At 51.8% G+C, this 218,619-nt stretch overlaps 11 protein-coding genes across 38 annotated transcripts; 6 read left to right on the top strand and 5 right to left on the bottom strand.

Moving 5' to 3' along the window:
- The first annotated feature begins 26,150 nt into the window (after positions 1 to 26,150).
- LOC100973061 (cytochrome c oxidase subunit 7A1, mitochondrial) lies at positions 26,151 to 29,472 on the top strand. The gene is made up of 4 exons (XM_003816162.6): positions 26,151 to 27,994; positions 28,633 to 28,719; positions 28,846 to 28,930; positions 29,360 to 29,472. Exons 1-4 carry the CDS (start codon positions 27,980 to 27,982, stop codon positions 29,410 to 29,412), a joined length of 240 nt encoding a protein of 79 aa, XP_003816210.1. The 5' UTR covers positions 26,151 to 27,979; the 3' UTR covers positions 29,413 to 29,472.
- Positions 29,473 to 30,040: 568 nt separating this feature from the next.
- CAPNS1 (calpain small subunit 1) lies at positions 30,041 to 40,074 on the bottom strand. Of its 4 annotated transcripts, none has more exons than XM_057300538.2 (11): positions 39,862 to 40,051; positions 38,814 to 39,019; positions 37,695 to 37,728; positions 37,287 to 37,376; positions 37,062 to 37,119; positions 36,900 to 36,964; positions 34,513 to 34,581; positions 34,333 to 34,411; positions 34,075 to 34,191; positions 30,758 to 30,816; positions 30,041 to 30,581 (listed from the first exon to the last, which is right to left on the bottom strand). In XM_057300538.2, exons 2-11 carry the CDS (start codon positions 39,005 to 39,007, stop codon positions 30,555 to 30,557), a joined length of 792 nt encoding a protein of 263 aa, XP_057156521.1. In that variant the 5' UTR covers positions 39,008 to 39,019; positions 39,862 to 40,051; the 3' UTR covers positions 30,041 to 30,554. The 4 variants fall into 4 exon arrangements, with proteins under 4 accessions (XP_057156521.1, XP_003816161.1, XP_008967370.1 ...); XM_003816113.5 differs by having other exon boundaries at positions 38,814 to 39,022; positions 39,862 to 40,050; XM_008969122.4 differs by having other exon boundaries at positions 30,041 to 30,816; positions 39,862 to 40,074.
- A 14,024-nt stretch (positions 40,075 to 54,098) lies between these two features.
- On the bottom strand, positions 54,099 to 64,523 carry TBCB (tubulin folding cofactor B). The gene is made up of 6 exons (XM_003816120.5): positions 64,389 to 64,523; positions 63,881 to 64,024; positions 59,242 to 59,338; positions 58,330 to 58,521; positions 54,521 to 54,593; positions 54,099 to 54,376 (listed from the first exon to the last, which is right to left on the bottom strand). The coding sequence occupies exons 1-6, from the start codon at positions 64,500 to 64,502 to the stop codon at positions 54,262 to 54,264; spliced, it is 735 nt and encodes a 244-aa protein (XP_003816168.1). The 5' UTR covers positions 64,503 to 64,523; the 3' UTR covers positions 54,099 to 54,261.
- Positions 64,524 to 65,131: 608 nt separating this feature from the next.
- POLR2I (RNA polymerase II subunit I) lies at positions 65,132 to 66,356 on the top strand. The gene is made up of 6 exons (XM_003816139.5): positions 65,132 to 65,265; positions 65,350 to 65,404; positions 65,651 to 65,724; positions 65,812 to 65,886; positions 65,997 to 66,048; positions 66,248 to 66,356. The coding sequence occupies exons 1-6, from the start codon at positions 65,207 to 65,209 to the stop codon at positions 66,308 to 66,310; spliced, it is 378 nt and encodes a 125-aa protein (XP_003816187.1). The 5' UTR covers positions 65,132 to 65,206; the 3' UTR covers positions 66,311 to 66,356.
- Positions 66,351 to 69,110, bottom strand: OVOL3 (ovo like zinc finger 3). 3 transcript variants are annotated; one of them, XM_055102803.2, is made up of 4 exons: positions 68,949 to 69,110; positions 68,812 to 68,876; positions 67,101 to 67,305; positions 66,355 to 66,639 (listed from the first exon to the last, which is right to left on the bottom strand). In XM_055102803.2, the coding sequence occupies exons 1-4, from the start codon at positions 69,040 to 69,042 to the stop codon at positions 66,404 to 66,406; spliced, it is 600 nt and encodes a 199-aa protein (XP_054958778.1). In that variant the 5' UTR covers positions 69,043 to 69,110; the 3' UTR covers positions 66,355 to 66,403. The 3 variants fall into 3 exon arrangements, with proteins under 3 accessions (XP_008967374.1, XP_054958778.1, NP_001289692.1); NM_001302763.1 differs by having other exon boundaries at positions 66,357 to 66,612; positions 68,949 to 69,042; XM_008969126.4 differs by having other exon boundaries at positions 66,351 to 66,612; positions 68,812 to 69,049.
- Positions 69,111 to 75,165: 6,055 nt separating this feature from the next.
- WDR62 (WD repeat domain 62) lies at positions 75,166 to 126,022 on the bottom strand. Of its 12 annotated transcripts, none has more exons than XM_008969129.5 (32): positions 125,366 to 125,996; positions 121,627 to 121,718; positions 120,467 to 120,529; positions 114,485 to 114,542; positions 114,073 to 114,243; positions 113,057 to 113,194; positions 112,487 to 112,669; positions 108,569 to 108,729; positions 106,750 to 106,939; positions 98,751 to 98,888; positions 97,074 to 97,252; positions 95,570 to 95,661; positions 93,490 to 93,615; positions 91,194 to 91,261; positions 90,993 to 91,114; positions 89,767 to 89,842; positions 88,976 to 89,087; positions 88,822 to 88,885; positions 87,472 to 87,594; positions 86,123 to 86,256; positions 83,214 to 83,266; positions 80,671 to 80,889; positions 79,394 to 79,521; positions 78,953 to 79,056; positions 78,496 to 78,606; positions 78,119 to 78,256; positions 77,419 to 77,518; positions 77,196 to 77,322; positions 77,063 to 77,114; positions 76,289 to 76,927; positions 75,595 to 75,752; positions 75,166 to 75,502 (listed from the first exon to the last, which is right to left on the bottom strand). In XM_008969129.5, the coding sequence occupies exons 1-32, from the start codon at positions 125,540 to 125,542 to the stop codon at positions 75,242 to 75,244; spliced, it is 4,557 nt and encodes a 1,518-aa protein (XP_008967377.3). In that variant the 5' UTR covers positions 125,543 to 125,996; the 3' UTR covers positions 75,166 to 75,241. The 12 variants fall into 12 exon arrangements, with proteins under 12 accessions (XP_008967377.3, XP_054959035.2, XP_003816137.3 ...); XM_055103060.2 differs by having other exon boundaries at positions 106,750 to 106,924; positions 125,366 to 125,990; XM_003816089.6 differs by having other exon boundaries at positions 77,419 to 77,533; positions 125,366 to 125,625.
- Positions 125,731 to 146,318, top strand: THAP8 (THAP domain containing 8). Of its 4 annotated transcripts, none has more exons than XM_003816148.5 (4): positions 125,731 to 126,379; positions 140,554 to 140,746; positions 140,972 to 141,367; positions 145,712 to 146,318. In XM_003816148.5, exons 1-4 carry the CDS (start codon positions 126,297 to 126,299, stop codon positions 145,862 to 145,864), a joined length of 825 nt encoding a protein of 274 aa, XP_003816196.3. In that variant the 5' UTR covers positions 125,731 to 126,296; the 3' UTR covers positions 145,865 to 146,318. The 4 variants fall into 4 exon arrangements, with proteins under 4 accessions (XP_003816196.3, XP_008967375.3, XP_034801285.2 ...); XM_008969127.6 differs by having other exon boundaries at positions 126,049 to 126,165; XM_034945394.3 differs by having other exon boundaries at positions 126,229 to 126,365.
- Positions 146,319 to 148,387: 2,069 nt separating this feature from the next.
- CLIP3 (CAP-Gly domain containing linker protein 3) lies at positions 148,388 to 166,528 on the top strand. The gene is made up of 14 exons (XM_003816099.5): positions 148,388 to 148,572; positions 148,881 to 149,104; positions 153,987 to 154,126; positions 154,211 to 154,304; positions 154,509 to 154,670; positions 154,991 to 155,109; positions 156,632 to 156,868; positions 161,850 to 161,985; positions 162,130 to 162,258; positions 163,193 to 163,336; positions 163,406 to 163,529; positions 163,734 to 163,798; positions 164,205 to 164,277; positions 164,976 to 166,528. The coding sequence occupies exons 2-14, from the start codon at positions 148,939 to 148,941 to the stop codon at positions 165,028 to 165,030; spliced, it is 1,644 nt and encodes a 547-aa protein (XP_003816147.1). The 5' UTR covers positions 148,388 to 148,572; positions 148,881 to 148,938; the 3' UTR covers positions 165,031 to 166,528.
- A 395-nt stretch (positions 166,529 to 166,923) lies between these two features.
- On the top strand, positions 166,924 to 172,061 carry ALKBH6 (alkB homolog 6). Of its 7 annotated transcripts, XM_003816129.5 has the most exons (8): positions 166,958 to 167,013; positions 167,601 to 167,675; positions 167,767 to 167,845; positions 168,100 to 168,168; positions 169,725 to 169,785; positions 170,144 to 170,295; positions 170,506 to 170,622; positions 171,628 to 172,061. In XM_003816129.5, the coding sequence occupies exons 3-8, from the start codon at positions 167,792 to 167,794 to the stop codon at positions 171,889 to 171,891; spliced, it is 717 nt and encodes a 238-aa protein (XP_003816177.1). In that variant the 5' UTR covers positions 166,958 to 167,013; positions 167,601 to 167,675; positions 167,767 to 167,791; the 3' UTR covers positions 171,892 to 172,061. The 7 variants fall into 7 exon arrangements, with proteins under 7 accessions (XP_003816176.1, XP_008967381.1, XP_063456255.1 ...); XM_003816128.5 differs by lacking the exon at positions 167,601 to 167,675 and having other exon boundaries at positions 166,924 to 167,013; XM_008969133.4 differs by lacking the exon at positions 167,601 to 167,675 and having other exon boundaries at positions 166,924 to 167,013; positions 170,544 to 170,622; positions 171,628 to 171,836.
- A 29-nt stretch (positions 172,062 to 172,090) lies between these two features.
- Positions 172,091 to 177,867, top strand: SYNE4 (spectrin repeat containing nuclear envelope family member 4). 3 transcript variants are annotated; one of them, XM_003816121.5, is made up of 8 exons: positions 172,091 to 172,627; positions 172,814 to 172,964; positions 173,910 to 174,053; positions 174,234 to 174,428; positions 174,507 to 174,755; positions 175,742 to 175,846; positions 177,506 to 177,564; positions 177,657 to 177,867. In XM_003816121.5, exons 1-8 carry the CDS (start codon positions 172,500 to 172,502, stop codon positions 177,838 to 177,840), a joined length of 1,215 nt encoding a protein of 404 aa, XP_003816169.3. In that variant the 5' UTR covers positions 172,091 to 172,499; the 3' UTR covers positions 177,841 to 177,867. The 3 variants fall into 3 exon arrangements, with proteins under 3 accessions (XP_003816169.3, XP_054959032.2, XP_008967386.1); XM_055103057.2 differs by lacking the exon at positions 172,814 to 172,964 and having other exon boundaries at positions 172,177 to 172,627; XM_008969138.4 differs by lacking the exons at positions 173,910 to 174,053; positions 174,234 to 174,428 and having other exon boundaries at positions 172,177 to 172,627.
- Positions 177,868 to 187,111: 9,244 nt separating this feature from the next.
- On the bottom strand, positions 187,112 to 188,303 carry SDHAF1 (succinate dehydrogenase complex assembly factor 1). The gene has a single exon (XM_003816163.5). It carries the CDS (start codon positions 188,146 to 188,148, stop codon positions 187,801 to 187,803), a length of 348 nt encoding a protein of 115 aa, XP_003816211.3. The 5' UTR covers positions 188,149 to 188,303; the 3' UTR covers positions 187,112 to 187,800.
- Between the last annotated feature and the right edge of the window lie 30,316 nt (positions 188,304 to 218,619).

Genomic DNA, 218,619 nt, shown 5'->3' with positions numbered 1-218,619 from the left:
CATGTGTAGATCCCCAGCACCTCATCACTGCCAGTCACATACTAAACATGTTGAATGAATGAGTAGCCAACTCTCAAAGTTAGGAAAAAATTACAATATAAACCAAAGTCAGCAGTAAGATTAATTATTAAAAATGAAAACAGAATGGAAAAACAGATTTCATCTGAAGGTTGTTTGTTTAACAATTCAATAAGACTATTTACAAGTATGATCTAGGGAAAAAATATTATGAATGAGAAAGGGGGTAAAGATTTTTTAAAAATAGCTTACTATGCATGACTTTATTCTGTTTTAAAATCTGGAGAGAATGGATTTTTATAAAAATATCAAAATTGATTCGTAGGATTCCTGTAATCCTAGCACTGTGGGAGGCCGAGGTGGGCAGATCACCTGAGGTTAGAAGTTCGAGACCAGCCTGGCCAACATGGTGAAACCCCGTCTCTACTAAAAATACAAAAATTAGCTAGCCATGGTAGTGCGTGTCTGTAATCCCAGCTACCTGGGAGGCTCAGACAGGAGAATCACTGGAACCTGGGAGGCGGAGGCTGCAGTGAGCCGGGATCGTGCCACTGCACAACAGTCTGGGCAACAGAGTGAGACCCTGTCTCAAAAAAAAAAAATTTGTCACTCTGAATAGTTAAAGCATAGTCATAGGATAAAATTGTTAAAGTTACAATTTGTTGTTGTTGGGTTTTTTTGTTTTGTTTGTTTTTTGAGACCGAGTCTCACCCAGGCTGGAGTACAGTGGTTTGATCTCAGCTCACTGCAACCTCCGCCTCCCGGATTCAAGTGATTCTCCTGCCTCAGCCTCCCGAGTAGCTGGGATTACAGACACCCACCATCACGCCCAGCTAATTTTTGTATTTTTAGTAGAGCCGGGGTTTCACCATGTTGCCCACACTGGTCTCAAACTCCTTGACCTCAAGTGATCTGCCCACCTCAGCCTCCCGAAGTGCTGGGATTAAGGTGTGAGCCACTTCCTGGCCTAAAGTTACAACATGGTATGCAGACATAAGTGAATCTTCATAAAATAGCTCTATGCCTTTCCCACCCCATTACCTTTTATGGAACAATCACTAACACCAAGTTCTTGTATATAGTTTGTGATTTTTAATTTGCATAAGCATGTAATCCCAGCACTTTGGGAGGCCAAGGAAAAAAGATCACGTGAGGTCAGGGAGACCAGCCTGGCCAACATGGTGAAACCATGTCTCAACTAAAAAATACAAAAATTAGCCGGGTGTGGTGGCTCATGTCTGTAGTCCTAGCTACTTGGAGGCTGAGGCACAAGAATCACTTGAACCCAGGAGGCAGAGGCTGCAGTGAGCCGATATCCTGCCACTGCACTCCAGTCTGGGTGACAGAGTGGAGACTCCATCTGAATAATAATTATTAATATTTGCATAAGCATAATGTACTCTTTATAAAAATATTTTACACAAGTGATAGCAAATTTCAACACATTGGTATTTTTGCTTATGCATACGTCTTGAAGATTAGAACATATTGGTACATATATAGCTGCCTTATTTTTTTTAACAACTCCTGAGGATGCCATCATCTGTGTGTTTCATAACTTATTTAACATTATCAATTTTTTTTTGAGACGGAGTCTCGCTCTGTCACCCAGGTTGGAGTGCAGTGTTGTGATCTCAGCTTACTGCAACCTCCACCTCCCAGGTTCAAGCGATTGTCCTGCCTCAGCCTCCCAAGTAGCTGGGACTACAGGTGTGCGCCACCACGCCCAGCTAATTTTTGTCTTTTTAGTAGAGACAGGGTTTCACCATGTTGGCCAGGCTGGTCTCAAACTCCTGACCTCAGGTAATCCGCCCACCTCGGCCTCCCAAAGTGCTGAGATTACAGGCGTGAGCCACCTCACACGGCCATTTTTTTGTTTTGTTTTTGAGACAGAGTCTCGCTCTGTTGCCCATGCTGGAGTGCAGTGGCATGACCTTGGCTCACTGCAACTTCTGCCTCCTGGATTCAAGAAATTCTGCTGCCTCTGCCTCCTGAGTAGCTGGAATTACAGGCACCTGCTACCACGCCCGGCTAATTTTTGTATTTTTAGTAGCTACAGGGTTTCACCATGTTGGCCAGGCTGGTCTCAAACTCCTGACCTCAAGTGACCCACCCACCTTGGCCTCTCAAAAGTGCTGGGATTACAGGCATGAGCCACCGTGCCTGGACTTTCCATTATTTTTTCTTCTTTCAAACAATCCCATAATATTTCCCTTGCACGTAAATTATTTTGTACATGTGTAATATATCTTTAAGGTAAATTCCTAGAAGTGGAAATGCTAGATAAAAATGTAAATTTTTGGCTGGGCGCAGTGGCTCACACCTGTAATCCCTAATCCCAGCACTTTGGGAGTCTGAGGCAGGGGGATCACGAGGTCAAGAGATAAAGACCATCCTGGCCAACATGGTGAAACCTCATCTCTACTAAAAATACAAAAAATTAGCTAGCAACAGAGTGAGATTCCGTCTCAGAAAAAAAGTAACTTTTTTAAACTTTCTGTCATGAAAAAATTTGAACATATACAAAAATACACAGAATCTTATAATGAACTCCAGCGGCCTCATCACCAGCTTCAAGAATTATCAGCTCATGGCCAATCTTGCTTTGTCTGTGTACCCACTTCTCTCATCTCTGTTATTTTTGAAGTAAATACCAGATATATGATTTCATCCACAGACATTTCATACATATCTTTAAAGCACATGACAACATTAGAAAATATTTTCACTCCTTAAAAAAAAAAAAAAAAACAGGCCTGGTGCAGTAGCTCATGCCTGTAATCCCAGCACTTTGGGAGGCCGAGGTGGATGGATCATCTGAGGTCAGGAGCTTGAGACCAGCCTGGCCAATGTGAAACCCCAACTCTACTAAAAATACAAAAATTAGCCAGCCATGGTGGTGGGCACCTGTAATCCCAGCTACCTGGGAGGCCGAGGCAGGAGAATCCCTTGAACACAGAAGGCAGAGGTTGCAGTGAGCTGAGATTGCACCATTGCACTCCAGCCTGGGTGACAAGAGTGAAACTGCATCTCAAAAGAAAAAAAAAATGATGTTACCACCTTAATGCCATTACATGTATGATAGTGTTCAAATTTTTGTTTCATAAATGTCAGTTTTATAAAAAATTCCCAGGATCCAAATGATGTCCTCAAATTGCAGTTGATATGTCTTGTATTTCTCTATTATTCTCAATCTATTCTCCTTTACTGGCTTTTTTTTGCAACTTCTTGTTTTTTGAAGAAACTAGATAATTTGCCTTGTAGACTTGCCTTCTCCAAGTCTAGTTTTTGCTGGCTGCATCTGCATGGTGTAGTTTAACATGCTCCTCTATCCCTAGTATTTCCTGTAAATTAGTAGTTGAGATTGAGAGGACTGGTCAAATTGAGGTTCTTTTTTTGTTAAGATTATTTATCAGTGGTTAATATTAGAAGCCATAATATTTAGGTGTTGCTCCTTTTGTGATGTTGGCAACCATTGATGTTTCATTCATAAATCTGTTCATTAGAGGTTGCAAAATGGCGATATCTTATTATTCATTCCTTATTAGCTAGAATATTCTTATGAAGAAAAACTTTCTGGCCTGGTGTGGTGGCTCACACCTGTGATCCCAGCACTTTGGGAGGCTGAGGCAGGTGGATCACTTTAGGTCAGGAGTTCGAGACCAGCCTGATCAACATGGTGAAACCCCATCTCTACTAAAAATACAAAATTAGCTGGGCGTGGTGGCACATGCCTGTAATCCCAGCTACTTGGGAGGCTGAGGCAGGAGAATCGCTTGAACCCGGGAGGCAGAGGTTGCAGTGAGCCAAGATCGTGCCATTGCACTCTAGCCTGGGCAACAAGAGTGAAACTCCATCTCAAAAAAAAAAAAAAAGAAAGAAAAAAAGAAAAAACTTTCCTTCAGCTACTATTTACTACCCAATGTTATAGTAAAGAAACACAGGAGGCTGGGCGTTTTGGCTCACCCCTGTAATCCTAGCACTTAGGGAGGCCAAGGCGGGTGGATTGCGTGAGCTCAGGAGTTCAAGACCAGCCTGGGCAACACGGCCATCTCAACTAAAATACAAAAACTTAGCCAGGCTTGGCGGTGTGTGCCTGTAGTCCCAGCTACTCAGGAGGCTGAGTCAGGAGAATTACTTGAACCTGGGAGGCGGAGGTTTCAGTGAGCCGAAATCGCACCACTGCACTCCAGCCTGGGCGACAGAGTGAGACTCCGTCTCAAAAAAAAAAGGAAAAAGGAAAAGAAAAGAATTGCAGGATAAATGCTTCTTTCTCTTTACTGGTTTTCATAATAATGAGTTGAGGTCAGGCAGGGTGGCTCATGCCTGTAATCTCAGCACTTTGAGAGGCCGAGGCAGGCAGATTACTTGAGGTCAGGAGTTCGAGACCAGCCTGGCCAAAATGGTGAAATACTATCTCTAGTAAAAATACAAAAATTAGCCAGGCATGGTGGCGCGTGCCTGTAATCCTAGCTACTTGGGAGGCTGAGGCAGGAGAATTGCCTGAACCCAGGAGGCGGAGGTTGCAGTGAGCCGAGATCACGCCACTGCGCTCCAGCCTGGGTGACATGAGCGAAACTGTCTCAGAAATAATAATAATGAATTGGCTCCCCCAGCATTCTGCCATGGTAGCTGATGCATTTAGATGCAAGGGTGTGGGGGTGTGTGTGTGTGTGTGTGTGTGTGTGTGTGTGATGTTTAATGTGTTTCAATCCATTTAAATTGCACCCTCAGTGATGCTCAAATGCCTCCATGTTGGGTGTGGAAGAGCCTCTTCCAGTTGGCTCCTGTGTCCTTTTGCTATGACCCAGTCGTCTTTGATTATTTGCCCCCTGTCTGCCACCACAAGATGTTCCAAGTTCATCTTGTTCATTTCCTGTCTCTCACCTTTAAGTCGCCATTTTCCAAGGAGCCCTCTTCTTTCCTTTAGGTATTTTGGTACTTTCCCAAATGGTATTTGGAAACCACAATCAGGTTGTTAGGAGTGCTTCCTGCTCCTGGTTGGCCATTTTTAAGATATGTATGCATTTTAAGCCATTCTATAGACATTGCTCAAGTGCCTTCAGGAAGATTATGCAGCTGTGCATCTACCTACAGTAGAAGAGATCCCAAAGCCACGCTCATCCAATCCTGGAGAATCATTTATTTTGAATATAGACCATTGAATAGGTGAAAAATGGAAAAGTCACTTTTTGTACATTTGCATTCCTTCAATAATGATTACCATTTGTTCACATATTTGTTGACCGTTGGAATTGATTTTAGCACAGTGCCTAAAACATAGTAGGTGCTCAATAAATATTTGTTAATTGAATAAATTACTTGTATGTTCATATCCCTTGTTCATTTAATATGGGGAGGGGTCATATTTTTCTTACTTAAAAGAGCTATTTTTGAAAGGATTACATGTGTATAAAGTTCCTAGCACCATGCCTGATGCATGCATTGCCATTTATGTCTCTGGTGGGTGGCTTTTTTTTTTTTCTACTTTAAAAGAGAAGGGGCCGGGTACGGTGACTCACACCTGTAATCCCAGCACTTTGGGAGGCCAAGGCGGGCAGATCACCTGAGGTCAGGAGTTCAAGACCAGCCTGGCCAACATGGTAAAACCCTGTCTCTACTAAAAATTCAAAACTAGCCAGGCGTGGTGGCATGCACCTGTAATCCTAGCTTCTCGGGAGGCTGAACCAAGAGAATCGCTTGAACCTGGGAGGCAGAGGTTACAGTGAGCCGAGATCGCAGCACTGCACTCCAGCCTGGGTGACAGAGAGAGACTCCGTCTAAAAAAAAAAAGAGAATAATAAGGAGGTCAGGTGCAGTGTCTCATTCCTATAATCCCAACACTTTGGGAGGGGCCAGTGAAAGGATCACTTGAGGCCAGGAGTTAAAACCAACCTGGGCAACACAGCAAGACACTATCTCCAAAAAATTTAAAAATTGGCCAGGTGTAGTGGCACACCTATAGTCCCAGCTACTTAGGAGGCTGAGGAGGGAGGATCACTTGAGCCCAGGAGTTCGAAGCTGCTGTGAGCTGTGATCCTGCCTCTTGTACTCCAACCTGGGCAACAGAGTGAGACCCTGTCTTAACAAACAAAAAAGAAAAAAAGAAAAAGAAAAAGAGAGAGAAAGAGATAAGGATAAGGAATTTGGCCGGGCATGATGGCTTACGTCTGTAATCCCAGCACTTTGGGAGGCTGAGGCAGGCAGATAGCTTGAGCCCAGGAGTTCAAGACCAGCATATGCAACATGGCAAAACCTCATCTCTACAAAAAATACAAAAATTAGCCAGACGTGCTGGCATGCACCCGTAGTCCCAGCTACTCAGAAGGCTGAGGCGGGAGGACTGCTTGAAACCAGAAGGCTGAGATTGCACCACTGCACTCCAGCCTGGGCAATAGACCAAGACTGTGTCTCAAAACAAACAAAAAAAAATGATGTGTATGTGCAGCTCTGCTTCTGCAAGAAGGGCCTAGACTCACCACCTCTTGAGAAGAGAATGGCCACCTCCTCGGGTGTAACTTTTTCGTGCTGGAAGTAACCTGTGTTTGCAGCAGGCTGGGTTTAAGAGTATCTTCCTGTCTTCCATGCATTCCATCGAGGTCAGAGCCAGGGCCTTCTATGGAATTCTGTTGGATGCAGAAAGCACTGGAACTTGAATCTATGTTTACACTTTTGTGCAGAAAACACCAGAACAGCTTCCAATTCTGGAAGGGACATTTTTGGTTCAGTGAAGCCAGGACTTGCTGCTTTGATCATTCAACCTAAGCAGCTGGCTGAGACTGTTCAAGGACTCTGAGAGGTGGCCAAAGACTCAATCCCCTAAAGTGACTGGAACAGACCCCAGTGGTCCTGAAGGCAACTGAAGGCAATGATAGACCTGTGCTTACTGCCAGAATGGAAGAGCCAGACTCTGTTCTTTGAGGTAAGAGAGAGCTTCAAGAAATCGCATTTGGGCCAGATGCGGTGGCTCACACCACTAATCCCAGCACTTTGGGAGGCTGAGCCAGGCAGATCACCTGAGGTCAGGAGTTCAAGACCAGCCGGCCAACATGGCGAAACCCTGTCTCTACTAAAAATACAAAAATTAGCCGAGTGTGGTGACACACACCTGTAATTCCAGCTACTCAGGATGCTAAAGCACAAGAATTGCTTGACCCAGGAGGCAGAGATTGCAGTGAGCCAAGATTGAAACACTGTGCTCCAGCCTGGGTAATGGAGTGAGACTGTCTTAAAAAAAAAAAAAAAAAAGAAGTAGTCACATTTGACCAGGCACAGTGGCTCACGCCTGTAATCTCAGCACTTTGGGAGGCCGAGACAGGAGGATCACTTGAGCCTGGGAGTTTAAGACCAGCTTGGGCAACATAGCGAGACCCCCATCTCTACAAAAATAAAAATAAAAAAATTAGCTAGGTATGGTGATGTGCACCTGTGGTCCAAGTTACTAGGGAGGCCGAGGTGGGAAGATCACTTGAGCCTGGACATCAAGGCTACAGTGAGCTATGATCGCACCACTGAACTCCAGCCTGGGGAACAGAGCAAAACCCTGTCTCAAAAAAAAAAAGAAGTCCTCCTGCCTCAGCCTCCTGAGTGGCTGGGACTATCGTGATGTGCCACTATGCCTGGAACAGTATTTATTGATACTGATTTGAACAAGTAATCAAATAATATATTTATGTTTTGAACAAACAAAAAATATTATATGACCCAATGGAAAAAAATGGGTATTGAACCCTGACTGGATATTTAGTTGTATTAAGGAATTCATGTTAATTGTTTAGGTGTGATATGGAGTTGTCTCTTAGAGATAGAATTTGAAGTATTCATGGATGAAAGGATATGATGATGCCTTGGCTTTGATTTAAAAATCCATTGAGGGGAAAAGGTGGGTGGGGTGTAGATGAGGCAAGTTTGCTGAGGCTCGCTGATAGGTACAGGGGGTTCATTATTCTACTTGCTGTGTTTTTGTGTGTTTGACATTTCCCATCATTACGAACTGAAATATATTTCCTGAGCCCCTACTGTGTGTCAGGCACTGTTCCAGACACTGGAGATCAGCAGGGAACAATACTGAAAAACTCCACGCATTCATGTAGTTGAGATGCTGGCAGGATCATAATAACTAACCATTTTTTTATTTTTTATTATTTATTTATTTTTTTTGAGATGGAGTCTGGCTCTTTCACCCAGGCCCGAGTGCAGTGGCGCAATCTCGGCTCACTGCAAGCTCCGCCTCCCGGGTTCACGCCATTCTCCTGCCTCAGCCCCGCAAGTAGCTGGGACTACAGGCACCTGCCACCATGCCCGGCTAATTTTTTGTATTTTTAGTAGAGACGGGGTTTCACCGCATTAGCCAGGATGGTCTCGATCTCCTGACCTCGTGATCTGCCTGCCTCGGCCTCCCAAAGTGCTGGGATTACAGGCGTGAGCCACCGCGCCCGGCCTTATTTTTTATTTTTGAGACAGGGTCACATTCTGTCACCCAGGGTGGAGTGCAGTGGTGCAATCCTGGCTCACTGCAACCTCTGCCTCTCAGGCCCAAGTGATTCCCTCACCTCAGCCTTTCCCAGTAGCTGGGACCACAGGCATGGGCCACCACGCCCAGCTAATTTTTTTATTTTTATTTTTGTTGAGAAGGGATCTCACTATATTCCCTAGGCTGGTCTCCAATTCCTGGGCTTCAGTGGTCCTCTTGTCTCAGCCTCCCAAAATGTTGGGATTTCAGGTGTGAGCCACCACACCTGGCCGGGAACAAATTATCCTTTTATTACTGGGAAAGGCTGGGCATGTTTTGGGGGGTGCTCTTGTTGTTGTTGGTCGTGTACGTGTGTGTTGTTTGCTTTTGTATATACATGAACTTTTCCCAGAAAGATACACAAGAAACAAGTAAGTGGCCAGGCGCGGTGGCTCACGCCTGTAATCCCAGCACTTTGGAAGGCCGAGGCGGGCGGATAACCTGGGGTCAGGAGTTCGAGACCAGCCTGACTAACATGGTAAAACTTCCTTCTCTACTAAAAATACAAAAAAAAAAAAAAAAAAAAAAAAAAAAGCCGGGTGTGGTGGTGCACGCCTGTAATCCCAGCTGCTCAGGAGGCTGAGGCAGAAGAATCGCTTCAACCCAGGAGGCGGAGGTTGCAGTGAGCCGAGTTCGCACCACTGCACTCCAGCCTGGGCAACAGAGCAAGACTCCGTCTCAAAAAAGAAAAAGAAAAAAAGAAAAGAAAAAAAGAAATAACATAGAATAGTTCCCCTGGAAAGAAACCTAGAGTCCCCAGGGAGAGGAAGACCCTGTTTATCCTCATGAATTTTAAACCATGTGACTTTATCATCTGTTCAGCAACTGGGAGAATAAAAACTAAAAATTTTGAAAAGCAAGTTCTAAAATACCAAGAATGGTTAGAGTATGGGAAGGTCCAGGTGGAAAGAGCGGTTGTTTCTGTGCCCGCCACAAGATGGCAGCAGAGCGGCACCAAAGTCCGCCCGAGGGCAGGTCCCCTTCCCACCTACAACCCGCAACTCCTGTGGTCTTCCCACCCGCTGTGTGATTATGGCAGGGCTGAACCATACACATATTCTACACTCGCAGAAACTGAGATAATAAGTATTGTTCTGAACTGCGTGGCCGGGCACCGTGGCTCATGCCTGTAATCCCAGCACTTTGAGAAGGTGAGGCTGGCGGATCACCTGAATTCAGAAGTTCGAGACCAGCCTGGCCAACATGGCGCAATCCCATCTCTACTAAAAATACAAAAATTAGCAGGGCGTGGTGGCGGGCGCCTGTAATCCCAGCTAGTCGGGAGTCTGAGGCAGGAGAATCGCTTGAATCCGGGAGGCGGAGGTTGCAGTGAGCCAAGATCGTGCCACTGCACTCCAGCCTGGGCGACAGAATGAGACTCCCTCTCAAGAGAAAGTCAGTTGAACTGCTACCTTTGGGGGTAAAATTTGTTACTTAGCAATAGATAGCTAATACACTATACATTACACCATGCCACCAAAAAAAAAAAAAAAAAAATGAATATGTGTTTATGTGTTTCTAAAATATAAGGACTCTTTCTTTCTTTTTTTTTTTTTTTTTGAGACATAGTTTCACTCTGTCACCTCACCCAGGCTGGAGTGAGACCTTGTCTAAAAAAAAAAGTCATAAATTTTAAAATATTTGTTTATATCAAGATCCAAATAAGACCCCTATATTGAGATCCGTTGGTATGTAAATTCTGTTTCTATTTATTTATTTATTTATTTATTTTGAGACGGAGTCTTGCCCAGGCTGGAGTGCAGTGCCTCGATCTCACCTCACTGCAACCACCACCTCCCAGGTTCAAGCAATTCTCCTGCCCCAGTCTCCTGAGTAGCTAGGGTTATAGGCACCCACCACCATGCCCGGCTAATATTTTTGTATTTTTAGTAGAGACGAGATTTCACCACGTTGGCCAGGCTGATTTTGAACTCCTGACCTCAAGCGATCCATCCGCCTTAGCTTCCCAAAGTGCTGGGATTACAGGCGTGAGCCACCATGCCTGGCGATTCTGTGTTCTTTAAACCACATATGTTGGTGCTTTTTTGTTCTAGCAGCTAAGTCCTCATGTAAACCGATACAGAGCAGCAGAGATGGCATCCCCCAGCTGGCCATTTATATTGAGTTTGAGCTCATTTGTCCCGCAAGTTGACAAAACCATTCCTAAATGAGACCTGTGCTATGGCAGCAGCAGTTTTTGTTTTGTTTTGTTTAGAGACAAGGACTCGCTCTGTCGCCCAGGCTGGGATTACAGGCGTGAGCCACTGTGCCAGCTGCTTCATTGCTTTTGACATGGAGATATTGTTCCAGACTTCCTGGCACCTTGGAGCTTAATCCAGGAAACTTGTCCAGGCTGTAACCAAAGACTTTGTGTTGAGATAAGAGAAATTTTATTACTCTCTCGGAGTCGGAGCAATTAACTAGATAATGATTACAGCTGTATACACGGAGAACAGAGAAGAGATGGGTGCAGTGAGCCAGAAGCAAGAAGATGATGGTGGGCAGGAACTGGGGAAGGTGCTGGGGAGGAGAAATGGGTGGAATGAGACCCGGGATTCCCTCCCAGGAACTGGGATTGGAGGGTGATGGTAGGGAGCAGTGCGGAAGGTCCAGGCAGTTTGCCATGCCAGGCCCTATCCATGAGTGGCAAACTCAAATGCCTACAAGGACCACGCCAGAAATAGGAGTAAGTGAAATAGATGGAAGACAATAGGGGTTGGTGGGGACTTTGGTGAAGCAGAAATGCATGTCCCTATGTCAATTAGCTTTTGTTATATTAAAAAACACCCAAGGCCAGGTGCAGTGCCTCACCCCTGTAATTCCCAGCACTTTGGGAGGCCAAGGCCGGTGGATCACTGGAGGCCAGGAATTTGAGACCAGCATGGCCAACATAGTGAAACCCCATCTCTATTAAAAATACAAAAATTAGCCGGGCATGGTGGCACATGCCTGTAATCCCAGCTGCTCGGGAGGCTGAGGCAGGAGAATTGCTTGAACCTGGGAGGTGGAGGTTGCAGTGAGCCAAGACCGCACCACTGCACTCAAGCCTGGGAGACAGAATGAAACTGTTTCAAAAAACAAACAAAAACAGGCCTGGCACGGTGGCTCACGCCTGTAATCCCCGCACTGTGGGAGGCCGAGGCAGGTGGATCACCCGAGGTCTGGAGTTCGAGACCAATCTGGCCAACATGATGAAACCCTGTCTCTATTAGAAATACAAAAAATTAGCCGGGCGTGGTGGCAGGCACCTGTAATCCCAGCTACTGGAGAGGCCTGAGGCAGGAGAATCACTTGAATCCAGGAGGTGGATGTTGCAGTGAGCTGAGATCGCACCACTGCGCTCCAGCCTGGGCAACAAGAGCGAAACTCTGTCTCAAAAACACCACCACCCAAAACAGTGGCTTAAAATAATAAGCATCACGGCCAGGCAAGGTGGCTCTCTCCTGTAATCCCAGCACTTTGGGAGGCTGAGGTAGGCAGATCACTTTAGCTCAAGAGTTCGAGATCAGCCTGGGCAACATGGCGAAATCCCATCTCTTTAAAAATACAAAAGTTAGCCAGGTGTGGTGGCCCATGCCTGTGATCCCAGCTACTCGGGAGGCTGAGGTGGAAGGGTCACTTGAACCCAGGAGGTGGAGGTTGCAGTGAGCCAAGATTGCACCACTGCACTCCAGCCTGGACGGCAGGGCAAGACCGTGTCTTGAAAAAATGAATAAATAAATAAAAAAGTGTGTCAAAAAAGAATAACTTGAGGAATGACTGTGGGCTATTGTAAACATAATCAGATAGTTATTCTAATTGTAGCTGCTGTACCAGATGTAATATGCTTGCTGGAACAAATCAACAGAATCTGGTATTGGTATGCAGCTATTAACCTGCCTAATGCCTTTTTCTCCATATCAATTTTCAAGGACCACCAGAAGCAGTTTGCTTTTAATTGGCAGACCCAGCGGTATACCTTGAGAGTGGTATTTCCAGGCTACAGAAGTTCTCCTGCTCTTTGCCCCAATATTGTCCACTAAATCTTGATCATTTTGACATTTCACAAGCCATCACATCGGTCTGCTACAAGAATGACATTATGCTGATTGGTCCTGATGAGCAACAAATAGCAAGTACTTTAAATGCTTTAGTAAGGTATGTACGAATGAGAAAATTGGAGAAAGTCACCATCAAAATTCAGCGACCCCCTCCCACCTCAGTGAAGTTTTGGGGGGTTACAGGGGAAGAAAAATATATATATTTTTGAGACAGAGTCTCACTCTGTCGCCCAGGCTGGAGTACAGTGGCACAATCTCGGCTCACTGCAACCTCTGCCTCCCGGGTTCAAGCAATTCTCCTGCCTCAGTCTCCCAAGTAGCTCAGATTACAGGCGCGTGCCACCATGCCCATCTAATTTTTTGTAGTTTTAGTAGAGATGGGGTTTCACCATGCTGGCTAGGCGGGTCTCGAAATCCTGAGCTTGTAATATGCCCGCCTCGGCCTCCCAAAGTGCTGGGATTACAGGTGTAAGCCACCATGCCTGGCTTTTTTTTTTTTTTTTTTTTTTGAGATAGAGTCACTCTGTTGCCCAGGCTGGAGTGAAGTGGCGCGATCTCGGCTCACTGCAATCTCCGCCTCCTGGGTTCAAGTGATTCTCCTGCCTCAGCCTCCCAAGTAGTGGGACTACAGGTGTGTGCCACCACACCCAGCTAATTTTTGTATTTTTAGTAGAGACGGGATTTCGCCATGTTATCCAGGCTGGTCTTGAACTCCTGACCCCAGGTAATCCACCTGCCTCGGCCTCCCAAAGTGCTGGGATTACAGGCATGAGCCATGGTCCCTGGCCTGAAAAATATTTTTTCTTTAATCCTCATAAGTTCCTAGTTGGAATGTACCCCTGTAACAAAAGATAATAAGAGAAAAACAAACAGAAGCTTATTAACATGTATATTTCTTATACACATGGGAGACACCCAGGGAATGAGTAGTTCTCAAAGAGGTGGCTTCGAATTCCAGCTTATACAGCGTCTTCAACAAAAAGCAGAAAATTTTTAGAGAAATTATAGAACAAAGGAAAAGGGGTAGTAACTTGTGAGAAGCCAAATAAAAGCAGAGGAAGCCTAGTTTGAAAACTTGTTGGCCCGGCATAGTGGCTCACGCCTGTAATCCCAGCACTTTGGGAGGCTGAGGCAGGCAAATCATCTGTGGTCAGGAGTTCAAGACCAGCCTGGCCAACATGGTGAAACCCGTCCCTACTAAAAATACAAAAAAAACAAAGCAAAACAAAAAAAGCCGAGCACGGTGGTGGTGCCTGTAATCCCAGCTACTCACGAGGCTGAAGGAGGAGAATCGCTTGAACCCGGGAGGCCAAGGTTGCCGTGAGCCGAGATTACACCACTGCACTCCAGCCTGGGCAATGGAGTGAGACTCTGTCTCAACAAAAAAAAAGAAAACTCGTTAATGTAGATTCCTCTGGTACCATCTCCAGTCTGATAAGGATCTAAAATTATCTTCAGGCCAGGCACAGTGGCTCATGCCTATAATCTCAGCCCTTCAGAGGCTCAGGCGGGAGGATTGTTTGAGCCCAGGAGTTAGAGACCAGCCTGGACAATAGAGTAGGACCTCATCTCTATAAAATTAGCCGGGCATGGTGGTCCACAACTGTTGTCCCAGCTATTGAGAAGGTTGAGATTGGAGGATCACTTGAGCCCAGGAGGTTGAAGCTGCTGAGCTGTGATTGTATCACTGCGCTTCAGTCTGGGTGACAAAGTGAGACCCTGTCTCAAAAAGGAAGGAAAGAGGGAAAGGGGGGGGGGGGGAAATAAAGATATCTTTTCTACTTTTTTTTTTTTTTTTGGAGATGGAGTGTTGCTCTGTCACCCAGGCTAGAGTGCGGTGGCATGATCTCGGCTTACTGCAACCTCCATCTCTGGGGTTCAAGCAATTCTGCCTCAGCCTCCCAAGTAGCTGGGACTACAGGTACACAGCAGCACACCCAGCTAATTTTTTGTATTTTAGTAGAGAAGGGGTTTCACTTTGTTGCCCAGGCTGGTCTCGAACTCCTGAGCTCAGGCAATCCGCCTGCCTGGGCATCCCAAAGTGCTGGGATTTCGGGCATGAGCCACCACACCCAGCAAGAAAGAAAGATATTTTTTCTTTTCTTCTTTTTTTTTTTTTTTTTTTGAGATGGAATTTCGCTCTTGTTGCCCAGGCTGGAATGCAATGGCACCATCTCGGCTCACCGCAACCTCCACCTCCCAGGTTCAAGCGATTCTCCTGCCTCAGCCGGCTGAGTAGCTGGGATTACAGGCATGCGCCACCAGGCCTTGCTAATTTTGTATTTTTAGTAGAGACTGGGGTTTCTCCATGTTGGTCAGGCTGGTCTTGAACTCCTGACCTCAGGTGATCCGCCGCCTCGGCCTCCCAAAGTGCTGGTATTACAGGCGTGAGCCACTGCGCCCGGCCAAGAAAGATATCTTTTCTAAGGTGAAAGACAAGTTGCTGCAAGTTGCAGTACCTACCACAAAGAAAGAAGTACAATGGTTGGTAGGTTTTTTTATTTGGGAGGCAACATTGAGTATGCTGTTTTGACCCATCTGCAAAATCACCCAGAAGGCTGCATGCTTTGAGTGGAGACCAGAGCAAGAGAAGGCAATAGGGTAAGAGGAGGCTGCAGTAGAAGCTGTTCTTTTTTTAATTTTTTTTTTTTTTGAGACGAAGTCTCACTCTGTCACCCAGGCTGGAGTGCAGGGGCACGATCTCAGCTCACTGCAACCTCCCAGGCTGGAGTGCAGTGGTGTGATATCAGCTCACTGCAACCTCTGCTTCCCGCTTTCAAGAGATTCTCCTGCCTCAGCTTCCCAAGTAGCTGGGACTACAGGCATGCGCCACCACACCCAGCTAATTTTTTATTTTTAGTAGAGACGGGGTTTCACCATGTTGGTCAGGCTGGTCTTGAACTACTGACCTCAGGTGATCTGCTCGCCTCAGCCTCCCAAAGTGCTGGGATTACAGGAGTGAGCCACTGCACCCAGCCAAAAAAATTTTTTTTTTTTGAGTCGGAGTCTCACTCTGTCCCCTAGGCTGGAGGGCAGTGGTGCGATCTCGGCTCACTGCAAGCTGCGCCTCCCGGGTTCACACCATTCTCCTGCCTCAGCCTCCCGAGTAGCTGGGACTACAGGTGCCCGCCACCACGCCCGGCTAATTTTTTGTATTTTTAGTAGAGACGGGGTTTCACCGTGTTAGCCGGGATGGGCTCGATCTCCTGACCTCGTGATCCGCCCGTCTCGGCCTCCCAAAGTGCTGGATTACAGGCGTGAGCCACCGTGCCGGCTTTTGAAGCTGCTTTACCATTAACAAGGTCAGAGTCCTTCAACACTAACCTCTGTTGCATTGGTTCCTAGACTTCAAGCCAAACTTGTCCTCTGGCATGTTCCTTATGCCCAGTGAAATGAGGAAGAAGAAACTTGGCTGGGCGTGGTGGCTCACGCCTGTAATCTCAACACTTTGGGAGGCTGAGGCAGGTGGATCACGAGGTCAGGAGTTTGAGACCATCCTGGCCAACATGGTGAAACCCCGTCTCTACTAAAAATACAAAAATTAGCTGGGCATGGTGGCAGGCACCTATAGTACCAGCTACTCGGGAGGCTGAGGCAGGAGAATCTCTTGAACCCAGAAGGTGGAGGGTGCAGTGAGCCGAGATCGCGCCACTGCACTCCAGCCTGGCAACAAAGCGAGACTCCGTTTCAAAAAAAAAAAAATAATTATAAACTTGAGCCTGGCTTACAGCTAGTCTGTACATCATGCTGGTACCGCTCGAAAGTGGACAATGGCAGCATTACAACCTCCCTTAGGGATGAACCTACAGCGCAGTGGTCAGAACTTCATGTAGGTCGGGTGTGGTGGTACACACCTGTAGTCCCAGCTACTGCAGAGGCTGAGGCGGGAGAATTGCTTCAACCTGGGAGGTGGAGGTTGCAGTGAGCTGAGATTGTGCCACCGCAACCTGCCTGAGCGACAGAGCGAGACTCTGTCTCAAAAAGAAAAAAGAGAATTTCATGCTGCACATTTAGTTGTCCAGTATGCCTGGAGGGAGAAGTGGCCAGAAGTATAGATCTATACTAATTTATGGGCAGTTGCTAATGGTTTGGGTGGATGGTCAAGTACGTGGAAGGAAGAAGACTGAAAGATTAATGACAAGGAAGCTTGGAGAAGCATATGGATGGGCCTCTCAGACTCTGCACAGACGGTGAAGATATTTGTGTCCCATAGGAGTGACCACCCAAGGGCAGCCACTGAAGTGAAAATTCCTTTTTTTTTTTTTTTTTGAGATGGAATCTCGCTCTGTTTCCCAGGTTGGAGTACAATGGCACGATCTCGGCTCACTGCAACCTCTGCCTCCCGGGTTGAAGCGATTCTCCCGCCTCAACCTCCCAAGTAGCTGGGATTACAGGCACCTGCCACCACACCCAACTAATTTTTGTATTTTTAGTAGAGATGGGGTTTCACCATGTTGGCCAGGCTGGTCTTGAACTCCTGACTTCAGGCAATCCACCTGCCTCAGCCTTCCAAAGTGCTGGGATTATAGGTGTGAGCCACTGCACCCAGCCACAGATTTTTTTTCTTTCTTTCTTTTTTTTTTTTGAGAAGGAGTCTAGCTCTGTTGCCCAGGCTGGAGTGCAGTGGCGCCATCTCGGCTCACTGCAAGCTCTGCCTCCCAGGGTTCATGCCATTCTCCTGCCTCAACCTCCTGAGTAGGTGGGACTACAGGCGCCCACCACCACGCCCAGCTAATTTTTTGTATTTTCAGTAGAGGTGGGGTTTCACCGTGTTAGCCAGGATAGTCTCCATCTCCTGACCTCATGATCCACCCGCCTCGGCCTCCCAAAGTGCTGGGATTACAGGTGTGAGCCACCATGCCCAGCCCAAAAATTCTTTTTTTTTTTTTTTTTTTTTAAGACGGAGTCTCGCTCTGTCACCCAGGCCGGATGGAGTGCAGTGGCGCGATCTCGGCTCACTGCAAGCTCTGCCTCCTGGGTTCACGCCATTCTCCTGCCTCAGCCTCCCGAGTAGCTGGGACTACAGGCGCCCACCACCACGCCCGGCTAATTTTTTGTATTTTTAATAGAGATGGGGTTTCACCGTGTTAACCAGGATGGTCTCGATCTCCTGACCTCATGATCTGCCCGCCTCGGCCCCGCAAAGTGCTGGGATTACAGGCGTGAGCCACCGCGTCCGGTCCTGGCCCAAAAATTCTTAATGATCAGGCAGACAAGATGACACTTGTGTGCATGAGAGTCAGGCTCTTTTCCCAGCCACCCTAATGCTTGCGCAATGGGTCCATGAACAAAGTGGCCATAGTGGCAGAGATGGAGGCTATGCATGGGTTCAGCAACATCAGCTTCCCCTTGCCATGGCTGACCTGGCTACTGTTACTGCTGAGCGCCTAATCTGCCAATACCAGAGACCAACACTGAGCCCAATATGGCACCATTCCCTGGGGATCAGCCTGCTACCCGGTGGCAAGTTGATTACCTTGGACCTCTTCCGTCATGAAGAGGGCAAAGATTTGTCCTCACTGGAATAGACAGATATCCCAGACACGAACGTGCTTCCCTGCCTTTAATGCGTTTGCTGTCACCACCATCTGCAGACTCAAAGCATGCTCATCCAGCATCATGGCATTCCACACAGCATCGCGTCAGAACAAGAAATCCATCTGAGGCTGGCTGCGGTGGCTCATGCCTGTAATCCCAGCACTTTGGGAGGCTGAGGTGGGAGCATGACTTGACACCATGAGTTTGAGACCAGCTTGGGCAACATAGTGAGACCCTGTCTCTACTAAGAACACCAAAAAAATTAGCCAAGCATAATGGGACGCACCTGTAGTTCCAGTTGCTTAAGAAGCTGAGGTGAGAGGATCACTTTGGCCCAGGTGATCAAGGCTTCAGTGAGCTATGATGGTGCCACTGCACCCCAGCCTGAGTGACAGACCAAGTACTTTATCTCTAAAAAAAAAAAATTTTTTTTCATTTGAAAGTGAAGGAAGTTCAGCAATGGGCTCCTGCCCATTGGAATCTTATAGAATCTTACTATCTTCCCCATCACCCAGCAGCAACTGGCCTAACTGAAAGGTAGAATGAGTCAGCAATGACTCCATTAAAGTACCAACTGGGAAACAATACCCTGAAAAAATGGGATTGTCTTACAGGACATGGCCTGTGCTTTGAATGAGAGACCACTCTACCATGTTTCCCCATAGTGAGAATTTATGGGACTGGGAGTCAGGGGGAAAGTGAGTAGAAATGGTTCCTCTCTGTTACACACAGTAACTTGAATAATTGCTTCTCTCCTCAACAGCTTTGAGCTCTGCTAGTTTAGAGATTTTGGTCCTCATGGAGAGGAATGCTTCCACTGGGCACACAACAATGGATCCAACAACTGGGAGATAAGACTTCCACCTGAACATTTTGAGGTCCTTGTGTCACTGAACCAAAAGGCAAAAATAAACTGTCAGGCCTCTGAGCCCAAGCCAAGCCATCGCAACCCCTGTGACTTGCTCGTATATGCCCAGACGGCCTGAAGTAACTGAAGAATCACAAAAGAAGTGAAAAGGCCCTGCCCCGCCCTAACTGATGACATTCCACCATTGTGATTTGTTCCTGCCCCACCTTAACTGAGTGATTAACCCTGTGAATTTCCTTCTTCTGGCTCAGAGCTCCCCCACTGAGCACTTTGTGACCCCCTGCCCCTGCCCACCAGAGAACAACCCCCTTTGACTGTAATTTTCCATTACCTTCCCAAATCCTATAAAACGGCCCCACCCCTATCTCCCTTCGCTGACTCTCTTTTCCGACTCAGCCCGCCTGCACCCAGGTGAAATAAACAGCCATGTTGCTCACACAAAGCCTGTTTGGTGGTCTCTTCACATGGACGCGCATGAAATGTGGCGCATGAAATTTGGTGCCGTGACTCTGATCGGGGGACCTCCCTTGGGAGATCAATCCCCCGTCCTCCTGCTCTTTGCTCCGTGAGAAAGATCCACCTATGACCTCAGGTCCTCAGACTGACCAGCCCAAGAAACATCTCACCAATTTCAAATCCGGTAAGCGGCCTCTTTTTACTCTCTTCTCCAACCTCCCTATCCCTCAACCTCTTTCTCCTTTCAATCTTGGCGCCACACTTCAATCTCTCCCTTCTCTTAATTTCAATTCCTTTCATTTTCTGGTAGAGACAAAGGAGACACGTTTTATCCGTGGACCCAAAACTCCGGCACCGGTCACGGACTGGGAAGGCAGCCTTCCCTTGGTGTTTAATCATTGCAGGGCCACCTCTCTGATTATTCCCCCACGTTTCAAAGGTGTCAGAACACGCAGGGATGCTTGGCTTGGTCCTTCACCCTTAGCGGCAAGTCCCGCTTTTCTGGGGGAGGGGCAAGTACCCCAACCCCTTCTCTCCGTGTCTCTACCCCTTCTCTGCTCTTCTGGGGCAGGAGCAAGAACCCCTCAACCCCTTCTTCACCGTTAGTGGTAAGTCCCACTTTTCTAGGGGGCAAGAACCCCCAATCCCTTATTTCCATGCCCCAACCCTTTCTCTGCTTTTCTGAAGGGCAAGAAACCCCCGCCCCTTCTCCGTGTCTCTACTCTTTTCTCTGGGCTTGCCTCCTTCACTATGGGCAAGCTTCCACCCTCCATTCCTCCTCCTTCTCCTTAGCCTGTATTCTTAAGAACTTATAAACCTCTTCAACTCTCACCTGACCTAAAATCTAAGCGTCTTATTTTCTTCTGCAATGCCGCTTGACCCCAATACAAACTCCACAGTAGTTCCAAATAGCTGGAAAACGGCACTTTCAATGTTTCCATCCTACAAGATCTAAATAATTCTAGTGGTAAAATGGGCAAATGGTCTGAGGTGCCTGATGTCCAGGCATTCTTTTACACATCAGTCCCTTCCTAGTCTCTGTGCCCAGTGCAACTCGTCCCAACTCTTCCTTCTTTCCCTCCCACCTGTCCCCTCACTCCCAACCCCAAGCATCGCTGAGTCTTTCTAATCTTCCTTTTCTACAGACCCATCTGACCTCTCCCCTCCTCCCCAGGCTGAGCTAGGTCCCAATTCTTCCTCAGCCTCTGCTCCTCCACCCTATAATCTTTTTATCACCTCCCCTCCTCACACCTGGTCCAGCTTACAGTTTTGTTCCGTGACTAGCCCTCCCCAAACTGCCCAGCAATTTACTCTTAAAAAGGTGGCTGGAGCTAAAGGCATAGTCAAGGTTAATGCTTTTTCTTTATCCCAAATCAGAAGCGTTTAGGCTCTTTTTCATCAAATATAAAAACACAGCCCAGTTCATGGCTCGTTCGGCAGCAACCCTGAGATGCTTTACAGCCCTAGACCCTAAAAGGTCAAAAGGCCATCTTATTCTCAATATACATTTTATTATCCAATCTGCTCCCGACATTAAATAAAACTCCAAAAATTGGAATCTGGCCCTCAAACCCCACAACAGGACTTAATTAACCTCCCCTTCAAGGTGTACAATAATAAAAAAAAGTTGCAATTCCTTGCCTCCACTGTGAGACAAACCCCAGCCACATCTCCAGCACACAAGAACTTCCAAACGCCTGAACCGCAGCAGCCAGGCATTCCTCCAGAACCTCCTCCCCCAGGAGCTTGCTACAAGTGCCACAAATCTGACCACCAGGCCAAGGAATGCCCGCAGCCCAGGATTCCTCCTAAGCCGTGTCCCATCTGTGCAGGACCCCACTGGAAATCGGACTGTTCAACTCACCTGGCAGCCACTCCCAGAGCCCCTGGAACTCTCGCCCAAGGCTCTCTGACTGACTCCTTCTTGGCTTAGCGGCTGAAGATTGATGCTGCCCGATTGCCTTGGAAGCCCCGTAGACCATCACAGACGCTGAGCTTTAAGTAACTCTCACAGTGGAGGGTAAGTCCGTCCCCTTCTTAATCAATACGGAGGCTACCCACTCCACATTACCTTCTTTTCAAGGGCCTGTTTCCTTTGCCTCCATAACTGTTGTAGGTATTGACAGCCAGGCTTCTAAAACTCTTAAAACTCCCCAACTCTGGTGCCAACTTGGACAATACTCTTTTATGCACTCATTTTTAGTTATCTCCCTCTGCCCAGTTCCCTTATTAGGCCGAGATATTTTAACCAAATTATCTGCTTCCCTGACTATTCCTGGACTACAGCTGCATCTCATTGCCGCCCTTCTTCCCAATCCAAAGCCTCCTTTGCATCCTCCTCTTGTATCCCCCCACCTTAACCCACAAGTATAAGATACCTCTACTCCCTCCTTGGCGACCGATCATGCACCCCTTACCATCTCATTAAAAGCTAATCACCCTTACCCGGCTCAATGCCAACATCCCATCCCACAGCATGCTTTGAAAGGATTAAAGCCTGTTATCACTCGCCTGCTACAGCATGGCCTTTTAAAGCCTATAAACTCTCCTTACAATTCCCCCATTTTACCTGTCCAAAAACTAGAAAAGCCTTACAGGTTAGTTCAGGATCTATGCCTTATTAACCAAATTGTTTTGCCTATCCACCCCATGGTGCCAAACCCATATACTCTCCTATCCTCAATACCTCCCTCCACAATCCATTATTCTGTTCTGGATCTCAAACATGCTTTCTTTCCTATTCCTTTGCACCCATCTTCCCAGCCTCTCTTTCCTTTCACTTGGACTGACCCTGACACCCATCAGGCTCAGCAAATTACCTGGGCTGTACTGCCGCAAGGCTTCACAGACAGACCCCATTACTTCAGTCAAGCCCAAATTTCATCCTCATCTGTTACTTATCTCGGCATAATTCTCATAAAAACACACGTGCTCTCCCTGCTGTTCGTGTCCGATTAATCTCCCAAACCTCAATCCCTTACAAAACAACAACTCCTTTCCTTCCTAGGCATGGTTAGTGCGGTCAGAATTCTTACACAAGAGCCAGGACCGCACCCTGTAGCCTTTCTGTCCAAACAACTTGACCTTACTGTTTTAGCCTAGCCCTCATGTCTGCGTGCAGCGGCTGCCACTGCTTTAATACTTTTAGAGGCCCTCAAAATCACAAACGATGCTCAACTCACTCTCTACATTTCTCATAACTTCCAAAATCTATTTTCTTCCTCACACCTGACGCATATACTTTCTGCTCCCCGGCTCCTTCAGCTGTTCTCACTTTTTGTTAAGTCCCACAATTACCATCGTTCCTGGCCCGGACTTCAATCCAGCCTCCCACATTATTCCGGATACCACACCTGACCCCCATGACTGCATCTCTGTGATCCACCTGATGTCCATCCCATTTCCCCACATTTCCTTCTTCCCTGTTTCTCACCCTGATCACGCTTGATTTATTGATGGCAGTTCCACCAGGCCTAATCGCCACACACCAGCAAAGGCAGGCTATGCTATAGTACAAGCCACTAGCCCGCCTCTTAGAACCTTTCATTTCCTTTCCATTGTAGAAGTCTATCCTCAAGGAAATAACTTCTCACTGCTCCATCTGCTATTCTACTACTCCTCAAGGATTATTCAGGCCCCCTCCCTTCCCTACACATCAAGCTTGAGCATTTGCCTCAGCCCAGGACTGGCAAATTAGCTTTACTCAACATGCCCCGAGTCACAAACACTAAAATACCTCTTAGTCTAAGTAGACACTTTCACTAGATAGGGAGAGGCCTTTCCTACAGGGTCTGAGAAGGCCACCACAGTCATTTCTTCCCTTCTGTCAGACATAATTCCTCAGTTTAGGCTTCCCACCTCTATACAGTCTGGTAACAGACCAGCCTTTATCAGTCAAATCAGCCAAGCATTTTTTCCGGCTCTTAGTATTCAGTGACAGACTAATGGTCTATTAAAAACACACCTCACCAAGCTCAGCCACCAACTTAAAAAGGACTGGACAATACTTTTACCACTTTCCCTTCTCAGAAGTCAGACATGTCCTCAGAATGCTACAAGGTACAGCCCATTTAAGTTCCTGTATAGACACTCCTTTTTATTAGGCCCCAGTCTCATTCCAGACACCAGACCAACTTAGACTGTGCCCCCAAATAACTTGTCATCCCTACTATCTTCTGTCTTGTCATACTCCTATTCACCGTTCTCAACTACTCATACATGCCCTGCTCTTGTTTACACTGCCAGTTTACACTCTTTCTCCAAGCCATCACAGCTGATATCTCCTCGTGCTATCCCCAAACTGCCACTCTTAACTCTTGAAGTAAATAAATAATCTTTGCTGGCAGGACTATGCTGAATCTCCTTAGGCACTCTCTAATCAGATGTCCTAGGTCCTCCCAATTCTTAGTCCTTTAATACCTGTTTTTCTCCTTTTCTTATTCCATTTAGTTTTTCAATTCATACAAAACCGTATCCAGGCGATCACCAATCATTCTATACGACAAATGTTTCTTCTAACAACCCCACAATATCACCCCTTACCACAAGATCTCCCTTCAGCTTAATCTCTCCCATTCTAGGTTCCCACACCGTCCCTAATCCCGCTTGAAGCAGCCCTGAGAAACATCGCCCATTCTCTCTCCATACCACCCCCCAAAAATTTTCGCCGCCCCAACACTTCAACACTATTTTATTTTTCTTATTAACATAAGGCAGGAATGTCAGGCCTCTGAGCCCAAGCCAAACCATCGCATCCCCTGTGACTTGCACGTATATGCCCAGATGGCCTGAAGTAACTGAAGAATCATAAAAGAAGTGAAAAGGCCCTGCCCCGCCCTAACTGATGACATTCCACCATTGTGATTTGTTCCTGCCCCACCTTAACTGAGTGATTAACCCTGTGAATTTCCTTCTCCTGGCTCAGAAGCTCCCCCACTGAGCACTTTGTGACCCCCTCGCCCCCGCCCACCAGAGCACAACCCCCTTTGACAGTAATTTTCCATTACCTTCCCAAATCCTATAAAACGGCCCCATCCCTATCTCCCTTTGCTGACTCTCTTTTCCGTCTCAGCCCGCCTGCACCCAGGTGAAATAAACAGCCATGTTGCTCACACAAAGCCTGTTTGGTGGTCTCTTCACATGGACGCGCATGAAATAAACAAAGAAAATGAAAGAAAAACAGGACAGGCACAGTGGGTCACGCCTGTAATCCCAGCACTTTGGGAGGCCGAGACAGATGGATCACCTGAGGTCAGGAGTTCGAGACCATCATGGCCAACATGGTGAAACCTCGTCTGTACTAAAATACAAAAAATTAGCCAGGCGTGGTGTCGTGCACCTAGTCCCAGCTACTTGGGAGGCTGAGGCAGGGGAATCACTTGAACCCGGGAGGCGGAGATTGCAGTGAGCAGAGATTGCGCCATTGCACTCCAGCCTGGATGACAGAGCGAGACTTCCTCTCAAATAGAAAAAAAAGAGGCTGGGCGTGGTGGCTCACGCCTGTAATCCCAGCACTTTGGGAGGCCGAGGTGGGTGGATCACGAGGTCAGGAGATTGAGACCATCCTGGCTAACACGGTGAAACCCTGTCTCTACTAAAAATACAAAAAAAAAAAAAAATTAGCTGGACGTGGTGCTGGGCGCCTGTAGTCCCAGCTACTGGGGAGCCTGAGGCAGGAGAATGGCGTGAACCTGGGAGGTGGAGCTTGCAGTGAGCCGAGATGGTGCCACTGCACTCCAGCTTGGGTGACTGAGCAAGACTCCGTCTCAAAAAAAAAAAAAAAAAGAAAAAAGAAAATTAAGACAGTCAAAACCATAGTATTAACTTGTTTGTTTGTTTTGTTTTGTTTTGAGATGGAGTCTCGCTCTCTTGCCGGGGCTGGAGTGTAATGGCGTAATCTCTGCTCAGTGCAACCTCTGCCTCCCAGGTTCAAGTGATTGTCATGCCTCAGCCTCCCGAGTAGCTGGGATTACCGGCACCCACCACCACGCCTGGCTAATTTTTGTATTTTTAGTAGAGACGGGGTTTCACCATGCTGGCCAGGCTGGTCTTGAACTCCTGACCCAGGTGATCCACCCACCTCGGCCTCCCAAAGTGTTGGAATTACTGGTGTGAGCCACAGTGCCCGGCCCCCATGGTATTAACTTTGTGTTAGAGAATCTGTGAATACTTGGTATTTTAAGAATTTGTAATATTTAAGGTAAACTGGCCTATTCAAATAACAGGTCAATCTTGTAATTCCATTGTAAAATGTGGAATTCAGCTGGTGACTAAGACTTACTTGAAATCTGTTTATGTACAGTTTATGAATTTTTTATTCATAAAAGTTATTTAAGAATTGAAGAGGCCGGGCGCAGTGGCTCACACCTGTAATCCCAGCACTCTGGGAGGCCGAGGCGGGCGGATCATGAGGTCAGGAGATCGAGACCATCCTGGCTAACACAGTGAAACCCCGTCTCTACTAAGGAATACAAAAAAGAATTAGCCGGGCGTAGTGGTGGGTGCCTGTAGTCCTAGCTACTTGGGAGGCTGAGGCAGGAGAATGGCGTGAACCCAGGAGGCAGAGCTTGCAGTGAGCCGAGATCGCGCCACTGCACTCCAGCCTCGGCCACAGAGCAAGACTCCGTCTTAAAAAAAAAAAAAAAGAATTGAAGAAAGAGTCATCTGTTTATCTGGTAAGTCAGCTTTTTTTTTTTTTTTTTTTTTTTTTTTCTGAGACAGAATCTCGTTCTGTCACCCAAGCTGGAGTGCAGTGGTGCAATCTTGGCTCACTGCAGCCTCCGTGCCTCTTGGGTTCAAACGATTTTTGTGCCTCAGCCTCACAAGCAGCTGGGATTGCAGGCGCCCATGACCACACCTGGTTAATTTTAGTATTTTTAGTAGAGACAGGGTTTTGTCATGTTGACCAGGCTGGTCTCAAACTCCCAGCCTCAAGTGATCCACCTGCCTTGGCCTCCCAAAGTGCTGGGATTACAGGTGTGAGCCACCACGCCCGGCCCTACTTGTGGCTCTTAAATGGAAAAACCTAACATTAAATTTACAAGCATAGTTTGAAAGTGTTAGGGGAATTTAATAATCATAAAAGCCCTCTTTAAAAGAGACCGTGGCTGGAAGCGGTGGCTCAGGCCTGTAATTCCAGCACTTTGGAAGGCCAAAGTGGGCGGATCACCTGAGGTTGGGAGCTTGAGACCAGCCTGGCCAACATGGTGTAACCCCGTCTCTACTAAAAAATACAAAAATGAGCTGGGTGTGGTGGCGGGTGCCTGTAATCCCAGCTGCTCAGGAGGCTGAGGTACAAGAATTGCCTAAACCCGGGAGGCAGAAGGTTTCAGTGAGCCAAGATCACACCACTGCACTCCAACGTGTACAACAGAGCAAGACTCTGTCTAAAAATATAAATTAAATAAATAAAAGAGATTGTTAAAACCTTTTACAAGCTGGGTATAGTGGCTAACGCCTCTAATTCTAGCACTTTGGGTGATAGAGGTAGGAACATTACTTGGAGGAGTTGGAGACCACCCTGGGCAACATAGCAAGACACTGCCTCAAAAACAAACAAACATTGTCTACTGGCTGGGTGCGTGGCTCACGATGAGGCCGGCCGATTTCTTGAGCTCAGGAGTTCGACACCAGCCTGGGCAACATGGTGAAACCCAGCCTCTACAAAAAATACGAAAATTAGTTCGAGCATGGTGGTGGGCGCCTGTAGTCCCAGCCACTAAGGAGGCTGAGGCAGGAGGATCGCTGAATCCAGGAGGTCGAGGCTGCAGTAAGCTATGACTGCACCACTGCACTCCAGCCTGTGCAACAGAGCAAAACCCTGTCTAAAAAAAAAAAAGAAAAAAAAGAAAAGAAAAAGAAAACCTTGTAGACTAGGCCAGGATCTTTCCTGGTTGCTAAAACCATTAGGACAACTGTGCTGCACCCCGTTGACTGCCAGAATTAGAGAGCTATAAATAGATATGTGTTTCTTAGGGTAACATAAAATACCGTTTTACTCCCAAAGACTTCAGCTTGTGTTTCCTAAAAACAAGGTCATTTAATGTCTCAACAAATCTCTGAGAAAGATCCTGCCTTAGCCCTCACGTTACAGATACGGAAACAGGCTCGGAGGTGCAATCTCTGGCTGTGTAGACAGAACAGGGAGTTGGAACACGGTCTTATGCGTTTCCTCACTCTCACATACCAGCGGGCAGGGAGAGATCCGGGGAGGAGTTGCACTTGCCCCCGGCGGAAATCTCCAAAAATCTGCAAAAATGTATTCCCTGGTACCGCTTTGGGCTCCGGTGGGACCAAGCGAAATTCCGAGACCGAAACGGATGCGCGCTGCGGCCCAGGGTGCGGGTCTGGACCGCCTCCTCCGTGGTGGACGAATCCGAGGAGCAGGACTCCCCCCAACCCAGCCCCAGCCCCAGCCCCAGCCCCGCCGCGTCCCCAGCTGTCACGCTGCGCGCAGCGGGTGGGGCCTGGGGTTCCTGGACAGAGGAGGGCTACGCGTGTCCTTGGGCGGAGAAGGGAGGTGACTCCGGCGGAAGAGGACAAGGCAGAATGCAGGCCCTTCGGGTGAGGCCCCCATGGGCTGGGCCGGAGCCCCCCACCCAGAAAACCCCGCCCTAATACGCGACTCTCCAAGTGCCCCCGCATCTAGGGCCTTGGAACGTGAGCCACCTTCAGGGCCTGGGACTCCGCGCTAAACAGCCTGGGTCCCTTCCCCCACAATCCACTCTTCGGAGACAACTGGGGACCCCCACCCCGGCCCAAAGCCCCGGGTTTGAACTTAACATCTCGGGAACCCTTAACACTGGGAACGTAACACCCTGGCCTCACCCGGGGCTTCTCAGGCAGCCTGGACGCTCCCGGGGACCTCCATTCCGGTCCCCACGTTCCCGGGACCTGGTTTCCTCCCTTTAATCCAGGAAACCCTCCCTCAACAAAAATCTCAGGACTTAGGCCCCCCAGAACAAAGTCCTTCTGGGTCCTCTCCCTTCCAGGACCGTCTAGGCAGCCCGGTCACCTCCAGGCCAGACTCCAGGGCGAGTCCCCTCCCAACCCAGCTGGCAGTTCGCGGGTAACAGAATCCAAGCTATTACCCTCCTCGCCTTTGGGACGCTCGCTAGGGATGGGGCTGTCCCCACGTCCAGGCCCCACTTCAGGACACCCCTCCAGGTGCCTCCAATACCCGCCCACCTCCCACCCCGCAGGTGTCCCAGGCGCTGATCCGCTCCTTCAGCTCCACCGCCCGGAACCGCTTTCAGAACCGAGTGCGCGAGAAACAGAAGTTCTTCCAGGTGGGTGGGGCGGCGGGGGGTGTGGGGATCCGACGCGCCAGCCGGGAGCGCGCGGAGCCGGGGCAGGCGGGGCGCGCTCTAAGGAGCAGCCAGCACCCCTTTCTCATCAGACACCCCCACATCCAGGAGGACAATGACATCCCGTTGTACCTGAAGGGCGGCATCGTTGACAACATCCTGTACCGAGTGACAATGACGCTGTGTCTGGGCGGTGAGCGCAGGGCCCGTCTGGGCTGCGGGGGAGGCGGGGCTGGACCCAGGGTAGGAGGCGGCTGGTTTCTGGGCAGGACTGACCAGGATCTGGGTTGGGGGTTGGCGTTTAGGAAGGGGGTCGAGTACTGAGCTGGAGTCGGGCCTGCAGGGAGGGAAGTAACTAGGGTTTGGGCTCCTGTCCCAGGAGGGGGGCTGGGTTAGTGGTGGGGCTGAGGCCCAGGGAGGAGTCGGGGAGAAAGCTCCCAGCCTGGTCTAGATCAAAGCCAGGGGGCTTTACAATAGGAGTCCAATCTGGGATGGGAGCTGGAGTCCGAACTAGAGCTGGGGTCCAGGCTGGGAACCAGGGAGCCTGAAGAAGGCCTTAAAAGCCTGGGATGTCCAGGAGGGGATTAGGTCTCATTCTGTCTCCAACGCTTCCCCTTTCTAGGCACTGTCTACAGCTTGTACTCCCTTGGCTGGGCCTCCTTCCCCAGGAATTAAGACCAAGAAGCCTGGGGGGCCTGAGGGACTTGAACAAGTGTCAATAAACGCTGGCCTCTGTGTGTGTCTGTGTTTGTGTCCACCCCTCCCCACCAAGCCCATCCTCCCGCCAGCCAGGGATCTCTGCCCTGTGGACTGCCCACTACCCCCAGCCCTCGGTGCCTCATGCTGGACCAGGGCTACTCCTAGGATGTTGCTACCTCTCAGCCCTCTGCTGAGTACCCCAAACAGCACCCATAGGCTCCCCCTCGGGACCCAGGGATGTGGGGTGGTGTCCTCAAGTGGGAAGGAAGACACTGAGCATGGTCCATGACACAACAGAGGCAGAGGCCAAGTGTGCATGGAGCAGCTGCAAGAGGGGCAAACATGGCCTTGGGGGACAGGGCCAGGAGTGGCACTGAGACCTCCCTCCAGCCCAGACTCTGGAAGCAGAAGCAGAGATCACTGGGGCTTCTGGGTCCTGTCTCAGCCTCCATAGCTCAGGATGAGACAAAAAATGCAGACGAGAAAAAGACGAGGAAATCCACGGATCCAGCCCTGGGGACGAATCTACTACCTCCCCTGCTCCCCAGGACCCAGAGCCCGAGCCACCCCTCCTCTCTCAGGTCAGATCAGGAGGCAGATCCCATAGAGATCAGCAACTGGGGCATGTTTATTTCCTCCTGGGCCTGGCAGGCTGGGAGCAGAATATAGACAAAGGCACTGGGGCACCTGGGTCTGGCACGGTCTGGAGCTTGGCCGCCTGGGTGGCAACCGTGAAGGGTGTGCCAGGGCGTGCAGGGACTGGAGTCATCCTCCCAGAACTGAGAGAGGGCCCTCGGGGCATGGAAGCATCACAAGTGCTAGGCTTGGCACAGGTACAGGGGAGAGGTTACAGAGTGGGTGTGTGCAGGGCCTGGTGGGAATGGGGAGACCCTTGGACAGAGCTTGTTAGAGTGTCCTAGAGCCAGGGGGAACTCCAGGCAGGGCATATTGGGCCCTGGATGTTGAGAAGCTGGGTAACAAGTACTGAGAGAACAAAAGCTTGTGGGTCAGCAGGCCCCACAAAGATGTGACTGCAGACAGGATCGGCCCTGGGAGAGACCGAGGCTCCAGGTGACTCCTATAGCAAGGCGGTGAGGGGGCGGGTCTGGGGCTCCAGTTCAGGAATACATAGTCAGCTGCAGCCACTGGGGAGAGGAGGGTGGAGAGTGAGGACAGGGAACCCCAAGAGCACCAGCCCCTTTGCCCTCACCCAGGGACTGCTGGCAAAATAGGAGGGAGGGGACTGCAGCTCAGAGCTGGTATGAAGGGCTGAGGGGTGGGGTCCTCCCAGGCACCCATACCCCAATATGGGGGTTCTTACCTCCTGGATGTTCACCTGGATTTGTCCAGTGCCATCTCTGTCAAGAGATTTGAAGGCACCTGGAGGAGGAGATGCGGAGGTTTGGCGGCAGGGAAGGAAGGAGACTGGTTTTTGGCATAATAACAGTACACAAATACATGGGTGACAATCATAGCAGCTGGCACTTCACTGAGTATTTACTGTGTGCCAAGCACGGGGTAAAGTGCTTTCCAGGTATTAGCTGATTTAATCCAACTCTGTGAGATAAGTGTCATTTTAAAATGAGGCACAGGCTGGGCGTGGTGGCTCACACCTATAATCCCAACACTTTGGAAGGCCAAGATGGGAGGATCACTTGAGCCCAGGAGTTCGAGACCAACCTGGGCAACAGAGACCTCATCTCTGTTTTTTAAAAAAACTAAAAATTAAAAACGGGAAAAAAAGAAATGAGGCGGAGAAGGGAGGGGCCATGCCCCAGGTCACATAGCAACAAAGTGAAGAAATCAGGATTGGAATCCAAGCTGTTACCCTCCTCAATAATGGCCTCTGTGTACTGATATCACCTCTGCCCAGCCCCAGCCTCCTACTGACATCTATGCTCCATCCTCTCCAGTTCTAAGCCTAACAGGCTACTAGAGGGAGGCTCTGCACACTCTACTTCCTGCCCCTAGAGTCTTACAGGTAGGTCCCCACGCCTGCCCTGAAACTTGACTCCATGTTCCCCACCCACAGGGAATCTAGACATGATGACTACACTATCTCCGCTCAGTTACCACCACCCTCAGGTGTCCATACCCACAGCGTCCTGCACACCCTGGCTGCCTTTCTTTTTCTTTTCTTTTTTTTTTTTTTTGAGACAGAGTCCCAGGCTGGAGTGCAGTGGCACGATCTTGGCTCACTGCAACCTTTGCCTCCCAGGTTCAAGTGATTCTCCTGCCTCAGCCTCCTGAGTAGCTGGGACTACAGGCATGCACCACCACGCCTGGCTAATTTTTTTGTATTTTTAGTAGAGACGGGGTTTCACTATGTTGGCCAGGCTGGTCTCAAACTCCTGACATCAGGTGATCCGCCCACCTCGGCCTCTCAAAGTGCTGGGATTACAGGAGTGAGCCACCGTGCCCAGCCCTTTTTTTTTTTTTTTTTAGACAGTGTCTCTGTGGCCCAGGCTGGAGTCCAGTGGCAAGATCATAGCTCACTGCAGCCTCACCCTCCCGGGCTCAAGTGATCCTCCTACCTCAGCCTCCCGAGCAACTGAGACCACAGGCATGTGCCACCATGCCCGGCTATGTCTATATACATATATATTTTTTTTGTAGAGATGGAGTCCTACTACATTGCCCAGGCTGGTCTCAAACTCCTGGACTCAAATGATCCTCCCGACTATCAGCCTTCTTGCTGGTAGATCCAGTGGCTATTTCCTGGCCCCTCTTATGTGACTTGTGGCATCAACCTTGTCTGTCCACTCCCTTCACCTCCCTGCTATCTCACATACCTGCTTCTTTTCCTCTGTTACTTTTCATGCATTGTGGGCTCTCTGGAGGCCAAGGGATCTTTTTTTCTTTTTTTTTTTTTTGAGATGGAATCTCGCTTTTGTCACCCAGGTTGGAGGCTGGAGTGCAATGGCATGACCTCTGCTCACTGCAACCTCCGCTTCCTGGGTTCAAGCAATTCTCCCTCCCTAAACCTCCTGAGTAGCTGGGACTACAGACACGCCCCCACGCCTGGCTAATTTTTGTATCGTTAGTAGATGCGGGGTTTCGCCATGTTGGCCAGGCTGGTCTTGAACTCCTGACCTCAGGTGATACGCCCACCTCAGCCTCCCAGAGGGCTGGGATTACAGGCATAAGCCACTGCACCCGGCGTGAAGGCCAAGGGATTTTTTTTTTTTGAGACGGAGTCTCCATCTGTCGCCCAGGCTGGAGTGCAGTGGCAGATCTCAGCTCACTGCAAGCTCCGCCTCCTGGGTTCATGCCATTCTCCTGCCTCAGCCTCCCAAGTAGCTGGGACTACAGGCGCCCGCCACCACACCTGGCTAATTTTTTGTATTTTTAGTAGAGATGGGGTTTCACTGTGTTAGCCAGGATGGTCTCGAACTCCTGACCTCGTGATCCGCCCTCCTCGGCCTCCCAAAGTGCTGGGATTACAGGTGTGAGCCACCGTGCCCGGCCGAGGCCAAGGGATCTTTCTAAAGCCAAACCTGACCCTGTCCTCCCTCTGCCTAGAACCTGCCATGGCTCCCCAATGTCTCTGGTAGAGTTTGAGCACCCCCAAACTTGGCACCCACAATCCTGCATGACCTAATCATGCTCACTGCTCCTACCTTCTCTTACTTAGCTCAGATCTCAGATAGATCCAAGTTCAAATTCTGGCTTTACAACTTCCTAGCTGGGTGACTATGAGCATGAAAATTTGCCTCCTTGAACCCTAAGTTCCTCCTTCACAAAATAAGGACAGTAATCCCCACTTCCCAGCCATGTCTTCAGCATTCAGTACACTAACACTCAGAAGGCCACATGCAATGGCTCATGCCTGTAACACCAAAGCTTTGGGAGGCTGAGGTAGGAGGATTGCTGGAGCCCAGGAGTTCAAGACCAGCCTGGGCAACATAGCAAGACCCTGTCTCTACAAAAAATTTTAAAAATTAGCCAGGCCTGGCGGTGTGTGCTTGTACTCCCAGGTATTCGGTAAGCTGAGGCAGGAGGACTGCTGGAGCCTAGGAGTTGAGGCTGCAGTCAGCCATGATCATGCCACTGCACTCCAGCCTGGGCAACAAGAGCAGCAGACTCTGTCTCAAAAAAATAGAAGAAAGAAATCTAACAAAAAGCATCAGAAGCCCCATCTTCTTTCCCTTCTAGGCCTTTGCACAGGCTGTTCCCTCAGCCTGCAACAGTATTCCCTACCTTCTCACTAAGTTCTCTCCTCATCCCTCAGGTCTCAATGTTCCCTCTCCAGTGAGCCCTCCCTGACCCCTTGGGCTGCATCAGGTTCCTCCTGGATTGGATTTGCCCTCTAGGCTTCCCCAAGCACAATCTGAGCACGCTCTGCTCACTCTTCCCCTCACCAGAGCCTTAGACCCTCGGCCTGTGCTGCCCCCATCACAACCCATCACTCTGCCCTGAGCTTCCCCTCTCCCAGCCATCACCAGTCTGAACTGTCACTGTCTGGGGACTTGTGTCTCCTCCACCAGACTGTGAGCTCCATGAGGGCAGAAACTGGAACTGATTCAGTCACCACTGTGCCCCTAGCATCGCCCATCTCAAAGTCAGGCTTAGAGGAGACCTTGGCCCATAGAGGTGGTAGGAATCCCCACCCAGGAAGACAGCTGGGTTGTCACTCACGGAACATGGCGTCCAGCCTGACCAAGCAGCTGATGAAGTTGTCAAAATCCATGTTCCCACTTTCATCTGAGTAGCGTCGGATGATCATGTTATAGAGATGCTCATTCAGGTGGAACCCTAAGATGGATTTAGTCCTTCAGGTGTGGGGGCCACATGGCCCAACCCACTCCCATGCCCAGGAGTCAGGCCCAGACCAGCTGAGTAGAGGTTTTCTCACCCATCCCACTCCTAGCCCCAGCATGTCCCTGCCAGCCATACCTGCCGCCTGAAAGGCCCCTGGGAGTTCACTACTACAAATGGTCCCTGATCGGTCAGTGTCGAACTGTTTGTATATGGCCTGTGAGGACAGAGAGATTGGGTCCAAGTGAGCATTGTGGGGCATAGTGTCTCCATGGCTTGGGGGTCTGGGTGCCAGGGATTTCAGAGGTTGCTACACACCTGCCACCTTTTGATGTTGTTCCACAAGTACTTGAATTCCTCAAAGCCCAGCTTGCCTGTGGTGTCGCTCTGGTGGGAGGGTGTTAAGAAGAGTGACAGCTACACCCAGATGCATGCATCACATGCACTGTGAACACGATGGTGATACAGCAAGCAGGGCAGCCAGGGCTGAAACTCCAGCTCCTGCTTGGTCCTAGTCATATCACCTGGTGTGCGGTTTTATTTTTCATTTTATCCATACATATTGTCACTTACATTTCTAAATAGGGATTCTCTTTAAACATAACCATGAGGAATTATATTCAACTACTCTAAAGTACAAATTCCTTGCCTGAAGAGTTGTTAATTGCTCATTCAGAAAATTCTTAATAGGCCACGCACGGTGGCTCCCGCCTGCAATCCAGCACTTTGGGAGGCCGAAGCAGGCGGTTCACTTGAGGTCAGGAGTTCGAGACCAGCCTGGCCAACATGATGAAATCCCGTCTCTACTAAAAATACAAAAATTGGCCAGCTGTAGTAGCGCACACCTGTAATCCCAGCTATTCAGGAGGCTGAGGGAGGAGAATTGCTTGAACCTAGGAGGCGGAGTTAGCAGTGAGCCAAGATGGCACCACCGCACTTCAGCCTGGGAAACAGAGTGAGACTCTGTCTCAAAAAAAAAAAAAAAAGAGAAAGAAAAGAAAATTCTTGACAGTAACTCAATTTCATAAAAATGTTAGGACATGTGAAAAACAAGTGTGTGACCAGGCATGGTGGTTCATGCCTGTAATCCCAGCACTTTGGGAAGCCAAGGCAGGTGGATCGCTTGAACTCAGGAACATCACTTTCTCACTAAATCCTTGGGACACCAGTTCTACCAGGACTATTTCCAGAGAAGAAAACATTCAAAGCTGAAAACTCTACCCAAGATCATAGTTAAGAGCTAATGTGTACAGACCACACACTATGCGCTATACACTGTGCTAAACCTTTTGGATGTAGTTCCAATTCAGTATCACCATTATCACTCACCCATTTTACAGATAGAGAAACTGAGGCACAGAGCGGTTCAATAACCTGGTTAAGAGGTAGAGTTGGGATTGCTTTGCTCTATGCAATATGTCTGTGATTACATGACATGTATATTATGTATGTGTCTGTTTGCACTATGTGTTAAATGTGCATGAGGCCAGGCACAGTGTCTCAAGCTTGTAATCCCAACACTTTGGGAGGCCAAGGCGGAAGGATTGCTTAAGGTCTGGAGTTTGAGACTTGCCAGGTCAATATAGTGAAAGCTTTTCTCTATAAAATATTTTTTAAAACAAAAATAAATAAAAACATGCATGTATCCAAGATCAGCTAATGGCTGGCCCATGTACAGATAACACGTGTGTCCCTGTGCACACTGCCTCATACACCTTCACGTATGTGGGTGTGCTCTTAGGTGTGTGTGTGTGTATATGCGCATGTGGCTGTTATAAACGTGGGTTCTCAAGCCCAAAAGACCTGAGTCCACAGGCTGGAGTGCAGTGACGAAATCTCTGCTCACTGCAACCTCCGCCTCCCGGGTTCAAGCAATTCTCCTGCTTGAGTAGCTGGGACTCCCGAGTAGCTGGGACTACAGGCGTGCACCACCACGCCCAACTAATTTTTGTTATTTTTATTTTATTTTTTGAGACAGAGTCTGGCTCTGTCGCCCAGGCTGGAGTGCAGTGGCGCGATCTCGGCTCACTGCAAGCTCCGCCTCCCGGGTTCACGCCATTCTCCTGCTTCAGCCTCCCGAATAGCTGGGACTACAGGCGCCTGCCACCGCGCCCAGCTAATTTTTTTTTTTTTTAGTAGAGACAGGGAGGGTTTCACTGTGTTAGCCAGGATGGTCTCAATCTCCTGACCTCGTGATCCGCCCGCCTTGGCCTCCCAAAGTGCTGGGATTACAGGTGTGAGCCACTGTGCCTGGCCAATTTTTGTATTTTTAATAGAGATGGGGTTTCACCATGTTGGCCAGGCTGGTCTCAAACTCCTGACCTCAGGTGATCTGCCCACCTTAGCCTCCCAAAGTGTTGGGATTACAGGCATGAGCCACCACGCCTGACCTTTATCTATAACTTGAGACAAATGACTGCTTCTTTCAGGAAACTGAGCCTCAGTTTCCTCTTCTGTAAAATGGAATATAATAATTGTGCCTGTCCAACAGGGTGGTTATGACGGTTCGGTCACTTTATATAATTAAAGTGCTAGCTGTGACAGCTGGCATTGTTATGATTTACCGCCACATGTCTGTAGGTGAGTGTGTTCTGATGAATGCATTTCCACATCTGTGGATATGAAAGCTACATGTTGGCTTCCCAAACATACTCTCAAAAAACTCTGTGCACCCAGGGCCTCTCCCACACTGCCCCCAAGGATACATCCATCACGGCCACCATGCTGCGACACGTGTCAATGCCAAAACCATCAGTCTTCAGATCAGGGTCTGTGGGTAACAGGTTGAAAGTCAGAGGCCAGAGGTCAAATCCTCTCTGGCCCCTCTGCCTCTGAACCTACCCTATTCCTTGACCCCGGTCACTTACGTCGTGTCACAACCTTATTGAGAATGTTCATGAGTTCTGTGGCGCTGACCTCCATGTCCTGCGGGAGGAAGTTAGGGGCAGGTCAGGGGTGACTGAAAGGGGTCTGAGAATGTCATGGAGAATGGGAACACTGGGATTGTCATGGTCAAGGGTGTGTGTGCAAGGGCAGCCACAAGGGAAGGGATGGAAGGGTTAGGACAGGGCCAGGGACCCCAGGTTACTTACATCTCCAGCCAGCTGGGCAAAGAGTCTCCGGAACTGCCGGACCTCCTCACTCTCGTTGGCCTCAATGTTGGAGTAATGTGTGCGTGGGGGCTGCAAAGGGAGGAGAGTTCAGAGCAGGGGGAGGGGAACCCGGCCAGGACGGCTCCCCAAACCCAGGCACCCTGGGTGGGGAAGTCAGAGTGGGCTGGGCAGCTTGATGAGGAAAAGAATGAGGGGTGGTAGTGAATGGGGTGCACGTATGTGGGGCATGGCTAAGACCCATGGCGAAGCTGCGGACACAGCATGGGAGGAACTGGCAGAGGAATTTCACAAGAAGGGGAGGAAGGTGGGGCTTCTCTACAGGAACAGGGATGGGACCTCGAAGAGGCCTTGGCAGGAGAAGGGGGTCTGGTTGCAGAGGGGGCTTACCGGGGGCTCCGGGTTGTACTGCGCAGCCGCCTCGCTGCGAAGAGATAAGGGGGAGGGGCTAGTGCCAGGGGCGGGGCCTCCAACGGGCAGCACTACAGAACCAGCAGCCCCAACGCTCCAGACCCCAGCCGTTATCTTCCTTACTTGGTTGCTGTGCCTTTCATTTGTTCTTGTCCTCATCTGTCCCAATCCACACTGCCCTGGTCGTGCCCCTCTTCTCCCTTCCTCAGGCCAACCCCACCCTCGATGAAACCCAGAGACTGGTCCCCTGGGAGGCTCCCCTCCTGCCAGGCACACCTACCCAGTGGCAGATTTCAGTCATCTTGGCCACCCTAAACCTAAAAAATCCCAAGTAGAATCAAAAGACCCCGCCCCTTGGAGGGCTCACTTCATAGAGGCTCTGCCCCAGCTTCCCCAGGCCTTATCCTCCTCAGGTGCCATCTGCCCAAGACCCTACTCCATGGCCCGCTTCCTAAATGCCCGTCTTCCCAACATCCTACCCCAGCCATTGGTCCCCGTCCCTTCAAGGGATCACTGCTAAGTGGCCGTGGCTAATTAAGCCAACCTGCCCTATCCCTATCAGGGCATTTTTCTCCATTAATCCAGCCAGTTCCCAGCAAGCCCAGCCCATTCTGGGCCATTTACCCTACCCCATTAGGTCTTGCTTCCTCCTGGGCTCACCTCCTCATTAACCCACCTAAAACCTCTGACCACACTCATAAGTCAAGCCCCGTCCGTAAAATGTTACTCAGACGCATTGGCTCCGCACCTTTAACGTTCATCTCCAGGTTAGCCAATGCAGGCTGAGCCCAGACCCATAAGCCCCACCCCCCAAAACTCCACATCAGTCCCCTCGGGACCACATTGTCCTGGTCCCACACAATCAGACTACTCCCATATCAAGCCCCGCCCCCGCCCCCAAGGACTGATATCCGCCTCACTGGGGTCCACCCCCTTACAGCAGGACTCTCAAACCAGGCCTCCCCGGCCTAATTCAGGTACCCAGGTTAGCCTCCAGGTTAATCCTATTCTATTGTTAGACCACGCCCCTCCCAGACCACGCCTCACTGAGGCTCCTCCCATTCCCAGGCCCCGCCCCTCTGATAGTCTCCGCCTTACCTGATGGCGCTGATGACTCCGCCTAGGATGCGCATGGCCGTTCCACCGCCACCGCCGCCTCCACCACCACCGCCGCCGCCGCCCCCGGCCCCGCTGATCAGGCCTCCAAGCACATTTCCCAGGCCCCCACCCAGGCCCCCGCCTCCCCCGCCGCCGCCGCCGCCGCCCTTCAAGAACGAGTTAACCAGGAACATGGCTGCGACTCACTGCTGGGGGGAAAAAAGGGGACCAGTGGGTGCTTCGCCCCTGAGCCCACACCCTCCCTTCAAACACGCATTTCCGGCAGCTGGACGTGGGAGGAATCTGAGGCCTCCGGGTGGGGGTCTGAGTTTGCGAGGGCGGGTTGTCCTCGGATGGGTGGGGCAGGTATGGGGGATCAGGTTTGCAACCTCCTCGGGTCTAAAAGGCACCCGTGGGGCTTGAGGGAGCCTGGACTGGGTGCACGCGTTAAGGGGAGGGTGCAGATCTGGTGGGGGTTCTCTTGGTGTGGACCCCAAGTTGGCGTAAGGCGTTCCCGACATGTCTGGGCGCTAGAATGTGAGATCCAGAGCCCAGCCTGAATGTAGAGGTCCTTGGCAGGTCATGGGCGCGGAGCAAACATCCACGGCCTAAAGGGCCCCAGGGCGGGGTTTAGGAAATCCCAAATGTGGGCTTGAGAATTTAGGTATTCCCAGCGGCAGGATTCCAGTGTCACCTCTGGCTCTGTGGGCTCGGGTCTAAGATCGTGGCTGTGAGCTCTGGGTTCCCGGACAATGGGGTTCCCCGCTGGAACTGGGGGCACAGATCTACGATCGCGGTTCAGGACACCCCAAGGAAGAATTCACAGGGTATCTCTGAAACCTATGGGCCTGTATTTTGGATCGTGAGACAGAGGGTGGAGAAGGGTCCCCGGGACGGCATAAAAGGAGATCGAACAGGTCTGAGGGTTCGAATCTGAGACCATGGATCTGGGGGGCTCCTGAGGCCGAGACTTCACGGTTTCGCCGGGTCTGGGGGCTGCCAAAGTCTGAGTTGCGGGGTGCGGAGGGGGTACGGGCCGGGCGCTTACCGCCGCACACGTCCGGAGTTCTGGGAGTCCGTTCCACTGCCGCTCCCGGGCCTCCCGCAGCGTCCGGCTCCGGAGGGCGGGGCCGGTGACTCAGGCCGCAACTCTCGGGTCGGACACTGCACCGCGGCCCTGCTGTCGCCCGCGCGGTCCTAGAGCCGAAGCGGACATTGCGCATGCGCACCCCACACCGCCCCGCTAGCTGGATCCAGGTCTGGGCCCCGCCCTACGCGTTTCCAGCGCCGGAGGTCTTAACCCCGCCCTGACTCGGTAGGCGGGGGTCTTCTCGACACCCCTCAGGTCTGGGTGGAGGCACCTGCGGACGAGAACTCGGAGGGGACCCACCCCCCGAGTGTCGTAGTGTGAATTTTCACCCTAGGGCATGCCAATATCCTTCCAGGGTGGCGATTTTCGGTCCGCTCACTAAGGGACTCCGCACGGGCCCTCTCCAGGTGTTGTCGCGACAAACACCTCCTCCTGGAGGCCTGGAGTATGGTTTGACTCACAAGCTGGGGGACAATCGCCCGTGTCTGTGGTGAGGATTGAGGCTGGACTGCCTTTCCCAGTGCCTGCAGCAGCCCGGATAGCAGTCAAACCGCAGGCAGCGCCTGCGCCGCCTCCCAGGCGAACCTTACCACGCCCCCGCCCCAGTCAGGGGCCACCAGAATCATTCCTTCCTGGACTGGCCCAAAGGGTGTCCTCAGTATGCTAGCCTCTAAAGAAGGCCCCAGACACAGGAAGATTCCTTTGGCCACGGCCTGGTTTCTTTATTTACTTAAAAAATATTATTGTTTTTACATAATAGAGACGGAGGTCTCGCTATGTTGCCCAGGCTGCTCTTGAACTCCGGGCCTCAAGCTGTCCTCCTGCCTCAGCCTCCCAAAGTACTGTGAGGTACTGGGATTACAGGTATGGGCTACCGGCCTTTTTTTGATTTAATTTAATTTTTTACAATAATATTTTTACATAGCCTGGTTTCTTTTCTTTTTTTTTTCTGTTTTGAGACAGCATCTTGCTCTGTTGCCCAGGCTGGAGTGCAGTGGCGCCATCTCAGCTCACTGCAGTCTCTGCCTCCCAGGTTCAAGCGATTCTCCTGCCTCAGCCTCCCGAGTAGCTGGGATTACAGGCATGCACCACCACGCCCAGCTAATTTTTGTATTTTTAGTAGAGACAGGGTTTCACCATGTTGGCCAGGCTGGTCTCAAACTCCTGATCTTAGGTGATCCACCAGCCTCGGCCTGCCAAAGTGCTAGGATTACAGGCATGAGCCACGGGTGTCCAGTACTTTTTCAGGACTCATTGGGGGAGCTAAATCTGGCTCCCAGGCAGGCTGGCTGGCTCTTATCCCCTACCCTGCAGGCTGGCTAGGCTTGAGTTGAATCCTGGCTGTGCCCTGTAATAACTGCACAACCCCAAAAGAGTGGCTTGATATTCCTGAGCAGCGATTTTCTCATCTGTAAAATGGGAACATGGGTTGCTCCATACCACTAGGCCCCCTATCAAAATTAAATGATATCTGCAGCAATACTGATTATTTAAAAAAAACTTAAGTGGTGGCTGGGTGCAGTGGTTCATGCCTGTATTCCCTGCATTTTGGGAGGCTGAGGCAGGAGGATCTCTTGAGCCCAGGAGTTTGACTCCAGCCTGGGCAATATAGTGAGACCTTGTCTCTACAAATAATACAGAAATTAGCTGAATGTGGTGGCATGCGCCTAGTCCCAGCTACTCTAGAGACTGAGGTGGGGGCATCACCAGAGCCCAGGAGGCGGAGGTTGCAGTGAGCCAAGATCATGCCACTGCACTACAATCTGGGTGACAGAGCAAGACTCTGTCTCAAATAAATACCGGGCACAGTGGCTCACGCCTATAACCCTAGGACTTTGGGATGCTGAGGCGGGCAGATCACCTGAGGTCGGGAGTTCGAGACCAGTCTGACTAACATGGAGAAACCCTGTCTCTACTAAAAAATACAAAATTAGCCGGGTGTGGTGGTGCATACCTGTAATCCCAGCTACTCGGGAGGCTGAGACAGGAGAATCGCTTGAATCCACGAGGCAGAGGTTTCAGTGAGCCAAGATTGTGCCATTGCACTCCAGCCTGGGCAGCAAGAGTGAAACTCCATCTCCAATAAATAAATAAATAAATAGGTGATAAATGCTTTGTAAATGCCCCCATTAGCTCTGTGTCTGTGCCCATGCTGTTCCCTCAGCCTGGAGGCCACCTGTATTCCTCAGCTGGTAGACTCTTAGTCTTCCTTAAATAGTACAAAAACAGGCCAGGTGTGGTGGCTCACGCCTGTAGTCCCAGCACTTTGGGAGGCCGAGGCGGGCAGATCACTGAGGTCAGGAGTTTGGGACCACCCTGACTAACATGGTGAAATCCTGTTTCTACTAAAAATACAAAAAATTAGCCAGGCGTGGTGGCGTGTGCCTGTAATCCCAGCTACTCGGGAGGCTGAGGCAGGAGAATCGCTTGAACCCGGGAGGCAGAGGTTGCAGTGACTCGAGATCGTGCCATTGCACTCTAGCTTGGGCAACAAGAGCGAAACTGTCTCAAAAAAAAAAAAAAGATACAAAAACAAGTAACCGTCAACCACTCCTCCAAGTGCTTGACGTCCATCAGTTCCCTTGTTCTCCTAACAGCCCTGTGACATAGATGCTATTTATTATCCCCATTTTACAGATAAGTAAACCGACTCCGAGGTTAAACCCAAGCAGTCACTCTCCCTAGCCTGTATCCTTAACCACTACCCTTATGCGTTAATAATATAATTAATATAATAGCTCAAATAACAAGATCACAACAGACAAAACTAGTTGCAGCTGATGTTTCCTGAGGCCTTGCTGGGGCCAGGCCAAGGTAACTGCTACACAAGCCTTGTCTGCAGGGCAGGAGAGAGAATGGAGATTCTGAAAGGCAGGGTCACGGAGGGTGGCAGAACCAGATCTGAACCCGGGCTTGGCACAGATCTTTTGGTGATGACTAATCCAGATTCCCTTCTCACCACACCCCTCCCTGCCAGACTGACTGCTCCAGCTCTCTGCCCTCTCCTGAGGCTCACTTGCTGCCAGCCCTCATGCCCTCGGCCAGGGACTCCCCTGCCGCCTTTTTTTTTCTGGCCTGATTGTGTAGCTACTCAGGCTGCAGGTGTCACCTCAGGAGTCATCTCTTCCAGAAAGCCCTCCCTGTCTCCACCCAACCTGAGACTAGGTGAGGCTTCCAGTTATATGCTTTCAAAATGACTTGTACTTTCTCATGGCACTCACTGCCAATCGTAACCATATTGTCATCTAGTTCTGGCCCCCAACCCCTTATTCCCAGCCAGCCCCAGGTGTTAGGTCTCCATCCTCCTCTCTGTACCACTCATGCCATGGGGTGCCTCCCCTACATGCACAGCTTAAATCCTGTCTCTAGGCTATCAACGCCCAGTTTTTTGTTTTGTTTTGCTTTCGAGACGGAGTCTCACTCTGTCGCCCAGGCTGGAGTGCAGTGGCGCGATCTCTGCTCGCTGCAAGCTCCACCTCCCGGGTTCACGCCATTATCCTGCCTCAGCCTCCAGAGTAGCTGGGACTACAGGCACCTGCCACCACGCTGGCTAATTTTTTGTATTTTTAGTAGAGACGGGGTTTCACCGTGTTAACCAGGATGTTCTCGATCTCCTGACCTTGTGATCCGCCCGCCTTGGCCTCCCAAAGTGCTGGGATTACAGGCATGAGCCACAGCGCCCGGCTAACGCCCAGTTTTTTGTGTTGTTCTTAGAGACAGGGGTTCTGTCACCCAGACTGGAATGCAGTGATGTGATGTAGCTCACTGCAGCCTGTAACTCCTGGCCTCAAGGAATCCTCCTCCTGCCTCAACCTCCTGAATAGCTACTGCTACAGGCACAAGCTACCACGCCCGGCAAACATCCAAATTTCCTTTATCTTTTTTCTTTTTTAATTATTTGTAGAGATGAGGTCTTACTGTGTTGCCCAGGCTGGTCTTGAACTCTGAGCTCAAGTGATCCTCCCACCTCAGCCTCCCAAAGTGCTAGGATTACAGGCGTGAGCCACTGCACCTGGCCCTAACCCCAACCCCCAAATTTCTATCTCCAGCCCAGACACCTCCTGCGAACTCCAGGCTCCTACATCCTGCATCATATTCACCATTTCCATGGGAAAGGATGGAAGATCTCAGAGGCTTTTTTTTCCTTTTTCTTTTTCTTTTTTTTTTTTTGAGACGGAGTCTTGCTCTGTCACCAGGCTGGAGTGCAGTGGTGCGATCTCGGCTCACTGCATCCTCCACCTCTGAGGTTCAAGCAGTTCTCCTGCCTCAGCCTCCCGAGTAGCTGGGACTACAGACATGCGCAACCATGCCCAGCTAATTTTTGTATTTTTTAGTAGAGACGGGGTTTCACCATGTTGGCCAGGATGGTCCCAATCCCTTGACCTCGTGATCCACCCGCCTCAGCCTCTCAAAGTGCTGGGATTGCAGGTGTGAACCAATGCACCTGGCCCTTAGAGGCATTTTAAGCTTTACATATCCTAAACTGAGCTTCTGACCTTCCTCCAGAACGTGCTCCCTCACTACCTTCCCCACCTAGGTCAGTGGCAGCTCTGTCCTTCCAGTGACTGAGGCCAAACACTCCGGGGTGGTCCTTCACCTCTCTCCTTCACACCCACTCCAACCTGTCAGCAGATATTATTGGCTCCACCTACAGAAACTAAACTCTTCCCCTCCACTGTCCCCACCCTGCCACAGCCTCCATCCTTTCCCACCTGGACACCCCACAGCCTCCTCCCTGGTCTCCCTGCTCCCTTCTGTCTGCTCCCCGCTGTCTGCTCCTCTTGTGGAGCCAGAGGAAGCCTGAGACCACCTGAGTCAGGTCAGGGCCCTGTAGGCTCAGAGCCCTGCCCTGGCTGCACCCCACTCCAGGAAAGAGTCAAAAGTTCTCACAACAGGGCCAGGTCCGGTGGCTCATGCCTGGAATCCCAGCACTTTGGGAGACTGAGGCAGGAGGATCGCTTGAACCTAGGAGTTTGAGACCAGCCTGGGCAACATGGCAAGACCCCATCTCTACAAAAAATTCCAAAAACTAGCCAGGCATGGTGGCATGTGCCTGTAGTCCCAGCTACTCGGGAGGCTGAGGTGGGAGCATCACTTAAGCCTAGGAGGTAGAGGCTGCAGTGAGCCTTGATTGCACCACTGCACTCCAGCCTGGGCGGCAGAGCGAGACCCTGTCTCAAAAAAAAAAAAGTTCTCATGACAGCCACCAAGTCCCTAGTGATCTGTCCTGTCACCTCCCTGCCCTTATCTCTTCGCCCTGGAGAAAGTGAGAAGATGCCTGCCTGGCAAGGTCACCTGCATGTTCCCAGCTGAACACAGACAAAACTCAGCATGGAGGCCCTGCAAGCACAGCAACATCCAAACAGCCTCTCTCAGGGCAGACATGAAGACATGAGGCCACCACTCCCTTACCAAGACCTTCTCCAGCCCCAGGTCTGGGAAGCAGATCTTTCATGTCTACACATCTAGTGATCACGGGAAGGTCCTGCCTTTTATCACCCGCTCACGTACTGTGTACTTTTTTTTTGTTTTATTATTATTATTATTGAGACGGAGTTTCATTTTTGTTGCTCAGGCTGGAGTGCTATGGCACGGTCTTAGCTCACTACAACCTCCACCTCCTGGGTTCAAGCGATTCTCCTGCCTCAGCCTCCCAAGTAGCTGGGATTACAGGTGTCCACCACCACACCCGGCTAATTTGTTTGTATTTTTAGTAGAGACAAGGTTTCATCATGTTGGCCAGGCTGGTCTCGAACTCCTGACCTCAGGTGATCCACCCACCTCAGCCTCCCAAAGTGCTTAGATTACAGGCATGAGCCACCACGCCCAGCCCTGTGTACTTTACATATTGATCCAGATTTCTGTCTCCTCCGCTAGTATGTGAGCTTGCCACGGACTGGGATTTCTTTTTTTTTTTTTTTTTTTTTTGAGACGGAGTCTCACTCTGTCACCTAGGCTGGAGTGCAGTGGCTCGATCTCGGCTCACTGCAACCTCCACCTCCTGGGTTCAAGCAATTCTGTGCTTCAGCCTCTCGAGTAGCTGGGATTACAGGCACCCGCCACCACGCCCAGCTAATTTTTGTATTTTTAGTAGAGATGGGGTTTCACCATCTTGGCCAAGCTTGTCTTGAACTCCTGACCTCAGGTGATCCATGCGCTTGGGCTCCCAAAGTGCTGGGATTACATGTGTGAGCCACTGCACCCGGCTGGACTGGGATTTCTATATGTCTTGTTCACTGCTATGTACTCACTCATAGGTATGTATCCAGTTCCTAGAACAGTGGTTGGCACATCATAGGTGCCCAGTAAACATTTGTTGAATGAATGAATATGTTTTGTGTGTATTTTCTCATTGGATTTTCAGCACCAGCAGTGAGACAGTAGGGCAAGCGTTACTAATGCCCTCCGCCATCTCCCAGGATCTGCTGAACTCAGGAGTTATGTGACTTACTTTGGCCAATAAAATGTAAGTAGAAGTGTTGGATGTAGAACACTTTAAATGCTCCTTGTAGAAGCATTTAAAAACCAGTGCAACCATTGCACTCCAGCCCAGTGGACAGAGCAAGACCTTGTGTTTATGGCGGGCGCAGGGGAAGGCAGTGCAGAATGCTCCATGCTCTGTTTTCTCCTGCCCGGGCCACACTAGGAGCTGAGCAAACCTGGAGGTGCCACATGAAGGAAGAGGGCCGAGCCCTGGCATCGAGCACTTCTGCTCTCGATAGTCACCCAGACCCACAGCTGACTTTGTATAAGCAAGAATTTTTTTTCTTGGCCAGGTGCAGTGGCTCACACCTGTAATTCCAGCACTTTGGGAGGCCAAGGCGGGTGGATCACTAGGTCAGGAGATGGAGACCAGCCTGGCCAATATGGTGAAACCCCGTCTCTACTAAAAATACAAAAATTAGCTGGGTGTGGTGGTGAGTGCCTGTAATCCCAGCTACTCGGGAGACTGTGGCACGAGAATCACTTGAACCCGGGAGGCAGAGGTTGCAGTGAGCCAAGATCGTACCACTGGACTCCAGCCTAGTGACAGAGCAAGACTCCATGTCAAAAAAAAAAAAAAAAAAAAGTGAGACAGGGTCTCACTTCATTACCCAGGCTGGAGGGCAGTGGCACAATTATAGCTCACTGCAACCTCAAAATCCTAGGCTCAAGGGATCCTCCCACCTTAGCCTCCAGAGTAGCTGGGACTACAGGTGTGCACCACCACACCTGAATCATTTTTTTATTTTTTGTAAGGACCAGGTCTCACTATGTTGCCCAGGCTGGTCTTGAACTCCTGGCCTCAAGTGATCCTCCCACCTCGGTGCCCCAAAAGTGCTGGGATTACAGGCGTGAGGGACCATGCCCAGCCAGTGATTACTTTATGGCCATGGCTTGCCAAGGCCTCTCACAACCCTCTGAGAAAGAAACCAACATGAGAGGAAGTGGATGTTCAGAGAGAGTGAGTCACTTGCCTGAGGCCACACAGTAGATGGCAGAGCATGGCTGATGCCAAGTTGTTATGTGATGACTAATCCGGGTACCTGTCCGACCTCTGCCTTCCCTTCAGCAGGTCAGCACCGCTCTGTTCCCTCTCCTCTTACCAGGCTTCCTTGCGGCCAGACTCTTGTATGGGCTGTGACCCTGCAGGACCTCCTCTCCTATTGTTTTTCTTTGGAGTCAATTCCCTGATAAAAATTATTTGCTTGGGCCGGGCGCGGTGGCTCAACACCTGTAATCCCAGCACTTTGGGAGGCCGAGGTGGGTGGATCTCTTGAGGTCAGGAGTTCGAGACCAGCCTGGCCAACATGGCAAAACCCCATCTCTACTAAAAATACACACACACACACACAAACCGGGTGTGGTGGCAGGCACCTGTAATTCCAGCTACTCCACAGGCTGAGGGAAGAGAATCGCTTGAACCCAGGAGGTGGAGGTTGCAGTGAGCTGAACAAAACAAACAGAAAAAAACAAAACAAAAAAGAAATTCTTGCATGGCCAAACTAGTCAAGTCTCTGAATCTTCTGCTAGGCTCATCTGTGTACTCCCTTGTCAAATCCAGTTTTAGCAAAGAACCCTGCTAAGTCAGTTTATCGAGAACCCTCTCCCATCTTCAACATCTGATTAGGTTCCTCATCCTCCACCAGCCCCCGTGTGATGTCTGATCACCTGGGCCTGTCTTCAGCAAGAATCCTGTTAGGCTGGTTTATCCAGAATCCCCCCTTACCCCTGATGTTTCCTCTTAGTAACTTTCAATCCACTGCGCCCCACCCTGATCCTGGGCTATGAATTCCCACTTCCCCATGCAGTATTTGGAGTTGAGCCCAACCTGTCTCCCTCACTGCAAGCCCCTGCCACTGTGGCCCCTCTCTCTATCGTAATGGCTCTGAATAAAGCCTTCCTTTCCTGTGCCTTATTCTATTTTTAATTTTTTTAATTTTTTGAGATGGAGTCTCGTTCTGTTGCCTAGGCTGGAGTGCAGTGGCGTGATCTCGGCTCACTGCAACCTCTGCCTCTCGAGTTCAAGAGATTCTCATGCCTCAGCCTCTCCAGTGGCTAGGATTACAGGTGTGGGCCACCACGCCCAGCTAATTTTTGTGTTTTTAGTAGAGATGGGGTTTCACCATTTTGGCCAGGCTGGTCTTGAACTCCTGACCTCATGTGATCCGCCTGCCTCAGCCACCCAAAGTGCTGGGATTACAGGCGGAAGCCACCGTGCCCAGCCCTTCCTGTGCTTTAACAACTGTTGTTGAATAATTTTTTTCCTTTTTTTTTTTTTTTTTTTGAGACAGGGTCATGCTCTGTCACCCAGCCAGACTGAAGTGCAGTGGTGCAATCACGGCTCACTGCAGCTCAACTTCTCGGGCTCAAGCGATTCTCATGCCTCAGCCTCCCGAGTAATGGCTAATTTTTTGATTATTTGTAAAGATGGGGTTTTCCTGTGTTGTCCAGGCTGGTCTCAAACTCCTAGGCTCAAGCGATCCCCCTGCCTCAGCCTCTTAAGTAGCTAGGACTACAGGTGTGCATTACTAAGCACAGCTCACAAAATGTATTTTAAAATAAAAAATTCAGGCCAAGCACAGTGGCACACACGTTATCTCAGTGCTTTGGGAGGCTGAGAGGGGAGGATTTCTTGAGCCCAGGAATAGAGACCACTCTAGGCAATATAATGAGACCTCATCTTTACAAAAAAAAGTTTTTAAAGTAGCTGGGCATGGTGGCACACACCTGCAGTCCTAGCTACTCAGGAGGTTCAGGTTGGAAGATAGCTTGAGCCCAGAAATTCGAGGCTGCAGTGAGATATGATATATGATCACACCATGACACTCCAGCCTGGATGACAGAGCAAGACCCTGTTTCTGAAAACAAACAAAAAACCCAGAAAGTAATGCCCAAGAGGATCCTTTTATACAGTTTATCATGGACTAGCATATTAATGAAAATTCCTGCAACAAAGCAGCTAATTTAACTTAGTTCAAGGCAGTAAATTCCACATTTCTTTTATCAAGGAACTCCTTTTTTTTTTTTTTTTTTGAGAGGGGTCTCTCACTCTGTAGGCTGGAGTGCATTGCTGTGATCTCAGCTCACTGCAACATCTACCTCCCAAGTTCAAGCGATTCTCCTGCCTCAGCCTCCTGAGTAGCTGGGATTACAGGTGCCCGCCATTATGCCAGGCTAATTTTTGTATTTTTAGTAAAACAGGGTTTCACTATATTGGCCAGGCTGGTCTTGAACTCCTGACATTGTGATCCACTGCCTTGGCCTCCCGAAATGGTGGGATTACAGGCATGAGCCACCTTAACTGGCCTCAAGGAACTCTTTTATCTTTAGGTATTTCATTCATGTCCCCTGGAATCTTGTCAAATGCTGGCTGAAATTTTCTTGTAAAATTTTGTGGCATGGCGGCTTATGCCTATAATCCCAGCACTTTGGGAGGCTGAAGTGGGAGAATCACTTGAGCTCAGGAGTTTGAGACCAGTCTGGGCAACATAGCAAGACTCCATCTCTACAAAAAAGTGTTTTGAAAAAATTAGCCGGGCATAGTGGTGTGCCCGTGCTCTTAGCTACTTGGGAGGCTGGGGTGGGAGGATCGCTGGAGCCCAGGAGTTTGAGGTTGCAATGAGACGAAATTGTGCCCCATACTCCAGCCTGGATGACAGAGAGACCCTGTCTCAAAAATAAAAAATAAAAATAAACATCTTTCCTGATTTGACAGGCAAAAGGTGGTGTCTCAATATTTTATGTAACATTCTTCAAATATGAATGGGGGTGAACTTGGCTTTCATGGTTTTTTGGCTATTGGTGTTTCTTTTATGTATTGTCTTTTCAAATATTTGCCCAGTTTCCTTATTGGCTTTTCATGTTAATTTCACATTACTTTATTAAAATCTTTATTCTTGGCCGTGCGCAGTGGCTCACACCTGGAATCCCAGCACTTTGGAAGACTGAGGTGGGAGGATTGCTTGAACCCAGGAGCCTGAGGCTGCAGTGAGCCGAGATTGTGCCACTGCACTCCAGCCTGAGCAACATGGCGAAACCTCACCTCTACAAATAATACAGAAATTAGCTGGTTGTGGTGGCATGTGCCTGTAGTCTCAGCTATTCATGGGGCCTACTGAGGTGGGAGGAGCACTTGAGCCCGGGAAGTTGAGGCTACAGTGAGCTCAGATCACACCGCCGGGATCACACACAGGCTGGGTAACAGAGCAAGACGCTGTCTAAAAAACAAACAAAAAAAATCAGCTCTTTTTTTTTGAAATGGAGTTTCGCTTTTGTTGCCCAGGCTGGAGTGCAATGGTGTGATCTTGGCTCGCCACAACCTCCGCCTCCTGGGTTCAAGCGATTCTCCTATCTCAGCCTCCCAAGTAGTTGGGATTATAGGTATGGGCCACCATGCCCGCCTAATTTTGTATTTTTAGTAGTTTCTCCATGTTGGTCAGGCTGGTCTTGAACTCCCAACCTCAGGTGATTCACCTGCCTCGGCCTCCCAAAGTGCTGGGATTACAGGTGTGAGCCACCCTGCCTGGCCTGCAGCATTCTTTCCTTCATTTTTTTTTTTTTTTTTTGAGACGGAGTCTCATTCTGTCACCCAAGCTGGAATGCAGTGGCATGATGTCAGCTCACTGCAACCTCCACCTCCTGGGTTCAAGCAATTCTCCTGCCTCAGCCTCCCAAGTAGCTGGGACTACAGGCACATGCTGGCATGCCCAGTTAGTTTTTTGTATTTTAGTAGAGATGGGGTTTCACTGTACCGCCCAGGTTGGTCTCGAACTCCTGAGCTCAGGCAATCCACCTGCCTCGGCCTCCCAAAGTGCTGGGATTACAGGCGTGAGTGCCCGGCAGCATTCTTTCTAGTAAAACTTTTCTTTTTCAAGCCTACGCTGTCCTCAGTAAATTCTTCTTACTGTTAGAAATAAGTTCTTGGTGCCACAGAGAGAGACCAGCACTCGGAGAAAAGTTTCTTAGCAAGGCAAAGTTTACTTCTGCAGAAGCGTGCTGCCCAGACCTGTACCAAAAGCACACCTAATAAAGGAGAGCAGGGGTTTTTAACCCCCATTGGCTAGGGTTGGACCTCACAATCTAAGCTGATTCCGATTGCCTATTTCAAATAGAGGCGGGGTATGGGTTGCAGCGGCGGGGAGGGGCAGTTTCCCCGGTAAGGGCAGTTTCTGCAGGAAGGGCAGTTCATAGAGCAAAGGACAAGGAAGTTAGATTTTTGAAGAGGAACTCATTCTGTCTAACATTACCAACACTTTCGCTCCCGGGGCTCTGACATCTCGCCCGGCAAAAGAGATTTCTTTTCTTTTTTTAGATGGAAACGCCTCGTGCTTGAACAGGCTTGGGAGCGGACCAGGAGCCCGGGGAAAGGGACCAGTAGAGATGCAGGAAAGCAGGAGGACAGGAAGGAGGCCCAGCCGGCTCCAGCCACTAAGGGAGCTCGCTCGCCTCACTTCCACTGCGGCCAGAAAGTCAGCTTCGGCGCCTCCCCCGGGACGCTGGTTCCCCGCCTCGGATTAAGCTCGGCTGTCTGGACCGGATGCCCGCGCCTGCGCTGCACCGCCCTTCGCGGAGCGCGGAGCCAAATGCCTACATCCCACAATCCCCCGCAACGCCGGGAGGGGCGAGACCTCAGCTTCCAGCTCTGGGCAAGACCAGGCTCAGATTGTCGCGTAGTTTTCTGGGAAATGCCGTTTGCGTTCCAGGATGCTTATGCCACCTTTGAGACTACGCGACCCATAATGCACCAGGGGCGCAGCGTCTGAACGGTGCGCTGCCGCCCCCTCGTGGCAGATGGGCGGTCATTGCCGAGGCTAGGCACGCAAAGGTTGCGGGATCTGGGAGGCGAGCCCAAGTCCTGGGAACCCCTGGGAATTCCCTCCCAACCCCAAACTTTGGGCAGGAAAGGTGGAGTGTTGACGGGAAACGGTGAAAGACTTGCGGACAGGGCGTGCTGTGAGGATTAAAGGAAACCAGCCCAGTAACTGTTGGCTGTATAATCCTTAATAATGTGACACGCCACGTGCTGGTATCACGGCATGGAGTCTAGCTGTGTCACCCAGGCTGGAGCGCAGTGGTGTGAACACAGCTCACTGCAGCTTCTACCTCCCAAGGCTCAAGTGATCCTACCACCTAGCCTTCCAAGTAGCTGGGACTACAGGTGCGTGCCACCACACCCGGCTAATTTTTATTGTTGTTGTATTTTTTGTAGAGACAGGGTTTTTGCCATGTTGCCCAGGCTGGTCTTGAACTCCTGAACTCAAGTGGTCTGCCCTCCTCGGCCTCCCGGAGTGCTGGGATTATGGGCATAAGCCACCATGCCTGGCTTTTTTTCTTTTTTTTGAGACGGAGTCTCACTCTTGTCCCCAGGCTGGAGTGAAGTGGCACGATCTCAGCTCACTGCAATCTCCACCTCCTGGGTTCAAGCCATTCTCCTGCCTCAGCCTCCTGAGTAGCTGGGACTACAGGCACGCGCCACCACACCCAGCTAATTTTTGTATTTTTAGTAGAGTCAGGGTTTCACCATGTTGGCCAGGATGATCTCGATCTCCCGCCTCGGCCTCCCAAAATGCTGGGAATTACAGGCGTGGGCCACCGTGCTTGGCCTCTTTTCTTTTTTTTTGGTTTTGAGACAGGGTCTTGCTCTGTCATCCAGGCTGGAATGCAGTGGTGCCATAACTCACTGTAGCCTTGACCTTCTGGGCTTAAGTGATTCTCCCACCTCAGCCTCCCAAGTAGCTGGGGCTACAGGCATGCGCCACCATACCTGACTCATTTTTTGCATTTTTGTAGAGATGAAGTTTTACCATGTTGTCCAGGCTGATCTCAAACTCCTGGGCTTAAGCGAACTGCCAGCTCGGCCTCCCAAAGTGCTGGGATTACAGGCATGAGCCACTGTGCCTGGCTGAGTTGTACATCTTTTTTTTTTTTTGAGACGGAGTCTCGCTCTGTTGCCCAGGCTGGAGTACAGTGGCGTGATCTCAGCTCACTGCAAGCTCTGCCTCCCGGGTTCATGCCATTCTCCTGCCTCAGCCTCCTGAGTAGCTGGGACTACAGGCGCCCGCCACCATGCTCGGCTAATTTTTTTTTTTTGATTTTTTGTAGAGATGGGGTTTCACCATGTTAGCCAGGATGGGCTCGATCTCCTGACCTCATGATCCGCCTGCCTCGGCCTCCCAAAGTGCTGGGATTACAGGTGTGAGCCACCACATCCAGCCAGAGTTGTACATCTTTTTTTTTGAGCCAGTCTCGCTCTGTCGCCCAGGCTGGAGTGCAGTGGCATGATCTCGGCTCACTGCAAGCTCCGCCTCCCAGGTTCTCGCCATTCTCCTGCCTCAGCCTCCCCAGCAGCTGGGACTACAGGCACCCACCACCATGCCTGGCTAATTTTTTTGTATTTTTAGTAGAGAAAGGGTTTCACCGTGTTAGCCAGGATGGTCTCGATCTCCTGACCTCGTGATCCACCCGCCCTGGCCTCCCAAAGTGCTGGGATTACAGGCGTGAGCCACCGCGCCCAGCTGGCTGTACATCATTTTTAAAGGCAAAGGATATCCCCTCCCTTCCCTTCCCCTTCTTCCTGGTAGCTACAGCAGATGAGGTGGGAATGATGAGAAGATGGGGGAACAGCAAGATATAAGGAGACAGAGGCTGGCCCCTGATACAGAAGGGCCACTATTTACCCAGTGGGTCCCCAAATCATCAAGTCCTCTAAATACTTTCTGGGTTTCTAGTGAATTTAATGCATGAGTCTCAAAAATCAATGGCAAAGGAAAAAATGAATAAAATTAAAATGGGGTCAGGAGAAAAGGGCCATGGGCATACACAGGAGGGGCAGTCAGTGGCTGAGCTAGGAGCTGAAGCAGGGGAATTCCTTAGGTGTCATATCTCGTCCAACCCGTAGTCCTCCTCCGGGAAGTCCCCCACCGTCACGACTGCTGGCTTGACAAAGGCGCCATACTTGGCCTGGCATTCGAAGTAGCGTTTCCCATTCACACTGCAGGACAGGATGGGGGTGGGTGTGGTCAGAGGACCCTCACATGGCTCCACTCTAGAAGCTGGCATGGGCAGCTCAGCAAGCAGCACGCATGGACTTACACACAAATGCACACACAGACACCTGAGTGGGAATTCTTGTTACCTGCCATCATTTTTCCCCAGTGGCTCATCATAGCGGACACCAATCCAGTAGCCAGGTTTGAAATCTGTGAGACCTGCCAACAGAAGAGAAATCCCTGTGAAGCTTCTGGACATAGAAGAAATCCCCATGAAATTTCAGGATCACTCTGGATCCATGCCTACCCATTGAGCAGAAGCCTGTCTTGGTGAAAACCATTTCTTGCTACCTCTATTGCTACCACTAGGACCACCTCCAGCTCCTGCCTGTACTAATATGGTAGCCACTTCACTGGTGTCCCTGCTTCCACCCCTGTCCCCCATTCACTGGGTGAAGACACCAGCCAGTGAGGGCTTTGTAAAAACCTAAGGGGGATGGCACTACTGCCTTGCCAGAGAGAGAGGCTTCAGAATAAATCCAACCTGCTGACAGCTTGATCTTGAACTTCCAGCCTCCATTACTGTAAGAAATAACTTTAAGTCGCTCAGTGAGTGGTACTTTGTTAGCAAACTAATACACAACTCAGCGACAAAAGACAGCATCCCAATGAAAAACTGAGCAGAGGAATATACAAGGAACTCAAAGAACTCAACACCCACCCTGCAAAAAAAATATCCCATTACAAAGTGGGCAACAGGAAGTTGAGGCTGCAGTGAGCCATGATCATGGCCAAAGGACATGAACACACACTTCTCAAAAGATGACATACTGGCCGGGCACGGTGGCTCACGCCTGTAATCCCAGCACTTTAGGAGGCTGAGGAGGGTGGATCACGAGGTCAGGAGATCGAGACCATCCTGGCTAACATGGTGAAACCCCATCTCTACTGAAAATACAAAAAATTAGCCGGGTGTGGTGGCGGGCGCCTGTAGTTCCAGCTACTCGGGAGGCTGAGGCAGGAGAACCGTTTGAACCTGGGAGGCGGAGGTTGGAACGAGCGAGCTGAGATCATGCCACTGTATTCCAGCCTGGGCACAAAGCGAGACTACGTCTCAAAAGAAAAAAAACAAAACAAAACCCCGACATACCGCTGGGCGCGGTGGCTCATGTTTGTAATCCTAGCACTTTGGGAGATCCACCAGCTCGGGTGGATCACTTGAGGCCAGGAGTTTGAGACCAGCCTGGCCAACATGGCAAAACCCTGTCTCTACTAAAAATACAGAAATTAGCCAGGTGTTGTGGCGCTCGCCTATAATCCCAGCTACTCGGGAGGCTGAGGCATGAGAATTGCTTGAACCCGGGAGGCAGATGATGCAGTGAGCTGAGAGCACCACTGCACTCCAGCCTGGGTGACGGAGTGAGACTGTGTGTCAAAAAACAAAAAACAAAAGGCAAAGGATCTGAATAGACATTTCTCCAAAGAAGATACACAAATGGCCATGCAAAGATGCTCAACATCATTAGCTGCCAAAGAAGTGCAAATCAAAACCATGATGATGTTCCACTTCACACCCAGTGGATGACTGTAAGCAAAAGACAGACTAAAGTGCTGGTGAGGATGAGGACAAAATGGGACCCTTGTGCACTGCTGGCGGGAATGAAAACTGCTGCAGCGGCTGTGGGAAGCAGTGTGGCAGGTCCTCAAAAAAGTCAAGCACAGTGTTAGCATGTGGCCCAGGGATTCCACTCCTAGGCACAGAGAAATGAAAACAAATGTCCACATAAAAATGTATTTTTTTATTTTTTGAGATGGAGTCTTGCATGGTTGCCCAGGCTGGAGTGCAGTGGTGTGATCTTGGCTCACTGCAACCTCTGCCTCCCAGGCTCAAGCGATTCTCCTGCCTCAGCCTTCCGGGTAGCTGCGATCACAGGCACCCGCCACCACGCCCAGTTAATTTTTGTATTTTTAGTAGAGATGGGGTTTCACCATGTTGGCCAGGCTGGTCTCAAAATTCCTGATCTCAGGTGATCTGCCCACCTTGGCCTCCCAAAGTGCTGGAATTACAGGCATGAGCCACCATGCCCAGCCACACAGAAATTTATAAAAGAATGTTCAGGCCGAGCATGGTGGCTCACACCTGTAATCCCAGCACTTTGGGAGGCTGAAGCAGGACGATCACTTGAGCGGGAAGAGTTTGAGACCAGCCTGGGCCACATGGCGAAATCCCATCCTACAAAAAAACCCACAAAACTTTAGCTGGGGGTGGTGATGAGTACCTGTATTCCCAGCTACTCAGGAGGCCGAGGTGGGAGGATGGCTTGAGCCCAAGAGGTTAAGGCTGAAATGGCCGAGATTGTGCCACTGCATTCCAGCCTGGGCGATAGCCAGATGCTGTCTCAAATTAGAAAAAAAAAAAAAAAAAAAAGAAGAAGGTTCATAGCAGCATTATTCATAATAGCCAAAAAGTGGAAATGACCCTAATGTCCACTAACTGGTGACTGGATACACTGTGGTCTAGGCGCTCAATGCAGGACTATTTGGCAACAGTGTGGCACTGACACAGGCATGCCACGGATGAAACTTGAAAGCATTCTGCTCAGTGGAAGCCGCCAGTTACAAAAGGCCACAGACTGCATGATCCTATTCCTATGAAACATCCAGAATCGGCAAATTAGAGACAGACGTAAATTAGTGGCTGCAGACAACTGGGGGATGGGTACACACAGGCATAAAGACGGAAATACCAGACAGTGGGGATGCCAGAAGCGGGAGGGTGGTGAGGGTTGAAAAATTATCTGTTGGGTACGATGTTCACAATTTGGGTCATGGGTACACTAGAAGCCCGGTCCCCACCCACTAGCAGGCAACACACCCATGTAACAATACATATATGTACCCCGTGTATCTTTTTTTTTTTTGGAGACAGGGTCTCCCTCTGTCACCCAGGCTGCAGTGCAGTGGTGCGATCATAGCTCACTGCAGCCTCAACTCCTGGGCTCAAGCCATCCTCCCACCTCAGCCTCCCAAGTAGCTGGGGCACCTATAGGTGCTCACCACCACAACTGACAAAAGTTTTGTGGGATTTTTTTTTTTTTTTTTGTAGAGACAGGGTCTCATTATGTTGCCCAGGCTGGTCTCAAATTCCTGGGTTCAAGTGATCCTCCTGTCTCAGCCTCCCAAAGTGCTGGGATTACAGGTGTGAGCCATTGCACCCAGCCTTTTTTTTGAGACTGGGTCTTTCTCTGCTGCCCAGGCTAGGGTGCAATGACACAATCATAGCTCACTGTAACCTCCAACTCCGGGGCTCAAGCAAGCCTCCCACCTTGTTCTCCCAAAGTGCTGAGTTTATAGGCGTGAGCCATCATGCCTAGCCTGTTCTTTTTAAAAAAATCCACACTGCTCTCCACTGTGACGCCGCCCTGCCCATGCCCCTGACTACACTTCTCCCCTCTCCTCCCGCTCCCCTTCCCCAGGTGGACCTCCTGCGCTCTGCTCACCTGCACCCGCTACTCCTTCTGGCGGGAACTCTTCCTCCCTTTTCACCTGGCTGCTGCCTCCTTTCCTTCAGATGCTCCCAGCCTCCAGGTGCTTCCTCTGGGCTCACACAGCCCCCTGTGTTCCCTCACTCCTGCCTTGGTCACGCCGCCCGTTTCCCTACTGCGACTGACACTGCCCCACGCTTCGAAGCGCACAGGCCGCGTGCCTCTGGCTTCTGCTTCCTCCCTCGCTGGACAGATCACTCCGCCTGTGCCTCCCACTTCCCTCCACAAACACTCTGGGCCGTCAGTGTCCGCAGATGATTCCGTCACCTCCAGGGACTGAGATCGTTTCGAGTCCCCCCCCACCCCGCGCCCCTAGGCAGAGCGTGGTCTCCGAGGCTCCACTGTGCCCACAACATTTCCTCCCGGCCTTGGAGCCCTGGAGCCCGGGACCGGGCCCGCGGGCCACGCACCTACATACATGACGGTGCCCCGGCGAGGGGATTGTCCCGCCGCCCGCACCTCACAGCGGCTGCCCACGGGGATGGAGCTGGCCTGGGCCTTCTCCTCGGCCAGGCGCTGGGCGGCCTCGGCCTCCTGCTGAGCCCGCTCCTCCTCGTTGTACCGGCCGAGCTTGCTGCGCTTCAGGAAAGAGCGGACCGTGTCTGTGGGCAGAGGGGGCTGGGGTCAGTTGGGGTGTCGGCCGGGCCTAACAGGATGACGCTCCACCCACGAGGGGCCCACGTTCACGGAGGAACTCTCTCTTCCAGGTGACAAAGGGCTGTCACCCAAGCCCCAGGTCTCCCACCACAGCCTTAGCCTCTCCCAGGACTCCTAGGCCCCCCCCACTCCACAATCGTAAATGGAAGGGGTGCCGCCTGCACCCCTCACTACAGGACCCATGGTCTCTCACCCCTTCAGCGCACATCTGCCTTCATCATCCGCCTTCCTCCTCCGCCCTCCTCCGGCCCTGAGGCCCCCGGTCTCCCCCACACTCGATCCGTCCCAGGTGCCCTCACTGACCGCCACCCTGTCCACTCGCATTCCACCTGTCCTGCCCTCCACACCCCGTCCGACCGCCCCATGCCCCCATCTGACCCTGACAACACCCAGCCCCCACACCTACCCCTCAACTCCCTCCACTTTCCCAGCCCTCCCCCGACCACGTCTGACTGCCCATACCCCTGACACCTCCCGGCCCTCATTCCCACCCCAGGCCTCCGTCTGTCCCCACTCCCAGCCTCACCCCTATATCCTCCCAAGCTCTCGGCCCCCCGTCTACACCACTGGCCTCCCTGCAGGGGCCCTGTCTAACCTGCCCGCCCTCATACCTGCACATACTCCCTCTGGCCCCCACGCACCCCTCGACGCCCACCTGCCCGTACCTTGCCTCTGGTCGTAGGCTTCTTGTGAGATCGTGTACTTCTCCACCCGGGACACGTCCTCATACTCACCAAGGCGGGCGCCACTGTGGTCAATGACCTGTGTGAGGGGAGGGGCTCCGTGGGGATCAGGGTCTGGCCAGGGAGGCCTGGGTGCTGGGTGCAGGGACTTCAGTGTCTCCATCTGGGAAAAACGCATCTCCCTCCCTCGCCTGTACTGCAGCCTTCTCTTCTCTCCTGAGCCCGGCGGAAGGGAGAAGTAGCTACGTACACTGGCCACCTCCCCTTCCTCACCCCCATCCAAGCTCCCAGAGGCTGCCTCTGTCCCCAGAAGTTCCCCGCTTGCTGGCATCAACATCGCCAAGGGCCCCAAAGTCACAGAGTCCAACCGGCAGAGCTCAGGCCTTGCCCACAGCCCTGTGCACAGCGCATCTCCTCGCTGGGCCTCTGGGACTCTCCTAAGCTGGCCCCAACCTCAGGCCCCAGAGCATCTCTTCCTGTTCTGCCCCCAGTATTCATTCATTCATTGGTTTCCGAGCTCCCAGGGGCCCAGCTGGGCCTCATGCTGGGGACTCAGTGTAAACACAGACGCACTCTGCCCTCAGGCTGTGCTCATTGTGCAGGGATAAGGCCAACCACAAACAAAGGAACAGGTACCTATGAAACACTGGAGGATGGCTATGGAGAAAAATATGACAGGGAAGAGGCTTAAGGAGCATGGGAGGGTAGGCTTCCCAAAAGAGGGGATGTTTGAGCCAAGGCTGGAAGGATGAGCAAGAACGGCAGGTGCAGACGGCCAGAGGTAGAAATGTCCTTCACGCTCTAGAGTGGGTGGTGCGGGTGGGGTGGAGCGAGCCAGAGGGAGAGTGGAAGACACAAGGGACTGCTGGAGACTTTGGGTTTTCTTTTGTTTTTTTTTTTTGACGGAGTCTCACTCTGTCACCCAGGCTGGAGTGTGGTGGTGTGATCTCAGCTCACGGAAACCTCTGCCTCCCCCCAAATTCAAGTGATTCTCCTGCCTCAGCCTCCCGGGCAGCTGAAACTATAGGCACACACCACCACACCCGGCTAATTTTTGTATTTTTAAGTAGAGATGACGTTTCACCATGCTGGTCAGGCTGGTCTAGAACTCCTGACCTCAAGTGATCTTCCCACCTCAGCCTCCCAATGTACTGGGTGGGATTACAGGCACGATCCACCGCACCTGGCCTAGACTTTGGTTTTTATCTGGAGCGAAGTGCCACCAGGGCAGGGCTCTGAGCTAGGAGGGCCCTGGCCTGACTCAGGTGGTCCCAGGCTCCCTCTGGCTGAGGGGGAGCGGGGAGGCCAGGGAGGAAGCTGCCGGGATGGCGAGGTTGGGGGAAGGATGGAGGCTGGACCAGGGTCAGGGAAGTTTTTGTAGGTGGAGCCGAGAGGATTTGATGAGAGAGTGGATGTGGGGGTGAGGGAGAGAGCGGGCCCAAGGAACACCCTGAGGTGTCTGGCCTAAGCCACTGGGCTAACATGGCAAAATAGGAATGGCCTTTATCTCTGGATGAAGCGTCACTGAGAATTTCTGTTATGTTGAGAATTTTCACAAATTTGAAGTTCTGTTATTTTAAACAATGAATATGGGTGATATTTATAAAGAGAAAAAGAATTTTAGAAAATGTAAAAATTCCCCAGTGGCTCCACTCTGGAACACCTTCCTTGAGTGGCCTGGGAGGTCTGTGTGTACCTGAACCGCCCGCTATGAAACCTGCTCAAAGATGCCACTGCCTATGAGGTGCCTATGAACACCCGCACCCCTTAGCTTCAGCTGCCCAGGGTGGCCCAAAGGCTCAGTCCTGTGCACCCAGCAGAGGCCTGACCCACAGCTCCAGACCTCGTCCCCTCATCAGGACTCTCACAGCAGCCCCTTCCTGGTCTCCCTACTCTTCCTGTCCTCCACCATCTGTTCCCCACACACAGCCAGAGGGGGCCTGTGAACACCTGAGCCAGGTCAGGGTCCTCCCCAGCTTCCACACTGTTTGGCCGCAGAAGTGGCCTGTCTTAATCCCCACCGTGCTCCCTCCCACCTCGGAGTGTTTGCTGGGTTGTGCCCCATTCCTAGGGCACCCCTTCCCCATCTTCAGTTAACCTTTTTTTTTTTTTTTTTTTTTTAAAGATAGGATCTCGCTCTATCATCCAAACTGGAGTGCAGTGGTGTGATCTCGGCTCACTGCAACTTCCAGCTCCTGGGTTCAAGTGATCCTCCTGCCTCAGCCTCCTGAGTAGCTAGGATTACAGGCATCTGCCACCACGCCCAGCTAATTTCTGTATTTTTAGGAGAGACGGGGTTTCACTGTCTCGAACTCCTGACCTTAAGTGATCTGTCCACCTCAGCCTCCCAAGGCACTGGGATTACAGGCGTGAACCACCATGCCCGACCAATTCTTTTTATTCTTCTCGTCTCTGCTCCAGCAGCACCACCTCCAGGATGTCCTCCCAGATGTCACTGATGCATCAGGTACCCCAGGATAGGGTCTCCCAGCTTCATGATCTCCTACACAACCCTTGTCTCCCCTGACCCTTCACATTCAGTCCTCTGGCCATTTAGCCAACATCTGCCTCATACACTAGAACTTCTCAGATGCAGTCATAATGAAACCCCTGGCACAACACAGATGGGGAATGAACAGTTAATCAAGGAGAGAAAAAAGAAGCAGTTCTCTCTAGAGTCATGTAGACTGGGGCCAAAATGCTATTGACAGTTCATCCTTAAGAAAGTAGATTCTGGGCCGGGTGCGGTGGCTCATGCCTGTAATCCCAGCACTTTGGGAGGCCGAGGTGGGCGGATTACCTGAGGTCAGGAGTTCGAGACCAGCCTGACTAACATGGTGAAACCCCGTCTCTACTAAAAATACAAAAATTACCCTGGTGTAGTGGCGGGCATCTGTAATCCCAGCTACTCGGGAGGCTGAGGCAGGAGAATCGCTTGAACCGGGGAGGCGGAGGTTGCAGTGAGCCGAGATCATGCCACTGCACGCCAGTCTGGGAGACAGAGCAAGACTCTGTCTCAAAAAAAAAATAAATAAATAAATAAATAAACTCCACCCTGAAGCTAAATTTTCTCTTCTGCAAAATGGGGATAATTACATTATCCTTGTGGTCTTACTTTATGGATTCAATTCATCATTCAACAATGATTCACAGGGCTGGGCATGGTGGCTCACGCCTGTAATCCCAGCACTTTGCGAGGCCGAGGTGGGCAGATCACTTGAGGTCAGGAGTTCAAGACCAGCCTGGCCAACATGGTGAAACCCCAACTCTACCTAAAATACAAAATTACAAAATTAGCCAGGCGTGGTGGTGCACACCTGTAATCCCAGCTACTTGGGAGGCTGAGGCAGGAGAATAGCTTGAACCCAGGAGACAGAGGTTGCAGTGAGCTGAGATCACACCACTGCATTCCGGCCTGGGGAACAAGGGCAAAACTCTGTCTCGAAGAAAACAAAACAAAAAAACGATTCACGGACGATCCTCCCTGTCCCAGGCACTATTCCAAGTACTGGGGACACAGCAGTGAATTATAGTGATAAAAATTTCCACCCTCAGGGCACTCGAATCCAGGGAGGCAGAGAGTAAATAAACCAGATGAGAGAAATCCAGAGTGTGTCAGAGGAGAATTACTGGTAAACACAAAAATCTAAAATAAAGCAAAGAAGGGGAAAGGAATGAGGTAAACGTTAACACTGAGGCCGGTGAAGACTTCACTAGAATCCTGACACTTTAAATTAAGACAGGAAGGAAGGGTGAGGCACGCAGGCATATGACAAAAGAACCATTCAGGCCCAGGATCCAGAGGCTGAGCTCACCTGGACTGTGCAAGGAGCAATGTGGCTGCTACAGACTGAGTGAGGTGGGGAGGGAATAAGGACAGAAAGGGGCTGGGCTTGGTGGCTCATGCCTGTAATCCCAGCACTTTAGTAGGTCAAGGTGAGCTGATCACTTGAGGTCAGGAGTTCCAGACCAGCCTGGCCAACATGGCGAAAACCCATCTCTACTAAAAATACAAAAATTAGCTGGGTGGGCACCTGTAATCCCAGCTACTCGGGAGGCTGGGGCACAAGGATCACTTGAACCCAGGAGGTGAAGGTTGCAGTGAGCCCGATAGTGCCACTGCACTCCATTCCAGATTGGGTGACAGAGTGAGACTCTGTCTCAAAAAAAGACAGAAAGGATGTACTGAGCGGATGCACAAAGAGATCATGTGTTCTGGTTTCTCCCAAGCTGTCCAGCCTGGTCACTCACTGTGACCTACCTCACATTCTAGGCCTCTGTACACCCTGCTCCCTCCTTTCCACCTCTTTCTCTTAAGTCACCCTTTCCTCATCCCTCAGCTCAGACATCCCTTCCTCCAGGAAGCCCTCTCTGATTCTCCCAGGTGGAGTCAGGCACCTCTTCTTGGTGGCTCCAGTCCCCTGGGATTTCCTGATCCCAGCCCAGACCACTCTAGGCTGTCCCTGTCTAATGATGGGTCTGTCTCTCGTCAGGCTGCACTGGAGGCTCCACGAAGGCAGGACCTATCTTGGGTATGACTGAGGGCAAAGCCCAGCAAGTGTCTGTTGAATAACCAAATGAAAGGTGGGGTGGGGGAGTGTCCCAGCTAGAGAGTCCTCACGTGGATGCGGCAGCCGTCATCTACAGGGTAGGAGCCCAGCAGCGCATCCTCTTGATCCAGCTTGCTGTAGAACTTGTCGTCAACTCCATACAGCTCCAGTTCCATGCAGGAAGCAGGGCTGCCCACCAGCAACTCCAGTTTACACTGTGAGGAGGAGGCAGGGTGAGGAGGAGGAGGCCAGGGGCCCCGCCCCTTGCATCAATGACCATCGCCACGTCTCTTTTCCTCCAAAAGACCCCCCAGTCAGGACGCACGGGGCCGCAATCCAGCCCCTCGCCTCTTGCCCCCGCCCTCTGGACCGTCGGATTTTTCGCTGGACTCGGCCCTCATCTCTGCACTCTCGAGTTCTCTCCGGACCCGCCCCGCCGCGACCGGGTCCCCAGCCTCCGCAGCCTGGGATCACCTCCGGGCCCGCCCAGTCACTCCCCGGCCCCTCCCAGCCTCCCCCTTCCGGGAACCCCCCAATTTCTTCGCCCCGCCCCTCCGGACCCCGCCCCCATGGCCACACCTTGAACTCAGCGATGGTGAGGCTGCGGCTGTATCGCTTCTCGGAGCGGAAGGTGTTGAGGGAGCTGCTGATGAAAACGGTCACCGTGGGTGCCGACACCCCCGTCACCTCCATCTTGCCGCGCCCTGCGGAGGCCTGCAGCGCAGTCCAGCCGCCTCACACCCGCTCCGCAGCCGCCGCCGCCGCTGCTGCTGCTGGGCTATCAGCCCCGCCTCCTGCTCCGTGCCTGACCAATCCGCGCTCTCCTGCCAGGAGCGTCCGCCAATCGCCGCCGTCCCTTCCCCACCGCCAGGAAGAGGGCTCTCCTTACTCTTGGGCCAGCCCAGCCAATCCAGAGGGGCCTTCCATAGTTCACGGTTCTTCCAATAGCGGCCCGGGAAAGGACCAGAACAGGCGGCGAAGACTGAAGCCCGGAGGTAGGAGTGGCAAGAGCTCGCCCAGTCCGCGAAGGGTAAACTCGCGCATGCGCACTGGCCTTCAACCAAGCCAAGCGCCGTGGCTTCTGTCCTGGATGCTCAGTGTTTTGCGGTTTACGATGCGCATCGTTTTCCCGGCTCTGGCACCAGATCCATACTATTCTGTAAACTGAGGCGGCGATGCCCAAAAATTGGAAGCAATTACTCTAAGATATCAAAAGATTGAAGCAAGCCATGAAACCTCTGCGCGGAGAGAGCCGAGCCCGAGGCGGCTGGGAGCCAGCACGTGTGCGCAGCTCCGCCCTCTTTTGGCGAAGCACCTAGGCCTGGCCCCTCTCGCGACCTGTAGCGCGGCGGAGCAAGCGCAGAAGGCTGGGAGGGCTGCGCGGGCTGCGCATCGCCATGGAGCCCGACGGGACCTACGAGCCGGGCTTCGTGGGTATTCGCTTCTGCCAGGAATGGTGAGGCGGAGGGAGCGGGTGATGTTAGAAGGCGGGCGAGGAATGGCTCCAGGACTAACCCCTGGCACCTCCCCCTCCCCACAGTAACAACATGCTGTACCCCAAGGAAGACAAGGAGAACCGCATTCTGCTCTACGCGGTGAGCGCCGGGGTCTTCCCCGGCAGGTCCACCTGTTCCCAGCGTGGCCCCGCCCTGCCCCCTGCCTCTGTGATCGGACTCCCTGTTCGCCCTCCGCTGCACCTCAAGTGATCCTGACTCTCATGTCCTGCCCATCCCCAAAGAGAGTCCTGTTGTCATATCCTCCGGGATCACCCTGCCCTCTCCTCCCAGTCTTGTCTGGAATCCTTCCGTGACCCCCTTTCCCCCACACTCGCCCTCTCGTAGTGCCGGAACTGTGATTACCAGCAGGAGGCCGACAACAGCTGCATCTATGTCAACAAGATCACGCACGAAGTGGAGTGAGTGGCGGGCCCTGAGCTGGGGGCGGGGGTGTTGGCTCTGGAGGCTGGGTCTGAGCGTAATTTTGCACCCCCGCGTCCCTGCAGCGAACTGACCCAGATTATCGCCGACGTGTCCCAGGACCCCACGTTGCCGCGGACCGAGGACCACCCGTGCCAAAAGTGAGCGTTCAGCTGGTACTGGGGAGGTAAAGTGAGGCTCGTCTCCTCACTGGGCGAAGGGAGGAGGGAAGGGTGTGAAGCCTCCGGTGACCGAGTCCCCACCCTCTCAGGTGCGGCCACAAGGAGGCTGTGTTTTTCCAGTCACACAGTGCGCGGGCCGAGGTAAGTGGCGCGAGGGCTTTCTAAGTATCTGGGGCTTGTTTGGTCCTTTCTGGGTGCGGGGATATCAATGTGGGTGACCCTGCGCTTCTTGGAACTCTGTGCCGGGCCCTTACCTATTGATGATGTTCTCTTGCCTGTTCTTTTGGGGTAAGGCGTTGCTGGGTCCAAATCCTTCCTAACCATGCATCATTTCTGCCAGGACGCCATGCGCCTTTACTACGTGTGCACAGCCCCACACTGCGGCCACCGCTGGACCGAGTGACCTCCTCTCTCCCCCGAGTGTAATAAACACCAGATTCCATGCGTGAGTTTTCTGTGTTTATTTGCCTCGTGGGGAGGACGCTGGCACACCGTATCAGGCTGCGCGGTGCAGGGCGCGGTGCTGTGCGTAGGTGTCGGGCCGGGAGCTGGTGAAGCCGCAGTCCTCGCACACGTGCAGCTTCTCGCGGCGCTCACGGTAAGCGTAGCTGGCCGGCTGTCCATGCACCTTAGCAAGGTGAGCTTCCAGGGAGCATCGCTGCGTAAACGCTTTCCCGCAAGCACTGCAGCGGAAGGGCCGGATCCCTGCACAGATGGGCGCAGAGGGGAGGGCTGGACAGAGAGGGCAATGGGCTCTGGACTAAAGCGCCCCCACCCTGCTTTCCAGTGTTGAGCATTTCTGGTACCTATTCCAAGCTCTTCAGACTCTTCCACCCATGACCCACCATCTGCTACCGTCACCCAGTGCAGACATGGGCCAGACACCTGTGTCTCCACCCTCCCTCACCAGGATGCTCCCTCCCCTGGGGGATGGAGAGGGAGGCCTTCCCTTGCCTTTCGATCTGGAGCCTGAATCGTATAACCGGCATCCGTCTGCACTCTGCATTCCGTGACAGGCCCCTATTTTGGTGCCACCTTACACCCACCCACTGGGGTCCGAGAGACATCATGTCTTGATTCCCCATACCCCACATACACAAACCATGGACACTCCACAGCCCAGCACCTCTCTCCATTTCCTTCCATCCCCACCTGGGGCCCAGCAACTTTTCCCTGTCCCTGCCACTGCTCACCAGTGTGAGTCCTCATGTGGCGCTTGAGATCGAAGGCGTCATGAAAGCCCTTGCCACAACAGCGGCACAGGTGGCGGCGCACGGGGCTGTGGCACTTGAGGTGCCTTGTCAGCATGCGCTGCAGAGGGAAGGCCTTAGGGCAGAGCGGGCAGCCCAGCGTCCCTGGGCCCCTGGGAGCAGAGGTCAGGTTGCCCTGTGTGGGCTGCTGGAGGGATGCAGGAGTTATTAGCCTCTCTGGCTGGACCCCATCTACCCTTTGTTACTCTGCAAATGAGTATTTACAGAGTGTCCTGAGCTACTACGGAGGATTCGGAAGGCAGGTGGGAGACAGTGATTAGTGTGTGTGCCTGTCACTCTCCAGGGCCTTCCCTCACTATCCCATGGTCCTTACTTTCTCTATGCCAAGTCCCATCTTCTGATGTGATATACACTTTTTTTTTTTTTTTTTTTAAAGATAGAGTCTTGCTCTGTCGCCCAGGCAGGAGTGAAGTGGTATGATGTCACGTCACTGCAACCTCCGCCTCCCGGGTTCAAGCGATTCTAGTGCCTCAGCCTCCCCACGATTACACGATTGTAGGCATGCGCCACATGCCCAGTTAATTTTTTTATTTTTTGTAGAGATGGGGTTTCACCATGTTGGCCAGGCTGGTCTTGAATTCCTGACCTCAAGCAATCCACCCACCTTGGCCTCACAAAGTGCTGGGATTACAGGCATGAGCCACTATGCCCGGTCTATTTTTCTAATTTTATTGTTTTTTTTTGAGAGGGGATGGAGTCTAGGTCTGTTTCCCAGGCTGGAGTGCAGTGGCGCAGACTCGGCTCACTGCATCCTCTGCCCTGCCTCCTAGGTTCAACTGATTCTCCTGCCTCAGCCTCCTGAGGAGCTGGGATTACAGGCGCATGCCACCATGTCTGGCTTTTCTTTTTTTTTTTTTTTTTTTCAGACAGAATCTCGCTCTGTCACCCAGGCTGGAGTGCAGTGGCGCAATCTCGGCTCACTGCGACTGCCGCCTCCTGGGTTCAAGCGATTCTCCTGCCTCAGCCTCCCAAATAGCTGGGATTACAGGCACGTGCCACCATGTCTGGCTAATGTTTGTAATTTTAGTAGAGACAAGGTTTCAACATGTTGGCCAGCCTGGTCTCGAACTCATGACCTCAAGTGATTCACCCGCCTCGGCCTCCCAAAGTGCTGGAATTACAGGCTGACTAATTTTATTGTCTATACATGCAGCCCCAACCAGAATATAAGCTCCATAAAATTGTGGATTTTTGTCTTATTCCCGCTGAATGTAACAGCCCATGCCTAGAACAGTGCCTAGCTTTCATGAATATATTACATTCCAGCTGGCGCTTTCCTTCCTCCAATGCATGCACAGCTGAAAAAGCCCTTATCTCCCATCGCACTCCTGTTGCCTTGTCCCACGTTCTGACATAAAGCGGATCATCCACATGTGGGGATGAATCTTATTGTGCCCCGCTGGAAGAGATCCCTGTGGCTGCCGGCCCTGGTGCCTGGGGTGAGACCTAACAGTAGAGAGCTCACTACTAGGAAAGGAGAGGCATTCCCAACAGAGAGAAGTAGGGGCGGACAGGTCCCGAGGCTGGAGGGCGTGTGCAGATGGGTCGGGGGAGCAAGGGGCTGTCAGCTTCATTAAGGCTGAGAGCAGGCAGGAGCGAAACAGCTGGCTTTGCTGGCCAGTTACACACTCACCGCTGTCCACGGATCCCTGACACTGGACGACTGTTGTGCCGGTGGCCCCCCCAGGCTGCTGCAGTCTGAGGAGAAAAGCCAGATGGTGACACCGCGTCTCTCCTGCCCCTTACCTCCAGGCACAGTGAGGGGCCCACCTGGGATATAGGCATCTCCCCGGAGCTGGTCAGGCAGATGGCCCCAGTTGGGGGGCTGTGGACGCCGACTCCTGACCAGGAAGGCGCGGGGCATGCCCTCTGGAAGGCTCTCCACACACACGGGCTGCTTCCACCTGCTGTCAGACCTCAGCCCCAGGATGACTATCCCTGGTGGGAAAGGAGGGGAAGCCTCTGAGGAACCTCATTCTCTTCATGCAAATTTCCTGACTGGCCCTGGGAGTGGACTAAGCTGGCTCGGGTTACCCCTGCCTGGGGACCTGCCCATCTTCTCCCAGGTTTTGGAGGGAACCATCCAGCCTCCAGGGGTGGACAAGCACTAGGACCACCAAGCAGGGCCAGGCAAGGGGAGATGGGCCTGGGGAGCTTTTGAGGATAGGAAGAAGAAACAAGGCCCCAGGGGGACTGTCTCCCAGGGGTTGAGGGTCTGTTTGCCAGGCAAATCAGTCACCAGGGGACATCCAGCAGCCTGCCTGGTTATTCAAATCACAGCAGCTGTCTGAGGACACTGAAGGGGCCCCCTGCTGTGATTGCCCTGCTCTGTAGGGTGCAGGAGGACAGCAGATCTGGATAAGTCAGGGCAAAATGAGGATCCAGGCTGTGCATCCTCAGGCAGGATGCCCCACCTCTCTGATCTTCAGATTCCCAGGGCTAACATTCAGCCAGAAGCACTGTTCAGGTGTAGCAGGCACTAAAATACTAGTTTGTTAATAATCTAGCCCCTAGTTACTGCCTGGGACAACACTCTTCCTCCCTCCCACAGTCTGGAAAGTAAAAGGGGGTCTCCTATTTTTTTTTTTTTTTTTTTGAGACGGAGTTTCACTCTTGTTGCCCAGGCTGGAGTGCAGTGGCACCATCTTGGCTCACTGGAACCTCCACCTCCCGGGTTCAAACGATTCTTCTGCCTCAGCCTCCTGAGTAGCTGGGACTACAGGCATGCACCACCACACCGGGCTAATTTTTGTATTTTTGGTAGAGACAGAGTTTCACCATGTTGGCCAGGCTAGTCTTGAACTCCTGACGTCAAGTGATCTGCCTGCCTTGGCCTCCCAAAGTGCTGGGATTACAGGCATGAGCCACCGCACCTGGCCTAAAGGGGGTCTCTTGACACAGCCAGGGGCTCCCAGGACCCTACCCCGGCACACTGGCCAAGCTCTGTTTTACACTTGATTCTTAGCCAGAAGACTAAGAAGCAATCCAAGCTCTGTTTTTTAATTTTTTTTTTTGAGGCGGAGTTTTGCTCGTTGCCCAGGCTGGAGTGCAATGGCGTGATCTTGGCTCACCGCAGCCTCCGCCTCCTGGGTTCAAGTGAGTCTCCTGCCTCAGCCTTCCAAGTAGCTGGGATTACAGGGGCACACCACTGCACCCAGCTGATTTTTTGTGTTTTTTGTAGAGATGGGGTTTCACCATGTTGGCCAGGCTGGTCTCAAACTCCTAACTGCAGGTGATCCGCCTGGCTCAGCCTCCCAAAGTGCTGGGATTACAGGCGTGAGCCACCGCGCCCAACCTGTTTTTATTTTTTTGTTTTGTTTTGTTTTTTGAGACAGATTCTCACTCTGTTGCCCAGGCTGGAGTGCAGTGGTACGATCTCCACACACTGCAGCCTCCGCCTCCTGGGTTCAAGCGATTCTGCTGCCTCAGCCCCGCAAGTAGCTGGGACTACAGGTGCGCACCACCACACCCGGCTAATTTTTGTATTTTTAGTAGAGATAGGGTTTCACCATGTTGGGCAGGCTGGTCTCAAACTCCTGACCTCGAGTGATCCACCTGCCTCAACCTCCCAAAGTGCTGGGATTACAGGCGTGAGCCATTGCGCCTGTCAACTAAACAATTTTCTAAGCTCCAGACCTAGCTTACTGAAAATGATCGCGTAAGTCCATGAAGGAGGCACACCAGTGACAGCCCAGAATGACCAAGACAGTGAGAGGCAAGTGAGGCAGAGACCCAGCCGTGATGGGGAAAAGAGGGGTACCTGGGGACCCGAACAGGCTCCTGATCCAGGCTACGGGTACAGGGATGGCTTCCTGGATAAGCGCTGAAAGGTTTCAGATGAAAGGGGAGGGTGTTCTAGTCAGAGGGGGACATCTGTACAAGGCTTGCTGGTGAGAGGAGTATTTCTTCATTTCTTTACATTGCCCGAGAGTCAGTTGTGCCAATTCATTTGGGGAAGCAAGGGTGGCAGTGCTGAGGGTCTGCTGGCCATGCATTGCCGCTTGCTCTCTGCAGGACCCAGAGCAAGTCATTTCTCATTGGGCCTCGGTTTCTTCACCTGGAAAATGAGACTAAGGAATCTCCCTCTTCCCAGTTTGTATTGAAGATCCATGTAGCTCACATGGAGAGAATGCTTAGCATGGGGCCTGGCATGTGGCAGACATATAAGCAGGGATTGGTTAGGAAGGTTTTTTTTTTTTTTTTTTTTTTTTTTTTTTTTTTTTTGAGACAGGGCCTTGCTTTGTCACCTAGGCTGGAGTGCAGTGGAGTGAACACAGCTCACTGTAGCCTCAAGCTCCTGGGCTCAAGTGATCCTCCCACATCAACCTCCCAAGTAGCTGGGACTACAGGCGTGCACCACCACACCTAGCTAATTTTAAAATTTTTTGTAGAGGTGGAGTCTTGCTATGTTGCCTAGGGCTGGTTTTGAACTCCTGAGCTCAAACCGTCTGCCTGCCTTGGCCTCCCAAAGTGTTGGGATTACAGGAATGAGCCACTGCATCCCGCCGAGGAATCCCTCCTCTGGGCAAACATCCAGGCCTCAGCTGGGTCATCTGCAAAATGGGGTTTCAGGTGGTGTCTGCATTTTGCAATTGTTGGCTTTCCTGCAGCCCTGACTGGGATGCCTGGCACGGGCCTGGCAGCTCAGGACCCAGGAGCTGTCCTGATGGTACTGCTATGGGGAGGCCAAGGGTAGATGTGGGGGTAGAAGCAGGGGGAGAGTTGCAGTGAAAGATGAACTGTTTTCCTTCCAGGGACCCAGTTCTCCAGGAACCCTCTCAGGCCTGTTCTGCCCTGCTCCATGGCCTAGGAGGTTGACTGGAGGCGGGGTCACCTGGGCTTCTATGCACTCTGGCTTCCAGTAGGATTTGGACAATGGGGTGCCCTGCAGGAGGGGAGTAAGGTCAGGGTGTTGATTCTCACTCCGTCCTCTGTGGGAGTCAGGGCCACAGCTCCCTCAGCACTACCCTCTCCCTGGGATTTGCTCTTTTGGGTTCCTGTTCCTTCTCTTTGTGCCTTGTGGCCTGGGGGTGGTAACAGCTCCCAGGGTGCCAGTCCTGGGGTTCTGCACCAGCCTCGGTGGTTTCCCAGTCCCTGCTGCTCCTTTGCAAATGATCCCTTGGTTAAACTCTTTGGAATATCCCATCTAAGCATGCTGTCATCTTTCTGCTGGGACCCTGTCAGCTCACAAACCACATGCACACATGCTGCACCACCAGCAGTGGCTTCTTAACCAGGTGGTTTATCCTGGTTAAGAAGTATGGAGAAAGTATGGTCCTTCCAGGACAGAGCCTGGCATTTGGAAGAGGGAAGTGGCAGACATGCTGGATCCTCTCTGATTACCAGCCCACTTGCCTTTCTTATTGAGAGAACCTCTTTGTTTGAGCTGCAACATGCCCAGGACAGGAGAGATGGTCCAAGCACATCAAAGCAATCTCCACTCCTGTTGCCTGGGACTCATCTGACCCCAGATGAGTCTCCCAGGGAGACCCCTGGGAGAGATCTGCATCTTTTCTGCTGCCCTAGAGGGCGCCCTGCTCTGTGCCTTTGCTCCTGGTTGGACCAGGCCACCCAGCAGCTGGGACCAATAACTTGGGCCTCTGACCCTCATGTCATTGTGCACCTGGCCTCTTCCTCTCCTGCTGTCACCCTCTGTGAGCCCCCTGCATTCCACATCTAACCTCAGCCTCCCCATAGCAGTACTATCGGGGCAGCTTCTAGCTCCTGCGCTTCCAGGCCTGTGCCAGGCACCTCAGTCAGGGCTGCAGGAAAGCCAACAATTGCAAAATGGAGACACCACCTGAGGGTGTGCTGCTGGGTGCCACAGCAGCCGTGTTGCAACCATGAGGCCATAAGCTGGAGACTGAGGCTTGCTCACAGAGGATAACAGAGCAGGAGAGGAAGAGGCCAGGTGCATGATGACATCAAGGGTAACCAACGTCCCTCCATCTTGGGCCCTGAAAGCCAGGTGTTTACTCCTTGGAGCAGAAGACTTTACTATGATACAGGTTGGAAGGAAGGGTAATTCCATGAATGACAGAGGCCCAAGGTGGTCTCCTGGGTGTCCGAGGCCTGGGGGGCTGAACACCAAGCTTTGCCCAGGGATGTTGGGCAAGGTTTTGGGCAATGGTGGCCGAACTAGGCAGATGGGCCTAGGCCTAGGCAGGTGGTCCAAGTTCTGGACCACCTGGACTCCCTGAGGCAGAGTCGTGAGAAATAAGCAACACTGGATATCCCCCAAACATTAAGAGCAGAGATTTAGAAACAAACCCAAAAACAAAAAACTGTTCTGGATATTCCTTGGACTTAAATGTTATGAAGCAACAAGGCCCTGCCTGGTGGGGCCCTGCTCCTCCTTGCACCTCAGCTCCTGCCCTCCCCTTGCTCACTCCATTCCAGCCATCCGGGCTTCGCTCCTCTTGCTTCCACACAGATCACGTGTGGCTGCCCCGGGCCTGTGCACTGGCTGTGCTGTCGGCCTGGATGTGTTCCTGAGATGTCCTCTATCAAGCTTCAGCCCAAATGTCACCTCGAAAGTCCTTCCCTGACCCTTCACCAGCAATGGATCTCCCCAACCTATCTAGAATTACACAGAGCTCTCATTCCTGCGTCTGTTTGACTGTATAGAAGGTGAGTGGCCATGAGGGCAGGTGCGTTGCCTGATGTTCCTTCTGCCACAGTGCCCGGCACCTGGGTGGGAACTGGCAGGATTTTTTTTTTTTTTTTTTTGAGACTTGCTGTGTCACCCAGGCTGGAGTACAATGATGGTGTGATCTCAGCTCACTGAAACCTCTGCCTCCTGGGTTTGGGCGATTCTCCTGCCTCAACCTCCTGAGTAGCTGGGACTACAGGTGTGCACCACCACACCCCAGCCAAGAGTGGCTTTTTTAGCAGACACCCCATGTGGCCAGATGCCTGCAGTCTGGGGGAGCTGGTAGCAGTGCTGGGAGCTCATGGAATGTAGAACTTCTGAAGGGGAAGCAGTTATTGGTCCCAGCTGCTCGTGGCCTGGGCCTGCTGCCAGGATCATACAGTGGGCAAGCCTGCCTGGGTTTCTTGTTTTATTTTGTTTTATTTAGAGAGACGGGGTTTTGGCCAGGTGTGGTGGCTCATGCCTGTAATCCCAGCACTTTGGGAGGCCGAGGTGGGCGGATCTCCCAAGGTCAGGAGTTCGAGACCAGCCTGGCCAACATGGCAAAACCCCGTCTCTACTAAAAATACAAAAATCAGCTGAGTATGGTGGTGGGCGCCTGTAATCCCAGCTACTCGGGAGGCTGAGGCAGGAGAATCGCTTGAACCCGGGAGGCGGAGGTTGCAGTAAGCCAAGATCGCACCACTGCACTCTAGCCTGGGTGACAGAGCAAGATTCCATCTCAAAAACAAAAATAAATAAATAAATAAATGAAATAAAGAGATGGGGTTTCACCAAGTTGCCCAGGCTGGTCTCAAACTCCTGGCCTCAAGCGATCCTCCCACCTCAGCCTCCTGAGTAGCCGGGATTATAGGTGCAGGCCACCATACCCAGCTTGGGCAAGCCTGTTCATGGGTCCTCAGTTTCCCCTGTTGCAAATGGGGACACCACCACCGTGGACTTTGTGGGATCTAGTGTGGCCTTGGCCCAGAGGCCCTGAGCCATGATATGGCAAAGCGTGGACTGCTGGGCAAGGTAGGCACATGGTGATCACAGCAGCCCCAGTGAGTTCTCAGGCACTGGCAGGGGGCAGGTAAGAGGGGCTGGCTCCTCCCTGGGGCACAAATGGGCCCCACTGGGTAAGCACCTCACACTGGTCTGTGGCAGCTCGGTGGGCAGTGTGGGAGGACTGGCCCTGAGGTCATGGCTGCAGTTCCTGAACTTCTTGGGAGCGCTGGTCCCATGCTCTCCACTGACAGACACGAGTCCTCTGGGCATCACCTTCTACCCTCCCTCCCCACTTCCACTTGAAGAGGGCTTTGTGGATAGGCCCAAACAGACACCAGGAACCATTCCTCAAAGCTGTCAGTTTATTCGCTTAAAATACCTAAGTCCTCAGAAGCAGCAGGGCTGCGGTGGAGGGGCTGCGCCCTCAGTGCCCCCGTGCCTTCCTCCGCACGGCCTGCACCAGCAGCTCCGAGTAGTGTTCCAGCAGGGCCTGCAGGTCTGGGCTGGCCAGGGGGTACAGCGTCGGTGGGGTCGGGGGTCCTGGGCTGGGCAGAGCCTGGGCTGGGGCCACACTAGTCCCCACCAGGCATTCAGCCTCCAGCTGGCTGTGGATCCACAGGAAGGTGGAGACCAGCTCAGTCCGTGCCTGCTGCTGCCCGGTGTCCACCTGGCCACTGGAGACCAACTGCAAGGGATGCCAGCCTTGTCAGGGGCCACCAAGGCCGGGCAGTCTCAAGAGACCCCTCAACCCTTTCCCAACTCTGGGGCTTAGCTCACCACACGGTAAAGGTCGAGGGCTTCTTGGAAGGTGGTCTGCAGCCTGTGCAAGATGTTCCCCACCCTGCTCAGCTCAAGGGGAGATGGGGACAGGGCTTCAACCGGCACCCAGGGCTCACTCCAGCGGGCAGGGCTGCCCTGGAACAGACCAAGTGCACCTGGGGTAGAGAGGAGGGAATGAGCAAGATGAGCTGCATTCCATTGGTGTGAGCGGCCAGGGCGACTGGGTGGACTCCATGCTGTACTTCTGTCTGGAACACTTCTCTGGGTCCCCAAGGCTCCCTCCCCTTCACTCCTACAGGTCTCTGCTCCAATGCAGCCTCCTCCCTGAAGCCTCTTCTTATCTTCTGGTTTGTAATCCCAACCCCTGTCCCCACCCTGCACTCCCTCGCCCTCCTCTGTCCCTCCTAAGCATGTGTCACTTCGTGATACATATGACGGGTTCCTTAAAGGTTTAGTCTGGGCATTGTCCCCATTGAAGCTGTCAGTTCTCTGTGTTGTTTACCACCATGTCCCATGTCCCAGGGTTTAGCACAAAGCCCAACATGTAATGCTCATTAAATATTTAAGTTAATGCACGAATGAATGAATGGCACAGTCCCTGTGGCCAGGTCAAGTATCCATCTTTGGAGCTGAGACAACTAGCACACAGGATGAGCTTAGGGGACAGTCCTTGCTCCAGGGCTGTACTCACCGGAGGTGGGCTCCAGGAGGGAGGCAGTGCCGCCAGGGACGCCAGGCCCGGCCTCTGGAAGCTGGGGGTTACTGGGGTGGGCAGGAAGGCCAGGGGACTCAGGAGCTGGGAGACTTGGGTGAAAGGCAGAGCCGTGGAGCCTCAGGGCGCTCTCTTCCACAGGGCTAGGGGCTGGGAAGCTCACTGCAGGGACGGTGACGCCAGGCTGGGTATCCACGGGGGGCAGCAGGAGCCCATCACAGACACTTGACAGGGTCAGTCTCAGGTTGGCCCGGGCCTCGTGGTTGCCCCAGGAACGCAGGGCAGGCTCTTGGCCCTCACTGTCCAAACTGGGTGGTGTTGCGGTGGTGATGGCCTGAAGCTCCTGGCCCAAGGAGGCCAGCTCCCCAACGGACGATGGCCTACGGAGGGGCTGGGCCAGTGTGGCCACGATAGGGCCCTCACTGTCACCGAGGGAGATGCTGCGTGATATCCTGGCACGGGAGCTGGCAGTGGCCTCCATGTAGGAACAGGTGGAGGGGGCATGGACACCCTGAGCCAGGCCTGGGGTGGGTGCAGATGTGGGCGTTGGGAGATTCCTGTCTGTGGGCAGCACGGAGGAAGCAGGGACACAGGACGCCAGGCTCGTAAGGCAGGGAGCTGTAACGAAAGCAGATGGCACTGACTCCACCACACAGAACTGATGGCTAGGGCCCCCACGCCCCACAGCTAGGCTGGACATCCCGCCACTTGCCGAGAAACCCAGGACTGTCCGTCTGGGACTGGGGCACTCACGTGGTGGGTGCCAGGCCTCCAGGGTCTCTTCAGCCTTCCCTGCAGCGAGGACCTGCAGGCACAGCTCTGAGGTGAGGACAAGGCCTCAGGGTTCCCAGCCCCGTGCCCTGACGGAGGTGGGCCCAATACTCACGTGGGTACTGTCTGGGGAGGCGTAGCCAGTACCTGCTCTGGGCTGGCTTCCGCCTCGGTCCATGAGCTTGACCTCTGGAGATTTCACAAGGCACTGGGTTGCCCGGGGAGGGAAGGTATGGGTGAACCTGTGGGGAGGAGAGCAGGGGGGATGATTCTCATTCAGCCTGCCCTGGGGCACTGTTGAGGAGCCGGAGGGTGGGCAGTGCTTGGCCAGCTTCTACCTGGATGCCTTCTGGAGGCTTGAGAGGAACTGCGTGGAGATGCTCAGGCGTGGGTTGAAGAAGTAGTCTTCAGCTTCAGAGGCCTCCACGTCTCCCAGAGCTGCGGGGAAGAGCTCTAGGGGAAGATCTCGAGGGGACCCTCATAACCCTTCCCGCCGAGCAGCCCTGGCCCTAGGCCAGCCCACAGCCCAGCGGGGCACTCCCCAGAAACCCTTATGTACAGACACAGGGTACGAGCAGGGGCAGTGGGTGAGGAGGCATCGTGAGGCTCAGGTCAAGAGTGAAGCAGTGGGCCGGGCACGGTGGCTCACGCCTGTAATCCCAGCACTTTGGGAGGCCAAGGCGGGCAGATCACCTGAGGCAGGAGTTTGAGACCAGTCTGGCCAATATGGTGAAACCTCATCTCTACTAAAAATACAAAAAATTAGCAGGGCGTGGTTGTGGATGCCTATAATCCCAGCTACTCAGGAGGCTGAGGCAGGAGAATTGCTTGAACCAGGGAGTCGGAGGTTGCAGTGAGCCAAGATTGGGCCACCGCACTCCAGCCTGGCAACAGAGCGAGACTCCGTCTCAAAAAAAACGAAGCAGGTGCTCTCCACTCACCCTCCTGGCCCGGCTGGGGAGCCAACTCCAGGGACGCCAATGCTGTGCCCAGGCTGCACAGACGGCCTCGGCAGGTGTGGGTGAGGCAGGGCCCTACCTCTGCAGGGGGACTCAGTCAGTGTCTCAAAGTGGTGGCGGAGGAACTTCTCCTGCTCCGGAGTCTGGGGTAGGGAGCTGCTGGGGACGCTGGGTCCCTCGGGCAGGGACAGCTCATCTTCTGTGGGACCTGCGCATCCTGACAGGGAAGGAGGGGAGGGACAAGAGGAGCCAACACCATGAGTCACAGCAGACGCCACCTGAAATGGAGAAAGCGGGCCCCACCCATCCCTGCCCTGTTGCCCGCAGGCTGAGAAGCAGGGATCCCCATCTTCCAGGCTCAGTGGGCTCCAAGTGCAGGGCCTGTGCTTAGACATTGTGACTGGCCCTAAGCCAGGCCCGAGCAGCGAGTCCCCTGCGTGTCTGGCCCCTGCTTACCTGGGAAATGGGGCAGTGACGTGGCAAACCGAGGGGCAGGGTCAGGAGGCGGAGCTGGGGAGTGGATGGCTGCGAAGCTGCACTCCAGGTCGGCCTCTGACTCCCCCGAGTCTGAAGGACAGAGTCGGGGTCAGGAGCCCACAGCCTGACCATTCTGGTGAGCCAGGGCCAGGGCTACCCTTCCCTGGGCTCAGTTTCCCCATCTGGAGGAGGGATGGTAAGAGCAGCTGCCCCCCATTTTATGAATAAGGGAAGTTCCACATCAAGGAGGTGGCAGAGCTGGGCTCTCAGCTGTAGGCAGCTGGGCCCAGAATCCTCAGGCAGCAGCAGGGACCACATGTGTCTTCCTCGACAGACTCTGAGCTTCAGTACTGGGTCAAAGTCACCATCGGTGCCCAGAAAGGGGCTTGGCTGAACGCACAGACTGTCACAGGGTCCCTGCCTGCCCTGCACTCACCCTCAGGCGGGCTCTGGTCCTTTGGGCTGTCGGAGGACACCCTGAGGTAGGAGTCGCCCTGCTGGTCTCCAGGCCCGGCCTCCACCTCCTTCCTGCAATACTGGCTGCAGTGCCAGTGGGGGCAGAGAGGAAACAAGGACTTCAGCTGGAGACTCAACAGCTAGCCCCACCCGGAGCCCCTAGGCACCTGTACCCGCTGCTCCTGCAGGAGCACTGCGACAGCCTCCCCGCCTCCTCCAAATGTCCCCTCCTTCCCCCAGGTCAGGCCCTCCTGTACCCCACCTGGAACCAGGGAACTAAGGCTGGGCTCCTGCCCCATCCAGGCCTCAACTGTCCCCACTCCCACAAGCCCACTGGGAAGGCAGAGAGCACTTCTTCCAGGATGCAGCTATCAGCTGGGGGTTCCTCCAACTAAGGCTCCCTTGGTGAAAGGACACCCACCTGTCTGTCCCTGTGACTGTCACTTCTGCCTCCAGAGAGTAGAGGATGAGCTCACTGGCCTCAGATGATTCCTTCTGCTGGGGCAGGAAGGAGGGGTGCCCGCGGCCAGCTTCCTGGGGACTCTCTGACTATGGGGAAGACAGCACAGCCATTCTGAGGCAGGCATGGCTGGGGCCACCAACAGTGCGCCAGGAACCATGCCAGCAGCCCCACTGCTGGAGGCTGTGAACCAGGGCCTGTGCCATGCCCTCCACTCGCAACCAGCTTGTCCTAGTCTGCCCCTGCATTATCAGTCCCTTTACAGATGAGGAAGAGGTGTAGCACCAAAAATAGGAGGCCCAACCCTCTACGTGTCTATTTATATGAAGTTCAAGAATAGGAAACCCAGTCCTTGGTGAGAGGTCAGAACACTGGTTATCCTGGTGCGGGGACCTGACTGGGAAGGGCAGAAGGGGGTTTCTATGAGGTAGAAAACACTCCAGATTTTGCCCAGGGTAGTGGACACACATGAATTACACAGATAGTTCATCAAGCTGTATACCTAAAATCTGTGCATGTTACTGCATGTATATTATACCACAATGAAGATGACAAATTATAGGATAGGATAAAAATGAATCTTGTTTGGAAAATAGTAGAGAAAGAGCTAAAGTTGCACGGGCACCTCTAAGAGCCCAGGCCCTATACTTAAGCATGGATTCCTGTAAAAGCCCTCTGGGGCAGAAGAGATTGTTATTACCATTTAAAAGTTTTTTTTAATAAGAAAACAAAACAAAACAAAAAAATTTAAAAAATATTTTTGTAGAGGTGGGATCTTGCTACGTTGCCTAGGCTGGCCTTGAACTCCTCAAGTGATCGTTAAGTAATCCTCCTGCCTTGGCCTCCCCAAATGCTGGGATTACAGGTGTTAGCCACTGCCCCTGACCCCATTATGACTACTTTTTAGAAGACTGAAGCCCAGAGAGGTAAGCCTCTTACTCCAGGTCACACAACAGGAATGGGTAGGGTCAGGGCTCAATCTACCCAAATGTCCCCCACTTGGGTACAAGCCTGCTCTAGCATCCAAGCTCTTAACCCCCAAGTGACCCACTTTCCAAAGACTCCCTGTCTGCCTTGGGAAGTCTTGCTGTGCAACAGACCTGGGGCTCACCCTCCTGCCCTTCACCATCTCATGTAATCCTCCCTGCCCCCATGGAGTGGGAGTCAGCCTAAGGCGCCAGGCCCTGGGGCCGTCACGGTGCCGGGGCTATGGGCCAGGCTGCGGTGGAAGTGTGTACCTCACTCAGCAGGCTGGCCAGGCTCTGTGGCTCCAGTGAATCCAGAATGGAGTTCTCCAGACTCTCGGGCTTCATGGGGGTAAAGTAGCAATCCAGGTCCTGGGCATCCAGGATGGTCTTGAGGGGCTCTTGGCCGGCCCGCTCTGCCCAGCGGCCGTGGGGCTGGTAGCTGCGCTTGGCGTGGAAGGCCGAGCCATCTGCCACATCATCGTCCCCTAGCTTGAAGGATATGGGACAGTCAGGCACCTGGCTGAGTGCTCACTCACTGCAGGGAGCGACATGGACATTTCACACAGCCCATCTGGACTCTTGGCTTTCAATACCATTTAGAAACAACTTCCAGGTACATATTTCCAGCATGAACCTTTCTCTGTTTTTTTTTTTTTTTTTTTTTTTTTGAGACGAAGTCTTGCTCTGTCTCCCAGGCTGGAGTGCAGTGGCGTGACCTTGGCTCACTGCAACCTCCACCTCTCAGTTTCAAGCAATTCTCCTGTCTCAGCCTCCAGAGTAGCTGGGATTACAGATGCCCACCACCACACCTGGCTAATTTTTGTATTTTTAGTAGAGATGGGGTTTTGCCATGTTGGCCAGGCTGGTCTCAAACTGCTGACCTCAAGTGATCCACCCGCCTCGGCCTCCCAAAGTACTGGGATTACAGGCATGAGCCACTGCGCCCAGCCCATTTTGTTGGTTTTTGGTAGAGGTGGACTCTCACTATGTTGCTCAGGCTGGTCTCAAACCCTTGGGCTCAAGGAATCCTGTTTCGGCCTCCCAAAGTGCTGGGAATGCCCAGCTGGGATTCATGAACTTTTCTCTGAAACTTCAGAATTGCACATGTGACTGCTCTACATTTCTGTATGGATGTCTGGTAGGTATTTCAAAGTTAACATGCTGACAACTCAACTCATTTCCTCTGCACAAACCTGCTCCTCCTAAAGATTCCCTGTTTCAGTTGTTTTTTCCAGTTACTCATGCCCCAACCTTGGGATCATCCTTCATTCACCTCTCTTATTCTGTCTCTTATAATCCACATTGTCTTTCTTTCTTTTTTTTTTTTTTTGAGAGGGAGTCTCATTCTGTCGCCAGGCTGGAGTGCAGTGGCATGATTTCGGTTCACTGTAACCTCTGCCTCCTGGGTTCAAGTGATTCTCCTGCCTCAGCCTTACCAGTAGTTGGGACTATAGGCATGCACCACCATGCCCAGCTAATTTTTGTATTTTTAGTAGAGACGGGGTTTTACCATGTTGACCAGGATGATCTTGATCTCTTGACCTTGGATTACACCCGCCTCGGCCTCCCAAAGTGCTGGGATTACAGGCGTGAGCCACTGCACCCGGTCTCTTTTTCTTTTATTTTTTAAGAGACAAGGTCTCGTTCTGCCGTCCAAGCTGGAGTGCAGTAGCATGATCACTGCAGCCTCCAACTCCTGGGCTGAAGTGATCCTCCTGCCTCAGGCTCCTGAGTAGCTGGGACTATGGGTGTGCACCACCATGCCTGGCTATTTTTAATCTTTTGTAGAGATGGGGGTCTCATTATGTTGCCTAAGCTGGTCTCGAGCTCCTGGCCTCGTGGCCTTTACACGTATAGGCTGTTATGACTAGAACATTCGTCCCAGTATCTGCCTGTCTCACTTGCTTCAACTCTGCTCAAATATCATTTTCCCAATGAGGCCTTTCCTGTTTACTTAAAACTGACACCCCCCAACACTCCTTATTTTCTTTTTTATTTTTATTTTTTTTATGAGACAAAGTGTTGGCTCTGTTGCTCATGCTGGAGTGCTGTGGTGCCATCTCAGCTCCCTGCATCCTCGACCTCCCTGGCCCAAACAATCCTCCCACTTCAGCCTCCTGAGTACCTGGGACTACAGGTATGCACCACCATGCCTGGCTAATTTTTTTATTTTTTGTAGAGATGGGGTCTCACTATATTGCTCAGGCTGGTCTTGAACTGGGCTCAAGCGATCAACCTGCCTTGGCCTCCCAAAGTGCTGGGATCACAGGCATGAACCACCGTGCTGGGCCCCTGTTCTTTTTCTCTTTTTTGAGACAGGATCTCACTCTGTTGCCCACGCTGGAGTGTAGTAGTGGTGCCTTCTCAGTTCCCTACAGCCTCAACCTCCTGGGCTCAAGTGATCCTCCCACTTCAGCCTCCTGAGTAGCTGGGACCACAGACATGTATCACTGCACCTGGCTGACGTATTTTCCTTCTTGATTCTTTTCCCTCCACAGCACTTATCAGCACCCAACCTACTACGTCATTCACTTATTTAATGGGGATATTGTTCCTCGCCCACACAGGCAAGTGAGCCTGTGAAGGGAGAGACTTTTGTTTCCCTTGCTCACTGTTGTGTCCCTGACATCCAGAACAATGCCTGGCAGAGAGCACTGATCATGAACAAAGGGCTGTCTCACTGAGCCTGGAAGGATGACAGGGCTTCTCCAGGGAAAAGAGGGACATGGAAAGGAAAAAGGGCTTCCAGAAGGCAGAGCTGGGGAGGCGTTTCCTCTGCCAGCCCCTGAGCAACCCTCTCCCTGAAGACTTACCAGCCGCTTTGCCCACAGTGGCAGCTTGCCGTTGGTTAGCAGGCAACGAGGATCTGGAAAGACACAGAATCCATGAAAAGAGGACAAACAACCCAACAAACAGGCCACATACATAACCGGGCAGTCCCCAGAGAGGCAACACCACAACCCAGAAGTCAGAAGGCTCAACAGCACCGGGGGTCAGGGAAATGCAAACTTAAACCATGGGACGCGATATTTGACTCACGAGACTGACCGAGGTGAAAAAGCTTAATACTACCAAAGGATGGCAGGAAAAGTGTGGGGACAATGGAGAGCCTAATGCAATGCAGGGTGGGGCAGTAACTGGGTTTGGAGAACTCTTGGGGTTATCTTTTTTTTTTTTTTTTTGAGACGGAGTCTTGCTCTGTTGCCCAGGCTGGAGTGCAGTGGCGCGATCTCGGCTCACTGCAAGCTCCACCTCCCGGGTTCATGCCATTCTCCTGCCTCAGCCTCCCAAGTAGCTGGGACTACAGGTGCCCGCCACCATGCCCGGCTAATTTTTTTTTTTTGTATTTTTAGTAGAGACGGGGTTTCACCATGTTAGCCAGGATGGTCTCGATCTCCTGAACTCGTGATCCGCTCGCCTCGGCCTGCCAAAGTGCTGGGATTACAGGTGTGAGCCACTGCGCCCAGCCGGGGTTCTCTTTTAAAATAAAGGCCAGGCATACTGGCTCAAGCCTGTAATCCCACCACTTTGAGAGGTCGAGGTGGGAGGATACTTCAGGCCAGGGGTTTGAGACCAGCCTGGGCAACACAGTGAGACCTTGTCTCTACACACACCATCCCCTGATACACACATATTTATCTGGGTGTGGGAGCTTGAGCCTGTGGTCCCAGCTACTCCACAGGCTAAGGAGGGAAAATCGCTTGAGCCCAGGAGGTCAAGGCTACAGTGAGCTATGATTGTGCTATTGAACTCCAGCCTGGGCAACAAAAATAGTGAAATAAAATAATAAAACAACTTTTTTAAAGTAAAATAAAATAACTCCAGGATCCAATGGTGCTACTCCTCAGACTCTGTCCTGGAGAAATCCTCACATTTCGAGGAGGCTTAGGAGTGGTCTCCACTCCATAGCCTCATTAACAGTGATGTGCAATCAGGAAAAACCTAAATGGCCACCTGGAGGGGAATAACTTAAAATTTCGGAGGCCTCTGCTTTGTATTCACCAACATACAGGTAGATGAGAGACTTTGCAGAGGAAAAAGATTCCGGACAATATCCGCAACATAATTCAATTTATTTTTACTTATTCATTTATTTTTTGAGACGGAGTCTTGCTTTGTCACCCAGGCTGGAGTGCAGTGGCGCAGTCTCAGCTCACTGCAACCTCCGTCTCCCAGGTTCAAGCAATTCTCCTGTCTCAGCTTCCCAAGTAGCTGCTATTACAGGCGCACGCCATCACGCCCAGCTAATTTTTGTATTTTTAGCAGACATGGGGTTTCACCATGTTGGCCAGGCTGGTCTCGAACTCCTGACCTCAGGTGATCCACCCGCCTCGGCCTCCCTGAGTGCTGGGATTACAGGCGTGAGCTACCACACCCGGCCTCAAACACATCTTTGATGCCTGGTCAGGTGGTGTGAGTGGATGGAGCTGACTACAGTCTGCCCTCAGAAGTGATCACATGCTGAGATGTGGACAGCTACAGCAACTGGCTCAGAAGTGGGTACAGCAGATACCAGAAACATGAGCCACACAACCCTAAGACTCTGCTTGAGCTACTATAGGAAAGAGGTGTTCTATTCTCTATGGAGTTTTATAAGCCTGTAGTTGCTGGGGTATCTTTTCCCCTAGTAAAGGGACAGTCTGTCCATCAGCAAAGCCAACATGAAGAAAAGCAGAGCCAAAAGATACAAAAAAAAATCTTCCTTTTAACATCATCTGTCTATCTGGATCTAGCCATGCTGAAAGCTAATCCTCTCCAATTTTCAGGCACCAAAAAATCCTCTTCCTGACTTAAGCCTGGTTGCTTTTATACTGAAAGAGTCTTGACTGATATGATTATTGAGTTTCTTTCTTTTTCTACAGACAGGATCTCACTCTATTGTTCAGGCTGGAGTGCAGTGGTGCAATCATAGCTCATTATAACATGGAATTCCTGGGCTCAAGCGATCTTCCTGCCTCAGCCTTCCAGGTAGCTGGGACTACAGGTGTGCACCACCAGGCCTGGCTAATTTTTTTCTTTTTGTAGGAACGGGGTCTTGGTACGTGCCAGGCTGGTCTCAAACTCCTGGCCTCAAGTGATCCTCCTGCCTCAGCCTCCCATGTAGTTGGGACTACAGATGTGTGCCACTATGCCTGGCTAATTTCTTTAAAAAAATTTTTTTTTGCATAGATGGGCTCTCGCTATGTTGCCCAGGCTGGTCTCTATCTCCTGGCCTCAAGTGACCCTCCCATTTCAGCCTCCCAAAGTGCTAAAATTCCAAGTGTGAGCCACCACGCTAAGCCTGATTACTGAGTTTTATTTATTTTATTTATATTATTATTATTATTATTTTTGAGACGGAGTCTTGCTCTGTTGCCCAGGCTGGAGTGCAGTGGAGCGATCTCGGCTCACTGCAACCTCTGCCTCCCAGGTTCAAGCAATTTTCCTGTCTCAGCCTCCCTAGTAGCTAGGACCATAGTTGCACGCCACCACGCCCGGCTAATTTTTGTATTTTTAGTTGAGACGGGGTTTCACCATATTGGTCAGGCTGGTCTCCAACTCCTGACCTCAGGTGATCCACCCACCTCGGCCTCCCAAAGTGCTGGGATTACAGGTATCAGCCACCGCACCCTGTCGACTCCTGAGTTTTAATATGTGCCAGGCCCTGTAAACAAGGTCATGGGCAAAACCCAGCAATGATTCCCTACACTGACATAGTTCAAAATAGGGCCCCTTTTCCAACCTGGATCCAAGCTATCTTTGGATGGTGTCTTCAGCATCTCTTCTGGCTCACACTCTTCCTCCAGATCATCCTCTGTTTGCTCTCCAGGGCTCAGGGAGCGAATCTCACTAGGTGTGGACACATACGTATCCTGCCTAAAGCCAGGAATGAGGATGGTAAGGAGAGAATACAGGCAAATGGGCTGGTGGTGGGGACTTGCCTAGGGCTGGGCCCTGTGCTAAGCTCCATGTGAACATATTCTTGGCTGCTGGTCAAGATGGTGCTGGCAAGTCTCTCACTTGATGCCGTCTCCCCACTAGAAACACATCACCACAATAGATGAGATTAACAAAGGCCAGGCTACAAACGAACGCAAACTCTCAGGGCCACAGCAATGGGACAGAAAGCCAAGCAGACAGCGGGGCTGCAGTCCTGTGCTGGGCTTCCTGTAGGTGGTAGCAATGATGGTGGCTCTTCCCGAGTACAGGAAACTAAAACACCCTTGGCATGAGGCAGGCACTGAAGCCAGGGCCCTGGTTCATAGCTTGGGGGTGGAGTGGGAGCCTCAAAAGCAAGATATCTCTAACACCACCTCAGGACCTCAGGACCAGTGGCCCATGTCAAGGCCTGGTCTCCACATTGCCCTGGGAGCCACATGGAGCCAATGGCAAAAACAGACACACCCAGCAGCAGAAGAGAAGAAAACCAAAAAACCTCCCACTCAAAATGAGCAATACCCAAACCAAAACCTCAAATCAAAAACTAGAACATGAGTTCTCTGCAAATAAAACTGGCTTTGCTACATAAAGACTTGAAAGAAATATATTTAGAAGATTCAAAGAAGTGAAGCTACAGCTTTCACATGGGAGTAAGAGGACACGTGGCCCCACTGCAGCCCTCCCCTCAGATCCCCTGCCTACCCACCCCTCCCCTTGGCTGGCCGGTCAGGGACTGCTCTGTTCCCACAGCCGCTTGGGGCATCCCCCATCACAGTGCTGAGAGGCTCGCCAAACACTTTGCTTTTCCACTTTAATACCCTTCTCATAGCCGGGTGCAGTGGCTCACACCTGTGATCCCAGCACTTTGTGAGGCCAAGGTGGGAGGATCACTTGGGCCCAGGAGTTCAAGACAAGCCTGGGCAACACAGCAAGACTCTGTCTCTATTATTTACGAAAATTAAAAAAATCCACAAAACCTTTTTGTATCTATTACTGTAACTGCATATTCAAAGTCTGTCTCCCCTACTCAGCTGTGAGTGTGCTAAGGGCAGGGCCTAGGGCTGTCTTGGCCACCACTGTGTCCCCAGCATCACTCCATGGGGCCCTGGCAGGGACTCATCCCTCTGGTGGACAGGCAGGGGCTGCCAGGACCTGGGGTGGCCGCTCCGCTTCTTGTCATTTGTGTGCTGCTGCTGCTGCCGGTGGTCAATCTCCAGCAAGTGCTGCTTCATGCAGTTGGTGATCTCCGGGCCCAGGTGCCAGATGAACACGCAGCTGCGGAGGTCAAAGAGAGACACACAAGGCAGAGGAAGAGTAAGCATGGGAGCCGCTGCCGTGGCTGACCCTGAAGCCACCCACACCACAGCCTGGACCCCATTCTCCAGATGCTCCTGGAAAACACACCCCTATCCGCTTAGTGCAGGGGTGCTGGACTTGCCACATCCACACCCTGGGCCCAGGTCTGGGGCATCCCAGCAAACCAGGGCCTGTTCTGGAGGCCTCAAGACCTGAAGAAGGGGGCTGTGGGGAAGAACTGGGGTAAATCAAAGGGAGTGACAAAAGGGACTTCCTTGAGTACCACCCATGTGCTAAAGAATGTATGTATATCATCTCATTCATTTCTCACCATACAATTTTCTTTTTTTTTTTTTTTTGAGAGACTCTTGCTCTGTCACCCAGGCTAGGGTGCAGTGACGCGATCTCAGCTCACTGCAACTTCTACCTCCCAGGTTCAAGTCATTCTCATGCCTCAGCCTCCCAAGTAGCTGGGACTACAGGCGCCTGCCACCACGCACAGCTAATTTTTGTATTTTTAGTAGAGACGCAGTTTCTCCATGTTGACCAGGCTGGTCTTGAACTCCTGACCTCAGATGATCCACCCACCTAGGCCTCCCAAAGTGCTGGGATTACAGGTGTGAGCCACTGCACCCGGCCTCATCACACCATTTTTAAGGTAAATGTAAACGGTGGTGTCTTTTATAGGGGAGCAAACTGAGGCTCAGGGGAAATAACCTGCTCAAGGTGACAAGAAAATAAATGGCAGAGCTGGGATTTGTTTTTTTAGTGTTTTTTTTTTTTTTTTTTTGAGACAGGGTCTTGCTCTGTCACCAAGGCTGGAATGCACTGGCATGATCTGTGCTCCCTGCAACCTCTACCTACCAGGTTCAAGCCATCTTCCCCCTCCTGAGTAGCTGGGACTACAGGTGTACATGACCACACCCGGCTAATTTTTTGTAGAGATAGGGTTTTGCTATGTTGCCCAGGCTGGTCTCGAACTCCTGAGCTCAAGTGATCCACCCGCCTCAGCATCCCAAAGTGCTGGGGTTACAGGCGTGAGCCATCATGCCCAGCTTAGAGCTGGTATTTGAACTCAGGGCTGGGTGTGACACCAAGACTCCCACAATCCAAACTGGGCAGTTTAGAAATGCTCTCTACACAGGCAGGCTGAGTGCAGTGCTCATGGTATCTGAGCCACAACTCTCCCAAAGGTCCATGTCCCACCTGTCTCCAGATACTGTGATCAAGTGATGACAGTCATAGGTGAACTTCATGCTGGTAATAATTTCTGCAAACAAAGCAGAGAGGCTGCACTTGCCTTCAGAGTCAGAGGGTGTGGGCGGGTGGGGAGGCATCCCAAGCAGAGAGGCACACCCACCTGAATGGCCAAACATCTTGGCAATGCACTCGCCCGAGTAAAAGTCAATCACTGAGATGCTTTTGTCAGAGCAGCTGGTGGCCAGGAAGGTGCCTGAGGGGTCCACATGGACCTGCCAGGAAAGGGACCCACGTGTCACTCCAGCTGCCTGCTTCTTCCTTATGATGAGGCCTGGGCCCCTCCCTCCCCCGTGCTGCATGCACAGCACATGGGACTCTGGCAGGGCAGGAGCTCCCGCTCCCATTTGACAGGTGAAGAAATTAACAACCACCGCAGCAGTAACAACAGTAGCCAGGCCCTGTGCTAAGCACTGAACATATGCAAACTGAACTCCTCCAGAGAACAAGTCTATGAGACAAGCTGTCTGTGTGCATTTCAAGAGATGATGCTTGCCCAAGGTCACACAGTCAGCCTGAGGCAGAACCTGAACCCATAACTGTCCTAGACCAGAGGCTCTGAGAAGGTCCCCCCTTGTCCTGAGTGACCCGTGGCTGGTGTGGGCAAACCAGGAGGGGAGTTCATGCCTCTGATTCTTCCCACCATACCCTGCTGCTACTCAAAATGGAACCCACTTAGACGCCCCACTTGGGGAAGGGCTCTGTAAATAAAGGAAACACAGCTGGGGTCACCCTCCCCACCCTCTCGCAAGCATCCTTGTTTAACCAGGCCTGAGAAGGTGCTGGGCAGCACAGTGCACTGAGGAAGGACCAAGGGCACAGGTCTCAGGTGTGGGCCGTCACAATAGGTGGCCCATCAGGGCAGCAGACAGACAGGGGTCTCCAACTCCTCACCTTCAGCAAGGACCCTTCGTCACCCTGGGAGCCCTTGTAGCACTTCTTCTGCTTCCCGTTCACAGTGTTGTAGACTCTGGGGAAGTAGGGGCATGTTGCGGCCAACAGGGCCCCGCCTACCCCACCACCTCATTCTCTGGCTCTTGCTGTCCTCCCCTCCCCTGGAAGCCCCCTGCTACCTCTTGTCCCCATCTGATGCCTAGACTGAAACTGAAACCCCATCTCAAGCTGACGTTGTGTCCTGGGGTATCCACTGAGTTAATGTTCATCTCCCCCACACACTGCAAGCTCAGTGCTTGGCACCGCATGAGAAAGAACTGGGAAGGGGTGCGGAGCCTCTTTGCACTGCTTTGCCCTCTGCACACTCACTCTCTGCCTCCCCTTGGCTCGCTCCTCCACATCCTCCCCAGGCTAAGGTGTCTCTTCCTCCAGGAAGTCCTGCTTGATCCCCAGGTGGGGTCAGGTGTCTCCACAGGGCCCCTGGGCTCCCCCATCTCTGACCACTCTGTCACTGTCTGTGGCTGTGAGGTGGCCGTGTCCATTCTACTGGACTGTGAGCTCCATGAAGGAGGGCCTGGGGCTATCCTGGCCACTGCCATGATCCCAGCACCATCCAGCCCAGTTAGGTGCTCAGGGAATACGGGGGAATGAGGGAGTTTATGTGCCACATCAGCACCTTAGTCATCCCACACTGGCTCTAGGGAGAGCCAGAAGAAAGCCCTCTGCTGACCTGGAGGCCAGGCTTGGGAGAACCCAGCTTCTAAGAAATACCTGCTGCTGGCCGGGCACGGTGGCTCACGCCTGTAATCCCAGCACTTTGGGAGGCTGAGGTGGGCAATATCACCTGAGGTCAGGAGTTGGAGACCAGCCTGGCCAACATGGCGAAACCTCGTCTCTACTAAAAATACAAAAAATTAGCTAGGCATGGTGGCAGGTGCCTGTAATTCCAGCTACTTGGGAGGCTGAGGCAGGAGAATCACTTGAACCCAGGAGGTGGAGGTTGCAGTGAGCTAAAATGGTGCCACTGCACTCTAGCATGGGCGACAGAGCAAGACTCTGCCTCAAAAACAAAAACAAAAAAAAACAAAAAAAACCCAAGAAGGAACACCTGCTGGGTCCCTCAATTCCTTCCCAGCTTCTTGGGGACCAGAGGAACAGAGGGAGGAAAGCAGACAGCCTAGGACAAGGCAGACCAGGCCAGCTAAGAGTCCAGGGCCACCCCTTACCTCACATTGCGGTCCTGGCAGGCCACGGCCACGTACTTCTGGGTGATGTCAATGTCCATGTCATACAAGGTGGTTTTCTCTGCTACGTGGTGGGTACGGACAAAGTGTAGTCCATCCGAACCCTGGCAGGGCCGGCAGGACCTTCAGAGAATGCCCCGACAACCCCCCACCCCAGCCCCCAAGGAGGCCATGCCACCCTACCTGCTGGGCACTGCGAAAGTAGATGCTCTTGTCAGCCCCACAGCTGATCATCTGGATGTCTCTGTTGCCTGGGGGAGGAGGACGCTGTGTGTTAGGCAGGGCTGGGCCACATGGGCAGGGGACCCTAGCTGGGGAACTCCACTGCAAGAGCCATCAATCAACTGTGCTGGGATCAAGGAAGGCTTCCTAAAGGTGGTGAGGTGGGTGCTGGGTCTGGGTGGGACTCTGTAAGATATGAGCTGTATGTGTGAGGGGGCACAGGTGGAGCTGTGGGCAAGGCAGGCTCTGCAGAGCAAGGGCATATAGAGAAACAAAGGCTGGGGACAAAGAAGGGACACCCTCTCCAGTCTGGGATTGAGACAGGTGACTTGAGTAGCGGAGTAGAGGCAGGACTGTAGCAGCGACCAGTGGAGACAGGCTGGGAGGCTCGTGCCATCAGGATCAACTGCAAGATCCACATGAGCCTTGGGCCAGGCCCCATGCATGTAGCGGGTCTTCCTGAATGCTCACCACCCATCCCACTGGACAAGCGTGAACACAGAGGTTCACAGAGTCCTTGTCCCAAGGCACACAGAGAGGACAGGGGCAGGACTGAACCCAGGCATTCTCTGGTGCCAAGGTCAAAGCTGTTGAACACCGCTCTGAACCTGGGTCTCCCCTTTGAGCCTCAACTTCCGGTCCGTACAATGGGCATGGTGACAGTCTCTTCTCTGGAGAGTGGTGTGAAGCCCCTGGAACAGGGACTGCCACATGGTAAGCATTAGAAACATTCTTGCTTTTATTATTCTCATTTCTTTTTTTTGAGACAGAGTTTCGCTCTTGTTGCCCAGGCTGGAGTGCAATGGTGTGAGATGCCCCCGGCCATCTCATTTCTTTACAGAATAACAGTTTGGTGAGGATGAAATGACAGAACAAATATAAAACTCTGAGTCTGGGCACATCACACATGCTCCTTCATGACAGGACATTTGAGAGGGTCCAGGCCTGACATACAAGTATTAGATGTTGCTCAAGGAGGAGTCATTGGCTCACAGAAGGGAGTGAGCCCCATATAAGGGAGGAAGGGTAACCTGGGAGGGACCCAGAGAAGGCCTGCAAGCCTCTGGTAATGTTCTGCTTCTTAACCTGCACGTGGTGAATCCAAGTACCGTATTTAACAATATTACGACCATGAGCAATTAGAACAGTCTCTGCTATCAACAACGTCCTAGTTCAAACCTCGCTCCTAAGAACTGTGGATACTCACTTCGGCCACCACGCCCAGCTTATTTTTTATTTTTATTTTTTTTGAGATGGAGTTTTGCTCTTGTTACCCAGACTGGAGTGCAGTGGCACAATTTTGGCTCACTGCAACCTTGGCCTCCCGGATTCAAGCTATTCTCCTGCCTCAGCCTCCCAAGTAGCTGGGATTACAGGTGTGCACCACCATGCCCGGTTACTGTTTTTGAATTTTTAGTAGAGACGGGGTTTCACTATGTTGGCCAGGCTGGTCTTAAACTCCTAGCCTCAGGTGAGCTGCCTGCCTCAGCCTCCCAAAGTGCTGGGATGACAAGCATGAGCCACCACGCCCGGCCTATATTCTTCTTTTTTTTTTTTTTGAGACAAAGTCTCGCATTGTCACCCAAGCTGGAGTGGAGTCACTGGCGCAATCTTGGCTCGCTGCAACCTCCGCCTCCCGGGTTCACACAATTCTCCTGCCTCAGCCTCCCGAGTAGCTGGGATTACAGGCGCACACCACCATGCCTGGCTAATTTTTTTGTATTTTTAGTAGAGATGGGGTTTCACTATGTTGGCCAGACTGGTCTCGAACTCCTGACCTCATGATCTACCTGCCTTGGCCTCCCAAAGTGCTGAGATTACAGGTGTGAGCCATGGCACCTGGCCATTATTCTTTTTTTTTTGAGACGGGGTCTCACTCTGTTGCCTAGGCTGGAGTGCAGCCTCAACCTCCCAGGTTCAAGCAATTCTCCCACCTCAGCCTCCTGAGTAGCTGGGATTACAGAAACAACACCCCGCCCAGCAAATTTTTGTATTTTTAGTAGAGACGGGGTTTCACCATGTTGTCTAGGAAGGTCCCGAACTCCTGACCTCAGGTGATCCACCCTCCTTGGCCTCCCAAAGTGTTGGGATTACAGGTGTGAGCCATTACACCCGGCCCCAGTCATTATTCTGTATACTGTACACAGATACTGTATTCACTTGTTTGGATATATATTTTACAGGAGAGTTGAAAGAATGAATCCTTTTTTAGCAGGGTAGCTAGCAAGGCGCAGGGAGCGGGAAGAAAGGGGCTCACCAGCGAACTTGATGGCGGTGATGGAGGAGGAGTGGTCATCCAGCGTCTGCTCCAGGTTGTAGTTCTTCTCCACGTTCAGCACATGGATCAGCCGGTCCCGACTGGCTGAGGCCAGCAAGGTCAGCCCTGTGAGAGGAGAGAATGAGACTGGTTCCTGAAGGCTGCGTGGGTGCCCTCGCCTCCCAGAAGGGCAGTGTGACCAAGCTGCCCAGTCCTCGGAGAAGGGGTCTTTGGTTCTTCAACTGTAGCCAACTTGGCCCAAGCCTGGCAAGGGCCACTCCCTTAGCTCTGTGTGGTCTTTCCCAGAGCCCCCACACCCTGGCATTTCACCTCCTCACCACCAGCTCAGGGAGGATGAGTCTCGATGGGCGCATGGACGCTCCTCCAGGGACATCCACAGCAGACGCCCCAGCAGAGCCCAGCGCTCTTGCCTGCTGGGTCTGTGCTGGGTAAAGCCCTGGCAACCTCTCAGCCTCTTCCAAAACCAGCGTCCTCTCACCCTCTGAGGTCTGGCTACCTGGGCCTTGTTCAGGTCCTATTGACTGCCTGTGGCCAGACTCCCATGTGCCACCAGCCTTCCCTACTCTGGTCACTTGCTATGTCTGAGGCCTAATAACATGACCTAAGGCAGAGGGGAGATCAGGAGAGGCGAACCGAGTGAAGATATGTTTCAAGACAAGTTGGTGGGGCACACAGCATGGGGGATGAGAGAACGAAAGAAGAACATGGGGAAAATCACATCAGGATATAACTCCACCAACTCTGTAACTCCCAAAGTGCTGGGATTACAGGCATGAGCCACCGTGCCCAGCCTAGAAAACATCTTGAGGAGCCGGGCATGGTGGTTCACGCTTGTAATCCCAGCATTTTGGGAGGCCAAGGCGGGTGGATCACCTGACGTCAGGAGTTTGAGACCAGCATCGTGCAATACCTTCTATGCTAAAAATAAACAAGAAAAAGGACACAAAATGCTACCATATATCATCCATATATCATCTGGGTGACAGAGCAAGACTCTGTCTTGAAACAAACGAAATCTTCACTTGGAAATCTTCTCCTATCTCATGATCTCATCTGATGGCCCAGAAGGAATTTTCTGTTGTTTTAATGTAGAGGACCATGAGGTCTGGAGACCCTACTATGGTCCTAGCCTTCAGCCTAGGCTAACATGGTGAAACCCCGTCTCTACTAAAAATACAAAAATTAGCTGGGTGTGGTGGGGGCGTGCCTGTAATCCCAGCTACTCTCGAGAGGCTGAGGCAGGAGAATCGCTTGAACGCAGGGGAATCGCTTCAACCGGGGAGGTGGAAGTTGCAGTGAGCTGAGATCGCGTCATTGCCCTCCGGCCAGGGCGACAGAGTGAGACTCTTGTCTCAAAAAAAAAAAAAAAAAGGCCAGGTGTGGTGGCTCATGCCCTAATCCCAGCGCTTTGGGAGGCCAAGGCGGGCGGATCACCTGAGGTCAGGAGTTTGAGACCAACCTGGCCAACATGGTGAAACCCCATCTCTACTAAAAATACAACAATTGGCCAGGCATGGCAGCAGGCACCTGTAATCCCAGCTACATGGGAGACTGAGGCACGAGAATCACTTGAACCAGAGAGGTGGAGGCTGCAGTCAGTGGAGATGGTGCCACTCCCCTCTAGCCTGGGTGACAGCAAGACTCCATCTCAAAAAAAAAAAATGAGGAATTTGGGTGAAGCCTATGGGGTGTTCATTATAATATTCTCCCAATATTTCTATAGGCTTCAAACTTTTTGAAAATAATGCCTAACAATCAATCTATCTTCTCCAGTAGAAGCTGAGCTCATTCACAATTCACTCATTCATACATCCACCCCTTTGGCTTGGGTGCTGGCACCAGCAGCGGGCAAGTCAAGCTGAGTCCTGCCTGCAGGTGTCTTGCTTTCTGAAGTCCCAACCACTCTGGTCTCAGGGTCCAGCTACAGGGGCCCTTACCGAACACAAAACTCCCAGCTGTCATCCACAGTCCCACCAGACACCAACTACCCCTTTCTGTGGCCCTGCCAGGGGGGCTGCCTCCCTGCCTGACCCCCATTCCACCCCTGCTGCGGGCTCACCCGTCTCTGGCTTGGAGTACTCCAGGCACAGCACCTCAGCATCATGGGCCTCCACCTTGACCAGCTCGTCCATGAAGTGCAGCTCGTGGATCCTGGGAGACACACACCGCCCGCTGAAGCCCCACACCCCAACCCCATGTGCTCTACCACTTCTAGAATAGGTCAGAATGGCCAGGCCACCAACAATGAGAACCCCTTATCATGGCCAAATACTCTAGACATGCACAACCACTTTTCTCATTTAGAAACCTGCCATCGTAAAGGGAGCCGTGTTGAACCAGGGAGCACCTCAGTAGGCAGCAGCCCTTTGTGGTGCCTGGGCCAGAACATAGCCCCAGGGATCCAGGACAGTCTTCTAGGGGGGCAGGTGTTTACGTAGGGCTGCATCAGAGGTGGTCCCTGGGGTAGGACAGGGGCCAGGGGCTAGGGGCCAGAGGTCATAGTCCAGGATAGGAGCTATGGATGAGAACATTTGATTCCAGTCTCTCATTGTTAAAAGAGTCTCAAATCTAGACCTTCCTGATTCTCCCCAAATGAAATCAGTCATCGAGTCATCCCAGCTTCTTCATTCTACCTGTGTGATCTTACTCCAGACACCTTGTGCCAATAACATCACTTACATCAGAGGGTCAGTGAGAGGATTAAATCAGTCAACACAGTGCTCAGGCCAGCGCCCACCAAGGGGGAAGAGCACTATCCCCATGTTGGCTCTTGGTACCGTTTTGCCACTCCAGACAGTGCCATGTCAATGTGAGCAGCTCACTGACACACTGAGCTGGTCTCATACAGTGACCGATATCAAAACAGGTGCCAATATTTAAAAATTATAGAATTTCACAGAAAAAAATCAGCACTTTCTGCTCTTCTTGACAACAGGAAAGTTTGAAAACTTGTAGACTACTCTCCTGGGGCTGCCTGGTGGCTGCTGCCCCTTTGTGTCCCCTCTAGTTTCCCCCAACTCTCCTCCATTCCCCAGTGGCTCCAATACCCAGGTGGTCACAGCTGTCATTTGTCATCTTAAACCTGGTCCCAGCAACAGGGCCTATGTCCCACTAGCACCTACTGGGTTGGTAACATCCTGCCAAACCTCAACAGGGCACATAAGCAGCCTGAACCCTCAGCTATCCCACCCTCATAGCCCCTCTCCCAGAGCCACCAGGACCCTCCTCCAGCTGGCATCTTCGGTGACAGTTCAGCACTGGTACCATGTGGCTGGTGAAAGTGTCACTCTGCCCTAGAGTCATGTGAGCTTGCCTGTACACTCTATAGGCAAAATCTGCACACCCCAGCTGCTAAGGTCCTGGTAGTTACTGTGCTCTCAGCCCTTCTGGAAGCCTCTTACGAGCTTAAGTTCCCAATGGGAGCTGTTCATGGGATTACTATTCACAGCCCCTCATTCCCAATGGGCAGCAGGAGGTGCCAAGGCCAGGGCTTCTGCCCACTGCCCTGAGAACCTGAGCTGGAGCTGGGAGGTGTACACTGGACACTGCCAGGGCCCACTTGCCTCAGATTTCCACTTCGGTCGCCTGAAGCCAAATGCTGGCCGTCAGGACTGACCTGCATGACCCGCACCCCGGCTTTCACGTCCATGGGTGTCCCATTCTCGCTCCCTCGGTCTGGGAAGTGTGACATGTCCTGCAGGTGCTGGATGTCATTCTCCACGTACACGACCTTCAGCAGGGTCTGCAGGAAGGACAGGGCTGAGGTCAGCACGAGCAGCTCAGAAGCACCTCTGAAATCGTGTCTGTCCATAGCCAGTCTCTTCTTCGTTAGTAATACAACTCTAATTTTGAGCTGGGAGTTTCACCAATCAGAATAATTATTTCCTTGCCTCCCGGGCAGCTAGATAAGAATATGTGAATAAATTCTGAACTATTAAATATAAAGCAAGCACGTATTCTTCTGCTGTCTTTTCTCCATCCTGCAGCCTGGAACTCAGATATGATAGCAGGAGCCCCCATAGCCACACTGGGTCATGAGGACATAGCCTGCTCCCTCAAATGACAGAGTAGAGAGCTGGAAGGCCCTTGGATCCCTAAGGGCTTCCTGCAGAACGGTCTAAACTGGTTACCTTCACCTTCAGACTACTTTTATGAGTCAGAAACCTAACTTTTACCTCTTGTTTTGAGTTTTTCTATTGCGTGCAGCCAAAAACAGCATGTATGTCACAGGTACAGAGGAGACGATGGTAGCACTGGGTAGGGAATGAGGGGAGTAATAAAGGTGCACCTGCAGGGCACCTACTACAGCCTCCTGCATGGAGGGTCTTTTTAGTTCCAATCACACTGGCCTCTTTCAGGTTTTCCAATTCACCCAGCTGTTTCCCACCCCAGGGCCTTCATACAGGCTATTCCCTAAGTATAGACCCTCTCCCCTTCCCTCTTTACTCTTCCCAATCTCAACTTAGCTGTCCCTTCCGCGGGAAGCTGCTCCGGATGTCCCAGATAAGTTCACATGCTGCTGCTCTATGTCCTACTAGCACCCTGCACATTTTCCTTCACAGTGCTTTTTGCACTTGTGATTGTGCATTAACATGGACGGCTGTCAGTTCACTGTCGGCCCTCACTAGATTGTGTGTGCCACAGGACAGAAGAGTCTTAGTCACTGTTGTGTCCCTAGCATGTAGCCAAGCACCTGGCATGGACGTTAGTAAGTGTCTGCAGAATAAATGAATGCATGACTCAGGTCTCAGCTCCCCAGAGACGCCCTCTCACTGGGCTTGCAATACTAACCAAAATTTCCTCAGCAAACTTTTCTTCCCAGCCTCCCATCATGGCTCTCGCCAGCATTCTGCCCACACCCCCGTGAGGCCTCACTGTGTGGCAGCTGAATGGCCTGGCTCATCAGGTGCTCTCCCAGGGAATTCCATCTCAAGACTTAGGAAGCAATTTCACCTGGGCTGGGTGTGTTGGGCTGCTGGGAGTGGCCACGTCCACACATCTGCAGAGCAGGAGCCAACTGGCAAAGAATCAGAGAGGATAGAGCGTGCCACCTCAGAGAGGGGGCAGGAGAAAGAGAAACAAGAGGCAGCGATGCAGAGAGGGACCTGCTTTGGTTGCCGGCTCTTGCCCTCATGGAACCTAACATCTAGGGTCCATCAGACTCTCTCCTGCCCCTGCATTCAAGCTTACAGTAGGTCTTTGTTCCTCCTGAAAGATGGTTCACAAAGGAAGCCACTCACATTGCTGAAGATGTTTTTCTGCCAGTGAGAATCAGGGCTGCTGTCCAAGTTCCAGAAGCGAATGGTGTTGTCTGAAGAACAAGTCAGAAAGGATCCTGATGGCAAACAAGCTCTCTGGTCTTCAAACTCAGGATACACCTACAGTTCCCAGAGGACAAGGCAAAGGATGACTCAATGACAGCACTATGACTTACTGTTGCATTTTCATGGAAAAAAAAAAAGTAAGTTAAAGATAAACAGGTATCGTGCAATACCTTCTATGCTAAAAATAAACAAGAAAAAAAAAGGACACAAAATGCTACCATATATCATCCATGTCCCACCTTCAGCCTAGGCCTTAACACATACCCTCAAATAAACTTCCAAGGGAAATGTGGAACTCAATCAAACATGACTAAGCACAAAAGAAAACGAGGTACCATCAGCAAGAAGCAGCAGAAGCAACAGAGTCTAGCAAGACTTTAAATACTGGAATTATTAAATCAGGGGAGGTGGCGCATGCCTGTAGTCCCAGCTACTTGGGAGGCTGAGGCAGGAGGATTGCTTGAGACCAGCAGTTCAAGTCTACTCTGGCCAACATATGAGACTGTGTCTCAAAACAAACAAACAGACAGACAAACCAAAAACAAAATAAAAAAACCCAAATTGGAATTATCAGACAGAATATAAAATAACTACATTCAATATGTTTGAAGAACTAAAAGATAATTTTGACAAGATTAAAAGTGTGCAGCCAACCAGAAATTATAAAGATTAACCAAGCAGGGCTGAAAAAGACCAAAACAGAACAGCTTCTAGAAATGAATAATAAAAACATATTGGCCGGGTGCGGTGGCTCATGCCTGTAATCTCAGCACTTTGGGAGGCTGAGGTGGGCGGATCACCTGAGGTCAGGAGTTTGAGACCAGCCTCAACATGGAGAAACCCCGTCTCTACTAAAAATACACAATTAGCTGGGCGTGGTGGTGCACTACCTGGGAGGCTGAGGCAGCAGAATTGCTTGAATCTGGGAGGCGGAGGTTGCAGTGAGCCAAGATCGCGCCATTGCACTCCAGTCTGGGTAACAAGAGCGAAACTCCATCTCAAAAAAATAAAAATAAAAAAATAAAAAATAGGCCGGGCATGGTGGCTCACGCCTGTAATCCCAGCACTTCGGGAGGCCGAGGCGGGAGGATCACGAGGTCAGGAGATTGAGACCATCTTGACTAACACGATGAAACCCCGTCTCTACTAAAAAAAAAAAAAAATACAAAAAATTAGCCGGGCGTGGTGGCAGGCACCTGTAGTCCCAGCTACTCAGGAGGCTGAGGCAGGAGAATGGTGTGAACCTGGGAGGCGGAGCTTGCAGTGAGCCGAGATCGCGCCACTGCACTCCAGCCTGGGCGGCAGAGGGAGACTCCGTCTCAAAAAAAAATAATAAAAAAATAAAAACATTAAAAACCAAAGATTAGATATAACTGAGGAGAAAATTAAGTGAACTGAAAGACAAAACTAAAGATATTTAGAATGAAGCTGAGAAGGACAAAGAGCCACCATATAAAGAGATTTCAAAATATGGAAGACTGAGAACTGGGAAGATGATAGTAGCGGCATTAATTTTTTTAATCTCCCAAAATCTCGACATAAGAAAAACATCAACCAGATAGCAAAACCCAAACCTACAGACAACATTTATAGCAAAACTCAGTGACAAAATACTCCCATAAACCCCAAAATACAAGTGAGTGGGACAAACCACCACCAATCACAAGACCTACATATCATCAGCATGCATGTGGGAGACAGAGAAGTAATAAGGCATCTGACAGACCCAGCAACAGGATAATTCCAAAGTAGCCAAGAGGTGTTCATTGGAAAGCACACTGGGCCAAACTGAACAGCAGCTGAAACTAGGAGGGTTTCATCCACCCCAGCAGCAGTTGAGTGCAAGGGGTAAGGCCTAAAGGGACTGGAGAAGATCCTGTGAACTTTGTCCTTCCAGGACAAAGCTCCACACTGAAGAGAAACTGCTAAGAGTAGAAATGAAATTGACCAATCACAACAGGGACAGAAGAAATAAAGTAAAGAGGAGATTGAGATGAAAGAAGAGACATAATAGATAAAGAGGACCACAAAAAGGAAGTATCAGAAAGCAGGCTGCCATATTTTAACACAGTATAAAAATAACAGAAGCCTGCAATCCCAGCACTTTGGGAGGCTGATGCAGGAGGATTGCTTGAGCCCAAGTTTGAAACAAGCCTGGGCAGTATAATGAGATCCCATCTCTACCAAAAATAAAAAATTAGCCGGGCATGGTAGTGCATGCCTGTGGTCCCAGCTACTCGGGAGGCTGAGGCAGGAGGACTGCTTGTGCCTATGAGGTTGAGGCTTCAGTGAGCTGTGATCATGCCACTGCACTCCAGCCTAGGTAACAGTGAGACTCCTTTTCGAAAACAAAACAAAACAAAACAAAACATGCCACCTCACCCCCACAAAAAAAAGAAAAGACAGAGTTCTTCTTGTGTAGTTGGAAAATCTGTCCTGAAGCACACCAACTTCTAAAATTTCAGAAAAACTGGTATCACATAAAAATGAACAACAGGAAAGGACCAAGGTCAAATCCAATAGTTACTCTTAAAAAAGAAAAAAAAAAAAAAAAAAGCACAGCAGAAACATATTTTCACAAAAAAAGATAAAAACTATAACTTACTTTTTTTTTTTTTTTGACAGAGTCTCGCCCTGTCGCCCAGGCTGGAGTGCAATGGCACGATCTTGGCTCACTGCAACCTCTGCCTCCCGGGTTCAAGCAATTCTCCTGCCTCAGCCCCCCAAGTAGCTGGGATTACAGGTGCCCGCCACCACGGCCAGCTAATTTTTTGTATTTTTAGCAGAGACGGGGTTTTGCCATGTTGGCCAGGCTGGTCTCAAACTCCTGACCTCAGGTGATCCACCTGCCTCGGCCTCCCAGAGTGTTGGGATTACCGACGTGAGCCACCACGCTGGGCCTACTGTTTCAAAAGAAGGTAAGATATTTAAAAAATGATCCAAGGTATGAAAAACAACCTACAAAAACTCAGAAACAAAGTGATGTAACTGAAAGAAAGAACTAGGTCAGGCACAGTGGCTCACGCCTGTAATCCCTGCACTTTGGGAGGCCGAGGTGGGCAAATCACTTGAGGTGAGGAGTTCGAGACCAACCTGGCCAACACGGCGAAACCGTGTCTCCACTAAAAAAACAAAAATTAGCCAGGCATGGTGGTGCGTGCCTGTAATCCCAGCTACTCAGGAGTCTGAGGCAGAAGAATCGCTTGAACCTGGGAGCCTGAGGTTGCAGTGAGCGGAGATCGTGCCACTGCACCCCAGCCTGGGCGACAGAGTGAGACTCCGTTTCAAAAAAAAAAACAAAAAAAAAACTTGTACTTACATGTTCATAGCAGTGGTATTCGCAATAGCCATAAGGTAGAAAAAAACCCAAGTGGCCGTCAACTGATAAAAGAGAACAAAATGTGTTCTATCCGTACAATGAACTATTATTCCACCATAAAAAGGAATGAAGTACTGACACATGCTACAACATGGATATATCTTGAAAACATTATGCTAAGTGAAAGCCAGGCACAAAAGCCCATATAGTCTATGATTTCACTTATAAGGAATATTCAGGTCAGGCATGGTGGCTCAAGCCTGTAATCCTAGCACTTTGGGAGGCCGAGGCGGGCAGATCACCTGAGCTCAGGAGTTTGAAACCAGCCTGGGCAACATGGTGAAACCCTGTCTCTACTAAAATACAAAAAATTCATCAGGCATGGTGGCATGTGCCTGTAATCCCAGCTACTCTAGAGACTGAAGCATGGAATAGCTTAACTCGGGAGGTGGAGGTTGCAGTGAGCCGAGATTGTGCCTCTGTATTCCAGTCTGGGTGACAAAGCAAGACTCCATCCAAAAAAAAAAAAGAAAGAAAGAGGAAAAGAAAGGAAACAGCCTGGCATGGTGGCTCATGCCTGTAATCCCACCACTTTGGGAGGCTGAGGTGGGCGGATCACGAGGTCAGGAGATCGAGACCATCCTGGCTAACATGGTGAAACCTAGTCTCTACTAAAAATACAAAAAATTAGCTGGGTGTGGTGGCACGTGCCTGTAGTCTCAGCTGCTCGGGACGCTGAGGAAGAAGAATGGCGTGAACCCGGGAGGCGGAGCTTGCAGTGAGCCGAGATCGTGCCACTGCATCACTCCAGCCTGGGCAACAGAGTGAGACTCCATCTCAAAAAAAAAAAAAAAAAAAAAGGAAGGAAGGAAGGAAGGAAAGAAGGAGAGAAAAGAAAAGATTCAGAACAGGCAAATCCATAAAGACAGAAGCAGATTAGTCATTTCCATGGATGGGGGGAGTGAGGAATGGGGAGGACTGCTTAACAGATACAGGATTTTTTGGGGTGGGTGGGTGATGAAAATGTTCTGAAACTAGAGAGTAATGATGGCCGCATGACACTGTAAGTGTACTAAATGCCACCAAATGGTACAATTTAAAATAGTTGAAATGGTGAACTTGATGTCATGTATATTTTATCATTTTATATATATATATACACACATATATAATTCCCCATTCCAAAATAAACAGGGGTCAAAAGGGAGACACTATAGTATATAATGGCTACATATTCAGATCCTGTAAATATAGTATAACTATTTTAAAAATTGGAGAGAACAGAGAGAACATATGCATTACAATTGTTTTAACTATCTTCAGAATCGAAGAGTTGTCCATTCTCAGACTGTTGCATGTATAATGTGGGAAAAAGCAAATGAGTTACGGGGGATATTCTAATTCCACCATCCCCTGTGTCCTTAAGAACTAGGCTTCTGGAAGCAACGACCCAATAGCTATGAGCATCCCTAACACCCAACCTGTGATTCTGAAGTCCCAATTTGTACTAAAAAAAAACCCTGGCCTTCTCTTTCTCTTTTTTCTTTTCTTTTCTTTTTTTTTTTTGAGATAGGATCTCACTCTCTCACCCAGATTGGAGTGCAGTGGCTTGATCTTGGCTTACTGCAACCTCTGCCTCCCGGGTTCAAGCAATTCTCATGCCTCAGCCTCCTGAGTAGCTAGGACTACAGGCGCCTGCCACCATGCCCGGCTAATTTTTTGTATTTTAGTGGAGACAAGGTTTCACCATGTTGGCCAGGTTGGTCTCAAACTCCTGGGCTCGGGTAATTCCCCTGCCCCAGCCTTCCAAAGTGCTGGGATTACAGGCATGAGCCACTGCACCCAGCCCAAAAAAAACACATGGTCTTTTCAAGAAATGGTTGATTCCTGATGTGTGACAGGAAATGTACAAGATGAGACTGGAACATATTGGCATCCCAGGCAGCAAGGTGGCTATCAAGAAATACTAGGGTCATGTCCAAAGGACTCAGGAGCCAATGTTAAGAGGCTCTCACTGGCCAAAGATGGGATGATATGAGCTCCAATAAAGTTAATAATTACAATAGATTAAAACATATCTGATATATTTAAATATATATGAGTTTATAATGATATTAAATAAAACTAGTTACCTTTAGAGGATAGGGAACCAATTCATTATCTTGAAAACTGGTAAATAAAGGGAAAGAATCAAGTATTTCTCCTGCCTTTCCTATATGAAGTATAGCACTGGGTGACCAAATGGCAGATGAGAGCAAATATCTCTTCACGTAAGTAGTCCAACTAATAAAAATAAATTATGGATTTAGAATATCACCATATTGCAACCCTCAATAAATAAAAGGGTCCAGGAACTGAGCATCAATAGCCGCTAACAGGCCAGGCACAGTGGCTCACGCCTGTAATCCCAGCACTTTGGGAGGCCGAGGCAGGCAGATCACTTGAGGTCAGGGGTTTGAAACCAGCCTGGCCAACATGGTTAAACCCCATCTCTACTAAAAACACAAAAATTAGCCAGGCATGGTGGCGGCTGCCTGTAATCCCAGCTACTCGGGAGGCTGAGGCAGGAGAATTGTTTGAACGCAGGAGGTGGAGGTTGCAGTGAGCTTAGATTGTGCCATTGCACTCCAGACTGGGCAACACAGCCAGATTCCGTCTTGGGGGGGAAAAAAAGCTGCTAACAATAATTGATAAACTCTACATATCTTTTGTGTGATTTTTATTTTCAGAAACATGAAGAATACAGATAGAACCTTAGAGTTAGATAGAACCTTAGAAGAGAGTGAATAGGCCGGGCATGGTGGCTCATGCCTGTAATCCCAGCACTTTGGGAGGCCAAGGCAGGTGGATCACCTGAGGTCGGGAGTTCAAGACCAGCGTGACCAACATGGAGAAACCCCGTCTCTACTAAACATACAAAATTAGCAAGGCGTGGTGGCGCATGCCTGTAATCCCAGCTACTTGAGAGGCCGAGGCAGGAGAATCACTTGAACCCGGGAGGCGGAGGATGCGGTGAACCGAGATCACACCATTGCACTCCAGCCTGGGCAACAAGAGTGAAACTCCGTCTGAAAAAAAAAAAAAAAAAAAAAGAGAGAGAGAAGAGGGTAGAAGCAGTATTGGCTGAGAATTTTCTAGAACTGATGAAAAGATCTATCCACAGATACTGTTGTTGAACAGCTATATACATAAACAATAAGGAGATGCAAAGAAAATCAACTGAAGACACCCATAATAAAATTGATAATGGTGAGGGCGAGAGAGAGCAGAACTGGGGGCAGGGAAGTCATCAACGTGGACTGTAGCCTTATCTGTAATATTTCACCTATTATCCCAAATTTTTAAAAATTTCATATAGGAATTTTAAAAGTTATTAAAAAACATTCTTTGAGTGGAAAAAAAGTGCTGTCAACAAAAACGTCAGCCCCATGAAGGCAGACAGATTCAACCAGAGTCATAGGCTAAATGCTGCCTATTCAAAAGGACAAAGTTCTTTCTCACGATCCTGAATCTGGCCACTGAAAACCCAATTTCCCTAGGACAAACATTCCCAGTAAGAAATTTTCAGCCCCCCGCCGCAGCCCCTGCCGAGTAGCTGCAACTATAGGTGCGCCTGGCTAATTTTTATGTATTTTTTGTAAAGCCGGGGTTTCCTCATGTTGCCCAGGCTGATCTCGAACCCCTGGACTCAAGCAATCTGCCCACTTCGATTTCCCAAAGTGCTGGGACTACAGGCATGAGCCACTGTGCCTGGTTAACTTTAGAGAATTTTTAAAAACCCACAAATTCATTCTCAGAAAATAAAAACTTCAAAACTTTTTTTTTTTTTCTAGACATGGTCTCACTGTTACCCAGGCTGGAGTGTGGGAGTGTGGTGGCACAATCACAGCTCACTGCAGCCTTGACATCCCAGGCTCAAGTGATCTTCCTGCCTCCACCTCTTGAGTAGCTGGGACCACACGTGTGTGCTACCATGCCTGGCTAATTTTTAAAAATTATTTGTAGAGACAGGGTCTTGTGTCGCCCAGGCTGGTCTCAAACTCCTGGGCTCAAGTGATCCTCCCGCCTCAGATTCCCAAAGTGTTGGGATTACAGGTGTGAGCCACCATGCCCCGTCTTCAACTCCTTTTTGAAAAAAGCAGTGAAATACATAAACGACCTCCACAGCAAAGCTCTCTGTGGAGTGCATGTTCCTGCCGCAGGGCCTCTGTGCTTGTGGTTCTCCCCAGCAGTTGCAGGTCTAACTCCCCGATTTCCTGCAGGTCTCTACTCATATGTCCTCAGGGAGGCCTTCCCTGACCCCTCTCCTCTCTAGAATACCACCTGCATTCCCCTTCCCCGCCTCATTTTTCTTCAGAGGGTTACTGCTGCTTGGCGTGTTATTCACTGATGATGTTTCCAGGTTTCCTTTCCCATACAAATGTGAGCTCGTTAAGGGCAGGGTTTTTGTGTCTGTGTCCTCAGCACCTAGGACAGGGCCTGACGCATAGGAGGGAGTCAATGAGTATCTTCTGAAGGAATTACTGAATGGGTTCCCAAACTGTGGGGAACTGTGCAGAGGCCGAGCAGGGGCAAGGGGGTGGGGGGGGGGCTCACCTCCACGTTCCAAACGTAGGAGCTGTGGAAGAGCTCTGACCACACCTTGCCCACTCCGTTGATGTCCTTGACATCCCAGATGTAGATGCTGTGGTCCTTATACACGCAGGACAGCCACTGGTGGATGGGGTCGAAGGTCAGTGCCACTGTATCTGGGTAGACTGCTTCCGCCTTCCTGTGGAAGAGGAAGCTAACAAGGCCACATGGGTAATCAATCACCATCAATGTCACTGAGTAGTGACAGCCACCTCTAGTGACAGTGGAGATGCCTCCCCGGCAATGCCATCCCTCATGGTATTTGTGGCCATCCATCTCTCCTGCTCCAATTCTACTTTTCCCTCTTCCCTCTTCCTCTGCTTTGCTTTTCATATAGAGGCTACAAACCGGAAATTTTTGCCTGGCCCTGAGAGCAATTGAGTTTTTGATTCCTATGAATATTTATCGCCCATCATTTCACCCAACCCAAGCTCCTGCTCTCTCTCTGAGCATAGAAAGATAATAGGCATGTATCTCAGGTCCCACCTCTTCTTGGCCTCACCAACGCATGATCAAAAAGCCTCTGTGTCCTAAGGAGGCTGGGGAGCTGTCCCTTGGCCCTGGGTCTCCCTATGAAGGCTACAGTTTACTGAGCATTTACACTGTGCCAGGCCGAGAGTTTTACCTGCAATAAATTCTCACAACCACGATAAGAGCTAGGTACTGTATTTTACACATGAGAAAACGGAAGCACAGGGAGGTATAGTCACCTTCCCAAGGTCACAGAGCACAACAGAAGACAGCAGAGCTGTGAGCCCGACTACTACAACACAACACTGCCTGTGGGTTGCTCGCCCCCTCCTTTCCTTCATGACACCCAGTTCTCCTGTTCAGGCCCTGTCGTGGAAAAGGCACCCAGGAGCTAGCATCCAGAAATCCACAAAGAGGCAGCCCTAGGCACCTGGCACCCCCTGGTTAGGTGGCCCCCAATTCCATAAAACAGACTTGCAACAAAGGAGAAGAAAGCCACAGCCTAGTGCTTCTATCCACTCTCGACACAGCAGCTGAGGGACCTAACATGTAAGGCCTGGTCATTTACCCCAACGCCCGAAACCCCAGCAACTGCCCACTGACCTGAGGATAGACTACAGGCGCCCCACACTGGCCTCATCTCCCACCATCCTCCCCGGACACACTGGGCTCTGGCCACACAGTCCCTTACTATTCCTGCAACATAACAAGCCCAGTGTGCTGTCACCTCAACTGCTGGGACCCAGCTCTCCACACAGCGGCTCCTTCTCACCAGGCACCCAATCAGCACAGCCCACCCCGGTCACTCTCCTTCCCGAGTCCCTGCTGTGTTCCCCAAAGCACTGATGCCTAGTGAAATTATCTTTTTCGTGTACTTGCTTATCATCGAGCCCCCTTGCTATACTGCAGAGAGGCAGAGATTTTGCTGCTTCATTATAATAGGCGTGTCCTGCTTCCAGCCCAGGGCTGGCACTTAGCAGCCACTTAGTAGGGGTCAGCCATGTGGATGGAAACACTCTGCCACATTCACACCTGCTCTGCACTGTTCTTCACCATGCTGACCGCTATCTGAAATGATATTGTTTATTCCTTTGTTTTCTCGCTGTTTCTTCCCCCTACCCAGCCTCACTTCTCACTGTGAGGCTTGCCTCGGAAGTCAAGGACTTTTCTGCTTTGTAATGCCCAGGGCTGAGAGTCATGATGGGTATTTGTGGGATGGACAGACAGATAGATGGATCTGGAAGCATGGATGAATGCCAGTGGACAGACTCTGGGTGGGCCCCTCCCATTCCCTCTCCCCACAGGGCAGTACCTGGGCTCCAGGCCCTGTGCCACGTCTACCCCAAGGTAGTGTGGCTTGGGCAGGTTGGCGAGGTAGTGCAGGCTATGGGCCTGGAAGATGCGGACTATCCCATCTGTGCAGCCACAGAAGATGAGCTCCTGGCTGACACAGAGGCAGGAAGACAGGGAGACCTGTAGGGGCAAAAGGGACCCCAGTGGATTTGGTGCTTCACGTGGCCTGGCCCAGGGATATGGGGACTGACAGAGCAGCCTTAGGCCTCCAGAGAAGACTTACAGTTCCTTGGGTCTAAGACACCCATTTTAGCATATTTTAAGATTTGTGAAATCAGGATATAGTATACTGCTGCTATTGAAAGACATGTGCCAGCAGGTAGGCAGAGGCATGAACGGAAACAGAATTGTCACTGCTGTCTACAGAGAAACGTAGCTGTGTATGGAAAATACCTGTTCAGCAGACTGCAACTTCAGGTAAGTCACTTGTAGTAACAGGGTTGAATTTTAGGCTTAAATTTTTTTTTTTTTTGAGATAGAGTTTTTTGTTGTCACCCAGGCTGGAGTGCAATGGCACAATCTCGGCTCACTGCAACTTCCACCTCCTGGGTTCAAGCGATTCTCCTGCCTCGGCCTCCAGAGTAGCTGGGATTATAGGCGCCCGCCACCACACCCAGCTAATTTTTTGTATTTTGAGATGGGGTTTCACCATGTTGGTCAGGCTGGTCTTGAACTCCTGACCTCAGGTGATCCACCTGCCTCGGCCTCCCAAAGCATTGGGATTACAGATGTGAGCCACCGCGCCCAGCCTTTAGGCTTAAATTTTATTCCCTTTTGCTTACAAACAACTTCATAAAGACTGTACTCCAAAGCGGTACAGAAAAAAGTTACAGTATCTAGAAAGGACTGTCTATCCTACTAGGAAGTGCTAGACCTCTAGACACAGTTTAAGGAGTTTTTCCAAATCTACAGGGACTTAATTTATGAGTCATTTAGTGCTTAGGAAATAAACATCTATCTATTGAAAGCTTTTCACTTGCTTGAAAAAGAGAAAATGATGTTTAACCAACTAGGACAGAGATAAAACTTGGAACTCTTCCACATGCCATTAACCTCGAAGGTGATCTCCGGAGTGAGTCACAAAGGCAGGCCAGGAACAGGAGAGGAAACCACAATGCTCGGGCGGATAGCCAAATGGGCAACTGATTCCAGATGGGAAAACAGCTTTGACTCAAACCTTCAGATACTAAAGGAAAGAAGCTCCGCAATGTATCGATAGATCATGCTTTAGTTTAAAAGTTTATGGCCGGGTGCAGTGGGAGGCCAAGACGGATGGATCACTAAAGGTCAGGAGTTCGAGACCAGCCAGGCCAACATGGTAAAACCCTGTCTCTACTAAAAATACAAAAATTAGCTGTGCGTGGTGGCAGGCACCTGTAATCCCAGCTACTTGGGAGGCTGAGGCAGGAGAATTGCTTGAACCTGCGAGGTGGAACTTGTAGTGAGCTGAGATTGCGCCACTGCACTCCAGCCTGGGCAACAAGTGAGACGCCATCTCAAAAAAAAAAAAAAAAAAAAGTAAAAATAAATAAAAGTTTATGTATTTTGTGTAGTCTTTTTTGACTGAAAAGTTATTAAATCAATGGTACCTCCAATTTTTAAAAAATGCAATCCTCCTCTCCCTCTCCCTCTCCCAACGGTCTCCCTCTCCCTCTCCCCACGGTCTCCCTCTCCCTCTCCCCACGGTCTCCCTCTCCCTCTCCCCACGGTCTCCCTCTCCCTCTCCCCACGGTCTCCCTCTCCATCTCCCCACTGTCTCCCTCTCCCTCTCTTTCCACAGTCTCCCTCTGATGCCGAGCCGAAGCTGGACTGTACTGCTGCCCTCTCGGCTCACTGCAACCTCCCTGCCTGATTCTCCTGCCTCAGCCTGCCGAGTGCCTGCGATTGCAGGTGTGCGCCGCCACGCCTGACTGGTTTTCGTATTTTTTTGGTGGAGACAGGGTTTCGCTGTGTTGGCCGGGCTGGTCTCCAGCTCCTAACCGCGAGTGGTCTGCCAGCCTCGGCCTCCCGAGGTGCTGGGATTGCAGACGGAGTCTCGTTCACTCAGTGCTCAATGTTGCCCAGGCTGGAGTGCAGTGGCGCGATCTCAGCTAGCTACAACCTCCACCTCCCAGCCGCCTGCCTTGGCCTCCCAAAGTGCCGAGATTGCAGCCTCTGCCCGGCCGCCACCCCATCTGGGAAGTGAGGAGCGTCTCTGCCTGGCCGCCCATCGTCTGGGATGTGAGGAGCCCCTCTGCTCGGCTGCCCAATCTGGGAAGTGAGGAGCGCTTCTTCCCGGCTGCCATTCCGTCTAGGAAGTGAGGAGCGTCTCTGCCCGGCCGCCCATCGTCTGAGATGCGGGGAGCGCCTCTGCCCCGCCACCCCGTCTGGGATGTGAGGAGCGCCTCTGTCCGGCCACGACCCCGTCTGGGAGGTGAGGAGCGTCTCTGCCTGGCCGCCCCATCTGAGAAGTGAGGAGCCCCTCCGCCCGGCAGCCGCCCCGTCTGAGAAGTGAGGAGCCCCTCCGCCCGGCAGCCGCCCCGTCTGAGAAGTGAGGAGCCCCTCTGCCCGGCAGCCGCCCCATCTGAGAAGTGAGGAGTCCCTCTGCCCGGCAGCCGCCCCGTCTGGGAAGTGAGGAGCGTCTCTGCCCAGCAGCCGCCCCGTCCGGGAGGGAGGTGGGGGTCAGCCCCCACCCAGCCAGCGGCCCAGTCCGGGAGGGAGGTGGGGTGGTCAGCCCCTGCCCGGCCTGCTGCCACATCCGGGAGGGAGGTGGGGGGTCAGCCCCCGCCCAGCCAGCTGCCCTGTCTGGGAGCGAGGTGGGGGGGTCAGCCCCCGCCCGGCCAGCTGCCCTGTCTGGGAGGGAGGTGGGGGGGGTCAGCCCCCGCCCGGCCAGCCAGCCCGTCTGGGAGGGAGGTGGGGGCCCGCCTCCACCCTGCCGCCACCCCGTCCGGGAGGTGGGGGGCGCCTCTGCCCGGCCGCCCCTTCTGGGAAGTGAGGAGCCCCTCTGCCCAGCCACCACCCCGTCTGGGAGGTGTACCCAACAGCTCATTGAGAACGGGCCATGATGACAATGGCGGTTTTGTGGAATAGAAAAGGGCGAAAGGTGGGGAAAAGATAGAGAAATGAGATTGTTGCTGTGTCTGTGTAGAAAGAAGCAGACATGGGAGACTTCATTTTGTTCTGTACTAAGAAAAATTCTTCTGCCTTGGGATGCTGTTGATCTATGACCTTACCCCCAACCCTGTGCTCTCTGAAACATGTGCTGTGTCCATTCAGGGTTAAATGCATTAAGGGCGGTGCAAGATGTGCTTTGTTAAACAGATGCTTGAAGGCAGCAGACTCGTTAAGAGTCATCACCACTCCCTAATCTCAAGTACCCAGGGACACAAACACTGCGGAAGGCCGCAGGGTCCTCTGCCTAGGAAAACCAGAGACCTTTGTTCACTTGTTTGTCTGCTGACCTTCCCTCCACTATTGTCCTATGACCCTGCCAAATCCCTCTCTGGGAGAAACACCCAAGAATGATCAATAAAAATAAATAAATTAATTAAAAAAAAAATGCAATCCTCTACCAGCCAGAGTGCTCAAAGGAGAAAAGAAATGTGAAGTAGATCAAATAGTCATGGGAAAACAACTGTCACCTTGAGCCCATTTCAGGGTACCAAGCACCGTGCTCACTGCCTTGCCTATGTTATCTCACGTGACTTCCTTATCAGCTCTGCGGGGAGGGCAGCAGTACTCCCATTTTACAGATGTGGAACCTTAAGCTCAGAGAGTGGGAGTCATTCACCACTAGTCACATAAGCAGAACCTGTGTGGTCAATGCTGATGAGCACCCCTGCAGACACATATCAAGAGAAAGAGTCTGTCCAGCTGATGGCAGAGAGGGAGGTGGTACCTTCAGGTTGATCCACTTCTCCAGCACCCTCTTCTCATTGAACTGGCAGAGGAGGCCCGAGTAGGACACGCAGAAGGTACTGCCCGCCATCCGGCCCCGACCGCAGGCCACACCACAGAAGATGTTGTTGTGCAGCTCGCCCAGGATGCCCGAGCGCCCTACAAGGGGCACTGTGCTCGTCACCTGGAGACACAGAGGGCGTAGTGAGATACTTGTCCACACAGCTGGGCCCTGCATGACCAGATGATAGGACACAACAAAACAGGAGAACTCTAAGAAGCTCCTCCAAATGGAGGAGAAGGGAAGAAAACACTAGAACCCTGCCACTCTGGACAGAGGGGCTGGACAGCAGCAGTCCAAGAATGAGAGCTGGTCCCAGGGTCAGGGGGTTCCTGGCAGGGCCTGTGCATCAGCACCCTGAGAGTAGGCCCAGAAGCAGCAGCTGGGCCCCTGAGAGGCCAAATGGCCCGAGACCGCTGCCCTCAAATCTCAGGGAGAAACAGGAGACCATGCTGCCACCGATGGTGACTCCCTCAGGGCCTGGCTAAAGGGGCAGGGACAGAAACTCACCTTTGTCTCAGTGGAGACTTCCAAGAACCAGAACCTCACATGCCGGTTCCCAACAGTGACAAAATAGCTGCTGTCCTCTGAGAAGGAGAGGGCAATGACTCTACAAGATACCTTGTTGGAGGCCACTACGATGTCTTTCTGGAAGAATAAGTGCAGAGAAGCTCATGCCAGCACTCATTCCACTGGACTGTCTGTGCCTTTGCCCTCAGGCTGGAACTCCCTGCTCGTCCCCGCTCCAAGTCTGTCTTCCTGGGACCCTCCAGGGAGCTGCTGTATGGGGAAACCTATGTGGGGCACCCTGCTCATTCCTCACCGACAGAGGAAGGGACAGAGGCTTGGAATGGTCCCCATGGGACAGTATGTTCCAGAGCTCTCTCCAAGGGTCTAAGCTCTGCAGCCCACACATGGTATTGGGGACAGTCACGGCTGGGATGTAAGGACAACATAACCTATGGCTGTCACAGATGGGGCTCCTGCTCTGGGCCTTGCCCTGAGCCCTTCACAGGATAACCCATGAAATTCCCTCAATCCCTCAATAGCCCCACGAGGGAGGCACTTCTCCCCAACCCTACCAGGCTCAGAGGGGGAGATGCCATGTGCTCAAGGTCACATAGTGGGTTATGGGCAGAGCCAGGACTTGGTACCCACTTCTGCCAGCTCCACAGCTGTTCCAAAGCCCAGCCTTCCAGTGCTTATCAACTCATTAAAGTCTCACAACTCAACAAGATAAGTACTACTATATCCATCTAACAGAGGAGGAAACAGACTCACAGAGATGTTAAGTCACTTGCCTAAGGTCACAGCTGGTCAATATAAAAATATGTATAATGCTTCTAGCTGGGAGCCTGCCTTGTGCTCTACAATAAGGGATCAGCATGTCACAGGTGCTCAATAGCTGTTATCTGCTGGGTGAGTGAGCACTTTACTGCGTCCTCTCATGTAGCTCTCCCTGTGCCCAAGACATAGGATGCTCTGGCAGCTGGCTGCCTGCCACAGGCCTGCTGGTCGGCTCTTACCTTCCAGTCCCAGACGTTGAGCACCATGTCATGTTGGTAGCCCATGGACACGATGTGCTTCATATTGGGTGAGAAGGCCACACACGCCACACCATACTTGTGGCCTAGCATCTCCGCCACCTGATTCTTCTCCTCCACATCCCAGATGCGCACAGCAGGCCTATGCCCATTCTAGGGAAGGTGGGGTCGTTACTGCTGCTGGGCTCTGTACTGGGCAGGGCTAGAGGGTTGTCAAGGCCGAAGATGGCATTGCCACAGGATGTGCCCAAAAGCCACCTCCCCCATCTGCTACAGGGCTGTTCTGGCCCAGGAAGGTGCTATTCCAGGGACTCCCAGGCCTGCCGGGAGCAGAAGGAATGGCTTCCAAGACCCCCCAGCCCCTGACTCCCACTCAGTCACGATCACGACTCACCTCCCCTGTCACTATGTACTTCCCATCAGGGGAGAAGGCCAGAGCACTGAGAGACTTCCTGGGGATAAAGAAAAGAGCTGATCACTGGTTCCGCTGAGGGTGGCCAGCCAGACCCCATCCTGGCGACTCTGATAGGACTCTGCCCTCTCCTGCCTCCCAAGCCTCGGAAGAGGCCAGCAGAGGTGAGCTCAAGCAGCTCCCACAGAGCCAGTGCCGCTGGTGTGCCCAGCAAAGCACACAGAGAAATGGGGGTAAATGCAAAGGCCCCTTCCGCCCTGAGACACCAAACCCAAATGGAGTAGACACTGTAGGCGGACCCTACTTTCTTCTCCCTCTGCCGCAGTGGGTATCCTAAGACCCTATCCACCCTGTAACACTGAGAAATAGAGATGCAGGAAATGGTACAGGCCTGGCCTAACTAAACGGGTGGTGCTGATGGGAGGATCCTGGCAGGCATCACATCAAGGTAGCCTGCAGCCTGTGCTCCACTGCTAAATACTCAAGGTGTTCTGGAAAATCCATAAAGAGCCAAAATGTTTCTGATACTCCTAGCTAGCCTGCACAAGCACTGAATGAACAGGCTAGCTCGTAGGTTTCTGGCAGCAAGATTCACTGTTCCCAGATTGTATGGTTTCCTTCTACTCCCTTCTCTCTTTTAATCTTATTTTTACCTTTGTTCCTTAACAATCTAATAATTGTCTCCCTACGTGAGATGGTAAATTGGTGTGTAGATAACTAAGTAAATGTCGCTAAGTGAGACTTTGGCAACTTCATGGAATATTCATCATCAAGTCAACCTGCTTCCCAGGCTTCCCATGGCTCCTTACTGCAACAAACAGGGCAAGCTGCCTCCTGGATATCCACTCGCCTCTCTTTCCTTACTGACATAACCCCAGTTTTATGCTTGCAACTATGCAGGTACAGCTACATGACTTAGTCTGGCCAAGGAGAAGTAAACTGACATGCTGTGTGGGACTTCCTGAAATACTCGTCAAAGGGAACCCTTTGCCCTGCTTCCTACCAGTTCCCCTCCTGAAATACGTACACGACAGCCAGAACTCCATCTTGGGCCATGAAGTGACTTCAAGACCAGAAGCCTCACAATAAATGGGGTGGAACAGGAGAGAAGGAATGGGGGCCGGGTGCGGTGCCTCACGCCTGTAATCCCAGCACTTTGGGAGGCAGAGGTGGGTGGTTCACTTGAGGTCAGGAATTCGCGAACAGCCTGGCCAACATGACAAAACCCCACCTCTACTAAAAATACAAAAAATAGCCAGGTGTGGTGGCAGGAGCCTGTAATCCCGGCTACTCGGGAGGCTGAGGCAGGAGAATTGCTTGAACCCGGGAGGCAGAGGTTGCAGTAAGCCAAGATCGTGCTGCTGCACTCCAGCCTGGGCAACAGACCAAGACTCCGTCTAGAAAAAAAAAGAAGTGGGGCTGGGCGCGGTGGCTCACGCCTGTAATCCCAGCACTTTGGGAGGCTGAGGTGGGCAGATCACAAGGTCAGGAGATCGAGACCACCCTGGCTAACACGGTGAAACCCTGTCTATACTAAAAATACAAAAACAAAATTAGCCAGGCGTGGTGGTGGGCGCCTGTAGTCCCAGCTACTTGGGAGGCTGAGGCAGGAGAATGGTGTGAACCCGGGAGGCGGAGCTTGCAGTGAGCCAAGATCGCGCCACTGCACTCCAGTCTGGGCAACAGAGTGAGACTCTGTCTCAAAAAGAGAGAGAGAAAAAAAAATGTGGCGTTCAGAGACACAGCCCCTGGGCTGCCCACCTCCGGACTTATGACATGCAGGAAGAGCATGCCCTTGGGTTTTAAGCCACGCTGTGGAGGGGTTTCTGTTGCCTGTAGCCACCTCTAACCTGTCGCATGCCCTGACCTTGTGCCTGGCCCTCTGGCAAATGCTGTCTGGCCATCAGTGCATTGATTCCTCAAGCATGCTTCATGGAGTCAGGGCTCTCATGAACCAACTTGGCAGATGAGGTGACTGCAACACAAGGAAGTCCCCTGCCTGCAGTTACCTAACCAGACAGGGCAGAGCCCTGACCTCTAAGCCAGTAGTTCTCAGTCCTGGCTGTACATTAGAATTCCCTGGGGAGCATCTGAAAAGTGTCAAAGCCTAAGATTAGTTGAGTGAAAGTTTGGTGAGGAACAGGATAATATTTGCACTGTCTCAGGAAAGATGTCCCCAGGATACTTGCTAATCACAAAAGTGAAAAGAGAGGCTTTGAAGTGGAGGAATCTGGCAGGCAACACCTTGGCCAAGTGCTCCCAGTGAACACCACCAGTCATAGGAGACCTCCTGAGAGGAGGCACCAGGAAGAACACAGCACCCCTTCTGGTCTGTTCCTGCCAAAGATGCAGAACCTGAGTCTGCCCGTGCGGAGGCATTGGACAAACCCAAATGCTGGGACACTCTACAAAATACCTCGTCTACAATCCTCAGTGTCAAGATTGGCCGGGCGCAGTGGCTCAAGCCTGTAATCCCAGCACTTTGGGAGGCCGAGGCGGGTGGATCACGAGGTCAGGAGTTCGTGACCAGCCTGACCAACATAGTGAAACCCCGTCTCTACTAAAAAAAAATACAAAAATTAGCCAGGCATGGTGGCGCATGCCTGTAGTCCCAGCTACTCAGGAGGCTGAGGCAGAGAATCGCTTGAACCCAGCAGGTGGAGGCTGCAGCGAGCCAAGATCGCCCCACTGCACTCCAGCCCGGGCGACAGTGTGAGACTTCGTCTCAAAAAACAAAAAAACAAAAAAAAGTGGCCAGGTGCTGTGGCTCACGCCTGTAATCCCAGCACTTTGGGAGGCCAAGGCGGGCGGATCACAAGGTCAGGAGATCGAGACCATCCTGGCCAACATGGGGAAACCCCGGCTCTACTAAAAATACAAAAATTAGCTGGACATGGTGGCATATGCCTGTAATCCTAGCTACTCGGGAGGCTGAGGCAGGAGAATCACTTGAACCGGGGAGTCAGAGGTTGCAGTGAGCCAGGATCCCACCACTGCACTCCAGCCTGACGACAGAGAGAGACTCCATCTCAAAAAGAAAAAAAAAATGTCAAGATCCTGAAAGTCAAGAAAAGACAGAGGAGCCACGTCAGCCTGAAAGGGACTGAGGGGACAACTCAATGCAATGTGTGATTCTAGACAGAATCCTTTGGCCATAAAGGACATTCATGGGACAAAGGCTGACTCCTGAATGGTGCCCTCTGGGGAGTGGATGAGAGTGATATATCAATTTTCATTTCCTGGTTTTGCTGGATGTATTACAGTTTAAAAAGATTGTCCTTTTTTTTTTTGTAGGAAATACACACTGAAGTATTTGTTTTTGTTTTTTTTTTTTTTTTTTTTTTTTTTTTGAGACGGACTCTTGCTCTGTCACCCAGGCTGGAGTGCAGTGGCATGATCTTGGCTTACTGCAACCTCTGCCTCCCGGGTTCAAGCGATTCTCCTGCCTCAGCCTCCCGAGTAGCTGGGATTACAGGCGCCTGCCACCAGGCCTGGCTAATTTTTGTATTTTTAGTAGAGACAGGGTTTTGCCATGTTCCCCAGGCTGGTCTCAAACTCCTGACCTCAAGTGATCTTCCTGCCTCCAAGGCCTCCCACAGTGCTGAGATTACAGGCGTGAATCACCATGCCTGGCGTGAAGTATTTAGAGATATAGGGGCATCATGTCTACAACTGATTTTCAAATAGTTCAGAACAAATTAATATGTATATAGACAAAAAATGATAAAGCAAATGTGGTAAAATGCTAACATTTGGCCAAGTGCAGTGGCTCGCACCTGTAATCCTAGCACTTTGGGAGGCTGAGGCAGGCAGACTGTCTGAGCTCAGGAGTTCAAGACCACCTTGGGCAACATGATGAACCCCGTCTCCACTAAAACACAAAAAACTAGCTGGGCATGGTGGCACACACCTGTGGTCCCAGCCACCTGGGGGGCTGAGGCATGAGAATCACCTGAACCCGGGAGGTGGAAGTTGCAGTGAGCTGACACTGTGCCACTGCACTCCAGCAGCCTGGGTGACAGAGCAAGACTCTGTGTCCAAAAAAAAAAAAAGAAAAAAAAGCTAACATTTGTGAAATATGTGAAAGGTACATAGGTATATAGGAGCTCTTTGTACTATTCTAAGTCTGAAATTATTTCAATATAAAAAGTCTCAAAATTGCCAATGCCCAAGTTTCATCCCAGATCAACTGATTTGGCTTTCTCTTGGGGCGGGGGGGGGTGAGGCACAGGGACCAGGTGATTCTGATATGCAGTTGGAGTGAAAATCCCCACACTGGCCACACCACCTCCTAATGCACACCCACTGGTGGCCAAGGGCGGACACCTGCATACCATCTACTATAGATCCAGGCCACCCACTCCACTGCCTACAGGGATTAGGGAGGCAACACAGGTGTGAGGAACTGGCCACAACGGGCCTGACAAATTTCACTAAGCTCAGCCCCTCACTGCCACAGGGGAATTTGGGCACCAGAGGCCAGAGAATTTCTCACTTCTCCAAACAAAAGGGACATTTGGATTTTTGTGTTAAAAAACTTGAAATGTTGTCCACTTATCCAACCTTTAAAACATACTATATTGGGCAAGTGTGTGTGACTCTGGTTTGTAGCTGCTGCCTTACGAATGCTCTCCCAGTTGGAGGCAGCTATTTTATTTTCAGAGGAGACCAAGGCTCTGAAAGAAGTGTCTCACCTGAGATTCCACAGTGAATAGACGCTTGAGCCAGGAATGGAACCCAGCTCTGCCCTTATCACCAGTAACAGAACCCACAGTTAGGAGCAAAAGGTCCAAAAAGCCACTTTCAAGAGGGAATGCACTTCTGCCAGATAACAAGAACCTGCCGTAGCTTAAGGACCGTACCTTAGGGACCATAAGGGCAGGAGAAAACCCACTCCTTATCCATCCACCTGGAGAACTGGGCCAAAGGAGCTGAGCCTGAGCTATGCCAAGGAGGGACATGGTGTGCCTTCCAAAGGTCACAGCCCTATTGGGACCACATCCCCAGGGTAGCAGTGATCAGTTAGCCCCAAGGCAGAGGAGCGGGTCCTTCCCCAGTAAACTTATAGCTGAAGGGATCTTTCTAAAACCCAAATCATGTTAAGTCTTTCTCTTAGAAAATAGCCATCAATATGCCAGATACTGCTCTTTGGTGCTAGGGACACAGAAATGAACTCAGAGAAAGTCCCTGCTCTCAAGAGTGCTCACACTGAGGGAGACCCACAGTGAATACCATCAATGAGGAAACTGGACAGCATATCAGAGATGGGAGCAAATTTTGTGGAGAAAAGCAAAGCAGGGAATAGAGCTGCTGGAGGGCTGGGGGTGAAAAGCACATTCCTGGCCTGTGGTGCCCTCCTGTGGCTGCTCTCTGCACTCAGCATGCTATGCAGACCCTCTACAAGGCTGCAACGCCTACGGGATGTGGCTTCTGCCTGGTCCAGCCTCATCTTCCCTGCTCCTTTCTCCAGGCACCCAGATCCCTGGCTGCTTCTAAAGCGCCGGAGATTCTTAACCACTGCAGGGCCTTTGCCCTTCCTGTGCCCCCTGCCTGAAGCGCTCTCCCTACAGCTTCTTATGGGTCACCCTCTCGCTTCCTTCAGGTCTCAGAGTCAAGGCAGCGTTCCCTGAGCCTTCTGATAAGGCTTTCCTCCTATTCTCTGCCCACAAACCTGCCCGAAGACATCCTCCATCATTTCCTCCATAGCACTGATCATGATCAGCCCGTAATTTGCTGACTAGTTTACAGTCTGTCTCGCTCTAGCCAGCAGAGATTCTCGTCTCCTCTGGTCACTGCTGTGTCCCCAGCACACGGAACAGCACCCAGCACAGGCGAATGCTGCTGAGCCAACATGTAAGTGAATGAGTGAGCACCTACCCATGAGTATCTCCAGGCTGTGTAGGGGAGGGGAGGCGTGCTGAGCCCCTGGTTCCACCCCTGCCCCGGGCCCAGGCCTCAGCCTACCTGGCGGTGTTAAAGATGTGCTGCTGCTTGTTCTCCTTGGGGTCCAAAATCACCACCACACAGCTGGGAAGAAAGAGGAAAATGTGCCTCAACTGTGGGGAGTGTTGGGGTCCTGGGATGATTCTATTCCCACCAGAAAAGCCCACAAATAAACAAGCTCCCTCGGTTCTCTCTGGTCTCCTCCTCCTCCCCCTCCTCCAGGTGTTTACGCTGAGAATTCTAGGGCACTTTAACATTGCTATGTTCTTAAATAGAAACCAACACTTCCTCTGAGGTAATGTCTGTCAGGCCCTAGGCTAATTAAGACCTTAAGCTGGCTATAATCCCAGCACTTTGGGAGTAGGGGGCAGGAGGGATCACTTGAGCTCAGGAGTTTTAGACCAGCCTGGGCGACAGAGTGAGATCTCATCTCCACTAAAAAAAATTAGCTGGCTGTGGTGGCATGTGCCTGTAGTCCCAGCTACATGGGAGGTGAAGATGGGAGGATTGCTTGAGCACAGGAGGTTGGGGCTGTAGTGAGCTGTTATTCACACTATTGCATTCTAGCCTGGGCAACACAGCCAGACTCTGTCTCAAAAAAACAAAACAAAACAAAAAGAGAGAAAGAGGGATGTAATTGTTTTAAATCCTCACAACTGCCAGGTCAGGTCACGACTCTTTAGGCCCATTTATAGATAAGGAAACAAACCCAGAGAGGGGACGTCCTTAGCACAGTGCCAGGCTACATGAGTATTTATGGAATGAACAGCTGTAGCAATCTTCTTCAGTCTTCTCAACTATGCAAGCAGAGGGGGTCACCAGCTCTGTTTTACAGAGGCAGAGGAAGAGGCTCAGAGAGCAGCATACATGGCAGAGCTGGGACACAAATCCAGGTTACCTGACACCACAGCGTGGACTTTAATCACCTGTCTTTCCCAGAATCGCTGTCACCTCCCCCCTGTAGTCATAATAAAGGCTTTCATTGCACTCACTACATGCCAGGAACTGTTCTAGACAGAGAGGGGGCTATGGAATCCTCTCCACAGCTCTCAGAGGCAGGCCCCATTCTCCACATTCTACAGGTGAAAAATATGAGGCTCAGAGCGATTTACGGATGGCTTCAGGTTCCAAGCTCCAAATTCCCTAGCAATGATTAGACGTCGAGGCCCTTATCTGCTTACCCTGCCAGGTAGGCCACATGGCCTGTGCTGGGGTCACAGGTTAGGCCACTGCTGTTCTGGGCTGTGATGCCAAGCACCTTCTCGAGTGACACCTGCAAAGAAAAAGCCCAAGTCAGAGGCACCCACCCTAGCCAGCACCACATGGTGCAGCCGCCTTGGCCACCCATTCAGGTCCTGCTACATTCAACACCCACACTGAGCTTCTGTGGCCACGCCATCCACCAGCAGCTAACACTCGTTCTCTCAACATTCCTTTGACAAATACAACGCTAGGTGAAAAGCACAGAGTGGTGAGGAAGAGACAAATCCCTGCCCTCGTGGGGCTCACATTCTACTGGTGATGGGTATGTAGAACATAGAAAAGGAGCAGAACAAATATGTGAAATAGATGCCAAGTAATGATGGGTGCAAGAGAGAAGAAAGCAGATAAGGAGGTTAGGAGCGCAGGGGAAGGGGGCGAATGCCGCAGTGAGAAGGTGACCTGTGAATAAGTTTCTAAGTACTTTTTTTTGTTTGTTTTTGAGATGGAGTCTTGCTCTGTCACCCAGGCTGGAGTCAGTGGTGAGATCTTGGCTCACTGCAACCTCCGCCTTCCAGGTTCAAGCAATTCTCCTGCCTCAGCCTCCTGAGTAGCTAGGATTACAGGCGCATGCCACCATGTCCGGCTAATTTTTGTATTTTTAGTAGAGACGGGGTTTCACCATGTTGGCCAGGCTGGCCTCGAACTCCTGACCTCAGGTGATCCACCCGCCTCGGCCTCCCAAAGTGCTAGGATTACAGGCATGAGCCACTGCGCCCGGCCTCTTAGTACTTTTGTATGTATAAAAGACTTGAATCCCCACAACAAGCCACGAAGAAGGCTCTATTATCACCCCTGTTTTACAGGTAAGAAGTCTGAGGCCCAAGATCCTACATCTGCAAGTGGCAATGTTGACATACAAACCCAGGCAGTCTGGCTCCAAAGCTAGCACTTTGGGCTGTACAGGAGAGATACAGTAGTGACCAAAGGTAGACAGTTTCCCCACATCAGATTCATAGTCCAGAAATTTGAGCGGTTTCAACAAGTAAAAAACCACATGAATAGTAATATTTAAAATTTAAACAAGGCTGGGTGCGGTGGCTCAGTCAGGAGTTTGAGACCATCCTGGCCAAGATGGCGAAACCCTGTCTCTACTAAAAATACAAAAAAATTAGTCAGGTGTGGTGGCCCATGCCTATAATCCCAGGTACTCAGGAGGCTGAGGCAGTAAAATCGCTTGAACCCAGGAGGCGGAGGTTGCAGTGAGCTGAGATGGCACCACTGCACTCCAGCCTGGGCGACAGAGTGAGACTCTGTCTCAAAAAAAAAAAAAGGAACAAAACAGTTGAGGAAACAGAGGCCAAGAGGGGTTACCCATCCAGGAAGGGGTAGTGCCAGGATTCCAACACAAACAACCAAGCCATGGCACTCATGTTGTCTTATCTGTCGATCAGCATTACTGGGCCCTGGTATGAATGGTCACTTTTAGACTAGGTCTTTGCAAGACAGATCAACTCTGTGCTGCCAAACAAACAAAAAAAATAAATATTACCCCAAATACACAGTCATAATATCAGTATTAGCTAACATGAATAGAGTACTTGCCATATGCCAGTGTTCTTCTAAGTGCCTAGGATATGTGACCTCATTGAATCCTCACAAATACCCTATGAGAGATTTCTACATCATTATTCTCATTTTACAGGTAAGAAAACTGAGGCACAGATAAGTTCATAACTTGGCGGGGCACAGTAGCTCACGCCTGTAATCCTAGCACTTTGGGAGGCCGAGGCAGGCAGATCGCTTGAGCTCAGTAATTCAAGACCAGCCTGGCCAACACGGCGAGACCCTGTCTCTACCAAAAAACACAAAAAAATTAGTCAGGTATGGTGGCATGCGCCTGCAGTCCCAGCTACTCAGGAGGCTTGAGGCAGGAAGATCACCTGAGCCCAGGGAGGCTGAGACTGCAGTGAGCCGAGATCAACCCAGTGCACTACAGCCTGGATGACAGAGTAAGACCCCATCTCAAAAAAAAAAAAAAAAAAAAAAAAAAAGAAAAGAAAAAGTGAAGTTCATAACCTGCCAGGAAGAACAGGACTAAAGTTTAAGCTCAGGCTGCCTGGGTCCAACCATACCATCAGCAGCAGTCTGTGCTCTTAGCCACCTTGCTATAACGCCTCTCTGAATTTGCTATTGTTATATGTAGTTTAATAGCTCAAAGGGCACTTTCAGGAAAATATAAGATAAAGGCTATGAAGTATAGGGTGCTGGGTGACAGATGAAGGTGGCTGTTTGCTTTAGAATGGGGTTTGAGAAGGCCTTTCAAGATAGCGACATTCAGGCTGAGACTTGAAGGATGGGAAGGAGCCAGACAGGCAGATTGCAGCAAAAAGCCCAGGCTGAGGACTCACCAATCACAAAGGCCAGGAGGCAGAAAAGAATATGGAGCCTCAGGAAAACCAAAAGCAGGCCAGTGTGACTGAACCTTGGTGACAGAGAGCACATGGGAGGTACAGCCAGAGCCCTGTAGCCAGGAGTGGGCGGTATAATCACAGTGCAGGAGAAAGTCATGGGGCAGGAACAAGCTCCACCAGCAGCTACCAGGTATCCTCCCTTTATCTGGACTCCGTGCCAAGAAGATCACAATTAAAATTTCATTTCCCTCCAATGCAATAGTATAATTTATTTATTTATTTATTTTGAGACAGAGTCTCACTCTGTCGCCCAGGCTGGAGTGCAGTGGCATGACCTCAGCTCACTGCAACCTCCGCCTCCCAGGTTCAAGCGATTTCTCCCGCCTCAGCCTCCTGAATAGCTGGGATTACAGGCGCGCGCTAGCATGCCGGGCTAATTTTTCTACTTTTTGTAGAGACGGGGTTTCACCATGTTGGCCAGGCTGGTCTTGAACTGATCTCAGGTGAACAGCCCACCTTGGCCTCCCAAAGTGCTGGGATTACAGACGTGAGCTACCGCGCCCTACCAGTAGTATGGTTCTTATCATCTCCATTTTATAAAAACAGATTTTGTGCCTACACAGCTGGAAAACAATTTTTTTTAATTGCCGCTGTGCTAATGGAATTCCTTCTACCTACTGTGAAATCATTTCTTTCCATGTTTCTGTCTCAGGATTTAGGGAACTGTTCTGTACGCCCTCCTCCCCAGGTAGCACTGCAGAGATTTTATAAATAACTTCTCACGTCTTTCTCATAGTTTTGAGTGACAATATGGATTAAGAATCCCACCTTGGTGAGGAAAAAGGATAGAGATCGCAGAAGGTGAGAGAAGGCGGGGTAGAAGCGAGAAAGAGTTGGGGCAGGTAACACTCTGGACCGAACCCTCGAAGGGACCTTAATGACTCAGCGGGGGCCAGGGCAGTGAGGCTGCAGTGAGCTATGATCGTGACGTCTAAAGGCGATAGAACGGGGGTTAAAATATAGCAGGACTAGGCTGTGATTTGCAGAAGCAAAATGCATTTCCACGGGTGGGAACCAGCGAGGAACCCCGGAATTGCTCCAACGCTGAGGGTGGAGCCGGGAAAGCAGCGAGGAGAAAGTGGGAGGGGCCGTGGCTAAAGGGGCGGGGGTTAGGGGACGAGGCATGGCAGGGAACAACCTGAGGGGACTGGCCGGGGGCTGATGTCGGGGCCACAGTTCTCAGGACGGGACTAGGGGAAACCTAGGAAGCCTGGAACTGGGGTAGACATGGCGAGCAGCTTCTCACCCGGTTCTGCACCGTCTCCTCGGAGGCCGTCGAGAGTCGCGTCCGCCGCCGTAGGCAGATTGGTGGGGCGGGGGGCGGGGAGGACTGGCCCCTCCGCGCCGGAACTCCCGCCATGACAGAGGGCAGCTTCTCCCCTGCATCGTTCCGCGCATAGCCTCCGGACCCTACGGCCGCCATCGTCACGCCGCAGCCGGGCGACCGTTACATCCCCTAACCGCCGCTGCCGCCACCGCCACGACCCACTGGAACAGCGAACAGCCGCGGGAAAGCCGGCGCCACCGCCTATTGGACGCGACGGGCCCGGCCTAGCCAATCGCAGGGATGCCGGGCGGCGCTTAGAACCAATGGGGGCGAAGAGGCGGAGCGAGTACCTGGCGGGGCGGGGCCACAGCCAGTGTACTGGATGCCTGATTAAGCGTCATGGGGTCTTTCATCCAGACTGCGTTTTCATTATTCGCTGAAACATACAGGTTTTAATTTTTACGAGGCTAAGGCCACGGCCGCCTCACCTCGGTTTTTGCCGCCACCTAGAGGAACTATGTGCGCCCCAACGGTTGCCCGGATGTAGGCGTAGGGTGGAGCCGTAAGAGATTGACTAGCCAGTTGATTTGGTTGGCGCAGGCTCAGAAACGCCGTGACGCCGCCCTTCCCCCCAACACGTGATGAAAGTCGGGGTGACGAAGGGCCGGCTTTGCGCAGGTGCACAGTACTTGCTATGGCCCATTCGTCACGTGACGAGGGCGGGACTGTGGCACTGTGGAGGGGCGCCTAGTAGGCAGGCGCTCTCAGCTCTCTACCCGGTACGTGACGAGACTCCACGGACGTCACGTGAGGCAGGCGGCGAGCGCGGGTGGGGCGGGGTTAGGCGGCGCTCCGCGAGAACCAAAGTGCAGCCGCTGACCCGGCAAAACTCAGCGGGGGCTGGATAGCCATGCCCAAGTACTGCAGGGCGCCGAACTGCTCCAACACTGCGGGCCGCCTGGGTGCAGACAACCGCCCTGTGAGCTTCTACAAGTGAGCGCAGCGCGAGGCGGGGCTTGAGGGAGGCGGGACCCTGAGAGGGGCGGGGCCCGAGCATTAGTGCTGCTGTGCGGGGCTTCTGGTCTTGCTTGAGGGTGTTAGGAAGTGGGGTTAAACCGTGAGGAGATGGCCTTCCTGGCAGTGTCCATTGCACATACAAAGGTGCAGGCGTGGGAAACAGCAGGAGTAGACGATTAACTACAGATAGCGAGCGAAGCGAGCCGAAGAGTGAAAGGGATGTAAGAAGTGAAGTCGGTGCAGGCTGTTACAGAGCCTGCAGATGCCCACTTGCCCTCCCCACGCATTTGAGCCATCTGAAACTCAGAGCATCCGAAACTGAGCTTGCGATCGTGTCTCCCCAAAACCTTCCAGTCTGTCTTATCTTAGTAGCGTGCTTCATTTTTCTTGTTGCTTAGGTTTAAAAAATGTCATCCTTACCTCTTTCGTCATACTTGGGAAAGTCAGAATTAGCTTCGACTGTAAAAGATCTGTCTCCTTATTTATCTGGCTGACATAAGCCAGTTGGTGGAAGAATTACTAGGAAAAAACATTTCTTTGCTTTTTTTTTTTTTTTTTTTTGAGACAAGATCGCTTTGTCGCCCAGGCTGGAATGCAGTGGAACCATCACAGCTCACTGCAACCTCGACCTCCCGGGCTCAAGTGATCCTCCCACCTCACCCTACCAAGTAGCTGGGACCAGAGGCACGCGCCACCATGCCTGGATAATTTTAATTTTTTTTAATTTTTTTTTTTTTTTTGCCAGGCGCGGTGGCTCACGCCTGTAATCCCAGCACTTTGGGAGGCCGAGGTGGGCAGATCACCTGAGGTCAGGAGTTCGAGACCAGCCTGGCCAACATGGTGAAACCCCGTGTCTACTAAAAATACAAAAATTAGATGGGCGTGGTGGCTCATGCGTGTAATTCCAGCTACTCCGTGGGCTGAGGCAGGAGAATCGCATGAACCCAGAAGGCGGAGGTTGCAGTGAGCCAAGATGAGGCCACTGCAATCCAGCGTGGGCAACAAGAGTGAGACTCCGTCTCAAAAAAAAAATTTTTGTTTTTAAAGAGAGAGATGGGATCACGCTATGTTGTCCAGTCTAGTCTCAAACTCCTGGGCACAAGCAGTCCTCCTGCCTCGGCCTCCCAAAGTGCTTGGATTACAGGCGTGAGCCACTGCACCCAGCCAGGAAAAAATATTTCTCTTGGACATACTGCAGATGTAAAGTGGCAGAATTCCCATCCTTTGAGTGTCTACTGCTTTCTTAGTAGGAAACTTTGGTTGTCTAAAGTCAGAGATGATCACAAACTTTGCTGTTTGAAATCACGTCAAGTAAGAATGAAACATCTCACTTTTGCTTGGAGGAGCTAAGTCACTTTGACACAGAAAAGCAGTCCCTATTTACAATCCAGGTTTGGAGCTTCAGATAAGGACACAATATTCTACATCTATGTAAACTTTATTGCTTCTGAGAAGACAAACCCTGGGCCCACTTCACCATCCGGACCTGATATTGATCCCCTTACACACAGTTCTGATTTGCTTTGAGGCAATCTGAACACTGCTTAGTTTACATTTCACCTAAAAAATAACTCTATGTTTGTTGAGACTCCCTCACCAAAGGCCCATAGGGCCTATGGCAGTGGTCCCCAACCCTTATGGCACCAGGGACTGGTTTTGTGGAAGACAGTTTTTCCACAGATGGGATAGGGTTGGGGGAATGGTTTTGGGATGAAACTCTTCAGATCATCAGGCATTAGATTCTCATAAAAAGCGGGCAACTGGCCAGGCACAGTGGCTCATGCCTGTAATCCCAGCACTTTGGGAGGCCAAGGCGGGCGGATCACGAGGTCAGGAGATCGAGACCATCCTGGCCAACATGGCGAAACCTTGTCTCTACTAAAAATACAAAAATTAGCTAGGTGTGGTGGCACATGCCTGTAATCCCAGCTACTTGGGAGGCTGAGGCAGGAGGATCACTTGAACCCAGGAGGCAGAGGTTGCAGTGAGCCGAGATTGCGCCACTGCACTCCAGCCTGGCGACAGAGTGAGACTTCATCTAAAAAAAAAACCAAAAAACCCAACAAACAAACAAAAAAATGGAGGGCAACCTAGATCTCTCACATGCACAGTTCAGAATAGGATTCACACTCCTGTGAGAATCTAATGCTGCTGCTGCTCTGACAGGAGGTGGAACTCAGGTGGTAATGCGAGCAGTGGGGAGTGGCTGTAAATACAGATGAAGCTTCTCTCACTCGCTCACCTGCCTGCCACTCACCTCCTGCTGTGTGGCCCTATTCCTAACAGGCCATAGACTGGTACCGGTCTGTAGCCTGGGAGTTGGGGACCCCTGGCCTATGGTATCTCTGGTGTGCAGACTCCCCCATTGCCATTGTAAATAAATCTGACAGTGCTAGACTACAGGTTTGTCCCTGGTGGTCTTAGCCTAAGTGGGCTAGGACACATTCCTCATCCAGTCCCTCAGCAAATCCAGTTGGCTCTCCCTTTACAAACTGTCCAGAATTTGATCACTTCTAACCCTCTCCTCTTCCTGCATCCTGCTCCTGGCAATTATCACCTCCAGACTGGACTATTTTAGCAGCCTCTTCATTGGTCTCCCTGCTCCCACCGTCATCCCCAGTCTGTTCCCTGCTTGCAGCCAGAGGGAGCCTGTGAACACCTGAGTCAGATCAGCGCCCTCCTCTGCCCAGATCCCTTCTGTGACTCCCACCTCACTATAAAAAATAAAGTGAGGCTGGAACAGGTAGAAAGCAGGCCTGCAAAGTCCTACAGAGCTGGTTCCCTGATACCAGTGTGACCTCATCTCTTTCCTCCTGCCCTTCACACCAGTGACACTAGCCTACTTCATGTTCCTGTAGTGTGGCAGGCATGTTGCTGCCCTGGGGACTTTGCCTGTGTGATTCCCTCTGATTTCAAAGTTCTTGCCTTTATGACTACCACCCTATGGAAAACTGTAACTGACACCCAAACACACACACGATTCTCTCTGTCTCCTGCTTTATTTTTCTCTTTAACACATCACTGTCTGCATATCGCGTTTTCGATGTATTCATTCATTATCTCCCCCACTAGAATATCATTTCAATCAAGCCAGAGGTTTTGTCTTTCTTTGTCTTTCTTCTTTCCTCCTGTTTGTGTCTCCAACCTCTAGAATATTGCCTGGCACATAGTAGGTTCTTAGTAAAGATTCGTTGGGTGGATTTGGTGAATGCCTTTCAGATGGGCTCTCCAGGAAAGCCAGCAGTCCATGTGTCACGGATCCTTTGAGGGACCCTGGTGTAGGGCCAAAGAGACTTTAAGCCTGTGTATGACTCTGGCAACATTGATTAATTCAGCAACTTTTTGAGTATTTCTTGGAGAAGCAAGTAAGCCCCTGCTGGACACAAAGAATCCTGACAGATCTTGTTTCTGCCATGACAGAGCTCATGGATAGGTGAGGGGTCAAACATTGAGGAACTGAGTACATGACCTGGGAGTTACCCATGATCCTTCCTTTTCATCCACCGCTAGTCCATTAACCCACCCTTTGGCTCTACCCTCAAGACATGTCTCCATCCTGCAACAACCACAACAAAATCTCTAACACCTTGACAAGACAGTTATAAACACAAATGAGAAATTCCTAAATAAATCATTAAAAAATAAGGAAAGATAGGCTGGGCGTGGTGGCTCACACCTGTAATCCCAGCACTTTGGGAAGTCGAGGCAGGAGGATCGCTTGAGCCCAGCAATTTGAGAACAGCCTGGGCAACGTGGCAAAACCCCATCTCTACAAAATGTAAAAAATTAGCTGGACGTGGTGGTACACGCCTGTAGTTCCAGCTACATGAGACAGTGAGGTGAGAGAATCACTGGATCCCAGGAGCCGAGGCTGCAGTGAGCTGTGATTGTGCCACTGTACTCTAGCCTGGGCAACCGTGTGAGACCTTGTCTCAAAATAAATAAATAAGAAATAAGGAAAACACATTCCCAGACTACTTCTCATCACATCCACTGTCATCACATAGTCCAGGCTGCCATCATCTTTTTTTGTTTTTTTGGTTTTTTTTGAGACAGGGTCTTGCTCTGCCACCCAGGCTGGAGTGCAGTGGTATGATCTCGGCTCACTGCAACCTCTGCCTCCCAGGTTCAAGCGATTCTCCTACCTCAGCCTCCTGAGTAGCTGGGACCACAGGTGCACACCACCACACCCAGCCAATTCTTTGTATTTTTAGTAGAGGTGGAGTTTCACCATGTTGGCCAGGTGGGTCTTGAACTCCTGACCACAGGTGATCCACCCACCTTGGCCTCCCAAAGTACTGGGATTACAGGCGTGAGCAACCGTGCCTGGCCCGTTTCCATTCTTACCTCCCTCATAACAACAACAATAGTTACTTAGTATTTACCTTATGCCAGGCACTGTTCTAAGTGCTTTGTATGTAATAATAAGGAGGAAAATGATGACGACTGTATATAGCAGCCAGATGACTGTATAAAAATCACTTCATGTCTTCATTGGCACCCGCTAGTGACTAGCCCATTTCCACCTCAGGGCCTACCCCTGAGTCAGTCTTGCAGAAGCCACTTAGTTAAGAGTTAGATGAGAAGCAGTTTCCAAAAGAGGCTTAGGAGAGGGCATGGATGCCAGGTGAGAGATAAGATGAGACACGTTGAGGGAAGTGGCTGCCAGGAAATAACTTGAAATCCTGCTTGGCAGCCAATGGGAACACTCATTAGTTCACTCTCTCTTTTTTTTTTTTTTGAAACATGATCTTGCTTTGTCACCCAGGCTGGAGTACAGTGGTGCGATCATGGCTCAATGCAGCTTCAGCCTCCCAGGCTCAAGCAGTCCTCCCATCTCAGCCTCCTTTTTTTTTGTTTTTTCATTTTTCTTTTTTATTTTTATGCTAGTCAAGCATGGTTGTGTGGGGAGACAATGTTAAATCAGCTTAACAATAACCCACAACACTCGGACCAGCTCCATCTCAGCCTCCTGAGTAGCTGGGACCACAGGCATGTGCCACCATGCGTGGCTAGCTTTCATTAGCTCTGTCTTAGGCCCTTTCAGGGACAGTGGCAATGGGGTCATCTCTTATGGGGGACCTATCATTTAGAATTGTATCTGCTTGGTAGTAACAAAGTCCTGCAATAAGAGTTGCTTAAACAAATTATGGGGTCTATAGGAATCAGTGTGGTTAAGTTATGCTGCACAAACAAACTTCTCAAATCTCAGTGGCTTACTACAACAAAGGTGTTTTTTGTTTGTTTGTTTTTTTAAAGAAGGGGTCTCTTATCACCTGGGCTAGAGTGCAGCACCATCATGGTTCACTGCAGCCTCAAACTCCTGGGCTCAAGCAGTCCTCCCGCCTCTACCTCCTGAGTAGCTGCGACTATAGGCAGACACCACCTTGTCAGGCAAATTTTTCTAATTTTTGTAGAAATGAAGTCCCATTGGGCTGGGCGCGGTGGCTCACGCCTGTAATCCCAGCACTTTGGAAGGTTGAGGCAAGTGGATTACCTGAGGTCAGGAGTTTGAGACCAGCCTGGCCAACATGGTGAAGCCCCATTTCTACTAAAAATACAAAAATTGCCAGGTGTGGTGGCACACGCCTGTAATCCCAGCTACTCAGGAGGCTGAGATGGGAGAATCGCTTGAATATGGGAGGCGGAGGTTGCAGTCAGCCAAGATCGTGCCACTGCACTCCAGGCTGGGTGACAGAGTGACTCTGTCTCAAAAAAAAAAAAAAAAAAAAAAAGAAAGAAGCCCTGTTTATACTAAAAATACAAAAAGTTAGCCAAGCGTGGTGGTAGGTGCCTGTAATCCCAGCTACTCGGGAGGCTGAGGCAGGAGAATCGCTTGAACCTGGGAGGCAGAGGTTGCAGTGAGCCAAGATCGTGCCACTGCACTCCAGCCTAGGCAACAAGGGTGAAACTTCGTCTAAAAAAAAGAAAAAAGAAATGAAGTCCCACTATGTTGCCCAGGCTGGAACTCCTGGGCTCAATCAGTCCTCCTGCTTTAGCCTCCCAAAGTGCTGGGATTACAGGCATGAATCACCACACGTGGCCCAAAGGTGTATTTCTTGCTCACACTATGTCCTTTGCAGGTCATTTGTGGTCCTACTCTGCAGTATCTTAATTGGGGTCTCAGGCTGAAGAAACTATCCCTATTTGGAGTATTTCTGGTCTTGCAGGAGGAGGAAAAGAGAAAGTGGAGTGAATCACCCAGTGGCTCTTGGTCAATTTCATATTTAGAAGTGGCCTGTGTCACTTTCACTGGCATTCTTTTGGCTGGAGCAAGTATATAGCAAGCCTCAAGTCAATGGAGTGGGCATGTGTAATCCTCATGTGGAGAGAGACAGCAGACATTCTATTACAGGGTTTATTTTCCCTCATATACAGAAAGTACACAGGTTGGCAAACCAGCACTGGGATAGTAGCTCCACAGTCATGAGAAATGAGGGGTCCTATCTCTATTTTTCTTTCTTTTTTTTTTTTGAAAGTCTCATTCTGTCACCCAACCTGGAATGCAGTGGCACAGTCTCAGCTCACTGCAACTTCCACCTCCTGGGTTCTAGGGATTCTCATGCCTCAGCCACCCAAGTAGCTGGAATTACAGAATTACAGGCGCATGTCACCATACCCAGCTAATTTTTGTATTTTTAGTAGAGACAGGGTTTTGCCATGTTGGCCAGGCTAGTCTCAAACACCTGGCCTTAAATGATCCTCCCACCTTGGCCTCCAAAGTGCTGGGATTACAGGTGTGAGCCACCATGCCCGGCCTCTTTCTGCTCTGTCATCCTTAGCCTGTGGCTTCCATCCAAGGTGGCTGCCATTGCCCCAGCCACCACTGCCACCATTCCTTATAGGAGGAAAAGGGAAGGGAGGAAGAGCAAAAAGCGTTCAGGTCTAAACTGAATCATCTCTCTTTATAAGGCCTTCCCAGAAACCCCGTTCAATGGCACCTTTTCATCATTGGTCACCCCAACTGGAAAAGAGGCTGGGAATTGTGGTCTTTAAAAACTGGGCATTTAATCAGCCTGAAGAAATTTTGAGTTACGTTAGTAAGAAAGAAAAAAAGGACTTCTAGCAGTATATGCCACCCCATGCTCTGGACAAGATGACCAGCAAGACTAAAATAGTTTTACAAATACAAAGGGGAACATGGGGGTATAGCTCAGTGGTAGAGCATTTGACTGCATACAAAGGGGAACACTTGTTGTCTGCTTAAGGTAGTTTTTTAGAAAGCAATATTGCCCATTACAAATGCTGCTATCCAGAGGAACAAGAGAGAGTAAGACCAATTAAGGAGACCTTTCTTAGGATATTGACTTTTTTCCTTTGCTCTTTGAGCTGCTGAATCCTGTTGATCGTCCCTTCCATTTAAGGCACCATCCCAGAGATCCCACACAACACTAAAGCATTCCTTGGCCAGAAGGTAGTCACACGGCCCCAGCCAGCTGCAAAGGATCCTGGGAAACATAGTCTTTTAGCAGGACACATTGTGGCCTCAAAGAAAGTTGGAGTTCTGTTAGTAAGGAAAAGGCAGAGAGTAGATACGAGTAGTCCATTGGCAGATTCTGCCTGGGAGATGGTGGCAATAAGAATGGGGAATGCTGTTGCAATAGATCTTGTGTTTGTGTCCCGGAAGAATGGGGCTGCTGAGAACATTGGGATCTTAGAGGGAGGCTGACTGCAGCAGCCAGACTCCCTGGCTGTGTGCCCTGGGGTTCTGCTCTCTGGGTGCCACTGCTGTTCTGAGTCAGCCTTTCTGTGCTCTTTCACCAGCTACCTGCCCCCTCCACCTCCATCTTCCTTTGTCTGAGAAGTCTTGGCTCTCCCCATCTCCGTTCATCCCATCCACCTCCTCCCCACTGGTAGCCTCTTTAGTTTCTTGTGTGTCCTTCCTATGTGTCTTAGTCTGTTCTCACACTACTATAAACGACTACCTGAGACTGCGTAATTCATAAAAGAAAGAGGTTTAATGGACTTACAATTCTGAATGGCTGGGGAGGCCTCAGGAAACTTACAATCATGGTGCAAGGCGAAGGGAAAGCAAACATCTTACATGGGGGCAGGAGAGAGAGAGAGCAAGAGGGGAACTGCCACTTTTAAACCATCGGATCTCATGAGAACTCACTCACTATCATGGGAACAGCATGGGGGAAACATCCCCCATGATCCAGTCACCTCCCATCATGTCCCTCCCTTGACACATGGGGATTACAGTTCAAGATGAGATTTGGGTGGGGACACAGAGCCAAACCACATCACCATAGTTTCTTTATATAAATACCAGCAAATGTGAAAGACATTCTTATTTCTCCCTTTATTACACTATTAGTTTCCCATGCTGCTCTAACAAACTTGGTGGCTTAAAACAAGACAAATTATTTTCTAACAGTTCTAGAGGCCAGGAGTCCAAATCGGCTTTCCTGGGCCAAAACCAAGGTGTCGGCAGGGCTGTACTCCTCTGGAGGTTCTGGGGGAGAATCTCTTCTTTGCCTCTTCCGGTTCCTGGTGGCTGCAGGCAGTGCTTGGCTTGTGGCCACATCTCTCCAGTCTCTGCCTCCATGGTTGCATTGCCCTCTCTTCTTTTCTGTGGTAATATATTCTCCTCCCTCTTATTAAAAGGATACTTGTAGTGGCATTTAGGGCCAACCTGGATGACCCAGGATAATCTCCCCATCTCAAGATCCTTAACTTAATCACATCTTTTGTCATATAAGGTAATATTCAGGCCTGGCACAGTGGTTCACGCCTGTAATTTCAGCACATTGGGAGGCCGAGGTGGGAGGATTGCTTGAGCCCAGGAGTTTGAGACCAGCCTGGGCAACAAGGCAAAACCCCATCTCTACAAGAAATATAAAAATTAGCTGGGCATGTGGCACATGCCTGTAGTCCCAGCTACTTGGGAGGCTGAGGTGGGAGGATTGCCTGAGCTTGGGGAGTTTGATGCTGCAGGGAGCCGCGATCACACCACAGCACTCCAACCTGGGTGACAGAGCAAAACCCTGTCTCTAAATAAATAAATAAATAAATATACAAAAAAATTAGCCGGACGTGGTGGCGGGCGCCTGTAGTCCCAGCCACTCGGGAGGCTGAGGCAGGAGAATGGTGTGAACCTGGGAGGCGGAGCTTGCAGTGAGCCGAGATTGCGCCGCGGCACTCCAGCCTGGGTGACAGAGCGAGACTCCATCTCAAAAAAATAAATTAAATAAATAAATAAATAAATAAAGTAATAGTCACAGTTTCCAGGAATTAGGACATGGATAGCTTTTGGGGGCTACCACAATGACTAAAAGCTGAGATAGTCTATTTAGAACCTTGCTTTTTTTCACATAATGTGTGCCTGACAATAGCATGTCAGTTCACAGAGTACCTCTACATTCTGTTTTATAGCTGCATCGTATTCTTTTGTGTGGATGTGCCTATGTTTATTTACCCTCTCTCCTGTAGGAATTTTGTCCCTAATTCTCTAGCACTCACTAGTCTATCTTTTCAACAAAGAGAGAGCAGGGGTGGGGTGTGGTGCCTCATGCCTATAATCGCAGCACTTTGGGAGGCCAAGGTGGGAGATCACTTCAGCCCACGAGTTCAAGACCAGTCTGGACAACATAGTGAGACCTCTGTCTCTACAAAGAGAAATTTTAAATTAGCCAGGTGTGGTGGCACATGCCTGCGGTCCCAGGTACTCGGGAGGCTGAGTTGGGAGGATCACTTGGGCCTAGCAGTTCAGGGCTACAGTGAGCCATGATCGTGCCTCTGCACTTTAGCCTGGGCAACAGAATGAGACCCTGTCTCAAAAAAAAAGAAAGAAAAGAAAAGAAAGAGAGCAGGCCTCAGGCTCATAACCCTCAGTAGGTAATGGCATCTGATGTTTTTATGGTTAGCTTTTGTTTATGGAATTGATACTGATTTTCCATTTTCAATTGTGATGTAAAGTTTCTCTTTTAAGTATCTTTGTTTAATAGTTAAAATTGGTTAGTTTTAAGAAAAATATGAAATAAGTAATATCACAGATATGGAAAACATTGTGAAGATGGGATATGCATGAGATGTGTCTTAGTTATCTAATGCTATATAACAAACTATCCCCAAATTTAGCAGCTTGAAATAAACATTTACAGTCTCAGTTTCTGGCAGCTGCTAAGGACAAACTGGCCAGCATTTGATCATGTGGCCACCCCTGGCTGCAAATAAGGCTGGAAAAGGAGGTCTTTATTATGGGTAGTCTTGAGCCCAGGTCTAAATAGAGAGTGGATTACCATCTAAAAGGGTAAGAGCAGATGCTGGGAATAAGTGGCACCCGGAAACCGGAGAAGTGGGGCACATTTAGAGGGTCCCTCATCAGATAATCCCCACCCACAACCACTGAGAAAGCTTTTATTTTTTAAAACTTAAAACAAAAAAAATTTTTTTTTGAGATGGAGTCTTGCTCTGTCGCCCAGGTTGTAGTGCAGTGGCGTGATCTTGACTCACTGCAACTTCCACCTCCCAGGTTCAAGTAATTCTTCTGCCTCAGCCTCCCGAGTAGCTGGGATTACAGGGACACGCCACCAGGCCTGGCTAATTTTTGTAATTTTCGTAGAGACGGGGTTTCACCATGTTGGCCAGGCTGGTCTTGAACTTGAATTCAAAATCACTTGAGGTCTGACTGCAAGTGATCCGCCCACCTCGGCCTCCCAAAGTGCTGGGATTACAGGCGTGAGCCACCGTGCCTGGCCTATTAAAATTATTTTTACCTGTGGCAAAATACACATAAAATCTACCATTTTGATCATTTTTAAGTGTACAATTTTGATCATTAAGTGTACAATTCACTAATGTTAAGTGTTGTATAACCAATCTCCAGAACTTTTTCCTCTCCTAAAACACTCTATCCCCATTGGACAATTCCCTCTTTCCCTCTCCCCCAGGCTCTTGGCAACCACCATTCCACTGTCTGTCTCTAGGAATTTGACTGTTCTACCTCATATAAGTGGAATCGTCAGTATTTGACTGGCTTATTTCACTTACCTTAATGGCCCTCAGAGTTCATCTGTGTTGTTGCATGTGTCAGATCAAGACTAAATAAAATTCCAGGCCAGGTGCAGTGGCTCACACCTGTAATCCCAGCACTTTGGGAGGCCGAGGTGGGTGGATCACCTGAGGTCAGGAGTTTGACACCAGCCTGGCCAACATGGTGAAACCCCATCTCTACTAAAAATACAAAAATAGCCAGGTGCAGTGGCAGGCACCTGTAATCCCAGCTACTTGGGAAGCTGAGGCGGGAGAGTCGCTTGAACCCAGGGGGCGGAGGTTGCAGTGAGCCGAGATCACACCACTGCATTCCATCCTGGGCAACAGAGTGAGACTCCATCGCAAAAATAAATAAATAAGCCGGGCATGGTGGTGGGAGCCTGTAATCCCAGCTACCCAGGAGGCTGAGGCAGGAGAATCACTTGAACCCAGGAGGCAGAGATTGCAGTGTGCCGAGATTGCGCCATGGCACTCCAGCCTGGGTGACAGAGTGAGACTGCATCTCCTCCCTCCCCCGCAAAAAAAGACTAAATAAAATAAAATTCCATTGTATGCATATGCAGCATTTTTCTTATCCATGTATCTGTTGATAGACACTTCCACCTTTGGCTGTTGTGATTTATGCTGCTATGTTTCTGTTGTCTGTTTGTTTGTTTTTGAGACAGCATGTCACTCTTTTGCCCAGGCTAGAGTGCAGTAATGTGATCATGGCTCACTGTAGCCTTAACCTCCTGGGCTCAAGCAATCCTCCCACCTCAGCCTCCTGAGTAGCTGTGCCTCTAGGCACACGCCACCATATCTGGCTAATTTTTCTATTTTTTGTAGAGACAAGATTTCACCTGTTGCTCAGGTTGGTCTTGAACACCTGGGCTCAAGTGACCCACCCACCTCAGCCTCCCAAAGTGCTGGGATTACAGGCATGAGCCACCACGCCAGGCCTGATTTATGTTGCTACGAACGCAGGTGTGCAAATATCTCTCCAAGACCCTGTTTTCGGTTCTTTTGGGTATGTAAGCAGAAGTGGATTGCTGGGTCATATGGTAATTCTATTTTTCAGTGTTTGAGGAACTGCCATATTGTTTTCCACAGTGGCAGCACCGTTTTACATTCCCAGCAGTGTACCAGAGTTCCAGCAGTTTTTCCACATCCTCACACACACTGTTCTTCTCCTCCTCTTCCTCCCCTCTTACTCCCTCCCCCTTCCCCTTCCCCTCCTCCTCCATCACCCAGGCTGGAATGCAGTAGTGTGATCATAGCTCACTGCAGCGTTCAAATTCCTGAGCTTAAGCAATCCTCCCACATTGCCTCCTAAGTAGATAGAACTATAGATGCACATTGCCACACCCAGCTAATTTAAAAAATATTTTTTCGTAGAGACGAGGTCTTGCTACATTGCCCAGGATGGTCTTGGACTACTGCCTTCAGGAGATCCTCCCGCCTCAGCCTCCCAAAGTGCTGGGATTACAGACACGAGCCACCATGCCTGGCCTCTTTTTTGTTGTTGTTCAATAGTAGCTGTTCTGGTGTTTGTCAGATGATATTTCATCAGGGTTCTGATACTGCGTTTTCCTAATGATTGGAGATGTCAAGTATCTTTTCATGTGCTTATTGGCCATTTGTATGTCTTTGGAGAAATGTTTGTTCAAGTCCTTTGCCCATTTTTGAATCAGGTTATTTGTGTTTTATTGTTGTTGTTGAGTTGTTTAAAGACTTGTTAGTGGGTGTTTTCAAGCATACACAAAAAGTAGAGCCCTCAGTATCCATCACTGTGTCACTAGTTATCAACACTTTGCCAATCTTCTTCCCTGCCCTGCCCACACCTCTAAGTTTTTGTCCTGCACTATTTTAAAGTAAATCCCAGACATCAGATCTTTTATCCGTAATTATTTCAGACTGATTTCTAACAGAAGACTGTTTCAGAAGTATAAACCAATACAGTTATCACACCTAGCAAAATGAATTTTTTTTTTTTTTTTTAAGACAGGGTCTGGCTCTGTCACCCAGGCTGGAGTACAGTTGCACAATCTCGGCTCACTGCAACCTCTGCCTCCCAGGCTCAGGTGACCCTCCCACTTCAGCCTCCCGAGTAGCTGGGACTACAGGCATGTACCACCACACATGGCTAATTTTTTTTTTTTTTTGTAGAGTCGAGGTCTCCCTATGTTGCCCAGGCTGGTCTCGAACTCCTGGGCTCAAGCGATCCTCCCACCTTGTCGTCTTCCCAAAGTGCTAGGATTACAGGCATGAACCGCCATGCCTGACCAGTTTCTTACAATTATCTTATACCCAGTTCATGTTCAATTTTCCCCAATTGTCTTAAAATGTCTTTTTACTGAATTGTTTGTTGTAGGCAAGGTCCACATCCTGCCTTTGTGCTGATGTTTCTTAAATCTCTCTTAATCCAGAAACCCCACACCCCCATTTATATGGTGTGGAAGAAACGTTTTTGCATGGCTGCAAGATCTCCCACATCGTAACTGTCTGATTTTATAAACTGCTCCAACAAGTTGATGTGGAAGAACAAATTGGGAGTGGAGGGGCGGGACTGTGGGCAGGAAGACCAGGAAGGAGGCTGGAAGGAGGGGCAGTGGAGGGGGCAGAGGTGGGCTGATGCTGGGTGTTTAAAAGGTGGAGCTTTCAAATTAATAATAATAATAAGAAATGCCAGGCTTGGTGGCTCATGCCTATAATCCTAGCACTTTGGGAGGCCAAGGTGGGTGGATCACCTGAGGTCAGGAGTTCAAGACCAGCCTGGCCAACATGGTGCAACCTCGTCTCTACTAAAAATACAAAAATTAGCCGGGCGTGGTGGCGTGCGCCTGTAGTCCCAGCTACTCAGGAGGCTGAAGCAGAAGAATCGTTTGAACCTAGGAGGTGGAGGTTGTAGTGAGCCAAGATCGCGCCATTGCACTCCAGCCTGGGTGACAAGTGCGAAACCCCGTCTCACAAAATACTACTACTAAAAGATGAAGCTGAAAAAGGGGTTGTGGTTGTGTGTATGAGATAGAGAAAGCCTGGGCACAAGACAGGTCTACTTCCTAGCCCTAGGGAGGCACAGGCTTGGAGCCCAGAGACCTCCAGGGTGGGTATCCTCTGGGAGGGATAAGTCTGAACCTCGTAGCACTGACCCAGCCCCCCAACCACCCATGCAGGTTCCCACTGAAGGATGGTCCCCGGCTGCAGGCCTGGCTGCAGCACATGGGCCGTGAGCACTGGGTGCCCAGCTGCCACCAGCACTTGTGCAGTGAGCACTTCACACCCTCCTGCTTCCAGTGGCGCTGGGGTGTGCGCTACCTGCGGCCTGATGCAGTGCCCTCCATCTTCTCCCGGGGACCACCTGCCAAGGTGAGCGCTGGGAGGTCCTGCTGCTGGAATCCAACCCCCAGACCTCCCCGCCTAAGGGAAGTCCCTCCTTGAGTCTGAACTTTGGCCCTCCCCTCCTGACGACACTTCCTCCCTGAGGTCTGGCCTTACCTAGGCAAGTCCCCCTTGGAAACAGACCCTCCATCCCTTTCCTCCTGAGTCGAAGTCTGGCCATGGCACCCCTGCACCCCATGCCTTGTCTTCCAGAGTCAGCGGAGGACCCGAAGCACCCAGAAGCCAGTCTCGCCGCCGCCTCCCCTACGGGAGAATACACCCCTGCCCCAGAGCCCTGCCATCCCAGTCTCTGGCCCAGTGCGCCTAGTGGTGCTGGGCCCCACATCGGGGAGCCCCAAGACTGTGGCCACCATGCTCCTGACCCCCCTGGCCCCTGTGCCAACTCCTGAGCGGTCACAACCTGAAGTCCCTGCCCAACAGGCCCAGACCGGGCTGGGCGCAGTGCTGGGAGCACTGCAACGCCGGGTGCGGAGGCTGCAACGGTGCCAGGAACGGCACCAGGCGCAGCTGCAGGCCCTGGAACAGCTGGCACAGCAGCTACATGGGGAGAGCCTGCTGGCACGGGCACGCCGGGGTCTGCAGCGCCTGGTGAGTGGCACCCCAGCCTGGCAGCCCCATCCATGGGTGGTGGCCTGGCCTGCAGTGTGTTTTCATTTTGTCTAGGATCCCCTATTCAAAAATCAGAACATTCACCCGTGTTTCCAAATTTCTGGCTTTCCCGGGCTCAGTGGCTCACGCCTGTAATCCCAACACTTTGGGAGGCCAAGGCAGGAGGATTGCTGGAGGCCAGGAGTTCGAGACCAGCCTGGGCAACATAGCAAGCACTGTCTCTACAGAAAATTAAAACAAATTTCTAGGTTTTCCTGAAAAACAAAATCTGGCAATGCCAAGCAACTATTGGTTGGAGCTGAGTAATGATTGCTCCATTTACTAATACTAAATACTTAATATTTGAGAAACTCTTATTGTCTGCCAGACACAGAGTTATAACATAGTGAGCTGAAAACTCACTATGACCCTTTGAGCTGGAGCTACAGGGTTAATTTTTTTTTTTTTTGAGACGGAGTCTCGCTCTGTTGCCCAGGCTGGAGTGCAGTAGTGCAATCTCGGCTCACTGCAGCCTCTGCCTCCCAGGTTCAAGCGATTGTCCTGCCTCAGCCTCCCAAGTAGCTGGGACTACAGGTGCCTGCCACCACGCCCAGCTAATTTTTTGTATTTTTAGTACAGACAGGGTTTCACTGTGTTAGCCAGGATGGTCTCGATCTCCTCACCTCGTGATCCGCCTGCCTTGGCCTCCCAAAATGCTGGTATTACAGGAGTGAGCCACCATGCCTTACTGCTACAAGGTTAATTTTTTAAAAATGCAGTGGCTCACATCTGTAATCCTAGCACTTTGGGAGGCCAAGGTGGGCAGATCGCTTGAACCTAGGAGTTCAAGACCAGCCTGGACAACATGGTAAGACTGTGTCTCACTAAAACACAAAAATTAACATTGTGGTGGGCACCTGTGGTCCCAGCTACTTGGGAGCCTGAGGCAGGAAGATCCCTTGAGCCCAGGAAGCAGAGACTGCAGTGAGCCAAGATCGCACCACTGCACTCTAGCCCGGGTGACCAAGCAAGGTCTCAAAAAAAACCAAAAACCACAACCAAACAAAAAACTCACTATGGTCTGTGTGCGGTGGCTCATGCCCGTAATCCCAGCACTTTGGGAGACCAAGGCCGGCAGATTGCTTGAGTTCGGGAGTTTGAAACCAGCCTGGGTAACATAGAGAAACCCTGTCTCTACTAAAAATACAAAAATTAGTTGGGCATGGTGGCGCGCCTGTAATCCCAGCTACTTGGGAGGCTAAGGTGTGAGAATTGCTTGAACCCTGGAGGTGGAGGTTGCAGTGAGCCGAGATGGCACCACTGCACTCAAGCCTGGGCAACAGAGCGAGACGCCATCTCAAAAAACAAAAACAAAAACAAAAAAAGGCCGGGTGTGGTGGCTCATGCCTATAACCTCAGCACTTTGGGAGGCTGAGGTGGGCAGATCACGAGGTCAGGAGTTCGAGACCAGCCTGGCCAACATGGTGAAACTCCATCTCTACTAAACATACAAAAAGTAGCCGGATGTGGTGGCACACGTCTGCAATCCCAGCTACTCAGGAGGCTGAGGGAGGAAAATTGCTTGAACCTGGGAAGCAGAGGTTGCAGTGAGCCGAGATTGTGCCATTGCACTCCAGCGTAGGCGACAAGAGCAACACTCCATCTCAAAAAACAAACAAAAAAAACCTCATTATAATCTTAATACTGCTGTTGTCTCCATCTTCCAGATGAAAAAATGGAGGCACAGAGCAGTCCAGTAGTGCGCCCACAGTCAGGCAGCCAACATGTTTCAGGGCCAGGATTCAAACCCAGGTGTCTGGCTGCAGAAGAGGCCTGTGAGAGCTTCCTGCCTGGCCCCTATAGAGCTGGAGTTTGCAATCTCTGTAATAGTGTCCCCCAGGCCCTATCTGAATCCCGTTTGCCTCTATATTTTACTGCTGGGTGTGTGTGTGTGTGTGTGTGTGTGTGTGTAGGGGAGGAATTTGAGGAAGGTGTTTGTGTGTGTGTGTGTGTGTAGGGGAGGAAGCTGAGGAAGGTGTGTGTGTGTGTGTGTGTGTGTGTAGGGGAGGAATTTGAGGAAGGTGTTTGTGTGTGTGTGTGTGTAGGGGAGGAAGCTGAGGAAGGTGTGTGTGTGTGTGTGTGTGTGTGTAGGGGAGGAATTTGAGGAAGGTGTTTGTGTGTGTGTGTGTGTAGGGGAGGAAGCTGAGGAAGGTGTGTGTGTGTGTGTGTGTGTAGGGGAGGAATTTGAGGAAGGTGTGTGTGTGTGTGTGTGTAGGGGAGGAATTTGAGGAAGGTGTGTGTGTGTGTGTGTAGGGGAGGAAGCTGAGGAAGGTGTTTGTGTGTGTGTGTGTGTAGGGGAGGAATTTGAGGAAGGTGTTTGTGTGTGTGTGTGTGTGTGTAGGGGAGGAAGCTGAGGAAGGTGTGTGTGTGTGTGTGTAGGGGAGGAATTTGAGGAAGGTGTGTGTGTGTGTGTGTGTAGGGGAGGAAGCTGAGGAAGGTGTTTGTGTGTGTGTGTGTGTGTAGGGGAGGAATTTGAGGAAGGTGTTTGTGTGTGTGTGTGTGTAGGGGAGGAAGCTGAGGAAGGTGTGTGTGTGTGTGTGTGTGTAGGGGAGGAATTTGAGGAAGGTGTATGTGTGTGTGTGTGTAGGGGAGGAAGCTGAGGAAGGTGTGTGTGTGTGTGTGTGTGTGTGTGTAGGGGAGGAAGTTGAGGAAGGGTGTTATGTCTCTGTGTGTGGGGTGGCGGGGGAGGAAGATGAGGAATGGTGTTATGTCTCTGAAAATCACAGTTTGACCAAGGCGAAATTTCTCCTGTCTTAAAACCCTAGGGCCAAGCTTGAGGTGCCCAGCTTAGCCCCCATGGCTTTCAGAGCCCTGCTTGGATGAGAGAGATGCCCACACAGAGCTCTGAATGCTAGACTCACTGAAGGGGCTCAGGAAGGAGCCCCCACAGTACCTCTGGAGTTAAGGAGTATCCGATTTTTTTTTTTTTTTTTTTGAGAAGGAGTCTCGCTCTGTTGCCCAGGCTGGAGTGGAGTGGTGCGATCTCAGCTCACTGCAACCTCTGCCTCTCTGGTTCAAGCGATTCTCCTGTCTCAGCATCCCAAGTAGCTGGGATTACAGGCATGTGCCACCATGCCCAGCTAAGTTTTGTGTTTGTAGTAAAGACGGGGTTTTGCCATGTTGGCCAGGCTGGTCTTGAGCTCCTGACCTCAGGTAATCAGCCCACCTCGGCCTCCTATAGTGCTAGGATTACAGGTATGAGCCACCACGCCCAGCCAGGAGTCTCAGATTGATAGTGGTTTGGACATGACCCACAGATACAATTTGTTTGGCCTCCGCAGTGCTTTAAAATAATTTATAATGGCCGAGTGCAGTGGCTCACACCTGTAATCCCAGCACTTTGGGAGGCTGAAGCAGGTAGATGACTTGAGCCCAGGAGTTTGAGACCAGACTGGGCAACATGGTGAAACCCTGTCTCTACTAGAAACACAAAAAATTAGCCAAGTGTTGCACCTATAGTTCTAGCTATTTGAGAGGCTGAAGTGGGAGTATTGCTTGAGTCCAGAAGGTCAAGGCTTTAATGAACTGTGATTGTGCTACTGCACTCCAGCCTGGGTGACACTGTGAGACTCTGTCTCAAAAAAAAAAAAAAAAAAAAAAGGAAGTCTGGTCTTTCCTGAAGGCTCTGCATATCTAGCAGCACTGGGCTTGGATTCTCAGGTGATAGCAGTTGGCTGGAGCTACACTGTGGCTGCCTCTGGGGCCTTGAAGTTTGAGACTGTGGCCTGGGGCACAGAGGGACAGTGGGGCAGGGACAGAGCTCAGACTCGGGCCTGGGGCTCTTTGTGGAGCCTGCCAGATCCCCTGAGCTGACTGCCTCTCTCTGCCTCCCCTCCTGTCATTCAATCTCTGTCTCCTACTCATCTATCCCTACCTCGCAATCTCCTCCCTCCCCAACATTCATTGTCTTTCTGCCCATCATCTCTGTCCGCCACCTGTTTCCCCACCTCCCTGTGTCTCTCTTCATCTGCATATTTTCTGTCTCCCCCATATCTCTGACCCTGTCTGTACGTCTGTCTGCCTGCACATCTCTTTCCCCCACGTGTCTGCGTCTGTGCCCCCGCACTTCTCTTCCCATTTCCCCACCCTTCTTTCCTTTCCCATGAATGTCTCTCTGGCCCTCACATCTGCTTTCCTGTCTCCACATATCTCTCCCCACATCTCTCTCTGTTTCCTGACACGCCCTCCTGCCACCTTTGCCTCCCTGTTCCTCACCATTATTTGTCTGTCTCTCCCGCAACTTGCTTCGTAATGTTCCCCATCTCTACCACTTCTTTGCCTTAGACAACAGCCCAGACCCTTGGACCTGAGGAATCCCAAACCTTCACCATCATCTGTGGAGGGCCTGACATAGCCATGGTCCTTGCCCAGGACCCTGCACCTGCCACAGTGGATGCCAAGCCGGAGCTCCTGGACACTCGGACCCCCAGTGCATAAGGATCAAGACAGACAATGTCGAGGGACAAAAGATAGAAGATGGAGGAGGAAAGACATTATACGTGGGCTTGGCCCAGCCCCACCGCCCACGCCTGGGTAGTAGCAGTGCCTCCCTCAAGGGCCTGGGTTCTACCACCCCACTCCTAGGGATCTCTTGAACCTTAGGGGTGACCTGGGCCCAAGTCTCTCATCAGCCCCCAATCCCCTGGGTACCAGGCTTCTGCCACCCCCGGCTCAGATCTTTGCAAATCAGTACGACAGCCTCAGAGCAGAGCAAGGGTTGTTTGGGAGAATCATACCTGGTTCTAAGGAGTCCCACGCTTTTTGCCAAGCCTGGTACCGAGTTCATGATACCATGGTGGACACAGCTGAGAAAATCCCTGCCCTCATGGTGCTCATTCTACTTGAGTAGACGATGAACTAGTAAACAAATAAACAAGAACACTGCAGACACGAGCGATGAGTGCTATAAAGACAACAAAAATTTGGTTTGGGCCTGGGGGAGGGCCCTCTAAGGCCATGTTTTAGCAGAAACCTGGGTGATCAGAAGGGGCTGGCCTGGAGCGCTACAGGCTCAGGTTCCAGAGGACGAACAACCCCTGCAGCGAGGGCCTGCTGTCTGGGATGTGTCAGGTCTGGGAGGCGGTGTTGCTATGGAGAAAACCATAGTAGGGAAGGGAGGAAGGGGTGCAGTTTTAGAGCAGAGAAGGTGAAAAGACACCAACAAGTAAGATCCTAAAACAGGGCAGAGAGGGAGCCACGTAGGGATTTGGAGGAAGAGCATTCCGGGCATCACAAAGAGCCGTTGCAGGCCAGGCACGGTGGCTCACGCCTGTCATCCCAGCACTTTGGGAAGCTGAGGCAGGCAGATCACCTAAGGTCAGGAGTTTGAGACCAGCCTGGCCAACATGGCGAAACCCCGTCCCTACTAAAAATACGAAAATTAGCTGGGTGTGGTGGCACAGGCCTGTAATCCCAGCTACTCGGGAGGCTGAGGCAGGAGAATCGCTTGAACCTGGAAGACAGAGGTTGCAGTGAGCAGAGATCATGCCACTCCACTCCAGCCTGGGGAACAGTGAGACTGCCATCTCAAAAAAAAAAAGAGCCAGTGCAAAGGTCCTGGGGTAGGGAGAAGCAAGGAGGCCAGTGTGGCTGGGGTGGAGTGAACAAAAGAGGGTGAGAGGAGGTGAGTGCAGAGATGATGGGGCAGGTTCACATAGGCCCTTGTGGGCCATGGCTGAGAGCCTTGGCTTCTACCTGGAGTGAGGTGCAGCTGGCAGACCCCTCTGAGGGAAAGAGGGCTCCAAAGTGACAGGTGTTCATGGGTCCCTGTGGCTGCATGTTGGAGGAGGACGGGGACAGCAGGTAAGAGGCTGCTGCCATAGTGCTGGTGGCAGAAGAAGAAGGATGGACCAAGATGAGGGCCCAGGGTAGCGGGGAGAGTGAGATCCTAGAAATCTTTTGGAGATGGAGCTACTGGACCTGTGCATTAGAAGGATGAGGTGTTCAAGGCTGTCACCCAGCCCCATCCAGGCTGGGATGATTTGAGGCAGAGCAGGCTACAGCTCCAGGTGGGAAGCCAAGCCATGACAATGGAGCCAGGACCCTGGGCTGGCTTCAGGAGGCCTCCGTGGGGAAGATACAGGTTCTGAGAGAGTTGGAGGGGTCAATCGGCAGATCTGTTTCCCAGACACTGCTACAGGCATGTAGCATGGTGATTAAGAATCAAAGCTGGGCATGGTGACTGGTGCCTGTAATCTCAGCGCTTTGGGTGGCAGGGGCAGGAGGATCCCTTGAGGTCAGGAGTTCAAGACCAGCCTGGGCAACATGGCAAAACCCTGTCTCAAAAAAAATTCTCCAGACATGGTGGCATGCACGTGTGGTCTCGGCTACTCGGGAGGTTGAGGTGGGAGGATGGCTTGAGCCCAGAAGTTTGACGCTGCAGTGAGCCAAGATCGCAACACTGCACTGTAGCCTGGGTGACAGAGTGAGACCCTGTCTAGGAAATAATAAAAATAAAAATCAGACTTTACAGACTGTCTGGTTTCAAATGTTCGCTCCATCACCTACTCATGTACTTTTGGGCAAGCTGCTTAACCTCTGTGGGCCCCAGTCTGTGAGCCTCGCATTATGATGGTAAGGATGAGATGATCATGATAGGAGTCTCTAGGAAATCACCCCTCTGAGGCACCCATTATGAATGGTGAGCTTGGAGAAGGGGTCCGGTCTAGGGTCCTAGAGAGAGGGTCCCCTAGAGGGTCCCCATCGTCACCACGCCCCAAGACCACTGCCCTCACCGGCCTGGTTTGCAGGCGTGGGGGAAGGGGATGGAGAAGATCTGTGCCCGCTCTCTCAGCCCTCTCTTTTGCCGTTGTATCTGCTCATCTCGCTCCTTTCCGTAGCCATCTCTTCCTCTCCCTGTGCTCGGAGCCTCTCCCCTTTCAGTCGCCGCCTCTGGCCCCTCCATCAATGCGAGCGCCTCCCGGTCCCTCCTCCTGGTCCCTCCTCCCCCGCCGCCGGTAGGGGGGCAGCAGGCGCATGCGCAGTCGCGCCCCTCCCTCTCCGCCCCCACCCCCTGTCGGCGTCTGGGCCTCGTCCCCTTCTCTCTGTCTCCCTTGCCTCCCCCATCACGTCCCCTGACACCGACACCCCATTGCTCCCACAGTCTCCCCAGTCTCCACTTTGGTCCCCAGCGCTGTCTGCCCGAGGTAAGATGGGGAGGGGGCGGCCCGCGGAGAAGGGGAGGGGCGAAGCATCCTGAATCCCGAGATAAACAAACCCGGGGAGGGGGCAGCCGCGACTGAGGGGCCTGACGCGGGAGGAGAAGAATGGGGGGCTGGGCCTGGGGGAGGTGGCAGGCGCTGGGCGCACACACCGGGGCCCTCTATGGGTAACGGGGGTCCCTATGGTTGCCCAAGATCCAGTTGCGCGGAGGCCACCCGGGGCCCTGGAAGCTCCTAGGGGCTTGGACCCTGGAGCCTGCCGGGCACCCTCTCCAGCTGACCTCTGCCTCCAGGATTTGCCTGAAGGCTGCCCCCAACTCTGCACCCGCCCCCCGAGGGCCACCGAGGACCATGACTAAGACAGATCCTGCCCCGATGGCCCCGCCACCCCGAGGAGAGGAGGAAGAAGAGGAGGAGGAGGATGAACCCGTCCCCGAGGCCCCCAGCCCCACCCAGGAGCGCCGGCAGAAGCCTGTTGTGCACCCCTCGGCACCTGCCCCCCTCCCTAAGGACTACGGTAACCACTGTCCCCACCCTGGAATCTGGCCTGGAGCGTTGGGTGGCCGGGGAGGGTGGGCTGTGCTCTGCTGGTGGTGATGGTGGGAGAATTCTGGGGAATTTGAAGGTGGTCCAGAGGAATCTTGGCTGCAGAGCACCCCTCGTTAATTCATTCATTCACCCATTGGAGAATGGAATTGTAATACTCCTAGTCTTTGACTCATGACACATCATTCCATCATTTAGTCATTCAACAATCATTTTTTGAAAGCGGCTGTGGACCTGGCTTTATGCTAGGGGCTGGGGCCACAGCAGGGGGCAAGAGAGACCCAGTCTTTGCCCTGAGACAACTCACAGGCTTCAGTAACAGCCACACAAATAGGTATTAAACCATAATGTAATTTTTCACATTTAGGTTTATATGCAAGAAAGAAAAATATAATGTAATATAAATATGTAATTACAAGACATTATGAAAATTGTATTTACCATAAACAAGCTGCGGCAAGAGTTTTTTAAGACATTGTTTCCCTGAGGAGGTTACAGTTGAGAAGACTGGAGGGTGAGTTGGGGTTAACTAAGAGAAGGGTCAGGGGAAAGGGCTCCCAGGAGAGGTAACCACTGGGTAAAGGATCTGAGGTAGGAGGGTATGGTGCTGAGAGGGCAGCCTCTTGGAGAAACTGAAAGTGTCTAATCATTGACCGAGCGATATTTATCGAGTGCTGCTAGTCTGTGACAAGCCTTATGCTGGGTGCCGGAGATTTAATCCTAAGTGATCCAGGCATGATCCTCCCTTGCAGGAGAGAAGGAGAGACTAAACAAGTGAACAGATAAATAAATCAGAAATCAGATAAATTCAGATTGGAGTGAGTGCTATGAAAGAAAGAAAAGGTGGGCCGGGCATGGTGTCTCACGCCTGTAATCCCAGCACTTTGGGAGGCTGAGGCCAGCGGATCACCTGAGGTCAGGAGTTTGAGACCAGCCATGGCCAACATGGTGAAACCCCATCTCTACTAAAAATACAAAAATTGGCTGGGTATAGTGGCATATGTCTGTAATCCCAGCCACTCGGGAGGCTGAGGCAGTAGAATCGCTTGAACCTGGGAGGCAGAGGTTGCCCAAGATCGAGCCACTACACTCCAGCCTGGGTGACAGAGTAAGACTGTCTCAAAAAAAAAAAAAGAAAAAGAAATTAAAGGTGGAGATACGATAATGACTAGGGGGCAGCTACCTGCAGGGGTAGTCAGGGCTGGTCTTTCTGAGTAGGTAACATTTAGTTTGGGACCCAGAGCATGGGGAGGAATCAGCCATAAGAGAGCTGGAAAAAGAGTGTTCCAGGCAGACAGCAGCAAGTGCAAAGGCCCTGAGGCAGAATTGAACTTGGAACAGAAAGATCCTGGAGCTGCATTCAGGGAATGATCAAGGTTGAGGTGAGAGGTTGGCATAGGCCAGATCTGGAAGGGCCTTCAAGGCTACAGTGAGGACTTTGGTTATATTCTAAGTGGGACAGGGGAGAAGAGTGGCAAGGGGAGGGTGTTTAAGAGCAGAGGAGTGGCAGGTCTGATTTGTAGTTTGAAAGCTCCCTCTGGGTACTGGGTAGAAGGGGATGGAGTGCAGCCAGAGTTGGATGTAGGAGGGGAATTTGGAAGACATGCAGGCTGGGAATCCCCGGCAGCTGTGAGGTTCAGAAACCAGGTTCAGAGAGTCAGCGTTGCCAGGATAGAGCAAGACAGATGGCATCCATGGACATGTCACCCACTAGAGGTAGATCAGGGAGACTACAAGTTGACTTCAGTCTAATAGAAAAATAAGAAAGTTGGCTAGGCACAGTGGTTCTGGCTTATAATCCTAGCACTCTAGGAGGCCGAGGCGGGAGGATTGCTTGAGGCCAGGAGTTCGAGATCAGCCTGGGCAATGGAGCAAGACCCCATCTGTACAGAAAATTCAGAAATTAGCCAGGCATGGTGGGTACCTGTAGTCCCAGCTACTCCAGAGGCTGAGGTGGGAGGATCACTTGAGCCTGAGAATTCGATGCTGCAGTAAGCTAGGATTGCACCACTGCACTCCAGCTTGGGTGACACAGTGAGACCCTGTCTCAAAAAAAGAAAAAAGAAAAAGGAAGTTATCTGGGGCCTGAGGTGTGGGGGGGCTGTACCTCAGAAAACTGGAAAATCTCCTTTGGAAATGCAGCTGGAGGTGGCTGGGGCCTGTGACTCAGTGGGAGGTCGGAGGGTATAGGCTGAGCCCTCCAAGCAGTCTTGCTTGTAGAGCGGGAGAGGTTTTGTCCCAGAATGTGAAGAAATCTGGAAATGTGGTCGAGGACAGGGAGAAGGCTAAGGTGGACTCCAAGAGGAAATCATGTATCTGTTAAATTTGTACATTAATTCAACAGAGATTGACTGAGCACCTACTGTGTGTCATGTGCTGTGCCTGGCCTTGGGGATAAAGGAGTGAATGAGGCAGAATGGAATCATAGCATTTAGATCCTAGTGAGGGAAGAAGAGAGGAAATGAAGGAGGGAGAAAGAGGAGTAAACATGTCAAGTAGTGATATGAGCTATGATAAAAATAAGTACATAAATAAAGGGCTGGGCATGGTGGCTCACACCTGTAATTTCAGTGCTTTGGGAAGCCAAAGTGGGAGGATCACTTGAGCCCAGGAGTTCGAGACCAGCCTGGGCAACATAGCAAAATCTTGTCACTACAAAAAAAAAAAAAAAAAAAAAAATTGCTGGGCATGGTGATGTATACTGTAGTCCTAGCTACCAGGGAGGCTGAAGCAGGAGGATCACTTGAACCCAGGAGTTCAAGGCTGTAGCGAGCTATGATCATACTATTGCATTCCAACAGACCCTTTTTTTTTTTTTTTTTTGAGACGGACTCCAGGCTGGAGTGCAATGGTGCAATCTTGGCCCACTGCAACCTCTGCCTTCCGAGTTCAAGCGATTCTCCTGCCTCAGCCTCCTGAGTAGCTGGGATTACAGGCACCCACCACCACGCCCAGTTAATTTTTGTATTTTTAGTAGAGATGGAGTTTCACCATGTTGGTCAGGCTGGTCTCGAACTGCTGACCTCATGATCTGCCAGCCTTGGCTTCCCAAAGTGCTGGGATTCCAGGCGTGAGCCACCATGCCCAACCAAGACCCTATCTCTAAAAAAAAAAAAAAAAAAAAAAAAGAGTAGGAGATGGAGAAGGGCGGGTGCCGATTTAGACAGTGTGGTTTGGGAAGGCCTCTCTGAGGAGATGACATTTGAGCAAAGATTTATAAAGCTTTGTGAAGATGTGTGGGAAGTCTATCCTGAGTGAGAAAAACAGCAAGTGCCAAGACCCTGAGACAAGAATTTCCTTGGCACGTGGGAGGGACAGAGGGAGCCCAGTGTGGGAAATGAGGGAAGGGGAATAAGTGAGGGGAGAGGGCTGAGAACTGAGGGGCTGGATGTGCAGAGCCCTGAGGGCCGTGGGGAAGACTTTGGTCTGTACTCTGGATGGGTTGGGAGCTGGAGGAGGGTTCTAAGCCAAGAAGGGCTATGATGTGACTGCAGTTCTAAAAGGAGCATGCCGGCTGATTCCTGGAGACACCTTCTATGTGGCACTTCCCTGGGCTGTGTATAATCTGATCATTCATGTAGTCATTCATTTACCACGCACTGAGTTCCTGCCACGTGCCAGGGCCCTGTGCTGGGTGCTGACGTCACAGAGAGCAGTACTCCTTAGAGTCGAGTGGGAAGAGACAGAAGCGCCTCTAGGCACCACCCTGGCTGGGCACAGGTTGATTCCTGCTCATGGATACATTTTATTTTATTTTCATTTTTATTTATTTATTTACTTTTTTTGAGATGGAGTCTCACTCTCTGTCACCCAGGCTGGAGTGCAGCGGTGCCATCTCAGCTCACTGCAGCCTTTGCCTCCTGAGTTCAAGTGATTCTCCTGCCTCAGCCTCCCGAGCAGCTGGGATTACCGGCGCCCACCACCACGCCTGGCTAATTTTTGTATTTTTAGTAGAGTCAGGGTTTGACCACGTTGGACCAGGCTGATCTCGAACTCCTGACCTGAGGTGATCCGCCCGCCCCGGCCTCCAAAAGTGCTGGGATTACAGGCGTGAGCCACCGCGCACAGCCTCTATTTTTATTTTTTATATTTCCAGAGTCGGGGTCTTGCTCTGTTGCCCAGGCTGGTGTGTAGTGGCACAATCATGGCTCACTGCAGCCTTGAACTCCTGGGCTCAAGCAATCCTCCTGTCTCAATCTCCTTGAGTAGCTCCAATGCGCACCACCACACCTGGCTAATTTTAAAACTTTTTGTAAAGACAGGGGTCTTGCTATGTTGCCCAGGCTGGTCTTGAACTTATGGGCTCAAGCAATCCTCCTGCCTCGGCCTCCCAAAGCATTGGGATTACAGATGTGAACCACTGTGCCCAGTCATGGATACATTTGATATGGACTGCATGGTATTTGAAACAATTGAGAGAGTTTTATTAAAAACCAGGGCTTCTGGCTTTATTTATTTTTGCTCTGGAGATTCAGCCAAACTTCACTCATACTCTCACAGGGCAACAGTGGGTGAGGTCAGTAGCAGTCCGCCTGGACATGCAGACTCCAAGGTACTGCACTCTCTGTCAGGCTTTTGTTTCAGGGGGTGGAGTTTGCTGCTATATGGGAATTGCCTGATCTTCCAATTTTTCAAGACACACTGGGCATCGAGATTTTTATGTGAACCCACCTGAGTTTGAAACCTCATGCTGGCCACACAAAAAATGCCTGTGGGTTGACTGTGGCCCATGTGCCACCAGCTTGAGACCCTGCATTAGAGGCTCTAAAAGGCAAAGACCTACAGCTCCCCTACTGAGGCTGGAAGGAGGGGGTCAGTTGCGTGGGGTGACCTTGGACCTCTTGCCACCCCAGCTTTCACCTTCTTCGATCCCAATGACCCGGCGTGTCAGGAGATCCTGTTTGACCCTCAGACCACCATCCCCGAGCTGTTTGCCATTGTGCGCCAGTGGGTGCCCCAAGTCCAGCACAAGATAGACGTCATCGGCAATGAGGTGAGAACACTGGGGAAACCAGGGGGAGAGGGGATGTGGTTCCCCACGTGTGGGTGACCCTCCCTGTTCCCCTGGTACTCACAGATTCTGCGCCGAGGCTGCCATGTGAACGATCGTGACGGGCTGACCGACATGACACTGCTCCACTATGCGTGCAAAGCTGGGGCCCACGGAGTCGGTGAGGGCCCCCCACCCCCAAGTCATAAGCCCCAAAGCCTAGGCCCCCAGACCCAACACGCTGAAAACCACCCAGAACTCAGGCCCCATCTGGAACCCGAAGCTTCGGATCCCAAAGTATAGTCCCTGAAGCCCAGGGTCCTCCCCGTGCACTGGGCCCATGCTCTGGAATGGGGGTTCCAAGCTGACCCGGCCTATCGCGCAGGGGACCCCGCGGCAGCCGTGCGCCTCTCGCAGCAGCTGCTGGCGCTGGGCGCAGATGTGACGCTGCGCAGCCGCTGGACCAACATGAACGCGCTTCACTACGCGGCCTATTTTGATGTGCCCGACCTCGTGCGTGTGCTGCTGAAGGGTGCGAGGCCGCGAGGTGAGGAGGAGAGCCCTGGCTGGGAGGGGGCAAGGACCTGGGTGAGGGACGCGGAGACCCAGGTGAGGCCAGGCTGCGAGGGGAAGGAGGACGGTGATCTGAAGAGATAGCGGGAGGTTGGAGGCGTGGGAGAGGGGGCTCAGGGACTACCACTCTAGGGAGGGTCGGGGCTGCCAAGGGAGAGGGGGGCTCCGAGGTGGGGGCGGGGCTCTGCGTCGGAGGCTCTGGGACCTGCAAGTTAAGAGATGAGCCCCGAGGTGGGAGGAGGGCTGGGGTCCCACAGGCGCTCACCCGGAACCCCTCCTCTTGCCCACTTCCAGTGGTGAACTCCACGTGCAGTGACTTCAACCACGGCTCAGCCCTGCACATCGCTGCTTCCAGCCTGTGCCTGGGCGCCGCCAAATGTTTGCTGGAGCACGGCGCCAACCCTGCGCTGAGGGTACTGCCACCCTTGCCCAGAACCCGTTACCCTCCTGCTCCCTTCCTCCCCCACTTCCCTCCAGCAGGTCTCTGCGTTTCCCGTGACTCCCCAGATACTACAAATGCCGTCTGTACATTCAGCAAATGCAATAACAGCTGAAATATGCCTAGTGTTCATTACATGTCAGGTGAAGTCTATTATAAGCCTTGTTTTACAATGGGGAAACTGAGGCAGAGATTAAGGGATCTGCCCAGGGTCATCCAGCCTACCCTGTGGCAGTGCATAACAGCATTTCAAGGTCATGAGGAAAGTTGGGCTAGGCCCTCTGTGAATGAGAGGGTTGGTCCTCTCCTAAGCCCTCAATATGATCTTTGACCTCTGACCTATGCATTACCAGGCTCCATCCACAATGCTAATTACCCTGCAGCCGTCCAGGCACATGTATGTTGGGGTAACATGGCCTGTGCCCCTGAGACCCTGCCTCTCCCCATTTTCCACTGGCCCAGAGTTTGACTCCTGACTTCTATACCACAGGAGCCCACTCTCACTCTCTCTAATTTTTTTTTTTTTCTTTTTTTTTTTTGAGACAGAGACTGGCTCTGTCATCCAGGCTGGAGTGCAGTGGTGCAATCTCGGCTCACTGCAACCTCTGCCTACCAGGTTCAAACGATTCTCCTGCCTCAGCCTCCCGAGTAGGTAGAATTATAGGCATGCGCCACCACACCCGGCTAATTTTTGTATTTTTAGTAGAGATGGAGTTTCACCATGTTGGCCAGGCTGGTCTCGAGCTCCTGACCTCAGGTGATCTGCCCACCTCGGCCTCACAAATTGCTAGGATTATAAGCATAAGCCACTGCACCCAGCCCACAGGAGCCCATTCTCAATGTTCATCTCCCACATGTCCTCATTACAGGCTTGGAGTCTCCAGAGATTGCCTCCCTGAGGGCGTGACCTACAGCACTGAAGTGTGGCCCTCATCCCTACTGCCTACACCCCCAGGCCCACCCTCAATTACTTGACACACCCCCGGCCCTGGGTCTCAGGGGTGGGTTTCCCTGGGGATGTGGTCTGCACCTTTCTGCCCTGCCCCTTCTTTTTTTTTTTTTTGAGACGGAGTCTCGCTCTGTCACCCAGGCTGGAGTGCAGTAGCATGATCTTGGCTCACTGCAACCTCTGCTTCCCGGATTCAAGCGATTCTCCTGCCTCAGCCTCCCGAGTAGCTGGGATTACAGGCACACGCCACCACACCCGGCTAATTTTTGTATTTTTAGTACAGACAAGGTTTCACCATGTTGGCCAGGCTGGTCTTGAACTCCTGACCTCAAGCATCTGCCTGCCTCGGCCTCACAACATACTGGGATTACAGGCGTGAGCCACCTTACCCCGCCTTGCCCCGACCCTTCTTATTCCCAGGTTGGCCCAGGATATGACCTAGTCTTACCCCTGCATCACCCAGACTGGTGGTCTCTAGGGGCAGGGCCTCCATGGGGGTGTGACCTGTGCCACTGAGTCCCCGCCTTCTCTTCCCATTGGCCCCCAGAATCGAAAAGGACAGGTGCCGGCGGAGGTGGTCCCAGATCCTATGGACATGTCCCTGGACAAGGCAGAGGCGGCACTGGTGGCCAAGGAGCTGCGGACGCTTCTGGAAGAGGCAGTGCCACTATCTTGCGCCCTCCCCAAGGTCACGCTACCCAACTATGACAACGTCCCAGGCAATCTCATGCTTAGCGCACTGGGCTTGCGCCTGGGAGACCGCGTGCTGCTGGATGGCCAGAAGGTCAGGGGCTGGGATGTGTGTTTGCATGGTGGGTGGGGGTGGGACTCAGCCCCTTAATCCCTTGTAGCTGCATCCTCGGGCAGAGTGCAGTCCCTGCCCTTTGTCTACTTGCTGCCCTAACTATCCACCCAGTACTTGATTTTATCTCAGTTGTTCCGTGGGTGTCTCCTTTGAGCCTCACCCTGTGCTGAGCTTTCCATCCAGGGGGGGAAACAACCCGTCATCTGACAGTGACGGCCGAGAGTGGTCATGGCTGCCATGGGGAGGGGTGAGCAGAGTGATCTGTGCAGCTCTGTGCACCTGTGGCTCCCCCCGGGTCTTGTGGTCCTCGATCAGGCCCCTCTGCTCTCAGAGACAAGTCTGGCTAGGCAAGTCCAGGCCAGAGTGATTGGGGTATGATGGGGAATGTACCCAAATTGCAGATGTGGAGGAGCAAGCCAGGGAAAGAAAGGGAGAAAGGAGTCTCAGCTTGGGGGAGCGGGTATCACAGCTGAGAGGGCAGAGAGAATCTTCATTTATCCAGGGACTCCAACTTCACTCATTTCCCGGTGTCCCTTGGACTCCATACGGGACCCAGTCTGTCCTTAGGGAGGGAGGGCTGTGTCTGCCCCCGCCCTGCTGTCATGGGGCTCCACTTGTAATGAAGGGGAGACAGTCAAGAAAGTAAACCTATGGTTGAGATGATTTCTGGGCTGGGCACGGTAGTTCACACCTCTAATCCCGGCATTTTGGGAGGCCGAGGTGGGAAGATCACTTGAGGTCAGGAGTTGTTAGAGACCAGCCTGGGCAACATAGTGAGATCCTGCCTCTATTGAAAAAAAAAAAAAAAAGGTAATTTCTGGTAGCAACAAGGGCTGTGAACACCATTACATGTTTGGATTTAGTAAATTGTCCCTGGCTGAATGCTGGAGTGGTTTTAGCTGGGGTGTTCTGAGAAGGCTTCTCTGAGGAGGTGATGTCCAAACTGAGATAGGAAAGAACTTCCTTTGCAAAGATAAGGAAGCAGAGGATGCAGTAGGTATGGAGACCCAGAGGCAGGAAGGGGCAGTGTTGACGAGGGGAGTTATGGGAAGGGCGGTGAGGTGGAGAGGTCAGCAAGGCTGGGTCACAGCAGACCTGTAGGCTACTGGAAGGAGTTTGAATTTTGTTTTTGTGTTTTTGAGACAGGGTCTTGCTGTCACCCAGGCCAGAGTGCAGTGGCACGATCTTGGCTCACAGCAACCTCCACCTCCCAGATTCAAGCTAGTCTCATGTCTTAGCCTTCTGCATAGCTGGGATTACAAGTGTGTGCCAACAAGCCTGAGTTTATTTTTATTACTATGATTATGATTATTATTATTATTTTGAGATGGAGTCTTGCTCTGTTGCCTAGGCTGGAGTGCAGTGGCGCGATCTCAGCTCACTGCAAGCTCCGCCTCCTGGGTTCATGCCATTCTCCTGCCTCAGCCTCCCCAGTAGCTGGGACTACAGGCGCCCACCACCACGCCCGGCTAATTTTTTGTATTTTTAGTAGAGACAGGGTTTCACCGTGTTAGCCAGGATGGTCTCGATCTCCTGACCTTGTGATCCGCCCGCCTCAGCCTCCCAAAGTGCTGGGATTACAGGCGTGAGCCACCGCGCCCGGCCTTTTATTTTTATTTTTAGTAGCAACGGGTTTCACCATATTGGCCAGGTTGGTCTCAAATTCCTGCCCTCAAGCGATTCGCCCGCCTTGGCTCCCAAAGTGCTGGGATTACAGGCATAAGCCACTGCGCCCGGCCCCATCCAGAAAGCATTCTGCTGTGCACGATCTAATCATATCCATTGCACAATTCTGAAGGAAGGTTGGGTTGACTCTTCCCATTTTACAAGCCAGACTATAAGAGGCTCCAACAGGTGAAAACCTTTATCTGAAGACACAGAATACTAATCACTGCCCCTTAGAGAAGCAGCATAGCACAGCGTCATGAGCTCAGGCTCAGGGACTTGCCCAGGTAAATCTCAGCTTTGCAACTTCCCACCTGTGGGACCTGGAGCCAGTGATTCTGCATCTTTGGGTGTCAATGTCTTCATCTGTAAATGGAGATAATAATAGTAACCACCTTAGGGGGCTGGCTGAGGTTTAAATTAATTAAAATGCATAAGGCCATTAGAACAGAGTCTGGTGCATACTAAATGCTCTTTGTGTGTGCCAGGCACTGTTCCAGTCCCTCCACCAACACTCTTAAGATCAGCATTAATTGGCGGGGCGCAGTGGCTCACGCCTGTAATCCCAGCACTTTGGGAGGCTGAGGTGGGCGGATCACGAGGTCAGGAGATTGAGACCATCCTGGCTAACACAGTGAAACCTCGTCTCTACTAAAAATACAAAAAATTAGCCGGGCATGGTGGCAGGTGCCTGTAGTCCCAGCTACTCAGGAGGCTGAGGCAGGAGAATGGCATGAACCCAGGAGGCGGAGTTTGCAGTGAGCCAAGATCGCGCCACTGCACTCCAGCCTGGGCCAAAGTGTGAGACTCCGTCTCCAAAAAATAAATAAATAAATATAAATAAAAAAAGATCAGCACTAATTAATTAGCCCATTATATGGACCAGGAACTGAGGCATGGAGAGGTGAATGAGCCTCCCATAATGATAATAACCACACTCACTAAAGTCTCACTGCAGCTAAGCAAGTTTACATGTATTAAAAATGTTTCCGCCAAATGTGGTGGCTCATGCCTGTAATCCCAGCACTTTGGGAGGCTGAGGCAGAAGGATTGCTTGAGCCCAGGAATTCGAGACCAGCCTGGGCAACATAGTGAGACCTCATCTCTACTAAAAATGAAAAAATTAACCAGGCATGGTGGCACGCACCTGTAGTCCTAGCTACTTGGGAGGCTGAAGTGAGAGGATCACTTGTGCCCAGGAGTTTGAGGCTGCACTGTGCCAGGGTCGTGCCACTGCACCCCTGGCATGGGCAACAAAGCGAGACCCTGTCTAAAAAAAAAAAAAAAAAGTTTCCGCCAGACGATCACTCCATGAGGTGGCTTACTATCTCTATTTTACAGATGAAACTGAGGCTCAATAAGTCCCCTGACCAAAGTTACAGCATGATAATAGCTAACAGGCTGAGCACAGTGGCTTCACACCTGTAATCCCAGCACTTTGGGAGGCCAAGATGGGGAGGATCGCTTGAGGCCAGGAGTTTGAAACTAACCTGGGCAACATAGGGATACTCCATTTCTATTTTTAAAAAAAGTTTGTTGTTGTTGTTGTTGTTTTAATTAGCCAGGCTTTGGTGGTGTTCACCTGTAGTCCCAGCTACTCGGGAGACTGAGGAGGGAAGATTGCTTGAACCCAGGAGTTCAAGGTTACACTGAGCTATGATTGCACCACTGCACTCCAGCCTGGACCACAGAGTGAGACCCTGTCTCTAAAATAGAAAAAAAAAAAATTTCAATAACGAATACTTGCTGATCCTTTACTTAATACCAAGCCCTGTTCTGAGGGCTTTAATTTCTCTATGACAGCCCTGTCCAACAGAGCTTTCTGTAATGGTGGAAATATTCTGTCTGTGCTGTCCAGTAAAGTAGCTACAAGCCACATGTGACAATTGAGCACTTGAAATATGGCTAGTGTGACTGGGGAAGTGCATTTTTAATTTAGTTTAAATGTATTGACTTGTATTTTTATTTATTTATATTTTTTCTTGAGACAGAGTCTTGCTCTGTTGCTCAGGCTGGAGTGCAGTGGTGCTATCTGGGCTCACTGCAACCCTCCTGGGTTCAAGCAATTCTCCTGCCTCAGCCTCCCGAGTAGCTGGGATTACAGGCGTGCGCCATCATGCCTGGTTAATTTTTGTATTTTTAGTAGAGATGGGGGTTTCACCATGTTGGCCAGGCTGGTCTTGAACTCCTGACCTCAGGTGATCCTCCCACCTCGGCCTCCCAGAGTGCTAGGATTATAGGTGTGAGCCACCGTGCCCAGACTAAATTTATTTATTTTTAAATTTAAAAATCATCTGAGTCTTCTTTCTAAGGTATGTATTTATTTATTTTTGAGACAGGGTCTTGCTCTGTTGCCCAGGCTGGAGTGCAGTGGCACCATCATAGCTCACTGCACCCTTGAACTCCTGGGCTCAAGCGATCCTCCCACCTTAGCCTCCCAAGTAACTGGGACAACAGGCTTGAGCTACTGCACCTGGTTACCTTTTTTCTTTCTTATATAGAGAATAGGGTCTTGCTGTCTTTGTTTTTTGGAACAGATTAAGATTAGAGGGTCTCACCATTTTCACCCAGGCTGGTCTGAAACTCCTGGCCTCAAGTGATCCTCCAGCCTTGGCATCCCAAAGTGTTGGGATTATAGGCATAAGCCACCACACCCGGCCTTAGTTTAAATTTAAATTGTTGGCCAGGCATGGTGGCTCATGCCTGTAATCCCAGCACTTTGGGAGGCCGAGGCAGGTTGATCCCCTGAGGTCAGGAATTCGAGACCAGCCTGGCCAACAGGGTGAAACCCCGTCTCTACTAAAAGTACAAAAATTAGCCAGGCGTGGTGGCGTGCACCTGTAGTCCCAGCTACTTGGGAGGCTGAGATGGGAGAATTGCTTGAACCCAGGAAATGGAGTTTGCAGTGAGCCGAGATCGTGCCACTGCACTCCAGCCTGGCAACAGAGTGAGACGCTGTCTCAAAAAATAATAATAATAATAATACTAATAAAAAATAAATAAATAAATAAATAAATAAATTTACATTGTCCTATGTGGCTAGTCACTATTCACTATATGAGACAGGGCAACCCTTTAACAATCCTATAAGGTGAGTATAATTTCTGTTCCCATTTCACAGCAAAGGAAGTTGAGGCACACAGAGGTTAAGTCATGTAGCCAGCAAATGGTGATGTGTGACCTGGGTTTGGGCCCAGGGCAGCCTCATGCAACCCACCTTGCTGCCCGTGTGTGGGCACTCCACGTTGGCCTCCCAGCATTCCTTCCTTAGCCATCTCCTCCCTTCTCTCCCCAGACGGGCACACTGCGGTTCTGTGGGACCACGGAGTTTGCCAGCGGCCAGTGGGTGGGCGTGGAGCTGGACGAACCTGAGGGCAAGAACGATGGCAGCGTTGGGGGCGTTCGGTACTTCATCTGCCCCCCCAAGCAGGGTTAGTCCGACCTCGGGCCCAAGAGGGGTGCGGCTGGGTGTCCACTCAGCAGTTCTGATGCTGCTGACTGGGAAATAGGGGATGGAGGATGGGGGCTGAGGGCAGAGGCTTGGACAACACCAGGCTCGGATTCTGTACCCCTAGGTCTCTTTGCCTCCGTGTCCAAGATCTCCAAGGCAGTGGACGCACCCCCCTCCTCTGTCACCTCCACACCCCGGACCCCCCGGATGGACTTCTCCCGTGTCACCGGCAAAGGCCGCAGGGAACACAAAGGTCAGAGAGGGGATCCATGTGGTGGGAAGAGCCAGTTTGGGGATGTTGTGTGGGTAGCTCAGCTTCTGTGACTCAGTTTCTCCTCAGGCCCAAACTCCAGTTTTGGAAGACAAGCTCTGAGTTCCTGACTTCTGTGACTCAGTTTCCCCTTTGGCTCAGTACTGGCCCCCCCTAGTTCTTAGAAGGACCTGTGGGTTCCCTGCCCTCTGTGACTTAGTTTCCTCTCAGGCCCAAAGGTCTTCCCCAGTTTTAGGGAAGAATCCTTGGAGATCCTGTCTTTTGTCATTTGATTTACTTTTTTTTTTTTTTTTTTTTTTGAGTCAAGAGTCTTGCCTTGTTGCTCAGGCTGGAGCGTGGTGGCACGATCTTGGCTCACCGCAACCTCCGCCTCCCAGGTTCAAGCGATTCTCGTGCCTCAGCCTCCCGAGTAGCTGGGATTACAGGCGCCCACCACCACATCTGGCTAATGTTTGTATTTTTTTTTGTAGAGACAGGGTTTTGCCATGTTGGCCAGGCTGGTCTCAAACTCCTGACCTTAAGTGATCCGCCCGCCTCGGCCTCTCAAAATGTTGGGATTACAGGCCTGCACCACTGCACATGGCCTGATTTACTCTCGGACCCAATTCTCCCTTCATTTTAAAAGGACAGTTTCTGGGTTCCTGACTTCTGACTCAGCTTTTCCTTATCCAACATATCCTCAGCTTTGAGAAAGGATTTTGGGGTTCTTCAGGTTCTCTGACTCAGTTTCTCTTCAGGTTCTCTGACTCAGTTTCCCTTCAGGCCTAAAGCCCCTTCCTAATTCTCTGGCATCTGGGATTCAGTTTCACTTCAAACGAAGAACAGGGTTTTCTACCTTGGGGTTTTTGCAGGTGGCATGAGGTTCCCAAAGCTGGCCTCACCCCCCCTACCCACCTCCTACACCTTCTACCCTTAGGCAAGAAGAAGACCCCATCATCCCCATCTCTGGGCAGCTTGCAGCAGCGTGACGGGGCCAAGGCTGAGGTTGGAGACCAGGTCCTTGTCGCGGGCCAGAAGCAGGGGATCGTGCGCTTCTACGGGAAGACAGACTTTGCCCCAGGTGAGGATGGGGACTCTGGGCCGGGAGGCAGGCAGGGCCTTGAGAAATCCTGACACCCTCGTGCTGCAGGTTACTGGTATGGCATTGAGCTGGACCAGCCCACAGGCAAGCATGATGGCTCTGTCTTCGGTGTCCGGTACTTCACTTGCCCCCCGAGGCATGGGGTCTTCGCACCAGCATCCCGTATTCAGAGGTGAGCCCAAACTTCCAGCCCAAACCCAGGGCACCACCTGGAGCCCTGATCCCCCCTCAGATGGCCTCCTCCTCCCAGACCAGCGGAACAGTGTGGACACCCCCGAGCCCCCAGCCCTTTCCTCATAGATCCCTGGGGCCCAGCTCTCAGTCAGACCCTGGCCTCTTGTGGCTCTGACCTCTCCCCCTCCCTGTGTCTCCTCAGGATTGGCGGATCCACTGATTCCCCCGGGGACAGCGTTGGAGCCAAAAAAGTGCATCAAGTGACAAGTGAGTTAGGGGATGATATGTTGGGAGGAGTGTATGTTTGGGGATGGGAGGAAGGGTCATGGGTTCTCAGGTATATACTGGTGACAGTCTCTGGTATTTAACTGGGGACACAGGGTCCAGGAAAATGATGAGACAAGGTCCACAAAAAGATAGGTGCTAGAGGATATGAGGAAATTAGCAACAAGGCTCTTCGGGGACATGAGGTTGAGCAGATACTGGGGACAGGGATAGTCACTGGGGGACATGGTGGGAATTATGGACAAGGGGCCCAGATGGGTATTGGGAATGTAGGATCCAGGTGGGGACTGGAGACATGGGGAGGTATTAATAAGAAGGGGTCTGGATGGGTATTGAGGACACAGGTGGTCTGTCATCCCCTCACTTGACATCCTGCCCTCCTCTTCAGTGACGCAGCCCAAACGCACCTTCACCACAGTCCGGACCCCAAAGGACATTGCATCAGAGAACTCCATTTCCAGGTGTGTGGCCAACCCCTGTCCCCTCTCCTATGTGACATTCAGGGAGAGGGATCCATAAGGCAGTTGGACCCAGAGGTCTGGAGCTCTGGTCAGGGCTGGAAAGAGAGGTTAGGAAAACTTGTGACTTGTAAGCATACCCAGAAACAGTCTTTAGGGTGTAGGGCCCCGCACTGAATTCTAGTGACTTCCACTTTCGGGTGGGCCGGTAAAGGAAGCAGAACACCCTTCACTCCATACGAGCCTCAGAACAACAGCTAGAGACCGGGCGGGGTGGCTCATGCCTGTAATCCCAGCACTTTGGGAGGCCAAGGCAGGCAGATCACCTGAGGTCAGGAGTTCAAGACCAGCCTGGCCAACATGGTGAAACCCCGTCTCTACCAAAAACACAAAAGTTAGCCGGACACGATGGCATACACCTGTAGTCCCAGCTACTTGGGAGGCTGAGACAGGAGAATTGCTTGAACCTGGGAGGCAGAGGTTGCAGTGAGCAGAGATCGTGCCATGGCACTCCAGCCTGGGTGACAGAGTGAGACTCCATCTCAGAAAACAAACAAACAAACAAACAAACCACAGCCAGAGAGGTAGAGGCAGAATCCAGAAAGGCCTGATAGCAAACACTGGGGGAAAGGCTGGGGGTGATGGGTGCAGATGTCCCCGCTGCCTGCCTAAGGGCGTGACCCTGTCATCCTCCTTTCCAGGTTGCTGTTCTGCTGCTGGTTCCCCTGGATGCTGAGGGCGGAGATGCAGTCTTAGAGGCCCTGGACACCTGACAAAGAGACAGAGTCCCCACTAGCATCTCCTGACACCCGAGGAGCCCTGAGTCACCCTGCGATAGAGATTCCCAGTAACACATCCAGAGTAGAGACCCCTGTTAGCCAGCCCGTGATCATTGAGGCCCCATTATTAACAGATACTCCCATAATAACCCCCAAATACAGACCCCATGTCACCCAGAAAGAGATTCCCTGAGTAGCACCTTCAGGCTAGTCCCTATCCCCAACCCCTCAGAGCAGATTCCCAGATTAACAGATTTCCATATCACCCCAAATGATGGTGACCCTCTCCACATAATGCATTACAACAGAACATTCTTGAATCACCCAACCCTGGATCAGAAACCTCCCCATTAACAAACACTGCCCCTTAAGTCCTCTTGAAATAAACATAGGTCACACCCCCAAAGAAAAAGAGTAACAGACATTCATGTCATTGTTCCCCATTTAACATCAGTCCCCTCAAGATGTCGTGACCCCATGGTCATCCTGAAGCCCTTAGATTCCAACCCCTCAATCAGAGACTTCCTTCATTAACAAAGACCCTTGTTCTTATCCCTCAAGAAGAAACCCACCATAACCAGCCCACTGTCACCCCTAATTTACAGACACCAAAACAGTCCTGGAAGTGCTAATTACAGGACCCCCCAAGTCTTCCTACCCTCTGCACCCTCAAGAAACCCCCAGTGCCTTGTATGAAGCCCACCCCACATGGCCCACAGCTCCTGTGCTGGCCAGGCTCCCAGAAAATTCTCTATTTTTTAAGTAACGACTTCCCCCTTTGGGGGACCCCAAAATTTGGAGGTCCCATTCTAGGACTCTGGGGATCCCAAACCCTAGAGTACACACGTCCCAAACTCCCCTGTGCCCTCAAGTCCTACAGCCCCTAGAAGACCCCAATGCCATAACTCCTAGGACCCCCAAATCATGGAATCCCAAATCCCCAGGGAATCCCAAATTTGAAAATCCAATCCCAAGCCCCCAGGAAACCCAATCATGAGGTCCTTGTGCCTGGTATGGAGGAGACTGCAGTCAGGATATGCATTCCAGGCTCCCAGACACCTCAAGCCCTATTCACAGGCACCAGGAAACCCCACACAGGAATTCCCATCCCTGGAAACTGGAGAATTTCAATGCCCCGAGTCCATGGATTTCAAGACACCAAATTCCAAGAGCCCCAGCCCTAAGGGAACCCCAAATCCTAAAGCCTCCATCTCTAATAAATGGAAGGCCCCAAGGCCCTGAGGGGATCTCAAATCCTGGAACCCCGATTTCAATCTACGTTCTAGTCACTGGCCTCAAAGGACCCCACAGCACCTGGGCCAGACCAACAGCTCGAGGGAGAACCTGAAGGCCCAGGGGGTCCAGGGCGGACCTGGGGCCCCGACCACCAAGGACAGCTCACGACTGCCCCTTCACTGCATGTCCCCAAACTCAGCATGACTCCTGTCCTCTTCAATAAAGACGTTTCTATGGCCTCTCTGTGTCGGGTCATTGGGGGTTTCCCTTGCTGGGAGAAGACGGGAAAGGAAGTGCTTCCTTCAGTCTCACCTCCCTGCGGCGTGGGCATGTGATGGCGCTGGCCGCGGGAAGTCCTTCTAGCAGCCTCTCGTGTCTTCCCGCGGCTGTCACGGCTGCCGCCCCCGTCCCACCCATCGGGGTCCACTCCGCCAATGGCCAGGTTCAGTTCCTAAGTTCTGAGTGGCCAGTGCCAGACGACGATGCCCCGCCCACGCCCTCCTGCCAATGGCTCAGAGGCCAGGAGGCGCGGCCTATCCTTAGGCGAGCATGAAGGGGGCGAGCGAATACTGAGTGAGAGCGCCGATTGGGTGGAAGGCGGGTCCTTGAAGCCTCTGGGAGCTCCCATTGGCCTGCGGACTCTGCGTCTGTAATGTGGGGCGGAAATGGCTGGGAGGGGGATGGGGATGTTGAATTTGGAAATTGGAGGGGACGCTGGTGGACGGTCAGTTTTGGGGAGTGCTGGGGGGTAGAGATGGATGTCAATAGGGCTGAAAGTGGGGATCCGGGGGAGCCCAGAGTAGAAGTCCGAGGAGGTTCAGAGCTTGGAGTCCTAAAAGGCTCGGAGTCGGGGATCTGAATGGTTCAGGGAGGGAAGAAGATTTGGGAGTCAGCTTCAGAGCTAAAGATCCCAGGGTGCTGGAGTGAAGGGGCGCTCAGGAGGGGAAATCCGAGGGGCGTCCAAATGGGGGGATCCGAGGAGGCTGAGGGTGGACATGTCTGAGGAGGCTCAGATTGGGGTCACAGGAGTGCACAGAATGGGATTCGGTGGGGGGCGGGGGTCGCTGAGTGTTGATAGCCGGGCTCACAGTTGCAGGTCTGAAGCGGGGTCTCAAGGTGTTTAAAGGGGCTCTGGAGTGCAGCCCTGGGGGCTATGTGTAGAGCTTTTGAGAAAGGCTCCCTGTGTGTGGGGCCAGAGAATGTTCTCTGTGGGAGGATTGAGAAGGCATATGTGTAGTTGGATGGGCCCTTAGTGGACAGAGTAATGGGGGATTATTCTTGGGGCTCATTGTGTCCGGGCATGGAACGTAGGGGCTCTCTGTGTGGCTTGTAAGATGCTGAAGACTCAGCTTTTAGAGACCAAGTGCGTTTCAGAAGAGGGCTGAGGTGAGGCCTGGCCTGTGATGGGGTGGAAGGCTGCATCATGGTGTTAGGGCGGGAGGCCTAGTGACTTCAGTATGTCCTCCCCTCCCTACAGGATTGGGTGCAAGGAGTTGGTGTTGATGGAGGAGCAGGACGCCAGAGTCCCAGCCCTGGAACCGTTCAGAGTGGAGCAGGTTGTCAGAACTCAGGGTGCAGAGGGTGAAGGAGGCAGGCTGATTCCTGAGTTCTTGGGTTGGGACTGCCCCCTTCCACCAAATTCATTCTTACTGTCAGAGTCCATTCTGGAATGGCACTGGTCCCTTGACTTTAGACCCTGACCTGTCTGAGGACATCCTGAGCCTGTCTCCAGGCATAGGGGTTGCTCTGTGATGATATGTCCTCTGTGTGGGTTGAAGGGCCACACTTTCAGGGGGTCTTTCTATCCTAGGCACCACCTGTAATCTACTATGTCCCTGACTTCATCTCCAAAGAAGAGGAGGAGTATTTGCTTCGACAGGTGACCTCAGTGCCCTACTGGTCTGTTTTCCCACTCTTCCCATATTCCTCCCCAATGCCCATCCTCTGTATGAGAGCCCCCAAGGCTGCAGTGAAGACCCCGACAGAAGGAACAAGGAAGTTACAGAGCTCATACTCCCTCTACTGAGATAGCCCAATCCTGCTAGCTTAGAGAATAGGGGGTTATAAACATAGGCTGAGATAGCCCAGTTCAGATCATTGAGACTGGGGAGTAAAGAATTTTGTATTCAGATTTCTGTGCCGAGATAGCCCAGTAAACTCTTTTCTGTGCTAAAATAGCTCAGCATAGACCCAGAGCACAATAAGGTTACCAAATACAGACCATCTATGCTGAGATGGCCCAGTCTGCATTCTGTTCTTAAGGTTTGGGGAAAGAAGAATTTTCAAAGCTCAGAGTTCCTGCCCTTTGCAGCCCCAGTGCCTAAGTTACAGAGCACAGATCTTCCCTGTGTTGGAGTAACCCACTGATCTTGAGTCCAGGAAAAAATTAGCTACAGAACACAGACTTTTTTGCTGAGATAGCCCATTCCAGACCTTTGCGTTCTTGGCATTGAAAAATCTACATATTATAGAATTCCTGGGCTGAAATAGCCCAGTACAGCTCCATAACCATGAAGGGAATGAGTAGATTATCAACTAGAGCTAGACTTGTTGGACTGAGATAGCCCATTCTAGATCATTAGGATCTTGGCAGTGGAAGATTTTCAAAGTACTTTCTTTGCTGTGCTGAGATAGCCCAGCTTTGCATACTCCCTCCCCCAGGCAATAGGAAAAAGTCGGTTGCAGAACTCAAACTGTCCTCAGAGAGCCCAGGAATCAGGAATTTTTGTTTGTTTGTTTTTTGAGACAATCTTGCTCTGTCGCCCAGGCTGGACTGCAGTGGCGTGATCTCGGTTCACTGTAGCCTCCGCCTCCTGGGTTCAACTGATTCTTGTGTTTCAGTCTCCTGAGTAGCTTGGATTGCAGGCGTGTGACACCACACCGCCTCCCAGGTTCAAGCGATTCTCCTGTCTCATCCTCCCAAGTAGCTGGGATTACAGGTGCATGCCACCATGCCCAGCTAAGTTTTGTATTTTTAGTAGAGACGGGGTTTCCCCATGTTGGCCAGGCTGGTCTCGAACTCCTGACCTCAAGTGATCTGCCCGCCTCGGCCTCCCAAAGTGCTGGGATTACAGGCATGAGCAACCAGGTTTGGCACAGAATCAGGAAATTAGAATGCAGACTATTTGCTGGGCTGAAAGAGCCCTGTCCAGCCCCAGAACTCTGAGTAGATTGTGAGACCCACAACTCTCAGACCACGGTTGTGCAGCCCTGATTCCTAAATCCTGGTAGACACAGGTGGGCTTTGGGGCCAAAGGCGTTCCCAGGAAAAAAGGCAAACCACAAAATCCTAGGAACCCACTGCCCCAGGGAATGGTCCCACAGACACAGATGACCCATTTCCATCCCGGAGGTAAAGGCCCCTATGTTGGTCTAGGTGGGAGGATCATAGAGGGGTGATCCTGAGAAAGGAGTGACCCCCTTCCCACCTCTTAGGTTTTTAATGCCCCAAAGCCAAAGTGGACCCAGCTCTCTGGGAGAAAGTTACAGAACTGGGGTAAGTATCCCTGGCTGGGGGCAGGAGTGATTCTGGGATGTAGGCTGGGGCAGGGGACTCAGGTCCAATAGACTTAAGACATCAGAGGGTCCCTGACAGCTCAAGGGGCCCCAAGAGCCAGGAGGATTCTGAAGGGGTCAGTGGAGGTCCTGAGGGATTAGGGATTTCCTGATGAGTTGGGAGTATCTGAAAGGGACCTGTGGTCTGGAGAAGTGAGGAAACCTCTGAAGGACCCAGTGGCTATCTCCAAAGGGTCAGGGGTCCCTGAGAGGATCAGGGTGCTTCCAGCCACTGTGGAATCCCTAATGGGGGATCTATTGCTATAGGGGAGCCCTCAGGACACCATTGCCTTCCCCAGGTGGGCTTCCTCATCCCCGAGGGATGGTTCCTGAGCGGCTGCCCCCATGGCTGCAGCGCTACGTGGACAAAGTGTCAAACCTCAGCCTCTTTGGAGGTCTCCCAGCTAACCATGTCCTCGTGAACCAGTATCTGCCTGGGGAGGGCATCATGGTAACCACACACCCTCGGCCTGTGTCCCCCCACTCAGACTTCTGAGCTGTGCTGGGGCAGGGGACTCTGTACCCACCCTCACTCATTAGGCAGCCACATCTCCCAAACAGGCATTCACCTCCCTGTCCCTGGCTTGGGAAGCCCCCCTTTGACCCAGAGGGTGGGGGTTGTGGACTCCTGCCCTGCCCAGCCCTGGTGCCCACTCCCTAGCCCCACGAGGACGGACCACTGTACTACCCGACTGTCAGCACCATCAGCCTGGGCTCCCACACCGTGCTGGACTTCTACGAGCCACGGCGGCCAGAGGACGATGACCCTACAGAACAGGTGGGCCCCCAGACACTGCCCCAACTGCTTGTAGGCACTTCAACCTCGCACATCCTCCAAGATGACCTGGTCCCACATGCCTTCGGGGTACTCCTGGCACTCTCCCAGATACCTTCCCTTGTCCCCTCATGGGGTGTACCCACTTCCTCCCAGACACCCAACCCATCTGCTTACAGGGTGTCCCACATGCCATGATTTTCACAGGCTCCCCGATGCCCCAACCTGCTGAATGGATGCCCCTGACTCCCCAGCAGACACTGATATCCTTAGATACCCCACCGCCATTAACTCAGGGGGGGACTCACCTCCTCCCAGATGCTCTCTCTGCCCCTGCTCAGGGTGCCCCAGACGTCCTGCTACTCCAGGAATGTGATTTGGGGTGCAGGACACCCCCAGATTCTCCTTGACCCCTTGACACGATTTCTCTGAGTGATGCATTTCTAGCACCCCAGTGTTCACAGAAACGCCCCTGAACACGCCGACCCACTCCTTGAGGCTTGCCCTCAAGCCCTGCATGCTCCTGGATGCTCTGACACTCCCTCAGCTGTGCGGTTGTCCTCTAATGTGCTGATGTCCTTGGGAACCCCCACTGCCTCTAACCTCTGCCTCACTCTCTCCTCACCTGGTCCTGGCTTCAGCCATGCTCTCTCAGCCCAGCTCTGCCTGTATTTCCTGGGGACTGCCTATTCCTGGGTCCCAGCCCCAGCCTCAGCCCCTTTGAGATCCCAGCTGCAGCTCCCACCGGCCGCTGACCCTTTGACGCCCCCATCTGCCACCTAGATCCTGCCCCCTCCCGAGGGACTGCAGAGCCCTCGCCCTCCCTTTCCAGCAGCCCCAGCCCAGGCCCCAGCAATTTTCACTCCTGAACCACCAAAGCCTCCATCATTGTGAGCACACTTGCTCTTCAGCTTTTGCCCCTGGGGACTAGCTGATCCCCGGAGGCTACCGACCTCTCGCCCACCCCCCGACTTCTTGAGCCCTGCTGACCCTCAACCCGCCCTGCAGCCTCGGCCTCCGCCCCGGCCCACCACCTCGCTACTGCTGGAACCGCGCAGCCTGCTGGTGCTCCGCGGCCCCGCCTACACGCGTCTTCTCCACGGCATCGCCGCCGCCCGCGTAGACGCGCTGGACGCCGCCTCCCCGCCGCCCAATGCGGCAGCCTGCCCGTCGGTGCGGCCGGGAGCCTGCCTGGTGCGCGGCACCCGGGTCTCGCTGACCATCCGCCGCGTGCCCCGCGTGCTGCGCGCCGGCCTCCTGCTGGGCAAGTGACCGCCAGGGCCGGGACCCCTCGGATTCCCAGGTTCCTGCCCCTTTGGGGCTGCTGTGACTCTGCGACCTAGGAACCGTGGGCAGAGGGGGCTCCCCTGGGTTATTTATTTTCCCAATAATTTTGTGTGAGCTACAGAAGACCCCATACCAAATAAACAAAAAAATCTTTCCTTGGTTTTATATTTTTATTTTTTAGGGGCCAGATGCTTGGTTTCCTGAGGGGAGCGGCATCTAGGGTCTTAAATGAATGGGGTAGGCCCTGGAGGTCCGATTTCTGGGTTCCCAGTGGGGCAGAATCCAGGGCTCTTGAGGAGGTGGCGCAGGGGTTCTATCTGGAACCCTCTTGGATGGCGTGGAGTGATGCTGGGAGATTTAGCTACTGGCCTGCTAGGGAGGAAGGAGTTAAGTGACTCTTCTGTCACCTGAGCTGGGCATCAAATGGCCGGGTCCAGGTTCCTCTTGGAAGTGGCGGAGCCAGACCTGTCCTGGGCCTCTCCTGCAGCCTCAGGCCCGGGTGACTCCAGCGGAGGAGCTCTGGGACACCCTTGTCTAGGGAAGAGGTCTTACTGGCTGCCCTCACCTGACTTTGTGTCCCCAGGCCCCCAGCCATGGCCCTGTCCCTGCCTCTGGGCCCTAGACTTGGCTCAGAGCCCCTCAACCACCCACCGGGAGCACCTAGGGAGCCGGACATTGTTGGATGCACCGTCTGCCCCGCGTCCGGAGAGGAGAGCACGAGGTGGGGGCTGGGGCTTTGGAAGCTTGTTCCCAAAAGGGTAGGCGTGGTGGCAGGGGCCATGTGAGGGTAGGAGGTGCCATGGCTGTGATCGCCTGGGGACATAGGAGAGGCCGCCAGGGTTGGGGTGAGGGTAGGCTGAAAAGTGAGGTGTCGAGACTCACCCAGTCACCGCCCCCTGCCTCCTAGCCCAGAGCAGGCCCAGACCCTGGGACAGGACTCCTTGGGCCCTCCTGAGCACTTCCAGGGTGGGCCAAGGGGCAATGAGCCTGCCGCTCACCCCCCAAGATGGTCAACACCCTCTTCCTACGAGGACCCAGCTGGGGGCAAACACTGTGAGGTGAGCTGAGGTGACCCAGACCCCTTGTGCCAGCCCCACCTCCTCTCTGTCCCCTGGAGTCTGGCCTCCATACTGAGGACCGGGTGATGATTCTGGAAAGGTGTTGGGTGTCTGTAGGGGGAGGGACCTTCTGGAAAAGTGTTTCAATATCTGACCAACTGGGGAGACGTATTTCTTTCTTTCTTTTTTTTTTGAGATGGAGTCTCTCTGTCGCCTAGGCTGGAATGCAGTGGTGAGATCTCTGCTCACTGCAACCTCCGCCTCCCAGGTCCCAGTGATTCTCCTGCCTCAGCCACCCAAGTAGCTGGGATTACAGGCACATGCCACCATACCTGGCTAATTTTTTGTATTTTTAGTAGAGATGGGTTTTCGACTTGTTGGCCAGGCTAGTCTCGAACTCCCGACCTCAGGTGATCCACCCACCTCAGCCTCCCGAAGTGCTGGGATTACAGGCGTGCGTCACCGTGTCCAGCCATATTTCTTTTTTATTAAAAAAAAAAAGTAGAGATGATGTCTCACCATGTTGCCCAGGCTGGTCTTGAACTCCTGGGCTCAAGTGATCCTCGGGCCTCGGCCTCCCAAAGTGCTGGGATTACAGATGTGAACCACTGCGCCCGGCTGAGAAGCATTTCATCATTGCTCCTGGTGTAGCCCCATTCTTCTTGGGGGGTACCCAGCCCCGCTCCCTGTCCAGACCCCCCGGGCCTCACACATCCAAGTTTCCAGGAGCTTTGAAAACCTGGAGACCTTGAACTAGATATCTGTCCTCAGGCCTGGCTCCACTGGGAAGGCCCCCCAGTGGGAGCGATCCTGGTGCAGACAGACCCGGAGATGGACTGTGCCGCAGAGAAGTTTCCAGAAGCTTACAGAAGAGGGGTGGGGATGGGAGCAGGGGTGATATCTTGATTGGCCCACTGGCCCTGACCTGGCTCCTGTGTTCCCCAGCACCCCATTTCTGGCCTGGAGGTACTAGAGGCTGAGCAGAACAGCCTGCACCTGTGCCTGCTGGGGCTGGGCCGCCGGCTGCAGGACCTGGAGCAAGGCCTGGGGCACTGGGCATTGGCCCAGAGTGGGATGGTGCAGCTGCAGGTAGGCAGGAGAGGCCAGGATATGGGGGTGGGCACGGCCCCAGCAGTGGGTGCCAGCTTTCCGGGATGGGAAATGGGTTGAGTGCATGTTCCAGGCCTTTGGATAGGAAATGGGGGAGGGGGGTAACTCCAGGTTTTGGGTCCCTGGTGTGTGCGTGGGGTGATGTCCATATGTCCCCAGGCCCTCCAGGCGGACCTACGAGGGGCAGCTGAGCGTGTGGAGGCGCTGCTAGCGTTTGGTGAGGGGCTGGCACAGCGGAGTGAGCCCAGGGCCTGGGCAGCCCTGGAGCAGATCCTGCGGGCCCTGGGAGCTTACCGAGACTCCATCTTCCGGCGGCTCTGGCAGCTGCAGGCCCAGCTGGTCAGCTACAGCCTGGTAGGGCCCATCTTGATACCCCCCACCCAACCCAGGCCCCAACCTCATAGCCTCCATGACCTCTGTCCTTTGACCCAGGTGTTCGAGGAGGCCAACACGCTGGACCAGGACTTGGAGGTCGAGGGAGACTCGGACTGGCCAGGACCTGGTGGGGTCTGGGGGCCCTGGGCACCCAGTAGCCTCCCCACTTCCACAGAGTTGGAGTGGGATCCGGCGGGGGACATTGGGGGCCTTGGGCCCTTGGGACAAAAGACAGCCCGGACACTAGGAGTGCCCTGTGAGCTGTGTGGCCACAGGGGGCCCCAGGGCAGGGGACAAGGCCTTGAGGTGAGAGCAGACCCCCTTGAGGGACCTTCTGCCAGGCACCCTGGGGACATCTCTGCGCACCTTCTAGCAAGATCCTGCCCTTCCAAGGAGGTGTCAGTGGCTCTGTCTCCCCCTCTATCTCTGTCTCTCAGTGTCTCCTTCTGTCTCACTGTTTCTCTCTCTCGTCTGTCTCTGTCTACATCCTCAAGCCCCATCTCAAATTCACTCCTATCCTGAGGCCCCCAGATGATGCCCCACTCACCTCCTGACTGTCCCAGTCTCTCCTGAAGTGCCACCTCTTCAGGGAGGCCTGTCGTGACCTCCAAACATGAGCACTCCTATCTTCTTACTTTATTTCCTAACAGCACTCACCACAGCTTGACTTTGTACATTTACTTATTTTTAAAAATTTTTATTTATTTTTTGAGATGGAGTCTTACTCTGTCGCCCAGGCTGGAGTGTAGTGGTGCAATCTTGGCTCACTGCAAACTCTGCCTCCCAGGTTCAAGAGATTCTCCTACCTCGGCCTCCCGAGTAGCTGGGATTACAGGTGTGCACCACCATTCCTGGCTAATTTTTGTATTTTTAGTAGAGATGGGGTTTCATCATGTTGGCCAGGCTAGTCTCGAACTCCTGACCTCAGGTGATCCGCCTGCCTCGGCCTCCCAAAGTGCTGGGATTACAGGCCTGAGCCACTGTACCAGGCCTCATTTACTTATTAATTTATGGTCTCTCTCCTGTCAAATATAAGCTCCACGGAGGCCAGGAATTTGCCTATTTCCATCCCCACTGTGTCCTCAGCTCCTAGAACAGTTCCTGGCTTGTAACAGAAACTCATTACACATTTATTGAATGAATGAATAAATAATGTCTCTCCTCTCTTGGTTTCTTTGGCTCTGCCCTTGTCTGTCCTGTGAGATCTCTCTGTTCCCCCAGAATCTCATCTCTATGACATCCCTATCCTGGCCCTCCCCCAACCACGTTTCCCTTTGTTGCTGGTTCTCCAGGAAGCAGACACCTCTCACTCCCGACAGGACATGCTAGAGTCTGGCCTCGGCCACCAGAAACGCTTAGCAGGTCACCAAAGACGCTCCCTGCTCCGGAAGCCTCAGGTGAGCCAGTTCTCAACCAGGTGTAGCACTCAGGAATCTTGATGGCAAGTGACAGAAACCCAAGAAATCAAAAGGCACAAGAAAGGGAATGCTATTAAAAAAAAAAAAAAGTAACAGAAAGGTCCAGGCACTGTTGAATTCAGAGCCTGAAATAACACCAGGGCCAGGCCAGGCGCGGTGGCTCACGCCTGTAATCCCAGCACTTTGGGAGGCTGAGGTGGGTGGATCACCTGAGGTCAGGAGTACGAGACCAGCCTGGCCAACATGGTGAAACCCCGTCTCTACTAAAACTACAAAAATTAGCCAGGTGTGGTGGCGCATGCCTGTAATGCCAGCTACTCAGGAGGAGAATCGCTTGAGCCCGGGAGCGGAGGTTGCGGTGAGCCGAGATCCCACCACTGCACTCCAGTCTGAGCAACATAGTGAGACCCCATCTCAACAAAAAAAAAAAAAAAAAAAAAAAAAAAAGAAAGAAATAACATCAGGGCTCAGTCCCTCCCTTTCTTGGGCTTTAAGTCCCCAAGGTGGCTTCCTTCTTAGCAAAATGGGTGCTCCAGTGGCTACACTGTCACTCCCACTGGTTTACCCACCCCAGGGGAGGGAGCGTGCCTCCGATCCTACTGACAGCTGCCAAAGTCCCAGGGCCGACTCCCACTTACCGGATGGGGTCATGGGCTGCACCTTGAATAAACCAGAGTGCTCAGATTGGCCAGGTCTGGGTCACACCAATCATGGAAGTTGGGGAGGTGGGTGTCAGCTTCACTTGAACCTGAAGGTCTGGGAGTGGAAGGCATGACAGCCGCCCACCTCCAATTAAGGCACTGTTATCAGAAAAAGGGGGATTGTATTGGATAAAGGACAGACACAACCAGACATCCACTACACTTGGAGATATTCCAAGTCTGTGTGGGGTCCTGGGGATAAGGAGGTGCCAGGAAAGCAGAAGAAATAAGACCAGCTTTGTAGGTCTACAGTAGTAGGGTAAAGGTGACACAAAGTGTCACTTGTGGCTGGGCACCGTGGCTCACGCCTGTGATCCCAACACTTTGGGAGGTCAAGGCAGGAGGATTGCTTAAGGCCAGGAGTTCAAGACCAGCCTGAGCAACATAGTGAGACCTGCCCCCTCCCCCCATCTCTACAAATCATTAAACAAAAGTAAATGGTTGCAGTGGCATGTGCCTGTGGTCCCAGCTATTAGGGAGGCTGAGGTAAGAGGATCACCTGAGCCCAGGAGGTTGGGGCTGCCATGAGTCGTGATTGTGAAACTGCACTCCAGCCTGGGTGACTGAGACCCTGTCTCAAAAAATAATGTGTCGGCCAGGCGTGGTGGCTCATGCCTGTAATCCCAGCAGTTTGGGAGGCTGAGGTGGGCGGATCACTTGAGGTCAGGAGTTTGGGACCAGCCTGGCCAACATGGTGAAACTCCATCTCTACTAAAAATACAAAAATGAGCTGGGCATGGTGGCACCTGTAGTCCCAGCTGCTCGGGAGGCTGAGGCAGGAGAATTGCTTGAACCCGGGAGGCTGAGGTTGCAGTGAGCTGAGATTGAGCCATTGCAGTCCAGCGTGGGTGACAAGAGTGAGACTCAGTCTCAAAATAAATAAACAAATAAAGCATCATTTCTATCCATTCTGCTGCTGGCTGCTCTCCCTCCTTAGGACAAGAAGAGGCAAGCATCTCCTCATCTCCAGGATGTGAGGCTGGAGGGGAATCCAGGGTGAGGTGCCTGAGAGATGGGACTAGGGTGTGGGGGACAGAGCTCCTAGCGGCAGCCCACCTGTATGTTTAACACTGCATTTCCCTTCACAGGGCCCCCGATCCTGCATCCAGGCAGCCTCTGACCTTCCTCCTAATCCTCTTCCTCCTCTTCCTCCTCCTGGTGGGTGCCATGTTTCTCCTGCCCATGTCAGGAGGCCCCTGCTGCTCTAACGCCCGAATACCCAGGACACCCTACCTGGTGCTCAGCTATGTCAATGGTCTTCCCCCAGTCTGATGTGTGTAATAAATGGTCATTGTCAAAGGATGTGTGAAGATACTAGATGCCTTCATACCCGGAATCTAGGATGTGGCCTGGATATGTCTGGATGGACCCTTTTGCCTTGAGAACAGAATACAGAACTGCATCAGCCCATCTTGGGTGGGGCTGCCCCAGACCCTGGCACAAAGAGTCAAGCACCAGTTCTTTATTTAGGCGTGGCAGGGGAGCCAGGACGTGAGCTCAGGAAGGGAGAAAGCCAATACTGGGTGAGTTACTGGTTGCTGCACTGGGCACCTGGGGTGTCATCCCATTGCTGGTTGTACCCTAGGGACAAAGAAGTTGAGGCTTTTTTTTTTTTTTGAGATAGAGTCTCACTCTTGCCTAGGCTGGAGTGCAATGGCACAATCTCAGCTCACTGCAAACTCTGCCTCCAGGATTCAAGCGATTCTCCTGCCTTAGACTCCCGAGTAGCTGGGATTATAGGCGTGTGCCACCATGCCAGGCTAGTTTTTTTTTTTTTTGAGACAGGGTCTCGCTCTGTTGCCCAGGCTTGAGTGCAGTGGCGCGATCTCGGCTCACTGCAACCTCTGCCTCCTGGGTTCAAGTGATTCTCTGGCCTCAGCCTCCCAAGTAGCTAGTACTACAGGCATGCGCCACCACACCTAGCTAACGTTTGTATTTTTACAAATCTTTTGAACCTGGGAGGTGGAGGGTACAGTGAGCCGAGATCGTGTCACTGCACTCCAGCCTGGGGTAGAGCAAGACTCCGTCTCAAAAAAAAAAAAAAAAAAAAAAGCAAGCAACTTCATTTGGAGAGACAGCAAACCAAGAAGATGGCAGACTAGTGTCCTAAAGAACCATCTCGGCCGGGCGCGGTGACTCACGCCTGTAATCCCAGCACTTTAGGAGGCCGAGGTGGGCAGATCATGAGGTCAGGAGATTGAGACCATCCTGGCTAACACGGTGAAACCCCGTCTCTATGAAAAATACAAAAAATTAGCCGGGCGTGGTGGCGGGCACCTGTAGTCCCAGCTACTTGGGAGGCTGAGGCAGGAGAATGGCGTGAGCCCGGGAGGTGGAGCTTGCAGTGAGCCAAGATTGCGCCACTGCACTCCAGCCTGGGTGACAGAGTGAGACTCTGTCTCAAAAAAAAAAAAAAAAAAAAGAAAGAACCATCTCAACTTAGTATAAATTTTAGGTTTCTTTTTATGCTAAGGGAAGGGGGTTGAGGTTAGGTGACCAATGACTGCAGACATCTGGTCGCCAGCAAGAGTCCAGAAGAAAACTTCTTTGATGATGTAGGTCAGGTCACAATATTCTTGTAAATCTCTAGTATAACATTGTTACTTGTGTGTACAGTTTCCTGATCTCTTGGTGGGGTGGTTAGTTTTGGGAAAGGGACTATTTTTTCTAAAATTGAGCTATAAACTAAATTCCTCCTGTAATTAGCTGATCTACACACAAAACTAAGCAGAAGCTTTTAACCTAAAGGATGTTACTGCAGGGTGTCAGGGGCAAAATGGAGTCAGTCATGCTTAGCCTCCCTCCACTGTGACACATACCCCACCAATTTAGCAGCCAATAGTAGAGTCACTGTTCCTTTGTAGTTCCAACCAAAGTCCCAAGGTTGGCTCCTCTGGCTTCCGTCACATGCTCCACCTTTGCTGGGGGCTGCGGTCAGCCCCACCTAAACCATGTGGACTGAAAATGGCAGAAGCGTGGGTCTCCAAAGAGTATCAAGTTGTTGCTACTAGAAGAGGGGAACAGACACTGATGGGGTGGGGAAAGCTGCAGATTCTGGGAGAGACTCCAGATTCAGGGAAAAGTCAGGATGCAAACCGGATTTGTCCTGTTTCAAAGGCCAGGCTGAGACTCTGGCATCAACCAAAGAGGCATGGGCCCCCTGAGATCACCAGCAAATAGGGGGTGCAGTCTTGGCAATATTGACCCAACAGGCCCGGTAATGGAGCATATCTGTGTCATTCGTTCATTTAACAAATACTGACTGTCTGCTATGTGTCAGGTCCCGGTCAAGGAGCAGAGACAGGACAGTGAACAAGACGATGCCTCTGGAGCTGACATTCTACTTGGGGAAATTGACAATAACTAAAAGAAATAAGTGAAATATGTAGTGGGTCACAGGGTGGTAAGTGCTGAGGAGAAAAAGTGAGCAAGAGGAAGGGGGCACAACTCAAACAATGTGGTTGAAGAAGGCATCAGGGAGTCAGTAGAATGGAGCCACTATGTTAAAATTTTGCCATGAGAGCAGATTGTAGTGAGGAAACAGGCCATGGGAACTCCTAGAATAGTGCTGTCCAATGGAAATCGAATGTGAGGCCGGGGTGGTGGATCACGCCTGTAATCCCAGCACTCTGGGAGGCCAAGGCAGGCGGACCACTTGAGGACAGGGGTTCAAGACCAGCCTGGTCAACATGATGAAACTCCGTCTCTACTAAAGATACAAAAATTAGCTGGGCATGGTGGCACGTGCCTGTTAATCTCAGCTACTCGGGAGGCTAAGGCAGGAAGATCACTTGAACCCAGGAGACAGAGGTTGCAGTGAGCCAAGATCACGCCACTGCACTCCAGCCTGGGTGACAGAATGAGACTGTCTCAAAAAAAAAAAAAAAACAAAAAAGAAAAAAAAGAATAGAATGTGAGCCACAGATGTAGTTACAAATTTTCTAGCAGTCACATTAAAACAGTAAAAATGGATTAATTTTAATAATTTAACTTATATTCTATTTAACCTGACATGTCTAAAATATTATCACTTCAATATGTAGTCAATATAAAAATAATGAGATCTTTTACAATCTGTTTTTCTTACTAAGTCTTTGAAATCTAGTGTGTATTTCACACTTACAGCACATCTTAATTCAGATGCCAAATTTTTAACAGGTAAAATGCAATACAGTCCTACTAAAACAATGAAGTTGTGTAACAAAAAATATTTTACATTCAAAATACTTTCACATTACATTTACATTTAAAATACTTCAATTTTAAAATTTAGGCCGAGCATGGCAGCTCAAGCCCTATGTTGCCCAGGCTGGTCTCAAACTCCTGGGCTTAAGTGATCGGCCCACCTCAACCTGCCCAAGTGTTGGGAAACCTTTTAAAACTAGAGCAAACTCCCATATGCCCTTACCCAGATTCAAAGTGGTTAACACGAGGGAGTTAACAGTTGCAGTCTTCCCTCTCCCTCTCCCTCTCCCCTCTTTCCACGGTCTCCTCCCCTCTTTCCACGGTCTCCCTCTGATGCCGAGCCGAAGCTGGACTGTACTGCTGCCATCTCGGCTCACTGCAGCCTCCCTGCCTGATTCTCCTGCCTCAGCCTGCCGAGTGCCTGCGATTAAAGGCGCGCGCCGCCACGCCTGACTGGTTTTCGTATTTTTTTGGTGGAGACGGGGTTTGGCTGTGTTGGCCGGGCTGGTCTCGAGCTCCCAACCGCGAGTGATCCGCCAGCCTCGGCCTCCCGAGGTGCTGGGATTGCAGACGGAGTCTCGTTCACTCAGTGCTCAATGGTGCCCAGGCTGGAGTGCAGTGGCGTGATCTCGGCTCGCTACAACCTCCACCTCCCAGCCGCCTGCCTTGGCCTCCCAAAGTGCCGAGATTGCAGCCTCTGCCCAGCCGCCACCCCGTCTGGGAAGTGAGGAGCGTCTCTGCCTGGCCGCCCATCGTCTGGGATGTGAGGAGCCCTTCTGCCCGGCTGCCCAGTCTGGAAAGTGAGGAGCGTCTCTGCCCGGTCGCCATCCCATCTAGGAAGTGAGGAGCGCCTCTTCCCGGCCGCCATCCCATCTAGGAAGTGAGGAGCGTCTCTGCCCGGCCGCCCCGTCTGACAAGAGAGGAGACCCTCTGCCTGGCAGCCGCCCCGTCTGAGAAGTGAGGAGTCCCTCCGCCCGGCAGCCGCCACGTCTGAGAAGTGAGGAGCATCTCCGCCCGGCAGCCATCCCGTCCGGGAGGGAGGTGGGGGTCAGCCCCCGCCAGGCCAGCCGCCCCGTCCGGGAGGTGAGGGGCGCCTCTGCCTGGCCACCCCTACTGGGAAGTGAGGAGCCCCTCTGCCCGGCCAGCCGCCCTGTCCGGGAGAGACGTGGGGGGGTCAGCCCCCCGCCAGGCCAGCTGCCCCGTCTGGGAGGGAGGTGGGGGGGTCAGCCCCCCGCCCGGCCAGCCGCCCCGTCCGGGAGGGAGGTGGGGGGTCAGCCCCCTGCCCGGCCAGCCGTCCCGTCTGGGAGGGAGGTGGGGGGGTCAGCCCCCCGCCCGGCCAGCCGACCCATCGGGGAGGTGAGGGGTGCCTCTGCCCAGCCGCCCCTACTGGGAAGTGAGGAGCCCCTCTGCCCGGCCAGCCGCCCCGTCCGGGAGGGAGGTGGGGGGGTCAGCCCCCCGCCCGGCCAGCCGACCCATCGGGGAGGTGAGGGGTGCCTCTGCCCAGCCGCCCCTACTGGGAAGTGAGGAGCCCCTCTGCCCGGCCAGCCGCCCCGTCCGGGAGGGAGGTGGGGGGGTCAGCCCCCCGCCCGGCCAGCCACCCCGTCCGGGAGGGAGGTGGGGGGGTCAGCCCCCCGCCCGGCCAGCCGACCCATCGGGGAGGTGAGGGGTGCCTCTGCCCAGCCGCCCCTACTGGGAAGTGAGGAGCCCCTCTGCCCGGCCAGCCGCCCCGTCCGGGAGGGAGGTGGGGGGGTCAGCCCCCCGCCCGGCCAGCCGCCCCGTCCGGGAGGGAGGTGGGGGGGGGTCAGCCCCCCGCCCAGCCAGCTGCCCCATCCGGGAGGTGAGGGGCGCCTCTGCCTGGCCGCCCCTACTGGGAAGTGAGGAGCCCCTCTGCCCGGCCACCACCCCGTCTGGGAGGTGTACCCAACAGCTCATTGAGAACGGGCCATGATGACAATGGCGGTTTTGTGGAATAGAAAGGGGGGAAAGGTGGGGAAAAGATTGAGAAATCGGATGGTTGCCGTGTCTGTGTAGAAAGAGGTAGACATGGGAGACTTTTCATTTTGCTCTGTACTAAGAAAAATTCTTATCCTGTTGATCTGTGACCTTACCCCCAACCCTGTGCTCTCTGAAACATGTGCTGTGTCCACTCAGGGTTAAACGGATTAAGTGCGGTGCAAGATGTGCTTTGTTAAACAGATGCTTGAAGACAGCATGCTCGTTAAGAGTCATCACCACTCCCTAATCTCAAGTATCCAGGGACACAAACACTGCAGAAGGCCGCAGGGTCCTCTGCCTAGGAAAACCAGAGACCTTTGTTCACTTGTTTATCTGCTGACCTTCCCTCCACTATTGTCCTATGACCCTGCCAAATCCCCCTCTGCGAGAAACACCCAAGAATGAACAACAAAAAATAAAATAAAAAAAATAAAAAAATAAAAAATAAAAATATAAAAAAAAAACAAAAAAAACAAAGTGGTTAACACTTTGCTCCTTGTGATTTACCATCCACACCCTTGTAATATATTTATATCAGTGCATATGTTTTGGAACCATTTGAGAGTAAGTTGCAGACACGAGGCCTTTTTACTCCTACATTCTTCAGTGTGTATGTCTTAAGAACAAGGCCATTCTCTCACACAATTCTAGTAGTCATCAAAATCAGAAAATTTAACAACCCAGTTCTATTTTTAACTCACTCTGTAGTCTAAATTACTCTAATCCCTGTATGTCTTTTATAGCCATTTTCTTAGATCAGGGGATTTCTTGTTTAACAGATGGGTCAAGGGATTGAGAAACATTGACCCTGTGCCTTAGCAGAGTAAAAAACAGAACAGCAGCCCAGGCGCGGTGCTTCACACATATAATCCCAGCACTCTGGGAGGCCGGGGTGGGCAGATCACTTCAAGAGTTTGAGACCAGCCTGGCCAACATGGTGAAACCCCATGTCTACTAAAAATACAAAACAAAACAAAACAAAACAAAATAGCCAGGTATGGTGGCGGGTACCTATAATCCCAGCTACTCACGGCGGGCGGGGTTGGGGGGAGCGGCTGAGGCAGGAGGAGTGCTTGAACCTGGGAGGCGGAGGTTGCAGTGAGCCAAGATTGTGCCACTGCACTCCAGCCAGGGCAACAGAGTGAGACTCTGTCTCAAAAAACAAACAAAAAACAGAGCAGCAGATGCACACAGAGGATCAGCAGAGAACTGGGCACTGTTCCATGCTTGACACATAAGCATCCTTGGAGCCAAGGACTCGGGTGATGATTTATCTGGGATGTGATCCCAGGAAGCGGGAGTGGGGAAGAGACAGGGCAGGGGAAAAGCCAAAAAAGGTGCTCATGGAGTGGACACCACTGTGGGCAACTGGGGCTCCATCCCATGGGTGCCCCTGAGGAACCCTGCAGAACACATGTTGTCCCACCAGATGAGAGGTGGGCCAGGGCGCTCATCCAGTGACTGCTGCCCCCTACAGGCTGAGGGTTGCCTCTGAGCACATTAACCCACCTTCCAGGACTCCCAGGAAGCCCTCAGGCAGAGCAACAGAGATGCAGGGGCTCAGGGGAGGAGGCTGCAGCCTCCTGAGAACCTGCTTCTACAGCTGCAAGTGAACCCAAGAGGGCAGGAGGGCCATGGGTGGGGGTCAGGCCTCATCATCTGCTGTCACAACAGGGTTTGTTTGTTTTTTTTTGAGATGGAGTCTCACTCTCGTTGCCCAGACTGGAGTACAATGGCACGATCTTGGCTCACCGCAACCTCTGCCTCCCGGGTTCAAGCAATTCTCCTGCCTCAGCCTCCTGAGTAGCTGGGCTTACAGGCATGTACCACTATGCCTGGCTAATTTTGTATTTTTTAGTAGAGACAGGGTTTCTCCATGCTGGTCAGGCTGGTCTCGAACTCCCGACCTCAGGTGATCTGCCCACCTCAGCCTCCCAAAGTGCTGGGATTACAGGCATGAGCCACTGCGCCTGGCCTCACAACAGGTATTTAATTCACTGTACCATCATAATGGCCACATCAGGGAGGCTCTTATTAAGCCCATTGCACTGATAAGGGCATTCAGGCAAAAAGGTTAAATCAGGCTGGGCATGGTGGCTCATGACTGTGATCTCAGCACTTTGGGAGGCTGAGGTGGGAGGACCGCTTCAGCTCAAGAGTTTGAGACCAGCCTGGGCAACATAGTGAGACCCTGTCTCCGAAAAATAAAGAATAGGCCAGGCGTGCTGGCTCACACCTGTAATCCCAGCACTCTGGGAAGCCGAGGTGGACAGATCACCTGAGGTCAGGAGTTCAAGACCAGCCTGGTCAACATGGTGAAACCCCATCTTAACTAAAAATACAAAAATTAGCCAGGCATGGTGGCATATGCCTGTAATCCCAGGTAATCGGGAGGCTGAGGCAGGAGAATGGCTCAAACCTGGGAAGCGGAGGTTGTGGTGAGCTGAGCGTGCCATTGCACTCCAGCCTGGGCAACAAGAGCGAAACTCCGTCTCAAAAATAAATAAATAAAATAAAATAAACAATAAAAATATTATCTGGGTGTGGTGGTGCACGCCTGTAGTCCCAGCTACTCAGAAGGCTGAAGTGGGAGGATCACTTGAGCCCGGGAAGTCGAGGCTGCAGTGAGCTGTGCCACTGTACTCCAGCCTGGGTGACAGAGACCCTGTCTCAAAAAAAAAAAAAAAAAGTTAAATCACTCACCTGTGATCACATAATCAGTAAGTATGGGAGCTGGGATTCAAACCCTGCCTTCCCATTCCCGGGTCCGTGCTCTTAGCCACTATTCATCTGCACAGCTCCTCCCTCAAATCAGGCATTCCTCCATCCTCTCTACCGGGAAAATCTCATTCATCTGTTAACACCCAGGTTAATGTGACTTCTCTCCTGACCCAGGATGCCAGACCCCATTGGAAACTCGATCCCTGCCTGCAGCCCTGCCAGGAGCTCCAATCCTGGGGCTTGTCAGGGCTCAAGATCATGGAGCCAGGAGTGAGGGGGTGGCAGGAGATGCAGCTGAAGATGTAATGGGGGGGCTGGATGGGTAGGACCCCATTGGTCTTTGGCTTTTGAGATGGAGCCAGGAAATGACTAACATGATCACCCTGATGGAAGAAATTGAGGCTGAGAGAGATGAATGAGGTGGCTGAAGTCCCATGGTGAGGACAAACCCGAGACAAAGCTGAAGTAGAAGCCACAATCAAGTAAACCCACAGCCTTGTGCCTGGGGCACTCCGGGCCCCAGCTGAGACCCTGAGACCCTGCATTTCTTCCCTTTGCCCCCTCCAGGCCTTTCCCCACACTGGTCTTTTTTTTTTTTTTTTTGAGACGTAGTCTCGCTCTGTCGCCCAGGCTGGAGTGCAGTGGCATGATCTTGGCTCATTGCAACCTCTGCCTCCAGGGTTCAAGCGATTCTCCTGCCTTAGCCTCCTGAGTAGCTGGGATTACAGGTGCCCACCACGCCTGGCTAATTTTTGTATTTTTAGTAGAGACGGGGTTTCACCATATTGGCCAGGCTGGTCTGGAACTCCTGACCTCGTGATCCGCCCATCTTGGCCTCCAAAAGTGCTGGGATTACAGGAGTGAGCCACTGCACCCAGCCTTGGTCTTCTTGCCTAGAAGCCTATCCCAGCAATTAATTCTTCAAACTGCAATTCCACTTTATAACCATTTGGGCATGTGGCTCCCCCACCGGGATTAGGGCAGTGACTGTTTCTCTTCCGTCCATCCTCCCTTTGGTCTGAGGTCTATGCTCCTTACCTGTGGTCCTCCTACCCACAGCTACATCCACAAGAACTCATTTCCACTTATTTAACTGACATGGGTGCAAATACAGCTCAGCGATGCAAAATGCACCCCTCCACAGAATGTCTAGGGCAGGCCCATATGGGGACACAGGAGGGAGTATATCTGTGATCTATGGGGTTCATCTCCCCTCTCCTGCCCCAGGGCCTTGTCGTTCATTGTAGCTGAGGCTGGACCCTTCAGCCAGGTTTGAGAAATTTCCAGGTCTGAGACCCTCACTACTGCCTCAGGGGCTCTGAGCCAGTTCTCAGCTCCACCATTTCCTCTTCCACACAAAGATGTTAAATCACTTGCCCTCCATTAGGGAGCCAACTGGGGTATCTTTGGAGGTTAAGCCAGGATGAGCCCCCTCCACAGATCTGCCCAGGGGAGAAAACTATGCCGCTTCAATCAATGCGCCAGTCTACAGGGCTCCGGAAGGAGTCAGATCCCCACACCTATCACCTCCCAGATGGTCCCTTCCAGGTGTCTGTGTGCGTGTGTGTGTGGTGGCAGGGGGGCTGGGGGTGTTTCAAAAATCCTGAAATATATAAAAGCTTTAAGACCACCAACAGGGAAGTACACATATCCCCAATTTTATTCCCTTTGTCCAACATTCCGAGAGGGAAGGGGCAAATGAGTCAATGTTGCCCCTCAAAACCATCAAGTAGGGGCCTTTACGGGTCTTCAGTTGATCAACCAGGGTGATAGACACCTACCCCTTCCTCATGGTCCTGGCTTGTCACAATTAATGGGGGAAAGTTTTCCAGAACGGGATTCCGGGCTTCTCACCGCTCATCAGGGCACCTTCCCAAAACGTTCTCAGCAAAAAGTCTGCACTTCTCAGAGTTAAATACAGGAGAGGGGAGACTCCTTAAGGAGCCAGAAGTGGGTATGTTCTCAGGGGTCAAGAGAAGGGCGTCTCAGGCTCTCCCTGTCCACCGGGGGGCGTCCTGGCTCCCCGTACCTTCGGGCAAGTAGCTCTCGGCTTGACACTGTCCAGCCCGCCAGCGTCCCAGGCCGCCCCAAGCCCTCATGGGGGAGGAGCACCGACCTGTCTCCAAGCATCAGAAAAAGTGGGCCTCTCTTGCCGTCCATCACGGGGCTCTCTAGGCCCCCTGCGTCGCCAAGGGGGAGTCTCTGACATCCCCAATTCGTCGAGCTAGTCTCTTAAGCCCTCTCACCTTAGGCGGGTTCCCCAGTCCCCCCATGCAGTCAGGCGAGCCTCCTGGCTCCACCACGCCATCGAGCGAGTTCGGGCTTCGCCTGTCACTGTCCGTCGGGCCGGGTCTCCGGTGCCCCCGTGCTGTCGTGGGGGTTCCTTGGACTGTCGCCGTCGTCAGGCTGGGAACCCACGCCGCCAGGCTCCTCGGTCGGGGCCCGCGGGCGTACGAAGGCGCCCATGGCGGTGGCGTGGCCCGAGCGTAGCAGCTGCAGCTGGCGCCGCCCGCGGCGGTACAGGTACTCGATGCGCAGCACGTCGGAGCGCGGCAGGCCCGCGTGCTGCCGGAACTCTGCCCGCACTCGCGCCTCGGCGCCCGGCTTCCCACGCCCGGCGCGCAGCAGATCGCGGTACAGGCTCAGAACCTGCCTCTGCAGCCGGCTGTGCCGGCTCATGACCGCGGCTAAGCAGAGACGCTCAGCGAACGCCCAGCGAACCGCGGAGCCGCCACACAGCCAGCAAAGGCCAAAGGGCAAAGCCACAGCCACTTCCGCCCAGCGCTTCCCTTGGCCTCCAACTCCCGCCTCCCGCCATCCGGCGCTGCCGCGTCTGACTGGCTGTCGTTGCAGTTACGTAACAGCCGGCTGGGAGAAGTGGGCGGAGTCGCTGGTCGCTGCCTCCCCCGCAGGGAACGTGTGTTCTTGAGGGGACAGCAGTTCTGGTGATCCTGGCACCTGCCAGGAGGGCGTTATGTGTTCGGACTCCTAGGTCTTGGGTTGGAGGGAACAGAGGGTCCTCACCTAACTCCTGCATTCTGGGAGAAGAGGAAGCTAGGGTTTTTTTTTGTGTGTGTGACGGGGTCTCGCTGTCGCCCAGGCTGGAGTGCAGTGGCGCGATCTTGGCTCACTGCAGCCTCGAACTCCTGGGCCCAAGCGATCCTCCCATCTCAACTCCCCTAGTAGCTGGAACCACAGACGCGCGCAACCGCGCCCGCTATTTATTTATTTATTATTATTTGCAGAGATGGGTCTCCCTATGTTGCCCAGAATGGCTCGAACTCCTGGGCTCAAACGATTCTCAGCCTCCCAAAGTGTTGGGATTCCAGGCGTGAGCCACCGCGCCCGGCTACGGGTTCGGACTTTGGGTCCCAAGGGCACGGGGCACTGGGAGAGACGCCGGGCACAAGCGTACTTTTGCCGTCAGTTACTGATTCAAACCATCTTGGGAAGCTCCGTGCGTTCCCTCGTCCGGGGCAGGTCTGTGTCTGGGGTCCCAGCCCTGGGCACGTGCAGAGGGACGAGACCCCGTAGGGAAATGGCTCTCGGCCGGTTGGACAGGCTTCTCGGGCCAGGGGAAGACAAGCAGAGAGAGTGTGGGCGCCAAGCCCCCAGAGGCAGCGTGTGGCTCTAGGAGCTGGGTTGGCCGCGCCCTCTGCGGGTGGGAGTCGGGGCACTGGGCAGCGGTGTTTGGGTCCTTACCGACTGTTAAAGCCCGGAGTCCGGGACACCCTGAACAGTCGACTAGACTGGAACCCCGTTGTCCTCCCAGGAGCTTTAGGTGGTAGGCCGCAATGCCGTTGTTGTCCCCGCGGGCCGCCTGGAGGCGTCCTCGTAGCGCTAGGGAGGCCCGCAAGGACACAGCATCCTCAGGCCCCACCAGCACCGGAGCTTGGGGGACTGCTCGGTTACAACCCCGGACCCCTCCACCCAGCGCGCAACCGCGGCTCTGCACACTTGGGCCGGCAACCAGCTGGGGGTCCATTCCCCTTCAGAGAGGAGAAGCTGGTCAGGGGCGGGGATTAGGCTTGGAGTCTCGGAGTCAGGGGAGAATCACAAACCACTGTGAATCCTGCCTGGCAGGTGTATGTATCTATCAAAAATACATGTCCTAGAACGAGCGCGGTGGCTCACACCTGTAATTCCAGCACTTTTGGAGGCCGAGGCGGGCGGACCACCTGAGGTCGGGAGTTCGACACCAGCCTGATCGACATGGTGAAACTTCTGCCTCTAGGTTCAAGTGATTCTCCCTACCTCAGCCTCCCCAGTAGCTGGAATTACAGGTATGTGCCAGCACACTGGGCTAATTTTTGTATTTTTAGTAGAGACGGGGTTTCACCATATTGGTGAAACTACAGCCTTGATCTCCTGGGATCAAGCAATCCTCTCACCTCAACATGTCCAGTGGTTAGGATTACGTGAACATCCCACCACACCCGGCTAATTCTTCTTTTATTGTTTTTTGTAGAGACAGAGTCTCGCTATGTTGCCCAGGCTTCACTCTGGAATTTTAAATATTTATTTTTTGTTTTGTTTTTAGAGACAGGGTCTTGCTATGTGGCCCAGATTGGTCTTGAACTCCGGCCTCATCCTCCCAAGTAGCTGGGATAATAGGGATGAGCCACCATGCTGGCTTGTACTCTGGAATTTAAACATCTATATTTTTCCTGTCAAGTGACCCTTAATCTCCAAGACAACTATGTCAATCAGCCTAGGGGGACTTTCTTTACTTTCCAGTGGACTCAAGGAGCTGCAAAACCTCAAAGGGAATACTATTGCCTCCTGCCCAGGGCCTGTCAATGGTTTTCTGGTTACAGTCTCTCAGTTTGTCTTTGGGGAACTGGCCCACTCTTATTCTAGGGGATTTCCTGGGTAATATCCCTGCCCTCTGGCTCTGGCTCCAGCTCTGTTACATGCTCAGGTCTGGCTACTTAGAGACAAATCAGAATATCCCATCCCCTGACCCCTGTAATTGTTTAGGGATGGGCAAATGACCTCCACTGGGACAATGAGAATCAGACCCGGGACTTCTGTTGAAACTGTGAAGAAAGAAGTGCTGTCTCCCCACTGGGACTGCTAGACTGTACATCATCAACCTGGAGCAGTGGGAGATCACTCTGCCCGCAGGCAGAGGGGTAGTTTGAAAATGAGGCTGTGGCAGTCTCAGATACCCATTCTCCATTTCTTTCCTAGAATTAGCATTTTTTTTTTGATATGGAATCTCACTCTGTCACCCAGGCTGGAGTGCAGTGGCACGATCTCCATTCACTGCAACCTCTGCCTCCCGGGTTCAAGCGATTCTCCTGCCTCGGCCTTCTGAGTAGCTGGGACTACAGGGATGCGCCACCACATCCAGCTAATTTTTGTATTTTTAGTAGAGACGAGGTTTCGCCATATTGGCCAGGCTAGTCTAGAACACTCCTGACCTCAAGTGATCCGCCTGCTTCGGCCTCCCAAAGTACTGGGATTACAGGTGTGAGCCACCATGCCTGGCCTTTTTTCTTTGTCTTTTCCTTTTTTTTTTTTTTTTTTTTTGAGATAGGGTCTTGCTCTGTTGCCCAGGCTGGAGTGCAGGGGCATGCTTGTGACTCACTGAAGCCTCAAATTCCCAGGATCAAGTGATCTTCCCACCTCAGTGGCCTGGAACTATAGGCGCTCACCACCATGCCTGGCTAATTTTTGTATTTCTTATAAAAACAAGGTTTCACCATGTTGCCCAGGTTGTTCTCAAATTCCTAGGCTCAAGTGATCCTCCCACCTCGGCTTCCCAGAGTGCTGGAATTACAGGCATGAGCCACCGCACTTGGCCAAATTAGAATCTTTAGCTGCACACATGGCCACTTAGCTAAAGATACATCTTCCAGCCCCCTTTGCAGCCAGATGGGGCCCTTCCATAAAGTTTGGCCACTGGGAAGTGAATGGATGTGATGTGTGTGATTTCTGGGTTTTGTCCTTAAAGGGAGGAGGCCTGGCCTCTTTGTGCCCTCTTTTCTCCTTCCAACTTGCAGGAATGTAGCTGCGGTGAGGAAGAGATGAGGGCAATACCACAGGGGAGGCAGAGCCACATGACAGATGGAGCCTGTGTTGGAGGAAGCAAACTGGTTATACTTGGACTGCCTGTGAGAGATAATTAAGCTTCTATCAAGTTTAAGCCACTGTAGGCTGAGCGTATTGGCTCACGCCTGTAATCCTAGCACATTGGGAGGCTGAGGTGGGAGGATTGCTTGCACCCAGGAGTTCAGGACCAGCTGGGACAACACAACAAGACCTTGTCTCTACAAAAAAAAAAAAAAAAATTGGCCAGGCATGGTGGCACATAACTGTAGTCCTAGCTACTTGGGAGGCTGAGGTGTCGGGATTGCTTGAGTCCAGGAGGTCAAGGCTGTAGTGAGCTATGATCACGCCACTGCATTCCAGCCTGGGTGACAGAGTGAGACCCTCTCTCTAAAAACAAACAAAAAGCTTAAGCCACTGTAATTTTGAGCTTTTGTTCTACCATATGGACCTGGAGCCTAATTACTATAGAAGCTAACGCAGAAAAAGGAAAAGGCAAGGATGAAAGATGGAAAGAAACTAAGTTCTTAGCAACATCATTTGAGTCCTTGAACCAGCCAGACCTGAAGGCCTCATCTTTACAGATAAGTTAAATCAGACAAATTCTCATCTGTATTTAAGACAGCTGGCATCATTTTCTGTCATTTACAACTGAAAATGCTGACTGATATACTGGTGATTCAGGGAACATCTTATGATGAGGTTTGGGAGACTTGTCCTCACCTTCCAGGCCTGGAGATCCCTCTCCCCAGAAGGTAGCATTCATTGTGGAAGCAGCCACAGTGGTCCTGGGACACACAGTCTGTGCCATCAATGGTGAAGCCACGTTCATAGCTCTCATAGCATCGGGAGGAAGAGTGAGCGGGGTTGGCAGGCAGGACACACCCCAAATCATAGGTCTGTGCACAGATGCTGTAATGGCCTTGGGTGGGCAGGTCTGTGCTGCAGGCAGTTGGCAAAGATAAATGCCTAGGGCTCAAATTTCTTTTCTTCTTCTTCCTCCTTCTTCCTCCTTCCTCCTTCCTCCTCCTTCTCCTACTCCTCCTCCTCCGTCTTCTTCTTCTTCCTTCTTCTTCCTTCTTTTTCCTTCTTCCTTCTTCTTCCTTCTTTTTCCTTCTTCCTTCTTCCTTCTTCTTCCTTCTTCTTCCTTCTTCCTTTCTTCTTCTTCTTCTTCTTTTTTTTTTTTCAGATGGAGTCTCCCTCTGTCTCCCAGGCTCGAGTGCAGTGGTGTGATCTCCATTCACTGCAACCTCCGCCTCCAGGTTCAAGCAATTCTCCACCCTCAGCCTCTCAAGTAGCTGGGACTACAGGTGTGTGCCACCACACCCGGCTAATTTTTGTATTTTTAGTAGAGACACTGTTTCACTATGTTGGCCAGGCTGGTTTTGAACTCCTGACCTCAGGTGATCCACCCACCTCAGCCTCCCAAAGTGCTGGGATTACAGGCAGGAACCATCGTGCCCAGCCTCAAATTCCTCTTTCCAATCTCATCGCCTCTGCCCCTAGTCAGCCTGGCTTCCCATTGGTATTTCCCCACCTCCACGCCTTTGTAGCTGCAGTTCCCTTTCCCTTGGATCCTCTTCCCACACATTCTCCTCCACCAATTCCACCATACCAGGAATTCTTCCTGGACTCCCACCAGGGGAAGAGGCTCTTCCAGCCAACCCATAGTCTGCCCTGCCTGCATCCCAGACCAAGCCAGAGCACTTATGGCAATGCTTGGGGCCCCTCCAGGGCATCACAGGGTTCCCAGGCTCCTGGCTGCTGCAGTATGGGCTGTGAGAGTGTCACAGAGACCACGGTGCTGGCCACTGGGATGACATGCATCCTGCAGGCATATCCTAAGGAAGGGCTCGTTGATGTGGGCCACACAGTGGTTAAAGGGGCCATCCGGCACATGCAGGAGGCCACATAGTTTGGGAGCCTTGAAGATCTGGGCAAGTCATGTGGGCAGCTGACATGAAAGCCATGGTTGGGCTGGGTCAGTGGGCAGTGGATAGTAATCAGGCCCTTGGACCAGGACACGGTATCCAGAGGCAGGTCAAGTAGGCCAACATTGCCTCCAAAGGACCCACGGAGCCCTGCCAGCTGGCCTTAGAATTCAGAAGGCACCATGAGCTTCCCCAGGTGTAGATGAGATACAGCCCACAGGCCATGTGCACCATGGCATGGTGGCCCTCCAAGGCGGCCAACCCCAGCCCCCTGGCAGTGCCCAGGGCAGCCAGTAGTGCTCACCATCCACCTGCAGGGGAGGTAAGGGGTCAGGACTGGGGCTGAGGAGGCTGAACCTGCTCCCATGCCTCCCTGAAACCCGGATGTCCCTCCTCATTGTGCCACAAATGAGGGTGAGACTTAGACAAGGGACTTAGCCTTTCTGAACTTCAGTTTCTGTGTTTATAACATGGAAGGACAAGAGTACCTACTTCAGGCCGGGTGCGGTGGCTCATGCCTGTAATCCCAGCACTTTGGGAGGTTGAGGTGGGTGGGTCACTTGAGGCCAGGAGTTCGAGACCATCTTGGCCAACATGGTGAAACCCCATCTCTACTAAAAACTCAAAAATTAGCCAGGTGTGGTGGTGCAGGCCTGTAGTCCCAGCTGCTCAGGAGGCTGAGGCAGAAGAATCGCTTGAACCTGGGAGGCGGAGGTTGCAGTGAGCCAAGATGGTGCCATTGCACTGCCTGGGCGACAGACTGAGACTCCATCTCAAAAAAAAAAAAAAAAAAAAAAAAGAGTACCTATGCTAGGCATATGGTAAGTGCTTCATGACCCCTGCTAAGATCGGCCAATGCCAACCAACCCACAGACACATGAGTTAGGAAGCTGCCTGGGGTTAAGTCACTAAGATTTTGAGGTTGTTTGTTATGCAGCATTAGCTGACTGATACAGTTGCAATAAGGATTAGATGAGATGATTCATGAAAATTCCTCAGAACAGTGCTGAGCACATGAAAAGCACTAAATAAAACACTAAATTGGCCGGGCATGTTGGCTCACATCTGTAATCCCAGCACTTTGGGAGGCTAAGGCAGGAGGATCCCTTGAGCCCAGAAGTTTGAGACCAGCCTGAGCAACATACTGAGACCCCATCTCTACAAAAATTAGGATGGCATGGTGGGGCACGCCTGTAGTCACAGCTACTCCAGAAGCTGAAGCGGGGGGATCACTTGAGCCCAGGAATTTGGGGCTGCAGTGAGCTGTGATCACATGACTATGCTCCAGCCTGGGTGACAGAGTAACATTCTGTCTCCAAAAACAAAACAAAACAAAAACCAACCAAACAAAAAACATCATAGCCAGTCACTAGCACATTGGTAATATGTGTCCAACATTCTAGGTGAGGAAAGGAATGACTTACCAAAGTATCAAGTCCACCTTCTCTCTATTGCTTAAATGATCACTTATCTCTGCTTTGTAACCATCAAGAGTATAGATTACCATCATTCATTTCCCGACCCTGCTAATAACCTGTTACCTTTTTTTTTTTTTTTTTTTTTTTGAGACGGAGTCTCACTCTGTCACCTAGGCTGGAGTGCAGTGGCGCAGTCTTGGCTCACTGCAACCTCCGCCTCCTAGGTTCAAGCAGTTCTCTGCCTCAGCCTCCCAAGTAGCTGGGGTTACAGGCACGCGCCACCATGGCCAGCTAATTTTTGTATTTTTAGTAGAGACGGGGTTTCACCATCTTGGCCAGTCTGGTCTTGAACGCCTGACCTCGTGATCCACCGGCCTTGGCCTCCCAAAGTGCTGGGATTACAGGCGTGGGCCACCGCACCAGGCCATAACCCTTTATCTTGTCTCTACTCAGTCATGCCTGTCCTTCCTATACTCCATCCCCACCATCTAGCTGACTCTGCTAAACACCCTTATCTTTTTTTTGTCTTTTCTTTCTTTTTTCTTATTTTTTTTAGACAGACTCTTGCTCTGTTGCCCAGGCTGGAGTGCAGTGGCACGATCTCGGCTCACTGCAACCTCCACCTCCTAGGCTCAAGCAATTCTCCTGCCTCAGCCTCCTGAATAGCTGGTACTACAGGCATGCACCACCACTTCCGGCTAATTTTTGTGTTTTTAATAGAGACAGGGTTTCACCATGTTGGCCCAGGCTGTCCTCGAACTCCTGACCTCAAGTGATTTGCCCGCCTCGGCCTCCCAAAGTGTTGGGATCACTGGCGTGAGCCACCGTGCCTGGCCTAAACACCCTTATCTTTTAAAGACATACACTTTTTAATTTTATTTAATTCTTTTAGAGACGAGATCTGGCTCTGTTGCCTAGGCTGGAGTGCAGTGGCGCCACCATGGCTCACTGCAGCCTCGACCTCCTGGGCTTAAGGATCTTCCTACCTCAGTCTCTTGAGCAGCTGGGAACACAGGCGCACACCACCACGCCCCCTAATTTTTAATTTATTTTTTTGAGCCCGGGAATGGTGCGGGCCAGCAAGGGAGAGCACAGGAGCGGAGCGCGGGGGCGGGGGCCGCAGGGGCAGGGTACCAGACGGTGCCCAGCGGTGGGTGTCCGCCTGCAAGGAAGCAGCCGCATTCGGCTGCGGGCACTCAGAGGCGCCGCTCAGCGGGAAGCCCTGGCCGCATACTCAGCGCTCCCGGCAAGGCTGTCACCCGCGCATGTGGCCAGGTAGCGCGCAGCTCAGCGCGAACGCAGAGGGCACCGCAAAGCTGGGGCGGGCCGCGGGGGTGGGAGGGTCAGGGACAGAGACAGAGAGAGGCGGGGGAGACATAGCCAGGGTCGGATGGGGGAGGCAGAGATGGAGGATGCCCGCAGAGAGCAGCACGGGTGTGCCCGGGGAAGAAACAACGAGGAACCGAGAGAAGGGGAACGGGAACGGGGGAAGGGGCGGGGCAGAGGGAGGTCCAGAAAGAGAGACATGCAGAGAGCCAGCGGCACGGAGGAGACATAGAGACACTGAAAAAAGAGGCATAAAAGACAGAAGGACCTTGTTAATCAGGCCGGGCGCTGTGGCTCACGCCTGTAATCCCAGCACTTTAAGAGGCTGAGGAGGGAGAGCCGCTTGCGCCCAAGGATTCGAGGCAAGCTTGGGCAACATAGTGAGACCCCTGTCTCTATAAAAATTGTTAAAAATTTTAAAAAGACCTTGTTAATCAAACCAGACCAGTCAAATCAAGTCATACCCCTGCCTGTCTTGCCGCATCTAATCTGGTCCTAACTGTTCTCCAGTACCCATCCTTCCTCGCCTGGCCCCACTGCCCAGGCCTGAACTTCTGTTGGTCCTGACGCGACCGTCCCCTGGTGGCCCATGTCAGGGCTCTTCAGAGCTTACCCCTCTCTCGAAAGCACACTCGTGACAGAAGGCAGACGCCCAGAGCCCTGCAAGCCACAGTGTAGGCAGCCAGGGCCCAGTATATGGTTCAGTGGGCGCTGTATTGGTGGCACACAGTGGGCCAGGCACTTGCTGAGGAATGGGCCTGGTCACAGTGCTGCATAGCCGGGCTCCAAGGGATCCACCGCCACTGCCAGCCACACTCACTGCCCATTCCTGGTGAATAGGGCATGCACGGCCATCTGGCAAAATCCAGGGAAGAGGGGCCCACAGACCTGGCTGCAACCTGGCAACTTAGCAACCTTCCGGGCATTGGGCAAGGATGTAATAGGGTCACTGGGGCCAGAGTCTACACAGGTAGGGTCCATATGGCCATGGCAGCATCACAAGTGCCAGGCTGTCCCAGTCATAGCAAGAGGCCAAAGTCTGTGTCCATGTACAGCTGGCAGCCCCAAAGTTGGGTGTGGAGGTGGTGGCCATAAGAGAAGGGCAGCGATTCCCAAATTCCATCTACCTACACAGAGAGCATGCAGGCAGGTTGAACAGCAGCAGGAGATGGTCACTGAGTAGTGGGGGAGTCAGCAGAAAGGATCAGAGAGGGGTCAAAGAGAACCTTAGTGGCTGGTTAATGGGGGGAGTCATTAGGGATCATAGGAGGATTTGGTGGGAGGTAAGCTTGGGGCTCAATGGGGGGTCAGTATAGGATTCAAAGGGGGATCCATGGCAGAGTGGTTGGATGGCCAGAGTTGATGAGAGGTCAGTGGAAGTTCAATGAGGGGCAATAAGAGAATGGATAAGAGTCAGTGAAGAGGGGCCAGCAGCGGGGGGCAAGGGGAGGATCTAGAAAAGGGCAATGGAGGAAGGGATGGACAACTCCGTGGATCACTGAGGACCGAGGCTTAGTGGCTTTGGGCGACAATGGGGGCTCCTCTGGAGAGTAAATGGGGGTGGAGTCAGAAGGGTAGTCAGTGACTGACAAACGCTGCTGGGTTTGTGGATGGCAGTTCAAGGTTAATGGGCAACATCCTACTGGGAAGGATGCCTCTATGATCAATGAGGGCCTAGTGAGACTTGGACAGTGCTCTAGGAGAAGGTGTGCCAATGAATGAATGCGACACTATAGAAAACTCAACAGGGTGAGAAGATGAGTCAAAGAGAGGCTCAATTAGAGGGATAATAGAAAAGCAGGGGAATGCAGTGCAGGAGTTAGTCATATCCAGTATAGGAAGCTCAGTAGAGAATCAGTAGATGGCAGGGGTGGGGGCTTGATGGGCAGGTCCACAGGGGGTAAATGAGGACATTAATAGGCCAGTCAATGGATCACTGGGAAGGTCAACAAACTGCTCAGAAAGCATCAGTGTGGGAGGTCGGGATGGTGGCGGGTGGGGTCAATAGGACAGTAAATGGGATTAATGGGCAAGTCAATATAACAGCAGTAGGATTGGTCAGGTATGGTGGCTCATGCCTCTAATCCCAGCACTTTGGGAGGCCAAGGCAGGAAGATCATTTGAGCCCAGGAGTTCAAGACCAGCCCGGGCAACATAGCAAGACCCCCTGTCTACAAAAAATTTTAAAAATTAGCCAGGTGTGGTGGCATGTGCTTATAGTCCCAACTACTCAGGAGACTGAGGTGAGAGGATTGCTTGAGCTCAGAAGATTGAGGCTGCAGTGAGCCGGGATCACGCCACTGGGCTCCAGCCTGGACAACAGAGAGACTCTGTCTCAACAAACAAACAAACAAACAAACAAACAAACAAACAAACATAGTAGGATCAGCTGGGGGAGGGCAATGGATGACTCAATGAAATAATTAATGGGATGTCCAATGACAGGGAGGGTCAATGCAGAGATGAGGGCTGAGCCTGTGGGTTGAGGGGATTCAATTAGGGAGTTAATAGGATGACTATTGAGGATTCAATGGAGAGTCAATGGGAGGGTAAGTGGAATCTCAATGGCGGTTAATAATGACAAGTGGATGCCAGGCATGGTGGCCCCCTGTAATTCCAGCACTTTGGGAGGCCGAGGCAGGTGGATAACTTGACATCAGGAGTTAGAGACCAACCTGGGCTATATGGTGAAACCCCGTCTCTACCAAAAATACAAAAATTAGCCAGGCATGGTGGCACGTGCCTGTAGTCCCAGCTACTTGGGAGGCTGAGGCAGGAGAATCACTTGAACCTGGGAGGTGGAGGTTGCAGTGAGCTGAGATCACACCATCGCACTCCAGCCTGGGCAGCAGCATGAGACTCTGTCTCAATAATAATAATAATAATGACAAGTGGAGAGTCGTGGGGAGGGGTCAACAAGCAAGTCAAGGGGAAGGTGGTGAGTAGCCACTGGTGCCACTAGGGCCACTAGGAAATTGGAGTAGACATCTTTAAGGGCCAGGGGCAGAACTACTAGAGGGAGCATCAGTAGGAAAAGAGTAGTCATCATGGGTGACCGGGGAGTACATGGGACAGTGAGGAAGAGTGGGTCAGTGTGGGGCCTTTGGAGCTTCACCTCACTGTGGTTGAGGTCTTTTGGGCTCATGTCCTCGGGCCACAGGGTGAGAGGGTCAGGGCCTTGGGGAAGCTGTGTGGCCACAGAAGTGGGAGCAGATCCAGGCTGAAGGCTCAAGGTTGGCATGGGCTGCGCCACAGAGACGCACCAGGCAGTGGACACAAGAGATGAGGAATTCATAGTGAGCTCCTCCAAATGTGTGGAAACAGACAGCTCCCATGGCAGTGCAGACCTGTGATTCCTCCAGGACAATGGGGCTGGACAGGGACTGGGTTGACAGGCAGCTGTGCCAGCTACCTGTGGAGGCCTTGCAGTGATCTTGGCACTTCTCAGGCCAGCACTGGGGCACCCTGGTTACCAGGGCCCCAAGGGCTGGGCAGCAGCCCTCCTGCAGCAGGCAGCTAATCAGGCTTTGAAAGTAGCGGTACAGGGTGGCTGCAGTGCACTGGGGCTGATGAGGTTGGCACATGTGGCTGGGCATGCAGAGCCATGTGCGACAAAGCAGGAGTATTCTGGGCACTGGGGACTGGGGCTGGGACACAATGGTGGGAAAACAAGTGGTGGGGTCACAAGACTCAGGGCAGGGGTCGAGGTGGGGGGCTGTCAGAGGAAGAGGGATCAGGGACCCATGAAGACAAGGTCCCCAGTCCCTTCTTTCTCATGATCCAGAAGTCACGCCCCAATATGTGTGTGTGTGTGTGTGTGTGTGCATGCGCATGAGTGTGTGTGTGTGTGTGTGTGAGAGAGAGAGAGAGAGACTCGCTCTTTCGCCCAGACTGGAGTGCAATGGCACGATCTCGGCTCACTGCAACCTCTGCCTCCTGAGTTCAAGTGATTCTCCAGTCTCAGCTTCCCGAATAGCTGGGATTGCAGGCACCCATGACCACATCTGACCAATTTTTGTATTTTTAGTAGAGACAGCGTTTCACCATGTTGACCAGGCTGGTCTTGAACTCCTGACCTCAAGTGATCCACTTGCCTTGGCCTCCCAAAGTGCTGGTATTACAGGCATGAGCCACCATGCCTGGCCTCATGCCCCAATCTTTGACTCCACTTCTGTAACCACACAACTGCACCAAAGCCACAGCCATGGACACCTCAGAATTGACAGCCTAAGACTCCATCTGTGATGCCACATACCTGCCCTCTAGGGCAGCTGAAGGGGAACATGGGTCATAGCCTCTCCTAGCCAGCAGGTACAGGAGGAGGAAGGGACCTTGATGAGGATGGTCTGGCCAGGCTGGGGAGGAATCGGGGTTGGGGGTGGTGTGGGGATGGTGAGGTGGTCATGGAGGGAATGGGTTCTGAGATAAGACCCGTATAAGGATGAGTACGGGGAATCAGTGGATGACCCAAGCAAGACTGTTAACAAAGACCGGGATGCAGTCACCCCTAGCCGGGAAGACTCCATCCTTACACTTGTGGCCCTCAGCATGGGGAGTGGGGAGCCCTACCACCTCTTGCACACCTGGGTTCACACACAGGCTGTGGTGGCTGTGCCAGGAACACAGCCTGGCTTTGGAGAGGTGGCTTGAGAGGCTCAGGCAAGCCAGGGACCCAACCTCTATTCAACCAGCACCCCCAGACGGCATCCTCCCAGGAACCCTCCCCCTTGGATTAATTATAGCAGCAATAACAACAACCGGCATTGACTGGGCAGTGTCTGCATACCATGCAGTGTGCTAGCTACTTTCATGTGCCCTGGATATGACAAACATGGCTTCCTTGCTCTTTTTTTGGAGGGGTCTTGCCTACTATTCCCAGCCTCTGCTGACAGGGAGACATGTGGTCCCACCCAGCATCATGGGTGTGTGGGGAACCTGTCAGGGATCTCTAGTAATGAATGCCTTTTTTGCCTTCCCCACCCTTTTTTTTTTTTTTTTTTTTTGAGATGGAGTCTTGCTCTGTCACCCAGGCTGGAGTGCAGTGGCTCGATCTCAGCTCACTGCAAACTCCTCCTCCTGGGTTCATGCGATTCTTCTGCCTCAGCCTCCCAAGTAACTGGGATTACAGGTGCACACAACCACGCCAGCTGTTTTGTTGTTGTTGTTGTTGTTTTTCACATTTTTACTAGAGATGGGGTTTCACCGTGTTTGCCAGGCTGGTCTCGAACTCCTGGCCTTGGGTGATCCACCTGCCTCAGACTCCCAAAGTGTTGGGATTACAGGAGTGAGCCACCACGCCTGTCCCTCACCCTTCTAATAATAATACTGGCACCTCCTTTTTGGCAGCTGCCCGTACTTTCAGCATGTGCACTGAAGGGATTCCATATCCAGGATCCAGTGATGTGTACAGGACCCAGGGCTGCCTAATCAGCTTATTTCTCACGCCTCCGGGCCCCAATCATTGGCCAGGCAAAGCCTATCAGAGGCAACCCTGGGACCTTTGCAGGAACCGATGGCAAAGGGTGTTAAATTTTCTCCAGGGGCTGTGCATAGTGGCTCATACCTGTAATACCAGCAATTTGGGAGGCTGAGGTAGGTGGATCGCTTGAGCCCAGGAGTTCAAGACCAGCCTGGGCAACATGGCAAAAGCCCATCACTACAAAAAGTACAAAAATTATCTGGACATGGTGGCATGTGCCTGTAGTTCCAGCTACTTGGGAGGCAAGGATGGGAGGATCGCTTGAGCCCAGGAGGTTGAGGCTGCAGTGAGCTGAGATCACACCATTGCATTCCAGCCTGGGCAACAGAGCAAGACTCTGTCTCAAAAAAAGAAAAGAAAAGAATCCTTCCTGATAGAGTGACCACATTGTGTTCACATGACCCTACCTCTTGCCATAGATGGTTAGGTCAGAGCTGGACAAAAAGTGTGTGTGTTTCGGGGGGGCAAGAGGTCACCAATCTATAGCAAAAGGCAAGACAGATTCCCTCAACGAGCACTTCAACCTAGAGGCAAAAAGAGATGGGGGGAGTGGAGGATGGTGACCCAAAAAGGGTAAGTCAGGGCGGGGCCAGGAATCCTTGAGGCACATGGAGGAGACGTGGATATAGAGACTCCAAGTTGGGGAGAATCTGTTAAATCCATGAACAAATGTTCAGATGCCAGCTATGCCATGTTTTAGGTATGTGACATCGGGCACATTCCTTAACCATCCATGCCTTGGTTTTCTTCATCCATAAAATGTAAATGGGAGGATTGATTGAGGGAGAACAGGGCTTAGAACCGAGAGAGTACTCAGTAAAGGTCAGCTGTTCTTTTTTTTTTTTTTTTTTGAGATGGAGTCTCGCTCTGTCACCCAGACTGGAGTGCAGTGGTGCGATCTCGGCTCACTGCAACCTCCGCCTCTGGGTTCATGCCATTCTTCTGCCTCAGCCTCCCAAGTAGCTGGAACTACAGGCACCCGCCACCACTCCCGGCTAATTTTTTGTATTTTTAGTAGAGACGGGGTTTCACCGTGGTCTTGATCTCCTGACCTCATGATCTACCCGCCTCTGCCTCCCAAAGTGCTGGGATTACAAGTGTGAGCCACTGTGCCCGGCCTCCGGCTAATTTTTGTCTTTCTAGTAGGGACAGGGTTTTGCCATGTTGTCCAGGCTGGTCTCAAACTCCTGGCCCCCTGTGATCCACCCCCCTTGGCCTCCCAAAGTGCTGGGATCACAGTGTGAGCCACTGTGCCTGGCCTTTTTTTTTTTTTTTTTGAGACAGGGTCTCACTTTGTCACCCAGGCTGGAGTGCAGTAGTGCCATAATAACTCACTGCAGCCTCCAAATCCTGGGCTCCAGTGATCCTCCCTACTCAGCCTCCAGAGCTGTGGTTGGGACCACAGGCACATGCCACCACACCTGGCTAATTGTTTAACTTTTTTTGCAGAGACAGGGTCTTGCCATGTTGCCCAGGCTGGTCTTGAACTCCTGGGTTCAAGCAATTCCCAAAGTGTTGGGATTACAGGTGTGAACCACTGCACCTGGCCAGATTTTGCATTTTCAATAAGCTCTGGGTGTTGCTAATGCTGCTGGGGGGCTTTAAGAACTGCTGTCTTCAGATAGCCCCTGATGTAGGTTGTGTGCCCTGTAAGTGTTAGCTAAGAAAGAAAATCAAATCTGTCTTCCCCACAAGAATATGTGCAGTACTCGGCTGGGCGCGGTGGCTCACGCCTGTAATCCCAGCACTTTGGGAAGCTGAGGCAGGCAGATCACCTGAGGTCAGGAGTTTGAGACCAGCCTGGCCACCATGGTGAAACCCCATCTCTACTAAAAATACAAAAATTAACCGGACGTGGTGGTGAGTGCCTGTAGTCCCAGCTACTCGGGAGGCTGAGGCTGGAGAATCGCTTGAACCCAGGAGGTGGAGGTTGCAGCGAGCCGAGATTGCGCCACTGCACTCCAGCCTGGGTGACAGAGCAAGAATATCTCAAAAAAAAAAAAATATATGTGCAGGACTCTATCCTGTTGGTGCTCTATCTCCAGCCTATGCCCAACACTTAGTAGGTCCTCAATCCATACCTGTGGAGTCACTACAGACCAGACCCAGGTCTCTTGCAGGCCCTGCCTCATGCTGGCTCTGTCCGCTCTTGGGTGGAGACTCACGGCAGAGGCCCAGGCCCTCCAGGACAGCACACTGGTACCAGCCATCAGCTCACAGGCAGGCATGGGGCACTTTGTGGTTCCAGGGATGTGGTCCACTTCGGCCACACAGGCTTGGAAGAAGGACTGTCTGGTGACAGGTGTGTGTGACAGGGTGCCAGTGGGTCCCTGGCTAGGCAAGAGGCTGCAGGCACTGGACCACATCGTGTCTGTGCCAGGGTCCTCGGTGGCTGCCAGACAGCCTGACCTTGGGCAAGGATGCGGCGGGGCACAGGGCTCGGGCCTCGGCAGCTGCCAAGTCATCCACCTGCTGTCTTACCTTTGCAGTTGCCATGGAGGCCACGGGGAATCAGAGGTCGGAGGCAGTGTGCCAGGACTGGTGCGGGAAGAGTGGAGGGGGATCAGATGCATGTGAGAAGGAACATGGGGGTGAGGTATGAAGAAACACGGGACTGTGGGGGAGGGGAGAGCCGAGGCGAGGGGGTTGTAGGCAACACTCAGGATGGGCATTGTGGAGTACGACCAGCACCACGACAGGAAGTCAGGGGAGGGGCGTGGAGACCAAGGGAGGAGGAGAGAGAGTAGTAGGGTGGGCAGGGCAGTGTGGGGAGAAACAGGGATTAGCATTAAGGACAGGGGAGGGATGTAGAACCAGGGAGGAGTCTGGAGAGACTAAGAGGACAAGGGGCTACTCTGAGAGGAAGGGTTGGTGGTGAGGGAGGGGCAGGCAGGGAAGGGGTTTGGGGAGGAGCCAATGGCAGCTGTTGGGGAGAGGGGTCACTTCCAGATCTAACAGGAGGAGAAAGAACGGGGAGATGAAGACTTGGGGCAGGAGAGAGTGGTGGGGCGTGCTGGCGTGGTGAAGTGAGGGAGGAGGGGAGTGGGGGAGACACAGTGAGACTGGGCTGCATGGAGCAGGAGGTGCGGCCAGCAGGGGACTGGCTTTAATCAGAGCAGGGCTGGCACTTTAGGATGGGTTAAGGTCCAATGTGGACCATGAGGGCCAGGCACGGCAGCTCATGCCTGTAATCCCAGCACTTTGGGAGGCCGGCCAGTGGATGAGCTGTGGTCAGGAGTTTGAGACCAACCTGGCCAATATGGTGAAACCCCATCTCTACTACAAATATAAAACTTAGCTGGGTGTCGTGGTGCACACCTGTAATCCCAGCTACTCAGGAGGCTGAAGCAGGAGAATTGCTTGATCCCAGTAGGCGGAGGTTGCAGTGAGCCGAGATCGTGCCATTGCACTCCAGTCTGGGCAACAGAGTGACACTCCATCAAGAAAAAAAGAAAGAAAGAAAGAAATAAGGAAAGGGAAAGGGAAGGAGAGCGATACAGAAGTGCAGATGGGAGAAGGGAGGAGAAGAGTGGAAATTAGGGTGTTGGCAAGGGGAAGGGAAGGAAGGCATCAGAGAGCCATACACAGAGATCCTGTCCACCGGAACAGAGGTGCGAAGTTGCTAAAATGAGGTAAATGACAGGACAAGGGTTCTCTTGACTGTCCCTGGTTACCGAGGTCCACACCAAAGTACTGGCCATGCACACACAGCAGCAGCACATAGCAGAGGCCGGACAGTCCCAGGTCTCTCTCCAGCACCACCTCGAAGGGCTGCACACCCCACAGGCAGCCCAAAACCGTGCAGACACCCAGGAGCCCAAATGTGGTGCTCCCAAAGGGGCGGTCATGGAGTTGCCTGAGGCTGTGCAGAGGCCTGGGGCCTCCTAGGGGATGTGGCAGGGTTTGCAAGCCACCAACCTTGGCAGGCAGCAGCACCAGATGGCGGGCAAGTGGCTGCCGTGGGCCCACCCTCCATGCAGGGGGCGCTAGGATCTGTCATCTGGTGCCCTGCAGGGGTGGGGCTGGAGAGCTCAGCTTAGACAGAACTGAAGCTGGAACCTCAGATCAGTAAAGCCCAGGTGACTAACTGTGGTTCAGAGGCAGTGATGGGTCTCTGGGATGGGTGACGGCTTCGGGGCTGGGCCATGATCAGGTTCTGAGTCCCTGAAGAGATAAGGGCTGAAGTGCTGGGCCATAATCAGGGCTGAGATTGGGGAAGCATATGAGGTGGGGGCTGGCTTTAATCAGAGTAGGGCTGACACTTTAGGATGGGCAATGGTGGAGGTCAAGTCTGGACAATGAGTGGGGAGGGGGTGAGGCCGGCATCACGGGAAGTACAAGGTCTCAGGGATTAAATGGGGCAATGAGGGTCTGCCATCCTGGGATAGGCAACAGGTGAGGAGCTGAACTCCAGTTGGGAGTGGAGCCAGGCTCCCCAGATGAGCAAACCCGGGTGAGCATGCGGCAGGGTCCAGCACCCAGACACATCTCCACCACTCAGTGTTGGAAATAGGGACCTGGTGCCAGCAACTCATGACACAGCTGGAGGGGCCCCAGGGCATCCAGGAGGATGCCATAGATGTGAACAAAGTGGGCCAGGGTGCTAGTGGTTGGCAGGGTGGCACAGGATGGTGGTCATGATGGCATCTTGCCAGAGGCATTTGGACACCCGGACAGCCCACCAAGCAGCCACAGGCCCAAGCCAATATGTCCTCAGGCAGCTTGGTGCTTGCCTCAACTCTGGGCATCCAGGGACCCCCCAGTGTAGTCAGCACCTAACCCCGCCCCTATTGCTGCTGGTAGCATCAGTGTTGCATGGATCCTGGGGTGTAGGTCCCACACAGGCCAAAGGGGCAGCTGGCCATGGTGTCCCAGCCCTGGCAGAAGATGAGTGCACTGTTGCCTGGAGCCTGTAAGTGCAGATTCTTGCAGTCACCATTCACCTGTGGGGAGAGGGCAGGTCAAGCTAGAGCTTGGGGGCCCAGTGTCAGTATCAAGGATGCCTGGATCCCTGCTTTTAGCAGGGGTTCTGGGGGGCCAGTTGAGGGGCTGGGGGTCTGTCCACAAACCTAGAAATGCTTGGACTGCTGTTCATGATCCTGACCACCCTTTTCAACAAATCTTGAGAGGTAAGAATTATGGATTCTGGAGGTTGGGGCTATAGTATTCCTCAATTAGAATTGATATAGTTTATGTGCAGAATAGGCTGGGTGCAGTAGGTGATGCTTTAATCTCAGCAATTTGGGAGGCCAAGGCGGGCCAATTGCTTGAATCCTGGAGTTCGAGGCCAGCCTGGACAACACAGTAAGACCCTGTCTTTCCAAAAAATGAACATACATATTGACTTGCACCTGTAGTCCCAGCTACTAGAGAGGCTACAGGGGCAAGAGGTGAGAGGATTGCTTAAGTCCAAGTGGTTGAGGCTACAGTGAGCTGCGGTCCCACCACTGCATTCTAGCCTGGGCAAGAGTGAGACTGTCTCAAATACATACATACACACACACACACACACACACACGTGTATAAAATAGAACAGTTCTCAGCTCATAGTTGGTGCTCAATAAATATTTGTCGAACTAATGCATGAATGAATAAATGAATGAGGTTCATAGGTGATGCTGGTCTATAAGCATTCCAAGGATGCTGGACTTTCTAAGTAATGGCAGGGGTTCCAGGGTGCTGTGATGACTGGTACTGGGCAGGGGGTGGGCCCACAGCAGCTACAAATGCCTGAACTGCTGTCCATGGTTCTGATCGTTATTGTCCACAGCAGTTGTGTTTGGCATCTAGGATTTGGGGGGCTGTGAGGGTTTGCAAACATTGGGGATTGGGACTTTAGAACTCTTGGATCCTATATGGGGGTGCCCAGGACCTGGACTGAGAGTGTGTTCTGAAATTCAGTTAACATACTTAAAGAAGCACTTCAAATAGTGCCTGGAACACAGTAGATACTCAATATATGGTTGTTGAATGAGGAAATGGAATTATTGGCTCAGAACTGGGTTCCAAGATCCCAGAGTCTGACACTTCTGGTACACTGGGGCTTGCCCTTGAGATTCTAGGATTTTGTTTTTGACAGAGTCTTGCTCTGTCGCCCAGGCTGGAGTGCAGTGGCACAATCTCGGTTCACTCCAATCTCCATCTCCCGAGTTCAAGCGATTCTCCTGTCTCAGCCTCCCTAGATTCTGGGATTATAGGCACCTGCCACCACACCCAACTAATTTTTGTATTTTTAGTAGAGATGGGGTTTCATCATATTGGTCAGGCTGGTCTTGAACTCCTGACCTCAGATTATCCGCCTGCCTCGGCCTCCCAAAGTGCTGGGATTACAGGCATGAGCCACCGTGCCTGGCAGGACCCTGTCTCTTAAAAAAAGGAAGAAGCAGGCTGTGTCACAGGCACAAGTATGCCCGCAGGGCAGTGGTAACCCCCAGTGGGCCTGCCTGTGGGGGGGTCTCTGGACAGGATAAGCCACATGGCTCATAGTGATTGTTTTCGGGGCACTCAATAGCTGCAGGGGCAGGAGTGGGGATGGAGAAAGACAGGAAGGGGAAGGTATTCACATCAGGACTCCCAGGTCTGGTTTCCGAGACCCAAGCATTTGGCCACCCCTATAGTGCAAATGTCCCTGCTCTCAGCTTCCAGGAATCCCTACCAATATCCTGTGGTCCTCACCCTCTAGAATGGAGCTCTCCAGGCAACAGACCCAGCAATCCCTGCCTCACAGAGTAAAGAAGTCTCTGTGCTAAGAAACCAGAAGTCCACTCCCCAGAACATAGAAGTCTGGCTCTGGGACAGGCGTAGTGGCTCACATCTGTAATCCCAGCATTTTGGGAGGCCAAGGTGGGAGGATCACTTGAGCTCAGGAATTAGAGACCAGCCTGGGCAACATAGGAAGACCTCATCTTTACAAAAAAATATTAAAAAATTATCTGGGCATAGTGGCACATGCCCGTGGTCCCAGATACTTGGGAAGCTGAGGAGGGAGGATGGCTTGAGCCTGGGAGGTTGAGGCTGCAGTGAGCTATGATAGTACCACTGCACTCCAGCCTTGGCAACAGAGTGATACCCTGTCTAAATAAACAACAGAGTGACATCCTGTCTAAATAAATAAATAAGTCTGGCTCTGGGACTCAGAGCGCTCATCCCAGATACTGGAGTTGTCAGCACCTAGGTGTTCTAGTCTCTAGAACTTGAGAACCCAGCAGTCCCAGCCCTATAGCCAAGTTGTTCCCATGCCCAGGACCCAGAAGCCCTGGCCCCAGACCCAAAGAGCCCTGTCTCTGGGCCCTAGAATTATTTTCCCCGCACCCCCCAACTCAGCAGTCCTGCCCCCAGGACCCAGAGGCTGTCCCATTCCAGGGACCCTACACCCTTGCCCCAGGAATCAGCCTCCAGAACTAAGGAGTGTCATTCCTAAGTCCCAGAATCCCCTTTACCCAGCAGCCTATAACCCTTTCCCTTGAAGGGTCACTCATGGCAGCCAGCCCAGAAGCTCGAGGGCTCAGTGTTGACACTGAGGCCTGACAGGGTGCACACAGACATGGAAGCACTCCCAAAGCACAGGCAGGGAGCTGGGGAAGGGGCATATCCAGGCACGGCGCTGGCCTCGAAGGGTGTAGGTGTCACACTTGGTGGCAGTGGCTAAGGGGCCCCTTTAGGGCTACAGGGACAGCACAGGGCCCCCAGTCTCCTGTGGGGACTGAGGCTTGGCTCAGGGTATCAGGTGGCTGCGGGGCCCAAATGCACGAAGACCAGTGGATCTGGACTGCCCATGTCATGGTCCTGCCTGAATGAAGTCACTGCACAGTCTGCCTTGTGTGAGTGGCAACCTTCAGCCACGTGCAGTGACGTGTGTGCTGCCGGTTGTAAAAGAGATGCAGTGTAGGCGGTTCTTGCTCCAGACCTGCCTCTGCCCATGGTTCTGAGGTGCGGAAGTACAACCATAGCCATCTGTCGCCCAGGATAACTGACAGCCCCAGCTGCTGTGGGTTCCCCTGCAGGAGTGACCAAGAGCTGGGGTCTTCAGAGGGGCTGAATTCCTGAGCATCGGGGAGGGGTGGAGGATAAGGAGGTTGAGGGGGTTGGATTCTGGGATATTGAGAGTGGGGCCTTTGCAGATCTAGGATGCCCCACCCTCGTCTACTAACCAAGAATCTTTCTTTTTCTTCTTCTTCTTTTTTTTTTTTTTTTTTCCGAGACAGAGTCTCACCCTGCCGCCCAGGTTGGAGTGCAGTGGCACAGTCTCGGCTCACTGCAAGCTCCGCCTCCTGGGTTCACGCCATTCTCCTGTCTCAGCCTCCCCAGTAGCTGGGACTACAGGCGCCTGCCACCATGCCCCGCTAATTTTTTGTATTTTTAGTAGAGACAGGGTTTCACTGTGCTAGCCAGGATGGTCTCGATCTCCTGACCTTGTGATCCGCCCACCTCGGCCTCCCAAAGTGCTGTGATTACAGGCGTGAGCCACCGTGCCCAGCTAACCAAGAATCTTTCTGTGTGTGTGTGTGTGTGTGTGTGTGTGTGTGTGTGTGTGTGTGTGTGTTTAAGTAGAGACGAGGTTTCGTCATGTTGCCCAGGCTGGTCTGGAACTCCTGAGCTCAAGCAGTCTGCCCACCTTGGCCTCCTAAAGTGCTGGGATTGTAGATGTGAGCCACCATGCCCAGCCTCTATCCGGGAATCTTTTTTTTTTTTTTTTTTTTTTTTTGAGACAGAGTCTCGCTCTGTCTCCCAGGCTGGAATGCAGTGGCGAGATCTTGGCTCACTGCAACCTCCACCTCCCAGGTTCAAGCAATTCTCCTCTCTCAGCCTCCTGAGTGCTGGGATTACAGGCGTGCACTACCATGCCAAGCTAATTTTTGTAGTTTTAGTAGAGACAGGGTTTCACCGTGTTGGTCAGGCTGGTTTTGAACTCCTGACCTCGTGATCCGCCTGCCTTGGCCTCCCAAAGTGTTGGGATTACAGGCGTGAGCCACTGTGCCCGGCCTTTTTTTTTTTTTTTTTTAAACTGGGAGTCTTGATTTCAATATCCAGATTTGTCCTAACACAATACTTGCAAGTCCTCTTCTCAGGAATCTCGATGAGTAATCCTACCAAGGAGCCAGGTGTGCCCACCTCATCCAGTAAACAGGAGAGCCTTCAGACAGGACCCAAGGGCTTCCCCCATTACCAAGAGCCTCCACCTGTCCTTCCAGATCAAGGGGTACCTCCTTTCTCCCAGTCCATGATTTCCTTATTTTGCCTCACTTGGTGGTTTCCAGCCCACATTTCTCCTGTGTTCACTGCCCCCACCCTGGTCCAAGCCCCATCGTCTCCTGCCGGGACTACTGCAGCAGCCTCCTCACTGTTGTTCCTCCAGGCCTCATTCCTTCACAAGCCCTGTAATCTGTTCTCAACTGGCAGCCACAGGGATCTTGTTAGTGTCTGATATAGTTTGGCTATTTGTCCCTGCCCAAATCTTGGCAGGGCGCAGTGGCTCACGCCTGTAATCCCAGCACTTTGGGAGGCTGAGGCAGGCGGATCACCTGAGGTCAAGAGTTCGAGACCAGCCTGGCCAACATAGTGAAACCCCGTGTCTACTAAAAACACAAAAATTATCCGAGTGTGGTGGCATGTGCCTGTAGTCCCAGGCTACTTGGGAGGCTGAGGCAGGACAATTGCTTGAACCTGGGAGGCAGAGGTTGCAGTGAGCCAAGATCTCACCACTGCACTCCAGCCTGGGCAACAGAGTGAGACTCAGTCTCAAAAAAAAAAAAAAAAAATTCTAAAATTCCAATTAATTGAGGAAGGAACACAGGAGTGTCAAGTCCTTGGGAAAAGAGGGATCATGTTGGTGAGAGTATAAGTCTGGAGCCCTGAGTATCCGAAGGTTCTGGATACCTGGGGTGGGGGCTACTGGATGCTGGGGAGCTTAAGAGCACTGGTGGGCATCCTGACCCCTGAGTGGCAGGGCGAACTCCCAGGCGGTGTGGAGGCAGGTATGCAGCATCATGGCTTCACGTCTCGGGTCCTAGCTTTGCATATTTTCTGTGCTTTCCATATATTAGCTCATTTAATCCTCACTACAGCCCTATGAATCAGATCTTTTCATCATTCTCATTTCACATATGAAGAAATTGAGGCCCAGAGAGGTTAAATAATTTATCCAAGGTCACATAGATATCAAGTGCCAAACCGGAATTTGAACCCAGGCCACCATTGTTTTTCTATAGTGGTGCTGAGGGGTGGCCTAGTGTGGCAAGCCACATCTCATGAACGCAGGCCTCCATAACAACTGTTTTAGCACTGACTGTGGTTGGGTTAAATACTAAAAGCTGATAGAGGCCAGGAGCGGTGGCTCACGCCTGTAAGCCCAGCACTTTGGGAGGCTGAGGCAGGAGGATCATCTGAGGTCGGGAGTTCGAGACCAGCCTGGCCGATATAGTAAAGCCCCGTCTCTACTAAAAATACAAAAAAAATTAGCTGGGCATGGTGGTGCACACCTGTAATCCCAGCTACCTGGGAGAGTTGAATCTTGGAGGAGGAGGTTGCAGTGAGTTGAGATGGCGCCACTGTGCTCCAGCCTGGACAACAGAGTGAGACTCCGTCTCAAAAAAGAAAAAAGAAACAAAACAAAAAACGCTGGTAGAGCCAGCGTCCATACAAAGGCTGGAATGTAACAAAAGCTCACCAAGAGTTTAGGCCAGGCCTTTCCTGGCCCTTGAGGCATGACAAGATCATGAAGGAATTCCTTTATTTTTTGTTTTTTTGAGACAGAGTTTCACTCTTGTTGCCCAGGCTGGAGTGCAATGGCGCGATCTCAGCTCACCACAACCTCCACCTCCCAGGTTCAAGCGATTCTCTTGCCTCAGCTTCCCGAGTAGCTGGGATTACAGGCATGTGCCACCATGCCCAGCTAATTTTGTATTTTTAGTAGAGATGGGATTTCTCCGTGTTGGTCAGGCTGGTCTCGAACTCCCGACCTCAGGTGATCCTCCCGCCTCGGCCTCCCAAAGTGCTGGTATTAAAGGCGTGAGCCACCATGCCCAGCCTCACGAAGGAATTCTTAACAGTTCCCATTTAAGATTATACAAGTTTTATTGGGGGTCTGAAGGAACTCCCCAGACCTTCACAAACAAGCTTTATTGGAGACTAAAGGAACTCCCCAAGCCTCCATAATTTAGCAGGAGACAAGATAAGGGTAATCACCCCAGCACCTGGACCCATTTAAATGAAGTAAATTTACTCATGTAAGTTTGCATTCATCTAAAGACATAAGTGATTAATTTCTTCTAATATAGCCTAGAAGGTATATAAGCTCTGGAAAACGTTATAATTTTGAGTTGATCTGGGGATAATTTCCAGGCCTTCTCCCTGTAATCAGTTACAGAAATAAAAATTCTCTTCTTTCCCAGTTTATTTGCGTCTCATTATTAGGCTGTGAGAATAAGCAGCCCAACCCTCGGTTTGGTCCGGGTACACTAGTACATCATAACCTTCATCAGGTCCCCCCAGCCAGCAACCCGGATTAAACATACTCTAGCCCCCACAACCTTCTAACCAGAGCAGAGCCCCTAAACCTTCCTGGAGGAGAGATTTGGGACATGCTAGTGGCTGCATGTGGTCCTAGGATATGTTCACAGCTCGGGGAATTTGGAAGCTTCAGATGCCTGTGTCAGGAAATGATAAACACAGCAAACACCCCCTCATATGACACTTACCATGAGTTGGACTCTGTTCCAAGTGCTTTTCCTGTGTTAACTCATTCTCACCTCACAGGAACCTGCTGAGGGAGGAGCTAGAGAGCCACAATCCCTTATCTACCATCTACAAAAGCAAACAACAACAACAACAACCAAAAGACCTGAAGACTGAATATGTTTTGTGTGTTTGATGTTAAAACTCAATTATCAGCAAAAGCTAACCTGAACTCATGTGTGGCTGCTATAGTCTTAATTTATCCTCCTTTGTGTGACTATTCAGACATTTCACTGCAAAGATATTAATGTTTGTGATTATGTAACACACACTGGGAGTGTTATATAATATGTGGCATTTGCCTGGTTTGACCATTCTAAATTCCAAAATCTGAAATGCACCTGGCCCCAGACATTTTAGATAAGGGACTTTGGACCTGTATAATTGCATCTTTTTTTTTTTTTTTGAGACAGACTCTCACTGTGTCCCCCAGGCTGGAGTTCGGTGGCGTGATCTCAGCTCACTGCAACTTCTGCCTCCCAGGTTCAAGTGATTCTCCTTCTTTAGCATCCCCAGTAGCTGGGATTACAGGCACCCGCCACCACGCCCAGCTAATTTTTGTGTTTTTAGTAGGAATGGGATTTCACCATGTTGGCCAGGCTGGTCTCGAACTCCTGTCCTTAGGTGATCCGCCTGCCTTGGCCTCCCAAAGTGCTGGGATTATGGGCATGAGCCACTATGCCCGGTAAACAATTTTTTTTTTCTTTGAGACAGTCTTGCTCTGTCACTCAGGCTGGAGTGCAGTGGCACACTCTGCTCACTGCAACCTCTGCCTCTTGGGTTCAAGTGATCCTCCCACCTCAGCCTCCCTAGTAGCCGAAACTACAGGTGAGCGCCACCAGGCCCAGCTAATTTTTGTATTTTTAGTAGAGACGGGGTTTCACCATGTTGGCCAGGCTGGTCTCGAACTCCTGACCTCAGGTGATCCGCCTGCCTCAGCCTCCCAAAGTGCTAGGATTACAGATGTGAGCCACCGCCCCAGCCTATATCATTGCTTCTATTTTAGAGGTGACAAAAATGACCTGCCAGGCATGGTGGCTCACATGCCTGTGATTCTAGTGCTTTGGGAGGCCGAGGACAGAAGATTGCTTGAGGCCAGGAGTTTGAGACCAGCCTGGACAATATAGCGAGACCCTGTCTCTTCAAAACAATTTAAAGAGCCAGGCATGGTAGTGTGTGCCTGTGGTCCTAGCTACTTGGGAGGCTGAGGTGGGAGGATCACTTGAGCCCAGGAGGTTGAGGCTACAGTGAGCTATGATGGCACCACTGCACTCCAGCCTGGGTGACTAAACAAGACCCTGTCTCGAAAAAGAAAAAAAGCTCCCAAAATTGATGAACAGAGAAGGATGGGGTCTCCCAAGATCCCATACACTGTGATTCTTATCTGGATAGGGCCACACTTGTGCTTGACAGCAGTGATGGTAATACCAAAGATGCACCCTGTGACAAAGCACATGGGCTGCCTCCCTTCAGGACAGGGGACCCACAGTTAGGAGGCAGGGAGGCTGCTGAGGAGGGACTAGGGGCATCAGCTCAGCATGTATGTGCAGATCCCAGGCATGGGGAACAAGTGGTCATTGAAAATCTAGATGTATACTGGCCAGGCACGATGGCTCACGTCTGTGATCCCGGCACTTTAGGAGGCTGAGGTGAGCAGATCGCTTGAGGCCAGGAGTTTGGACCAGCCTGGCCAACATGGTGACACCCCGTCTCTAAAAATACAGAAATTAGCCAGGCGTGGTGGTGCACACCTGTAATCCCAGGTACTCAGGAGGTTGAGGCAAGCGAATTGCTTGAGCTTGGGAGGCAGAGGCTGCAGGGAGCTGAGACTGTGACATTGAACTCCAGTGTGGGTGACGGCAAGACCCTGTTTTTTTTTTTTTTTTTTTTTTTTTTAGATGGAGTCTTGCTCTGTCGCTCAGGCTGGAGTGCAGTGGTGCAATCTCGGCTCACTGCAACCTCCGCCTCCCGAATTCAAGCAATTCTCTTGCCTCAGCCTCCCAGGTAGCTGGGATTACAGGGACCCGCCACCATGCCTGGCTAATTTTTTTGTATTTTTAGTAGAAACGGGGTTTCACCATTATTGGCCAGGCTGGTCTCAAACTGCTAACCTTGTGATCCGCCCACCTCGGCCTCCCAAAGTGCTGGGATTACAGACATGAGCCACTGCGCCAGGCCTGACCCTGTCTTTAAAAAAAAAAGAAATCAGGCCGGGTGCGGTGGCTCATGCCTGTAATGCCAGCACTTTGGAAGGCTGAGGTGGGCGGATCACCTGAGGTTGGGAGTTCAAGACCAGCCTGACCAACATGGAGAAACCCCATCTTTACTAAAAATACAAAGTTAGCCTGGTGTAATGGCACATGCCTGTAATCCCAGCTATTCAGGAGGCTGAGGCAGGAGAATCGCTTGAAGGTAGAACCTTCAAGCTTGAACCTCTACCCGGGAGGTAGAGGTTGCAATGAGCCGAGATCGTGCCATTGCACTCCAGCCTGGGCAACAAGAGCAAAACTCCTTCTCAAAAAAAGAAAGAAAGAAAGAAAGAAAAAAAGTCTAGATGTATGGTAGCCCAGAGGCTCAGGTGGTAGCCCCTGTGATGGCCCCTTGTCCTTTGCTACACTCAAGTCCTAATTTTGCCACAGCCAGAGTCTTTAAGCTTGGTTTAGTCACTGTCACCACCTTGAGCCCCAGCTTGGCCATGAGACAGTTCTGACCCAGACACAGATACTGTCTTGGTTTTGGACATGGTTGTAGACAATGGTTAGCTATGGGTTTGGTAGGTGGTATAGGTGCTGGTTCAGCCACAGCCAGAGTTGCAGGAAGTGGTTCTTTCACAGTCACAAGTCGAGGCACTGGTGCGGCTGCAGCTACAGGTTCAGGGCAGGGTTCATTTACGGTCACTTGTGCAAGCCCCAGATGAGCCACGGCCACAGGTTCAGGCTCAGGTTCCCCCAGGAGCACAGGCACAAGCCTTGGCTCAGCTTCAGGTGTGTTGTTTGGTCCTGATGCAGCCACTGCCATGGTCTTAGAGCTGAAGATGGACGGTGTTTTGGAGTCCTGCCATCTTGGAACTGGACGAGGTCTCAGACTCACATGTGACCTGAGTGGTGGGCACACATTTAGGCTTTTTTCATTTATTTATTTATTTATTTAGATTTTAAATTACTTTTTTGTTGTTTTCTTTTTTCTTTTTCTTTTTTATTTTGAGGCAGGGTCTGGCTCTGTTGCTCAGGCTGAGGTGCAGTGGTGCGATCTCAGCTCACTGCAACCTCCACCTCCTGGACTCAAGCCATCTTCCCACCTCAGCCTCCTAAGTAGCTGGGACTACAGGTGCATGCCACCTGGCTAATTTTTGTATTTCTTGTAGAGTCAGGGTTTTGCCATTTTGCCCATGGTGGTCTCCAACTCCTGAGCTTAAGTGATCCACCCATCTCTGCCTTCCAAGGTGCTGGGATTACAAGTGTGAGCCACTGTGCCCAGCCACACACTTAAGTCTGTGCTTCACAAGCTGACATGTGGTCCCATCAGAGCATGTATGGCCCTCACAGGAGACCTGGAACTGGAGTGGCATCACCAGGGAAGACTCTAGGAGGGGATGGGACTCTATGAAAGGGCTCACTTCCTCCTCAGTCAAAATATTTAGAGATGAGATGAGGGAAGGATGCAATATAATTGGATCCTGGAATTTAGCCTCATCCCCAACCTGCCTTCATACCCCGGGCCTCCAGGGTCCCTGGCACTGGAAACTCAACATTCAGAAGCTATCAGTGTTCCCAATTTAAAATAAACTGGGTCTGTATGTATCAGCAGAAAGAAAAGAGTGGGACTGAGGGACAAAATGATCAGCACGGCCTGGGTGTAGAATAGGTCTGCAGGGAGCTCGAGAGCACAGGCTGCATCTGAAGACAGCCAGATTCAATTATGTGAGCATCTCTATGCCAGTGCAAATGTATGGTGCATTGATTCTGGCCATCGAGGACTTCAACTTGCCACATTAAGCAGACTTGAGGGTAGGATGTGAGAGTGTGTGTGTGTGCGTGTGTGCGTGCGTGTGTGCGTGCGCATGTGTGTATGCTGTGGGGAACTGGAGACATATATTCCTTCCTTCTTCCCAGGAAGGGATGTTATTTATTCATTGCTATCAGTGCACGAAGCTAGCCACCTATAAAGTGAACTTTTTTTTTTTTTTTGAGACAGAGTCTCACTCTGTCACCCAGGCCGGAGTGCAGTGGTGTGATCTCAGCTCACTGCAGACTCCACCTCCAGGGTTCAAGAGATTCTCATGCCTCAGCCTCCTAAGTAGCTGGGATTACAGACATGCACCACCACACCTGGCTGATTTTTGTATTTTTAGTAGAAATGAGGTTTTGCCATGTTGCTCAGGTTGGTCTTGAACTCTGACCTCCGGTGATCTGCCCACCTCGGCCTCCCAAAGTGCTGGGATTACAGGCATGAGCCGCCACGCCTGACCCCAAAGTGAACTTTTAAGAATACTCTTGTGTTCTGTAGAACTTTGCATATTTTCTATCACAATGGAATATAGAAAAAAAAAGATGGAATATAGAGTTTTCGTATGGACTGAGCCAGAGTGTCAGCTCCCTGAGGGCAGGGATGTTGTCTGTGTTGTTCACTGTTGCATCTGCAGTGCCTAGAACAGGCCTAGCCTGAAGAAAATGAAAAAAAAATTGTTGCAAAGTAATACTGGCAAATATTTACTGCATGCCAGACAGTGTTCTATGAAGTCATTTAAAAAACGCTGGCAGGGTGCAGTGGCTCACGCCTGTACTCCCAGCACTTTCTGAGGTCAAGACAGGAGGATCACTCAAGCCCAGGAGTTCAAGACCAGCCTGGGCAAGATGGTGAGGCCCCATCTCTACTTTTTTTTTTTAATTAAAAAAAAAAAGGCTGGGTGTGGTGGCTCATGCCTATAATCCCAGCACTCTAGAAGGCCGAGGTGGGCAGATCACCTGAGGTCAGGAGTTCAAGACCATCCTGGCTAACATGGGGAAACCCCATTTCTACTATAAAAATACAAAAATTAGGTGGGTGTGCTGGCCTGTGCCTGTAGTCCCAGCTACTTGGGAGGTTGAGGCAGGAGAATCACTTGAACCTGGGAGGTGGAGGTGTAGTGAGCCAAGATCTTGCCATTGCACTCCAGCCTGGGCAGCAAGAATGAAACTCCATCTCAAAATAAATAAATAAATAAATAAAT

This window comes from Pan paniscus, chromosome 20, assembly GCF_029289425.2.
Source record: "Pan paniscus chromosome 20, NHGRI_mPanPan1-v2.0_pri, whole genome shotgun sequence".
NCBI classification, from domain to species: Eukaryota; Metazoa; Chordata; class Mammalia; order Primates; family Hominidae; genus Pan; species Pan paniscus.
Note: the sequence above shows the minus strand (reverse complement) of the source record. Positions and strands in the feature narration are given on the sequence as shown.

Excerpts from the sequence above, each read along its gene's own strand:
- THAP8 (XM_003816148.5), top strand. The coding sequence starts at position 126,297 with ATGCCCAAGTACTGCAGGGCGCCGAACTGCTCCAACACTGCGGGCCGC. Across the intron at positions 126,380-140,553 it reads CGCCCTGTGAGCTTCTACAA|GTTCCCACTGAAGGATGGTC; the intron begins GTGAGCGCAGCG and ends CCACCCATGCAG. Across the intron at positions 141,368-145,711 it reads GCCGGGGTCTGCAGCGCCTG|ACAACAGCCCAGACCCTTGG; the intron begins GTGAGTGGCACC and ends TCTTTGCCTTAG.
- ALKBH6 (XM_003816128.5), top strand. The coding sequence starts at position 166,955 with ATGGCTGGGAGGGGGATGGGGATGTTGAATTTGGAAATTGGAGGGGAC. Across the intron at positions 170,296-170,505 it reads TGCCTGGGGAGGGCATCATG|CCCCACGAGGACGGACCACT; the intron begins GTAACCACACAC and ends CCCACTCCCTAG. Across the intron at positions 170,623-171,627 it reads ACGATGACCCTACAGAACAG|CCTCGGCCTCCGCCCCGGCC; the intron begins GTGGGCCCCCAG and ends CCCGCCCTGCAG.
- OVOL3 (XM_008969126.4), bottom strand. The coding sequence starts at position 69,042 with ATGCCCCGCGCCTTCCTGGTCAGGAGTCGGCGTCCACAGCCCCCCAAC. Across the intron at positions 67,306-68,811 it reads TCAGGGATCCGTGGACAGCG|CAGCCCACACAGGGCAACCT; the intron begins GTGAGTGTGTAA and ends GCATCCCTCCAG. Across the intron at positions 66,613-67,100 it reads CCACATGAGGACTCACACTG|GGATCCGGCCCTTCCGCTGC; the intron begins GTGAGCAGTGGC and ends CCATCTGTGCAG.
- CLIP3 (XM_003816099.5), top strand. The coding sequence starts at position 148,939 with ATGACTAAGACAGATCCTGCCCCGATGGCCCCGCCACCCCGAGGAGAG. Across the intron at positions 154,305-154,508 it reads AGCTGGGGCCCACGGAGTCG|GGGACCCCGCGGCAGCCGTG; the intron begins GTGAGGGCCCCC and ends CCTATCGCGCAG. Across the intron at positions 161,986-162,129 it reads CATCTGCCCCCCCAAGCAGG|GTCTCTTTGCCTCCGTGTCC; the intron begins GTTAGTCCGACC and ends CTGTACCCCTAG.
- SYNE4 (XM_003816121.5), top strand. The coding sequence starts at position 172,500 with ATGGCCCTGTCCCTGCCTCTGGGCCCTAGACTTGGCTCAGAGCCCCTC. Across the intron at positions 172,628-172,813 it reads TCCGGAGAGGAGAGCACGAG|CCCAGAGCAGGCCCAGACCC; the intron begins GTGGGGGCTGGG and ends CCTGCCTCCTAG. Across the intron at positions 175,847-177,505 it reads CCCTGCTCCGGAAGCCTCAG|GACAAGAAGAGGCAAGCATC; the intron begins GTGAGCCAGTTC and ends CTCCCTCCTTAG.
- SDHAF1 (XM_003816163.5), bottom strand. The coding sequence starts at position 188,148 with ATGAGCCGGCACAGCCGGCTGCAGAGGCAGGTTCTGAGCCTGTACCGC.
- POLR2I (XM_003816139.5), top strand. The coding sequence starts at position 65,207 with ATGGAGCCCGACGGGACCTACGAGCCGGGCTTCGTGGGTATTCGCTTC. Across the intron at positions 65,405-65,650 it reads ACCGCATTCTGCTCTACGCG|TGCCGGAACTGTGATTACCA; the intron begins GTGAGCGCCGGG and ends GCCCTCTCGTAG. Across the intron at positions 65,887-65,996 it reads GAGGACCACCCGTGCCAAAA|GTGCGGCCACAAGGAGGCTG; the intron begins GTGAGCGTTCAG and ends CCACCCTCTCAG.
- WDR62 (XM_003816089.6), bottom strand. The coding sequence starts at position 125,542 with ATGGCGGCCGTAGGGTCCGGAGGCTATGCGCGGAACGATGCAGGGGAG. Across the intron at positions 86,257-87,471 it reads AAGCGGAGCGGCCACCCCAG|GCAGGATACGTATGTGTCCA; the intron begins GTCCTGGCAGCC and ends TCCTGGCTTTAG. Across the intron at positions 77,323-77,418 it reads AGCCTCCAGAAGGCATCCAG|GTTCACCCATACCTTCCCTC; the intron begins GTAGAAGCTGGC and ends TCCTCCCCACAG.
- CAPNS1 (XM_008969122.4), bottom strand. The coding sequence starts at position 39,007 with ATGTTCCTGGTTAACTCGTTCTTGAAGGGCGGCGGCGGCGGCGGCGGG. Across the intron at positions 37,729-38,813 it reads GGAGTCATCAGCGCCATCAG|CGAGGCGGCTGCGCAGTACA; the intron begins GTAAGGCGGAGA and ends ATCTCTTCGCAG. Across the intron at positions 37,377-37,694 it reads AGTACAACCCGGAGCCCCCG|CCCCCACGCACACATTACTC; the intron begins GTAAGCCCCCTC and ends CTCCCTTTGCAG.
- LOC100973061 (XM_003816162.6), top strand. Across the intron at positions 28,720-28,845 it reads AGAAACAGAAGTTCTTCCAG|GAGGACAATGACATCCCGTT; the intron begins GTGGGTGGGGCG and ends CCCCACATCCAG. Across the intron at positions 28,931-29,359 it reads AATGACGCTGTGTCTGGGCG|GCACTGTCTACAGCTTGTAC; the intron begins GTGAGCGCAGGG and ends TCCCCTTTCTAG.
- TBCB (XM_003816120.5), bottom strand. The coding sequence starts at position 64,502 with ATGGAGGTGACGGGGGTGTCGGCACCCACGGTGACCGTTTTCATCAGC. Across the intron at positions 58,522-59,241 it reads AGCCTACGACCAGAGGCAAG|ACACGGTCCGCTCTTTCCTG; the intron begins GTACGGGCAGGT and ends CTCTGCCCACAG. Across the intron at positions 54,594-58,329 it reads GGGCACCGTCATGTATGTAG|GTCTCACAGATTTCAAACCT; the intron begins GTGCGTGGCCCG and ends TTCTGTTGGCAG.